The following is a 288,358-nucleotide window of genomic DNA, read 5'->3' as shown; positions in this document are numbered from 1 at the left end:
ACACACACACACACACTGGGAGGTGGGCTTTCCAGCAGCATTCCAATAGTTTCTGTCTGTTAACCTCTCTGACTCTGTCAAGCCCAGCAGAGGGTTCATTGTTACAATGTGCAATATGTTGTGCACTCAAGCATTTCAAAATCTAACTTAAGTTTGGAGAGTATCCAAGGATGCCAAAAGTCTAAAATGATGCATAAAACATATAGAATAATTCCATTTGAGTGACCGATACATTGTACACAAAACATTTCAGGATTCAAAGCTATACTGTGATCAGAGAAGAAGCTGTAGTGAATGATCAAGTCTTTGTCCTCCACTCAAAGAAAACAAAAATGCCTGAAAGGATAACCTCACTGACTCAACAGTGAGTCAGACATCACAAACTCAGGCGCTCAAGCTTCAGGCCTACTGAACTTGATTTTCAATTCTTGTGAACACCAAATGTTTCCAAAGATAACAAACAGGATGACTTCTTGGGAAATGTTCATTTAATGGAGATATGTATGTGTGTATGTGTATATGTTAGAAAGAGTGTACGGAAGATTTAAAATGCAAAATTTAAAATAAATAAAGCAAAAGAATAAAGAGAATAGAATATACATTGCTTTATGAATTTTTATGTATGCATTTACTACATTTTGATTCAACAAAAACATGTTAAAATAATTTGAATTTACAGTGAAGAGACTGATTTCACAACAGTTGCAATGTAGAAAAATCTACTCTTAAAACCTCACATCGAACACCAATGTGTTAAAAGCTATGTGAAAATTAATTTTTCCGACTTTAAATCTCCTTAAAAGACAAAAGACGTAGGAAGAGTCAAAGTGTAAAAACTAGTTTTTTAGTATGAAAATAACAGTGCATCTTGCACAATGCATTTGCATGTTTACTGCAGTATAAGCATCATATACAAGTCGATACAGAAATGTTTTAAACCCTTCTTTTAAGGAAGTTAAATGAAAATCTGAATGTCTGTCGTGCGTGTGCATGCATGTGTGTATTTATCGGTGTGTTGTCTTTCATATTTGACATGTGTGTTTGTATTTTTTCCCGAGGAACAAGGAGCTGCCCTGAGAGTAACCTGAGTCTGATAGGTCGGTCTGTTGGCAGCCGCCGTTATGAATGGCGGTTAGATGGCTCCCCGAGGCACTGTCGAGCTTGCAGTAATTGATGTAATCAAAGGCATTTTGGCTAGGGGTCACATGCCGACAACAGCTCTGCATTTACGTCTTTGTGCCTCTGCCTGGACTTGCCTCTCCCCTTAGCCAGCAAATTCGTGGAAATTCTCTTTTGGCTGGCGGGGACTATCTGCATGACCGCAAACCCTGATGAATCACTTGGAAATGAGTCATCCTCTCTCTCGAAGTGATGACTCTTTGACCGATGTCTCTCTCTCATTCTGAGCAGGCCTCTTTTTTCCTTTTTCATGCTTTTGGATTTGCTTTAAACGCTTTTCCTATGAGTCACGGCTTTGAGAAGATGCAGGATTATACATGTGCCTGTTTTGCTCGCGGAGCAAATTTACTGAACAGCAATGGGTACAAAGGGTGCTGCTTCTGCTGAATGAAAAGCCTCGTAAAATCCCCAAATTGTAGACTAAAGAAAAATTAATTACTAAAAACCTCCCGTACATTGTTGTTCCACAATGTGATGCAAAAGGCTCTCGTGACGGATTGTAATAGTGAGCCTTCTCTGTGCAGACAGTAAGTTGAATACAGCTGCAAGTTTATGTGTGTGCAAATGAGATCATGCTTCATCCAATCAGTCCTAAACAGCAGAATGTTAAATAATCTGACGTTGTCACTCAACTGCAGCAATAGTGCTGCATCCAAGAGTCATGAGTCTGCACAGGCTGTTCTTCTACGCTGCAGGTAGCTCTATCTTCCAGAAGTAATGCACTGTAATTTGTATATAACCCACATAAACGGGGGATTGGTTTGGGGAGTCGGTGGGTCTAAAAACACCGGACTTTCACCAAGCAGACTGCTGTTCGTGTCCTGTGTAGAAACCAGAAGTCAATGTTGATCTATTTGTCACGTAACATCCGCACTTTAGTACAATGCCGTAGTTATTTTCACCCAAATGTTGACTTATTTGTCAGCCAACTTCTGTCCTTAAGTACTGCTATTTCCGTAGTCATTGTCACCGAAATGTTCACCCTTGTCGTGTAACTTCTGTACTTAAGTGACGCCGGTTCCTTAGTTATCATAATCCAAACCTTGACTCATGTTTTACATAACTTCCATACTTAAGTAAAGCCCCTTTCACAGTGTTTTTAACCACAATGGTGAATCATTTTTTTTAACTTCTATACTTAAGTGAAATCCCTATTCTAGTTTCTTTAACCCAAACGTTGACTCATTTGTCACATAACTTCCATACTCAAATAATGCAACTTCCGTACTTATTTCAACCCAAATGTTCACTTATTCTTCACTTAACTCCTTACTTAAGTAATGCCACTTCCATCGTTATTTTAACCCAAATCACAATCTTTTTCTAAACCTAACCAAATAGTTATGTTGCATAAACACCACAGAGGCTTGCGCAGGCACACGGTCGCTGGTGTTGCTTGACATTTGTAGGAAAAATCACCAAAAAAGATATATATTATATTTTGTAAGCGATCATACAAACCGGTTTTATGAGGATATGTTTCCTGCATGGAAAGGAAAAATAGGTGTGCAAAGGTACATTGTAAAAATCCCCTTATCTTTTATCCTGACTGTATTCTCCAGTCACAAGACACAGAATCTGGTGTTTTCCCATTTGTACAAAAATAGTTGAAAGGGAGAGTTTTAAAAATGTTGGCAATAGAAATAAAAAAATCTTATTGAATCTGATGCAGGGTTTCCCAATTCATTTTTCTCTCCACATCACAAATTTGCCTTTGTCAGCACACTACACCTCTTTAGATTGTCAGTTTAAAAAAGGAAAAAGAACTTGACAGAAATAGGGTTAACAGGATAAGCGTGGAACAGACATGCACTAGATGTTGAATATACAGAGAGGGGCATTCATCTTACAATATGATTATGTTTCAGTGAAAAAGTATGAAAAGAAAGAAACTCTATTAACAGTATAAAGGGGTTTATCACACGGTAGGAGAAGTGGTAAAAACAGTGGATTGAATTTCGAACAATAACTATTTTCAGAACTCAATCTGTCTCACTATGTTCACCATGTTAGAAAGCGTGTCTGAGAGCAGGACTTGCACGGTGTTGCACCTGCACGCCTGGTTTAAAAGCAACCCGCGTTGACGAGGCTATCATCGGTTGCCTCTCAGTAACGCATGCATGACGGGACGCATTTCCTTCTAACTAGTAACCACCGAACAATAACATTCCACTCGTGTTGCACAATCGTCAGCGTTGCATCGTCCCTGGGCTGACGGGGTTACAGAGTTTCAGCATAGCCTCCCGTCTGCATGGAGCTTCCTCTATCTGTCATGGAGGAATGGCAGACGTTTCACATGCTGCTTTTATTAAGCCTAATTGGACTTCCTGACATAAGAACGCAGTGTTTGTCCACAGTACCGGTGCATGGGCGGGAAGGCTAGGCCAATACCATCGCTCTGTGGACTCTTTCAACCCCCAACACCACCACCACCACCACCACCACTGCCCTCCCCCTCTGCGTTTCCGCCACCCAACTTCAGTCGGTCGCCTTTCTTAAAAAGGCCTCCAAGGAGAGGTTTTCGAGTGCAGGAATGCCACTGCTTACTGTGTGTTTATGCATGCATGTGTGTGTGTGTGTGTCTGTGTGTGTGTGTTCTGGGACTCCATACTCTGTAATTAAATTCTCCTCATGCATTTAGTGCATTTAGTGCATCGGGAGCATGAGCTAGATGTTGACTGTGAATGCACCGAGCCGAGACAAAAGGGGTCGAGGCTCGTCTCCCAGCCCCTTTAGACACGGGGGCCCGCTCCTGGCTGCTAAAGGGCCCCCCCAGCCCAGCTTTTGCTCAGCTCCACTTTAGGTTTCCGAATTTAAAGAAACCTCTCAGATGTCTCAGAGGTTTCTGCGTGGATGAATATGAATATGAATACCTTTCACTAATCTAGGGGATTAGCCGCTGGATTGTCAAAACGGTTTCTCTGGACCCCCCCCAAAAAAACAGCCCCTTGACAGATTGTAATTTTCCTTTTGAGAGCTGTTCTTTTGATTTAGCTCCTTATTTCGGGCCACCTCTCATTTTTCTTCTGTCATATTTAACTTTTAAATTATCAGTAATGCATTCATTTTGAATGGCAGTTTGAAATCTGTGGCCGTCATCTGAGTTCTTAGAGTTGAGCTGACTTTGCGCATAAAAAGTACCATTTGGATTAAGCAAATGGCTCCCCCGTCTGTTATAAAACGTGTTTGTAGAGCCTGTCGAGAAGCAGCATATTTAGAGTCCAACTGAAATGTGAATTCTCCTCCCCTTTTGTGTAAGGAAATATACATTTAAAGGATAGTGCAGCTCTTTTGCAGATTTTTTTGTTCTTCAAAAGAGCATAAAACCGTTTGAGATATTTGTGGATAACAGTTGTTTTAAATCTAATTCTACCCCCAAGTTTTTGGTCCACATCCAGTAAGCTAACAATGGTTTGTTGGTAAAGCTGTGTGCGTCTTAAAAGCTGTTGTTTCGTGATGAAGAGAATGGGTATTGTGCAGAAATATGTAATGCTATTGTCTATTATCAACAAGTCACTGGAGGGTGTACGTAGTTTCTTTGTGTTATACGTAAGGACTGAGAGCCATGTTAGTGCTGAATATCTATCGAAAAGATGCCCAGAACTCTGCGTTGTTAATGACATGTAAATGCCACTAAAGTTACGCAATTCTGAAGACAAAGTTTTAAGACTCCTTTCTTCTTTGTTGTTACGTTCTGACAACAACAACACTGTGCTGCTAGCTTAAACACAGGCGAGATAGCTTTGCTCGCTAACGTTAGCGCTGACTTCCACACGTTGTTGACGTTATATACAACATCTGCTATGTCATTTGCTGCTCGTGAATTAGCGAAAGGGTGCACGAAGGAGACATAAAAGAAACTGTGTAATTATGAAAATAACCGCAACCTGTTAAAGGCACCCCCTAATTGCGCTGGAGCTACTGTGCTATTCAGTTTACATGAATTTAAATAAGGTTAATATGCAGACGTTTGGCTGCCAAATTGTTCCCTTTCCATGTAAATAAATCTCATTGCAAAAACAGTCCAATTCACAAAGATCAGTGCTAATGGCCACACGCAGTTACAGTGAAACTATTAGCAAATCTGCACCTCACATGAGGAAGTATCAGGAAAGAACTACTTTGAAGTACTTTGTTTATTTTTGGGACAGCATTGCCTGCTTTTTAGTCAATTCCATCAAACCTACATAATGTTTATTATGTGCCCATATAGATGTATTTCATGCAAGTTGTAAGGGCTAAAGTTATAGCTGTTAGCTTCAAGATAAGCTAGTTAATTGCTACAAGAGTCTGGGTTAGTTGTAACAACATGTGAGAAAATGCTACAACCGAACCCAAGCAGAATTTTAGTGTAATCTGTGGGTCAAAGAAGCCTACACTGTGCTGTTTGTGTTTCAGCGAAATCCGCTACACCATTAAATAGCAGGCATGTATGACCAGTTTGTATCACATTTTGAACGCACCGACTTAAAAGAGCTGTAAGATACAGACAGATGTGTGAAACATGTTACTACCATCCCCAATCTGTAGCATAGAGTATCAAGTTCACGTTAATTGTATTGATAAGGTTTAAAGTCAATGGGGCTGATTTAATAAAGATAATTCCTGTGAGTTAAAGATAGGAATTCAATCATAATGCCATTTTTTTTTCATAAGTTGCCCTATTCATCATCATAAATTGGCATCATCACCTCTCTTTTGCATACAGTGTGCACGAGTCCCCCCCCCGAATCTCACTCACTTTGATGCTTTCTCCACGCCAATAACAAACGCCTGTTGGTGGTGTTGTTTTGATGTCAGCAGCAGCACCATCTCAAATCGGCAGTTTAATGCGCACAGCAGCACAGGGAGACGCTCTTTGAATGCCACTCATGGAACATTGCGAGAAGTGACGGCTGCCGTGAAGAAGGGGCCGTCTGCTGCACTGTGATAATTCATAATTACATGCAAACTCCCCAGGGGTTTTTTTTTTTTTTACATTAGAAATTAAAACATCTCCAGAGAGTGTTCGCTTGTCCAAATGGGATGTGAGCTCCTTCCAGAACAAAAAAATAAAAGCCTGCCTCCCTCACATGGCTGATGTTTAAGCCGAGCAGCGCTCCCTGGCTTACCTCCCTCCCACCGCCTCGCTCCGCTCATTTAGCATCATGCTTTTCCATTTCTGTTTGTTTGCTTTGGTCTGTTTTAACTCATGAAATCCCTTTTCTTGCGAGTTTTCTCCCCAAATACATTGACTTTTACTCTTTTTCCCCCCCAAAAAATTAGAGCGTATATGCCCATTTCTTTAAAACACAGCGATGTACTCCATTCCCCCTGCCAGTAGAGTAGTTTATATTCAATTTTTATATTGGGCAAATAGGGTAACTACCCAGCAGCCCCAAACCCCAAGGGGCCCAAATCGTTCAAGAATTTTGTTTTTTCAGTTGGGTTCTGTAATTTTTTAATTTTATTATTATTTTGGTGTAATTGCCTCCTTGCTAAGCCCCGCCACCCGCTGCTACTCCATCAAGCTATCAGAGTTACCATGGAGCCCACACTGTCACTAACTGTACTCCCTGAAGAAATACTATCTATAACTAGCGATTTATTAGGGAAAATGATAGAAGGGTCAAAATTAATTTGAAGGATATATCCAGGATGTCACATTGGTTCAGCAGTGAAAACTGGTTAAAAAGATAAAGATGCTAAAGCCTACAGATCACAGTGTAAAAGTGAACCACCACATCAACTGGCGATCGAGACAGAAGAGAAAAAATATTAAGAAAAAACACTGTTCCTGTATAGCCGGGAATGTCTTTACTCACTGCTACAAACATTAAAAAGCAAAGGCTGCATGTGTATACATTCAGTCAGATCTGGCAAATGCTACTCTATGATTGGCCAGTATGTGTTCAAGGGCCCAAGGGTCCATTGTACACACATGGTGAATATCCCTTTAAAAAGTTGTATTTAAAGGGGAACACTATCTCCAATAGGTTGTTTCCACGGCCTAGTAGAGTTCAAGCAATATTTGTGAACATGAGTTAAAACCAGATAAGTAAATCTCAAATGTGATGTCATCAAGTATAAAGTCTGGAGCTGCTCCATCGACAGTGAAGGGAGACTGAATTTATGGAGCCGGAGAATTATAGTCTTCTATTTTTTTTATACCCCAATGAGCTTAATTCTATTGTAGTGTTGTCAAGTCTGGAACAGGAAATGGACACATATACTCAGAACATTCCCCTGGCTTCTCTGTGTCATCCATAACATCTTTTTCAATTCACCGTCTGTGGAGCAGCTCCACGCTTTATACTCGATTACTAGTTTTGGGATTAGGGAGAGAGTTTTTAATGTTTACTTGTATGTTTTGAATTTCGAAGGCTGTAGGGATAACATGTAGGAATTTTGAAAATGGGCGCAGTTCCCCTTTAATCAAATTACCACAAGCCAATTTCATCATCAGGCGAGTAAACACAAGAGAGTAAGCAAAATATATAAACAGAAACACATCAAACAGCTGCAATCTGCATGATTAATGAATCATCAAGGCATGGACCAATCAGAGCAGCATTGAATAACACTGTGCGATACTTCGCAAGGTGTGCCTCTTTGAAAATAGAGAAGAAACAGCAAACATGCCAAATCAATAACAAAGCCCCCCGAAAAATCAGTAAAACACATGAAGGACAACATGAAAATTGAAGATAGTAATAATAAAACAATAAGTAGACCAGAACATTTTTGGATAACAAAAAGGCTTTTGGTTGGAGCTTTTAGATTGAGCGCCTGAAAGCAAATATGGGGGCTGTTCACACTGTCTCTGTCTCAAATAGGGATGGGACAATATAGTATTAGGAAAGATAAGATAAGATAAGATAAGATAAGATAAGATAAGATAAGATAAGATAAGATAATCCTTTATTAGTCCCGCAGCGGGGAAATTTGCAGGCTTACAGCAGCATAGAGTAAAGTGCACACAAGAGACATAGTAAAAGAAAGACAAGATAAAAATAAAAAATGAAATAAAAAAACAAGTATTATAAATAAGCAATAAGAAACAGTAGAAAAACAACAATAACTAATAATGAAATATTATATTTACAGACAGAAAAACTATTATAACTATTATTGCACAGTGTATTGTATTGCACAGGTTTTTATTGTCATGTGTCATGTGGTCTGCTGGGAGCAGAGTGAAACAACTGTTTAGCTCGTTATCATGGTCAAAAGTTAAAAATAGAACCTGATTTTAAAAAAAAATACAGCAATAATCAAATAAGAAAGGAGAGACTCACACGTTGTTATTTGTTTTGATTAATTCTTTCGGAACCTTATAATTTATGATGAACAATTTTAAGATTGTTAGTTTTTTCACAAAAAATATGTGTATACATGTATGTATACATGTATGTATATATGTACATATGTATAAATATATATGTATAATTTATTTTCTATATTGTATACACACAATATATAATATTATTATTTAACATTACATCCGCATCTAGGACTTTTAAGATGGTTTGACTCAAAACATAAGTAAACACTGGACGAAATGTTCTTCGCATTTGCATCTGCAGCTCGTGAAAAATGCTGTGTGTCATCTTTCAGCGTCATTTTCCCGCTGTGTGTGTGTTTGTGCACCGACAGGAGGAGGAGGAGGAGGAGGAGGAGGACGGGGAGGAGTAGGGAGTGTGGCGGGGGCCCTAGGCCGCCGAACCAGCGAGCACAAGGGGAGGGGCTTGAGCGAGCAGCCTTTAGTGCGATTCTCCAAGCTCCGCTGCGCACGTTCCAGGGAGTACGCGCCCGCCTCGCGCGGGCTCCAACGGCAAAGGCGCGCCTGTTCACGATGTTGTGAATGAGGGGATGGAGTGACGTCAGCGGCCGAATGTCAACAATGTAGCGACCGAGAGTAGGCGTTCCAGTCGAGTGTAACAAACAGCGGAGACGGAGCGGCACGCCGCGCTGGATCATCACGCACACTTTACACATACACACACACACACACACACGCGTGCGCGCGCGCAGTCGTACACACAGCGGCAACAACAGACCGTGGAGTCACACATACGCTGTGTTGTTGTTTTTTTTTTTAATAATAATAATAATAGAAGAAGTCACCTTTATCTGCAGCCCGGGAGGCTTTGAGGAAGCGACAAAAGCGAGTCATCATGTGAAAGAACTTATGTGGGAAACGGACAAACGCGCTGGAATACGAGCAGAATAGAAAGTAAAAGGTGAGCTGCCGTGCACGTTTCTCCCTCTGCGATCAATATCTCCCTTGTGTTATATATATGTGTGTGTGTGTGTGTGTGTGTGTGTGTGTGTGTGTGTGTGTGTGTGTGTGTGTGTGTGTGTGTGTGTGTGTGTGTGTGTGAGAGAGAGAGATAATTCATTCACGGTTTATCAATCTCAGTCTATTGTTGATGATCTCGTCACCGAGTTGCAAACTTGCATAAGTGTCGCAGCGGTGGGCTACAGCCAGGAGAGTCCTCCTCACTGTGAAACGATATGGAAAGAAAGTCACTTGTAGTAGAACCCCCCCCCCCCCCCCCCCCCCCCTCTAAGAAAAAAAAAAAAAGAAAAACCGCATGCATGACTCTTGAAAGCTTTTTGGCGGCGGTGCGAATATTGAAAGAGTGTATAGGTGCCGGGGTGTGAACGCGGGTTCAGGAGTGAAACACAACTCTGTACCACATCCTGTTGTGCTTTGAGTCAATGCGCTCTCCTTATTGTCTCTATCTTTTTTTTGCAAAAGTCGATGCATTGGTGATCCCAGAGGAGGGTCAGGCATGCCGCTGCTCCTACGAGTAAAAAAATAAATTAATAAATAATAAATCCCATCAAAGAAGTGGCTGTCTGTCACTTGCAGCGTCATTAAACACCTCCCTCATCAACTATACATGTATATTCATCAAATTCATTTGAAGCGGAATAGAATACGTATTACTATTATTATTATTATTATTATTATTATTATTATTATTATTATTATTATTATTATTATTATGCATTGCACCTTTTATGCACTTTCCCAATCTGGAATGAGGTAATCACCTGCTCATTATTCCACATGAGAAAAAAAAATAAAAAATCATCAAAATATTTGCTGTGTAAGGACGAGCCTTGTTTGCTCCGACAGCCAATAGAATCGAATATAAACCCATATTTTCATTATCATTAACCCTTTAAAAAAAAGAAAAAAAAACCAACTCTCATCAAGTTGACGTAAATAAGAGAACACGTTTTTTGTTTTTTTTAAAGCAAGTGGTGACTGTGTACATCAAAACAGCTGCGCCGTTACGCACGGTCCTGCATTGTCATGTGGACGGTGTGCCGCAGCAGGGGGCTCAGTCAGTCCCTGTCAGTCTCATTATGCAGGAGCCTGCGATGTGGCGGGGAATTGTGCTTGATGATAAGGTCTGTCAAGAACATTTTTAATTAATAAAATAATAAAAATAAATGCCTTGGTTGGACTAAAACACCTTTTTCCGTTGAGAATCCCCCCAACAAAACCAGCTTGACGCACCAGAGCCATTAAAGACACCCATTCAGTGCTGACTTTTGTGTGTGTTTTTTTTTAACAAAAGTTTCCGATGTGAATGAATCCAAGCTTCAGCCGCTTTGTTTTGATTAGTAGTCTACTCTCGTGGAATTAAAAAAATTAAAAAAAAAAAAAAAAAAAAAAGAAAGAAAAGAAAAAAAATCCACCAATAACGAATGAATTGTGTTTATTTCGGGATTACTATTGTTCGATCTCCACGTGCGCGACTCTGCGATGAGGTGCGCCCCGAAATCTCATCAGGGAGCGGAGTGATGCTGCCATTTAATGCGGTGATACAGCATTTTGCTGGGGGGGGGGTAATAGTGTCAGCCACGGCATCGCAGCCCTCTTTGTCTGTTTGTGCTGATGCAACGCGATGATGATGATGATGATGATGGTGGTGGTGATGATGGCACCGAGCTGAGGGGATCGCAGCAGCAGCATCACCCTCCATGCTCCACCAATGCCTGTCGCGTCGCGTTGCGTTCACTGCCTTTTTAAATTCTCTGTAATTCTGTCGCCAATTCTTTTTTGCTCCGTTGTTGAGTGCTCGCTCGAGGTGAGCAGAGACGCTGACGGTGTCTTAGTAATATTGCCATTTAAAAAAAGAAAAGAAAAAGGGGGGGGGGGTGGGGGGGGTCATGCAATGACAACACGTCGGCTCGTTCCGTGGCATCGCTCTGCTTTCACAACACGTGCACGCACGGCAGGCAGCACTCATGCGCAGTTTTACGCAGGGGAGAGCCTTTTGTTCTGTACAGTAGCCTACGCTGTCTTTTCTTTTTCTTTTTTTTTCTCCCCACCATGCGTGGCAATCCCCCCCCCCCCCCCAGCTTATTGTAAAGGGGGAGGGGAGGGAGGGGTGTCCAAAAAAAGTGTGTAAACCCCACGGTGACTCAGTCGGGCTTAAATGCCACTTCATCGTCTCTGCCATCAGACTGCTGTCTGAATTATCCAGTGATGTTTATTTCTCTGCATCATGATTCACTGCTTTCTTTGTCCGTCAGTATAGACAGGGATTAAATGACATGTTGACCTTGGTAGCAGATTCTCTACAGTATATGAGAAAAAAATACAAAAAAAAGATGTATCGTTTATTTTTTCATTGGTTTAATAGGTGAGTGATTCATATATGTCAGTGCATTTGTGCAATGGTTTTAGTCTGCTCTTACGTTGTGGAATAAGACATTTAATGTTTTGCAAATAGAGAATTTAGCATGTTTTTTGTGTTTCCCCCCCGAGGCATTTCTGAGCAGATACCTGCATCCAGAGAATGCCTCACCATTGTTCTCCAGTCATTCTCTATCACCCATTTATTTAACTTCTGGAAATATGTATTTTTATGATAGTTCAGCATTACTTCTTAGTAGGTGTAAAGTACAATACAACACTATCATCACTCTAAGGCAAGGTGATTATTTAAATCAGTATCAAAATGTGAATGTAAATATTTTTATCCAGTTGGTGTACCATTGATTTACAGTACACCACGCTACATGTATGCCAAATTGCATGAAAAACAATCAAATTTATGAACTGTGTCATGTATTACAGGCAAAGCTACAATAACTTCTGTTTACTGACGATTCAAATTCCATCTGAATGATTCATTTATAATCGAAATAATGAAAAAATGAGTATATTATCACAATAGGCCTATAATAAGTAATATGATTTCACTGAATGTCAAAAAACAATTATTTTAAAGTTATTGCCCATTTGTTGCGTCATCATTTTTGAATTTCCCCTCTCTGAGTTCTGCCACTTCAATTAGTGTAAAAGCTGCATCTAAAAGTTCCCCAAAAACTTGTAAATTCCAAGAAAATTACCCAAAACATGACTTCAATGTCTAAAATTGAATCTAAAACCCCATTTGGAATGTTCACCTCTCTGTTTGGTTCAAACACCCAGCATTTGAAACATTAAAAACTATCCAGGAAACATTTTTGGATCATTTTAAATCTTTAGTTTTCTCCATTTCAACATTCTGTCAAAACTGCAAGTGCGTCATAAATAAATGAGGCGAGACCCCGCTGAAGTCCTTTTAAAGAAAAGTCGAGTCATAATGTTGTTGTTATATAACAGGTTGAGCTCGGCTTGGGAACATGTCCCAGTCTGAGCGAGGCTGTTTTGGGGATCTCGACATAATGAGTCCCTCAGGTTCCCAGCCGCAGCTGAAATCCCACACGGCAACAGGATCCCTCCGTGTGACCCTGACGGTGCCCCCCCCCCCACCCCCCTTTCATGCTCTCTGAACTGCACTGTCCCTAGCTTTCTTCTGAGCCCGTAGTAATCTTTTTTTTTTTAATGTTCCAATCGAGCTAATTAAAATGTTGATTACAAAAGGAGCTGCCTGTGTTCGAAAGTAACCAAGCACTTATGGGTTAATGATTCATGAAATTACAGTTGGAAGTCAGATGCGACAGAGTGATTTCCCCTTGTGATCGTAGCGGCCCCTTAAGGTGCTAAACTTGCATTAATTTTGTGATTCTTATGAATCGTAGCAGACGAGCGGTTTAAAAAAAAAAACTAAAGCAGATCTTTTTTAAAGATCTGCATTATTAAAGGAATCGTTTGCATCACTGAGGATATTTGAGTAACCCAAACCAGCTCAGCTCCAAACATCCAAAGTCATTGCCTTGGCCAGGAAAAAAACCGAAAAAAATAAAAAACATGTTCCCATAGCTCTCCCACGTCAGCACAAAGGCATGTTTGACTGGGCTGCTGCCAGTGTGAGGCGTCGATGGAACAGCACTGCTGGGAGAATTCTAAGATCCTGCCGCACGTTACACCAAGGGCTATTGTTTCCTTCCTCTCTCTCTTGCTCTCTCTCTCTCTCTCCTTTATGATCCCTTCTTCTCCTCCGTCACATCACGGCTGCTCGTTCGTCTCCTTGCCCGGTACCGTCGCTCACCACGTGAAATCAGATTGCATTATCCCATCAGTCTGCGGTTGCAGCGTCAGTGGCTGTCTGTGTGTTCACTGCTCAACGGAGACACTTGCCAAGAAGCTATCAAATCTTAAACACCACAGGCTTGTTTTTGTTTTGGGTTTTTCTTTTTTTGTGTGTTGCCTGTAATAAATTACAGAGACATGTAAGTCGTCCTGCGTCAAACCTATTTGATGATCTCACAGACTTGTCCACGCCGCCTCCAGCGGAGAGCTTTGCCCTCTGAACTCTTGAGTCGATCCTCTTTTTTTGGTAGCCCACACTCTGAGCTAATAGAATGACGCACATCTGGTCCTAATAGCTTTGCAAAATATAACATTTGAAAGGCTGGAAAGGGGGAGGGCGGGAGGTTTAGTAGCTATCGAGGCAGTTTAGGAGAATGAGTCATGTGTAAAGTGGCGTTCAGTGAATGCAGAGAGAACATTTGACGCAGTGTAATGACCTGTTTGGATTGGATTAGTGCAGCACTACTACTACTATTACTACTACTACTACTACTACTCCTGGCAAGGGACAGGAGAGACTTAGGCTTGGTTGCACCAAACAAGGATTTGTTTGCAAACCTCATCAGATCACGGTTTGACCCGAAATCATGTTGCACCATTCTTTAAAGCTCGCTTCAAATGAAGAAAGATACATTTTAAGGTTAGTTTAGTTTTTACTCTAAACCTAGATTCAATTTAATTCTGTTGCACCAAACAAACACACTTGAGGAAGTTTAGCTTTTTTTAAATGGCTGTCTTTTTCAGATGGATTGAGCAAAAAAAGTAACTTAATTAAGAGAAATGTATTTAAAATTAAAATTAAAATAACATTATTAAAACTCTAAAATGAAGTATTTTACTTTACTTAACTTTAATAATTTTAGTAACATACAATAAGATAATGATTCCCATAATTGAAAATCAGGAGTTCCACAAAAATAAGTACAGATAAATAGATAAAAGTACAAAATAAATAATTAAAAGTATATAAAAAACTAAATCAAGTGAGAATTAAAAAAATTAAACTATACAAGCCTGAAAACTCAAATACACTCCACTAGTTACACCAGAACTTAAAAGTTGCACAACAAGCTTACATAAGGAGCTCGAAGTTCATACACAAACACACACACCTACACACACACACACACACACACACACACACACACACACACACACACACACACACACACACACACACACACACACACACACACACACACACACAGAGGGTACAGGAAAGTATTCATCCAAACTCAACAAATTTTAGCGAGAGAGCTTCTGCTTCTGCCTAAAGTGATGATACATTACATCTTTTTAACTTACATCAGTCACTTAAACTCCTCCTAAAGACTTAAAAAGTAGCATTTTTCTAGTTCTTAGAAAACACACTAATTTGTGATTCTTCTGCTTTTAGCTAAATGATACCAACAAGCTGAACACACCTGTAAATACAACGGTATATCTGACAGAATACAGTTATTAGTTTCTTTCTAAATATAAAGACGTCTGTGTAAATGAGATTATAGTGAAAATAGTCGGTTTCGACACGTTTCTCCTCGGTCCTGAACAGGCAGAAAAATGCTGTAGTGTTTCTCTTCCTCTGAGGTTTGAGCTCATATCCTTATCTGACACCCTTTTGTTCTGATCGCCGACAGTGAAGTGCACACTGCCGCGATGAAATAGTTGCCAGTGTTTCTGCAATCATCACTGTTCTCTGCATTTCCAAAGATTTGGGGCTATGAAACAAAAGTGTTTATGGGTTGTGTTCATACTCATAATAACCCAGACGGACAGCAGTAAGGATTGGTTGTCAAAGCCACTGTGAAAATATGGTATCAAGGTATTTTTAAGGCCATGTTTGAGCTGAGCTCAATGGAATTCTGTCAACTTAATACTTGCAGGATGGATAAACTGTCCAATCTCTCTTCCACTCCAAGAACTGATGGTCAGAGTCAGGTATTCCTCTGTAAAGCCCGACCAGTACATTGGTGGGCCAACACTTTATGCTGATATTTGATTATAACAAATATATATCTGTAATGCAAACAGGAATTGCAAATCCATAAACTCAATTTGAATTTAGCTGACAAAACAATCAGTACTGAAGGCGCACATACTCTATTGCTCTGGCTTAAAATAACATTATTAAGCTAAGAAAGGGTTAGAAGTATGTTAATGAACACCATGTGATATGATCGAAAGGTCCTGAATAAGTGGACCTTGGGTGTAGAGTATGTGAAGTTTGATGCAATTTGTTTTTGGAAAATAGTTTAATTATGGCTGAGTATCAATCAAATGTTATATTTAATGTTTATTTTTATAAAGCTTTTTACTTTTCTCAATGACATTTCTGCTGTAAGCTGTAATGAAATTTTCTTAAACACATCTTTATTACAAAATGTGTACATTATGTTATGTTACGTTTACATAATGTACAAGTAACATTACGTGTACTTTCCACTACCCCCCTGTCTCGGAGTAGTGGAAGGTATTGCAAACAATCGGCGGATTCGTGGAGTGAGGAGTGAGGTCATTGTTTTAGTGAAGGAGGAGGGGGGCTGGGATGTATTGTATATGGGATGTATTTGCACTGCTCTGCACATCACAGACACCCTGCAAGAAACAAAACACTCCCATTGTGCCTCTAAGGCATGTTAACAAAGAAGTCTGACATCTGTGGCTGATGAACGCAGTATAAATAGAAAAATAACAGGTTTGTTTTTCTGAGGATTGGAGTAAACAAATTGTCGGGGGAGAACTATTGATCACTCGATTCTCAGTGTGATCTCTTGTTTGCTTTGTAAGCTAACACAGACAGACAGACATGGTCACAGATGACAATGAGGAATGCTCTTGGTTCATTATCACTTCATGATCGCGAACTTTGCAATAACATAAGATCATGAACCCTACGGCACAACAACGTTTTACAGTGACAGTTCACCAGCGCTACAACAAAAGCTACTTTTTTCACTTAAGCCTCATGGTATCTCTATCTATCTGTATGCATGCAGAGAGTTGGGGTTTTATCTCTTCTGGTTTAGAGATATCTGTTTCTAAGATTTCTGCGTAAACCCTGATACAATGCAGGTATAGGTGAATGATTGTGTTTATATTGAAATTGCAACTTTATTGAGTGCAGTTTTCAAGTCACAAGAGGGACAGTTGAAACTTCTTTTCTTCGAGAAAAAAGAAACTACCACTGTGTATCATTTAGATGTTAGAAATTAAAGAATCACTTGTATGGACAACTTTCTCTTTAAAGAGACCAACAACATTGTCTTCCTCCAAACTATGTCAGGCTACGCATCATTTCCTGACAGGTGCTGATTAGCAGCTAGCTTGTAAATTGGGCAACAGACCTGACCAAGTACATTAGTAACCTTAACCTAACCAGATACTTTTGTAACCTAAACTTAACCAAGTACTTTTCTTACCTAAACCTTACTAGGTGCTTTTGTAACCTAAACCTAACCATATACTTTTGTTACCTGAACGTCTAAGTACTGTGATTACCTTAAACTGACCAAGTATTTCTGTTACCTTAACTTAACCAAGTACTTTTGTAACCTAAACCTAACTAAGTATCATCTTTGAAGATGAAAAAAATAAAAAATTGTATTCAATAGCAACGTCTTTTCAAAAACAGTGTTCGTATTATCATGAATCTGCATGGCTTGAGAGGTAAATTCAACCTTTTTTTCCTAGTTTTTGGGGTAGGGGCGGACCACCCTCCCAACGACTTCATGCATTATGAGACAGTTTACAGTAAACCGAACCATATCTCCTTCACTGACGTTTGTCGAAGCAGTGGAGTGTAAAACAACAAAGCGTGTGCACTGTGCGGTTTGGTAAAGAAGTGCAGCTGTTGAGGAGTTCGTCTGAGGGAGGAGAAGAGGGTTGGAGGGGGACATCCTGTGAGACCAGCACAGGTGGTTGGGAGGGGGTTGGGGAAGGGGGGAAGATTGTGGGCGTGGACGTGCAATAGTGTGCCCACTTCCTGTGCCGAGCCCCTGTGCTCTACTGTAAAACAGTAAGCTTACAACGAGATCAGCAGGATTTGCCGGCGGTGGCCTCCTGCCATTTCACAGCAGGCAGTCATAGGTGGAGATCCTGTCTGTGCACTATAGTGTCCCACTGTGCCTTCTACTTTTCCTAATGATGGTCTTTTCTTTTTAAAATATTGGCACAGACCAAGGGGCAAGAAAAAGGAACATTCATTTTAAGAAAAAAAAAAAAAAGCTGTGAAATGAAGGCATTAAAAACTGAGAGCATGACGTTAACCCCGATGGGTTTTCCATTTGTTGCACACTCACAGATGTGGAATGGAAAACATGAAAGTCTATGCGTTAGGTTGAATCCACGTACACAGCCGTTCCTGTGGGGGAGCAATGTGTGCGCTGGTACATGACGGCCAGGTTAATGCTGATTTCATCCTGTAATTTCAAGTGAATGAGCCTGTAAAAACATAACGATTGCAATTCCTCTCAGGGGACATGTTCAAGGCAGTTCGGTCATACTTTGAGTAACTTAACATAGATTAAATGGCAGCAAAAGTGTGGGGTGGATGATTGGGCCAAACAAATTTAGGACCCAGGAGGCCTCTGTTCGTGTGCCGCGTCAAACTAAAAAACTGCTAATTTTACCTTCATTTTGTTAAGCAACTTGCGCAAGTTAGTGAAGTGTGCCCTTAATGGAAAGTATGTTTTGTACCAAAATAAAAACAGACACATACGCAAGCAAATTGAATAATGCAAATTCTTTTGGGTGACGAGTTTCATAACAAAAAAACATAAATGTTAACTTTTATTATCTTACATAACAATGTTTAACATACATTGAAACTAGTTTCAGACATAATTCAAATTAAATAAATTTGTGTTTCAAGACAGTTTGAAACGGCTTTATTAGTACTAATACCAGAAAGGTAACAAGCTGCTTATCAGAGTATTGAGATTGAAAAACTTCCCAGAGACTGCAAGGTTTAGCTAACAGCAGCATGCAGGTCGTATTTTTGCAAAAATTAAGTATTACCTTTAAAATGATTCACCCTTGTTTTCTTTATTGCTGATTATTTATTGTTCTTAATGTACAACTAAAATGATACATATAAGAAATATTCATTCTGAATAGTCATTATCAGTTATAGATCCTATTCTAAATGAAGATGTCCTGATCTACTACAGGCCAAGCGACGTGTCACTTATAAAAAAATAAAATAAACACTCGCCCTGGCTCTATTTTTATGAATTTTCGCACACTAGTTGCACCTCCAACCTATTTTTCATTGGCCAGAACCATCGCTGACTTACTGACATCCTCGACGTTTCCTTTTTCCCTCCAGTCTACAAATCACATAAACTAATCACGCTAGCTGAGGAACTTAAGAAAATGACGTTAGTTATGAATAAAAAAAAACTTAATCCTTGAACTATATAAAAAAAAAAAGCCAGCGTGTGCTCGTTTTGCTCATTAGTAAGAGGTGATAGAATGTTATCCAGAGTAGCGAGAGGAAATGACCCCAGAGCGCAAAGTTTTACAGGCGTAAAAAGACGGATGTGGACTTCTGATTCTAACCGTCAGTAATAAAAGGTGCTTCTGATGGTTTGACTTTCAGAATAGGTAAGTTATGGCATAAAAATGAACATGAATTCAATGTGAGCCCTGGTGAGTTTGCAGTAAAGTGTGAACCTAAATGACCCTCATCGGCCCCGCAGTGAGGCAGCAGACTGTTGTTGTGTACCTGCAGCGGTCACATGACGCCCTGTGCAGTCCACCGGCCGGGGCCGTGTCATTAAGGACAGACGGTGAAAGGTCAACAAGTTGAAGTTGTGGCAGTCCCGCTGCGGGTACTGAGTCACAAGATCTGTGTCAGCCAAGCATGTCAAAACAAGCCAGCCTCTGACGTTTAAACCCTTTACTCCCATGTTTGTTTTCAAAGGGGAATTTTTAATATGAATATTACTTTCCTGTTGTGTTTCTGGAAAATTTGATTGGGGTCTAAGTGGTTAGACGCCACATTAAGAGTTGTGATTGGTCCCTCGCAGTAAGGCACTCTTGACACTATGGTACCCTCTTATCACCTTCCAGTGTGAGCGTGTGGGTTAGGTCGCATTTTCTCTCTATTTTGTAACCTTCACATGTGTCAACTGTTTTCTCAACAAGCGCTATACACATTGTAATCATTGTTTCATTATTGATATATTAGTAAGAGGAGTCGGTGTTAGGGCCAAACAATTGATGGAATATTAATGGCAATCACAGTATTGGCTTCTGACGAAATTAATAAACACGATCGACTGCAATCTTTACATTTAAAATCCGTGCTCAGCTCTTAGAAAACCGAAATGCACTGAATTCAGGTGAAAAATAACCTTATTTTAAGTCTTTTTGTATTTTTATTCAAAGATTTGTTAATAAGCAGAAATGTCGCAGAACGTGAAAGTCAAAGCAGTGCTCTGTTTATTAGATTTTAATTTAAATTTGCTGCTCAGAGATGCACTTTGAATTTGATACTTTTGGTCGGTATCGGTAAAGTCTTTTATATTTCAAAGGTACAGTGTATTTGGCATTTTGGTGACATCTAGCGGTGGGGTTGCAGATGGCAATCACGTGAAACGTGAACCACAGTGACAGACGCAAAAAATGTAAAAGCACAAATGACCCTATGTAGAGCCAGTGTTTGGTTTGTCCTTTCTGGGCTACTGTTGAAAAATGGTGACCGGGCATGGTGAAGAGGACCCGCTCCATATAAAGATGTTAACATCTCATTCTAAGCTAACAAAAACACAAAAATTCAGATTTTCAAACTATAAAGTTATAAACAACAGAAAACATACTTATTAATATTATATTCCATTTCCACCAATAGATCCCCCTACAGCTACACACTGTCCCTTTTAAGACAACACAGAATCATTAGCAAGAGCATGTTTAAAGTCCAGTTACAGAGGCGTTCCCATAAAAGACAGAGAAGGAAATAGATGGAGAAACAAAGGCAAGACACAGGGAGAGTCAGTGAGAGCGGAGATCAGTAGTCATGGCTGCATGAAAGGATGCAGGAGCTGGCCATTTAGATGGATTACAGTAGCTCGGCTTCCCTTTCATCTCACTCAGGGGTCGTATCTGGAGGGGGGAGGAAGCAAATTGGTTCTCATCATGCTTAGCAAGAGCTGCTCAGTCTCACTCTGATGGCTGTTTGAACAGCGCCGATGTGTACGAGAGGAATGTTTATGCAGCGCTTTGAACCACCTTTGGCAGTCATCTCATCCTCAGTGACAGACCACAAACAGGCTCATCCATCACGCTCCCGCTCTGCAGCTTTTTTCTAGCCATTGCGATATCTATGTCTTAAACGTGCAGCTGCGATCGCCCGTTCAGGTCGAGGTGTGCGATCGCTATCAGTCGACACCGAAGAGGAAGAGAGAGGGGGGAAAATAAATAGATTTCACAACTGATTTGAAAATGAAAGTGAAGGATTCCTTTAACCACAGTGCTGTTAGCTGGCACTGCAGTCTAGTCTGAAATTAGTCTAACAGACAGTCAGGGGTTTGGTCTGGTGTTACTCCAGTAGGTTCCTTCTTCCACACTAATTCCACTTGTGTCATTGTTTCATGAACTGTTGAAATAAGACACAATGAAGCAGACATCTACGCTAATACCAAATAAATCTGATTCAATCTTGGGTTCATTTGTTTCAGTAACACACTTTATCTTCACTACAATACACTGACAGTCGAGATTTGCGGTTTGAAGACAGCAATCTAGATTGTTGGAAATTATCATCGTCATTTTTTAAAATATTTTAGTCAGTTATCATGAAAACTTTATTGACTGATGAAGACCATGAGATGTGGTTGAAAGCTATCGAAAAGTGGACCTCAAGTTGATATTTTTCTTATCAATCTACTATTTCTCATGACAAGAATTAGCACTCAATTGATGTATTAATCAAAAAGAGAAGAATTAAACAATGATTTAAGAATATTTTTTCTGTGCAGAATTTTTAAAATCTTATTTTCTTACAATTTTACAAAATAATTTGAATCAGAATATACATTTAAAAAAATTACATATATACATTAATATCTTTTGTTAATAGTACCATCATTTTAATTAGCAAAAATAAATGATGAGAAAATAAGTTTATGTATTCAAAATGCATTGGTGGCTTTAGCTAATAATGTTTTAAAATCACTGATTTATCTATACATTTTTTTAAATAAATACTTTAATTGAGTGTTTATTCTTGACACTGGAAATAGTAGTTTTAAAAAGAAAAATGTCTCTTTAGGTCACATACTAGCCTTTTCCAGAGCTTTCAAACTAATCTCAAGATACTCATTGGTGGATAAAGTTTTCTTGAAAACTGCGCTAACTCTCCACTGATGAAGACTGTGAGTTGCAATTGTAAGCTAAAGGATTAGGGCCACATGTGAAACATTCTTTGAGGTCTGAGTTTAAATCCAAAATCTAAACTCAGTTAAATCTAACTTTAAAGTTGTTGTTTAAAAAAAAAAAAAAGTTAAACAAATTAACATTTGAAAATCAAATTTTTTTTTTTAATCGTGGCCCCTATTCCCATCCGTGAAATTGAAACCTCTTGTTGTCAAATAGATTACTAAATAGCCTTAAAAAATGTTTTTAAAATAATGACAATTGGCCGATGTATTTTCCAACAATCTAAATGTATCTCTTAAAACTTTTTTTTTTCAAACCAACTATACAAAAACATCAGAAGTATTGGTACACTGAAATTGAGAAAAAAACATCCAGGCCCCTGTTTTTTAAGAAATAAATTGTTGTTTTTGGATAAACGAGTAACTGATTATCATATAACATTGTTTTTAGAGCAAACGTGATTTTAAGGTACAGTTATGTGAAACATTTAGGTAAAGCAAGTGGCTGGAAATAAAGTGTGTACAGATTTTTTTGTCACCATGGAGATTTTTAACATCGTGGGGAATAAAGAGGGGAAAATATTTATTTGGACTTGAAAAGATTTGTGTGTAATATAAAAAATCTGGTAATGGATTGCAAATATTCTAGCCCCCATCAAGGTGTTTGCACTGCAAAAACATTTAAAAAGTATAATGAAATGAAATTAAAATAATTTAAATACGGACACATACAACTGAACAAACAAAAACTTCACCCTTGGTTAGAAAGCAAATTGACTTGAACATTTCATGAACAGCAAAACTGTAAAATAAAATAAAATGTATTGTTGACAAGTAGATTAATCTTCCCTTTTTTCAATTTCCTTCATTGCTGATTCTTATTTCTATTCATTCCTGAAACAAGTAAACTGAAAGTTTTTTATGTAGCGTTATAAAACTTATATAAACCGTATAACGACCGCGAAACAAGAACCAAAAACCTTTTGAGCTTATTCTTAAACGCTTCCACTGTCCTGCCAAAAGCTTGATAAGACACCTGAAGAATCAGAAGTTTTTTTAACAGGTGTTGGAAAGGGACAAACTAAAGCATAATGCTCTCTGACAAAACTCTTCATCTCCAGTTGCAATATCTGTGTTTGGAATCTTTACATTTAAAAAGCATGTGTGAGTGAACTGTCTGCAGCTTTCCTCTGAGACTGCAATGGTAATTGTGGATGATAGGACGGTCTGTCTTCACACCCCCCGCCCACCCCCCTTGCGCGCACCACAGACCTGCCAATCATGTACCTGCGTCTATCTGACTGATAGTGATGTAGATGTGTCAGTGTGACTGTACACTGTTACTGGATAAATGATTACTAATCACCGTCGGAGGATGAAGGACAAGTCTGTAAGTAACCCTGTATGTGCTCAACCTTCTGTTTATTATGCGTCAAGACATTATTTTTCTGTCGGCAGGAAGGCTGTTTCTTTTATTTTTTCCTGTTTGTGGTTAGACAGTGTGAAGCCGAGGCAAACATTTGTGACACACGCAGACAAACAGAAATTCAGACGCTGCTGAAGTCTGATTGCTTTATAATCTTTCTTTAATCAATATATCATTCATAATCCCAGCAGCAACATAATGTAATGTATTTATTTATATTGCTGTAAAATAATACCATGCCTTTTGAAGTATAAAAATAATATTACATTTTGTAAGTCATTATTTGTCCGATTAAAACGGATAGTTCTGAAGTTCTTAAAGACCGTTAACATCACTGTGTGCTCGCAAACAAGCTAAATCCACATTGTTCCAGACTAATAAATTGTGTGCATTTCCATTTATAACTAACTGTTGCAAAGGAAATAAGGCTTCCTTCTCTGACTTCCTTTGCAGGTGCTAGAATAGCAGCTGAAGTAGACTTAATATTCAATGATAATTGATCCAACTGTGTCTTTCGCTCTCTCCCGTGCTCGTGTAAATCTTTCAACAAGCCTTGTCGTAACCATTAAAAACTTGCCAAATAAATGAAGGAAAGTTATGTTTTTAACCCTCTAATAATAGATCCCTGGCTAGATATCCCATTTAATATGAGCTTGTTAAAAGGGAAACTATAACTCTAAAGTGACACGCTGCCCACAGATCACTTTATGGCAGCTCTGGTGTGTATATGAAGTCAGAACTCTTATCCCTGCTTTCCTTAAGTCTTCTTTCCAACACAAAGGGGTTCTTTGTGTTGGAGCTGTTAGTCTCATAGCCAGAGTTTGTGGCTTAGCGTATATATATCGTGGGGTTAAAGCTGCTGTAGTAAGAGTACAAGTTGTCAGAGAACTAAGCATAGACCACGTGGAGTACTGGCATCTGTGCGTCACGCCCTGAGACCAGCTCAACGTGGAGACTTTTACTTTCTAGCAGCTGCGGCGCGCTGCTCAGGCCTACGAGACATGTACCTTCAACTGTAAAATACATGGATTTGAAATCATAATTCACCTTTACTGAGAAATCAATATATATATATGTATGAATTCCATCTCCTTAATGTTAGTTTCTTTTCTTATTTGCTTAACATTGTAATTCCCCAAAAGAAGACATTTAAGGACAGCTCCCCTTATACTACTGTTCCTCAGTTGGCTTCATTGTCTGTATATAAGAAGTGAATGTAGCCATAGCGACGTCCCCATTGGTTCGTGGACTATGTTTTTGAAGCCTTGAGTTTGGCATTTTGGCATTTGCAATCTTGGTTTTTGGTCGTCGCCATCTTGGTTTTTGGCCATAGGCGTCTTGATTTTTGGCCTTCGCCATCTTGGTTTTGGATCTTCGCCATCTTGGTTTTTGGCCATCATGGTCTTGGTTTTTGGTCCTCGCCATCTTGGTTTTTGGCCGTCACCATCTTGGTTTTTGGTCGTCGCCATCTTGGTTTTGCCATCTCCATCTTGTTTTTTGGGAACCAGCAGTGACACAAGAGGGTGGAGCTTAGTTCAACCGACTGCTGAAACAGACGTTTTAGGCGACCAAAATGTTACTGTCAACTTTAATGAACTGAGAACACACTGAACGTTAATGGACGAAAACATTAACAACTCAGACTGGAAAAGCTGTGGTAGCAGCCTGTCAATCACAAGGTAGCCCCGCCCTAAAGCATACCCTGCTTTGCCGTCTACTTTACTTTAAATGGGACCCTAATTTACTAAATGAACATCATGGTGTATTGAAGAAGACTTGAAACTACCGATGGAGACCATAAACTTTACAACGTTTACTGAGGGAATAAATCAAGTGAGAAGTATTTTCTCTTAGACTTCTATACAACTGCATGTTGCCGCCTGGTTGGCTTGAACGATTGGTGCAGACTGATGATATTGATACTGCAATTTGATTGATGCAATATCTGTGCTGGTGTGAACTAAAAATGGTTTGTCCCTATGAGTGCTGAGGTCACTGGAGAATTCACTGAAATAACTCTTTTGGTTTACCAATGACACCTATAGGAACATCTTTGCGAGGTTGCATAAACATTTCATTGCAGTCTCTTTAAGCTGTTTAAAATGTCTTAATTAGTCTACCAAGGAGTGTAAGAAATCACTCAAAAAGGAAACTAAAATTCTGAATGACTTCCTGCTTCCTGTTAATGCCCAGGACAACTTTATCTTGCGCAGTAACTCAAACAATGTCTGGCAGAAATTTGAGAAAAAGGAGGAAAACTGGAGGAGGAGACGCATGTGCCAAAAAAAACAAAAACAACAAATGATAAGTAATCCAAGTATCCAAATGGGTTCCTCTGTCTCCAAACTGCATTCAAGACACAAATCCCCTTATTTTTGTTGTGCAATGGAATACAGACTTGAAGGGATTCCATAGTCTCAAAATGTATTTAAGATTAAATCCTGATTATTTTAAGGATATCTCCTAAGGCATTAACTTGAATTTCTGCAGGTCCCCTTTTTTAATTATAAGAAAACATTATTTTCAAATGCTTTATGTACCTGAGCAATGTTTTTCTAAATGAAATGCTTGACCAGTTGGGTTTGTTTGCCATCTTGAAATAAGGCTGAACATTGAAACAGTTTGTCCTTCATAGAAATACTTGTACATCTATGAACTCCCTCCATAAACTCAGGAGTTGCGAGGGGCTCTGTGAACTGCCTGCCCTCTGATCCAGGCTGAGGGTTTCGGTGGCTTTTTTTTTTTTTTTTTTTTTTTTTTTTTTTTTTTTACAAAGCACACAACTCTCACATGGCCCATATCTGGAAGCTTTAAGTGCCGCTGCTTGTTGCCGGGGTTTGTGCGAGGCCTCTCTGAGGCATCTGCGCTCAACTGTACGAGCCTGTCCGCCTGTCTGCTTCCCATGATGCACCTCCCCATCTCCAGCCGGGCGACGGCTGTGAAAGAGGCCATTGTTCGTGTCACTCCGAGGCATGTTGCATGCACTTCTGACACAGAGTGGGAGAAATGATTCCCTTTTATACCCCCGGAATGTCTTTGAATCAATCATTTCTGTATGAAGAAAATGCTGCTCGTTTCTGTCCTTTGGTCACAAATGTTCTCGTGTTTGATAGAAAGGGAAAAGTATAGCATAATAAGGAATTTGAGCACAGAAAAAACCCATTATTACAACACCTTGTTTTATGCTAATTCCCTTCCTCATTCAGGCATTTTTCATTTTTAGCTCTGACCTGGAGGAAAGACCACCTCCGGAGCCTCGATTCAGACGTCTGATCCTCTGATTGAATCGGGCGGCCCGTTAACACTTTGCAAGAAAACAATTGGCTTTCAGGAACTTCCCTCCCTCCTGGTGCCCCTCTTTTCTCACCGGCCTCTGATTGATTTGCAGCAAACCACAGTCGGAAAAAGGCTTACAGCCCTTCTTGTGGATTTTTCCTGCATGACGCAATGTTATGAAGATCATCTATGTGGTTCTCCATGTGCAGTGGCATCAAAACAAAAGAAACGGCTTCCCTCTGAAGAAAGAAAAAGGTGGTCTCCTCGGGCAGATCATTTGTGCCTCACATACCATGAGGCCCCCCCCAAACAGGAAGTTTTTTGTTTTCTTTTGACGTGCGTGAGAATGTCTGATTCTCGCTGTTCTCAAGTTACAGGACACATCGAATCCTAATAGAAGTGAGGCTTCCTGAATCTTTAAGTGGCGTTCAAAAAAATGGCTACCCTTGATTTGTTTCATTCGATCCTATGACGTAGGAGTCTTACTCGCTCTATACTTGGGTTGTAAACCAAGAGCACCAAACACTGCCCTTTCCGTCAGCGGCCGGTCTATTTTTAACCCTGCTGTATCACGTATCGCCTCTTGCCATTTCGCTCCTTTGTTCGGCGAGGAGGGATATTTCAGGACACCCTCGGGTAGCGTGGGAGGCGAGGTGAGGCCAATCCTCTCCTCCCCGACAATTGATCTTCCCCTCCGCTCTGGGTGTGTGCATGTGCGTGAGGGTAGGTGAAGCCCACGCCTGCCACTGACCTGTTGCGAGGGGGTGGAGAATGTGCTCTCCCCATTCATTAGGCTGGGCGGCCAGCGCTGCTACCAAGCGCTTTCACTACATCTGCATTTGCGGTCTGTGATCGGATCCAGATGGCAGTCTGGAACACCCGTGCAGACCTCGTACGAGCTTCCCATATGGCGAAACGGTAAAGGAACATTTAAAGGAGCCTCGCACCCGGGGTCACCCTGCAAACAATTTCTGCTCTGGGCATTTGCACTATTATTAATATTAGCAGGCAAAAGTTTTTAGAACTTTGTCTGTTGGTGAGGTTGAAAAGCCAGCTGTCATGGGTGGGAAAAGATGTGCTGAATCGGGAAAACATTCCACACTTCTAGATGGTCTTCTTGAAGGCATTCAAGGTGTTTCATTTGGGGTTGTAGGCTACACCCACAAAAGAGAGAGCTTGAGAAGCAGATTGGGTAAAGGCGTGTCAGGCGCTGTTTCGTTTTAGCTTCGTGTAGCAGAGAAACGTCGCGCACATGCTGCTGGAATCAGTGGAACTGAGTCATCGCAGTAATAACAGTAACTCAGTCTTGCTCTCCTTTTTCAAATTCATCATATTATTCCAGTGTAGTTAAGCGTTGATTGTTTATCTATTGTTCCCATGGTTACGGACCTGACAAAGAAACGTCTGAACATACAGACACAAACAGACACTTTTTAAAAGGAGAGTTTCTCTCCTTTTAAAAAGTGTTTTAGAACAAGTGCAGTACCACCCACACACTGATGGTATTTGTGGATCAATAACAATATATGGCTTGTGGTGACGTTATTATAAGCCTATGAATGAAGAGTCTGAAAACCCCTGAAGGCTTAAAGGGTTAAAGGGGTGATGAAAGAGCGTCAAAAGTCGCCTATTGATTTACCATTCAAACAGGAATTTGGAAAACGCCATTTGTTGAATTTAGGGTTCCAGTCAGTGATCAGGACAAGGCTTAATCTCCTGGAGGGAAAAGCCCACAGACTCGTCTGCTGCTGCTGTATTTGTTTGGGTTGGGTTAGGACCATTCTATCCAGTCTGCTGCTGCTGCTGCTCTGTTTTGCTCCATTTTTTTTATGCTGCTATGAATGTGGCGGGGGAATGTGCGTAGGGCGGGGTGACAGAGGTGGGGAGAGGAGGGGGAGAGCGAAGGAATTCCTCACTCACTTGGCTCTTCTTGGATTTTGCTCTACTCCTTTGCCGCGCATTGGAGGAAAAAAAGGGGATGTTTTGTTTGTGAAACGCTGCTCTTTCCGGGGGGGGGCGATGCCTGAAAAATCCCTGTTTTTTCAGGCATCGCCGGGACCTGGAGTCACTGCACAATGTGGCAGCCCAGTTTTAGCGGGAGGAACACCGCTGAGTTCATTAATCCGCCTGTCGAGGGCCCCTTTTTTGGGGACTTGTATTTTTAGCCAAAATCCATCAGGCCTGACAAGTGGGGCAATTTGAGCCAAGTCGAGGGCAGCGCTCCAGGTCCCCTTCCACAAAGTCAATCTTCTCCTCCCCTCTTGGAAAAAAAAAAAAAAAAAAAAAAAAGCTCTGGATAGCCGCGCTCTGGGGCCCGGGGTTTTGTCGAGTCATGTGAGATCATGTACACAGAAACACAGGAGCGGTGGGGACCTGAAGATGGAGGAGGGTGGGGGGCGTGGGGTGAATGAGGTGGGTGGGGTTAAGGCCTGGGGCCAGCAATGGGAGCTAAAATCTGCTCACAGGCCAGCGGGACAGCAGAACGCTCTGGTGCTGGCCTTGTATAAGGTAATGTCTAGATGGCTTGTAGGGTGGGGGTTGGGGGGGGACGTGTGCACAGATTTATTTTAATACACTGCTGCTCTTGCCAATGGGGGGAGGGATGTAGAGCCTGCCAGCTCGTCCCAAGACCACTGTCACACTTCGGACCAGACGGGACTTTTTAGTAGACAAACCCACCACAGGCGAATTTTTTAAAACACAGAAAGGAGGCAAGTTTTGACCTTTTTAATCTGCATGATCAGACCCGGTTGTTTGGTTTCCATCCCCCTGAATGCTGTAGACTTTTACCTGCCATGCTGACTTCATGCGTCTGGACTAGCTCCTCTCACACATGCATGTTTGGAGTGAGTTGCCCTGCAGGGGAAGTCTGGATTTGGCATGTCAGTCTTGTATTTAGCATCGCAGTGATACAGTATGAGTAGTCGCCTTAAGGTAGTTACAGTACGCTGCACGGAGGTCTGCTGTAGCTCCACACCTGAAAACATATAGCTATGCACCACACCTCAGATTTAGGGAATTGAAGATGTCTTACCTGGCTGATTAGATATTGTTGGGGTGGCAATTAATCTATATAATAATTCTATATTAATTAGTAGATTATCAAAATAGTTTAGTATATATGTTGGTTGGGTGTGAAAGCTCATTCTTCCAGTTGAAAGCTCAGGAAAAAGAAAGTAAACCTAACCAAGTAGTTTCTTGCCTATAACTAACTAAGTTGTTTTTTGGCAAAGACGGAAGTTTATTTTGAAAAGACTGCATACTTCTAACGGGCAGAAATTGTCACATTTTGCTTGACATTCATAGGAGAAAAAAATAATAAATGAGGACTTATATTTCTGCAAGATACCATACGTTGAATATTATACTTTTCATGTAGCGCCATCATTTTCAATTTTTATTATTTGTGCAGTATACTTTGGTTAATGACTACCTGCATATTAGACTATCCCATCAGCCTCAGCTCTAGGTATTTATTGCTAAGTAGTACATTAGCATGCTAAAATGCAAACCAAGGAAGTGAATATAATACACGTTACACACTAAGCATCAGTGTGTTAGTCATTGTCATTGTTAGCATGTTAGCATGCTTACATTAGTATTAGTATTTATAGCAGCACAACTGTGTTTTATCACAGAGGTGCTAGCGTGGCTGTAGACTCTTGTTGTGCAACCAAAGACGGGAAGAGAAAGCATGCCTATCCCGCATCAATAATTTAATCTGAGCTAATTTTGGACTTGGTCTGGCATAGAATACTACTATCAGGTTCAGTGTTAAGTCTATGGCTGGTAGCCAGTGCCGTGATGCCAAGTGAGTGCTGCTTGGGAGTAAAGTCCACTCCGAGAAAAGAAAATTCATTTTTCTTTTGCCTAAAATTTCTTCTATGACACCAGTATCAGCTTTTCTTTTTTTTTACATGATATTTTCCATTGTGGAATTGAACTGTTTAGAGGACATTCAGTGGGTTAATGATGTTTATAGCCGATAAAAAGCAGCAACACTCTCACAGGACATATATCAGCACCGTCTGGTCTTGTGAGTACACTGCAGTGGCGACCCCTATTCACCCCACCTTGAGTGATGAAGGTCGCAGAAGAGGAGAGTTAATGACCAACACACGGGGCCAACTTTAATGAGCCCTGCACAAGTGTTATTTAGATTCCATAATAGAATGTCTTCCCGCTCCTGTTTGAGCTGTCAAGAGGATGTATATCCGCGTCTGTGCATTTGTGACTTTTGTGCTTCTGGGAACTATACGCTTCCATGGTGCTAGGTATGTTCATTGAGGGGGGATGGGAGGAGATGCTCCATTTATACAAAGAACAAACTAACATCTTAACCACAGCTCTGATGTTTTAACGTCTTATTACTGTACATTAGAGCTCCAGTGTGTACTGTAAAAGTGCCCATTGTCAGCTAATTTAGGCAGTCATGTTGAAAGATGCATATATTGAGAAGCCAGGGAGTCCAAAACAGACTAATAGGCTATCATAGCCTATTAGTCTGTGTTGCACCATCCACTTTTATTTAACCCTGACTGCCGCAGTGTTAACGGACAGACAGTTAGGGGACTGGAGTCAATGGGGCAATCTCTTTGAAGGAAATGTGCTAACCTAATATCCAATTAGCGACCAAGCTACTAACTGACCATTAGCAACAAAAACCCCTAGAGCCTCAGCATCATTAGAGGCTGGAAACAGCCTACCACTAGGTATTAGAGATGTTCCGATACTGATATTGGATATCGTTACGATACTGACTAAAAGGCTCGATTGAGAATCGGTGACCCCAATACCCCAATCTGCTATCAGATTATTTATTATTATACATAACAATTCAATAAATCTATTTATTTGTTGAATAAGCCTGATGTTGTCTTACACATAAAATAATGATCCAAAACTCTTCCACACAGTGAAGCATAAAGATTATTAATTAGACACTGGTTTTGGATCGTACTGGATTTTGGCTGATACCCAAAGAACAGGTATTGGTATTGGGACTAACAAAATTGGATCGTTGCATCCTTACTAGGTATCCAACTCGAACTCATCACGGTTCATCATATTTTGCTGCTTTGCGTATTATCTTGAGGCAGAACGGTCGTGTGTCTTAGAAACAAAACTACTTGTTTAGGGTTAGAGAAAAACATCATAATTAGTTCATTTAACATCCATTAACCATTTACCACAGCACCACGCAACAACAATCACTCAACTTTTGGTTTTACAGGGCAGTAAAAGTCTGTGTTTGTATGACTGTTCCACCTCCCGTCCCTCCAACCCTTAGCGTACTTTTTCACTCTTTATACACCGTCAGTTACACTGAGCATCTAATTAGACGCAGATGGACTTATATTTGAGTTAGTTGAACGCCTAGTGCATCTTCTACAGATGCTAAATGGTGCCACGTGCTTCGGTAGCAAGATGCCGAGGGCCACTGCCCAAGCATCGGTATTTCTATGTGTGAACGCAGTATTAGTGGTTAAGTTAGCTCTCAAGCTACAGCAGTTCCCCAAATAGCTCTGCAAGTAGTCATTACCTCAGCAAGCTCCTAGCACCATCTATGCATTTCTGTCACTTAATGGTGCAGTCTTTTAGCGTAGCCCTTCCTGGTAGTGGTTCAGACTCCTACCCCAGTTTGTAACGCACACCTTCTGGTATAAATTTAAACTCTAGAGCCAAGCTAAGATAACCCTGATCACATCTCTTACATCATCAGGGGTCATACTTGACAGAGCCCCTCTCGAGGCAAGGAAGTCATTGCATAAGCGTTTTTCACGAACTGAGTCGTACTAACCATGATGAGTAAACTTGAGCTAGACATGAATCAGCTCTCAAACAGGCCTGTCCATGCAAGATAGGGGCAACGACCAAATCTTTATGTCTGTACATTGATCTGTTGTGCTATTACCAAGAGTCTCATTCGAGGACCAAACTCTTGAGCCTTGACTGGATTTATTATCCTCTCAGTATTTTATGTTGTGTGGCATCTAGCCTTTGTTGCCTGAATCCAGGGGGTCTATTAGTGGGATGTCACCCCCAGCTGTCAGCCCTGTCCAAAGAGCCGTCAACCAAGGAAGGTACTACGTGGTGGCGTGGGTGCCAAAGCTATGCCTGGGGTCAGTATGGCGCTCAGAGCTTACCCACGGTTCTCTCTTTTAAGTCTGACATCACACACTCGCGAGATGTATTTTTACTCAAAAGAGTGGAATCTTTTCCTTACCTTTGTTTTCTTTCTTTTGCACTACGTTGTACCTCGTTGCATTTAGTGTTGATTAGCTGTGAAAAGTGTAAAATTGCAAAAAGGATTATTGATTTAGATACTTCATTAATACCTCACAAAAGACAATAGAATAGAGGGCTGCAACAAATCAATAATGTAGATTTACCAATTATCTCACCCTGGCTGCAATGGAAATGACCCTTCCAGAGGGATGTGGTCTTCCAGATTGTGTGGATTCTGTTAAGGATGTTGTTTTTCTTCCAAACTATTGATGCATGCAAATTCCTACTGTGTTGTCAAGACCGTAGGCTGAAAGGATGCCTCTGGCAAAAAAAAAGCTTTAGGAAGTTTGGGGCTGTATCCATGGACCATGGGAACAGCAGAGATGGAAATGGAACACGGACAAAAGCGGATTTTCTTTTCTGTAAATCAGCGTTTACTTACCTTCTGACACAGAACGGGGGGGGGGGGGGTTCTGTAAGGTGGTGGAAGTTGGGGTCATTGTTCTGCCGGTTCATTTCTGTACGGCAGCCCTGGATCCGAGGACCCATCTCCATGGAAACCATTATGTGGGGCAATTGGCGGCCGAGCACTTTAGAAAACCTTCTTGGAATATATTAGTAGCTGCAAAGGCCCCACTCTCCTCACCTTCAACCTCTCGCCATTGTCTCGGAGCTAGATTACTTCAGGCGCTGTTCTCAGGATTTCAGGCCTCGGCTCAGGAATGCTCGACCTATAGCCCGTCTCCTCGAGGGGACGTCAAAACAACCCAGCTGTCGGCGGCGGAGGTTTGAAATCTCAAGTACACAGGCTGAGACCCGGTGAAGCTCCAATACCTCCCAGTACTCACCCTGTCCATTTTCATACATAAGAAATCAAATTAAAAAAGATTAATTTCACTGACTCATACGGACCGTGGCAGTGCAGGACGTCAATTTCGACTTTGACCGGGGAAATTAAATGATTTGTTCTGCAGAGCGAAAGAACCACGCGTTGATTTTTTCCTGACGTGGCAAAAAAACCAAATAAGATGAGGACTTCATATCGAGCAGATGTGCTGAGACTCAAATTTTACAGAGGAAAGTGCTGCTGATTCAGAGACCTCAACGAAATTGTCAAGCTGGGCATGTGTGTGTCATTAACTCGGCCCTACCTACTGAACAGACCGCTCTGATTCAATTTTTTTCCCCTCCCTCTTTCACATTGATATTACCTTTTTGCCCTTCACAGACATTTCCCTCTGGTATTTAGTCGTCGGTATGAGTTCTCAAACCTGAAACCCTCAGCAATCTTGTAGCCGATCACCTGGGATCTCTACAAGGCATTGAGTTTGGAGCGCCAAAATTTCTGTGCTATGGTCTGATATGGCACATTTTATTGGAGCAGGAAAACAAGCCTCCTAAAGATCCGCTAACCCATCTGGCTTAGGTGATTAGCAAAAGCCGGGGCAGATGGTGCCACGGCCAGATTCTGCATTGCCTCAGGGTTGTATTCATCTGCATGTACATCCGACAGCCAAGTATGAAATATATATTTATTTTTTCTGTGTGTGTGACATGTCTGACTGGGAGTGTTTTCCAGCAGTGTGTGGGCTTTGCTGGTGGAGCGGGCTCATTTACCGCGGCAATCACGATTGACTGGGACCATCAGGATGTTTTTGTAAGGTCACGAGGGAAGGGGGGAGGGGTTGTGGACCTTTCCCTCTTCATGTGCGGCAAACACGCTCAAAGTGAATGAGCCACGATGCCGCCCGCCCGCCCGCCCGCCCGCCCTTTCCCTGATGGCAACGGGGTCTGGAAATGTTGACACACAGAAACCCTAGGAATCCCCCCGAGAAGACGCTGGGGCGGGAGGGGTGAGGTGGAGCCTTGGAATGCGCTCGGAGGAGTCAGTCACTCATTTACTAGCTGAACTCGGTGAACCCTGCCTTAGTCAGCCACTTCCACCGCGGACAGTCTGTCCCACCCCTCCCTCCCACTCTCCTCTCTTGTTTTCTTCCCGGACCTATCGGGAAGCTCCTCGTTTGGTCGCCCCTCCCCCTTCCATCCCCCTTATTGACAGACGCTCACCCTGTTGCTCACACTCTAGCTGAAGCGTTGAGGTCATAAGCTCATGATGAGTAATAAAACAAATGTCAGTGGGAATGTGAGTCAAGCTGGGCAGTGTGGGGAGTACAAAGGGCCATCCATATTCCATACATTATCAGGAATTCTGAGATGAATGAAACATATTTGTTGTTTTTAACTACACTTGGGTACTATCAGACTGTATAAAACAGGAAAATTTGCCTTTATTTTTTGCATCCACCCGATTGGGCCGAATCGGTCTGGGCTGCACTTTTCCCAGTTTTTGACATATATTTTTTTTTTGTAAATGCAGACCTTATAGTTTGTGCAATGTCATGAACATTGTATGGGCTTTTAATTTATTAATTTATTTTTTAAATTCTGGTTTTTAATCGGGCCTCAAACTTCTGTCATGGTACAAGCCCAATCTTTCGGGCCTGATCATAGCTCTCCTTCATTTATTAAAGTCCCAGTGAAACTGAGGAAAGCTGAAGTCTTTAGCTTCTGGACTGTAAGTATCCCCCTGTTTAACAGAATATTGCCGTGTACATTTAGTGGGTTTGAATCAAATCTTTCACATTTGATTGGGCCGCTAAAATACAGGCGGGCTCAGAATGTAGCGCGATACGGAGAGCCTACAGAAGCTCCACACACACCTTGTGGCTACAAGTATCAAATTGATTGATGGATGGATGTCATGATGATCATTATTGGTTGTTATTGGTTGGTCATTATATTTTATTATACAGTAAGAAAAGTTTTTGCATACTTTGTTTAATAGGTGCACAGTGTGAATCTAAAAGAGTTAGAAAGGCATTTTCCATTTCATCTCGACTTTAAGACTTGTAAAATCTTGAATTCCATCGTCACTTAAAATCGTCCTGATATGTTTGTATAAAGCAATCACAGGACATTTATAGCCATAAACAGATTGCACATCTACTCATGTTGATGGATACAGAATCTTGTAGAAGTCTGTCCTCGGCCTGAGAGAAGCATCATGGGAAGAGGTGTAATGATTGATAGCCTTCTCATTCTTTCTCTCTGGCCACTGATCTGATGAGAGAACAATAATCCATGACTCAGTGGGAATCCAGCGCTGTGATGTCAGTGATACACCCTGCATGTCAATTAGTAGCACTGGGGAAATGTCAATGGGCTTCATCTGAATTCAGCACGGCAGACACCAAAGCTCTGCACAAAAAAAACAGCGAAACGAGACGTTAATTCTGCTTTTTAGGGGTGGAATCAATCAATATTTTGTGAAGACAGCGAAATGAATAACAAAGTTAGATGGGTGTTCAGCTGTCTGATGTTTTGAGTGTGTGTGTGTGTGTGTGTGTGTGTGTGTGTGTGTGTGTGTGTGTGTGTGTGTGTGTGTGTGTGTGTGTGTGTGTGTGTGTGTGTGTGTGTGTGTGTGAGATTTACGGGAGAGTCTCTTGACCGTGGATATTGAATGAACTGTCAGAAGACAGTCGGGGACCTTCTGTTCTCATGTCGGTAGCAGCCAGCGTGGATGTGTTCAGCAGGGTGCCCTTCCTGCTCGCTTTATCACCTTCATCAGGCTGCTGGACAGATCCATGTCACCGGCTGACACGTTGGAGCAGCAACTCCTCTAGCATTTTTTGCATCGCTTGCATGTGCTACATCTGTGTTTCACTACCTCCTGCAAGGAGATGGAATCTGTTTGTCCGTTAGATAGCAGGATTTAACACATTTTTATAACATTAAGGAAAGCATGCATTTTTGAACATTCTAATTAACCATTTATTAGATATTTACCACTTTCTTAGATATATCCGTCACACGTATGACATCATCATGTCATGTGTTATATGTGTTGTTTTCTTCCTTATCCAGAAACATTTTCTTTTATTTAAGCGACTAACAGGGACTTTCTTTTTGTGACGATTTTGGCCGTGCCTGTGGACAAAAGCGTTAGTGTTTCTGAGCACCATATTCATTTTAGAAAATATATCGTTCTACAGCAGCAGGGTCTGACAGTCTGGTTCTGGTCTTCCCCGATTTCCCTTCCCATTCGAGCGGGCCCAGCAATACGGCCTGGGCCTCCAGTAATGTAGTGTCGGTGTTGACTCCCTGGTTGTGACGCAAGCGGAAGCTCTGCTCCTGACCTTGAGGAATCAGACCCGATGACAAGCATTCAAAATAATTAATAGAAATGTCCAGTCTTCTTGCTGATGGTCTCGTTTGATTATGTAGGTCGTATCGAGGCTTCAGTATTACAACCAGTTAAAAGTTCCTCGCAGTAACTTTATTGAAACACATTTGTAGGATTGTGCAGCCTGGGTGGAGGTGAAATACACAGTCTTGCCCTGTTGATTGAATGTGATTTGGTTTGACCTGAACTGCTCTGGTGAGGGTTTTCATATTGTTGTAGAAGATGATAGAAATAGCAAAGCAAAAAGCAGGTTTTTCTTGTTATTCTGTACACATATGAGTCGTTAGGTTACCAAGTTGAAAACAGTAGTTTCTGCACAACCAAATGTTTGGTATATTTTTGGATTAATGACTTAAACAAGGCAGCTGACTGACTCAGCACTAACTAGATATTTGATTTCTTTTCTTCTTGTCGTTCAGGAGATCAAGTCTAAACCATTAGTGTTTACTTGAAAATGAATGGTTTTCACATAAGTGTGCTTTGTTCTTGAATATGCAGCAGTATTTGTCTGCATCTCCAGTGAGACAAATAATAAATCCTACTGCACTCCTCTGTTAACCATGATATTTGAACATGGTTCTGGTTTGTTGCTGTGGTGTTTTTACAACTCCAGAGATCACCTGTCAGTCAAACAGTGAGATCTGTAGCGTCGTGCAGTTCCTGTTTGTGCAGGTGCGCCCTCCACTCTGTTCATTCATGGCGGCTTATCCTTTTCCTATATCGCAGAGCTCCCACTGTTGCCTGTGGTCATGTTAAAAAAAAGTCTTCTTCTAGTGGCTGCTTACGACCGTACTTCCCTCAAATGACATTTGAGCTTCACTCTGTGTTTTTTGGCCCGTGGGTGAGGAGCAGCTAGAGAAGACAGACACTGTCCCAAAACTCCCCCTCCCCAAGACATTCCACAAAACTACTTTCCAAATCAAACAGTGGGCGAGTACGCCTTCTCTGTTCTTTTTCTACTTTTTTTTGTTTTGACTCTCCACATCCCCCAGCAGCAAAGTAGGTCACACGCTGACCGAGGTGAAGTATGAGGCAGCAGTTTGCCGGGTGCCGAGGCAGATTGCTGCCTCGCATGCAGGAAGGCTTGTTGCAGGAGGAGAGACGTTAAACATACAAGTTCCTGTTTGGCATCTGTTTCCAGCGCCCCCCCCCCCCTCTCACGCCTCACCTATATCTGCTTTATCAGCTGGGTTTGTCGGTTGAACTGCTCTGTGACCCCCTTCCTCCCCTCCCTTCCTAGAAACCAAATAAAAAAATAAAAAGAATCTGATGACGCGCCTGCCGTTGACTCTGTGCCAAGAATAACACAAATCTCCTGAGATGCAGTCAGTAAAGACAGGCCCTTACGCAGGCAGCTACCCTGTCACACTGCAGACCTGCAGGGCTGTGAATAATTAACCAGGTGTATATTTAATATTATATATTTAATTTTCTCGTGTTAAGGGCCTGATCTGAAAGCAAGAATCGCTTGAAAAATTCCCCAAGTGAGCTATCAATGTGACAGCCACACTGGCACAATTGTTTTTTCCCCCCCACCAAGCTGCTCGGATAATGGCTCAAATTAGTTTTTTCCGTCATCAATAAACCGGTTGTAAAGCGCCACCGGCCCTCAACGGGCTTCCCTCTTGCACACCTATGAAGGCGGACACACGAGGGATGTATTTTTAGCTCTCGGGAGATACTGTGACCCGGCAGACACCGGAGGACAAATTATCCTCCCGTTACACCTTGCTTCACATGAAACCCTAGATAGGTTGAGCCGGATTTCGACAGCGATCCCGGGGGGCCCCCGCGGGCAGTGCCATGGTGTCAGAGCCGAGGGGCATCGAGAATGAGTGACAGGGTCCAGGCTGAGGGCCAGAGAGCCGGGGCACAGTGTTCCCGTGTCACACAGGTGAAAGGTGTGCAGCTCAGTCATGTCGTCATCAGCAGCACACAGAGTACAGCTTCCTCTTATACTGCTATTGTAAGAGGAATTCACTGTTAACGAGCCACTTGGGCTATTATTAAGTCCAAAAATCACATTATATTAAAACAAGGTGAAAAAAAAACGACGCCCAGTTCTGTAGAGCATTATAAACATACTTATATTGTGTTATTATCTGCTTTTGGCGCTGTATAATTCTAGTGATAAGCATTCATAAATATCCATAAGTGTTTAAAACAAAAATTGTAACACATTATAAAGCATTTTATAATGACTCAGGTATCATCAAACTTCATTATTACTGGTCACTCACTGACATTTGCATTGCAAGGATCATAATGTATTTTGTTTGCATTAGTTAAAAGACATCATCTTTGTTATAATGGATTATAATGTGATTGTAAGTTTCTCAATGTGGTAATTTTTTTGCTTTTAATAAAGTAAATAGTAAAGTTATTGTAGTAGAATTAATTTTATATTTTTCAACTTATAAGGCTTATTAAGACTCTAATTTTATATAAATGCATATATATATGTATGTAGATATACGTGTATATATATTGCCCCATCAGACTTGGTCGTACCGCTGTCACGCAGATCCCAAAACTTGTAGAAATTAAACGAGAGACTAAAGTTGTACTACAATAATTATCCACTAAGTCTAAATCTGATTTGCAAAGTTCTCTTTTTTTTTGCAGTGTGGAGCATTAACATTCATTTGTTGCCAAATACTTGTTTTGTATAAAATAATGCTTTTACCAAATGCATTACCGTTTACTCATCATGCATTTGATCAAAATGGTTCTGCCCACTTCCTGAGTGGAGGCAGATATCCTGCAGTCAGGGATGTGATACAGTCAGATTGTATGAATGTTAAACCGCTGTACATTTTCCTGTGTGGAAACAATGAGTGGTAGTGGGCCCAGCCAACAATTCCACTGATTTCTTTGTTTTTGGGGTGGGGGGGGTTGAAGCAATGATTCACATTTTCCACTTACTGTAAAGCTCCTTGCAGCAGAGGGTTGCTATGTGAGCAATTTGTTGCCGGCGAGCATGATGAGACAGCATCTTCAAAGTGTTTCTGCACAACGACTCATCATCACATCTGACACAAGTTGAGTCAATGCAGCGGCTCTTACATAGTTTTTTATGTTCTTTTGAGTGGTCTGCTCCGCCTTAAGCAAAATGCAGCTGCTTTGCGAGCACCGAAGCGCGTCTTCATAATGATCGTTTTTGCTGCAAAACCAATTTAGCCGTGAGGGATTTCTCATGTGTGATTGTGCACTTCAAGACTTTAGAATCGCAGCCGCAATCGACCCGACTCTGATCGATAAACCACGATGGAGATGGTGCAGGGGGGGATTCAGTGAGGATGCTGGAAAATAGCTCTGTTTGTTTTTGCTCGCCCGACGCTCCAGGCTGAGATCAGACTAATCAATAGCGGGGATAATGTGGAGATGAGTAGTATGACATCAATATTAGGCGCAGAGGTCCGGCAACACCATTGTGCCGCTCTCTCGCCCTGTGCTGAGTAAACAGTGGCTCCCCGAGGAGAAAGGAACTCATTGATGGGTCCCTCCGGCCTTCTTCGCCTCTGTGCATTGTTGGGCCTCCCATACACAACAACCTCATCATGGAGGCCAGCGGCGATCGATCGGCGGTTAAATACGATGACGTTTTAGTGGTTTTGCGACATTGAAGCATCCGCCCCCGCCACTCCACCACTCTCACGGCGAGTGTTTTTTATTAGATCCTGAAATAAATCACAGAGGTTGGGTCGAGACGATACATGTGGGTGATTGAGTGGTCTTCCTCGAGGAAGGTTAGGCTTTCAACGACGCCCGATGAGTAAACAACAACTTTCGTTTTTTCCCCGCTGGGAAAGTGTGCAAGAGTTTGGTTATAAAATCAGATATGTGACAAATGTGACACCTGTGCTTATCTATCTAGCAACTTGTTAACTAGAAAAAGGGAGATACTCTGCTCTTTTTCTAATCCAAGATTAACTTGTTACACATTAACCCCCTTGGAGTCATCGGAATTGCTAACAAAGCAGATTTTTTTCCCCCTGGATAACACAAATTTTCTTAAAAAATAGATCCCTTAAATGGATTAAACTTGCAGATTTTGGAATGGCCAATGCAGTGGACCAGTCAGTGTATTTATATGTTGAGCGGTTGCTCCACCACTTTGATCTTGACAAATACTGGATGGATTCCGTGGATAGTTTGAGACATTCATGTCTCCCAGAGGATGAATCCTATTGACTGTGGTGATCCTCCGACTTTTCCATAAGGTACCACAATGAGGTTGACACTTGTTTTTTATTTTAAATAACATGTCCTGATAGATAACCTGCTGGACTGCCATGACACTCAGATATTCGTGGCCCCCAGAGGATAAATCCTTACAACTTGGGTGATCACCAGCAGGTCAAATTTTTAACGTATTAAGTGAAATATCTCAACATGATTGGCACAACATTTTTATTGCAATATACCTAGTGCCACCACGTTGATGACATTTTTTTGTTTTGATGGATTGCCTTGAAGTCTTGGCTATGGCTACCAGTGGCCATGCATCAATGTCGATTGCCGTTGCCCACCCCCGAACTTAAACGGAAATTGGTTAGAGTGGAGGTGATGTCAGACTGAAGATTGAAACTGAGTTGACAAATCTGTCTTATATCAGGCAAGCCTTTCCCTTACCACCACAAGGTCAAAATTCCAGCTGTAATATCACAAGGTTTATAAAGGATCTGTACGGACTAAAACAGAATTCCTGCCATGCATTTGGCGTTTAGTTAGAATTTCTTCAAGAATATCTGCTGTCTTTTCAAATTGATGCCATACAATCCCTGATTCCATACCAGGCCAATGCAAAAAAGGCAACATGGAAAAGTAAAAGAGGGGCTCTTTTACTTTTCCATGTTGCCTTTTTTCCCCTGCACACACTGATGGGTAAATAGCCCGACCAAGTTGGCTTTGCTTCAACGGCTCTTCCAGGAGCTGCATAGCAGTTTGATAAATAGCTGCATGCTATTCCCTTGTGGTTCATGCAGCAGCAGCACAGGAAGTGATAGGAATCCTCTTCCTTCTCTCTAAAATGAATACGTTTTTAGGCATGAGTGAGAGAGGCCGCTGCCAATCTAGTGTTGGTCATCTCAATGGATGAACACTTGAGCTGATGCCCTCTTGGTGCTTTTTCAAATTGCTTAACCTCAGGAGAAAGAGAGCCAGCAGTTTAAGTATGAAAAGCACTTAATTTGCTGATCTGCTAATGAAGCTTCTTCTTGTCTCTGCAAGAACTTCAGTTTTGTACTGATGCGCACATTTTCCGCCATGTACTCAGTTAGGGGACATTCTCATGAGTCCTGTCATCTGATACTCTTTGTTGTTAGGATAGCCATGATGTGGTAATTCATCAGGCGTCACCTACTAGTGGGCCGGTATTTTGACAGGAAACACAATACCTGTCACTTTAATTTGGGGGATTCAGGTTTATGTGTGAAATCATAAGCATGGTAACTTTGCTCTTTTTAAGCATCATGAGTTTTATAAAAATGGAAAAGTTTGGAAAAAATATTTTTATTAAAAGTTAAAACTTTAACTTGTCAAACTGTTTCTAAGGTCAAGAGAAACATATTTAGATTTAAACTTTACAAAAAACTGTGTGCGAATTTATAAATGTTTCATCCAAATATATGACATTAAAATCAGACTCCGCCTGAAGCGAATTGTAACCAAATAAAAACAATTTTTTGCTGGAAAATTAATCACCTATGTAGTAAAAATGCTTTTGCCTGGAGCCACAACTATGGCTGAAAAATGCTGCAAACAAACGCCTCTGATTGGTGAGTCACTTTACCTGTATGTAGAGAGCCTTTGATTTGGTGCTCCAGAGCAAGCACCAGCAACTGCAATATTGCTTTGGTAATAGTGAGTTCCAGATTCCTTATGTTCCCTGTTTTTATAGGGTTTGTTTTGCATCACCAGTTAGGCCCAGCATCCCAAGGGAGTTACCTTCACATGCTGCAGCGCACAATTTTGCTTCAGACAATTTTGCTTCAAAACCATGGTGGCCGTAGATACACTTATATCGCATTTTTAAAACATTATCAATGAAGAATTGTCCATTATCAAAGTCTGGCAATTGGTTTCTCAAAGATGGAGCTGACCTGGCATCAATAAATCTGAATGCTTAGATCCAAATAATTGCTTCTATATTGAGAATATTATCAGTTTTGTTGGAATTATCAGCAAGGGTGATAATGATAAATTTCGTTGGTATTGAACAATGACGATAATGTGGAGTGCGAGGGGAACCGACGGACTCGAAGCTTGAATTGATAACTACCCATGATCCTCCACTCTGCCTTCCATTCCCAGCCCCTACCCCCAGCCCCACTCCCGGCGAGCATCGCTCCTCTCAATGGAGCGGAGGGGATACCCGGCGTAATTGGCCGAGCTTTTGATGTGACGCTGCTCCACTAAGCCTCTCAATTCAGCACTTAGCACTTCTTAACAATGCACGTTTCTCTTTCATCTGCAAAGCCAATTAATTTGTGGCGTGGAGTAGAATTTTCAAAGAGCGGAGTGCAGAGAGGGCAGTAGATATGTTTTTTTCTGATTCCTTAGCAGTGAACAGTGTTGCGTTTCAGTGCAGAAATGCATGTTCTTGGTATTTAAGGCTTTTTCCAGGAACAAATCCGAGACAATCACACGGGGCAGGGGAACCAAGTTCACCTCAGGGAACCTCTGTTTATCTACTGCAAGATCAGTGTTTATCCACACATTTTTTATTGGAGGCAGCAGGCGGCAAGTTCAGTCTCGTCACTGGACTTATTTATTGTGTCAAGAGAAAAACGGTCCCAGAGAGTCATTCACGCAGCACTGAGATGTACTATTGGGCTTGTGGAACATTTTCTGACTCATTCCTGGCTTCCTCCTTCATATTATGACTCAGAGGCACAGGGTGAAAAAAACGTTTCAGACTTCACAGCATTCTTCTGCATAAATCTGTGTGTGTGTGTGTGTGTGTGTGTGTGTGTGTGTGTGTGTGTGTGTGTGTGTGTGTGTGTGTGTGTGTGTGTGTGTGTGTGTGTGTGCAGGTGTGAGAGACAGAGGGCTTAGCAAGACATCTGTACTGTATTCATAAATCAATGTAATCAGATTACAAGGAGCCCGAGATGCATTTCTAAAAGTAGGTGATCCCATTACTGGGGCTGTTCCAAGAAATTGACGTACATGTGGTTTACTTTGTGAATAATTAATTTGAACATTTGGAAGTTCAATGCATGAAATATAGATGTGTTTATTGACTCATGACAAGTCGTGAAAGTGTTAATCCTGTCACAAGCCAGTGCCCAGCAGGCATAGGAGTCTTAACTGGGAGCCGTTTAAGGAGACTAAGAAAGGGTGTAAAAATGCATATCAGTGTTGTGCCTTACCTTTTTTAGCCTATTTTTTTACAACACGCCAAATTCTTTTTCTCAAATGTAACACTTTTAAGTTTGTTTAAAGTTTCTCTGAATTTTTATCAGCTCCTTCTTGCTCAAAAGTGGTGAAGAACACAATGACCAAATGCCGTTGCGTGTTGTTACGTTGCGTTGATACGTTGCGTTGTTACGTTGCTACGTTACGTTTGCTACGTTACGTTGTCACGTTGCGTTGTCATGTTTACGCTACGTTGTTGTGTTACGTAATTATTTTAACACAAATCCCACACTTTTTATTTTACCTAAACCAAGTAGTTTGGTTTTCTCAACCTAACCAATCATTTCACAATGTTACTCACGTGGAATTGTGCGTTTTGCAACGCGTGTTGTTAGGCGGATATGTTGTTACGACATACATTGTTGTGTTACGTAATTATTTTAACACAAATCCCACACTTTTTATTTTACCTAAACCATTTAGTAGTTTGGTTTTCAATCAACCTAACCAATCATTTCACAATGTTACTCATCGTGGAATTCAGACTCGTTTGTACAACATCCAGTGATACGATGGCGGATATGAAACTTGTTCACGCCCAAGACATACATTCACTGTTGTGCTTCCAAGCTCAGATTCAGTAAACACCGTCTATGCCATAGACTCTATGGTATAACGCACATTGTAGGACTCAGTCAGACAAATGCTTTACTGGATAAGATGGAGTTTTTGCTGTAATTGTTTTGAAAATAAACAGTGCAAACAGGTCTGACAGGGCCTCTTTAAACGCCAAACGGACCTGTTTGCTCACAGTGAGAAATCCCCCCTCAACACCGTATGGGCATTTCACATGGGCGCATGAATGTGTGTGGCCCTGCACTGCTATCTGTGGGAATGGGGAAGTGAAGTAGAGTCCAAATGCCCCCACTGCCTCCACTTCCAGTTTGTTTGTGTGTGTGTATGTGTGTTTGTGTGCGTGTGTGTGTGTGTGTGGTGTGGGGGGGGAGATGCATGTCCTGCGGCAACCCCGGTGCTTTGTGAGCTGTTTACGAGTCTCCTCTGCAGCCCAGCACCTCCCTCCCTCCCCCTCCACCCTCCACCACTCCACCCCGCCTCCCCGGCGTGGAGAGTTTGTTGTGACGAGCCCGAGCAACTGTTAGAAACAAGATTACGGCAGTCGCACAGGATGTGAAAGAGTTCAGAATAAGTCAGCTCGTCACATATATATATATATATATATATATATATATATACCATCAAATGATATTGCGTCGGCCATGTTTACATTGCCCAGTATGAGTCAGTTTCTAAATCACAAGCAAAAGGGAGTAAAACACTCACGATGTATGTCTCTTTAACAAAATACAAATCTGGGGCCAAACAGCAGCATTCAGTTTAGTTGACGTCAGCTCTTCCCTCAAATAACCTTGAGTCAGTGGAGGGCTGATGAACAGACCATGACTCACTCTGAGCTGTTGCCCTGACAGGTGAAGTCTAGGCTGAGGCATTTTCTTTTTTTTTTTTTTTTTTTTATATATATATATGAGTTCTGCGAGCTGTAAAGGTGAGAAGAATTCCAACTAAAAGGGCACTGCTGAGTCACGCTAGTAAACTGTGCTCATGTTGGAGCCTGTGTGGAGGGACTGAGATCTCTGACATACTGCGACAAAGCAAACTCAAGGAATGTAGAGTTGTCACACTTGTGGTACTACTTCATGATCAATGCTAAATAGCTCAGAACACGGACTGACAAAGCACAGTTTTTAAAACATTTGTGCGGGGGTCACAGTTCAACGGGTCAAGTCTGGAAATAGTTGTGGTAGTAAAATAAACACATGTAGGCTAATGCTTAATGTGGGCTGAAGCCTTTGCATGTTAAGGATTTCCATTTTAGCTACTTTCCAACTGCTTTTGCTGAGAAATATGTCAAGGGTATCCCAGACTCAGAGACTATGAAATGAATGTATGAATGACATGACAAGCATTTGTGTGCAATAACAACTCCATTCTTGCTTTTTGTCATTTTACACCATATAGTCCATACTGACTGCAATGTACAACGCATACAGGGGGATATGGTGACCTCAGGTCAAACAAACACAGGACATTTGTTGATGTTTGTGACATTTTTCTTTACTCTTGTTACATTGTTTACACTTCACTTACTTTACTTATTAATTTTAAACCCAACCATGATTTTTTTCCTGAACGTAACTCAGTGGTTTCACGGAACAAGGTGTCGGAAAACTAAAGTGGCCTTCAGGTCGGGCTGGGCAATATTTTTCGATATCATATCAACATCTTGATTGGAGATTAGATTTCGTCTTTCATTTTGGATACCGTGATTTGAGTTTGAAGCTGTCTTTTCCTGGTTTTAGAGACTGCATTACAGTAACGTGTTGCCATTTTCTTAACTTACCACTGAGGTGGTACCAGCTTGTTTTGAATATTATATTCTATATCTGCTAATAGATCCCCTGAAATGCTACACACTGGCCCTTTAAGTTACTAATTTTCACACCTCTCGAGTCTAAGTCTCACCTCACTTCTGCAACTCTGCATCAGAGTCGTGTTGTAACTGAGGATAGCAGAGTCTCAACAGACAAACCAAAACCCCCCAAAAGTACAAGTCTACAAGACAGTCCAACTCAACTGCGTCACATGATTGATACATTTTCCTGATTGCCTTAGTAAGTGTAGCACTACTCAGATTTTAGGTGTTGGAAGCTATTTCAAAATCTTATAAATGCCTCTGCCTTGATGATTTATCGAAAATGACACTGTCTACTCAAGGGTTAAAGCAGATGACATTTGCTCTTCATACAGCGGCCGAGGCAGGCGTGTGTTTCCACACATTTATTGAGCTTGTGTTGGCTGTGCATCGATGGCATGGCTTTACATTGGAACATATTGAGTAGCGACTCACGGGAGGAAGTGGGATACGTGTAGGACTTCACCGTGGACGGACGGCAGAGAGAGAGAGCAGCTGGTCGGGGCTGAATACCTGCATCTGACATGTGGAACAGCACCCATTCATCAACTCCTGGAAAATGAATGGCCTGCTATCACATCATCCCTAAGTGTGTGCTCATATCTCATCGTAGCGTGAAGTGGTTCTATTGTGTGCCCCTCTTCTTCTGCTGTGCTCCACATGTCCACTCGTTTATCTGCCCGGCTTTAGCGGATATTGTCCGAGTTGCAATCTCTGAGAAGAGAATATCTTCACCATTTGCTTCACTATGAATTTATTTACACCTTGCTTGCCTGGTAATATGTCTTACAGATGCAATGGACACTCAAAATAATGAGTGGACAAAAGGAATAAAGAAAGAAAGAAATATTATGTTTTTACTTCACATTATGATGGCTGAGGCCACAACCAAAAATAGCCTCCATCAGGAGAAGTTGATGATGTGAACACACCTGTATTTTTAAATAAAACACATCATTGCTAAATGGGATGATTACTTTAATGTAGAGGACATGGGGAAAAAGGACAACATGGCCAATCTGCATCCATTAAGGGACTATTCTGGTTCATCACAACTTGGGTGTTAGTTTGATCTTTTTTGGTTATAACTCCAAACTATCAGTAATGATAACATTTTACTTAACTCATCAAGTTAATCGCCAGCGCATTGAAGGACTATTACCGACATTTCTGGTGCACTCACTTTTAGTTTGACCTGTGTGTAGCGATGTTACTGTGTTTCCAAGTATCAGCAACTCATAAAAACTACAAGTTTTCATAAACCAGAATTGCAAGGGAAAAATTATTGATACTTTGTGATTAAGTTTATACCATAGACTGTATCTAAGAAGTGGAAATAGTCACCATGACGTCACCCATTGGTTGGTGGACTACGGTTTTGAAGGATGAGTTTGGCTTTCTTTTTCTGTTGCCATATTAGTTTTGAGCGGTCCCATCTTGTTTTTTGGGCCATTGCCATCTTGGTTATTGGCTGTCACCATCTTGTTTTTCTTTGTTTTTTAAAAGATAATTGAGAAAATGTAAATATGCTGAAAACAACATACACCATTTGTTTTTCTTGCGGAATGCCCATTGGCCCACAGCAGTGCTTCCCAGGATGACAGATAATGATGGGTAAACAGGGCCCATGATACCCAAAATGTAGGGGCACAAGCAGTGGATAAAAAATGAGTTTTTAATGACATCCCCTTTAAAGCAATTAAAGGGCAAGAGGCTAAGGCCCAGCCCAGTCGCGTTGTGTTAATGTCTCCAAGATTGTAGACCGTTAGGAGAGCCTCAGGAGGGAGTTCATCCAGTCTGTGTGTGGTCATGTTAGTCCCTGCCCACCTCCACAGATTAGTCTCGCAACTAATGCTTAGTCGGGCATAAGGCACTTCTAAAAGAAAGGAATCGGACCGCTCTCCATGAAGAAACTGTTGTTTTTAACACAAAAATCCTCCCCTTTGTAGCTCAGAGTCATCAGAAAAAATCATCATGGTTGCTGTCCTAGATATGCTCTCATATATGTATATGTATCTCTCTCTCTCTCTCTTTCTATATATATATATAAAGATTCGTAGCCGCAAATGTATGATGCAGGGATTTTTTTTCAAACTGGAAATTTAAATGGCAAAAATAATGACAGATGAGACATAAACCTAGTAAACGCTTTAACATTAAGCTTTTTTATGTTTATTTTTGTCATCTGGCAAGTTAAGGCCATTATGAATCCATCGAAGGATTAGGCAGCTAAAAATTGCTTCTTACGATAGGGGACTTAGTGCACAATCTGAACCATAAACAAACAAATGGCTATTTCTCCGCCAGCCCCTGTCTGCCGCTGCCAGCGTTTCAGGGAGTAATTTGTGGAGCGCAGAGAGGTTAACCCCGGTCAGGAAACAGCGGCAGGATAAAGACGGAACCATTTAGCCCTGTTCGCTTCAGAGTGGCATCTTAGCAGGCCACAGCCACAGACGAGCTGAAGCGTTTAGGACGCTCGAGCGGTGATGTGCATCCATCATGCCTTCCTAGAACTGTGTGCCACTAGAAAAAGCCAAATGTCCTCCTCCCCGCAGACCAGCGTCCAACATGTCATTTCTGCCAACGCTGTCTCTCGTCCGTAAATAGCAGCAGCAGCTTGCGTCTGGCTTTTTTTTTTTATTCTGCCAAAGGTTTTGGCCAGAGGTTTCTTCAGTAGCACTTACATAAATCAAACTTTCCAGTTTCCTTCCTATCAAATTCTTAAGGTTTTTAGGGAGGGTTTGTTGATCTTTCTTTCAAAGTCTGATTTAATTTTTTTTTTTATTATTCCTAAAAACATGGCCACAAGGGATTTGTTTTGCCTGTTGACATTTTTTTATTTTTTTTGGAGTGATACAAAGGTTTTTCCATCTGTAAAAACCTTTGACTCTAATATCTCAACCAAATGAACCTGACTTTATCCAATGTTCTGATTTACTCTCTGGTAATGTATCCAAATTAGTACATATTTAATAAAATAATACCTCATTTGTATATTGAAACTTGTTTCAGAAAACTTGTAATTACAAAAAATTATTTTCTTAAAGTAAGTAATCAACATTACCTATTACCCTATGGGTAGTTCCAGAGTTTTTCCCCTTAAATAATCATTTTTTTATTTAGTTGAAAGTGTGATTTTGACACTTTGGAGATATTAGAGCTGTTGAAAATTCACCGAAAAAGATTTTCCGACTTGTCGGCTCTTAACAGTCTGAAGGATACGACAAGAAAGTGGTTGTGTACGTTTGTCACTGAGTCACCACACAGTCATTTGATCCAATTTTAATATGAGACATATTTAGTTTGGTGCAGCTTTAAAGGGACACCTCTCTGACTGTGATGGAAAGCTGAACCACTTACACTAAAAAAAAAAAACATTTGCATATGAGTAACATCAATTCCACTTTGAATGACTCGTGAATAAGACAGAGCATTAACAATTCCCTAAGTCACTCTATTCATGTTTGCTCTGAAAGGGGATTTGACATTCAGGGGAGGACTAAATGTCATATCAAGGTTCTCTGATTTTAAAAGCGGTTTGAATAGTTATCTTTTTGAGGAGGTTGATAGACGGAGATAAGGACGTTCAGTTTGGCACCATGTTTATCAGTCAGCCTTGCTGCTCTGAAGATTTTTTCATATGCCAGCAGACTAATTTCCCTAATCTGCGTTGGTCTGTTGACCTCCATGGAAACGCAGACAACAATGAGCTGATAGAAACCTTTAAGTTCCTTAAAAAAGTAGTACCAGGAATAAAATTACTTCGAGGAAACTTCGAGGTGTGAAAGCGGATATAATGACACAAAAAAAATTGGCAGAACACGGGCTCCTTTAGACTGCTATAGATGATAAATCAGATACCTAACAAAGACTTCGTTTTGAGCGTTTCTGTTTCAATCATCGCTCCGTTTCGAAGTATGAGAAAAAAACAGAACCCAATCAGAAGTGGATCGATGTATGAAAACAAATAGTCCAGCTCCGACTGGCTGTGTGTTGCCTATAGACGCGCCGCTCTCAACTGATTATTGGATTAGTCGTTTCCAGCCGTGATGGAAAAATCAATCGCTCAGAGAAATGCCATCATCCATCCATACATGCATATATGGACGGTGTCTGTGCTGCGCTGAGCTGTGGTCCGAGTGTTCCACCCAAGCGCTCTTTCTCCTTGAACCTGTTACAATTCAGTGTTTTAATCAAGAAGAAAATCCATAACCCCAGAGATAAATATCGACCTCTCAGTATCGACTGACTGGGACAAGACTGTGACTGACTTATCGGAGCGGTGGCCTTTTCCCTTTTTGCGTGTCCGCGTTTTCATACGTGTGTGGATCCATCAGCCAGGGCCTCTTCACCCCGGACTGCTATCATAACGCTAAAAGTCAGATTGGAACACTGTGTTTAACAGATTGCTCTAATGGCAGCATGACACAGCCGGCCCTCCCCAGTGTCAATAGATCACAGGTCGGATCTGAGCGTTGGGATCAGGAGGGCTTAACGACTGAGTGGCTCTGACAAAAAACGTTGATGTCACAGGTTGTGGAATTACTTTTAACACTACCAGACGGATAGCATCACGGCAGGCTGACACAGGATGGCTCAGAGTTTTGAGGCAATCTGAAGGAATCTTTCTCCCTTCAATGTATTTATGACCCTTTAATTTTCTTACATTTTAAACCCAGTTATCCAAAACCAGTGCTAGTGATGTCAGTTCCTCCCTCTGAATATATTTCCACTGTGACTTGTGATGCCTGGGCGTGTGAGGGGGGTCCGATACACGAGTACCGCTTTCTCTTCTCAGGTTGAGTCATCAATATCAAAGCCGCGAAACCGCACTCTGTGTCACCGTTCTGCGCACACACTCGAAACCATAACCTTTCAGTTTGTGCCTTTGCACTTGATTTGATGCAGCCATGAGGGCTTGTGTTGGCGTGCTTTCACAGCCTCGCCTGACCCGTGATGCACACTGATGCTATACAGTAGATAAATGTCGCACAAGGAATATTATGAATTAATTAGCGCACAGTCTACAAACAAATGTTTAAAATGATTTGTGATGGTATTTTTTTGATTTTTGGTCACGCCAGGTCAACAGCGGGCTATCTGTCGTATCACTGAAATCAGCTGACTAACGATTGCTTTGTATGAAACCTGCAGACTCTTGCACGAGATTCAGGTGGCCGTGCTTCACCAGATGCTGTGAAATGAGCACAGTGGTTACAGAAACCACTGAGATTATGGATTACACAGAGACAAGTAGAAGCAGCTCCTGAGGTTGTGTGCACTGGGGACATTGATACTGCAGTAAATCACAATATGTTGCCTATCGATACCCTGGCACAGATATCAAAATGTGTTTTCATGTGATGCTGCAGATATTCAGCTCTCAAACTCTGCTGCTTGCGGCCAGATGAGCCTGATCCCCCCTCAGGCTAAGAGTCCATAAGATACACTTTAAAGACAGGGTAGGTAATTTATGTTAGAAACTTGTTCTTGTTATATTTGTTGAAATTCTCTTCACATCCCGACAGCAATTAATAAATAAAATGCTCTGACAAAAAAATGAAAAAATCTGTCGCAGGACTGTAATAAACCGATCTAGAACTTCATAATGATAGGTCCATTGTCACTTTGATTAATCTCAATTGTGACTAAGACTCTTGGTTCATGTAAAAAATTCCTGGGGTTTTTTTTCTTCAAAAAATAACCCTGCAGCTTTGGGGATATGTTTTTTAGTTGTCATGGAGATTCTCAAACTTGCAAAGTATTCGCCTACGTTGGGATTCCATCTTTGTAAGGGCGGTTATTTTTTCAATTTTCTGATGCAGATGGCTATTTGATACCTGAGGTTTGGCACCAATAAGAAACCAAAGTGATTCTCTTTTCACTATATTACTTTGAAGAATATAAACATGTGTTTTGCAACTTCCTTTTTTTCATTTCACAAAAAAGCGTGTTGAAACAATGTGTTGAGACTTTGTATAAATATGAGGAAATATTTGATCAAAGATTAAGGAAACGGGATTAATAATCCGCTCAAGCATTCGGTGCCAACCCTCGATACTTGGTGGTTTAACATTATCTCCTTGTAATATGAGAACACATGGATTACTTTCACTGCGATGTTTTTTCCCATCCAAAACGTGTGACATTCCTATAGAGCAGAGACTTTGTAAGGGGGAGGTGAGAGTGGATTTTGGTGCATAGTTTAGGTTAGTAATAAATAATAAATAGTGAAAAACACATGCTCACCGTTATCATCTTTTTTGTAACCAGGCCCTTTCAGAAGCCTTATGGTAACGGTGTCATGCTTTCAAAAAAACACAAATAGGTTGATATTAAAGGTTTTGCAGACAGCATGATCATTTTGCATGTTTTTATGCACAATTTGAAGTATTACATCAGAAAAGTGGTATGGAAATGCTTCGTCAATTGCGCAAAAACATTATGCTCGCTTGTGGTGGTTTTTGCCTTTTCTGAAAAAGAGGTGATGGGCTGAATGGGATAAGAAAACACCTATGGCAAATAAACTCTAACATAGCGAACATTTACCTCACATGACTGATCAGATGTCTATGCCGTAAGCATCTTCCTGGATATATATTTATATTTTCGTCATCTCTGGACAACATGAAACATGGCCAATACAAGCCAACATTAAAGAACAATTTAAACTTCCTGAGGACTTTCTTCACTAGATAGATGGTTAGACAGCCGAGGTGACTTGTTTTGATTTCTGGTTTGCAACCTCTACTTCTTCTTCTACTTTGTTTACTGGCAGATTACGGCCATGCGTAGCCGATAGCACCAACCCCTGACCAAATTACACTGTAGAAGGGTTTATACGTTTTAAAGCAGTTGATGGAAATGTGTCTAATTCGTATTTCTTTTTCTGAAACATCTGCAAAGTTTGCTTAAAATTTACTCCACAATAAGATGGAAACACGGCTACTGGATGTTACTTTAACTTAATTTACAATTTCATTGTTCGGTTGATTGGGGGAAAAAGAAAGCTGTATATGGGCAGCATTACACTTCGTTGAAAATCTGTTGTATTTGAACACCATTTGTAGGAGAAAGGGATGTATGGTAACTTCTCTAATTTAACCCCACACTTTTACCACTAGCCTAAAAACTAACCACTTCACATGATGACTGCATGATCACTGTCGCCATGGTATTCTTTTCATGTTTTAGCAACGTGTTATTCACACAGCAGAGAGGCTGCATGTCCGAGCTCTTGTTCCCTTAAGACATAATGTTGCAATATGTATGTGTAGGTACACTTGTCTCCGTAGTACACCAACTAGTCACACAGTCCCGTTCCCATTTGTGTGTGTGTGTGTGTGCGTGTGTTTGTATTTTCACCGTCACATCACTTCCTAAATTAGCTCCCTCAGTGTGGCCCCTGCTGCCAGGTGGTCATCTAACCCAGTATGGCCATTCCTGGGCCGGGTAATGTGAGTGAGCATGAAATTGGCTTCAAGCGTTGGAACACGTGAATGTGTTGCAGCCTCTCCTCCTCCCTTTAGCCCCTCACACTGACAGCGACGGCTGTCCGGCAGATCCCTAGACATGCACCGCCTGAGTAACATGTAGGTCTCCATGTGACCCGACTGTTAACCTTAGAGTTGGCAAACCAGCTAGGAGAAAGTCGCTCTTCAGATTGGGAAGGATCCCTCTGTTATCACGGTCAGATTTGTGCAACAACGGATCGGCAAATACGATAAACTATACTGTTACTGAAGTAGTAAGAAGACAGACTGTCAGGTACAGGTCCTGACCTGACCTGACCAGGGACAGGAGTCGGGCTGGGTCAGCCTAATTGGGTTCTGGCAGAGTCCTGTTCCACTGCCTCAGGTCTCCGGTCTGTGTGTCATTTACACTCTCTACTATCTACTGTGATCACAAAGGTGTGTGATCGTCACAAGAGAAGGATGTGTATTGTCTTTTAGTGTCCTTTAGTGTATTTTTCACCACAGCTGCTTATTAAAGCTGTGGCACATGATGCTGCAGTCAGCGTTGGTGTTCCAGTCAAATTGGGTCTTGGATAAAGTTATCCACTAGTTGGATGCACTAGTTTTCCACTGGTTGGGATTGAGTGCAATTTTTTTTATCAGCCTGACGTCAAATACCGAGGCGCACCCTTTAATGTCTGTATGAAACGCATAGGGCTTTCAAAAAATTCCCAATGTAAACTCAAGCTTTAAAAACTCGGATGACGCTGTGGTGACGTAGGCTAAAAACCCAAACAGGGCTGGTGGGAGTGGATGGATGGATTGATGGGACAAACAAACACGGGACTTTCACCCAGGAGACAGCTGTCCATGTCCCTCGTGAAACCAGCAACGTGTTGTTTTTCCTGGTGTTCAAAAAGTTTTACTTTCACTTTTCAAACATAGCAAAGTTAACCCAAACCACAATCTTTCTTGTTCAACTTAACTAAGTGTTTTTGTTGCCTAAACTTAAGCAACGGATTTTGTTTGAATCCGCGATGGTAACCACTTGTTTACTACGACCTTAGCGGAGCGCCATAGTTGGACGCTCTGGGCTACAAGAGTCCTGACCAAGAGTCAGTATGTGACAACTTTGGAACGAGAACGATCTGGCCTCATCCCTTGTGTGCCACATGTTCTTCAAATTTCCAATTGATGGAGGCTTTTTAGTCAGATATTTGGCATCATAACTAAACATCCAGTATGAATGACTTGCTTTATGCACAGTCACCTTTTTTTGACTTTGTGAAGAAGGAAAACAAGAACTGCTAAACAAGCTTGTTTGTGAATGACTGAAAGAAAGGAACCACTCACATGGCCTTCCGCTCTGGTGTGTGGTCTTTCACGTCAGCTACAAGAAAAACAGAACAAGACAACAGCAAAGTAAACAAAGAAGAATTTGATGTGAAAAGGTGCGTGCATGGCGTCCAGCTCGAAGCCCTTAACTCTCACACGTTGCATGTCTCTTTGTGCTCGTCAACGATGGATTACAATCAGTCACATCAGTGGATGTTGTCTTTCATCTCGCTCACCGCCCGGCTTTGCAGCCTTTTTGATCTCAGCAGGATATTTTAAACCATTGCGACGGTTTTGCACATTTCTGCACGTTTCTACAACAACAAGAGCTCTTGCATGTATTCTTGCAAGAGCAGTGTAAGACAAAATTTGCTTTTCTTTGCCTTATCAACACAGTTGTACCCTCCAGCCCACTCACACTCTCACACACACACATGATCACACACGCACGCACGCACACATTCTTGGTTTTGCACAAACACCCACACACACACATACATGCGTACAGACGTGGCTTGTGAAGGTTTTTTAACGTGGGCGATGCCTCTGTGTCAACTCTTTCCTGTGGGGAGACTTTCCACTTGTCTTTTTTCCGTGAGTCCTCTGAGCGTGAGCATTTTTGTCGCAGACGACGGTTGATTTTTCAACTTCCTTGCACGCGCTGAATTTATTGTTTGGAATAAAAGGCTTCCACCACAAACCCTGCCCCCCACTCTGCGCTCCATCCGCTTATTCCACCCGGGCCCCATTAATAATGCAGCACATAATCCAGTCTCGGGCACACTCATGCTTGCAGCTTCTTGGCTTGCCAATCACTGGTCTAATTAGCACAAGATCTGCTCCTTCCCTGGCTGCTGCTGGAAAGCACACCACATATCCTTATCCGAATCCCTCAAAGGCCACTTTCCCTCCTGGCAGTGATGGTTTCTGGCCATTTTATTTTCGCTTCTGTCGTGAGGTGGTTTTCCGTACTCGCTGACTGAGGTGTCTGCAAACACCCTGCTTGTTTCCTTGTTGATTCAGCTAAACGCACAGGAAGAGGTTCAGACGAACGCATTGTTGTGTGTGCAGGTGTACCTTGTCATTGTCAGAACAAATATCAAGCAATACACATCTGCTATTCTTTCTAGATTCTGTCTATATTTATCTCCACCAAGAAGGTAATGTTTTCACTTTAGTTTGTTTGTTTGTCTGTTTGTCAGCAGGATTATGGAAAAACTACTGGTCCAACAGTAGCCGAACAGAAATAGCGACTGCTAGCGACGTCAAGAGTGTCAACAGGGCTAGCAGTGTTAACCCGGTGGGGGGAACTGGAGGGTTCAGGAGCATTCTCTGCTCGGGTAGACATAACTCCACTATATCTTTACATTGCAAATAGTTCTTTGATGCTACATGAATGCTCTTAATAATGTGTTTGGAACTTTTGATCGCAAGAGACATATTACTACCTTGCTATGCATCATTTGTTGTGTCTCTCGAACATGTTGTGTAGTAATGTATGGCTGACGTTGGGTCAAAAGAAGACCAAAGTTGGTTCTGAGTTGAGTCGAGCCAAAATGTTCAGCAGACTGCTGAGAATCTGAAAATATAAATCACAAAAAAACATTTTCTTGTCAGACATATCAAAGAGTAGATTAAACAACCACAACGAATAAGCCCTGAAGTTATCCGTCGATCAAGACGGAGCAGGAGATGAGCTCTGCTTCAGACGTTTGAGACAGTGAGCCCAGTCTATAGATAACCTCAGTGTTTCTATCACATGTGCACCGCGTTACCATATAAGACAGCAATATGACTCACCCCGCTCACTGACCTACTATGTGGGAAGTCATGATTCATGCAAGCTGCATTTGAGCAGGCAGGGCCCAAAAATACTCTGGCATGCCATCACACAAACACATACACGACTATCACAAACACACACTCGCACATACCTCACTTGCTCAGTCATACTCACCACCCACAGACACGGATAGGCTCAGATGCTGTTGGTAACACACGGTGAGAGACATTAGAAAGTTGTCAGAGCAAAGACTGGAATAACAAGATGACTGGACCTGTGCTGATGCCTTTTTGAGGTAATGCCAACATATGTAGCAGCTGACCGTTCGATTGTTTATTTCTATTTCTGTGACTTTGAATAGATGGTAAAGATGATCCTTGAGATCTTTAAGTCAAGTCTGGTTTTATGCAACAGGTAGCCTTGCAAATAATTCCTCAATGGCCTCTGCTTAAGTAAAATTGATTTGGCTCGTTGCTGTTCGTCTTAGTCAGCAGGAGACATCTATTAATAGCTTCTTGAGTGTTGTCGTTATTGATGCAGACACCACGATGACGGCAGGTTTTAAAGAGACGAGTCTTAAAAAGTTGTACTCAAACGTATGCCTCTGAGCGCTAACCACCTGTTTCCACATCCTGCTCTTTAGTTGTCTTTCTGTTGATCACAGGGATTGAAACGGTCTGAGATGCTCTACTCAAGCTTTTTCCCTGCAGTCTTGCTTTTTTTCCTCTGATGTCAAAGCCTTAAGCCTCAACGCGTTTATAATTCAGATGTTGGTCTGCTCTGATAATGAGTTTCTTAGCACGTAATCCAGCTGTCTTCCATGGTTTCCGTGCTGCTTGTGCTCCTCACTAATTGTTTCTTTTAAAACGTAAATAGCTGCGGTGGTTTGAGTATTGATTCACGTGGCCGAGGTCACTGCCTGGACCTTTCCATTGCTGGGAGATGAAGTAGCTCTGGTGTTAATTAGGCCGATTGCACATAGATGCAAGGTTTGTGCAGACGGACGCTCGCTCATTCGCTCTCACAGCCGGCCCCATTCATCAGTGTCAGCAGCAGGAGCACTGCAGGACGGTCCAGAGCTCGGCAGCACCCAGAGGGGGCTCAACCTAACCAGGTTGAACCCAGCCAACTGACCCCATAGACCTGGGTTTTGCAAAGGACAAGGTCACATGAAGGGCCTCAGAATTTGAAATTGATCCAGGACAACATTTCTAGAGTCCATCTGAAACTTGTGCATGAATACCTCGTCCTGTCTGAGCTTTCTTTGTTCAGGAATTGATGCTGTAGTGTCTTTGCTCAGTCCCTGGATCGAAGCACAGGGAGACAGTATCGATTTCTATATGGAGCGAGAAGCACCTGATCCATTTATTGATCCAGCTGTAGCCTGAGATGACTGTGCCCTCAATGTAAGGTTTTACCTTGAACTTTCTTGAACACTGCCTATTGTAAGAAAACTGTACCGGTCACATCTTGAACACACCAATTGTGAGGGATCTTTTGCTTCAACACAATAGATTTCTTAGGATGTTTTTTTCACAAGGCGCCCCGTTTCCTTAAAACCACATTCCCATTCCACAAAACTGCATCGTCAATTTTGGTTGTAGGGAAACGTATTTTCTCCCTGATTAAGTTCTGTTGAATTAAATTAAGTTAAGATTAAATATGTTTCTAATGTAGTCTGTGGATAACGTGTATATCTTATTTAATCCAAGCAATGATATTTTAATAAACCTAACCAAACAAATTTGTTGGATTTTTGTTTTGTTTAAATTGAATTGCTATCCTCCCTTGAAACGTTGTTGAGAATGCAGTGTTGTTGTATGGGAGCGTCATTTCTGTTGGAGACAGGGTTGCATGATAGGACCTATGTTTTGGTTTTAATTGCATATGTAAAATAATTGAAAAACTCTCATTACGCTTTCACATTCCTCAGTATGTAATCTGCTGAACGTCAGTTGCAAATGTTATCTCAGGATCAATATCAGCAACCCAGTGACCTTCGGAGGGGATGTTTACCTTATCAGCACTGAGGAGAATGAGGAGCCTCTGCCATGAATGTCAGTGAACTTTCAGTGGCCGAAGTGGAAAGCCCCAAAAAACAGCTCGCCTTCAATCTTTTCTTACAATCTTATACCGAGGAGATTACCTCAGGGATGATGTTTGTTTGCTAGTTTAAATGCAAAACACCAAGATTGTATTTTCCTTTGCAACCGTTCTTACGTCAAGGTATGAAGAAACTTGTTGAAGGCTGAATTTTCCCTAAACACTTGGAAAAATCTCACCCGCTGGCAGATTAGTTCTTTTTTTGTTATTGCAAGCCATTTCAGATTTTTTATTCATAAATCAGTATACTTCCTTAGTCATAGTTTGCTTGTTGCAATGCGATGCACATCAGGCTTCCTTCCTCTTACTAAGAATGACCTGAGAAGAATGGTGTTTTTGCCTGAACAGCATGTTTCTTTGTCGGCCATACTAACAGTTGCAGATGAAAACCACATTGAGCAATGAGAAAATGTTGTTATTCAGGAACTAACATCAACAGCCTAGTTTTAAGTCTTGCTGACAGTGCACATTTATTGGTTTTCAATGGGTTTTGCAACCTTTTAGCCACAGAGGTCAGAGAGTTGCGTCAACCCGTAGCCAACCACGTAATCCTACTGAAGTTACAACATAACAGTGATAATTATCAATTGTATAGTGGAACTCTTATATCAGGATTTACACAACCAATCCTGGATAATTCAGTTTATTACAATTATATTTACCATTTAGACCAGAGTCTTAAACAATGAGTGTGAAGTATAGGAATGAAAGAAACAAAGAGGGTGGTGTAATAGTTGAATAGCCAGGGAGACATTTGATAAATTGAGGAGCTCGGTCCTCATTAACATTCTCTATTACTGCCCAGATAGACCGATCCCAGTTTAATCAATCCCCGTGCCTGGTATCCTATTGATGTTGTAATGAACCATCAACACGTTTCTGATGATCTCTGCAGTTTGTCTTGCAGCCAAGCACCATTCAGGGTATGATTAGCAGCACCACCTAGGCTCTTGATAAATATTAGAGGAGACCATCAATGGTGCATTGAATTTATGATGTACTGTAGGCCTAGACATGCACAAACACGTAAGAAATGTTGTTCCAATCATGTAAACCAAAAATCTCATGAATTTCAAATGTAGTGTTTAAAAGTCATTTTGCGGCAGGTCAATGTGCTACTTTAGCCTGGTGACTGCACATTTATAACAGACGGCCTGCAATACAAACTGGTTGATTGGAGTTTGCAGGATATCAGCATTTACCAGGCAGGCTGGGTTAAAGAAAAGATTGATGCATTATGGGAAATTATTGTTAATAAATTAAGTACCTTACTGAGCATATATCTAATCCATGCCAAACGACCTCCACCAATAACACCAAGGTAAACAATACAATGTTAATATTTTGATATAACTGTAACTTATAAAGTTAGGTAATAATGGTTAACTAGCAAATAACTTGTACTGACCTAATGAGTTTCCTAATTTTAGCCAATGTTAGCCAGCCATGCCAATGTAGTTGGCATAGCTGTAATAGTAACTAACATTAACGTTAGCATAGCAACAGGAAAAAATGCAAAAAGTTAATGTAACCATTTCAGCTACGTCAATGCCAGTTTGCTAACTACATTAAAATAGCTAGCTAATTGCCTATTCACTTTATTTCATCCACCTGTGGATATTAGCTTGACAGGCTAGTGCAAGGCCTTTTTTTCTTGTGTCTTGCTATCGTTTGCCCTTATAACTGACCATTGTATCTACTGCACAAATTTGAAACAAATTCCATAGAAGAATGGCAATATATGTGACCAAAGTATTAAACACTGTACTATCTATCACTCTAACTAATGCTGCCTTAAAAAAAACAAATCTGAGGGTATGGGGAAGCAGATCATTTCACTTGAGGAAATGAAACCCCTCCAAAAATGTCATCATGTTACATTCAAGACGTTCAAGTACATTACAGTATGAATTTTGTGGCGGAAAAGGCTTCTGCTTGCATTTGTTTTGCTTGCAGACACTGTCATAAAGCACACCTGTATGTGATTTTCATTTAAACTTTAAATGGTAATAAACTTTAGATTAAGGCTTCCATTTACCTACCGACAACTTAATCGTCACTATCCATGTTAGCACCTTGTACTGCTCCAAGGGCGATCGTTTGCCGGGGCCTAATTTGATAATTCCAATTAAAACCGTGTTCATCCTGAGTGTAATTACAGTCACCTGGCGGGAGTCCTTCCCCCTTAATTGTGCACAGTGACACAGTGTTCATGTTAGTCTGCCTCTGACTGTGCTGGCTCATTGGATAATGTTATTAGACTTTAGCAGCAGCAGTTGAGACTAACGTTGTTTATTAAAGCAGCCACAGGGAGCGTTTGTGTTTTGTCACGATCAGGCCGAGTAGATGTTCCTCTTGACAAAATCATCCCAATAACTCAAGAGATGTTAAAATGATTGTCCCACAGTAAGATGTGCATTAGACCTCATGTCTGTGATTTCTGTTATATGCTACACCTCTTCACTTGCAGCTGGTGCTTATGAATGTGCCTGTGGGCCTCATTCTGCTCCATGCTGATTCATTGTCCCCCTGTCTTAGGCACTTCATCTGTCAGGAAAATTAAGGACAACATTACCAATATGTTATTATATCGAGTGAACAGAATATTTGTCTGCTTGCCAGAAAAGTTACTGAAAATGCAATCTGATCATTTACGCAACAGCATTTCTTAGAAATGGAGCAGATTCTACTTTCGGTCAAAGGATAGTCCCTCGTATTACAACGGTGTTCATATTTTTGTCTTGAAAACTAATCCGATTGGTAATAATGACGTTATACTTATACAAGAAATTCCAAAGAGACAGGAATCAAGTACTTAGAAAATCAAATCAAACTCTCTTGGAAAGAATATCAAAAAATGCTAACAGTAAGAGTATGTTGACATCCCTCATAGTCTATAGTCCAACATCCTGCTTCTTCTTTGACCAACCATACTTTCCATAGTTCCCCTTCAGGCCTTTTTTTAATGTTAATGCATTCCCTGAACTCAGCAATGACTTTGATAAGTACAAAGTCATAGTAACTGATTGAAATTATGGTTGAAAGACTGATGTCATTGACAAAACTATGTATACTCAAGGTCCACTGATTCGCTGGAGCTTTTGCCCACATCACAGTTAAACTGTAGATGTTGAAAAGCGAGATTTCATCATCTACTGTAGCATGACAACCGAGCATGACCATACAGTAGGGTCGAAAGCGAGGCCAGCATGAAAAAAAAAGCGTATCCCTTGCAGATGTGCTTAATACCTATTTGCTTGAATTGCCTTAAGCAATGATGGGGAAATGAACAATCTGAAAATAACTTGCAATGCCGATTGTGCTGTAGGTGTAAGTGCAGAAGTGTCTCAAAGCTAAATGGTGAATGTTGTTGTTTTATTTTTATGATAGAAGCAGTCATGACTGCGTCAATCTCAGTTCTGCCCCCGAAGTATTGTCAGTGCCCACCCTCACTCCTTTATATATTTATTTCCGTCATGACCTCTTCCTTTCCACACATCCTGCACATTATTCTGCTGAGGCCTAGAGAGAGAGAGAGAGAGAGAGAGAGAGAGAGGACACACATCACAGAGCACATTATGACACACTGTCAGACATTACCACCCCACCCTCCCAACCCTCCTACTTAAAGTCCCCAAACTAGGACCGTGTGAGACGATACCATGAGGCCAAAGCTGACTCAAACATCCTGCTGTTAGTACGGTTCAGCTCACTGATTGGCTGTCTAAATGTGTTTTCCCCTTGTAGTCTTAATTCAGCTCTTCTAATGTAATGATGCATGAAAATAAAGACTAATTCTAGGGTGGGAAAGTTATCTGACCTAACCACTATGGTATCTCTGTTGTGTTTCCATGGTTATAATAAGTGGCACTTGTCATCTGCAAATAAAGCATGGCTCATAGTTTGTGGCTTGTGTTGCAGATGAAATAATGTGACAGTAAGCCTGTAGCAATATTTTTAATTCTGAAACCATTCTTGCGAGTGTATCAACATAACATTAATTGACAACAATTCAGATGATGAAAGTGATTTATCAAGCAAAAATGCTAAACATTAGCTTGTTCCAGCTTCTCAAATGTGATGATTTGCTGTTCCAATTCAATTTATGAATATATTTGGATTTCGGACTGTTGCAGGGAAAAAATAAGCAGTTTGAAAAGGGTATCTTGGACTCTAATGTTCTAAAAACTTTGCTCAGTTTGCCATTTTCTTGTTGTGGTTGTTCTTTGACGAGAATCTTTAATTTACCCAGATTGCAAAGTAATTTAGTTTTTCTTTAAGGTGAACATTTTAGGAACTATACTTGTACATATGCGCTTTGTTTCAGAGAGCGAGGTGAGCAGATTGATATCTATCTTGTGTGTCTCCTGAATACAGCAAACTATATCAAAACAACTGTTTTCAAACTCTCACACAACTCATGCAGTATAATCCAAGTGCGTATTCACTAAAACCTTACAATTGTAAAAACAAACCTTCACATAAACAGCCTCACGCTTGCACAGGCACGCCACGTCAAAAATGTTTTAAATAGAACAATTTTAATGAAGATGCATGTATCTTTCACCAGCAGTAACTTAACAGGAAAGAAAGTTGCATTGAAAAGACGTGTAACCTCGGCCATAATGAAAGCATTGTAAAGTACAGGATGCTACCTTCAACTCCCTCTTCTGCACCTTCTGTATACAGTTTGTGTGGGGAGAATTTGCACACATGCGGTGCACCCTAGCTCCACGTACATAATTGCTGTAATGGGTAATGCAGAGCTAACGGTTCTCCAGCCACATTAGTTTTCATCAGCCTACCTCAGATCAGCGGGCGCGCTCCAGGAGCAGCCAGCGGTAAACCCTGAAGTCAGCTCTGGCCGCTGCTGGAGCATACTCATCACCACCACGCTGTGCTTTTGATCTACACAGGAATGCGAGCAACTCACCGAGAAGGTTGGCGGCGGCAGTATTAGTGTGGCAGAAAGAGCTGCCATCAACAACTGGCCCAGGAAGTCAAAAAAAGAAAAAGAAAAAAAGAAAGGAAAAACAAAATCTTTTGCATCAGCAATTCTAATCAGAATTCTCCCACAACCTGCTATTTTGTGGTGCGTTTGTCTGGGTATGTGTCTGTCTGTATGAGTGCGTGTGTGTGTATGAATATGCTTGGACTGTATGTGTGTTTGTGTCATCCTTTGCATTTTCCTCCCTCTGCAACAAACCAATCTAAAGTCCAAGTGAAGCCAATGTGCATTCCAGGGTAGAAATAGCATGTTTGGATTGCTCTGAACCGCGCAACCGCATCTGGAAACATTATTCTTGGAAGACGGGTCATTATCATAGAAAGCCGACGGAGAAATGTTTGGTGGAAATAAGCAAACTATACAACAGTGGGACCAGCCAGAACCACAGGAAAGTCTGGACTTACATAGTTGTTCCACAACAGCCCCCTCACCAGACTAAGTCTATTGTAGCAGAGGACTGCTCCATTCAAATCATTGCTACAACTCTGCCACAGGTAAACAAATGAATCTACAAATGGCCTGGTTGTAATGCAATCAATGGTTCAGCTTAGCCTCATAATAACCAGCCCACAATTTTCACTTCCCCCATTGACTAGGGTTAGTACGCAATTAGTGTCAGACGTCATTTCTAGTAGTCTGCTCAGCAGATAGTAGATGATTGGAAGGTGCTTGTTGATGAGATATCAAAACATGAACCCTTCTTGCACCAGATTGGACAAAATAACCAATAGTTGCGCTGCGATTAGTCTTCTCAAAGATGCTTATCATTCTGGAAATGCTCTCTACTGTGGCCCAAAATCAGTCTCTACATAAACCTGAGGGCAGAAATAGGTCACGCAATCACTGAGTCATTTGCATATTGCAACAGCAATGCCTGGCCTATATACTGTGTATATATATGGTCGGGACATTTGAGATTTTTAAAAGTTACATAATCAACTTAAACACATCCCACTGTAGTTGGTTCCACATTTAAACCTTACACAATCAATTATATTGATCAAAAAAAGTATATGCTTCTACCAGTTAGCCCACTTTATATTCTATATCTCAGTACATGTCCCAGATTCGCCTTTACATCATAGTCTATATTACATTTATTGTACATTATTTTATTTATAATTATATACAACAACTTCTCTGTACCTTGATCAAATTGCAGCTTCTGGAAAAAAAGAGCAGCACTTACACAATGAGAGTATCAAACACTTAATGCTGTACTGGTGTTTAGAGACATGAGTAGTATTGCTTTTTGGGGAAAGACCCTTTGCTAACTTGTCTCTCAAACATAGACTGTCCGATCATAGCGTAGCATCAGCCAGCTCTAACCAGGGTTTTGCTTTACGTGGTCACTACTAACACTAGGAAGTATAAATTAATTGTATTTCCCTTTATTTACACAAGAAAAATATTTTCTTTAAAAAACGCATCAAGTTAGCAAAAATCCAATTTCCTTTTATAAGAAGCCCCTTTGACCCATAAGCTGTCAATCAAATGCAACAAGTAATAAGACATGAAAACATCCAGCACTTCAGATCATTTTCTCTCCAATCATAACAAAGAGAAATTTAATTAGAACATTTCCATGAATGACAACATTTTCTGTGTGATTTAACATTTTGTAGACCTCTACATTTGTCTTATGGCTTGCAAGTCAACCGAAAAAAAACAAAACATGGGAACTTTTCTTAAGGAAATCTAATTTGTAGCGCTGCGTGAAACTAGGACAATAAGACAAAGTCTCCCTGTGTCAAGGCATTCATTTTAGCAGAAAATCTAATTTTATTTGATGAAATAGCACACATTATTCCAGTCCTGTTGAGGGTCCTTGGGTGTAAATCCTCACACAAACCCAACAGATCAGAGAATGTCGACTGAGCAGCTTCAATCTCTTGTTGTGTCAGCAGATGACAGAGAGTGCTAGAGTTCATTTCAAACTTGTGATCACAAGCCCACATGTAGCAGAAGGGGCATTTTGGCACCGATTAGCATCTCATGTAAAGGCACTTTTGATGAAGTTATTTGTCTGTGTGTGTGTGTGTGTTTCTGTTGGGAAGCTAGCTCTGCGCTGTCATCGCAGGGCGAGCAGGGTGGAACCTTTGGCAGGAAAATCTGTTGTGTTCCTGGAGAGCTGAGCTTCTTGGGGTTTGTGTTTTGATGAGTTATGCTGACTACAGCCGCTGCAACGGTCTGCCAGACAGCCATATGTTATTTTATTGTTTGTGTTCACGAGCACATCAATAATTAGTTTGATGAAGTAATCAGAAATGATGAGAAATATACAGAATATAACAGATCATAGAGCAGGATCTGCAACCTTTTCAATGTCCAGTGCCAATTTACAATGTTTGTATTACTACACTAATATATAACTTGGCTTCAGACAACATCAACAACACACATTTATAGAATTTTTTGGTCTGAGAGGCTTGTAGTTTTTATTCAAACAGAGTTATTTGTATAGAAATACCCCAACTATCTGTATTCCTCGAATAGTTCAGTTTTAGCATTTTCTTTAATAAATTTGTGTTACATTAAAATGTTCACAAACTAACCGAGACTTGGCAGCAGATGTTGGCGATTCAATTCATTTTTTGACCCGGAGCCATATAGCTGGTTAATCCGGAGATTTTGCCTTTACTGACCGGTCAAACTGATAAAGTTATTAAAAGCCGATGGTAAAACTGCTCTTTTGTGCCCATATCATAGAGTATTTCTTTAATTGTTTCAACAAACATTCTCCGTGCTGTTATTTGGATTCTACTCCTGTGATGAAGCTGCTCCTTGTACTTATTATTCCCATTCCTCTTCAGCTGATGTTATCTTGCTGAGTGTGTCTAAGCTGCTCAGCATACCTTTACAGTGAGTCCTTCTTAGATTACAAACACATGTGGATCTCTAGAGCAAAAAGCACAGAGACGGTACTTTTAAACTGGACTCTGCTACCTTTAATTTACATGTAATTGCTTTTTTATATAAGATGTGTTCTGTGTGACTTTATTTGTTGATGTGATAACCCTTTTTGTGCATGCGATTTGAATGTGCCGTGGTAAAGTTTAAAGGGAAATGTGCAGATAACACTCAAAGTCTGATTGTTGTGACTCATTTATGGATGTCCTGTGTGGGTCCACACTGAAGAGGGGCACGCACAACAACATTTTTGCTGGCTTTTTAAATGTTAAAGGGGCAGTGAGCATGTGAAGCAGAGAGCCTCAGTTAGTCAGGCTCGCATGTGTTGAATCATGAGGTTGGCTTGCAGCAGACCGCCGGGGGCTGATGTCAGCCCTTGCGGTATGCGCTCACTGGGTTCGGCTGTAAACTGACCCCCCCTCTCCCCTCCTCTGTTGTGCTTCTATTTCCAGGGCGTGAGCGGAATGTCCGTGGATGAGAAGCCTGAAGCCCCCATGTATGTGTATGAGTCGACAGTTCATTGTACCAATATCCTCCTCTGCCTCAACGACCAGCGGAAGCAGGATATCCTGTGCGATGTGACTGTCCTGGTGGAGGGCAAGGAGTTCCGCGGGCACCGGTCCGTGCTGGCCGCCTGCAGCGAGTACTTCCTCCAGGCGCTGGTGGGCCAGGCGGAGAATGGCTTGGTCGTTAGCCTTCCGGAAGAGGTACGTCCATCAAACACGTCGTTCCCCTGACAGGTTTTCTCTTGCAGGGCCTGGAAGTACCATTGACTTTGAGACAATGCGACCATGAAACTCCCCACTGACACCAGGACAAAAGCTATACCAACCATGCTCTCCGCACACTTCCCACAGCATCTATAGCCACAAACAGTGATGCGTGACCACTGGACTGAGGCCCTCTAACCACCCTCCACCTTCAGCAAAAAAACACAGCTCAGAATGCAACTTCTGTCACTTGCTTCAAATGTTATAAGTTGATTGAATGGGCGTTATCAGCCTCATAGATATGGGTTAGGATGGGGACTGCTACACCTACTAGTACGTTCAGAAGGATGTTTTCACCTACTCACAAGGTTGATCGGCGATACAATGAGACGTCGAAGACCTTTAGTGGCTGTAGTCATAATGACAAGACCAAAGGAAGAAGTCGGATTACGCAGACTTAATTCATGTACCTTTTTCAACCCAAACTACGATATTTTGCTAATCCTAACAAAGTCGTTTTTTTGCTTAAACTTAAAGTCACTTAAACTTTCACAACGTGTTAGTTGCATGTTGACCCGTCTGAAGTGTAAGAATTGTCTTGATAACCAATGATAATGCCCATTTGATACGCTGTTAACATCCTCTGTGTGTCAGTATCAGACGCAGAGTGGCACTAGACCAAGTGTCGATATTTGACAAGTTGGCAGTGAGAAAGGGTTGAATATTATTGTGTTGTATGAACAGGGCCATCTTTAGAAAGGCCCTTTTTTTAACTCATAATTTGCCACAGCAAACTCCTGTTTTGGCAGGGGGGATTTTTGATTATTTTGTCAACTGCAGACCAAATAGGGGAAGTGTTGAGAAGGTTCCTTTTGATTTAGAAACATTTTGATTTAATCATAAAACAATTTGAGAATATAAATAGTCCTAGAATTAGAAGTATTGACGTCTTCACGTTTTTTTGAGACCACACAATATCCAAAAGTATGAAGTCAAAGGTGCTTATTGTATTATCACAGCATTAAAATAGGAGGAAACAACCATTTCAGCCCTGGTACCATTGTCTGCACTGCAAGCGCCGTTAGCATCGTTAGCTTCTAGCTGCGGGCTCAGGCGTCTCCATGTTGAGAGCCCTCTGAAGGCAATAGTTCTGATATGTTCTTTCGTATTGAGCACCTTTTACTCCATCTGCCCATTTTGATGTATTACTTCTTCCCAACTCTTTACTTCACTGTTCACATTTTGAATATATGTTGAGTTATTTTTGGTTTATTTTCTATTTGCAGTGCCTTTCTCTGTCACGAGAGAGAATAGCAGTAAAACAGTGTTTTAATTTGATGCCCCGCTCGCAGGTGGATAAAGACTTGGTGAAAGGTGTGAGAAAGTGCATTATTGAGCGTACAGAGGCTGTGATCACCAATTAGCGCCTGTCATCTGCCTCCGATGTCGGTGGCAGGAGGTAGCGTTTTCGTGGCGAGATTAACGCCACCTTGGGCTCAGCGCTCATCAGGTTTAGCAACACTCCTCACTCGTGCTCACCTCAGCTCTCACACTGACACTTTCAAATGATCCCCTTGCGAGCGCTTCCACCCAACACAGGATGAAAGCGCCCCGCTGACGTATTGATGTCACACAGCCACACTCACACACGCTCACATGGGCCTACATACATGTGCTGCTGAGAAAACTGGGGCACATCCCACATGTGCTGTGGAGCTATGGCTCCTCGCTGGGGCCGGGCGCGCATTAATAAAGTAACGTCTGTCAATTGACTTTGTCGCTGCGCTCATTGAAAAAGAAGTCAGCGTCAGATTGTCTTTTTATGTGAAATGAGCATCTGGGTTGGGTTTTTTTCCCCCTCCTTAACTCAAAGAAGGGACTGCAGGGAAACGGCTCCTGGATGCTCAAAGCAGCATCTCTTTTCATTCACTCAGTGCGAGCATGAATAATGCATGAGCTGCTGTGTGTTTCAGGTGTGAGATGGAGTGTGGAAAGTAACATCTTTCAATGACTCTTGTCTCTTTAATGTGCCACAGAGAGAGTTGCTCCATTTGAGGTTCTAACTAAGCCTTCTTCCCTTTTTTATTTTATTACTTTATTCAAAGGGGCAAAACAACATATAATGAATATATCGGCATTATTCTGTCACTTGAGGTAACTACATCATATTCAGCAACGCACAGCTAATGGAACCATACACTGTGTAGACATGCAAAATGCAGATGTTTTCATTATCACTAGGGCTATGTCTCGGTACTCAATAAGGTATCGACTGAAATGACCGAAGTAGTAGTATCGAAACTTCTCTGCACGAACGATATCTGAAAATGGTTTTACTCATAGCCAATCACAGCAAGAACAATTTCGTTTGTGATTGTCCCGCCACTGCAGCAGCTACAACCCATACAGCCGGCTCTGATCATGGAGATACAGCGCGAACCACGGCAACAGTGCTGACAGAAGAGTTTTAACCTTTTTTAACCACACCCAACCCTAATTATTACTAATCTAATCAATCGGTCAGTGTCAGGAAATAGTGAATGGTGCAATTTCACAGTACCCAAGGTGATCTCCTAAAAATGATTAATTGATTGTTAATTGTTCATTTCTTAAATGTTTAAGGATCTGAGTAAAGTAATAATAGCACTTTTGTTTTTACTCAGTAACAAGTGTAACTCTTTTATTTAAAATTTGAATAAAATAAAGGCGCATAAGTATTATCAGAAAAAAACAGGCTTTAAGTACCAAAAGGAAAAGTACTCAAAATGCAAAATGTCCCTTTAATATTTTAATAAACATAGTAACAGTATATGATAAAGTATTAGGAGTCAAGTAAAGTGTAGTATTACTGATGCATTCATATGCAAGAAGCATTTCAATGTTGTAGCTGGAGGAAGTGAGCTCATTTCAAAAGCTCTATGTTGTTTTATATTTTGGATGTAAAGTGACTAGTAAGTACAGCTGTGAAGTAAATGTGAAGTGGAAGTTGAAAGTGGCAGCACATGGGAATACTCAAGTACAAAAATAACAAAATGGCTTAGAAACAAAAGTTACTTTGCCAATGGCTCTTTTTTTTTTTACTGTTTTCATCTATTTAAGGTTGAATTTCCCTTCAAATAGCGTTCTTCAGCTCTGTTCAGCAGATGGTACATCTCTATCTAACTGTCTAGACTCAGTCGCATCACGGAGGAATGTCATTATGTTGACGAGGCCAGTCAGGTTTTTTTTTAAGGTACCTGTCACCCTCTGCTTCACAGTCAGTGACTGAAGCATGCTGACGCATCCCTGCCTCTTGTCAGAACGCCGTCTTCTCTGTGATGATTGGGGAGGGCTGGGTCGGCTCAGAGGAGTGGCCTTGAGCTGTGGCTCGGGTCACGGAGAATATTCCTTCAGCAGCTATACTGACGGCTACCACCTATGTTTAAAAAAAATAAAAAAGGCCTCGGCTCCCCACTGGGGGAGAAAGGGGGAGGTTAGTGCAGATGAAATGTGAAACAAAGACCACCTCCCCCACAACCTTCTTCACTCCTCTCTCATGGTCCCCGCCGCCCTCCGGAATAGCCGGGTGCCGGGTGCTGGTGAGTGACATCATCTATATCTAATGTGATTGTGGGCTTGCGGAGGGGCAGCCCGTTTCATCAAGGGGCTTTGTTGGCCATCACATCATGGCAACAAAACAATCCTGCTTTATCTCGGCGATGCTGTCGTCCGGGGCCGACCGGCCGGCCGACGGGGAAGGAACAGAAGAGCACGGCGTCCATGTTGGGCGACGGAGGCTTAACACACACACACACACACACACACACAGTGTTTCTCTACATCATGTTTCTTATGAGCGTAAGAACAAAGGGGGAATTCATAAGAATCAGCGTGCCACAAATGCGAGCCAGGGAGAAGAATTTTTTAAAGAGAGCCCTCCACTGGAGAGGAGCAGTCATCACTGGGACAAACACAAATGACCTCCATATAGTGGAACTGTAATCAAAGCTGTGACTCAATCGTCATTGCCTTGGCTGCTGCCTGTCAACTAATTATTAGCATGTTGCCTTTGTTCGCCTGTACAAGAGGCTGATCCTGAAAATCTGATGGTGCTCACAACATGTGCATTGGGACGGTATTCCTAATTTATTGTAGTAATTACGTAAGCAAATAATTGTGTTCGTTCCACTTTTTTTGCACGTCTGACATCCAGTGTGGTTGTGCTCTGACTAACATAAATGATGATTCCAGACCACTGTGGGGACATTTGAGGCCTCCAGAATGTGGCGGATCATCAGTGCTACCATTTCTGCTCTCTCTGGGTTTTAGTCTGGAAAAAACACAGGATAAAAAGCAGCACTGTGATTCAGCAGAGCGCTGGTTCACAGACCTCAAACCACCTCCTGTTTGTCAGTTCTTTCCTTAGTCATGAGCCAGGGAACACTGCACATTTTTCATCTCCAAAGAAAACACACACACACAAAAATCTGCATCCAATTTAAAAAGCGGAGAGTTTAGGGTTTCCACCTGCAGTTTGTCACATTTGGGATTTGCTGTGATTTATTTTAGCAGGAGTAAAAGTCTGAAGTGCTGCTTGTGTTCTTTACATCACACAATTTGAAAATGTTGGATGGAAGACTAAAGAGTTTTTTAATGGATTACTTAATGGATAATTAAAAGTAACCTTAGCAGCAATGGTGATGGTGGTTAGGGTTAGGTGTGTAGGGGTTAGAGATCCTCGAAGGCTCTCCACACCTAAGTCTATCGATGAGGCAGTTTGGAATAGGGAGCGATAAGATATGACACTCAAGACTCCAAGCGTCATGTGGACCCACATTTAACAAGGAGTAGCTCCCAAACTTTTAAGTGTCAGTGGAGGAGAGAGATGAAAGAAGCAGAACAAAGAAGACAGTGAGATGTCTTTGGCAAACCTAGCTTGGGTTATGCATCCAAGCTGAGGCGGTAGGGGTTTGGGCATGTTGTTGCAAGGATTAAAGACCAGGGCAGATTTCCAAGACAAAAATGGGTTCGTAGTAAAGAGTGGCGGGTAATGGTTAGGGTAGGAGATTCAATTATCCCTCGGACTGCATGAATGTACTCTGCAGCGCGACAATTAGATTAGGAGTGTATTTAAGAAGTGAACGTAGTCAATTGGGCCGTCGCCATCTTGTTTTCTGGGCCTTTACCATCTTGTTTTTTTTAACCAGAAGTGACACAAGAAGGTGGTGCCAAGTACAACCGAATGCTGAATAAGACATTTTAGGTGACCAAACTGTTACAATTCACTTACATATAAACATGGTCAATGTCGTGGTAGTGACCTGTCAATCAAGGTAGCTGCCCCTAAAGAATACGATTCTTTATCGTCTATTTTACTCTATTTGACAATAAATGTTTTACTAAATGAACATCATGCTGTTCTAAAGAAGGGTTGAAATCTGCCTGGATTGCAACATATCACATTTGCCAAGGTGACAAAGGCGATGTAACTAGAGAAAAAGTCATAATGATCAAAATGGAGTTTTCCCAGCAAGACCATTCACTGGGGACCATGGACTTGCTTAAAAAATGCAATGCTAATTAGCCGATAGATTTGATAATATCTCATTATGGATCAAAGGCATTCTAGTCAGTAGTTGTTAAGATACATTTCTTTGTGTTGGACAGACAATTGGAGACTGGCCTCATCAGAGCAGTTTACAGCACTGGTTGATTTGGTTTCTTTTAACAATGACCGTGGTCTTGTCATAACCTGAACCTAGTAGCTCTAGCCACCTACATATACCATGTAAGCCATGGAGGTGGCAGGTCAGAAAACACTTGCATATGTCATCTTGGAAGCCAATGCCCAAAGACCTATTGTGTAGTTTGGGTATGAGGACTTATTGGACTCCAGGCTCCTCTGCTTTAAAGTAAGCCTACAGTCTGTCTGCTCAAAATAGAGAAAGAGCTTGAGATAGACCAGAGACAGGCAAATGTAATGCTCTTGTGGTGGTTTAGGAGGGTTGATGAGTTACATCCATCACCTCAGGTCAAGCAGTTGATCGAGGCTCGACCTGCACTATGCCGGCTAATCTGAGGGGGCCTCACACAGACCGGCCCCCATACAGAGGGCCTGGCCAGGGCGCTATCTCAGAAATACAGCCTATTAGACAGATGGTGAGAGCCGGAAACCAGGCACAAAGCTCTCCCTTCCTTTAAAAATGGGGGTTGGGCGGTGAAAGATGAAGAGGAGGCGTTGGCGAGAGGAGCGATACGCTGCAGTGGTAGCACCGGCACTAATACCCAACCCCCTTGGTCCAGCGGGGGGTCTCTCTTTCTCTGCCAACCCAAGGACACATCTTGTGTCGTAAGCTGACAGAAGATACAGGGTCTTTGTTTGAGTGTGAGAGGCCACTGGGTACAGGAGCACCTTGAGCAGCCAGCCTGTCGGGGCAGCATCCTACGGTGTGATCGCCGTGTTTACGCTCCTTGTATTTAACCTCCAAACCCGGCGCAGTTAAGCAGCTAACATTCCCTTTAATGAAAGGAATACACAGACTTTCATCAGTCTGGGCTGAAAAACCTGCCACATATTTGCATGGTGGACAAAGCAAATGCTGGACACTGGAGTGTACTTGGGTAAATTCAACGACAAACAGCCCAAACACTGGTGTCTTAAACAGGGTTGGGGTGGGGTCATGTCCTCCCCAGTGTCTGGCCTGTACAGTAAGCTGCACTGGGAAAGGATTAGGGCGTACACTATCTGATTTAATCCACTGTCAGGGGGAGGTTTACTCACCCGCAGCTCAGCACCAGGAGCGTCTGAGCTTCTGCTGTCACTGAGGATGACACTTTCCTTACGTTTCCAAATCTCTCAACATCACTATGAAAATATATTCACTGTGCTTAGTACCTCTTTTCACTGCTAACGCTGATGCCTCACTCATAAAACAGCAGGCCAATATTGGCTTATCAAAAATAAACTGAATATCACTGTGTGAATGTTGACAGATATGCAATTATATAATTACACAGTGTTTATAGGCTGTGTGTAATGTATTTTGACATTTGCTATTCAGTATATTAGTGTCAGATTGATTAGTTACAATTAGAGTTGGTTTTATTTATTAGCAAGTAGTTTAAAATTAACTATAATTTTTTGGGGTAAAAAATTGGCATTGCTGTCAAATTGGTCAGGTTCCCCTTAGATATTAAATTAAGGACGAAACAACAATAGATGCCATTGAATTTGATAAAGGTTCTGTGTTTTTGCATTTTTTTTAGTTCTTAATACAATTTGTGTAGTCTTGACATTTTTTCAGAGCCTTTTACCAAAGCATACTGTACTGCACCACGCTCAATGAGTCCAGGCAGCCATTGATTTCAGTTAATTTCATACCACAGCTTGCAGATATTTAAAATAAAGATATGGATGGGTATTCTATCGCTGAGAACGCAGTTTCAGATTTTATGTTTGTGAAAGCTGCATTGTTGTTCATTGGAGTAATGAAACAAACACAGGACATTCACCTAGGAGACCGCTGTTTGTGTCACATAACGATACGTTAGACAGTCGGCTAAGGGTAGTTGTTATTCATTTTACGCTAGTTACGTTACGTCTTTACATTATTATTTTAACACGATCCATTACGTTTTTTTCTAACCTTAACCTTAAGTGTTGTTCATGACCGATCGTTTTACAACTTTAACTACGTGGCATTGTGCGTTTCTGCAAGCATGAGATGAGGCTGATATGAAGCGTTTTTCTTAAGCGTATTTTTGATTCAGAAACGACACAATAAACATATCCTGTGGCTTTCAGAAAAGTTCAATGCCAACATTTCTACTGGTGACTGGGTTGTGTAGAAATAGACTTTACTTACTTACAGTGCATTTCTACTGTACTGCGAGTAGTTTGTCACATCCGATTACACCCAACTGTTTTTTTACAGTATTTCATCGGTTTGTCAGTATGATTTCTAGTTCAAGCTGTAGGACAGATAGAAGCTGTCTGATAGGTTATTAAGTTACTGTATGTCTGCCCCAGCTGTCTTTACAAATGAATTTCCTTTGGCCCGGGAGCTTTTCTGTTCAGCAGCAGTTCTTTTGTCCCTACACATTTCCTGTCATCTCCTGCAGCACGACAGCTTAACCCCACAATGGCGTCATGACAGCGTACAGTACAGCGCCTGTTTCGTCTCCATCAGTGCCGTGACTCGGGCTCCTTATTGTTTTGTCTGCGAACACAGAGGTTGATGTCAGGTTACTCAGCAGATCTGATGCTAAAGCGTCGGCCTCTCCTTCCAATGGAGATGGAGTGTTTTCCCCTCGTACTCCATTGTCATGCCATGCCACGTCCTCATTAGCATGCATGACATGCAGGAATTTCGCTGGAGCACATTTGCATAAATTAGCCCTCTCCTCCGCGGAGGCGAAAGGCCGATGTTAGAGAGAGGAGCACTGGCTGGGCGAGGGAAGAGGGGGGAGTGATTTGGGGAGGAGACGGGGAGGATGGTGTAGTATTGCTCAGCCTGTTTATGAAAGATTATTTGGCAGGCTTCCTCAAAATGTCATGCAAACAGTCCGGGTCTGTGATTGGTCGCTGCCTATAATTTCCTGCCCAGTAATGGTATCGTCTGTCCACTTCCAGACGCAGATGGGTGCAGCGTCGGCCTGAAACGGCCCCAATCTGTCACGTTGATGAATTTGTCTCTTTGTCTTAACTCATACGCTAACTGCTGCTAACAGCTGAAATGCTTCAAACGTCATGGCGGCATCCTCCCTGTCCTCCTCTTCCTCCCTTCAACAGCTTCCTATGCTGTTACTTTGTCTCCCCCTCCTCTCTCATTTCGCTCTGTGCTCCGTCCATCCTCCCTCACATTTACCCCCCGCTTACCCTCCCTCCCTCCCATCCTGTGTCGCTCACTTTACTCTTTCCTTCATTAGGCCGCTGTGCCGGTTGTAACAGTGGAGTAATCACATATGGTGCAGGGCGCACATAAAGATGCGCTCCCGCAGGCAGCAGCTGCTGATACTGGCTGAAAATAGATCCCTGGTACGCTCAGCACTTTTCCTCCTGCAGCTTTGCTGTTTATCAGCAGCCCTGGATGCAGCCGGCCAGCCTCATTTAAGCCGCCGTAACAGTCGGCATGGCCAGATCTACAGCAGCTAACTGTGTGTGTGTCTGTGTGCGTGTCTGCAGAGAGGCCACTGGCAGTTTTTTGAGTGTACACTTCACCAGGCTGCTAGAAGGAGTGCGTACTTTTCTTAATGTGTGTGCTGTATATGCGAATAGAATAGATCTTAATCTGTATGTCAATCCTTAACACACAAATCACATATTATAAAAGGAATTGGATAATCAACATATTTCAAATTAGTAGTTGGTGAAAGGAAGTGGCTGGGTATGTATGTGTATTTGGTGGGGAAGCCTAGTGTGTGATGTGACACCAGCAAGAAACTACCGCAAACTTGAGCATTGTTGGTCAGTCCCGTGGTAGTCAACACTTGTAATAGCTGGCAGCCATACAGGTGTTTCGGGTTAACGAGTGATCGTAATAAATGGTGACTCTCTGACGAATGTGCCTAGGGTTGCTGGTAGTGACGGCAGCTGTTGAAAACTAAACTGAACTTTAAAAGTTTACACCAACAGAACGTGAAGGTGTCCTCAAAAAACCTTGAATAAATGTTAAATACTTACTCATCTGTGTTTATATCTCCTCCAGCCAATTTACATAAATTACCAGAAGCAACCACGGAAGCATTCAGCTAAAAGCTACAAGTTAACACAGTCACTCGTTAAACTGAAACACCTGTTGCTCCGAAACGGTTGGGATTCTTTCAGAATTCTGCAGAAGTTAATTCCGCTGTTGAAATAACGATTCTGTTAACTGAACATACAACAGCCAGACATTTTGCTGCTGGTTACAGTTTTACTTCAATGTTTAAAGCCTGCCAAATATCTGGATGGCTGGAGCAAAATGCTACTTCTGTTGGCAACGCGCGAATGCTTATTTTTGATGACATTGACTGTAAAAGGGCCTAGTGGTCCATAAAGAACACCTTCTTTAAAAGCGTTCATAGAGGAATGCCAAAAATAAAGTCGATACTACATAACAGTGAGGCACAGGTATTCACTTTATATCCTCATTGAAAACTGGACACTTCACCTTTTTTTTTAACACACAAAGATCTGCTTATTAATAATGAGCAGAGCTGCTCAGCCTGTGAAAACAGTTTTGTAATGTCTTCTGTGGATCTGAAGGACTTTTTTCAAGTCTGAAAAAACAAGGTTTAATAGTAAACGTCAGGGGTGACCCTTTGATGCAGAAATAAAAATACTGAGTTTATTAATATCATCCACATCATTAAACTAGAAGCAGGACTTGGAAGATAAAAGATCGCTCAGCAACTCTAAGGGCACATACAGTTTATCAGCATATAATTTACATTAAAAAAATAGCACGATTTTTGCAGCAAGTACAGAAATGTGAGTCTACATATGTGTGGGTGTTCCTGAGTGGTGCTGCAGCAGTAGTGTAGTGGATGTGCTGCGCTCATCAGTAGAGCGGATAGTCCACTCAAAGCCTCTATCCCCCCCCCAATCCCTCACAGTCAGACACACACACACACACACACTCCCACCAACCCACTTACCCTAGCATACGCACGTACACACCATCCCATAGATACGGAGTCAGCAGCTTCCTCTTAACAATGACTGATATGGCTAGTGCAGTTGGACTGTCTGTTAGCCTGAGCTCACCGCACCGTTGCTTTAGACCAGGGGCATGCTGGGAGGCGGCAGCCTGTGGATGCACTGGGTTATCGCGAGAAGGATGCAATAACAAAAATGCAGAAATATCTTATATTAAGCATTCACAGTAGTCCCCATCACACATTACACATTGTATGCAAACTAATGTATTTAGCATATCACCCATCTGTTAAGGCTGGTGCTGGTCTGATGTTTTACATCACAAACCTTTGGCTGTCTGGCAACAGTACACACAGTAACAAAGCAATTCAGCAGATGTGAAAATCAAAATGAGAATTGAGATTTAAGCACAAAACGAGTGAACATATCAAATTATTCAGGTGTAAATTTACATTTCTCTTCATAGCATGTTTGATTAAATGTGGTCACCAGTACTTTGTCAATGTAGATGATAAGGGCACAAGTAGTGACTTATTAACCCATCTGGGAAATACTTCAAGCTGTCGCGGGCCAGTTGAAAGACATATTGGAAGATTTGACAGCTGTTGCTGTCAAGAAGAAGCGCCTCACTTCACAGTAGGCTGCAATAAGGAACACATTTATTTATAGCTTTTCAAGAAAGACTCTTCTAATAAGCAACAGGGGATTCATGGAAGAGAGTGATGTGTAATTGAGAGACAACAAAATAAAACAACGGTGGACGTTACAGACCAGGCGGCAACCTCCGATTCTGAAAAGTGAAACCAATGTGGAAGTGCTTTAAACTTGCATTCTTTCTAATGGCCATCAGGGGGAGACTCCTTTGGATGAAAAGAGAAGTCTGATTGTATAGAAGTCTATAGGAAAAATTCCCTACTTCTTATTTGATTTATTACATCAGTACATATTGTAAACATTAGTTTAGGGTCTCAATCGCTTGTGGTTTGGGTTAAAATAAATATGTTCATTACTTATCATAACTATGCTTGTTCATGACTAGCGTTAGTACAATACAGAAGATACTTAACAAAACTAAGTTGGGAGCTTTTAGGAATTTGGGGGTTTTAGTAACCTGTACCCCATTTGGGGAGTATATATAGGCTGATAAATGTATTTTTTTTACACTCAGTATATCTGAATTTGACTACTTTTAGGCCAATAAATAAGTTAATAAGTGAAGGAAGATGTGGGGTTTGGTTGAAAGATCTGTAATGAGCTTGTAATTAAACCTTGGGTTTAAAATATTTATCCTCTCTCATTACAATTGTAGACAGTATCATCCGACCAAGGTTTAAAGCCAGATTCGGTTCAGTACAGTTGTTCAGACACATTACCTGGCAGATCATGAGGTTTAACAGTCAAGTTGGCTGTTTTACAATTTAAATCTGTAATTCTCATATCTGCGCTTTAATCACATAATCCTGTCTGTATTTTGGGGTCATGTTCCATTCAAATTGGCACATCCTCCGTTGTGCTCTTGAGTTCTGAGCCTTTGGCATGTACCATGTCCAATTTCACACAGAATGTCTGGAAGTGAACAAGAAAGCAGTCGATGAAATATGGTTCAAACCTTAAAAACAACTAAAAGCAGCAACAATGTTTATTCATCTTCCTGAAAATCCACCAAGCCAGACGATTAAACACGTTCTTAGACTCACTCCGATGACCTCAAGCTATTTTTTTACTGACACATTTGTGTTTCCTCATGCATACTGCTTAGTTGTTTTTCCAGGCAGCCGAAAAATCCACCGCTCAGATTTTGTGGTTTTTGAAGCTTGATTACTAAAGTGGGAAAATCCTGTTTTACTAGTGGGTCTGGCGGAGACCGCTGGATTTCTGGAAGCTGCTGCAGTGCTCACACAGTGAATACCGTTCAACCAAGGGTAATTTGTCTTCTTGCCCTCCCCCTCAACACGACAAAAGCCAGTAAAACATCAGTAAACAGTGGGCTCATTAAAACCACATTGTGCTGTGCATCCCCTACATCAGCAAGCCTCCGTTAAGTCTCTTAAGAAAAACTTCCCGTCACTCAGCCTCTGAAAAGGTGCCTTGTAAAGCAAACAATGCCATCTCAGATTCAAAGTGAACGCACTACAATTGTGTTTGCGAGCAGACCTTTTCTCTGCATGCGGTATGATTGCATTCCCCGAGCGCCGATGTGTTTGTCATCGGAGAACGAGCCAGGATAAAGCGGCAGGGATTGGTTGCTAGACTCTAAGAGTAAAGGGGTGAATGCAATCTAGTGTGAACCTCACGCTGATCTCCAAACGGCTCCTTTCTCTGGTCTGTGTGCTCTGCGACAACAGCAGCAGAGGGCGGCCCTGGACTTCTGCAAGCTCAGGAGTTTACCTAATTATGTGGCATTAAGTCTAAATGGAAGGCTTCCCTCTGTCATCCCTCGCCACATGGCCGCGACGGGGATAAGCCGCAGTCTTACAAACCATTAGGCTTTACATGCACTTGAACCTGAGGACACAAGGCACTCACACAGAAAGTGAGGCTGTGGGGCCGTGCCCTGATCGAGGCACTTACAGTACAGTGCACTGCTGGACACATTCAGATCAGTGTTATGAGGGCAAAGCTCCAAAGGGTTAGCAAAGAGGTTTTAACTAAAGGTCCCACGTATAATAGGGACTGGGTTTCAAACCTCAATATTTAGTTCATACCTCAAGTGCCAAACGCTGGCATCAAATATGTGGTCAGATTCATAATTGTGTTCACAGTTCCTGATTTAAATCAGTTATTTAAAAAAACTCATCCCTGGGTATAATTCACTGAACAAGTCAGAAAGATCTTTGCTGATTCTTTTGGAATAATAACCATCACTTGGCCCTCAAGTTAAGTACAGCTCTTCTACATAGATTCTTCAACAGTAAATACGTTTAAGTGTTTGAATATAAAGCCGCACTTGTGCTAAGACATCTTACCGCAAGTAAGTAAGGGTTTTGCAAATGCAAAGCAGTGATGGGAGTGGGTGTAGGCGAAACCAATGATATAACCACGGAGTAGACAGCGGTAGACTGCTGGAATGTCCCACAGGTTGTTGTTATGTCCATGAGACTGGACACACAACCTGCCAACATCCCGGGAGCACAGGATCTTATTTACTCCTGTATAGAAAGTTCAGTGCTGACCTGATGAAAAGATTAACCGGTACTTTACAGTGTTTGTTTATGGTCGTTGGAGCTGTCGGGTAGTCTCACCACACTCCAAGTGCTCTGAACAATGACTGTGCTGATGGTAATGCTGGCAATTTCCCTATTTTTTCGCAGGTCACTGCCAGGGGATTCGCTCCATTGTTGCAGTTTGCCTACACTGCTAAGCTGTTACTCAGCAGAGAAAACATCCAGGAGGTCATCCGCTGTGCCGAATTCCTGCGCATGCACAACCTCGAGGACTCCTGCTTTCGCTTCCTGGAAGCTCAGCTGCGCAGCGAGGAGGATGGCTTGCTGCTATGCCACAAGGTGGCGGCGGATGTGAACAACTCGGAGGATGAGAGCATGCAGTCGGAGGCCGAGAGGCTGACCTCCCCAAAGGCGCGACGGTGCGCCGATGCCCTCACCTCCTTTGGACACCCCGACGATGATCGGCTAGCTATTGCCATTCCCAGTAACTTCACAGATGGCCGGCTGGACTTTGATCGGCACGGAGCGTCAGACCTGCCGCGTTGCCCAAAGTACAGGAAATACCAGTGGGCCTGCAACAAGCACAATAATGACACCTCCTCACACACCAGTACCTCAGGTTTTCCAAGCACATTAAAGGAGAGCAGTGTTAGCGGGGCAGTTCCGGGTCAGGATAGGCTGCCTTTGGCACAGATCAAAGTTGAACCGCAGGCAGACGAAGAGGCCATCTCATTGTGCCTGTCAGGGGACGAGCAGGAAGTCATGGATAAGGACAGTGTGACAGCCATGGAGATGGACAACCCCATATCTGTGGAAAGAACCAAGAGAACCAAGTCCCCTTCCTGCCTCCGAGCCTTCTTCAAGAAAGGGGTGGACCTCCCCAGTCTGCCCAACACATCACAGCAGCTATTCGCCAACAGACTTGCCTGCCCCCAGGACAAAGGAAACTCTCAGGGAGATCATAAAAAAGACTTCGGGCCTTTCACTGGGGAGCTGTGTCTGTCTGTTACATCCCCCAACGACGTGGACGGTTTCCCTGCAGGGTTGTCCCTCAAGTCCGCCTCCTGCGATGGGGTCTGCAAACAGGAAACTGAGCTAGATCGCCGTAGTGTCATATTTTCCTCAGGGGCCTGCAAACGTCTGGGAACCCCAGCACATTCCTACCCCGGTGGGAACTCTTTGGAGATGGAGCTCTCTGAGCACATGCCAAAGGGCCTGTGGGCCGGAGCCAGCCAGTCCCTCCCCACCTCCCAGACCTATTCTCCCAGCACCACCTCCACCGAGCCCCCACTCCTGTGCCGCCCACGACCCAACACCAGCTGCCCAGTGCCAATCAAAGTGTGCCCGCGCTCGCCGCCTTGTGAGACACGCACCAGGACCTCCAGCTCCTGCTCCTCTTACTCCTATGCGGAGGACGGCAGCGGAGACTCTCCCTGCAGCCTGCCCCAGTTCGAGTTCTCCTCCTCGCCATGTTCCAACGTGGCACGCTGCCTCAACGTGGACCAGCAGGAGCAGAGTGTAGGCGGGGATGCTCTTTTTAACCAGGTGCGGCCCAAGATCAAATGTGAGCAGTCCTACGGCACCAACTCCAGCGACGAGTCGGGCTCCTTCTCGGAGGGAGACAGCGAGTCCTGCAATGTACAGGATCGAGGGCCAGAGGTGAGTGTAAAACACTGTCTCTCACATGTAGCACACAACGTAGCCGTTACACTCAATTCCACCATGGCTAATTATATCGCAGTGCCCCGCTCTCCAGGTCTGCATTAGCAGTCATTAAATCATCATGTAATTGAAGCGGGAGTGTTCAGTACAAGATTTACAGCATCACCAAAGGGCACAGATGTGCTTTGATATTATTAATCTCCTCTATGCACTGCTGGAGATCTGTTTAATGAGTCTGAATGTGTGAGCCCAAATGCACCAGCAAAGCCTAAATGCAGGAGGCTGTGGTGTTGTCTTTTAAGACTGTGATTGGTTCATCACCTTAGCTAAGAGCAGCGTGCTTGTGTGAAAAGCACTGCAGGCCATTGAAAGCTCAGGATGCTCCCAGTGTAGAACTGCCCTCTGAAGATATTCCCTCTGGCTCTATCCGGCCCCCTGCCAGTGCAAACTACCATAACTAGCTCATCTTATCCCAGCAGAAACACTGACATCTATAATCCGCCCCTATAAATATGCATATGCTACATCTCAATGAAGCCTAGCCGACTTCTGACATTTCTGATCTATATCGGCAATTAGCGGTGACACCCAGCCGCAGTGAAGGTGTTCGGTGCGTCACAAAGGGATTAAAACCAATACATTACAGCAGCAATGTACAATGGCCATTACATTTTAATGCCCCGCTGTTGCAGTTAGTGGGCGAGAGGTTCAGCTCGGTCTCATGGCGAGACTGTAACTTAGCTCGAAAGTGCTGACAAGGATGAATAGCCAATCCTCTCATCATCCTCCCCCTAATCCACCTGGGCAGACGTCCTCCAAGCTGCAGACTAGACGACTGTTGTTGTTTACCGGGTAAAGATCAGTTGGGGACCCGCCAATTCACTGATGGAGCGCTGCACAGGTGTAATAATATTAAAATGAGCAGATATCCCACCTGAGGGAAAGGGAAAGGCATCAAAATCAATTTACACTGAATTGCTTTGCTTCCTTATAGCGCTACTGTTTACCCACGTTAATGATTAAACTTTCCATCCCCGGCTCCGGCCTTTCACTGACAGATGCCGTTAGTGGGTGAAAACCTTGTATCTTCAAAATGTCTCTTAAATGCTATTATTTGCTTGGAAAAGGAGTTTCTGTTTCAGTTTCCCTGGTTGGAATTTGAAATGCCTTTACACTAAATTATACATCACCATACTAAGTTATGAGCTTTTCACATGACACTAGCATTGTCACACCTTTTTCTCTAGACTGTGACATCACACGTTGGCTGTTGCAGAGCTTGAACTAACTCTTGTGACATCACAATCGGTTGTGTGTGCTCAAGGTGCAGGCAGAATAATGTTAGATGAGCCTGGTGGATAGGACTGCTCTAAGTGCACAGGGGGGGAGCAGAAAGAGAGAGAGAAAGAGAGAAAGTGGTGCGTTGCCATGGTGATCAGAATCAAAGAGCAAGTCGGTGTTTTGTAAGGGTTGGAGCTACATGACAGGATTTCGCTTTTCCGTGGAAAGAATTCAGTTCCACTGCTCAAACAGAGCTGCGAGATAAAGCGGCTCAGCAGTGTTAATGTGTAATTATTACCCTCAGTGCTGCACACAACACCCTCCGCCATTAGATTTATATTATAGATTTATAGGCTTTTGAATGGCCTGCTGAATGTGCTACTGTAAATTATGGGGGATTGATCAACGGCGCTGAGCTACCAACCGGGAGAGCAGCCCAAAAAAATGACTAGCAGACATTTTAGTCCCCCTTTGTCATGTCTTTGTGTGGGTATGACTGTGTTTATGTATGTGTCAGCCATTGATGGCGCTCGATTACTCCACACAATATCCTCTGTCAAATCTCTATTGACTCACACAGGGTTATCTGCCAGCTTTCCACTCGCTATCGCGGGCCGTTGATAAGCTCCTTCATGAATGAATGTTTCCCAGATCCGCCTGCACTACAGTTTATTGCACCGGCTTTTAAAGCGTAGGTAACAGAGAGGTTCTTGCAAAGTGAAGCTTGGTGTTAGGTTACTCTCCCTTGGCCTTTATGTGGTGAAGAAGTGCTACCTCATGCTTCCTGGGCCACTCGTTTTCCCACCGCCCCTCTCTGTAATTTGGCCGTACAAACAAACACAGCGAGGGCTGGGCCTCGCTGTGTTTGCAGAGCAAATGGCAGCAGCTTTGGTAAAAATAGCTGCAGCCCTGGACTGCAGACTGGACAAAGTGGATCCCCATGAGGAAGGAAGTTGTTAAAAGTGCAGGGCAGACTGACCGAAGCCTAGTCATTCAAGGTAGCCAGAGTCACTCGAGGTCTCTGGGCAGCTCCTGCTCTGTGGTTACGGGCTGTTGCATTTATATGAGCCACATCTGAGAACTATCAGCAGCTTCATGCAGCAGACTGCAGCACACAGTCTCTCTTAAAAGTGAGACAAGCCACTTTTGAAAGAGGATTAACACGTTCCTCCCTTACAAATGAAATGTTGGACCCAAGCGTGGCTCTATGAGGGGTTTGATTGATGTATTGTCCCACTTGTTCTGACAGCGGTAATGTATACTGCTGATGCCACGCAACAGCAATGATAGGATTAACTTTTATTATATTTAAATGTATGTAGTAGTGCGAAGGAGAAACAGAAATGTTTCGAAACATTTTGGAGCTCCAATATTCCTACCAGGGTTGGATTTAAAATAAGATATTAGAAATAAAAATTGACATAATGATGTCGTTTGTCCGGAGTAGTAGAAGCTGTGCCAGTTGGAGTTTGATGTATTCGGGCTGGATGGGGCCGGACTTTTTATTGGTGGGGATCAGGATTACACTATCTTAATTCAGTACAATACTGCAGAATTACTCTGTGTAATATGACTAGTAGCTTATGGTGGCTAGCTAATGTTAGCAAACTTAAGATGGATATAAATTCTCTGAGTCTATTTGTTCTAATGTTACACAATGTTTTATCCTTCACCGTTATCCCATTATTGACCCAAAAATGTTAGCTAAGTTCTTTAGCAATAAAACATATTCCTGTAAATGCTAGTGTAGGCTAATGTTTGGCAATCTTTGACTAGCTATTGTTGCGTAACAGATAATACTGAGTCAGTTTGCTGACCTTTTATTACTTGAGCTAAAACATTTAACACTATCCTAAAATTGCCACGAAATGTAAAAAGTTGAAATCATTGTATTATTGCTTAATTCAGCGAATTTAGGGATTTTGTCACTACTGCAGCTAACTTGTTTTGGTAACCTATTTTGGCTAATTTTAGCTAATGTTACCAAACATTTTTAGACTGTGTGAAACTACTGCGTTAGTGACTTAGCTTGATTGTTATACTTTGTTCTAACATTTACCTTCATCTCTATTGCCAAATTAAATATGAATCCAATCATATATAGCTGTTTTACTTTTGGCAGTTGCATTCATGCTGCAAAAATCATAATAATGGTTTCAATTTGTTGCAGAACAAAACAGAGCTTATTCTCTGCAATAATCCAAAAGCCAATGGAAAAATCCCATTGCCTTTTTTGTATGAGGCACCAGGGCGATTCCAGCTTCCGTGTTGGCCTACAAAAGTACTTCATTGTTGCAGCACTTAATACCAAAAAAAAAGGATTCAGCACACTTTATATCCAGCGTGGAGACTTATTTTATCAAATCTGAGCAAACATAGTGTTGTGCAACTCACATCACTGTGTCAGTTCACTGACTTAATTACTCTTCTTTACTATGTCGCTATTACACTTTTCATGTTCTTAGCACATGTCAATAAATAGCCACTGCAGCCAGCAGCATCTCAGCCGAGAATGTTTCCTGCATCTGTACACAGCACCGTTTGTGCCTCTCTCTCTCTCTCTCTCTCTCTCTCTCTCTCTCTCTCTCTCTCTCTCTCTCTCTCTCTCTCTCTGTGTATCTCAGAGCTCTAGCTCCCCGGTTGCAGTGTAGGCGTTGAGCTCATTCTAGCTCATTGTCTGACCACAGCGGTGAAAATATTGATCTCAGAGCGAGTGGGAGGAAGGAATGAGGAAGTAGTCCTGATACATCAGCACATTGGTGTTTTTTTTGTATCAGGAAAAACATGAAATAGAATGAACGCATGACAGGAAGTGCACAGGCCTTAAAATCAGTTCTGCCACCCTTGCAAAATGCCAGAGAACGTTTGCTATACTCTATACTATGATGTGTCTGCGGTTCAATTTGCCATTCATAATGTAAGCTGTGGAGCTGTTTACCCATTTTAGTAATATGAAATAGTAAAAATAATATTCATAAGATAACTGGTGCCTTTTTCCAGTGATTTTCCCCTTTCCTTCCTGGGCACTATGGGTATTTAATAAATCCATCCATTAATTTTCCTCTTAAATCTGTATTTAACAAGGGCGTTGCATATTAAAATATAGTTCTTATAGCACAGGAGGCCTCACTTTCTAGCCTACGGTGTACGCAGAGGGAGGCTTGTTGATATTGAGCAAGAGGAGCGCTGTTTACCCAAGCGTTTTACTTTGAAATCTATATTTATCTAACTTGATGCATTTACATCCTAAAAAAAAGTTTTTCAAAGAAATGAGACTCCTCTTCATTACCCCCCAAATCGGCCCCGGAGCGTACGCTGCGACGCTCTGGAGTGCTCAGCGGAGCGGGACAAATATAGACACCAAACAGAGGAGATATTTTTCGCGCTCTTAATTTGCCGTGTCTGCAGAGGAGAGGATGGTGTGCTTGTAGTTTGCGATCGGGACAGAGTTGAGATCCCCAGGATGCTGAGTTACAGCATACTGTGCAGTACGTGGGCCCTAATGGCCAGCTTGGGCACAGAGACAACTGTAGCTGGTAGTCCTGGACGAACGGAGAAGTCCAATTAGCCTCCAGCTACTTTACAGTGGTAATCTTGTGTTGATTTTGGCTACGTCGTTCCAGCTTGGCGGCTAGTGCTGTGGTGTTTTTTGCACTCTTAATTCCCAGAAATAACTTGGCAACCACACAGAGTCCAGTGCTGCAAGTTTGGTGTTGTGTTTTTGTTTGTTTTTTGACACCTCTTTTCTAATAAATTACTCATTTCTTCTTGCATTCATTCCAGACAACAAACAACAAACTGCTGCTGCCAGTAAAGTAACAAGCATCAGATGCTTTTACCAAGACACTGAGTGCTGCTTGAATAAATAAAGCTTGTTAATAACATAGTGAAGGTTGATGTTAGTTATGATTAATTCAGAAGAGAGCAGCGAAACAGCCATTTATTTATCTGAAACATGCTGCGGATTATTGCTTTAACCCCCTGGACAGAACAGTTGCTACTGAACCTCCCCACATTATCTTCATTAAGATCTGACTCAGGATAAGAGCGGTGATGCTTCTTTATAATCCCATTTACAAGCATGTGAGATTTAACAGGGTTAATTACAGAGATGGCATGAAACACAAACGTGCAGTATTCTAAACCTCATAAAGCTAGATAAGATCCCATTTTGTTTTATTTTAAGATAAGGGACAAGTATTTCTCCAACCTGGACCATTTAAGAAAATACAATTTAAGCTTGAAAAATGTTTTAAAGTGACCAAATCTGACAGAATTTGATAAAAATTTTACGAGCATGCAGCAAGAATTTAATAATGAGTCGTTTTAAGGAACGTCCATGGCTGCTCCTTTTGAAAGATAACTTTGCCTTTTTTTTCTGAGATGATATTAACGTTGTAGTAAACCAGAACATGTAATGAATAGAAGCACTCCTTCAGACGGTGGAAATTATCATCTCACCCCTCTTCGACTGAATGTTTCACTTGTCCAACATAAACAGTATTTTTCGAGCCTGGAATTGAGACGAACATTAATTATTTTCTAGCAGCGCATGGTGTCTTGGCTCAGGTCCAGCACAGCGCGCATGCTGATGTCAGGTGAGCCCTACTTTACACTCCATGATGACCCAAGGAGGGGGAATGAGGAGAGCCGAGAAATAAATGCAAATCCAGAACATTTGGCCGTGAATTCACGACCGCCGTTGAAGCGCACTCTGTCAACCCCCCCCCCTCAGCCTCGCTGCTGAACTGGGCCTCGCGGTGAAGCGGTTAAATATAGCCGTCCCCTGGCGTACAGACGTCTGGTAGATGATGAGCGGGGGGAGTGAGATACCATCACAAGGTCGCGGCGTCTCTTTCTCCTTGTTTTTCCCAGCCCTGGGGTTTTCGGCTAAAGATCCCATCAGACCCACGTAGGCTACCTGATCACAAACAGAGTCATCCCCCCCCCGTGCTTTAGATGAGGCCTGCAGCCCCGTGCTGATGTTTAACTACTATCGCCCTCCCTGCTGCTCCTCTATTTGAGGCTGGAGCTGTCATGCCCTGGCAGAGCGGTGCGAGCAGCGCGTGGCCTTGAAAGCTCGGGGTCGTTATTTATTCATGTGTCTGCATGCAGATGTCGAGCTGAGATGAGAAACGGGGCTCCTGGCGGCTCACAAGGCTGCACTTCTAATGAGGAAACTCAAACCATTTTCCTCGCTAGGGGAGAGATTGACATCTAGATTTGCTCCTCACTGAGGAGTAATTTGGATTCTGTCATGAGTAGGCACCTTGCTTTATCCCCCAAGGAGCACCAGGTGAAGCCACAGCCAACCTCCTGGTGGAAAAAACTGAGCCTCCGCCTCCTTTGCTACCTGTGGTCATCTGAGCGGTTGAGAGTCTTTGGGGAGCATCTTGGCCCCCCTCCCCGGCCTCGAGCAAACCAGGTACAAGCGCGAGCGTGGAGTCGTGCTCCTCTTTCTCCTTTGTTTGACTTCCTGCGCTCTTCAGAGGCAGCCACGGGGGAAGAGGGAAAAAGGAAAAAAGGGAGCCACAGCTCCTCTCATCTCTGCCAAGCTCTCCCCGGCTGTCTTCCTCTGGCCCTTTGTTGTGCCTCCACCGCTTCACTCGCCCGCCTAAAGCGGCGGATCCCTGGTGCACGCAGATACCGCTGGGGTGGATCTGCTTGTGATGTGCTTATCATAAGGTTTGCCATCACCTGAGGGAGGGAGGCCCGACTCAGTGTCGCTCTCCAAACTGGGAATAAACAGTTGATGTGGTGTCGTATCGGTGAGGAAACCACACAGTCTTTTATTTTTTTTATTTTTTTAAATTTTGGTTTGGTTTCCAAATCGCTGCATTTATTCCACTAATTCTTTTGTTCTGCAGCCCCTTTGAAGGACGCCGCTCGTTGCCGGCGTAGATATTCATGCCCCCAGAAATCACCTGACACCGATTTGGATCAGGTTGACAAGTCAACTCCCCCCTCAATCTGTCACACTGGCACCTTTCCAGCTGCTTAGGGACAGATGGAGAGGGACTCTTTTCTTGGATCACCTTTTCCCCTCTGCTTGGGAATGTGCTTCATGTGAAACGTAAGGCGGAGGGAGCTGGAGGCTCACTAAGTCCTGTTCTAGGAGGCATGAGAAGTGGTGCTCTTTTGCCATCCTGTGGTCGGGCGTAGTGACTGCCTCGCAGTAAGCGGATACAGTGATGCATTGACTCACCTTGTACGTTCTCCTCCACGCACCTGGGGATATAAGCCATAAACATTCAATAATCTACCCCGTTAAATCACACCGGAAATGTTTATTAAGGCGAGACACAACCAGGGCCAAAAACATTGCATTTCATGCACTGGTCAATTAAGATTTGGAGCTATTTTCATGTCTTCTTTAAGACTAGTGGGAAGAAAACATTTAGAAAAAAACACATTAACACATTTAGGTGATTATTTTTCTACTTTGTCTATTTGCATCAGTAGATTTCTTCTAAATTCACCAAAAGTTAGCATTAGAAAATGCCCAATATGCATAATTAAACATAATACACAAAATTATTGTCTTAATGTAAGTTATCAACTGGGGTAGTTTCATGATGATATCTATTAGTTAAAATGTGTGGAATTCACATAAAGAATGTGTTTTTCCACTTCAGTAGCACTTACACACAAGGTTTTTTAAGGGGGGTTTGTTCATATTTCATTCATAGCCTGATTTATAAAGTATGTTATCCCTAAAAACATAGCAAAAATGGATAAATTATGACTGTTGACTGTATTTCTTAGGTATCAAAACCCCCTCAGTAAAAACTTATTTGACTCTAACATGTCAACAAAATGAAAGAAGAGTTTGGAACCTGGATTTATCAAATATTCAGATTGATGTTTAGGAATGTAAACATATATATTTACTAAATTGAATATTTAAACATACATTTCAGAAAATTAATTTTACAAAGAATGTGTAATGTATCTTTAACGTATGTAATCAGCTGAGGAGGTTTTCATGGTGATGTCTATTAGTTTTTTGTGGGGGGGGTTTATGCATCTTGGGTTTCTCCACCTAAGTAACATATTTGCTGCTTTGTTGCAAATTCAAAAATATTGGGTCTTATAAAATATCAGAATCCTTTGTGCACTGTCTGTGCATTAAGCCTGAAACAGTTCCAAAAAGCGCAACCAAGTACACAACAAGGGTGATGTGAAGGCGGCACAACGGCAGCTGGGGTGTGAAGTTGCTCTTCAAATTGTGAGTTTGGAAACTCAAAGTAAAAAAAAAAAATAACAGATCAAATCTTGCCTTGCATGCCAATTGTAAACCCACACTTATTCCACTTCTTTCAGCTGATTGGACCTTTGTGGGCGTGGGTTAGACAGATGTTTGATTGACATCTCCTTTATTGTCCTTTTGGCTTTGTTAGAAGTCTAATAAACCAGAATAACCGAAAACGTTTTGAAACATTTAGAATAGCAAAATTGGTTTCGCGTTGTATTTCTCCATTTCCTTGTGAGTTTCATGTTTCGTTTCATGTGTCACACTCTATCTCACAATTCAAGTGTTTCCATCTTTGACATTTACATGGTGGAAAATGTAAAGGTTGTTTTGTTTTTTTGCAATTTTTCTTTTTTCCATTGAGCTCAATAATGCATCATTAATTTACTTTAGAGCTGCACAATATTGGGGGAAAAAAAGTTTTTTTACCTGTAATATATTTTGCATTATGAAAAGATACTGTAATAATTTTCACAAGATGATGAGAAAGAACATGTTTTTAGTGAAATATTTCCAAATATATTTATATATACATATACATATATAATATTCCAAGCTGACGTTGCATTTCTTGCAGAGCCTGCATAACACTCACTAGCAACAAACTCTGTGTATGCAAGAACTCTAAAATCTGATTAAATGATGTCCTGACAGATTTATCTTGTAGATTAGCCGTTGACCATAAGAACCGTGCAAGGTTTCCTCTTGAATCAAGCAGCAAATTAGTTGCAGCAAGATGCAAATTGAATTACAATCAATGTCACATAATGTCTGGTCTTTCTCTCCCTTTTTCCCCAGGTGAAGCTGCCTTTCCCCGTAGATCAAATCACGAATCTTCCACGGAACGACTTCCAAATGTTGGTGAAAATGCACAAACTGACCTCGGAGCAGCTCGAGTTCATCCACGACGTGAGGCGGCGGAGCAAGAACCGCATCGCGGCGCAGCGCTGCCGCAAGAGGAAGCTCGACTGCATCATGAACCTGGAGTGTGAGATCAGAAAATTGGTGAGTCGACTGCTTCCGTCCAAACGCTACCTGTCACCAACCTGTCACTTGTCCACGAGTCTCTCCTCTCATCCAGGAAACATTTTGGTGCAAGGAAACTGCATTTACCTCAACTACCCCTCTGCAAAGGAAAGGAAATGTTGATGCATTGGCCGGCGTTGATTAGAGTGGCTTCATTCTATCAGCACTTTCCACGGAGTGCAATTTTTGAAAATGGTCCAGTATTGCGGGAGAATGCTGAAGCTGCAATGTAATCATTCGGTGCAATTTCTCACCCTCAGTGTACGTCCACTAAAAGTGCTTGTTTTTGCCACTGACAGGCTAAGATTGTTACTATGTGTCTGACAATATTATTGAAAGAACCCTGTAGGGAAATATAAAACTTTTTCTTTGCTTGATCCGGCCTGTCTGTTATTTCGTCTAACCAGGTCCTGCTCAAGGAGAAATCTCCTTCTAAAATCTCGTTGCCGCATAAACACATTGTGAAATAAGCTAAATATTCAGCCATGACGTTGAAAATCTTTTAGATAACACCAAGCTACGCTTTTTGTACTCAAACACAAAAAACTCGGCGCTCCTCTCTCCAACTCTCTACCACACTTCTACTGTTGTCTTCTGTCAACAAGTCACATGACAAAGAAAAAACAAACAAGTTTTATTTTTATATAGGGTCCTTTCCATAATGTTGTCAGACACTTATGATAACAATCTGAGCATGTCAGTTGCAAAAACAAGCACTTTTAGTGGACGCACATTGACGGTGAGGAATTACCCAGAGCGATTACGTTGCAGTCCGTGTAGCGGCTGCTGTCTGCAGCGTTCTCCCTCAATACTTTGACCAATTAAAAAATAAATGTTGTCCCTATTAGTCCCTTAGACACAAAAAAGTAGAAAAATATGGTTGAAAAATACCGATGTTACCCTTTAAATCAGGGGTGTCAAACTCAATCGCCGGGAGGGCCAAAATTTAAAACGGGGACTATGTCGAAGGCCAAACAGGATCAACATGTATTAAACAGGATAAAAAGGATATTGAGTACATTGCAAAAGAAAACATATTTAAGTGAGCTCCTAATGATCTATATGCACATGTGCTAGAGCCAGATGTTTGGCTTCTTTTCTTGGCTGCCAGTTCATTCATGTTTGGGGTTAGGTTCTGTGCTGTGTAATCCTTCAAGATGGAGTGAAGGTGTGCATTAGTGTGAAGATTCCTGTGTGTTTTTTTTCACCTCATCACAGAGAAAAGCTTGCTCACACAGGTATGTGCTTCCAAACATGCAGAGCATTTGAGCAGTATGTAGGCGGAGTTTAAGGTATCGTTTCGGGCATGAAGCTTGGAAACAGCTACAGCGCACAGAGTCATACTTTGCCTTGAGTTTATCAGTAAAATGTGCAGTCGGGAACACAGCGGTGGAGTCAGTGTTTGGCAACACGGAAAGCGACCCAAGTTTCCTTATACATCTGAGTCTGCCATATGCGTAGTTTAGCTAGGACAACTCTCACTGCATCATACATGTCTGTGATCACAGTTATGATAGACATATTATTTATTTTCTCGCGGACCGGATATATTGTTCCGGCCCGTGGGCCTGAGTTTGACACATGTGCTTTAAATAATGCCTTCAAAATGTGCTACCACTGTAAGTGATGGGGGAAGAAATACAGTCTATGTTCTGTGCGAACATGGATTTCTATAAGAACATGGGCTTTGTCTACCTCTGCTGGCATCAAGTAGGAACTGCAACAATATCATATCTGTCCTCCAGTCCCATTTATTTACAGCAGCCTCACAGACAAGTGAACTATCCAACCAGTAACAAAACAATCATAATATTGGTTTCTGCCGACTTATATCCAAACACACATCTCGTCCTGTTTCTCTCTTCAATGTTAGCCCCTACGATGTGTCAGGTGTGGCGAGTTAGTCGCCCAAAGTTTCATTTGATTGGATGAATTTCTTTGGTCAATCATCTGAAACAGCTACAGAAGCTAAAGACGCTCTTATATCCGTTTTTACCCAGTCTGCAATGTCAATCATCTTGTGTATGTGCAGGTGTGCGAGAAGGACAAGCTGCTGACGGAGAGGAACCAGCTGAAGGCGTGCATGGGCGAGCTGTGGGAGAACTTCTCCTGCCTGTCCCAGGAGGTGTGTCGGGACGTCCAGCTGAGCCCCGAGCAGGTCCAGTCCCTGCACCACTACTGCCCCGTGCTGCGGCCCGCCAACGCCGCCCACGAGCCCAAGCCTGCCCCCGCCAACAACGCCACCACCACCAACAACACCACCATCACCAACACCACCAGCATCGACCTCACCGGCCGCTCGGCCTCGGCCACGCCGGAGCCCAGCTACCACGGGTCTCCGGACGACCCCTCGGAGAGCGAGCCCGACTCGGCGGTCAGGAACGGGGCGGAGGACAGGGATATGGACGGCCAGGACGCCGGCTTGTACACAAAGTCGGGGTTGTCCGTAGGGAAGTCCAACCAGGCGGTAACGGTGGATTTTTGCCAGGAAATGACTGACAAATGTACAACTGACGAGCAGCCAAGGACAGACTAAGCAGTGGTGGTTTCTCTTTGTCGTTGTAATTTAAATTTTTTATTTAATTTTTACTCTTCTGACAAACCCCCTCTCTCTCGGGGGTCGCTGAGACGGTCAGCCTCTGCCAGTGTTCACTGAAAAACAAGCTTGGTTTGTATTTATGTCTTTTTGTGCTTTTTTTTTTGAACGGTCGACACTAAAGTTGTCTTAACAGCAGCAATACTGTTCTCCAGGTATATCTCCTCTTACCATGACAGAGTGGGAACTTCTCACCAAAACACATACAATGGTGCTATACTCGCCCCGACAACAACTTCCACGCGGAGACTCTGTTCTCCGCGAGTCACGACTCAAAGTTAAACCTCATCGGACCTAAACAGCAGCTCTCTTTGTCTTTCTCTTGTGTACCGACAGTTTCTCTGTTCCAGCCTTTCTCTTTCAGCTCTCCTCTCTTTTTTTTCACCTACTCTGTCTTTATCGATCTTCTCTACCTCTCTCTGTATCTTTTCTATCTCTCTCGGTTCTACTCTCGCTATATCTCAGTGGCCCTTTTCGTCACAGCAATTCAAACTCAGGAAAAACAACAAAAAAGAAAGAAAGAAATCCTCTGAATGTTCATCCTAATTCATGAAAAATGAGAACACAGCTTCTGCACTTGGGGAAGTCGAAGATGCAGCCAGACGGTAAAATGTTCATATGCAAAAAACAAAAAAACAAAATAAGTCTCCAAGCGTCTGGCGTTTGTATTTCCGTGCGGGAGAACTTTGTACAGGCTGTAACCGAAAACATTCCTCCTTTGCCTTCCTCAGCACTGAATTGAAAGGAACATTTATTTTTTTTATTTTTTTGCAGGCGGTTAAATGGCTATCTTTTATTTCCCACTCATCAGCAATACCATTGTATTTGGATGTTGTACCGGTGATTTTCAAGCGCTTGTTTGGCAGAAATGTATATAGTATGGAGCATGATGACTGTAACAGTGGTTTTGTACAGGTAGAGGCTTAGATGTTTCCTTTTTTTTTTGTCAAACGGGGTTATATCAAGCACCTTTTTTTGTTTTTGCTGAGGGAAAATCTTTGATTTGCTGTTTCCTGTCCTGCCTAACGAACTCGCCCACCCCTTTGTCTGCCCCACCCATCAAGGTGAGCGTTCTTATACTCAGGAAATCGGCCCGATACACATGTGGACATACACGTACAGCACACACAGACACATTGCGTCAACGAACGTGTAAAATTCTGGAGCCCCATGCATGTGTAAAAGTTAGAAATTACAAGACTCTTCTTTAAATGTGAAAAAGTTCTGCCTTGTGTCGTTCGGAGGAAATTTAATTTTTTGTCAGTATTTGAAGATGCTATTCGTGTTTACACCCAAGACAGACATGCTGCTGTGCTGCCGTTTGATGTTCGGGGACAGCAAAAAGTGCAGCCAATTCATCCTGAATTAAAAAATGAACACAAAATATTAACTTAAATTAGGCACTTTGTTTCCGGCCCCAAGCGCTCAGAGCCATTTAGCACTTCAATGGGGGGTCTTCAGAATTGTGTCGGACCCCTTAAAAAGTCTCAGACTGGAGCACTTAGATTGGCACTTCAAGAGGAAACATCTCGATTATAAAAATACACGATTCAAAGTTGCTCTATGAAGAAAGCGTGTCTGAGACCCTAAACGACAAAATAATCTAATGTTTCAGTATAAGAGTGTTCACACCTCATATTTGTATTTCCTTAGGAATTGAATAAGCTAACTCAGATGTCATTTGACGTGAAAGCAGTGTATGTGTCGTCCAAATGATTGAGTAACAATCATATTAAGATAGTAACACGTTTTGCCCTAATTGTGCATTTGTTTGAACATCCTCCTTTGTGATGTGCATGCATGCCGCCTATAGCCGTAGGCCTAGTTAGTTTGTTTAGCTTATGTTTCGCCTCGTAAGTTCCCTATGGAGCTTTTAAAAGAAATGATATTTTATTTTATTGAATTTCTATGTACAAACCGGCAAGACGAGCTGAATTATCTCAACCCTGGCTAGACGCAGGCTTTTAGCAGGGGCCGTGCTCTAGCACAAGCTGGTTGTATTCAATTGGAATGTGAAGCTTTATTCATCTCTCTTTTCTAAAGCCCCAATCCAAAATGGCGAACCCCTCGTTAGCTCATTTGAGAACTGAAGCTAAAGTGGCTAACCTGTTGGCTAGACGCTGTTTAGCTAGCTTAATCTCTTTCTTTTTCTGAAAAAGCGAGATGTGATCCTGAAATTAACTATCCTCACTATGATATACTTTACTAAAACACACGGGGGGGCGTGACGAATAAACGCAACAAAGAAACCCTGCAAATATTACGCATTAAAACATTTCATACCGGCTTAAGGGCTTTTATTGTGAAAGGTGAAAACAGATGGAGAGAATCTGGTCTGCCGCTGCCTTTGTCAAGATTGAAAGGAGAGACAAAGGCTGCCATCTTGGTTCGGACCATAGAAACCAAGATGGCAACCTTTGTCACTCCTTTCAAGGCAGATACACTCCTTCTGTTCTTACCTTTCACAATAATAGCCTGTTGTCGTACACATTGTAACGGACTTTAAGTATATGTCGGACATATACTTATATAAAATATACTTCCGTAATATGTAAAAGTTACAACAATAAACGTTAGAAAAAAACATACGACGTTACAATTAACCCCACAAAGAAAGAAAAAACGCCCCCGGTGTCTATCTAAGATTATTCTTAAGAAAAAATGTAATTCCCCCCAAAAAAGTATCTATTTATCAGCCAAAAAAAATCTGGGATTGGGGCTTTAAAGTGTGGATGAAATGTTTGGAAATGTTCTCCCCCTGACTTTAACTGATGTAAATTTTAGATGACAATTTGATGTCTCCTGTGAGACTGTTTCTGTTTTACAGCCGAACAGAGTAAGTGTATTTTATAAACCTGTCTTTAAATTCTTAAACGACTGGTACAGAGACCCATATATGCACACACACACACACACACACATACATGCGCAGGTATTCATACAACACACACACACACAAAGTACATTATGGGAGCAGTAGTTGTTCTCCATCGACTGGTTCATGCCAGGTTCACGCCAGCAAACTAAAGTGGAATCATCTACAACACAGAAGCTTCTTTTCTGCAAACGTTATGCAAGTCATTTACTATTCATGTACTTTTTCATTTGCTTGATCTTAAATTGGGGAAGCTGTCTTTCCTTCTGGATAAAATGAATGTGTGTTGTAGCAAAACTATTGCCCTTGGGTGTCTCCTCAAATGTCCAACAATACCACAGTGACCATGCTCTTGTTTTTTCTTTTATACCTGTGGAATGTTGATAATTCACCTTAACAAACCCCGTCGATCCCTGTAGAGCTATGATGATAAGATAAATGGAGGCTCCTTGAGCGCTCCCTCCAGTCAGAAAAGCTTTTTGTCTAGACCTCTAAACTCTCCCAGTCTCGCTTTCACGCTCCAACACCGACTGTTTGGTCAAAGTGCAGTAACAGGCATCCCTTTACGAGGTTCAAAAATGTATAAATTAAAACAAAATTCTCACTTAGTCTTGTGGCTTTTAGTCATGCAGGTAGTTTTGGGTTTATTCGGTCCAGTTTTTTGGGATATCTCTCTCTTGAGATTTCTGCCTACGTTCTTAACACAGTGTGGGAATTCCGGTTGTGGTGCTTGCAGAAGTAGTGTCCTGTCCCTCTAGATAATCACATTGTTGCAAACAGTATTTTTTTTGTAAGGCAATCCCAAAACTTTGGTGAAAAAAATATGCATGGCTTGATACCACTTAAGATTAAGTGAGAAATTTGTTTTTTTTTTTTTTTGTTTGTTTTTTTATCATTAATGGTGAACCAACCCTTTGGTGTCACTCTTGAGTAGATTTATTTTTGGACTTGCTTTGTTTGAGTCAAGCAAAACATCCCTTAAAAAAATATTTATTACAATTACTTAAAGCTGCATTAATTGATTTTTTGGGCCACTTGGGGGCAGCAGAACAAGCTGTAAACACAACATTGAAATATTATCACTTTAATAAGCTTTAATGGCTAACAATTTAGCAAAGGGTTGCCTACTTTCACATGGAGCAGACACAAAACAACATTATCATTCATTTGATGTTCTGTTTGTGTCCACTTTATGAATGTTATTCGCTCTTCTTATAGCTCTGTTTTGGTCTCCTCCTGAGAAAAATGTCAATGCTGGTAGGAAAACCAAAAGAAAATGAGCTAAAAGAGGCTAAAAAGCTCTGCCGAACTGAAGGGAAGCGGCCTTGGTGATAATTTCTCTGCTGCTTCCTAGCTAAGGGCAACCCTTTTATCATTACACCTCCATTCATATTGAAATATTGATTAGTGCAGCTTTAAAATGATGTAACAGTAATAATAAGCATGGACACCTGTCCTCCAGGTTATTTTTTTATGGCTATTACAGCAGATTGCGGTTGCTGTAATGATTGCTCATACATTTGTTTTGCTTTGAATTTGTCTTGTTTAGTTAAACTTTTTTTTTTTGTTGCTGCTTCTCTGAAACAAACACTGGCTTTTCAACTCCAAAGGTTGTTCTATGAAAGAATATGAACAAAAACATGCCTTTCTCACAGATTGCTCAACTGTATTGAAAAAAGAAATCCTCTGGTATTCTGGTTAAATGCGCAGCCTGAGATCATTGAGTAAACTATAAAAAAAAAAATGGAAAATGTTTACAAAATAGGTGTCATGTCATGTTTGATCAATTTTTTTGCCATGTAAAAATCGCTCGGTTCAATTGGACTGGTTCTCGGTTGTTGTGTAAAGAGACAGACAAGCTCTTGGGATGGGTCAGCATAACATGGATACAAGTGCACCTCCGATATTTGCCTTAGAACTTGCAGAGGCCATAGTTCACATTCAAGTGAAGTGAGTGTATGCAGGGGCCCGGGCCCCCATCCCTGAGACACCAGTGCGGACTTTCTCACACTTATCTACCTGTGAAATCCTTCATACCTCTCATAACTGGTCAATGACTGTATCAGCAAACTGCATCAGGTGTTTTTTCTACATGCTTTTTACACAGATTATATGGATTATTGTATTAGTGGATTTTGGTGCATCATTTTTAATGTAATAGCTCTTAAAAGCTCGTAGTTCAAGTTGTCGTTTTTTTTCTTTCATTTTTCTAGACGACTGTTTTGTGTTAATATTGTCAATTTGAAATAGCTGTTATTTGCTTATTCTCTACTAAGAGTTCTTACCTTTATAATTTTTAAATGCTACATGACCCTAATTAATTAAAATGACTTAATAACCATTGTAAATACGGTATTGTGCAAACCCAATTTTCATTCATTTCAATTGCTAGTGTTATATGAATGACTCTTTTGTCTAGACACCATTTCTCTTTATGAAATAAAGAAACATGCATATCACGTTCTGTGTTTTGTGGCTGTTTTTGCAAAGACGTGACAAGATGTTGAGAGAGATATCGGTCTCTCTAGCTGCTGAACGGTCCGCCTGCTTCATCTAGTTTCTTCACTGAAAACAGCTGCTTGCTACAGAGAGCGGTCTGGACCAAAACAGTGATGTTGCAGGCAGTAAAATCGAAGCAGCGTGCTAAAAGGTGCTGTCACGGAGCACATTCCTACCGCCTAACATTTATGGAAGCCGTGAACTTGTGATGTTTAAGAAATGCTTTTTCACCTTTGTTCAGTCCTTCTGCTTACACAGGTGTCCTCTAGGAATACGTTAATTCCCTTTCAAATGTATTTGTGTGTCACTTCTCCTGCTGTAATGTTATTCAGTCCCAAAGAAGGGAATGTTTACTTGTTTCTCTACTTCACTAACTAACTAACTTGAGAGGATACACTAGTCTACTATCTTTTTTCAAAATCCATTTGAATACCAATTGGCTCCAAACGAGAGGAGATTGACGGCACCTGGTTAGAGGGGCACTGATTCCAGAGATCCTCCCTGATTGGCTGCAGACAGCAGGTGACAGAACAGAAAAGATCATGGAAGACAGCATGCTGGTTGGTCTGTCTGTGTTTTCAACTCTTCAAAAATGGAGGAAGCCAAGTGTTTCATGTAATGGAAAGTTTTTTTTTTTGATTTACCATTAGTTTTCTGCAAATACCCTGCAGATTTCCCCATGTGGTCTGTCTGTTTTCATTTTACCCATAATGCAGTAGAGAGAGATATCTTGCCATGGACAAAGTTTTTTTTGTCAGAGGCTGACTAACAGCACACTGTCTGCCTCATTGGAGTCATTGTAGACTGAACCACATACAACTCAGACAAAACAGTTTGGTCCTGCTGAAGAGGGAAACATGTTTAATAGAAAACACAACAAGAAGTCAACAGAAACAATCCCCAATTAAAGTTTAAATTTGTGAGATATATTCATGAACAATATCAGGCTACTCTGTTTGTTTTTTTTAAAAATGCTGAATTTGAAGAGACCTTTTTCCTCCAGCTCATTCTGTATGATAAACCATAAACACTTGATAAGAGAGTGGCCTCATCTTTTTTTTTTTTTTTTTGTGGTTGCCAATTCCACAATCTTTAATTACAATCTTTAAGTCATATCTTTGCGAGAGGGTTTTGGTCTCATTATATGAGCAGTCACATATGCTTTCAGCCAAATATAATATCTTGATTAATTTTTTCATTTAGCAAGTGGCTTGCAAACTATCAATACAAAAGCAATCATGTGCTGGAGATATCCTTTGTATTATCACATGAAGCAAATTATTAAGCGTCTTTTTTCCACGAAATGTCGTGTTAACATGTTTGAACTGAAGCTCTTGCTCAGGCACAATACATATAAAGTATATACACAAACACGCACTCATCACATCTGTATATACATGCTACGAAAACACAAAGTTACAACTGAGAGACAGGATGAGGCTCTCCCTTTGTGATCAGGATCAATCAGTCCTTATTTGAACTCCTGTTTCCCTCTCGCTGGGTCCCAGAACGGTCCTATTCCATTTATTTCTTCATGATAGAGGACAGCTCCAGAATCATGCTCTGAAAGAAAGAAAGATGTATAAACAACGCATGGTTAGTATTCAAATCACAATCACATTTCTCTAGCTGCAGCTGAAAACCTTGTTTTTTCTCTGACCCCCAGTGGTGTTACTTTTCATCTTGCTACAGTGATGTAGTCGTGGACTCCTGGGTGTGTCATGACCTTATGACATCACTAGTGGGTGTGATCTGACCACACCAGATTTTTTTTTGCTCGAATGCACCCACTAAACATAGTTTGTGAGCGAAACTCTGGCTGAGTGGTTGAAGTTACGGTAGTTCGTTGGGCAGCAGGTCCTGCGTGAGTTACCTTCGTTCAGTGAGGTACATTCTAGCGTCTACCACACCAGAGGGTGCTCCACTGAAACACTGCTGTTCAGCCTAGCTGTAAGTTACTCTAGCCCCTTTCACACATGTGCTGCAACCCAACTTATCTAGACATTACCACGGAGGATCTGTTTGTGAGAACGTCGAGATACGAATCCTACTATGTAGCAGGCATGACACGCCCGACTCTGCCTCTGATTGGCTGGTGCCCTTTACCTGTTGGTTTAGACATTAGGAGTGGGATTGGTTAGGGTAAGAATATCAGGGGTAAGCCAATCAGAGGCAGAGTGTGGTGGGTCATTCCTTCACTATAGTAGGAATGAGCCAATGAGAGTGCAAGATAGGGTTGAATGGAAACCTGAAGTGAGGAATACGACACTAACACCAACATTTAGAGCACTTTATTTGACAAAAGAATGCTGTATTAAAGCACTTTTTTATTATTAAAAAGCGGTGTGTCAAATCAAATGAATTGATATTCATAATTTTTTCTTGTTGAACTGTATTTGAGTTCCTTATTGATTGGTGAATTCAGCAAAATTAAAACGAATAACAGGACATTTCGGAGTAAAAAAAGGGATTTAATTGGGCCCTACGTCAGGTCCTCAGATCACTGTTAAACAAATCAGATCAAATCACACCCACAGAGTAGTACCGAAACAGATTAGCTAAATGCAACTCTAAATTAAATGATGGGTGCTTTCAAACTTTGATTGTTTGTTTATAAGTCGTGAATATTTAATGTTACAGTTTTAAGGTTTTAAAGGACCTCGAGACTAAAAGACCAGCGAACCCAGTGGTCGAGTGCATGTGTGGGGGCTAATGTCAATCTGGAGTAAAGTCTAGATCAACTGAGAAAACAAAGAGTTTTTTTTACAAGCAAAGTCAATTATCTAAGTTTATTTTCTAACTTACCACCAGAGGAAGCTAATGCTTTTTGTTGTCATTTTGATGCACTGACACTTTAAAGAACAACTTAACAGCAGCTGAAACCCCGTCTTTTCTGACCTCCAGTGGTTTAACTTCTCACCTTGCAGCAGCGATGTACAGTTGTACTCCAAGGTGTGTCGTACACTGTGACATCACTGGTAGGTGTGGTTACAGGTGCAATAGTGCACACTTCTGACCATGCTTAGCATACAGAGACAAAGCTTTCAACTAGAGAGGCCAATTAATATGTACTTTTTTTTATATGCCTAAATAAAAATAAATCAAAGAAACAAAAATACATTAATGTATATTTCCTTTTTATGTATGACTTAACTGTGTTATAATTTAATGAAAAACATGTTACAAGGGCCTCTGCCTTTAGTAACTGAATGCAGTTTTCATTGGGACATGAAATCACTAATCATGCCGTCCAGCAGAGGGAAACAAAGACCTGCCAACATTAAATGCAAAGCACTGTCGTTCATTTTTACAAGGGAGATTCTTCTCTTGTGAAATGGAGAGGCCCATATCACAAAATCAATCAACTGACACTGCTTAGTGTCTTTATTATAAGATGATGGCAGCCATTCATAAAAATGAACAACTTGTTGTTGTATGTTCCTTGTTGGATTTGTTTTGAGAAATACCCCAGGTGAATATAGTAAATAAATTACTAAATATATGTCACCATCAAATTCCCCAGTTGATTTGTGAATTAAAAGTTTTCTCAAATGATATGATAAATATGCAAATGAGGCATTGTATTATTAAATATGTGCTAATTTCCGTACATTTCAAGAAGAGAAATCTGAAAATTGGATAAAGCCAGGTTTCAAGTTCTTGTTTCATTTTGTTTACATATGAAAGTCAAATGTTTTTACAAAAGGAATTTTGGATATCTCTTTGTATCACTCCATAAATCAGAAAACACTGTCAACAGCCACGACAAATCCAATTTTGCCATGTTTTTAGGAATAAAATGTTCTACAAATCCTGTGTAAAAACCTTCTGAATATATAGGGATCGGAATGAAACGGGAAAGTTTTGTTTGTGTGAAAGTGCTACTGAAGTGGAGGTCTGGCTCAGAGTCTGAGAAAAAAACTAATTTTGAGAAATCGGCTTTTAAAGATATGTACTGTAAAATTCCAAACATTTGAACTTATAGATATCACCAAGAAACTTTCCCAGTTGAGTACTTACATTAAGACAATTATCCTTTGCATTACAATGCAAACGAAGCATTATATAATGCTGCCTTTTTGGAAATTAGGAGAAAATCTACAGATGCAAATAGACAAAGTGCATTAAAATAAACACCTAAATGTGTATTTTGGATGGTTTTCCATTAGTTTGAAATAAAACATGTAATGGAAGAAGATTTAAAAGCGGTCCAAAATCCTGATAAATATCTAACATTCATGAACTGGCCCCTGGCCTGCCGTCATTTTGCAAATTGGCCCCCTTGCGTAGCAAGTTGAATATCCCTGCTTTAGGGGCTCAAGACAAAACATGAGTGGATGACCATTTTTTGTTCTCACCATGGACATCCTCCTCCCGCCTGCTGGAGGCAGCGGGGTCACCGCTGGACTCTCCCCCTGGGTGAGGTGCTGGGCCTCAACATCCGATCCGCTCTGAGAGCCGGTGCTGTCGGACGGAGAGCCCAGCTTGCTCTCCGACATTCCCCGGGACATAAAGCTGCACTTCCTGGCCGTGGGGTGGTAGTCGCTCTCCGGCGAATCGCTCATGTCGCTGAGCTCCTTGCAAATGCTCACCCTGCTCTGCTTCCTCTGGGGGTTCTGCAGGGCGGCCGGGATCTCCATGTGGCCCGCCATCAGCGTGGGCCGGGGCCCCGCGTACTTCGGCCTGCCCGAGGCGTGCGGTCCGTTCGACTCGTCGCTGCTGCACGAGGGCTTCCGGTCGCCCAGCTGACCCTTGGTGTACGTTTGCGCGTGCTGCTGGTTGGAGCTGCTGAACCCCTCCTGGTTCTGGGGGTCCACGAGGGCCAGACTCAAACGCTCCCTGTGGGCATCAGACACCACGGAGCGGGTCATCTGAGAGAGCTGCATCAACCTCTGCGGTGAGGAGTTGGTGAGCACGCAGACCTGCTGCACCATGGAGTTCTTCTTCGACCTGTACACGCTGTCGTCGTCTCCGTATTTGTATCCGTACAAGCTTTGTTTGATCTTCTTCACCCCCAGGTGGAAGATCTCCAGGAGGTTCAGGAATAAAGACACCCCTGCGATGACCAGCATGAAAACCATGAAGATGTTCTTCTCGGTTGGCCGCGACACGAAACAATCCACACTGTTGGGGCAGGGCAACCTCTCGCATTTGTACAGGGGAGACAGTCCAATGCCGTACAGAGCACACTGGCCTATAATGAAACCCACCTCCACCACAGATCTGGTTAAGATATGGAAAACGTACGTGCGCAGCAACGAGCCCCTCAGGGGAGCTTTCCTCACTTTCTTCTGCTCGTCCAGCTTCCTGAGCTCTCTCTCGATCCTCTTGTGGTCCTCCTGGACCGGGTCCGTCCCCTCCAGCTCGGCCTTCAGGAAGGCCTTCTTCCTGTGCCTCTCCTTCTCGAGGGTCCTCAAACGGTACAACGCGTGCCCCATGTAGACCAGGGACGGAGAGGACACGAAGATGATCTGCAGCACCCAGTAGCGGATGAGGGAGATGGGGAAAGCCTGGTCGTAGCAGACGTTTTTGCAGCCGGGCTGCTCCGTGTTGCAGACGAACTCGCTCTGCTCGTCATCCCACACGTCCTCGGCCGCCACGCCGAGCACGAGCATGCGGAAAATGAAGAGGATGGTGAGCCAGATCTTTCCCACGATGGTGGAGTGAATGTGGACCTCTTCTAAAATGCTCCCTAATAAGTTCCAATCCCCCATCTTGTCACATAATTATTCCTATCATCTGTCAATGGATGAAGAAACAGTAGTTTGTAGGTTTTTCATCAAACAGAAAAGGCGAAAAGTTATTAAAAATTACATGTTTTCTAGGGTCCTCGTCTCACGTGCTTCAGCGTGGAGCCGTGGACTCATTTGTGGAGACATTGCGGGCTCGCTGCGAGAGACCCCGCTGTGCAAACGTAGCTGACACTATTTCGATGCCGTTGCGAACTAGGGCTCCAGTTTGAAGCCATTGATCCGGCACATGGACCGTTAATGCCCCGAGGTTAGATTCACCCTGACACTTTCAACGGGACAGCACACTCAAAATAGCACCAACCAAGATGTCAATACACAGCCATGTGCAATGTGTTCTACTGTCATGCTTGTGAGGCACAATAGCGTGCTTTCGACCTTGTGTCAACGGGTTTTGTCCCTATGGTTTAAACATGCACAAAGTAGTTCCATAAATAATAGTTTCCCCAGTTTGGTATGGAAGAACATGAATATTATTATTAGCTCTAATGAAAAGCTAACACATCCATATATTTTTATTGAGATTGGCTTGGATTTTACATCCTGACACGTCAATAATAACACCTACAGCTTTGCATGATTGAGTTTTAGAGTTTTATATTTAAACAGGAGACATCCACCCAAAATCTGGCACAATGAATTCCAGCACTATCTCTGTTCACTTCTGTCCTCAAATTCCTGTCTCTGGCTGGTCTGCTGGTGTGATAACCCCAGAGGCACTGACCTTGATTTTCCATACTTTTTGTGGCCCATTTCATGAATATTCTTCTCATGGCGATCCAGTATACGCTGCTACCTCACAGATTGTCTTATACTGGTACCGACCGGTGGAGAGATTTTATTCCACCAATCTAAAACAATACATTTACACAAAGTGCTGTTTATTTTTAGTTACAATGAATAAAAACAGACAGCGGCATAAATAAATAAAACTTTATTTTCAGTAAAGAACTACACACAGTATTGCATTCCATTCTGTTCACAAGTGATGGGCTGAATCAAACAAAAAGCCATTCGGGCCCACAGATAAAACGTGTCGTTTGTATTAACAGAGATAAATGTATTGTCCTGTACATGAATTGGAAATGTAAACATTTTAACAACCTTCAAATATTTCAAACACTTCCCCCCGCCCCCATATACAAATACGTCCAGTAAAATAAGATTCAAAGCAGAATTCTGTCAATCATTCTATCTATCAGTCACACACAGCTCAAGCTCTACTGATGGGTGCTTCCAGCGGTTCCCAGTAAGCGTCCACCACGTTTAGGAACTGAAAAAAAACGTCACTTGATTTTAGGAACATTTGAGCACGCTTGAAACTGCAAGTATCATAGTCCGAAGGCAGTTTTTTCTCCCCAACTGTATTTTGAAGAACACAAGTTTGGGACTAGACGTAAAGTGACTTCCATTGTTGCAATGCATCATATCTGCACAGTCAGAGAGAGGGAGGCGTCTGTAGATGCTGCACTGAGTGAGGACAAAGTGACATCATATCCAGACCTAATACTTTTGTAGTGACAGCAGTTTAGAAATATGTATTCCTAAAAACCCCCAAAGTGCATCATAAACAGTAATACTGATGACCGTTCATCTTGTCAGTTGTTCTTATTGTTGAATCCTTTTTTTCCCCCAGTTATCCAGAAGAAAATACTTATAGGGACAGTGACTACAGTACGAATTAGTTTGAAAAACCAAAGCTGGGCTAAAACGGCTGCTCGTGTTTGATCGGTGGGACAATGCAGGGTTCTAGATCCTGATAGACGAGGTGGCCTATGTGGGGATCGATCCTGTGACCACCCAGCCCCCCCCCCGCTGTGTTCACTTCTTCCGGCACCCCATCAAACGAACAGCAGCCCACCTGCCTGTGTTGGTGCCAAAGTGTGTCTGCATGGAGCGCTGTAATACAACAACTGTTGCGATAATAACGCAGTCAAGGGGCTCAAGGGTCCATCTTCTCCTGCTTCTTAAAAAGCTTCATGAGCTGGTAAAATCTGTGAGCGATCTGATGGAAGACAAACAAAACAAAAAAAACAAAACAGTTATTGTATGCTCCTTCGTGTGCATTGCATAACTTCGACTGAATAAAAGAGATGAACTAACCTGCTCTGAAGGCTTATTGAGTTTCTCTGACAAGCCAGAGAAAGTCTCTCGGGAGGCACCTTTTTTCTTCAGGTCGATGAGGATGGCTCGATCTTCATCTCTGGGGGGGGGGAGCAGAAAAGGGGTGATGAGCATTAATCCTTTTAAGGACGTTGAGCCTCACAAAAGAACCACTCGTACCAACTGATTGGTTCTTAAGTGGCTTGTATGAGTGATTCAGGAGACGGGCCGCATTCACCCATTCACCAACATTCTCTTATTTCTATTTTTCTCTTTGGTACAAACACAATTTGGTGGTCAAGACTCATGTGCAGTTAGTCTGCTGTTATCCGAGCCAAGCAAGCAAGTTGTTCACTGAGGGATTGGATATTTCATTATTTTCAAGCAAATCTGAGTTTGAAAAGCCTAAATAAATCTCACTTATTTAAGTATTCATGTAGCCTAAATATGTCCCGATTCATTTAAATAAAAAAACACTGATATCAATTTCAATATCACAAATTGCAAAACACACATGTGGAATGAATAATGTTCACACTGGTCTTTTACACAGGAGAGTTTGCTGAATTGGACGTGGCTTGCACGAGCACAACGTACAAAATAAATAAATAGGAGAAAGTAAAGATGAGAATACCAAAATGTTCTCACATGAGGTTCATTTGTTTTACATCCGACGATCAAATTTAGTTGATGCCGCTGCCATCGGCAGTGTGAGCACAGACACTTCTTACAGTGCGTCCGACACAAATTTGAAAGAAACTCAAAAGAGGTTGGACAAGTATTCAGATTTGTTACTGGATTGAAAGAAACAATACCTCAGAGTAAAGGGTTCCACTGTAAGTAAAAATACAAAAAAGTACAAAAGTACTATCAGCAAAATGCACTTCAAAAGGATTAAAAGTAAATGTACTTGTTATGCAAAATGCCCCCTTCCAGAGTTTACATCTTAGTATTGAGTCAATAGCACTCAAATAAATGTAGTGGAGTAAAAAGAATGTAGAAATTTAAACTGAAATACAATTACACTTAAAGCACAGTACTTTAATTAATGTACTTTTTTTTTTAAATATTCCAAGAGTTGGTCAAAAAGGCAAGCCATTGCAAATGACTAAATGTATTCTGAATCTCTTATTCACAAACTCCTGAGGAAGGGGAACAATCCAATACAGAACCGACTACTGACCTGGTCCACGCCATCACCACCTCGCCCTTCTTCCTGACCACGTTCTTGGCATAGAGACTGTTGGGGGACATGGACGCCGGGGAGGATCTGGATTCCCCGTCGTCTCTCTTGCAGTCCGACCCGATCTCCTCTGCGCTCTCCTCTTCCTCCATCCTGGACCGCTTGGCTTTTGATTTCTCTAGGCGCTTCCTCCGTTTTCTACCTCTGGTTTTCTCCGGCGTGATGCTCGTGTCCTGCGCAGTGGTGACATCTCTCTCAGAGTCTGAGGCCTGCGATTCCGACACTTGGCTTTCTTGACTGGTTTCAGAGCTTTCAGCAGGTCGACGCAGACCGTTATCCGACGCAGTCTCGGAGCAACTGATCCTTCTCCGACCCTTCAATAAAAGAGCTTTGGAGGGACTTTGATGGGGCGTCGCTTCTTCTCTGTGACTCTCGTTCTCGTCGGCAGCGACTGTGATCTCTTCTCTGCTGGTTGCCTGGCTGACCCGTCCAAAGAAATGATCGGAGCTTTGAACTCTGTTGTGCAAATTGTTGTCTGGAGTAGTTCTGGGCTGATTTTTCAGTTTCTGTGGTTCCCCAGAAAAACAAACTTCTGAGGTATTTTGTTGAGTTGATAAATCTTTTTTGTGGAAGGAATCTTTCGTTAGCGTTAAGTCCTCACCTTGAGAGTGATGGCCTTTCGCATCGGTGGCAGCCTGACAAACCCCTGACGGACTGTTCTCTGATGGCGTAGCATTTGACGGAGTGCCAGGGTGCGATTTGTCCCACAAGTCTTTAGTTTCCTCGTCGTCTTCTCCGTGCCGCTGGTCTTCTCCCGTTAGTGTTCGACTCAAGCTGTCATCGGCGGTGAGCGTGGTATCCGCGCCGGTGGCCGCCTGACGGATCTTCACAATGAAATGATCGTTGGACTTCTCCATCACCAGCGCCTGCATGGGCAGGTCGGGCTTGAACATGAAAGGTGTGGCGAGCACCTCCCTGCTGCTGCCGCTGCTGCTGGAGCAGCAGCTGGAGTTGTCGGTGTCGAGGGCCAGGTGGATGTCCTGCTCCGACGCGTCCTCCTCGTCCAGCAGAGCGTCCTCGCTTATGTGAGCGCTGATGACGCTGTCCGGGGTGGACATCAGGTGCATGCTCGACGGCTGCAGGAAGCTGAGGTGGCTGTCGGACTTGAGCGGAGAGGGAATGGTGAGGGAGACCGCCAGGTCTTCGGCTAGGATGGAATACGACCTCTGTGCCGCCGAGCTGGAGTGCAGCATCGCTCTACTCTCTGACGGCACCTCTAGCAAGCAGCTTTCATCGAACAAAGCCGGATTCAGGTGGATCTGATCTTTGGATCGCGGAGACGCCAGCTTGCGAGGGGAGATGCTGGACCACGTCGCGATAAGTTTGGAGGGAGTATCGAATTTGATCGGGGACAGAAGTTTAGACGGAGAGTCAAATTTCGACGGCGTGGTGATGCTGAGGAGCCTCTCCCCGTCCTTCCTCGGCGTACCGAGGGACCAGGCTGTTCCGTCTCCGGTGATGCCGCCGGTTTCCAGCAGGTCGGATCCTTGCAGGAGACACTTGAAGATTTCTCCCATTTGAGTGTCCCTCACCAGGTTGAACGTCAAACTGGAAGCTTGCTGCTCCGTGAGAAGCTCGAAGTCGGTTTTGTCGAGCACAGAGCCATTTTGAGAGACGACCAAAGACGACACGTTGCTTTTTTTCTCTGGGGTTGAAGGAACGTTTTTCGGCGGGAGGAAGACGGACATAGTTTGTGTGTTTGGGTTGTTTGTTGAACGGGGTCAACATTTCTGTTTTTTTCCACATGTGTGATTCTGATATCTTTCCCTCTGCTTCCGAGGCCTGTTTTGTACGGCGCCACAACACAAGGCCTGTTTGGATGAATGCTGGTCGGAGCCGACTGTGCTTCCATTTGTTGGCACTGCGGCTTCTTTGCAGGAGGCTGTCTGGACACTTTCTCATTTCCACCGGGCCTGCTGTCCTCAGCGTGAGCTCTTGCTGGTTTGCAGAGACTCTTCAGGGTCGTGTGAATGTCCTTAAACAAGTAGTCAACTTGGACATCTACAAAGTCCCACAACCTTTGCTTCAGATCGACTGCTTGCTGCTCAAAGATACGCTTCACGATACCGTTATTTGATACTTTGCCGAACACAGATGCAATCTGTTTCTTCAGGTTGGATTTCAGCTCCTCTGCCTGGCTGCATATTTGACCGAAATGAGCGCCATCAACAAACTCAAAAAAGGACTCCTGGAAATTTTCCATCACCCCATAGAAGCTCTTCTTGGGAAAGGTTTTGTGGAGCTTCATGTACTTTTTTCTGATCTGGGCACGAACCACCTTAAATGTCTCCATTACTTCCTCTATTGTGGAATATGAGGATTTGCTTGCTGCGGGGCAAACCGTTTTAAAGCGACTCTTCGGGCTTATTGTTGATACACCCGCTGTTTCTTTCATTGCAACACACCTTCCTTCAGATTTCTTCTTTAACAACGTCTTAGGACTTGGTTTGTTTCCTGCTGGTTTTGCTAACTTCGCCCTCTTGGTTGCAGGAGCAGGAGAACCGGTGGCGGCCTCATCACTTTCGCTTAAGATTTCCCCTTCCTCCAGTTCGGTTTCAGAGAGACTTGAAGGCGGGTCGGACACCCTGTCCACCGAGTTCTGAGCGTCGTGGTTTGCAGGAGAACCCGGATACTTGTTTTCCTTGTTAACATCCAACTTCGTTGAGTTGGCATCAACAGGAGCGCTGGAGAAATCTGCACAAGAGAGAGAAAAGGAAATAAGTTTAGAGACATTTAGCATTTCATAATGAGGATCAAAATATCTAATTATTATGAGGTCTCTTGTAAAAGATCTTTATCATATAGTTATGAGGTGCAGTACATGATTAACTGTTACTGCCATTTGAGAATGTTTTTTAGGATCAAATTCTAATCTATATATTATCTCAGTCTCTCAAAAGGGGATTTTTTTGAAACAATGACCATTCTAAATCAAATGCATAAAGATCATGTAATCATCAGGTTGGGATACAAACTTTATAATCGACAGAAATCTTCTCAATATTAGGTTTTTCTTTGATGAATGAAACAGGCTTCCATAGTTTGGCTGCATTCTTGTTGTACTAAAGAGGATCTGGTTTTTTCTACATTTCTTAGGCCGTTAACTCAAATTGTGATCATAATTTAAATGTATCATTAACTTGGGACAGCAAGTTTCCGTACTCCCTGGTCTCCCCAGGTCAATTTAATCTGCCATAACTTTGTTTTATCCTTTAGAGAAAGGAGCATCCCATGAAAACATGGCAAGAATTCAAGAGAATAAAGAGAACAGTTGGACTCACAATATGGATGGACAGTGTAAGAAAATGATCAAAATTTTAAATATAGATACCAGAGACGTCATATTTTTATATTCCATGCATTCTTTTACCTTGTCAAAACCTGACACCTACTTTTACCACAATGCAACTACTCGACGGCTGACAGTTTGGTCTGAAAGGTGGGTGTGTAATTCTAGAAGTGGCTAATGTAGCCTGGAGCCTTGGACTACCGAAGTCAAACTTCACACCTCCAGATTTTTCTTAAGTTATTTTCTTCTTATGTTCTTAAGACACATATGCAGTAGTACTTCTGTTGTGTAAAATTGGTGGTTCTTAAAAATGAATATGAGCACCACAAAAACCCAATTTGTCAGCAGGGGTCATAATAAACTTTTCAAAGTGGTTGCCAGGCCGGCAACAAGGCATCAGCTTTTAGTTGCTGTGACTAAAAATATGGTTGCCATTTCTAGTTGCCTTTTATTTTGAGTAATTAGTAAACTATGCAGTTATAGTTATATGCCAGCTTAATAATACAAATTCGGCATAAAGTTGTGTAACAGTATCCAAACAAAATTGTGTAGTTGGTACACAAAATGTCATCAGCACACCTGTTGTTATGTTCTTCACAGATCCCTCAAAAATGAATCCAGCACCTCACTGGTCGCTTGTTCATCTGTTCTCTCCCTTTCAAATTTTTTTTCTTGACCTTGTGCTTATTCCCACCAGGGATACATTGGCCCTTTAGCATTGAGGTCTTGGATTGTGGGTCCATCAAGTGATGGCATCAACTTGAGATGACCTACGATCATCGGTTTTGATTCTGCTTAGACAGCTGAATCCACTCTCACATACAGCTGAAGAGACTAGTGTGCATTTTTGGTTGTTTGCTGTCCCTATTTTATATATATTAAAAACAGGTTGCCAAAAGCCAAGAATTGGTTGCCAATTTCAAAAAATGGTTGCCATTTTTGGTTGCCCGGCAACCCGTACGGTCAACCCCTGACTAGGAAATGATGATTATGAGACCGTTAAGTTGTTCTAAATCGAATCATCTCAATGTATGTGTATGTAAGATTTAATGTGACTTTTTTTTTTTTTTTTTTTTTTAAACACGCCAACTTTACCTTTTTGAAGGCTCTTGACATGACTCGGCTTGCCAAGAACATGGAGTTGACTTCTCTTGGTTATCCGTATTGGGCTCCTCAGAGGGCTAATGGCATCGGGGATCCTCTTCAGATTGCTCAGTGTGTTCATCATGGAGTCCTCATCGTGAAGTAGCGGCATTGAACTGGAAGGCTCAATGTTATTCTCACGGCTCTTTCTAGGGGTGAAGCTTTTCTTTGGCGTGAAAAGGAAGCCACTGTGCTTGGCCGGCGGCGCCGTCTCCCCCGTCGTACTGCTGACCTTGGACACGGCGATGCAGCCGGTAGAGGAGCTTGGCTCGGTAAAGATGCCACTGCTGTCGTTGCCGTCTTCATTAGTCCGGGTCAAAACGTAAATGGCCTCAGGCAGACTTAGCCCTTCTTGTGGAAGAGATTCAAGGCTTATCGTACTGGATACGGCATCTGCATCTTTGGGAACATCTTGCATTCGACAAGCATCTTTCTTGTGAATGGAAACGGTAGCAGGAGGACGCGGTGTTTGCCGACAGTCCTGAGGTAGAATAGTGGGAGAAAGTTGCTTCCTTTGGCGGTTGGCCTTGTCAGCGACATCTTCGGCTGCAGGATTTTCCCTTAAGGGTGAATGTTCTTCGACTGAATCCACAGGGAGGCGTTTCTGTCCTGCAGTCTTAGGAGTACTACACTTCAGTTCTACACGTGGATCAAGCACATCGGGGCCTTTAAGAGCAACAGCTTGATCCGTATTATTTCCAAGTTTTACTTTTTGAGAAGAATCGCCCCGGTGTTGTTCATGAATGCTTCCAGATGCGTCTCTGTCACCATCTGGAACCTCCAGAGGTCCACAATCCTCTACCTGGCTGTCTGAGGCCAGCTTGTCCTCATGGTTTCTTTGGACACCTTTTGATTTTAGAGAACTAGTCTGTGGAGACGTTGGTGTGGGGTGCACAGTCTTCCGCTTCTCTGCAGCATCTGGGTGTTGGCTACGAGCTGAGGTAGTTTGGGCTGAAATATCTTCAAGTTGCTTGTCAGCAGCAGGAGCGTCCCTCCGGTTTTTGTCCTTTTCCTGGACAGCTTTCACATCATCGCACCTCTCGTTAGTCTTTTTGGAACTTTTCGGAGTGCATGAGGATTCTTCTGCCAAATCTCCCAACCCTGCTTCTAATTCACTGCTGTCCACTTCATCAATCACACACATGTCCTCAAAGTTGGGCTGTGAGCTCTCATCATCCGGTCTGTCTTCAACTACCTTGTCCACTGGTATGAGGTCACCCTGGCTGGCATCGACGGGCAACGATGGCTTCTTAATTGGCGAAAGGGTTAGGTTCAATGTTTCCATGAAACACAGCTTCCTGTTTGGACTATTTTCCTCCACAGTGCTTTTGTCAGAGATTTTTGGTTCTTCGGATGATCTTTTTACGGCCTCCTGTGTCTTTTCAGGTCTTTCCTTACTTGTGACGTCCACTTTTACCTGGTCGGATTCTTTTGATCTTGCCTTCTCACGTTCTCTGCTTGTGCTCCTCTTATGCTTTCTGTTGGCCCTATCTTCATGTCGTCTCTCCTCCTTCCTTTCATTGTCCTTTGTCAGCCTGTCCCCTCCCCTCTCTTTGGAGGACTCACTGCCGCGCTCAGCATGTTGATTTGAAGAGGACTTTTTCCGGTCCTTTGAGTCTGACCTTCTGACATGTCCGTCACTAATCTTGATTTTTCTATGATCTCGGCCGTGGCCCTCTTTAGAGCTGTGAGCTGCGCTATGTTCGGAGTCCGATGTGGACATTTTGGCTGCATCTCGTCTCTGTTCTCGACTCCTGCTCCCTTTCTTTTCATCGGTGGGAACTGCACTCTCTGGTGGAGGGCTTTTAGACCGGTCTGATCTGTGCTTGCTTTTACATGACCTGGAGTCATATCTTCGTTCCGTTTCTTTGTCCGCTTTGTGAGACCTGTTTTTGTCAGGGAAAGAGCTGTCCTTGTTGGGATCTGAAACACTTCTATGTCTCCTATCTGTCCACTCAGATAGTTTTTGACATTTTTCCTCTCGGTGCTTGGACTTGCGTTTGTCTGATTCACTGTGTCGGGTTGATGAACTGCTACTGGATTTCCTGCTGGATCCGCTGAGTGGATCACTTTCTTTCTTGGGGGGTTGAGGAAGATTGCTTGGAGGATGATCCTCCCTGGGAGGTCGAGCTGGTAGAGGCGGAAGAGGGGGAGGAGGACAGGATTGGGGAGGAGGAGGTGGTGGTGGACAGGAGGGAGGCGGAAGACAGGAGGTTGGTGGAGGACAGGAGGGAGGCGGAAGACAGGAGGTTGGCGGAGGAGGCGGCCTACTCATGTAGCGCTGACTGGTAGATTTTTGATCCCGCAGATTGTTAATGTGAGGTTGGTGATGACGTTTGTCTGATCTGAGGAAAACAAAAGTTTTTAAATTGATTAACCACTTAACATAAATACAAGCAGCAGCGATAGCTCTCAAAAAATAACAAGCTACTTGTCCTTATCTACCTGCCAACATAATATTCAAAATTCCTACATGGAATTATTAAATCATCTTATTATTGAGTACAAACCATTGAACTACAGTCCTAAACAGATAATACAGTTGTAATAAGTCACTAGTTAACCAGTCAGTCTTGTGATACCAATTTAAAGGGCCAACCTAAAGACTTTAGTTCGGTTATGCAGGTTTTTCTAAAACTCTGTAGTTTTACCCAGTTTTAGTAACAAAATCAGGGAGACTGTCTTCGTTTAAGAGACTGACTTGCGCTTCTAAAAGTTGATTTAAAAAAAAATTAAAAGAGGAAACACTTACTGCTGGTTCAACCTCTGAATCTCAGCATCTTTTCGTGTCACCTCCTGTCTAGCTGTTTGTAAAAGTGCAGAGATGTTCTTTTTGAGACGGAAGTTCTCAGTGTTCAAACCTGTATTCTGTTTTAAAAGAGAGAGAGAGGCAGAAATAACAAAACATGTTAGTGCTGTTGAACCTTTAGTGGAGGTGGGTTTTGATAACCATTTTAAAGAAATACCCCGGTGACCTCGTCAGCCCATTCCAGGATCACTTCAAGAAGGTGCTTAGAACAAACATTTGTACAATAAATTTCACAAAACTTATGTTTCAGTTTGGGCCTTCCTTGAACACAAAAGTACAGATTTTCTGATACCCAGGCCGATTGCTTATCGGCCGATAAAGAGTACCAAACCGATAACATTGCGTACCAGCACACATGGTAAAGGAAAAATCGCTGCTCGATAAATATGTTATATGTTAGACTAGACAATGATGCTGTTGAGTAACGCCAGTTTTTCTCCAAGTTATTGCTGACTTTTTGTGCAAAAGGGGCTTATGATTGAAGCTCCAGAAATCTGTTAATGAATCAGTCAAAGTTGTGTGTTTGCATAGGTATTGCTGTATTGAGGTGCATGGTAGGGATTAATTACAAATGCTAAATACAATTAAGGGAAATATGCTGTTTTTAGCATGTTTTAAGACCTGGTTACTTCATTTTCCATTTCAGCATTGGATATGTTTTTGACCTGACAAAACTGTTTTGGAGGCTTGTGGGAAAGTCAAGATATCTGCAAACCAAGCAAAAATCTCTATACAGCTCAGGATTGTGATTCTCCACAAAATACAATTTTAACTAATATGGGAAATGACAGTTGGTTTCCAATTTTTCAGACTTCTATTTGAAACAAAATCACATTGAAGCAATTATGCACAACAGCTGAAGGATAAGGAAAATAAAACAAACCTGCATCTGCATCTGCTCCACTCTCCTGCGCAGCTCAATAATTTGGTTTTGAGCTGCTTGGAATCTGGACTTCAACTGCAAACAAACACAATGAAAAAGGATTGTGAGATAGTTGGCCATTTGACAGCAGCATACTGCATCTCCAAGCATGATGATTTCTGCAAAGCCTTCATCAGAGCATTGTCATACTCCATTAACACACATATGTTGTGTATGACGTTGAATAATGAACAAAGGGTTCAGGCCGTACTTTACAATTCACACCAGGCTGTTAGCAAAAGGGAAATCGACACTTCTAAAGCAAACATATCTGCGACTTTACAACACACGTTTGCATTTATAAAATGCAGAGCCAGCCAAAAAAACTGGTTTATCTTAAGCCTCAATTTCAGTATGAAAGGCCTATTATACTGTAACAGGTCAACAGAGACAAGGGAAGCACGGAGCATATGGCTAATCACCTCAGAGTATGACGTCTCTCTGCTCTGCTGTTCCTCTGTGACAATTTCTTCATAAAGATCCATTGAGTCTTTGAGCTGAGACGCCTTCGGGGGTGACTTCTCTGTGATACAACAAAATAAGAGAACGAGAATATTACTCATAGTAATAACATTTGCCATAGCAGACCAAAGGGAAACTTTCAGAAAGGACTTTTACCTGCATTGCTGCTAAAAGTGATATCCAGGCCATCATAGATATCCACAGAATCCTCATCGGCATCAGGTACAAAGACTGTGGAATGTAAAATAAATGTAATGTTAATGAATGTTGTGAGTTATGTACAGCTATAATCAACCCTCTTTCCTCCATACAAGATTTAACCCCAAATAATGTCTGTGTTCCAAATCCCTCCAAAATTAATTCCCCAATGCTACATTTTTTATTCCCGGTTTTAAAAAAGGCACTATATAGAGCATTCATTTTACCGTTAGAATTAAGACACTAAAATAATTATGGGAATTATTATTCATTTTGGGTACAACATGTGTATCTACATTTACTTTGGAATAAAAACGTCTCAACTCCACATATTGAAAATATTGAATGATTTTATCTGTTGAATAATGTATAGTATATTTAGGACATTACATTACATTACAGTCATTTAGCAGACGCTTTTATCCAAAGCGACTTACAGGAAGTGTATTCAACATAGGTATTCAAGAGAACTACTAGTCACCAGAAGTCATAAGTGCATCTCCTTTCTTAAACAAGCATCTTAAAGCATAAACCAGAGCAAAAGTATAGTGCAGAGGCAAATTACTACGAAAACAATAATTGCAACAAACTAATACGAATACAATAAGTGCTACAAACTACTATGAATAGGATAAGTGCAATAAAGCGATTTCGAATCCAATAAGTGCAGCGAACTGATACGAATACAATACGTGCAACAACTAATACGAATGCAATAAGTGCTATCTTCAAAGATTTTACATTATGAATTTCATATATGCAATCATTTTATGACACTGAATTGGAGTGAAACCACTTCTGTGGCCACTGATAGACATCTCAACTATTCCTATATATTATATGCTAAAATAGCCTTATTACAAACCAGAATTTCTAATAATACACAAATTAAAAACTAAATGTAAAAGTGTGTTTATACTTACGGCCAGAGGTATCGTTGGTGTCTATGTCTTCCATTCTTCCAAGTTTCTCTGTGGCTCAGTTTCTTAAGGAGTTCCTATTAGAAATGTCAAAGCAAAATCAATAGTTATTACCAGTCTACAAATTAAGCATAGAATAGAAAACAGAGACAAAACCCACATTAAACAAGAAAACAATTAATTAATCCACAATTGATTGTTGTGTTAATATACCAATCTTAAAAAGGGGCACACTCATTTTTTTCAGTGGGCTCTGGAGAAGCTCTGAAAATGACCCAGAAGATGTCATCGGAGTAATCTCAGCTTTTACTTTGCTACAGTACATTTTTAACACAGGGTTTTGGGCTACAAACCAGAGTTGTGGAGTTGGAAAGATGTCGGCAGGCCAGGTATAAAAACATAATGCTATTAGTTGCATCATGTGAGGAGGGAACTTCAACTTGTACCACTTTTAGAAATCTGTCTCTTGTGCAATACTAAATCACCACACACTTTGAAGACTGGTTACCGATATGGAGGATTGGGCAATATGACAACACTATATGGAATATAAAGCTGCCCATTTCCCTTTATCTCTTCATGTCGTATAGTTGTATCTGGTAATTGTAGGAAGTGTTGCAAAAACAATGAGCAGGCAGCTTTATGGCGATTTTATATGAACTTTTTGTAATCGTTTTTGATTGATTTGTCAAAAACACATATATGTCAGTTTCGGTTGTTCCATCACTAATCGATTTCCCCACACATTTTACGATGAGGTGAACACCTACATTAGATGCTTTTGCCTGTAGTGGCCAGACGGAGGCCGGTCCCTGTGTTGTTGGCTAACGAGTAAGACCTCTTTTGTTCACTACAAACGTTACCCAAACAAAGACGACTGCAAAGAACAAAGCCTTTCAACCACAGGGCACGACAGACAGAAACATGATGGTTTAGATGGTTAGAATGGAGGGCATTACGTTAGATTACTGTATGGTGTATTGTTATTAACAAGAAAGCTTGGGTCAGTTAGACCACTGTTGTCTGTGTTCCAATGCTACCAGTCGGTCAGGAGTTTTAGGGTGATACCGGAGAAAGTGTCCAGTGGGTGAGTTTGTGTGGGACCCTAGATACCGGCCAGACACTGATAATAACTATATTACAGTAAGATAACTATGAACTGGTTGACTTACTTGTTTGTGTATTCTTACGCGTCCTCCTGTTGTTTACAACTGTAATGTCGCGCCAAGACTTCATTGCACAGGAAGTAGCGACATTTCCCGCGGTCTGTCACTACCGTTGGGTGAGCTCTCCCAGCTCCTCGGTTTGAGGAAATATTCTTAAAAAAAAGAAAGAAAGAGTGCAACCCGAAAGGAGAGCGATTGTACGGCGTCTCGCGCTTTTCTCCAGGGGTTCACATCCCCCCACGGCTAACTGACATAAACGAAAGCATTAAAAAAAAAAAAGCTAGAGATATGGCAGCAGCTCGCTCGAGCGAAAGTTGTTCCACCCGCGGAGTTGCACTGCGCCCGCGTCGCTGTCCGGTACGTCATCACAGCGCGACGCCGCAGAGGGGAATCCAACCCCGACCCGACCCGGAAGGATTTGCGCTTCACTCACATGTGGACAGGATTTTAACACCAGAGACGGGAACATGCATGTGTGTTGTGATACAGCCCCAGACAGACAAGCGCGTGACGAACATCGTTGTTTGGTATAATATCAGTAAATCACAATACCTGATCATAGACCGCGCGAACTTGTTTTTGCTCTAGATCGTACCTCCATAGGCGACAAATGATACGATGGAAAATTTAGAATTAAGCCTGTCATCACTGGGCACCATATCCAGACATGTTGACAAAAGTCACAACGAACTCAGCCAATTTTTGTCCAAACAGGTAAGACATTTTCATTCCTGGCTTGTAGGGAATAAAAAAATGTATAAAATGTTTTCTTTCCACATTGACTCAAAACGTGTCCTGTGTGCAGCATGGTGTCACCTTCCCTTCACTTGTCAGAAATCAGTCTTTAAATGACATACTTTGAGGCTATCCTGCTGCCTTTTTATTCCTAAGGATGTAAATATTTTCTAAGGAATATTGATTTATGTGTGTATTTCTATGTCAGCTAATCAATATATAAATTGGGACCCATCCCTGATGATCTCTCCTCAGATATGGAGCCAGCAGGACAGGCAGTGTATTCTGGAGAGTGTGGCCCAGCTGCTGCTGGAGAAGGATTATACTTTGCTGATCGCTCGGCACCTGAGGCCGCTGGTTCTGGACCTGTTGGAGCGCAACGCAGAGAGGGTCAAAGCCGGTGGAAGGATCAACCATGACCTCCACGAGCGCCTGTGTGTGGCCCTCAGCAAACTCCTTGGCATCAGTCCTGATGCGCATGCGTAAGTGGAGGCTGGATCCTCTGGCACACAAACACACACTGATGCATCAACCTTATCTTGCATTTCTGCAGGCTACATCCACTCTGACCAATTCTTGTACTTCTCTCCATAAGGTTTGCTGCGAGGTACTTCAACGATGCCCCCCCAGTGTTTCAGCGGCTCTTCTTCACCAGTGAAGAGTCATCAGCTGTTCAGTACGGCCCCAGGAGGATGAAGCTGCGTGACCTCATGGGTGCCACCTTGCGTTTCCTCCAGAGTGACTGTGCCAAGTTTCGAATGCTCTGGGACTGGAGTCCCTGCGTATCCCAGCTGCTCACCAGCGATGTCATGGTCAGAGGGTATGTATCCGCTCCCTCTTTAGACCTATAGAGGTTTCATGGACCGTAAAATTTAATAAATCCTTATCCCCGGTTTGATTGGTTGAACTCAAGACAATGGCAAAGAAAGACATTTTTTAAATGCATTTATTGGGTCATAAAAAATGTTACATTTCCCACGGGATCTGTGAAAATAATGGTATCAATCTCAAGATGTCTGCAACAGAAATAAATGAGCATGGAAAGGGCCGTCATATACTTCCATCATAATGCTCGAAGCTCTTATTCACTCCAAACTTTCAACATTTGAATAGGCGACTAAACAAAAAACGATGTTTATTACAGATTTATCACTAGAAAAACTTGACACACAGTGGTTTGCAACTTTCAGATGATGTTCATCACCTAATGATCCTCTGTCCCCCGAAAAAAGACAAAATAGGTCTATGGTAGGGAGGGAGGTTGTGGAAGAGATAACTGCACATATTTAGGCAAAATGACTACAAAGCCACCATAACTGGCACATCTAAACACAATTCATTATCCCAAGCCTTATTTTAGTCAATTCAATTCAGATAACAAAAAAAGCTATACCTTTAAGGTCAAAAGTGAACTTTATTGCTTAAGTTACACGCTTTTTATGTTTCTGGTTTCACTTGTTAACAAGCAGCTGGTTTTTGGCCGCTGCCATCTTCGTTTTTAGGAACCTGAAGATTCACAAGAGGGTGGAGTTTAGTACCACCAAATGCTGAAAATAAAGCTTTAGGCGACCAAAATGTTACAATTAACTTTCATTAACTGAAAACTCACTGTGAAAGGGTTAAAGTTCTAAGACAAAAAACACAAGAGCATCAAGACTGCACAAATTCGTCGTATTACTGGCAATCACAAGGTAGCCATGCCCTGCTTTATTGTCTATTTTACAGTAATTTGGACTGTAATTTACAACATGAACATCATGGTCTATTGAAGATGACTTGAAACTAGAGATTGAAAGCATAAACTCATGTTTACAATGTTTACTGATGTAATAAATCAAGAGAGAAGTAGGGTCATTGTTGCATTCTTTTGCTTGTCTACCCAACAAATTAAACATTCTGTTTTTTCTCATTGTCTCCAACAGGTACACTGCCCATTGTTTAGCTCTGGTCTCTCACATGACTGATAATCAGAAAACCATCTTTCTTAGAAAGGTGCTGTCGAGTGATGAGATCCTGCACATGAAAATTAGGTATGTACCTTTTGTTTTCCCTTGTTTTTATCTCTTGTCATATTTGGGGCAGAGTATTATTGAACATTTGTAGTTTCAATCAACGCTGGAAGAAGTGATCTGATTCCTTAAAAGAGTATCATGTCAGTGCCATAACCTTTTTTTTTTACATTACATTACATTATTTTTTCTCCTTCTTTAGAGCTTTGGAAGAAACTCAGCAGCTGGAGGTAGAAAAAGCCCTGGTTTTAGCCAATCAGGGCTCTGTGATGTGGCGCCAGGAAAAGGCTAATAAGTTTACCAGGGGCCAGGTGGTATCAGAGGACCTGTCCCAGAATGTTGTGGCAGTCTGTGGTGTTGTGCTACCCAGGATAGTTCCTAGGCAGACTGAACAGGTATGTTGCCTTTGGTTTGTCACATTAAATAGTCTGCTGGTGATCTTTTTGGTCCTAATGTTGATTTTTATTTTGCAGAGGAACCCAAAAGATCTGGTGCTGGTGGACTCAACCTGCCGTAATCTGAGAAGACTGGCATTGGCTGTGGCTTCCCAGAAGCCCGTGCTGCTTGAGGGTCCTATTGGATGCGGCAAAACGGCCCTGGTTGAGTTTATGGCTGCCGTCACAGGACATACAAAAGCTACGGAGATCCTGAAGGTCCAGCTTGGAGATCAAACTGACAGCAAGGTGAGAGTGAATGGAATCAATCTGAACTAAATGGGGCTCTCCACCAATTTTACACATAAAATTCTGTTTATTTAGCATTACTTAGGCTTAACATTTCTGACTGAAAGCCTTCATTGCAACCTGGAAATATGTTGTTTGGAAGAAGGGGGCACTTAGGAGGCAGGGAGGATCCAAAATAACCTAATTCCAAGTAGTTTCTAAGTTCTCCAGTCAAACGATACCTGCAATCTATTATTTTTGTGGCCAGATCTAGAAAATAATAATCTATTTGTAGTGTTTTGGTTGCAGCCAATCAGCGCAAGCGTTTTCGATTAAATACAACGTCTGATCGGCCCCCTATAGCAGAAGCTACAACACATACAGTCGTCTTTGAACACAGAGATGTCTGAGCCAGCAGCTAGAAGCTAACGGTGCAACTAGTGCTAACAGGTCAAACAGTGCTCACAACGGTAACAGTGGGGGTTTTAACTGAGGAGGGGCGTTACACCTCAACTACAATGCCACCCTGGGTTGACGAAAAGCGTTATCAGATATACATTTTGTATGAGCGCTGTGCAGTGCGGCAAGGATTAGCTAGCAAGTGGGACTAACATACATAGTTTCCATTCAAATTAAGGGTATCAAATTAAGTACTTTATTGTTATTGGTATCACTTTGAAGGTTTTGGTATTGATACTGGTATCGTAATGTATAAAATGATACCCAGCTCTTACCCACCTAGTATGGAGTTGCATTTCGGAAATTGTTGGATCCAATGTTTTTGAAAGCTTGGCCCGTACAAGGGAGTAAATGTCAGGGCCTCCCGACCTCTCCTGCTTTGATTTTGACCATTCCTTTTTCAAATATGTCTTTTGTCTGTTTTCCAACTAGATGGTCAGTTATAAATCACTCAAGTGCGCCTTGAACATTCAACGGAGGTCAGATGGAGGGCCGTTCTTTGATAATGTGTTTTGTTTGATTCCCAGATGCTGCTTGGCATGTACCGTTGTACTGATATACCAGGGAAGTTTGTGTGGCAGCCAGGAACGCTGACACAGGCCGTATCCAAAGGCCAGTGGATCCTCCTGGAAGACATTGACCACGCCCCTCTGGATGTGGTGAGTTAAAACTTGTTGACAATGGGCTTGCACCCATACATCCTCGGAGTTGTTTCTTAAAAAACAGCTTAATGTAAGACCAGTTTGCTGTGGATATATCATTGCAACAACCAACAACTGGACTGAAATGTTCTTTTTATTTTTTTAGATATCCGTGCTTCTACCTTTAATGGAGAATAAAAAGCTGATGATTCCAGGTCGGGAGGATTGCATTGATGTTGCTCCTGGTTTTCAGTTCTTTGCAACAAGAAGGTAAGAATGTCATTACATTTCAAACGTACTTATGGCTTGCTGTGATAGGATTTTCAGTGGTAACCTGATTATCTTTCAATTTGTCGGTGTGTCTCACTGTCTAAACATGTGGAACAACAAATGGAGCAGAACAGGCAGACTTACCCACCAATTTAGGGTCATCAATGAGGCAAAGGGCCATACCTCACAAACGTGCAGCTGCTCATGAACAGGTGTCATTCACCGAGCTGAAACAAGCAAGTTACAGCCTGTTTGTGCAGTTAAGAAAGTTCGGTTAATCCATCTTGGGACACATGTACGATTTTCTTTTCGAAGTTTTGGATAAGATATAAGAAAATGATCTTGCATGAGGCCTAATGAGTCCTGTATTTGGGGACAACGGCCCACAGCTGTCCACACAAAAACAGGGATGGAAGTAGATGAGAAAGAGACTTTTGGTAAAGTTCAAACCTGGCCAACTTTGACACCTCCATATACTGATCCAGTGGCCAATCACTGCATGTAGCAGGCATGCTATGACATGAGTATTATTGTATTGTATTGTATTGTATTGTATTGTATTGTATTGTGTGTTGCAGGATGTATCTCAGTGGTGGCAATTGGCACAAACCACAGAACTCTCATGCAGCGCTGCTGGACAAGTACTGGACCAAGCTGCAAATGGGCAACATGACACGAGAAGAGCTGAAGAAGGTGAGTGTAATATAGATAAACTGTATTGTCCCAGAGGGGAAATTTGTCTGGGGCACGGTGCTACAGTCTGTTGCTTTAAATAAAAACACCACAGTAACAGTGAGAGACAGTTGACGTTGACAAAACGGTCTATTTAAGGGCCGAAGCACCTATGGGGCCTTTCTCATTTCCCAGTTTTGTACATCCTCAATTCCTTTTCCCGCCTCCTCTCCTCGTGCCTCAGTCCTGAAACCCTGAGACATGCAAGCAGAGGAGGCGAGGAAGAGACGCGAGGAGGGAGGATCCGAGGCAATAGGCATTTGACAAATGAGACATCCACAAACAGTGAAGGGCAGAAAGGTGGATCATCTTAAATACCCACAACCTATGAAAAAAAAAAATGAGTCTGGACATCATTTTGAGATCATTACAACTGTGTTTCACCCTTCTTTTATTCTTCACTAGTACAGAAAAGACATCTGTGAAGGATTTAAGATGCACCTGTATCAGATATCAGACATGTACGGACTCATTGGATCGAGTTTTTGTGCTTTTCAATTCAATTCTTTGTTTATTTGTTGAATACATTATATACTGGAATTTTTATTCCTGTTTTTAGTATATATTAATTTTGAAGATGTTTTTACAGAGTTGCTTGTGTAAAATGTATTATATAAATAATGAATAACAATTCAAAAACATTAATATCAATGTATTCATGAGTTGTGTTTCGATAACGGATTGAGGAGCGAGGAAACAAGCTTACTCTCTCTCTCTCTCTCTCTCTCTCTCTCTCTCTCTCTCTCTCTCTCTCTCTCTCTCTCTCTCTCTCTCTCTCTGTAGGTGCTCATCAGCAGGTATCCGAGGCTGACGGTGGTGTCGGAGCGTCTCCTGGATATCTACTGCCAGCTGACTGGGGAGAGACACTCTGACCCGGACACTAGCAGCGTTCAGACCCCTGAAGAGAGCCAACAGCACAAGTCTGAGGACAAAGGCACACCGCTGGAGGGGAGAGCCCTGTCGCTGAGGTGAGGCCCAGCTCACCACTCTCTCTGCGCTCCCCTTACTTTCCTTTGTCTGCTGTTTTTAATGAAATAAAGTCACGTCTTATCCTGAGAAAGAAACCACACTCTGCTACTCTTTTACCACAGACAAAATGCTGCATATGATACCTTTCAACATTAAATGCAGTAGTGGTGCTTTGGTGGCCAATGGGTTAAGGCGCAGACCATGAACCGAAACGTTTGTAATGATAAACAGAAGCCTAATTATCGGACATTTCATTTGACTTTATTCATTAAGCCTGAAATTGTGTTACCCGTTTTTTGGGAATCAAGCCACTTAGTTAGCTATGTAGGACAATTGCCTCCCATTTAAACATGTACTCCAGCCATGTGGCATTGCAATTTCATAACATTGTCGGTCTTGTCAGAGACGGATTAAAAAAAGCATGGTCAAAATCTGACGAGCAGAGATCCTGACTTTGATTCCATAGTACGCTGGATCCTTCAGTTCTCATAGTGCAAGTGTCTTTCTTTAGACCTTCCTATAATCTTGAGGCCAACCCAAGAAAAGCAACCCCAATAATGACATCATCATTTCACTTGAGTTATCTATACAGATAGTTACACAGGGCATTAAGGACCTGTTGCCACACACGACCCCATGTTACACAAAGTCTGGCCTTTCTGCACCATAACTCCCAAACAGCAGCCCTTTATCCTGACAGCCACCAAAGGCCTTACATCATCAAAACTACCAGCCAGTCTTTAATTAGCTTTCCACTAGCTGCTGCTGTGTTCCATAGACTATTGATTGGACTGTCCTCAGTACGACGGGCTGGAATCACAGATTCTACAGGTCAAACCGAGGCTTTCTCGTTAGGTAACATTGTAAACATCTCCTCGCGGGACATCCTGTGCAAAACCCAAGTTTATAAAAAAGTTTTTTTTATTCACTTTGCCAAGATCTTTCAAAAATGGTCATCGGCAAAACCACGCCTCTGTTTGGTTTCCAAAGAAAGGAACCAGCGACGAAGGTTTTACCCCAGTTTGATGTGGCGTCCCTATGACTAAGGATCCTTCCTACCCTAAGGGGGTTACCATCCGCAGTGTAAAACGAAATCTGGTTCCAAAAGCAATTGAGCCGAGCCATACCGCGTGGCGGGAATTCAGCATTAGAACCATTACTAATCTGCCCTGGTGCTGAAGTTCCCATACTCCCATATCAATGGGGCGCGAATGTTAATGAAGATTCCGCCATGAAATCCATGTGCCTGCAGTTTTCCATGCTCTGCACTTAATTAGCACATATATACGCTTTTCATGGATCAATGTAATTAACTGCATAGCTCGGGCCCGCAATGCTTATATGTGTTGCTCATTAGGGTTCATGTTATTGAAGAAGGCCTCAGTTGCCAGCCTCCACAGTAACGCTGGTATTGTTTACACCTGTGTGAATGTTGAAATTTGGCCTTTTTCGTGATGTGTCTTTATTGTGATTTCAAAGGGACCTACTAAAATGGTGCGAGAGGATCAGCGCTAACTTTGACAGTACCTCATCGGCCACAGCACAACATGTCTTCCAAGAGGTTAGTGCGTTCGATCTCTTAACAAAGAAAGCAGATAAAGGAATACACATCTTTCCCATACAGCTGCCAGAAAATTGCATTTGGTTGTATTTAGTTCAGTGCCACAAGTGGTGGTGATTCAGAATGTATTGTCTTTACTGACGTATGCCTTTTGGGTGGTGCCTCTCTCTTCTGCCAGGCTCTTGACTGCTTCACAGCCATGCTGTCTCGTCCTGACCGTCGACTGCGAATGGCCGAGATCATCGGAAGCAAGCTCAACATCTCCAAAGAGAAGGTGAGCAGCCTACTTTGGCTAAAAAAAAATGTTTCCAACACCTTGTGTTTTTTGAATTGCTGTCTCCCTCCTTTTTTTATTTTTTTACTATCTACATTGTTGTTCCAGGCCCAGCACTTCTGCCAGATGTATCAGCCCGGCATCTCTGTGTCCGAGCTGGAGGCGTCGGTGGGCCGAGTGACGCTGGGTCGAAAGCAGACCGAGGCGGTGCAGCTGAGTGTGTAAGTGGGACATCCTGCCCGCCGCCTCCTTTGACCTTTTGTTTTCAGCCCATCAGCTGGTCGCTGTGCCAACCTTCACCTACCGATAGAACCAAAACAGACCCCATGCTGGCAAATTGAATAAACATTGAATTGATCATGGTGATCACATCCATCTAATGGCTCGGCTATCAGGACGTGTCCAAATATTCACATTGATTCTCTCCCAAAGCCAATATGAACGGATGTCACACTTCAGACTGAATACAAACAAGGTGTGACTTTATAGGCCAATTCACAGTTGTAAATGCAAACATTGCAACTGTGTGCCAGTTTATTTCCTGTCGCAGAACAAGGAACCTATAAAAGGTGTAGACTCAACAGAGCTGTTTTTTTTTTTTTTTTTTTTGTCCAATCTTTCATAAAGAACAGCTCTGTGGAGGGTTTAGGTTAAAGTGGTCTAATGGACAGATCAATCTCTGCTGTGGAGATTTTCAGATCCACCAGGTTTGTCTTAGGTGTCTTAGTTGCCTCTATAATTAATGCCCTCCCTGCCTGGTCCGTGGGTATGAGTCCTCTCTTGGCAGGTTTGTTGCGATGCCATATTCTTTACTTTTTATAATAATGGATTTAGTGGTGCTCCGTTAGATCATGTTACAACAAATTATAGCACTTCTGAAGGTCATTGGCAGCACCAGATATTATTTAGGGGCTTCATAAAAGGGATGAATACATGTGCGCAATTTTTTAAACCAATTTTGAATATTTTCTAGGTCCATTACATAGGATCCCCCCCCCAAAAAACTATTTTAAATGCAGGTTGTAATGCAGAAAAATAGGAAACAATGGTAAGGGAATGAATACTTTTGCAAGGCACCATTTGGTTGCTAATGTTAGCTAGTTTTTGCTATCTTTTGTTAAATACTGCTCTACTCTACTTGTGTTACACTGTATTTAAACATTTACCACAATCCGATAATTTCCACTTTAAACTATAGTCAATGCAGTCTGTTCACCCACATCACAAACAACACAATTTCTCATTTACCTTTAGTGGTATTTAGCTATGAGGATAGTTTGGATCCTCTTGTGCTAAAAATTGCAAAGCCCGACCAATTATTAATAGTTTTATTAGTTTCTCACATATATAATGCTACTGACAAATATGTCGGTCAATAATTAACAAGAAATGCTGAATTTCCAGTATGTTGGAGGTAATTTAGAAACTGTTTCTCTATTACATAGCTTGTCCATCGGAGAGCACTGACAACATTTTTCAACTGTAAATGTTCTGATCAGGACATATCTTGGTTGCAACTCTTAAAAACAAATGTCACATGTGATTCCTTATCAAAATTATATTTCTCTTCCCTATTTATTCTAGTATTTACCTCTTTACTATCAGGTGTTTTGATTCTTTGTTTAAGATATCATTTTTGACATCAATGTCATGCCAACCACTTTAATTAAGTCATTATTTATTAGTACATATTTAACCTGTGATTTTGAGATAAAAGGATTAAAACAACTATAGAAACACTGGCCTCCCTCGGCTACCATAGAAATCTTTACAAAATGATCAAAAAATGAAAGTACAATAAGGAAATGCATTACAAATGATTGCACAATAGACACTGTATACTCTAAACATGCATCTACTTTCAGTTAATTAAATGTGTTGTCCCAGGAGATGTGAGTTTTAAGGATTTTAAGTCTGTTCAAGTAGTAGGTATTTTATGGGTGAGGGTGCTTGATTATGACACCAGTATTTACATACAAAGCGAACCACTGAATGTGTAATCATTAAATGTGTTCTTAATTGCCATGAACAGGGACAACCAGACATTTGCTGCCACGCGTCCCTCCGCTGTGCTGCTGGAACAGCTGGCAGTGTGTGTAGCCAAAGGGGAGCCTGTTCTCCTGGTGGGAGAGACTGGAACTGGAAAGACTTCCACTGTGCAACACCTGGCCAGAGTCACAGGTCTCTATGTCCTCGGGGATATATATAATAAATCTATTGTTTTTGATATAGCAGCAGTCCATAAATGACTTCATAGGGTTTGACAGATCACTGATTCAAATATTCCCTATTTTTGTGTTCAATGCAGGACACAGGTTGCGGGTTGTGAACATGAACCAGCAGAGCGACACCGCCGACCTGCTGGGAGGGTGAGTGGCACACAGATTTCACCTTAATATCACGAACGTAACATTTTCCATCACAGACAGATTTCATGTTGTGCTGATAAAAAAACATTTTGATGGATAAAAACATTCTGCTGCAACAGGCTTACCCTCTTACAAAAGGCCAAAATCCAATTGCATCATATTCTAACAAAGAATTGAAAAATGAGCTGACTGACCACAAGTCAAGAGACTTATGGAAAACAAGTGCCGAGTTAAACAAGCATCCCCTGGTTACAGGGTCTCTTGTTGTGAGTGAGTGTCTTCCCTTTGTGCCAGCATAGAGTTAGAGGACACCCAAGCTGTATTGCTGGGCCCACTGGGGGAAGGGGGGCACAGGAGAACCAGAACCAGGACTGCATGGGGCAGACTGTCAGACCCTGCTGAAGTAAAATGAAAATCAACAGACTCGCGGTTACAACTCCAAGTCCAAACACCAGTTGCCTTGATATAGAAAAGCACTAGTTACCATACCTTTAAACATTAACTGGAAGACGTGGCTTAAATCAAACTACACCAATCATGAATAACCAGACAATCTCATCTCTGGCACTGCCATTAAATACTCATTGGTTTTACATATCTGCTACTTTTGTATTGTACTCTATTTAATTGTATCATATTGTGTTTTATTGTAGTCCTTGCTGAAGCTGCTATTTTGTCATAATATGCTCAGAGACTAGAGTTGAAAAATAGCTCTCTAGCTAACTCTGGCACATTTACATTAAGGTCAAAACTGAAATGTTGATTAATGTGCACAGTCCTTTAAAAAATAAATAAAATAAATGTGTCTCCAAGCTACAGCAACATCTGAATAAGAGACTAATAGTTCTGCCATTGCTGGTGGATGGCAATAGTTTAGTTTTGAAGCAAAAGTCCAGTTTGCAACTTACATTGTTGTTATTTTCTGTCCATTGCAGGTACAAGCCAGTAGACCATAAGCAGATTTTGCTTCCTCTGCGAGAGGCCTTTGAGGACCTTTTCTCCCAGACATACTCGAGGAAGCAGAACCTGACCTTCCTGGGTCATGTGCAGACCTGCTTCAGAGGGAAGCGCTGGCAGGATCTGCTCAAACTCATGGACCACGTCTGCAAGTCGGCTCTCACCAAGGAGCTGCAGGAGAAATCAAACGGTAGTGTTGTGGAAAGAATACACAATGATAACAGTGAGTATGTTGGCTTCTGTAGCACAATGGAAAACTAATGTTCCTTGTGTGTTTGTGCAGCTGCCTTGCTGCAGGAGCAGTGGGAGGCATTGGCTGCCAAACTGAACCAGACCCAGCAGCAGATCCGAGCCTGTGAGGCGGCCATGGTCTTCGCCTTTGTGGAGGTAAAGACCTAAAAGGGATATTTCTTGTGGTAGTAGATATTTGATAAAGAGAAAGTTTGTATCTTATTAAGTGGGTTTGTATCAGGCACTTATCCATAGTCAGCGTATTAGCTACAGCAGATGACGGTCGACACTCCCCCAGTTTGGAGAAACAGACAGGAGAACCAGCACTGTTGACGGGGAGCGGCAGCAAACGTATCCTAGACACCTAAAAAAATCTATATTAGTTTAAGTGTATGTTATATTTCTTATATTTTCACAGCTTTATCTTACCGTCAGTCAATGAACTGAAGCCGTTGTATCCATTGTGCTCTTGCAAAAGCCACCAGGCTCCATTGGGGGGAAAAAAACTGTAATTTGACCATGCAGAACACAGTAGTTGCTGGTCTACAACCGCCTCAATCCTTATTTTGTTTATGTTATTGTGGGACTATTGTGGTCAATCCGAATAACCATTTAAATTCCCAAAGTCCTACAAAAACAAAATAACTAACTAAACAGTGAGTCAGCAGTAGATCAGCAACCGCTGTGGTCTGCAATGTAAAATTACTGTTTTTTTCAATTGAGTCTGGGGGCTTTGGCAATAGCATAGATAATAGCTTCAGTACCATGAAGGTAAACTGGAGAAAATGTTCATATAACATATAGCCTACAGTTATTATTATATTATATATAGCATACAGATTTTTTAGGTGGCTAAATTACATTTTGCTTCTGCCCCCATCCCAAGCATTACATTACATTACGTCTGTTTTTCCAAACCGGGGGCGTGCTAACCACCATGTACATAGTCTCAGCATGTACCTCATACAAACCTACTTAAAAAGGTACAGTCTATCTCTTCAACTAATATCTTGTCACATGGCTCCCTGTTAGCCTTATGATTAAGGTGCATGCTACATAACCATACCCCTCTCTCTGTACTGTCAACTGTCACATATAAGCAGACCGCTCTAAAAGTTAATGTACAGGGTTGTGGAGTCTTAAGGAGCACCTCTGACCTCTTTGTGTTCTTCTGTAGGGAACTTTAGCTCAGGCAGTAAAGAAGGGAAACTGGATCCTGCTGGATGAGATCAACCTGGCAGCAGCCGAGACCCTGGAGTGTTTGAGTGGACTGCTGGAGGGTACCGCCGGGTCTCTGGTGCTGCTGGACCGTGGAGACACTGGTGAGGACTGCTGTCGTATATTAATCCAGTTTCAAATCTGTTCATCATATCCATATCCAAATCCCTTATTGAATCCATTTCGATTCTGCTTTCATCTTTTCCTGTTAACCCAGTGAAAGCAACAGTCAGTGGCTGCTGTAAATGAGGAGCTGCTAGCTGACTTTTTTCACACTGTTAACAAGGAAGAGCCTTGGAGTTAAGCAAATCTGGGGTTTTAGTTTTAGTTTTTATCATGCCAAAGATATTTACAGACACTGTATTTCCCAAACACACATGGAAGAGAGAAATCAGGAAGTTTTCATTCCAGAAACGTCTGCAGCTATAAACTTAACAAAACTGCAGTTAAGAGGAGACACTTCAGATGTTTAGGGTAAAAATGTAACTAAAATATATCACGATGTAACATTCCCAGTTCATTACTAGATTTTTTTCTTTTGTATTACAAGTTTTCTTAAATTTGATATCTAAAATATGCAACATATTTTTTAAATATGCTAATAAGGTGTTATCTAATAATACATTAAGGTGAATTTAGGAGAAATCTACAGACGCAAATAGACGTGTAGTAAAATATACATCGAAATGTTTAATTTCCACTAGTCTGAAAGTCATTCAAAATAATATTTATTTTTAATTATGTTCATTTCATATTCTGGGAATTGTTGCTAACATTGTTGTGTTTCTTGATCACAGAGCCCCTGGTCCGCCACCCTGACTTCCGGCTCTTTGCCTGCATGAACCCGGCTACTGATGTGGGGAAGAGAAACCTGCCTCTGGGCCTCAGGAACAGGTGAGAGTGTGCAGAGGTGAAGGCAAAGTGAAAATGTCTTTATCTCATTAGCTCCACGCTAGACTGAGTTATTATATTATTTTAGTTTGTACAAATAACAGATGTACAAAGCGGTTTTCTTCGAGTGGGGTGGAATCTTGCAAATGCCATTTGAAGCCCTAAGAGGTCAGATTATTTATCTCATGTACTATTGTCAGGATTGTGACAGCTTGAGTAAAAATGACAAAAAGTTAGTTTTTATACGTTATCTCCTGAACCTTTTTAAAAAGGGAAAGAAATAGCTAAATATTCTTCTCCCTTCATTACTTGCTTCCAGGAGGAGCAATGTGGATTACACCAGACAAAACTGAATTCTAAATTGGTGCACATAATATGTTGTATTTATCAGAGCAGTGATTGCCACAGTTGTTGCTGTCAAAGTCAAACTATGGATTAAACCTGCTGTGTGTGTGTGTCTCTCTCCCAGGTTTACTGAGCTGTATGTGGAGGAGCTGGAGAACGAGGGAGACTTGCGGATTCTGGTTTCAGACTACCTCAAGTCCTTAAATCCACACAGGACTGTAGTCGGTGGCATCATAAGGTTAGACTTTACATAATGTGTCTGCAGGTAACCGCAGGTTGAGACTCTGCTTAAGGCAACTATGGCCCCATAAGTGTTTATAGGACAGTGTATTTGGAGAACATTTCATTCAGCAGACTGATATTCTAAAAACATTCCCTGTTTGTACAGCTTGTTATGGCTGTATGTATTTTTATTTATTTTAATAGAATTGACTCATTGAGTTGAATTGAAAATCAAGTACAAGGAAGTAAAGCATGAGGCTCTTAGTATTAAAGATGGACATACATTGTCTCTCATAAGCTAACAGGCTTCTTTTAAGGTAACTAAACATTATTCTCATTTTTTTATTATTATGCTATCCTGGGCCGAGGATGGAGTTTTTTTGGGGACAAAATAGCACATGCCTGTCCTCATCTTAACAAGCCTCCTAAAACTTAAACCTCATTCCTTCCTTACTCTTCATACCTACGTTTTTTTCGGAATCCCACAGTAGGCTCAAGCTGATTAACTCCTCAATTGTGTTTGCGTGCAGTTTTTACCTGTCCGTACGAAAGGAGGCCAACTCACATCTGGTTGACGGGACGGGCCACAGACCTCACTACAGCCTGCGTACTCTGTGCAGGGCACTGAAGTATGTGGCAGTGAACCCCTGCAACAGTGTGCAGCGCTCGCTCTACGAGGTAGGAGGCTAGAAACACATTTTCTTATTTCCTGCAAGTAACATTGCTAGTAGTTTTTGTTTTGCTTAGGGCTTGGTACGTGTGGGTGCTGAAGGAATTTAAGATCATATCAATGTTTTGGAGCTAGTTGTTTCCATCCCCATCACCTGCATGTATTCCAAGTTGACAGTCTCCCTTTTCAGGGTTTCTGCCTGAGCTTCCTGACTCAGCTGGACAGAAGTTCCCACCCTCTGGTCCAGAAACTGGTGTGTCAGCACATCCTGATGGGGAACACCAAGTGTCTCAAACATGTAAGGAGTTCTGTGAGCTACTTTATTTTAATGGTAGATGTTGTGTATTTGAGCCATTTGAGCTTTGAAAATATCGACCTTCCATCTTAAAAAAATAAAAATGAATGGATGGACGTTTCAGCAACACTGGAGGGTGACAAATGTTTCATATTGGTAAATTCATATCATGATAATGATATATAATCACAATACAACACATTTTCTGGTTATTCAATAAATAAATAGTCTATACGAAGTAACCACATGGTTATGCCTACTTTTGTATACTCCTGTGTAAATTAAATACTTGACAGATGAGAGTATTTTTGTTTTTTGATTAAGAACTATAATGCAAAATGAGCATAACAATTTCAAGTGAAATATAGAGAACTAAATGAATCTGTCGAATATTAAAATAAATTATTATTGTTACAGTAGTGAATTATATTAATTAAATGTATGAATATTTTTTGTATACATTTTTTGGGTAATAACATTTTTAGTGGACTTTTTCCTTTTCCAAATCAAGGGTTAAATGATGATGATAAGATTGGATGTTTTGACGATTTTGTGATATTATACAAAGACAATGTACTTGACTTGACTAAAAAATATTTTACTAAAAAATATTACTAAATTGTTGTTTTTAAATGTCACCCTTTATGTAAACAAGGATAATTGTGAACAACTGAAAAAGCTATTTGTTTTGTTTCCTGCAGCCCATCCCGGCGCCCTCAGGCCGGCCCTGCGTGGAGATGGAGGGCTACTGGGTGTCCCAGGGGGAGATGGAGCCGGCCACGGACCCGAGTTACATCCTCACCACCTCAGTCAAACTCAACCTCCGCGACCTCGCCAGAGTGGTGTCTGCAGGGTAGGAAAACTGTTGCCCAGCTTGACCCCTTGCCCATGATTTCCCCCAAATCAATTGGTTCATCTATAAATATTCAGATGTTCATTTTGTTAGAGCTATTTCTAGCTCTTAGGAAAGGATGCATCAGGACAAAAATGTGATCGGCCGGGTAGCTGAAATTATTAGCTTTTATGCCTCTTGTATGGCTTGTGTTAAGGACAGCCAATCTCCTGAACTAAATATTGGTATAGAGTTTTTATATAAAGCATTAGTGAGATTCAACATTGATGTTGGGCTCACAGTCAGGTTTCCAGTTCATCCCAGATGTGTGGGATGGGGTTAAGGTCAGGGCAAACTGGGAGGACCATTACTTTATGCAGCTGGTTTGTGCAATATATCATTCATGGTGCAGCATTAAGCTTTGCTTTTAATGACAGTAATGAGCCCGAATCATGCAAAACAGCCTTGACCAAACGTACACAAAAATATGTCGATATACAATATACCTTTTGCCATAAAGTGAAATTAAGTTCAAATTGTGTCATGTAAAATAACTACATTAAATTTGAGGAAAGTTTAGAGGTTTTGGATAACCGTAGATTTCTTAATGCAGCAATATTTGGGATTGTTTTGTGGCCAAAAGTTAAATGTTCAAATACATCTCCATTAACATCCTTCAGTTAGTTGCAGTAGTCATAATGACTGAATACAAAAAAAACCTGAAGAAATATCCTTGAAAACAATATTATTTTCAGTTAAAGTTGCAATACTTGATTTTGTTGTTCATATGAGGTGTTTAAGTTACAATATTGATAGTGAAGTTTTAAGGCATGAATTGTTTAGTCATTATATGTCATTTTTGTGTCACAAACAAAATATAGGAGAAATATGGAATTTGTGAAAATACCCATCGTCTGTCATGTACAAAGATGGCAGGCGACGGGTGTTCTGGTTTTATTATTGTGAGCAATTGCCGCTGTATGGCTCAGTGGTCCCTCCTCGCCACTCAATAGCCCTTTTGGTATATATTTTTCTACACAACATCACTCAAATCTCACCCTCTCTCTTCATGTTTGGGCCTCACAGGACTCACCCGGTGCTGATCCAGGGAGAGACGTCTGTGGGGAAGACCAGTCTGATCCGCTGGCTGGCTGCAGCCACGGGGAACCAGTGCGTGAGAATCAACAACCACGAGCACACTGACATCCAGGAGTACATAGGCTGCTACTCATCAGACGACAAGGGCAAGCTGGTGTTCAAAGAGGGTACGAATACGTGTGCTAATCTGTCTTGGAAAAGAACAAGGTTCACATTTATTAGGCCATTGTACAGTATCTGATATATGAGATTCAGAGGGCTACTGTTTATTACAATTGACGTTTAAGTACGGTAGTATTATAAATTCATACTTATATATTTATAAGCACAGTTATCAGATTCTCTACCATTATATAGAATGTCTCTCTACCATTGGTCTCCTATGGCGTTCCCCACAGATTAATGTAATTGGCTTGTCTATCTGTTTCAGGTGTTCTGATAGATGCCATGAGGAAAGGCTATTGGATCATCCTGGATGAGCTGAATCTCGCCCCCACTGACGTCTTGGAGGCTCTCAACCGGCTACTCGATGACAACAGGGAGCTCTTTGTGGCTGAGACACAGGAAGTCATCAAGGCTCACCCCAGATTCCTGCTCTTTGCTACCCAGAATCCCCCTGGTCTCTACGGCGGTAGAAAGGTATACCATTCGTTCACTCTGTCCGGTGGCATGTTTACAGTGATGTTACCTTCAGGTTCCCTTTGGTCAAACACGTTGGTTCAGATCGAGAGAGCTTGATAACGATTGGCCAGATTGCCATGAAATTTGACACGGATATTCTTGGTCCCCAGAAGATGAACTCTGTTAAGTCTCATGCACAAGAAACATTCATCTTATGCACCAATTAGCATGAAATACGCAGAGCACATTCATTTTTCAAGAAGTTCAACGGCTAATGATTTGAATATTTTTTATCACACCGCCCTATGGACAGACATTTTTTATTTGTATATCCACTGCTGGTAGAGCTCTTATGGCTCGGTCACATCAACATTTAAAATGTTAAAATTTCTGAGCAAAATCTGGGTTTTGCCATCCTATGACTTGCAAACTTGTGCCGTACTTGTGCTTAACCGCTAAACTGGAGAGTTTGAGACACAGGCTATTATGACATGTTCATGGTACAAAAATGGCTCCTGCATAAATTGTGGAGACAAAATATCTGGTTAACAACAAAGTTAGCAGGCTTAGCCACTCTGACGGTTAGCAAGCCAGCTTGGAGAGCTAATGTGACTACTGCTAGCATGTTCCTAGCTGGCCAGTGTGTTAGCGGTTAGCTCGCCAGCTACAGTACTTCCCTGAATAGCTCTAAGAGTACTTAGAACTTCACCAAAATTCTTATAACACCCATTTTGTGAGGACTGGCAGATTAATTTAGCCATAACTCACCTTAAAAATAAGGCGAGCAGACTGTTGTTGGTATTGTTTATCACTGATGGGCAAGCATTCCTAAGAATTTTGCGAGCAAAAATCCATGCTTGTTGTGAAAAGTCTTGTAGACAGGAAGTTTACCAAGAATGGCTTTAAAAATTAAAAGCTACATATTAATCATTCTCTTTTTAATCTTTTACAATACAACTCAGCATCACCACAAACTACAGCCTCCATTAGAATGAGGAAACATCTCTCAGACTAAAAAAAACACAACGTGATAAGTTTTCTTAAAAGTTATGGGAGTGCTGTATGGGATTGCATTGTATTCAATAAACTCACTCCATTTATGTTGAGTAATATTTTACTGTCCAATCAACAGGTGCTCTCCAGGGCTTTCAGGAACCGCTTTGTGGAGCTGCACTTTGATGAGCTGCCCAGTGGAGAGCTGGAGACCATCCTCCACCAGAGGTGCAGCCTGCCTCCATCCTACTGCACCAAGCTGGTCAAGGTCATGCAAGACCTTCAGGTAACTGTACACTCTTGCATTTTGTTGTTGTATCGCTTCGTATCATGTACCTGTTTCGGGTGATCCTAACTTCACGTATGAAATGCGTTTCCCCCCCATCAGTCCTTACGCAGGGGATCAACTGTGTTTGCGGGGAAACATGGCTTCATCACCCTCAGAGATCTGTTCCGCTGGGCAGATCGCTACAGGCTAGAGGAGCAGACAGACTCCTGTCAGGACTGGCTGCAGCATTTGGCTGATGATGGTAAAGCTTGATAGACATGTCTCTAAATTTGCCAACCGACACCCTTGGACCATCGAAACCTTAGATAAAGTTGTTGTTGTTTTCATCAGGGTACATGCTGCTGGCTGGACGTGTGAGGAAGCCGGAGGAAGAGGCCATCATCCTTTCCATCCTGGAGAAGCACTTCAAGAGGACGGTGAACCCTGAAAACCTGTTCTCTCAGAAACAGGTCACCAGCCAGTTCAGTAAGTGGAACGTAAAACATTCACTAGGTGATGCAACCAACTTTTTCAGTCCCGCTTACAATACCTGGGCTTTTGGTATCAGCTTATACTGAGTACTGATCCAATACCAGTATTTAACTGATAAGCTTTATGCGTCACACAGTTGAAGTGACTGGGATCATTCTTTTTATGTGTAAGGCAACATCAGGTTTGACTTATAACTCCACCTTGCTTTCCTAACTTTGTTAAACAAAATGTAAAAAAGATATGCATAGAAATAGAAACAAACAGAATTGTTATTTATTATTAAAATAATAAATCGTACACCAGCAACTTGATAAAAAATTCCTCGCCTGGAATACTTTACGTTTTTGCATCCAAATGTCTCGACTGAGTATTTTATCAGGGCGGAAAAACCCTCCAACTCTACTCTTTGATGTGAGACAATCTAAAATATGAAAATTGAGATGTTGGTCTTCCTCTTACAAGTAAAAAGTTAAAGTTTGAAGTGTGTCCCATTTTTAAAGAAATAAAAAGCACCCTTCCTCAGGTAATTACATGTTGGGGTTTTGCTGCTGCAGACCTGATCTGGTATGACCAGTAGTTTAGTTGCTAATGTTGGCTAATGTTGGCAAACTTAAGATAGATTGTTTTGTGCAACTGTGTAACAGACATTACTGAGTCAGTTAACTGATTGTATGACTCTTCTCTACTTGTGCTACTGCTGTTGCAAGTGGTTTATCACAAAAGTAAATTAAGTGGAAAACTGTCTATTAAACTCTTTTATTACTTTATGTTTCTTTAGGCTTTTAAACTCTTTTAGATGTTCATTTAAAGGGTGAAGAGGAAGTGTAAACTATAGACTTACAGTAAACTGTTCAATTAAAAAAATCCAATGAAAGAACGATGCCATCTAGCTTCTTCAGTGAACACAGTATCATGTTATCTCGTTGCTCTGATTGGCAGGTCCCTTCATCGACAGCATCGCTGGAGTCCCAGAGGAGTTTCGCCATGTGGTGTGGACGCACGGCATGAGAAGACTAGCTGTGCTGGTAGGACGGGCACTTCGATATGGGGAGTCTGTCCTGCTTGTTGGAGACACTGGGTAAGATTCACATCTGTCACGTCCAATTAGTTCTGTCTTTGAGAGGATTAGAGTAAAATGGACTTAGCGATTTTTAGCCATGGCTCCAGGGATGGCAATAACAGTTGGTCAGCCACTTTGGTCCAGACTGGAAAAGAATATCCCAACTGGATAGATCGAGATCAAATTTTGTACATTTATACAATTCTGGGTCCAAATCTATGAATTCTTAGAAATTTGGTCATCCATTGATGCCACCTGTTACCTGTTAACTTGCTGCATGTGCTTTTTTCCTGTTCCTTCACCAGATGTGGAAAGACAACAATCTGCCAGCTGTTTGCTGCTTTGGCTGGACAGAAGTTTTTTGCAGTCAACTGTCACCTACACATGGAGACATCTGACTTCCTGGGAGGCCTGCGACCCGTCAGACACACACATCAGGTACCGACGAGTCGGCACTGGGTTGAAATGTAAATGTAAATGGCAGTGAGTGAGCAAGACACATAAAATCATAGATGACATTAGACATGTTATTATTCCTGAAACTTATTTTCATGTCAGTAGAAAAATAATATCGATATCGTATAAAATGAAAAAAGTGAATTTTAGCCTAGTTTACATTCGAGTTTTGTTTCCTACTGCATTTTTGTCTCATCAGATGCTTAGAGAAACAAGATAAGGATGTATGTATGTATCACAATCTGAGAATGTGAAATCCTGTCCTTACCGTGTGTGTGTTTGTGTGTGTGTGTGTGTGTGTGTGTGTGTGTGTGTGTGTGTGTGTGTGTGTGTGTGTGTGTGTGTGTGTGTGTGTGTGTGTGTGTGTAGACTGATGGTGAGGACGGCAGGCTGTTTCAGTGGCATGACGGCCCCTTGGTTCTGGCCATGAAGGAGGGAGGAGTGTTTCTCATGGATGAAATCTCCCTGGCAGACGACTCAGTGCTGGAGAGACTCAACAGGTGGGCACACACTCACACACACATGGAAATGCAGATCCCACTGTTGTGATTGCATTAAAAAGATAAACATTTTAAACATATGGTTTTTGGGTATGGAGAAAATCAAATATCACAATATCTTTGACCAAATTGGTGATTTTACTAAATTAATACACAATGAGATTTTTGATAAATAATTTTATCAGTAATGTGGAGCTACAAAATCCAACATGAACATGACACAGCGCCACGTTTTTGACCACATACTGGTGATTAACAGACAGAGTGTTGTGTTTCCTCTCAGTGTTCTAGAGACAGAGAAGTCCCTCGTGTTAGCAGAGAAGGGCAGCGGGGACAACGACGACGTGGAGCTGATCGGAGCCGCCGAGGGTTTCCGTCTGGTTGCCACCATGAATCCCGGAGGAGACTTTGGCAAGAAGGAGGTAGATTAATTTCTTTATTTTAAACAGAAGCAGCAGAACTGCTGAAGGAAGAATGTTTTTCCTAATTGTTTAACATGCTTTTTATAAGGTGTGAGTCTGCTTTAAGAGTAACCAACCAGAACTGTTTGAAGTCTGACTTTTTATGCTTGTCCTCTTTCCCACAGCTCTCTCCTGCCCTCAGGAACCGTTTCACAGAGATCTGGTGTCCGCAGAGCAACAGCCGCAGTGACCTGGTTCAGATCATCCAACACAACCTGCGCTCAGGCCTCTCACTCGATGGTAAACTGGCTTGGAGAAACAGTTCCAGTCATTCACTTGCATGTCCTGATTACAACTCAAACGGTCCACAAACTTGTACTTAACCAAATATTACATTATCCTTACATCAAAATTATATATATTGCAGGGTTGCATTTAGCAGCTAAAGAGGAGGATATTTTCCGAAGACTTGGTAGAGACCAAACCAGAGCTAAAAAAAGAGTGAAAATTGATTCAGCAAGTGGATTCCATTGCGATAGTTTCTTTTGTCTCTGCTAGATGTGTGAATAGACAACTGTTTGCTTACACCTCCACCATAAATAACTTCATAAGATGATGGCATATCAATGCCTCCAATTGGACATTAAAAAACTTTGAAAAAAACCGCCTTTTCTCCACCACTCTCAAGTTACATCACTGACAGTGGCCATCTCATTGATTTCACATTATGAGGTCATTGATTGAACTTCAAGCACAACAGCAAGGCATAAAATCTATGCAATGTGCAATAAACAATGTAGCAATGCCATAAAGTCTTGCTAAACTAATGGGTCATAATGGATGGTTTAGACTCCAGGGCATTCCTCTTGTTAACTACATCATGAAACTGCAGACCTCAGGGTTGTTTATGTGAAGAAAAACATACAGAACAATGACCTAAAGAAGAAAGTGTTACTGATGTTCCTCTTGGTCTCAACATCAGGCGGCGACATCGCAGAGCTGATGCTGGACTTCATCGAGTGGCTGACCCAGCAGGACTTCGGCCGCCGCTGCATCCTGAGCGTCAGAGACATCCTGTCGTGGGTCTACTTCCTCAATGTTGTGTGCGAACGGGACGAGGACGGCTTCATGACCATGGGAGCCCTGGAGGATGACGAGGAAGCAGAGTGGGACCTCAGACTGGACACTGTCACCGCCTTTATCCACGCCGCATGTCTGGTCTACATCGACGGCATTGGCTCCGGTGAGCCAACGGCTTATTCTTTTTCTTTTGTCTCCTTAAGAAGGTGTTTAAGAATTTTGATCTGAGACTCAATTTTCTTGCAGGGACCACAGCGTCCTGTGCAGACAGCGCCCTCCTGGCACGCCGGCTTTGCCTGGGCTACCTTCAGCAACGACTGAGCAAGATGACTAAGCTGGACCAGGAGATGCTGGAGGCCCTGAGAGTCTATGACAGCAGCCTGCCACGGGAACCCCAGTGGGGCGATGACTTCTTCGGCATTGACCCCTTCTACATTGCTTTAGGTACAAAGTCCATGTACATTTCAGTTACATCTACTGGTGTATGCCCCGCCTACATCTGTCCATAAAATGATTTCGCACTCTTACGGAATATTAAGTTTTGAAACGTTTTTATTGTGGGTTTTTATTTGGACTCAGAGAGACTAAATTGTCGTCATATCATTCTTTGGGACCTGATTGGGGAAAATCTGTTTTTTTTTGTTTACTGTGCAAAAGACATATTCCAAAGTTTATCTGAATTCACCTTATTTCAGATTTCGGCTTCATGTTACAATCAGGTAAACTGGTTCTGAGCTGCATTCTGACGTGGAATACCTACTTGCAGGTGTAGTTTAGTTAAATAATACATTGACATAAAACACTAATTTGCTTTCTTTCCAAAAGTTAAATGAGAAGATATATATCGATCTCATCCATCCATTTTCCGTAACCTGCTTATCCAGTTAAGGGTCGCAGGGGTGCTGGAGCCGATCCCAGCTGTCAATGGGCGAAGGCAGGGTACATCGATATATATCGATCTCATGTCAGTGTATTAAGTAACTTGTGGTATGCTTTGAAAGGATTTTTCGGCCCCATAATCCCCTGGTTGGTAATAAAGAGTGAATGTCTTAAACTGCCAAATCTACATGGAAAATAAAGCCCAGGTTATTGCATACTTCTTTAGTAATGTTTACTCTTAACTGTCCACCCAGGGCCTCAGACTGAGAGCCGTGACCTGTCAGATTACGCCATCGCAGCGGGCACCACCGCCGTGAATGCCCAGAGGCTTCTGCGGGCGCTGAAGCTGCAGAGACCTGTGCTGCTGGAGGGCTCACCTGGCGTGGGAAAAACCAGTCTGGTGGCAGCTCTGGCAAAGGCTTCTGGGAACCATCTGGTCAGAATCAACCTGTCAGAGCAAACGGTAAACCTTTTTATATGAATAAGGCTCTTAAAGTTACCTGATTGTGCTCCTGAATGAGCTGCTGCTGATGCTGATGACATGTTCCCTTTGGCAGGATGTCACTGATCTGTTTGGAACCGATCTCCCTGTGGAGGGAGGAAAGGGAGGAGAGTTTGCATGGCGCGATGGCCCCCTTTTGGCTGCTTTGAAGGCAGGCCACTGGGTTGTCCTGGACGAGGTAAGGACATCTGTTTGGGCATTTTTACAGTTTTGTACACCAGTTGTTAGGGCTTTGAACCTGGAGAAGACAAATTGTAATCTGATGATGTTGATATAATCTGCGATGTTAAACTGACTCGGTTTGTTCCTCACGCTGACAGCTGAACCTGGCCTCTCAGTCGGTGCTGGAGGGTCTGAACGCCTGCTTTGATCACCGAGCAGAGATCTACATCCCTGAACTGGGGATGAGCTTCCAGGTTCAGCAGGAGAAGACCAAGATCTTTGGCTGCCAGAACCCCTTCACTCAGGGCGGTGGTCGTAAAGGACTTCCCAAATCCTTCCTCAACAGATTCACTCAGGTAAGGAACAGTCGTAATGATTACAAAAACTTTATATGCGCAATTTATCAAAGTTTTCTTCTGTGTTTATTCATCACAATAAATACTAGACATGCTAAGCAGCTTTCGAATGTTGATTTAAAATTCAAATGTTGTCTATGTTTTGAGAAATTGTGAAAAAAGGGATGTCATTTTAATTTGTGAATGTGTAGAAAGACAAGTTTTTTAACAACAGTATTAGTTATCATTTCACATTTCATCAGTTCAAAACCCTAATGGAGCCCATAGAATTGTGTTATTGTTTTTCACATGTCACATGGCTGTTGTGGCCCTCTAAAGAGTGGCCAGAATTTTATCACTTAGCAAAGCAATAACTTTCAGGAAATCTGACTTTCTCCTGTGCTTCAGGTGTTTGTGGACCAACTCACGAGCAAAGACATGCAGTTCATAGGAGACGCCATTTTCACCAGCATTGATAAGGAGATCATTGCTAAAATGGTGGAGTTCAATAACAAGGTAAGCTTTTCTTGTATGGCTGCTGAATGTGAGACAAGATACGACCTGCAAATACAGCTTGAGGCAGAGTTTCACATGTTTAAGTCCCTTTTAAAACCTTTTTTTTCTGCGTCCAACAGCTTGTCCAGGAGGTGTGTGTGGAGCGGCGGTGGGGTCAGAAAGGAAGTCCCTGGGAGTTCAACCTGCGTGACATGTTCCGCTGGTGTCAGCTGATGCAGGCTGACCAGTCCCCAGGATTTTTCAACCCAGGCCAGCACGTAGCCTTGGTGTATGCCGACAGGATGAGAGCGGAGGCTGACAAAGCTCAGGTACACTGCTTATCCAATTTTGCTTGTACTCGACAGTCCACAAGAACTTTATCAGTATATCAATGGATTAAATCTGTTTTATAAGTTTAAGTGGGTTTTACGAAATCCTATTGAAAGGATTGCTGTCTGTCGTTCATAACAGATTACATTGTTTCCTTTAGTTCAGTCTGATTTTTGTTTTTGAAAACACACTTAAGATAATCTTTTACAAAACATCTGAAAGTTATTTGACAGAGCCATACAACTTCAATTCAGGTTTTTATTGAGAGAATATGAAATACATAAAGACCACATTCTAATCTTATGTAATTGCTATTTATGCATCATGCTCATTAGTGGATTCACACAAAAGAAATGAGGGCCTTTTTGTGGTCTTCATGCCATTAAGTACCTGTTTTTGCACTTATTTGTGTGGTCATCTTCAATTTTCTTTGTGTTGTCACTGACCTGTTTGGGAAGCCTTTTGCTTTGTTCAGTCTGTAAATCCCCTCCTGTCCCACACAGGTTCTGTCCGTGTTCAGGAAGGTGTTTGGCGAGGACTTTGAGCCTTACAGCGGCTCCAGACAGTTCCACATCACTCCACTCAACCTGCAGGTTTGTCAAAACAACAAACTTTCCTCCTGTTTTTTTGTAGTTTTTTTTTTTAGAAGCAAATGTTTTAAATTGTACAGATGTGAAGGATTTTCTTCTTTCCTGGATTTCCCCTGTAGGTGGGTTTCTCCGTCCTGCAGCGCAGCGGCGGAGCGCCCGTGGCCCTTGACCCTCCACTGTCCATCACACACCAGGCGCTGCGGCCCCTGGAGTCCCTGATGAAGTGTGTGGAGATGGGCTGGATGACCATACTGGTGGGCCCCACGGCCAGCGGAAAGACCAGCCTGGCGAGACTGCTGGCTCTGCTGACCGGACACCGCCTCCGGGTCATGGCCATGAACAGCGCCATGGACACCACAGAGCTGCTGGGAGGATTCGAACAGGTAACCAGGAACTCGTCTATCTGGCTTGCATGGCCTCTTTTTGTTGTGTTGAAGCATCCGACTGCTTCACTCTGCACTCTTATCTTCATTCCAGGTTGACATCATGCGGCCGTGGCAACAAGTGCTTGAGAGCGTGGACTACATAGTCGCCATGGTAATAAGGCGGGGCCTGATGTCGCTGGATGTCGGCATCCAGGACACTGAGTTCCTGCTGCAGACGTGGGGTCTGTTCTGCCACTGGCTGAAGGAGGAAGGACTGCAAAGAACCGGGGGGACCATCACCTCAGAGGCCCTGAACAAGCTGGAGATCATCATCCTCCTCCTGCAGAAACTCAACACCAAGCTCAAAGTGTTCACTGGTAAGGGCCAAGTAGAGTCTGAAAAGTAGTTTATTAATCTTGTAAGTATGAGAATGTGTTGCCGGTGCTGTAACTCGCTTGTCTTTGTCCTCCAGACATGTCCAAACTGCAGATGGACTTCACGCTGCTGAAGGAGCGTCTGGCTCAGCTGGAGGACGGCTGGACAAACGGAGGCTTCGAGTGGTTGGACGGTATGCTGGTCCAGGCTCTGCAGGCTGGTGACTGGCTGCTCATGGACAATGTCAACTTCTGCAGGTGAGGGAATAAATCAGTGTTCTAGGTGATTGTTATTGCCTGTTGAAATATTTGTAAAAACTTTTTTTTTTTCAAAGGCCACACACATCATAAGAGCTCAGGGTCAGAAAGCTATGCAGAGATCTAATGAAACTGTTCAGAAATCATTGCAGCGAAATGTGAAATATCTAAGACAAAAGACCATTTCCAAAAATGTAAGCTTGTTAAACAGATATTTACAGAATGTATGCATGTCTGGATAGTTAGGAATGAGAGTCTTGAAACTGTTTTGAGTTAGAATTTTGAAATGAGAAGTGATGAGAGTTGTAGATGAAGAGAAAACTTGAGATAAATAACTGAAACACTTTTGGAAGTTGCACTGATCAAATATTATTTTCTTAGCGCCTCCGTCCTGGATCGCCTCAATGCTCTGCTGGAGCCTGGTGGATCACTCACCATCAACGAACGCGGCGTCATAGACGGGAAGACCCCCAAAATCACCCCTCATCCCAACTTCAGGTAATAAGCAATATTAGAGCTAATTCACTTCTTGTTGAAGTCACATGAAGAAGTGCATGCTCAGCTGTGTGTGTGGACCTCTGCAGGTTGTTCCTGACCATGGACCCGGCGCATGGGGAGCTCTCCCGAGCCATGAGGAACAGAGGGGTGGAGGTGTACATTCCAGGGGAACACGAAGGTTCCTGCTGGGACACACTGGACCTGAAGACCCTGCTTCACACTGCAGGGGTGACCGGGGACTGTGTGTGTGATCTGCTGATTGAAATACATAAAAGCATCAAATCTGCCATTTGGGGTAAGCAGTGAATGATGATAACAAATATACGTGCTACCAGTCAATTGGCCAAATTTATTTTAACACCTGTCCTCCATCTTTCAGATTCCCCCGCCTCTTCAGTGGCCTCCCTGCTCCATGCCGCCACCCTGCTGTCCTGCCAGCTGCAGCGAGGTGTAGATTTACCCAGCGCTCTGCAGCATGCCTGTGGAGAGGCCTACTCACTCTGCCAACGCACCTCCGCCAGCCAAAAGGTATCAACACCCTCTTATCAATGCTTCCCCAACTTTCCATCTTTTTTTTTTTTTAAATGCACATGAGTAGGAATTGTCCGTTCCGGATTGTAAACACAACATTCAGAGTTGGCCCCTCCCCCCCCGGCTCAATGAGGGTTAGGACTTTGGTGTACCGTGACTTTTTCTTGCACACAGTCACTTCTCACATGCCACCGGTACTCTTTTCTACCTTCTCCATATCAGCTTCTCTGGGCTATTTTATAATGGCGATTCATGACGTTGCAGTTCCAGAGTTATAAGCCGCATGAACATAAAAACATTGTGAAGAGCATCCAAACGAGCCGACGCACGGCACGGCACAGGGATACAATGCTCACGTCCTTTTTAGCTAAATAATTAGTCAACTGTTGATCATAACTTTTTTAATTTGCGGGCAAATATAATTAATAAAACATTATTTTTCTGAATCTGCTCTTTTGATTTACAGATTATAATTTTACAGGGCAAACATTTCCAGAAAAATGTGATGTTTAGATGAAGGCTGTGATATAAAAATAATTATCTAACTAGCAAGTTTTGTCTTTGAGCTTTTTGACAGTTATCTTTAGTAATAATATTGGTCCGAAATTATGTAAAATTGCATTGTTGTAAGTCAAAAACTTGAGGCAGGATCCCCAAACTCAATATATCCAGGTATCTTTTATTCACTGTAGAAATTTAGAATTTGTCTCTAAATCTTTTTGCCTAATAGGAGCATCCTGGAACACAGGAACACTGCTCATAAAACCTGAATGAATAGCTCACCTTTCCTCTAGCATAAAGACATAAAAGCACAATCATGCTCTCCAGGGGATGAATAACCATTAGTGTACTGTTTCCCTTCCAGCAAGCCCAACAGGTGATCGAGCAGCACCTGGCCATCCTGGACACAGAGGACTGGGGCAGTGGGCTGCTGTGTGCTGGAGTTTGGCCCGACGGCTTCCCCTCTGCCCTCCTCTCCACGGAGGACTCCTGCTTCTCCGCTGTCCTCCGAGACGGACAGGTCCTCTCATTCTGCCTGAACACCCTCAGCCTGCAGGGCAAACGGTAAGGACAGTGACGACACAATCCCATGAGCGGGAATGTAAATGTAAAAGTGCAACACATACATACCCATGTGAATTTATCCCGGAAGGACCCACCCAAGATAGAAAAAGGACTTCAAATAAAGATGAACCTCAAGTTGAAAAAGTGAAAGCACCTGAAGTGGCAGTTGAAACCAAATAACTTTAAAAGAGTTGAATGGAAAAGTGCTAAGGGAAGTTGTTGAATTATCAGTTCACGTGAAACAGCTGACATATTCAGCACCTAAACGAGTTAAAGTACACTGGAAGAAGTTTAGGTGTGGGGGGATACATTTACTTCCAATGTCAGCTGAAGAGTAAATGCATGATAGCACGAGATGAGACTTGAGGTTGGCATTGTCAACTTTGAGCATTGAAAGGAGATGTTGTGTCAGTTTAAGTGTAATGACTTAAAGCACATACACTCCAAATTAAAGAAATGAAAAGATAAAAGTACTAGTTGTAGTGTCAGTTTATGGGCAAGTACTGAAAGAAGTTTAACTGTCAGTTAAAGTATAGGAACAGAACAGTTGAAATGCCAGTTGTAAAGTTTGATGCTTAAGGAAATAACTACTCAAATTGTGTCGTCCACAGGAATCGTCCACTGAGTCTGAGTGACCTGCAGAGGGCTTTGCAGAGCAGTGGTGTCCATGACGGGCTGATGTTCTCTGGAGGAGTGGTGGATCTGGCTGAAGGAGACACCCTGAGGCTGATCCCCACAGCCGTTAGACTGCTCACTGAGAGAGCCTCTCACGGAGACTGGATCCTCCGCAGCAGCTGGCTCTCACATCTGGGGAAGAGCTACAAATATGCTCCTGGTTCGTGGCTTCGTACACACAAACACACCCAACATTTTAGAATTACAAGGGCAGTGGTTTCTTTCTCTTCCAAAATAAGGTATTCATGTGCAATGATAGATTTCCTTGGCGAGAAATCAGATTACATTATTTTGTCAGATTATAAATATTAGAGACAATGACGTCACTGGCCAGTGAGGCCTCTGTATAGAATAATCTGTCCACGTTCTCTCCATGCTTAGAAAATGAAGGTGCTAACTAGAATCATGTAATTTTCTTTGGCTTATACCCTTAGAAAAAACTTTTTTTGGTTCCTGGTTGAACCTTTTAATAGGGTTCTACCTAGAACTCAACATAAGGGGTTATACCTGGGGGTTATATACTACTGTTCATTCACACAAAAGACTGTTAAACAATACATATTGAGTATGTAGTGCATAGTATGTGATTTTGGACGCCACACCTTTCTTTATGAAAGATTCTTCAGAAGCAAATGACTCTGGTTAGAAACTCAGCCATACAGGAAGAACCCTTTTTAAGCTCTTATTTCTAAGAGGGTTTTAATCACACTACCTTGCAGATATAAAAATGGGAGTTTTCTTTATTTATGAGTGTCCAGAACTATCCAGTACCTTGGATCCTGAAAAAGTTTGATTCTTGACCCTCCAGATCCCGCTCTGGTCCAGGTGGAGGCAGGAAACAGGGCTCTGAAGGCCGTGTTTGGTAGCAAGCTTGCTGCCAAGGGCAAATCACTAGCAGAGTTGCTCCAGCCTCACAGCATAGGTAAACTAAGCCTCTTTTTTTGTCATTGTTTTGTCTTTCTTTGTAGTTGTTTTTTGACTCTTTTCGGTCATTTTGAGTCTCCTTGTAGTTGGTTTGTGTCTATTTGTTACCGTTTTTGTCTCTGTGGTTGTTTTCTCCCTTTTCATTGTCAATGGGAGTCTTTCTGGTCTCTTTTTTTGTCTCTTTGCTGCTGTTTTGGTCTTTGCTGTGTCTCTTTGTAGTCACTTTGTTTCTTTGTTATTATTTTGAGTTTCTTCTTGGTTGGTATATGTCCTTATAAAGAGACATTTTGTAGGTGAAGGCCAGGGCGCCCCTAGCACTTAGGGCTGCCTCGTAGGCTTGTTCAGTAATCCATCCATGACTCCACATACTGCTGCCATCTTTATGTAGTATTTACCTCTTTCTGTTACATCGCCAGATGAATACAGGATTCTGGTGGACATGCGATGGAACAAACAGTACCTGGATATTTTGGCTAACAAATGCAACTTTGAGGACGAGGAAAGATACATGGAGTTCCTGGAGGCACTGAACGCAGTTGCAAACAGGTACGCTGGGAGGTTGCCCGTCAATTTTATCCTGCTTGAATTTTGGCTGGGGCCCATTGCTCATACACTATTAATGGAAAAGTCTTTAAATATTGCTACACTAGAAAAGTCAGCATATATACATTTGCAAGTGTACATAAGTACAACATAGAAAACAGTGCTAAGAATTAGATGTGTTATACAGTGTTTTGTTGTAAAATATCTTGAAATGTATAAAATGCAGGTTGCCCGCTGCTTGAATTTTGGCTGGGGCCCATTGCTCATACACTATTAATGGAAAAGTCTTTAAATATTGCTACACTAGAAAAGTTTATATACATTTGCAATTTTAACTTTTTTTGGTGTGTTTGTTAGGATCGTTCTGATGATGGACAGAGAGGAGAGGTCTGTCATCTGCACCTGTGCTATCAACCTGTCTGCTCAGAACTGTGCCCTCAGAATAGCCACGGCCTTCAGCAAAGGTATGGACAGTTACAGTTTCAGAATCAAAATGTTCTAACTACTGAGCTACCTGATTGCAGCATAGTATGTGACTCAAACTGAGTTTAAGCAACATGTGTTTCCTCCCCACACAGGGACTGTGGATATTGGTCACCTGCCCCACCCAGTGCTGATGCACCTGCGGACCTTCTTTGACCTGTGGGACTCGTTCACCCTGCAGGCTGTGCAGAGCGGACAGCCCTACATCTCAGATCACATCATGTTTGAGGTCAGAACTCACCAGCTTTTTTACTCTGTCACTTTACATACACAATTTTCTTTTTTTGCACTCCGTCCACATCTTATCATTTAGACTTTAGTACATTTAGTCCATCTTTGTATGATCCTGGGTTTTGTGAACAACTATATCTGCTGCAACTCAGACTGACAATATTTCTGCTACAACTACACCTTTACTGCTACTCCTTTGCTTCCACTTCAACAGTATTAAAAGCGATCTACAGCCTGTATTTTTCGCTAGGTAATTAACTATAAATACAACAGGTGGATCAGAAAGGTTAGATAATGCAAAACCCCACCTCCTGTGTGAAAGCATAAAGGAAACCATGAAGGAAGTCTTCCAATTCTTGTGAAATTTAAACTTAATTCTACGGTCGACCTCACTCACTACTGCTATGGCAACTACGTACACTACGTACACTACTACTAAAACAGCAATACTGATAGTATCTATGCCTTTTATAAATGCTTTTCACTTGCTACCTCTACTATACTACCTCCTTTACTTCTACTCCAACAGTATTAAAAGCGTTTCTACAGCTTGTTTTATTTAAAGGTCCGTGGCTGACCTCACTCAAGGCCCTCTCCCTGTCGTGTGTGTGTTTAGATCCTTCAGCTGCTGCAGTGGCTCGATCGTTTCTGGGATGTGTGTAGCACACTGCCGGCCGACTCTCAGGGCATCTCTGTGCTGTCTCTGCACTGGCAGTGGGTGCAGAAACACCTCATCCTCCGACTGCCCCATCTGCTGCTGGGAGAAACTGACGCCACATCTGAGTAAGCACTTTTATAACTTCAAATTTAAGTTAGTTAATTGGTAATTGCTTTATTTATTTACATTTGCTCTAACATTACTGAGATAGTATGACTTTTAGATTACAATAGGACTTTCTATCTGACATATGATATTTGGGTTTTTTTATACAACCAATATGCTACTATTGTGTTACGGGATATTTTTGTCTATATATTAACTTTCTCTACACTTAAATTTGACCTACTAACACGTATGACTGTTCCAGAGGTCAACAGGAGCTGCAGGCTGTCTCAGCAGCCATCCAGACTGTTCTGTCCACCCCGGTGTCTGTGGCCACAGCTCTGAAGGGCATCCAGAAAACCCTCGGGAAAGCTCTGCCATTCAAGGTCTGGAGACACTTCATCAGCTTTACTTTACTGTCAGACCTGGGATCTCATCATCAGAAGCTGTTTTAATGTTTATTGTCTTTCCTGTGGTCTTTCTATCTTGTCTAAAATGGTTTATTGTAATCTCTGCATCTACATTTTTTTAACAAACTAAACCATGTCCATCTTCTTCTCCAGTTGGAGTCTGTGGCTGAGTGTGCGTCTCGGCTCCGGCTCCTGAGTAAAGCCCTGGATATCAGCGATCTAAGGCTGGACGGCACCACGGGTCATTTGAGGCAGGAGCTGGTCCGACTTCAGGGGGCCGGGCTCGGGCTGGACATCAAAGAGAGTCTCCTAGAGGCCTGGGGCCTCGTTCTGCTGGCAAACAACCAGCTGGATCCACAGAAGTCTGGTGAGCTTCTGTCACAGAAACACCTTTAACCTGTTTATCTGTATTGCTGTAGTGGCCCTAGGGCCGGAGAATGGGGATGTTGGTCAGTGGGTTGGTTGGCAGGTTTGTCTCAGTCTTGAGTCCTGCACTAGATATCTCTACAGTTGCTGGTATTTTGCCACACACTGTGGCGTTGCATGCATTGTTTTATTTCTTGTGTACGACTAAAGGCGCTTGGAAAGGGAGGAGTGAGTTGAGAGGCCCCTAAATCCTACACACTGACCCTTATATCTCTAATACATACCACTTAAAAACAAATCTTTTTTTGTATGAGGCCCATTCCCACTGCTTTTCTGTGATAGTTGATAGATAGACTGAATATAATACGTAATTTAAGTAGCCCATGGCCATGAAATTTGCCTTTAATGCTCCCATCAGGATAAACCCTAACATATCTTTACATCTTTAGCCCCACTGCTATTCGGGATCTAAAAACACCTAAATTATCTTTATATTTTTTATCTAGTCCAGCAATTCAAATTGTGAGGTGTCATAAACATTGCAGCGTGCATGGGAGACTAATCTTGTCCTGTCTCAAGGAGAAAACTCCAGTGTGATATTGGAGGGTTTCCATGTGAATGTTATACAATATTTTCCCATCAGGAGTGTTGGAGAGGTTGGTGTCGAGCGTGGAGCAGCAGCAGCGTCAGATGACCTCCAGAGGGCTGCTGGAGATCTGCTCCCTGCCGGAGGGTGAGGAGCCAGAGGAAGGAGTCCACCTGGCCAGAGAGGAGCTGCAGCAGCTCAGCCGCCGGGCTCAGCTCTGGCCCCTGATGGAGGAACTGGCTGTACTCAACCAGCTGCGACTCAGCACTGACCTGCTGCACCTGGCTCTCTCTCCTGGGTAAACCACTTATGTCCCCCTCAACACAGATTTTTTATGTGGACTGATGTTGAAACATGTGATGGGCCGTGTAGTGAATTTTTCCCGTTGATTTGCAGTGACCAGGAAGCTGAGGACAGCTTGCGTCGAGAACTCTCCAGACACCTGCGCTACTGCCTCCAGTCCACACCGATGAACGTCAGTCAGCTCCAACCGCTGTGGTTCCTGCTTAGCAGTGACAGGGTCAGTACACTAAGGTTTCAGTTACAATATTATGAATGATATATGTCTTGCACAAGTGTGATTGCACAAGTGTGATGTGTAAACCTGCACGTACAAACTTCTGATAATACTACATGCATTTAACCGCCTTATTCAGGAGTGTCCTGGTGGCCCAGATGCTACTGATGTAATCGTCTGTATTTTCTGTCAGCTCTCCACTGTGTGCTATAAGATTAAATGCTTCAAACATAAAGAATTTTGCTCATGATTCCCCATGACTCTTTTTCAGCCGGCCGAGGAGCTGCAGTTTGTTTGGTGTGAGCTGCTATCAGAGGCTCTGTCTGCCCTGTGGACCAGCAGCGTGACCTCAGACCCCAACCTCTGGCTCAAATGGGACCCACTGAGTCCCAAGACCCACCTATCTCCAAAGCTGCACCACGGAGCAGACAATGTGGTACTGACCTGTATAATCTCTTTTTAATGTCTTTGTTTTCATCGAAGGGATTTCCTGCAGGTTTAATACATGTCCATGTTTGTTTTTAGGGACCAGCCATACTGAGTAAAGCAGTATGGTCACGTTGCATGCTGGGAGTGCTCTGCAACAGTGAGACTGGAGGTCGATGGGACCCATCCGGGGCGGCCCTCCTCTCCCTCTCCCATGTCACCCTGGGGGAGTGGAAGGAGAGGATCCAGCAGCTGCAGGATGTGTCTGCTGTGTTGTGGGATAATATGGCCCTCCCTGCACTGGCTGACTTCAGGTAAATTAAAACATTAAAAAACAACGTTCCTCACAAGCATCTATCTTTTTTGGGGGTTTTACTAATCAACCCCCATACCTCCCCAGGGGCACAGACTTCAGGCTCCAGGGCGCCGTCTTGCGTCGCCAGCTTCAGAGCATGGCCGACCTGCTGCCTCCCACTTTGCAGGAGGGCTACATGGAGAGCTGTGAGAGCCTAGTGGAGGACCCTGACCCTCTGATAGCTGCCCAGGAGATCCAGACCATCTTCAGAGACTTCATGCCGCCCAATCTGCTCCCCAACGGCCTGGTGGAGGCCTGCATCACCTGCCTGCAGCAGTACGTCCAAAGCAAAGTCCAAGGCTCCAACCCACTGGCCCGATCTGGGGTGTTCTGGGTCAACATGGGCCTGCTGCAGATCAAAGTGTGGACACCGCAGACTATCTTTGATCCAGCTGTGAAGAGGGCCTACAAACTCATCTACCTACAGCAGGAGGTCGGTTACTTTTTATTTTTGTTTTTCACCTCATTTTGTCACATTAAATGTATATACGTTAAATTGTGACTGTCGAAAGAAAAAGAAAAAAACGTCCAATCCCGTCTTCAGAAACTGTTAACTCCAGTATTGAATATTTATTTAGGATCCTGGTCACCATAAGGTGGTTAAAGCTCAGAAATACTTCGGCCTGACTATTGGACGGGCATGTCCCTCTGTGTCTATTACAGCTGGCTCTGCTGCAGGAGGAGTGGAGAGGACGCAGCCTGTCGTCTCAGCTGGTGACCGGAGCAGAGCTGGAGGAGAGCAGCACCACTGATGGCTTCCAGCATCCTCGGATCAGGTCAGAACCAGCCTCAAGTACTCACCATGTTCTTTTTCCAAACTGAGAACTTTCAGCAGAATACAAAAATGAAAAATGATCATAATCCATGAGTGTCCATCAATGTGACCAGGAAAGGTCAGATTTACTCGTGCACATTCATGACTGTGGATGCAAATTAAGAATTTATTCCAAATGATACAATTACTGAGAACAATTTATCTTCAACATGCCAAATTAAACTTATTGATGTCTGAAAACTAAACAGTGACATCTGACTCTAGAATGTGGAGTCTTAAAACCTACAAAAGGCAGGGAAATTTTATGTAAGTGTTCTGTTCACCATCAATGTTAAATTCACAAACGAGAGGGCCGTGTGGCTAGGTGCTCAGACTCTAACTAACATTCAGCTAAAGTGTCTTGCCCAAGGATCGGCGGGTATCGAACCACCGACCCTCTGATTGGAGAATACGCCACACTTGTAGCTAAACACTCTGAGAACAGCCTTTTTATCTAGCTACCTAGCAGCAGCTAACTCTCATTAGCTAACTTTTGTCATCACTTACTCTGTAAGCACTATTAGCCTGCTGGCAAAATTCTTTGGCTATTGTAGAGTTTATTTGCTTCAGTGACGTACGAAAAAATAACATTACTTACTCAGTTTTGTGCAGTTTTCTGAAGAAAGCTAGAGGAGATCTCTTTTAATGTGACTCTTATATAAAACATGCAGAACAAAATCACTTGCACTTAACACAATACACAATACACTTTTCTGTAAAAGGAGGTATTGCTTTACAGCCAGTATGGAGAGGAGGAATGATTACAGAGAACCACAGTTCCCAGACCCACATTTGGCATGGAAGTAATGTATTAAGATAGACTTCTGAAAAAATCCTTTAACCTTTTGTATCTGACTTGTTGTTGCAGGTACCTGTGGATCCGTATGCAGCAGGTGAAGGATCAGATAGCTGAGCTCTCCAGGAAGCAGGCCTGTCGCCCTCATGAACCTCAGTACGGTCGCCTCTTCCAGGAGCTGCAGCACTACCTGTGCAGCATCGGCCAGGCGTCGGCTGTGGAAGACCTGTTGTCCCACCTGCTGAAGGCCCTGCAGGGCTCCTCCTCCTCCTCATCAAGGTCAAGGTCAGCCATCCAGGGCCTGCTGAAGGAGGAGGCCGTGTGGCAGAACTCCCAGCAGCGCTTCTGCCAGAGGCTTCTGGAGGATTACCCGATGTACCCCGATGTGGTTGGGCCTGTGCGCACCGGCATCCTCCAGCTTCGGCACGGGATGCGGCTCGTGGCTTCCCAGGTGGCTGCCTCGCTCACGCCTGTACCCGGTCTGCCCAAGTTGGTGTCCTGCCTGCTGGCCTTCCCCTCCCTGTCCCCCAGCCTGCCATCCTACCTGGCCCGAGCGGACTTCCTCTGCTCCAGATCTTGCATGGACATTCTGCGCTGCCTGGCGAAGCTTCTGCCCCAGCAGCAAGACCCCGAGCACGTAGTCCCCAAGACCTCCACGCTGCTCCTGAACTCTCTGCTGTATGTGCAGTGTCACACCCTGTCCACAGGAGAGTTCAGCCCCGAGTCACGCAGCCTCTTCCGACACATCTGTCAGGTTAGAGCTTCAGTTCAAACCAGCATACATTTGATTTCTGTGTTAATGTTTGAAGAATTAAATGTGTTTGTTCTTCAAACTTCTAATTGAAATGCTTGCTGTTGTTGACTCCTCAGGCTCTGGTGAACGAGTGGGACGAACAGGAGAGACAAAAGAGAGAGCGAGAGAAGATGGAAGCCAGTCTGTACCGCAACCGGAGTCGACTGCACGGCTCAGGACTGACTGAGGACGAGCAGGAGGAGAGGGACTTCAGACGGCAGTTCCCTCAGTTCAACAAGGTATTCACATCGGTTCCGGTCAGATCTTGGTTAAACGTCAACAGACAGGCCTCTTTGCTGTGCCAAAATAAATTGTAAAATGTTACATCTCAGAAACAACCATTATATAATATATGGTATTTATAAAACTGCGGCTGTGAAAACGCTACTATCGTATCAGTTATGGTCAAAGGTCACCATTAAAATTCACCATGTAGTGAGCATTTACTTCCACAGCAAATACAATGACATTTGGCACAGAGCAAGATGTCTTACTTTAGAGACCTCGTGTGGGGGTAAAATGGACAACGGGTAGTCTCAACGAATAACATGTAAGGGTCTCTGTTCATACTTCATTAGGACTTTGAAGACATCGTGGCCCAGCCAAGTCTAGAGGGCCCAGCTGACTCAGGACTCAAGGAGGAGGAAGAGAACGACCAGGAGGAGTTCAGCGAGAGCAGCTTCCTGTCTGTGTCTTCCATGAACACAGTGGTCCAGATCCATCAGCGCCTGTGTCTGGGATACGCCCAATCACTGTGGTACAAGAGCACAATACCGGCCAATCACAGCAGAGAACACATCAAATCCCTGGTTTCCTCCTATCAGATTGCTTCCCCTGTGATGTCACGCTTCTATCATCTTATGGGTTAGTATTCGCTGTCACTCAGTATGCAACAGGAATGATTTTCATAATTTACCAGCAGCAAAGCAAAATGTACTTTTGTGTTTCCCCCTCAGAGGCTGAACTGGACCAGCAGCTCACAGGCAGTGAACTGCTGCTCTCGGCCCTCCTCCAGAACAGTGTGCAGGGCTCGCCGGGTCCTGATGGTCTGACAGTCACCTCAGAGGGACCTTATGACTTCTACCAGCAGCCCAACATGAGCGAGGCCCGCCACTGTCTTCCTGTCCTGGAGCAGCTGAGTGTGGCCGTGAAGCAGAGACTGGAGGACTGGCCCGAGCACCCAGCTCTAGTACAGGTCAGTTACCTTTTTTTACATCAAGGCCAGCGGTGAGTTAGTGCGTAGGGATTCAATGTCTTATCGCAAGGAATGTAAAAGGAAGCAAGGTCTCTTGATGGATGTGCTTTGGTTATTCCCAGGATCAAACCTGTGACATTTTCCTCCCGTCAAACTTAAAGGCAGAACATGGGATTTAACAAACGCAGCCAGTTTGTAGTCACTTTTGATGGAGTCAGAGGGGCCAAATTCAGGCTTGCTTTCATTCAGCTGCAGGAAGCGAAATTCATTTACCACTCTACATTGGTATGGTGTCTAAGAAAATATGCTTAAAATGTGTAAGGAGTCTTGGGCCTGATTCCCCATATGCCACACATCAAGTTCATCGTTTTAAATCCTCATTCATTTTAGCCATAGCATGCTATTTTCTTAATTTGACATTCACTCTCAAATTGCTTAAAACCAACTGTGGTATCTTGCATTGTGATGGCTACATTAATTTACTATGTTGTGTTAGAGATTACTGATGATAAGCTCAAATCATGAACCACACAACCACACAACCCACAATGTCCATCTAGAAGTGCAAAACTACACGATCTCTACACAGATTAGAACATTTGTGCATAATATTCCATATGACAGGTCTGGTCCTGTGGCCTTTAGACAACGTGGGTAATCTCCTGCTGTAGAAGTGGACTCTTTTGAGACTTTGTCTTTGTATAATATTGTATATTATGTTATCTGTCTTGCTTTAATGTATCATCTGTCTCTGTGTGTTGTTTTACAGCTGACTTTGGTCGTGGAGAGGATAAAGGCTTTCAGTCTGGCCAGTCCACTGGCCAAGTTCCTCAATGGGCTGGAGATCCTGCTCAGCAAAGCACAGGTGAGCTTTGTTAGCCTGATACTTCATGTGCCATGCATGACTGTATAAGTGAGCTCCCCCTAGTGTTGACACATTTAATTAACAAGAATATAAATCTGTGATCTTTTTTTTTTCTTTTTTTTTCTCATTTATCAAATAAAATCACCAGAAATGTGCTCGTCATACTAGTCCTACTTTCTCAAATGTCAGTCTGTGGCACAGAGTTGAGCTCTTGTCTGTTCTCTGCTGTTCTCATCAGGACTGGGAGAATAACGCCAGCCGGTCAGTCTCTCTGCGGAAGGAACTGGAACCCGTCACCCAGCTCATTATCCAGTGGCGCAAACTGGAGCTCAAGTAAGACACAGAGGGTTTAAAAAAGTTTTGATGCTTTTAGATAAAAGAGAGATTAAAACTGGAACTGGAGTCCTCAATTTGTCCCATGTCTTTCTCTGTTTTTTTCTCATGACTAGTATGTTAATGTGTGCTCTCCTGTAACTCTTGTGTGGTAGTTGCTGGTCGAGCAGTCTGGACAACGCGATGAAGCGGCACACTGAGAAATCAACCAAACACTGGTTCTCCATCTACCAGCTCGTAGAGCGATATCTTGAAGAACATAGGACAGATGCTAATACAGGTACATTCACAATGGGTCTTGTTTAACTGGCAGAGATGCCCATAAATGCTATAATGTGCATTTATGGGCGAAATAAAAAAATATGTGTTTGAACTGAAAAAGATGCTCAGTGCTTTTTACCTGGTTTACAATCTCTATATGTCTGTAAGTGGAAACAAATATAAATGAGGGATGAAATCTATTTACAAAGTAGAAGCTAATTGCTATAACAAACAAAAAAATTCAGACACAAACTATAGCAAAAAAGGGACAGATAGCCCCAAATAATGAATACACCATTGAAATGCTATGAATGCTCAGACTGTCTTTTGTCTCCCCATTACCACCCTCTCCAGATGAGGAGGTGGAGCGCCTCTCCCTGTCCTCAGTGTCCTCCACCCTCCAGGCCTTCATGGAGGGCTCCACCCTGGGAGAGTTCCACACCCGCTTGGCCACGCTGCTCAGCTTCCACTGCCACCTCCTGCTGATCCCCAACCAGCCAGGACATGGTCAGCCATCCTCACTCTATACAAGTCTATCTTAATTCAATCCTCACATTCCCTGTGAATATAAGAGTTATTCTTCACTCTTCTCCATACTGGCTGTGAAGCAATCCTTTTTTAACTATGTTGGCTCTTGTCACCTTTAACCTGGATATCACCTACATAACCAGCAACCGGTAAAAGGATGCAATAGTGAGGGTCAGTTGTGAAGCGCCTCAAAATACAAAAAATGTATACAAACTTATCCTCCACAGTATCAGACATTCATTTGCATAAAATAACAGCAATTTGTCAACCAATCAAATCCTGATTGGTTGCGTGGATATTGACAGATTTATAGATCCGTTGACCCGACAGCGTTAAACAGACATCACTGATTGGATTTCGACTAACAGTGTGATGTTAATTACCACCTCATCACTTTAGTCATTTCAAAATACATTTGACCTATGTACAGCCAATTGTATCCTATAATTACTGGTCAAAACAGGGTCATATCTAGTAAATTGCTTTTAGGCTGTGAGAGAGGCTGCCCTATTGTCAGAGGATGACCTGTTAACTCTTTTTATTGTTTCACAGAGTCATTGTCCAGTCTGTTGTGGAACCTGCACAAGTACTACAGTCAGTTCTCTGACTGCATCCAGACCAGGATCGTTCAGCTCAGACAGCCAATCGAGAAGGAGCTCAAGGTTTATATTAGCCTCCTGTTACATCGCATACCAATACTTTGAAACCTTGGCCATTTATATCAGACAAACACAATTTCACTGTGATATCAATTGTTGTCCTCAGGACTTTGTCAAGATCTCCAAGTGGAACGATGTCAGTTTCTGGTCCATCAAACAGTCGGTGGACAAGACACATAGGTAAATTATCACCACGATTGATATGCGCTATGTCGCATATTTATTTTTTCGGACTTTCTTATGTAGAACAAATGGCCAAATGCCACCAACATTATTCTGCCTGTATTCTTCTCTCTCAGGACACTCTTCAAGTTTGTCAAGAAGTTGGAGGCGGCTCTGAATGGTCCGAGTGTTCCCTCTCTGGTGGAACAGGGAAGCAGCGCCGGCTTGGACAGTGTGGACGCCAACCCAGAGGAAACACCCATCCATCGGGTTCATAAGGCACTGAAGAGCGCCCTGCCTGGGAAGGGCAGAGATCTGCAGGTACTTGTGTTTTTTTATTGTTGTTCATTATTTCAAATGAATAATCTCTTTCCCTTTATTATACTTTATTCATATTTAATCAGTTATTGTCATGTCTTTTATGGTGATGAGTGAATAACCTAAGCTGAATTGGATATTTCAGCAGGAGGACCCAGAAGAAGGAGTTGATGCTTCATCTCTACAGGGACGTCTGCCTGTTCTGTCCAGGAAGATGAAGAAACTGTGCGTCCAGCTGCTGAAGAAAAACCCAGTGCCTGAGCTGGCTGAAGACCTGGACTGCTTCACTGGTAAGACCCCTTTTAAACAATTAGTATCAAATTTTAATGGACGGACTGACTGACGTTCATTCATTCATCGTAACTTTTACCTGTCAATCAAAAGTTAGAACATCATGCTGTAATGAAGAAGACTTGAAACTAGCGGTTGAGACAATAAGCTGTGTTTACTAAGGTAATAAAATAAATGAGAAGTAGCATAATTTTCTCATAGACTTCTATACAATCTGACTTCATTTTGCAACCAGAGGAGTTGCCCCCTGATTGCCAGTGGAGAAAATGCAAATTTGAGGCACTTAAACCTAGCCAAGGACATCAGGCATTTTTTATTTCATCACAAAGCTGCTTAATTTGCTGCAAAGCCCACAGTGTTAATGCAGGGTTCTTTTTCCCCCCATCGCTTTAGGCGAGGTCATCAGCAACCTGCGGGATCTGCAGAATCTCACCATTGACACGTCAGCAGAGAAAGATAAGCAGAAGTCTGAGGTCAAGCACATCCTGCAGCAGAAGCAGAGAGCTCTGTCAGATCTGTTTAAGATGCTCACAGAAATAGGTGAGTTTTCCGCTCTGATTTAAAGGTCTCGCATACTAATTTAAGATTCAGAAAGAAACTGTCTTCAAACCTCTTTGTGCATCATCGTCCGATTTAGGTCTGTCGTACCGTAAAGGCCTGACGTGGAACAGGACAGTTGACCCAGAGCAAACCCTCTGTATGCAGCCGCTGGAGATGACCACAGCTCTTGCTGCTGTCAGGAACCAGGAGCAGGCCGAGAGCATGTAAATACTATACAAGTTGTTTGTAGATGCCTTAACAGCTGACTGACGTATTATTTTTGGTTAAATACTGCCAGTTCATGTTATTTTGGTCTAAGCTACTGTCAGCAAACTTTAGCTGATAATACTGAGTCAGCTTGATGACTTTATGACACTTTTCTGCTTGTGCTACTATTTTGCTAAGTGATAGCATTCATCATTATCCCATAATTTTTTAATTAAAACTTAAATCCATTAAACGTGCCTCAATTTAATACACTCAAGGGTTCTGGTAATACAGCTTTGGTCTAGTATGGCCATCATGGTTGCTTATGTAAGCTAAAGTAAAACCTATGATAATTGTTGGTGATATATCTCCCATAATGTGGCTACAGTGTTGAGCAGAATTTATGTAGGCTCACTTTGTCTCGTTTTTTTTAAGGGAGGCTTCATTGAATTTTAGGCTCACTTTGTCTCGTTTTTTTTAAGGGAGGCTTCATTGAATTTTCTTAATCATTAATGTTACTGAGAAACCAGGCTTAGCTAAGTAGTGGAACACTCTAGATTGTGTATTCTGTGCTTTCTTAAAGTCATTTCTTCTTCATTCTTGGCGTTGCAGGTTGTTTACAGAGTTGCTGACAGCGTGGGATGGATGTCAGAAGTACTTCTACCGTTCATGGGCCAGGAGAACAACCCTGCAGACTGCTCTTCAGCAGGCTGCCAAGGTCAGACACAGATACTGATTGTCTGGCAGTTTATTACATTAAAACATGTGGCATTTACTACTCTTACAGTCGGAAAGTTATGACGTTGAAGTGGGAGTGAGAAGAAAAATAAATTCAAGTCTGATCTTAATTGTTTCTCGCATGCGTTAATGGCTTAAGAACAGGAGAAAAAGGGTTTTGCCAGTATAATCTTTTCTAAGCTTCTTTTAAAAAAGAAAACAGAAGTTTTGGTGGCAGAATTTCTTTTTTTTGCAGGGCAATTTTCTTAGTGTTTGTTGTTGTAATACTCATTGTGGCCACAAGGGGCATTTTACACACCATTTGGTTCCCATTCAGGTAAAAACAGTTGGCACTATCAACCATTTTGCCATAGTTTTCACTGTTCACGCTGTGAGCACCTATAGCTGTGAGCCATTTCCCTATCTCTTATAAAGCACCATTTAAGTCATAAACACAAGAGAGAAACAGTTTAGATCAGAATATTTTTTTTCTCACTGGCCTCTCAGGGCTTCCGTAGTTCACATCCTCTGCACTTCCTCAGTCTGTTTGTGCGTCTGTGTATGTTGGCTCTCTAGTTTGAATTATCGGTGTATGTGTGTGTTACTGTTTGTTTGTAGGAGCTGGGTCTGGGGAACATAGAGCGCTGTAGAGGTTTCTCCTCTCACCTTTTCAAGCTGCTCCTCAAGCAGAGGCAACGGCTGGCCAAGCTCACCGAGCAGTGGGTCCATCTCAGGTCAGTCTGCAGCAACAAGTCTATGTTCACAAGACACCATATGGAGCAAGGGTGTAGGTTTGGTTTCAAAGGTGGTTGTATTACGATTCTATTACCATTTTTTACTACAAGGAGCTATGTCCTTTACGGTCTTACCCTTGATGTTAAACAGGCATCTTTTTAGAAGAATATTGACTGTAAATCAAAACATCTGGACTTTGTGAGCTGGACAAGAGGTTGATGTTTAAATAATAATTAACTTGGGGGGACATGTGCCCTCATCCCTGGGGAAAATTACACCTTTAGTTTAGAATAATAACATAAATGCTTATGATGTAATTTTACATTTTATGAATCCATAGATAACCTGTAGCTAGAATGTACCGGATGGATAGATTAAGTTGAAGTCATCCATAATGTGTTACTGTGTTGTTAAATCCTGTAGCTTTAACCTATCGTCTTACCACTCTCAGGAGGCTGACAGACAGCGTTCAGGGCCTCAAGGCCGACCTCCAGGGCCACAGTGAGGACGCAGGCTGCGCCCTCCCGCCCCAGGCCTCTCTCCAGGGCTGGGTCAGCAGAGGCCAGGCGCTGGCCGCCCAGTGCGCCACCCTCCTGCAGCAGCTGGCCTGGCTGCTGCAGTGCTGCCCGGAGGACCTCCAGCAGAAGGAGGAGACCAGCAGCTGCAGGCAGCACACCTTGAGGTGTCCGTCCCCGCTGGCAGCGCAGCGCCAACCCCCCGGCTGTCTGATGCGCAGGGGAGACGCCGCCTGGTGCCAGCTAAACCAGAGCATGAATGAAATGTTGAAGCAGACTCACAGCCTGAAGGCGGAGCTCGACAATGTGGCGCAGCAGAACTCGGAGAGAGTCCTCCAGACATGGTAAAACACAATCAGCGAAGGGTTTATCTGAAATCTGGCGTAGCAGGAACAAAAGCAGTCCCAATGACACTGTTATTCTCCACAGGAACCATTTTGCCACATGCTGTTCGGCCTTCGACCAGCTGGGAGCTGTAGCGGCTCAGATGCCCAGCACGGAGCAGCTCTTCACCCCGGCGGTGTGCGTCGGCGGCGCAGACAGCCAGCCAGCCATCACCCAGAGCCTGCAGTATGTCAGAGGACAGGTGGAGGCTAGCATCACAGAGTTCACCACCTGGAAGACCCAGCTGCTCTCCCTGGGACACCAGCACTCAGGTGAATGCAATGGGCCTAATACTATTATTCCTTCAAGAATGAATAGCCGACATCTTGCTCACAACCATGACAAACCCGGGAGGGTAAAAAAGCAGCACTCGGACTGTATAGTCAGAATAAATTACATTTAGTATTATGATTTAACAGTTCCTCTGCTTATCTTCCTCCCCTAACAGATCAGCAGCCTGCCTTCTGTACTGAGTTCTCTGCTGAGGTGGAGACAAACATCAACACGGTGCTGTGTGCCGTCCAGACGCTTGTGAAGAGGAGGGAGACGGTGGAAGAAAGACAAAGAGAGCAGCGTGGAGAGAGAGGTGAGAATGATGCAGTCAGGGAGCAACAGTTATCACAAGCTGTTCATCAAACGTTCATCCGTCAGGGGCTTTAATGTGTGCCAGCTAAAAGTTTCCAACATCATCTTACTGCCAGTTTTGACCCGTACTGTTGACACTAAACAGGGTGGCTACATTAACCAAATGCTGAGCCTTCAGTCAGCATGATGCAAAAGGAGCAAAAGTTTTGGTGCTCCTGTAGGAGCGCCGGGATAAACAAAGTCAGCAAGCCTTTGTCTTTTGCCTGCACACCTCTGTAGCCGTTTCATCCACACTCAACAAATATTTCATTACCCTAACCTCGCATCACCTTGAACCGCAAAATGATGTTGCACTACTACTTCTCTTGAAGGGAACACGTCACACTTACCATGAGCAGCGTCAGCGTTATATCCCAGGGATTCCCTAACCCAAACAGTTCACTAACACTTCTGTGTTAACTGGAGACATGGTCTTTGGTTGTTATATCTGCAGGTCATTTAGCATAAAGTGTTGATAAATGTATAGATTTGAGCTTTTATGTCAATTTTATGTAAAAAGAAAAAAAGACTGAACATTGAGAAAACATGGCGTTACTCAATATGGATGAATATGTGTAGCCGACAGAAGCATTTCCGTGCGATGGTGCCATCCCGTACCAATCCTTGGACTGATGCAACATCTCTATATTATAAATTATTATATGTTTCGATTATGATATAATTCATATGTATAAAATGTACATTTATGTTACATTTTCTATCAATAGCGCTGGCTTGGACTGAGGTTGGTTCATGTAAAGCTTCATTTAATGTCGAGTAACTGGTGGCTTGGCTCTCTACACTTTCCAAGTAGCTTACCCAACATTGTTGACAAATCATTGTAAATGAAAAAAAATGACGTGTCCTTAAAATGTCCTCAAAAGCTGATATATTAGAATGTCATGTTTTTTAATATTATGTGATGTTTCAGAGGGTGCTGAAGAGGAGGATGAAGAGCCTGTGGAGGACCTGCTGAAGCCCGGCCACCTGACTCGACTCCTGGAGGAGGAGCTGGCAGCTGAGGTGGAGGCCCTGTGTGTGGGTGATGTTAGCGGCGGGCTGGAGAGGCTGCTGAGCCAACTGAGGACACACAGAGACTCCTGTCAGCCTCCACAGCTCCAGGTACCAAGAACAGCTGCTCACGTGGCATCTAGAATACTTTTCTGTCCAGCTGCATTTAAAATAGATTTAAATTTGACCCACTTCTTTATATTCAATCTTATCTTAACAAATCCACACTGCGATGATGCTTGCCAGTTCATTTTCTCTTGAGTCCAGAACCAGGGCGGCATTCTTAAAAGGGATTTAGCTAATTAACGCTCATATGATATTAGCCAGGTAATGTGATCCAGTTAATACAGACTTGCTTCTCCAAACACATCTACAGACTTTATTTTTTATACCTTGATGAAGTCTTAAATAACCCCTTATTTTGAAATTAAAGCAAATTGACTCATAAAATGAAACGTTGATCAGCTGATCAACAGTGCTGAAACCACAAATTATGTTGCGTGATAAAATTCACTGTGGTATTTCAGTAAACAATCTGAGAGAAATGACCTATAATTTATAGATCATATTTAGTCAAATTTAACTAAATGTATTTTTCCAATCCAACTGTATATATTTTAAACTGATGATGCAAGTTGAATGAACAGTGGTCCCAGTGGAACCATTGATAACAGCCCAATTATTTTAATTTATATGTGAATTAGTTCTTCCAAGTGTAGCGATCTGATTGCATCTCACAGTTTTATCATGTCTGGGTATTAAACTCATTAAGATAATTTTTAATTAAGAATGTGCCATCTTAGCTGAGTTGTATTGTACCATCATGCAGTTTAATTAGCGTTTGTCCTTGTTGTGTGTGTGTTTGTGTGTGTTCAGGAGGTGAACAGAGCGTGCAGGATGCTGGTGCATCTGGAGCCTCTGCTGGGGATTTACACTGACATGGTGCGTTACTACGTGGCCGTGTCACTGGGAGCACACAGGAGCACAGGCAAACTGCTGTCTGTGCTGGCCAGCATCTTCACTGAGCTCGCCCAGAAGGTACAGACACAATACACGTTACTAATTCTCATCTATAAAATAAGCAAAAAAGCGAGACAGCCTGTGTTTATGACTGAAGAACGGATTCAATTTTGCCAGGATAATCTTGATTTTGCATTTCTTATTTTACAAGTGTTTTTTTGGAAAGCGGTATAAAAATACAGCCAGCACACACACAAACTACAAATGCACAAAAAAACAAAGAAAAAAAAACATTGACTGTAATTCAAAAGAGGGAAAGTTACACGTGATTTATCACAAAAGTTAAAAGGTATTGACACATGACATAGTTCACCTGTTAGACAATTAACAATTCCCTCTAATTTAATAGCACTGTTATAGGTGCAGGAAGGTAACTGGTGGGACAGAGTTCCTTGATCTTTTTAACATTTCACACAGAGGGGTGATGTAATCAAGTGGGAGAGAAGTGAAACCTATGAACTGCTGGCAATATTTTCAATACAGGTTTCCCACACTTGATCTTTAATTTTAGTACCCAGTTCTTCCTGCCAGTCTTCCCCAAAAGGGATTTAATGATGTAAGATGTTGTTAAACTGAGACACAGCACCTATGGTTTAAAAGTCAAGAGAATAGTTAAAGCAGCATGGTGAGGTTTCTGCTGTTTCAGTGAGACATGAGCCCACAAGAAGTGTCACAATTGCAGGAAATGGAATTTATACGATTTGGAAGCTGAAATGTCGGCTCCAGTTGCTGGAAAGTGGTGATAATTAAATATAGAAATGACCAAGCAAGATGATACACTTCTGTCTCCAAGTTGAGAAGACTGGGGCCTCCAGACCTGGTTTAAAACCTTTATTTATTCACCTGGTCTTAATTCACAAACAATTCATGAACTCAATTCAAAAACTATTTAAATCAGTCAATATGCATTTCCAATTTCTTTTTCCCCCTCAATGCCTCTAAGGGCTTTCGTACAGGCATTATTATATATAGATGATGAAGTTCAACTGAAAGCAGTGACTAAATGTTTGTTGTGTCCTCCTCCCCAGGGTTTCTGCCTGCCTCAGGACCTGATGGCTGGTGGAGATGGAGAAGGTGCCACAGAGTTTCACGACTATGAGGGCGGAGGAATAGGAGAGGGCGAGGGCACCAAAGACGTCAGTGACAAGATTGAGAATGAAGATCAGGTAATTTTATTTAAGAAAACTATATCTTAACTCAAGGTTTTATTACTGTTTTTTTCTTAAGCTTTCAACTGCAACTTATGACCTTCATTAGCTGAGTTTGTTTTGAAGATGGATCTCCATCAGCTGCTAAAGTCTGAATTAATAATACAACTGAAATGCCATTGGTATTATACATACATATAACAATATATAGCATGTCTAACTAAGACAAGTAGAGACTACGGCAAAAGACATAAAGAGAGTTCAAAGAGTTATTAATGAGAACTTTATCTAAAATGCATAAGAAGCCTATCAAATGTCTGATGTGGATCATTAGATTAACATTTCTCATAAAGCTTTCTACTCATTCTTCTTCTTACAGGTGGAGGACACTTTACAGGAGGGTCAGGAAAAGGAAGAAGAGGAGGATAAAGGGAACATCAAGGCAGAGGACAACGCTATCGAGATGTCAGAGGACTTTGATGGCCAAATGCAGGATGGGGATGAGAATGAAGCAGGTAACTTGAACTGTTTATAGCCCATTGACGTTATGGGGCCCATTCATTTTTGGGTTTGTTCCACTTCCAGTGTTGTCTTGCTGGCCAAAGTTGGACATTAAAGACTGTGTAAACCTAAAAATAATACATAGATTTTACTACAAAAGTCTCCCAGAATCCCCACTGAGTGTATTTTTCTTCTCTGAATCGTGTGCAGGTGAAGATGATGAATCTGCTAAAGAAGAGGACGAGGAGCTGGATAAAAAGATGGGTGATTTGGGGGAAGGACAGACAGACACTCTGGATGAGAGAATGTGGGGAGATGATGAGGACGACGATGATGAGGAGGAAGGAAGTGACAAGGAAGAAGAGTCCGGCCAGGGCATGGACGAGGTACGAAACACTGAATTACCACAAAGCTTAAGAAGGAAACGTTGGAAAAACATACAGACTTTGAAGTAGAATTTATAGAGCAGCAGTTTACATGATTGAAAAACCTTCCTGTCAAATGTTTCTAGTTGCTGATTTTAAGTGTCTCGTATTTTAACTTGGATAGATTTCTTTTTTTTGTCAATGTTCCCTAATTTCCCTGTCATCACTGGATTCTTAGGGTGAATCAGAGCTGGTTGCTAAAGACGACAACTTAGATGCTGCAGACCCCAACAAAGACAAGAAAAACCAGGACAAAGACGACCAGATGGACATGGAGGAGAAAGAGAAAATCAATGAACAAGGAGATGAGGTAACACCCAATCGCTGAACATCCAGAATTAGCATCGGATATTTCGAGCACGTCGCTCATAGCTTTGCTGATTTCTGATCCGTGCTCTTGCCGTTTCCCAGCGGGAGTTTGATGAGAATGAAGTGGACCCCTACCACGGTCAACAGGACAAGAGGCCGGAGCCCGAGGCCATGGACCTGCCTGAGGATCTCAACCTGGACCAGGAGGAAGAGGCTGGAGACGAAGGAGAGGGCGAGGGTGACGGTGAGACCTGCATACAAGGCCTGGTGTTGCTGTCTCCAAAGTGAAACAGTTACACTGCTCTGCAATATGTGAAGTGAATATTAACACCGTTCTGTCGCGGTTAATTAATATAGATTGCAGCAGAAGTCCGAAAGGCTTCTTGGACTACAAAGAACGGTTTCCCTGAAGCGTTTGCAGTAGAGTCACGACTGTGATTTCAGAGGGTGGCAGTAATTTGAAGGGAATGAAGGGGAAGATCAAATGAGCATTTATATTTAAACATGAGTATGAAAGTTAAGTTGTGGCATACATTTTCTTGATTATATACTTTCTGAACATACTTTTACTTAAGTAACAGAGTGTTTGAAATTGTGGTATTAGTACTTTTACGAATGTTAAAGATCTTAGTTGCCTCCTTCCCCTGCTGGAATTAATCAATGACACTGGCTCGGTCACTTTCATTATCAGTGGCCAATGAGTCAGAACCTGTTGTTGTGTCTCCCTCCCCACCAGCCTCTTCCTCTGTCGCTTCATTTTGCTTTTCAAAATAAGCAGTTTTAGAACGCTTTAGTTTTGGAACATGGTAGCAGATAAATGGTTGGTTCATTCAATTTCTACACCCATATGGCCTTATACGCACAAAATACGCACATACAAAAACCAGGAGCATGAACCTGATACGAACACACAAGTTGACTTGAAACAGCTGACTACCAGGGGTGTGATGCTATATGTGTTAGTATCGGAGCACACGGTAAAGTGGTGGCTCATTTCAAAGGTTATGTTAACATTGTTCCTACGGTGGCAAGATTACATAGATCAGTCAACTAGAATTGGCCGCATGATCAAATGATAAATGGACTTTTTGGAGCAATGATATGTTGAGAATTGGGGAAAAAAGCCACACAATTTGGCTTTAGCCCAAAGTGATGTAAATTCAAATGTCTGGTCCAAAATGCAAAAAGATTTGGTTCACAAGGGGTTAAAACACTATAACGTTGATATGTATGTATGTATGTATGTATGTATGTATGTATGTATGTATGTATGTATGTATGTATGTATGTATGTGAAACAGATTTTTGGTACAGAAACATCGAGATTTAAGGTATCCGTGGTTTCCCCAAACGTACAATGGCAAAATGTTATTCTGGCAATTGGGTTGTCAATATTATAAGGAGAGATTTCATGTAGTGAAGTCAATGGTCTCATTTGTTGGTGGTAGTTACATAAACTCAGGTATCACAGTTAATAGGGGGAGTCCCTTTAACACGAACTGTGAAATACATTCCCTTAATAAAACAAAGGCCATGACACAGTGTTTGTGTTGGCATTTAAATCGATCATTGTTACAGTATGGCTTTTTCCCTCTCTCCAGAGGAGAATCCATTCGACATTGACGAGAAAGCCATAGCCCAGGATGAGAAGGAGGACGGACAGAAAGATGGAGAGGAGGAGGCGGAGGATGGAGCAGAGAAGATGGAGGAGGACCAGAAGGACCAGCCAGGAGAAGAGAACGGCCAGGAGCCCAAGACTGAAGAGGAGGAAAAGGAGGAGGGAGGAGGAGAGAAAGCAGAGGGAGACGAGGAGTGTGCTGAAAAAGACGAAGAAGAGGAGGAGAGAGGACAGGAGGCAGGAAGAGATGAAGATCTGACTATTCCAAATGACAAAGGACGCGAACCAAAGGTGTGTATGACAAAGAACTGCTGTATCCTTTTGATGAACAGAGAAGCCATCCACATACATCGTTTTTTTTCTGTGTGTCACTGTTCTGACATGTAATGCTTACAGGAGGAGAAGGACGAGGAAGGAGAGGGTGAGGATGAGGAGCAGCCCGAGTCAGCTGAGAGGAAGGAGCACAACACAGACGGTCAGACTGGAGAGCAGAACGTTCAGAGTGACACAGCGGTGGAGCTGGCAGGAGAGGCATCAGAGAGAGACCAAGCTAAAGAGGTACACTTCACCTTGGGACGGGGATTCAGGGCTGAAGAGGTTTCACCTTGAGAATCATGAAAGACGACACACATGGGTGGCACGTTTAAACCCTCTGGTCTCCATTATGTGGTTTTGCCATTGGGTGCAGACAGTGTTTCAGAATCCTGCACTATAACGTCACAAATACAGTATAACCTTGGAAGTATCTCCAAGTCAGAAACTTTTTAAGTATAGAATTTTCAAGAAGGATGAGGAAGGCTGTAGAAGGTGTGGAAAACAATATAAAGCAAATGATTTGGACTTGAATTTTATCTGCTAGCAAGAGATGGCTAAAGAGATCATATATTATAGAGATATGCTATTTTCATCATGTTTTCATTATCAATATATGGCTCTGGATACATTTATCTTAAAAATATTTTGTCTGCAACCAAGAAACTCATCACACAGACTTCACTGCAGGCCTCCTAAAACATGATTACAATTATCAGTTAAATACACTGTATAAAGTATCTCACCTTTACCTTAAGACTATCATATAAACAATATGTAAAGTAACTATATACTGTATAAGTGCATCCATTGTCTACTCTTTGAGCAAGTTCCAGCGTGGCTTTTTGGCGTTCTTTATGCTGCTGGCTTGATGTCTAATCCAATTAAAATAGAACGATATATCTAGTATTAAATGAGGTTAGAGAAAAAAAGCATGCACTGTGAGGTTTATCTGGCAAATTCTGTAAGAATTGGCGACTCTTTCTGAGGTAACTAGAGGAGGAGCTAGAGTTACATGACAACCTTCAGTGCGAATGTGATTAAACGATAATGGTGTTGTTAAATATCCAACTCTGAATACCCTGAGAAACAGGATAGTCTCTGTTGAATTTAATCTCTCTTTTGCTTCTTAAGAGGAGGAGGGCGTGGGGTAAAAAATTAGACAGGATTTGAAATTTTGTACAGCTATTGACCAAGTTTGGTTGAATTATTTTATGCAGAATGTCAACTACACTCTCCCATGAGACCTTAGGGTAATTAAACATTGTGCGTCTGCTTTCGTTCTTATTTAAAATCGTTTCAGACGATCATCCACACTGAAATGGTCCCCTAAAGGAGAAAAAGTCTGAAATATTTCTGTTTTTCTGGTTTGTTAGGAGCATGGGAGCGGAGCCGCTGATGCCAGCCAATCAGAGGGCCACCAGTCAAAGCTCACAGCAAGAATGGCTTCACAGACACAGACGCAGAGCAAGACTCAGGTACGTCTGGCCACTCGGCGAGAGGCTGAGAGGAATCTCCACCTCTACCTCCCTTTTGTTTTTCAATCCATCTTATTACAGTATTAATTTACAGTTCATTTACTGTGCTGTTGCAGAGCTTCAAGAGAAAACCTGGTCAAGCAGACAACGAGCGGTCCACAGGCGACTACAACGAACGTGTCAATAAGCGTCTGCGTACAGTGGAGAACAGTACAGATTGCGCCGATGACAGCAGGCAGAGCGATGCCCAGAAGGAGTCAGACCTGTACGAACATATCAAACAGGGAGAGACGGCCTACGACACTCAGACATACGGTCAGTAATTAACATTTCAGATTTTTACTAGCCATCAGATCAAGTGTTTATGTGGAAGTATGGGTGTCAAGTTTGTTGGTCGTGCTGTTTCCAGATGTTGCCAGTGCAGACCAGCAGAAAGCGGCAGGACCTCACCAGGACCAGGATGATCAGAATGATGAGGATGTCGCCATGGAAACAGATAAACAGGAAGAGGACCTCCAGGCTGCTGAGATCCAGGAGCTGAAGCCTGAGCAGCTGGACTCTAGCAAGGCCTCCCAGAAAGGTGACACATTTCTTCTTTTGGTCTTTGATTTTTTTTATTATTTTAGGAACTTGTTTTTGGTATTATTAGTTTGTTTTTTTATCACACTTAGAATACACAGAATTCCTAGTTGTGGCTTTGTGAAATGTGCTCCCCCCCTGATTTCACCCCCTCCATCTTCTTCTTCTTCTGGTGCAGGTATAGACAGCGGGGAGATGGAGGTGGAGGTGCAGAAGCAGGGAGAGGAAGAGGAGAGGTGGAGGGACAGACGAAATCCCAGAGAAGAAGAGCGAGCAGACAGACGTACCGAATCCACAATTCACACAGTTCCTGATCTGCTGTCGGACACCATGCAGGTAGAGAACTACTCTTTCTTTCTGCTTTCTGCTTTTATTTTTACTTTTCTGTTTTACACAAACCTTTTGACCTTAGGTATCAGGACTGAGTTGTAACAGTAAAATAATCAAATAATGCTTACATTGAGTTTTGTGTGTGTGTGTGTTTGCAGGAAGCAGAGAGCGACCCAGAGGAGATCAGGAGGCAGATGGAGCTGCAGCTGGAGGCCTGGCACAAACTGGCTCCAGGAACTCAGGAGGAGGTGAGTCTGAACCAGGAGATTTACTCCAAATGACTCTAGTTATTAAAAATATGTACAAGTTAAACTAAAAAATAGTTTACTTGTCAACTGAGAATACTGTTGGCAGTAAACTGTACATGTCTTGTCAGACATTGATCCTGGGGCATCTCATAACTCTCAAAAGCCGTCTTTCCATTCATAATTTATTAATGCACATTTTGAAGTCACATTAGAAAGACTGAATGGAAACAGCAATTTGATTAAACTTCTTAAGTTGCAGAAAAAGGATTATTATGCTGCTTTACCTTGTTTTTGCCTTAATTAAAGAGTTTATGCGCTAAATGGATTTTGGAAACGCCTTTGCCGATTTAAATTCTAACGTAGCAAACATTGAACTCACATGATTGATCAGCTGTTACTGCTATCGGAGTCTTCTTGGATAGTTTATAACATACGAATGCTTGTCTTCATCTCCAGACCACATAAAACAGGGCCAATATAAGCTGACATGAGAGAACAATTCAAACTTGCCATATGAAACACATTTCTGATAACCTCTCTCTATTTCTCCCTCTTAAATGGGTTGGATGGCCGTGCCAAATTGTTTGTTTTGTTTAAAACCTCTACATCTTCTCCTCCCTCGTCCATATTTTATACAATCTATGACTCCAACACATCAACCTATGCCAGGCTGGTACTTGCGTTTCCACTTTTTGTCTTTCGGCAACACGTCACCTCGCAAGATTTCAGAATGAGAATTATCCGAACACAAAAACATGGGGAAATAGGGTCCAGGTTTAAGAATACGTAGGTTACCCTTTGTGTATAAATCTTAAAAATTAAGTTTAGAAATCAAACCTATGCATCCTTTTCTGAAATGATCTTTACATCATCTTCTAGTTTAAATACGACATTTTGACTCTCTAAAATATGTCAATTAAGTGTCTTCATAAAGAGCCATATCCAGGAACTATACAGTTGTGATTGTATGAGGTTACCAGGTTGTAACTTGTCACCTAATGTGTTTTTGTCTGTGTTCCCAGGAGAGTGCAGCCGCTTCCATGTGGCACCAGTACCAGACTCTGACCTCAGCTCTGTCCCAGCAGCTGTGTGAGCAGCTCCGCCTCATCCTGGAGCCCACGCAGGCCGCCAAACTCAAGTGAGGAGCAGAATACTCACGATCTTATGTGTTATAATGGGGGTTATTGTTCCCATGAACCTTTTGATCACCAGTTTGCAAGTTACTGCTCTTACTTTCTCGTTTCCTCTGATTTTTTTCTTGAGGCTCATTGTTTACCAGCACTAACGCTCTGTTACAAGAGATATATTCACGCGATAACACATTAAATGTATGTGCGATGTTCCGCTGCTCCACAGAGGTGATTACCGCACAGGGAAGCGTCTGAACATGAGGAAGGTCATCCCTTACATCGCCAGTCAGTTCCGCAAGGACAAGATCTGGCTGAGGAGGACCAAGCCCAGCAAGAGAGAGTACCAGATCTGTCTGGCTGTGGACGACTCCTCCAGCATGGTGGACAACCACTCTAAACAGGTGAGACAGCCCTGTTATGTAATATCACATGCTGCTTGTATAGAACCTCCTATAACCTGTCCACAGTCAGAGAGACAACCGGCTGAATAAACAAAATAATCATTAGTTCTAAACGATTGTATTAAGTACAATGTTGAGTTCATAAATATGTACAAATAAACTACTTCTATGTCCTGTGTGTGTGTGTGTGTGTGTGTGTGTGTGTGTGTGTGTGTGTGTGTGTGTGTGTGTGTGTGTGTGTGTGTGTGTGTGTGTGTGTGTGTGTGTGTGTGTGTGTGTGTGTGTGTGTGTGTGTGTGTGTGTGTGTGTGTGTTGCAGCTGGCGTTTGAATCCCTCTCAGTGATCATCAACGCTCTCACTCTGCTGGAGGTGGGACAGGTGTCTGTGTGCAGGTAAGGTTATGTATTTATAATGGAACTTAATGAGGATAGAAAAGAAGAACATATTGTGCAGATACAATTACGGAGCTAAGAAACAAACATCTATACCTGAAAACAAAAAGTATCCGTTGGAAATCTCACGTTTGTGTTTGTTTATACATTATGTTTTTAATGTGAAGCTAACCTTTTAACACCTGCTCATGTGTCCAGTTTTGGCGAGCAGGTGCAGCTGCTCCACCCCTTCCAGCAGCAGTTCAACGATGACTCAGGGGCTCGGATCCTCAGACTCTGTCAGTTCCAGCAGAAGAAGACCCGAATAGCACAGGTGGGAGTTTCCTTTGTACTTCTCCTCCTTCAACTGTCCTTCACCTTTACAGCGACGTGTGAAGTATTAAATACAATGTCTGAATTGTGTATGGGAGGAGAAAGCACTGAGATGCAAGTAAGAATAATTTGTTCTGGTTAACCTGCTTTTTCGAAGTCTGTTCTGAAATGTTTTCCCTCTTGTGTTTATGACTGAAGAGGTTAAAAAAGGTTTGCCTGAATTATCTTTCTAACGTCATTAATCTTTTTCATTTATGAAACAGGTTTGTGGGAAAAAGATTTTTCAGTTTTAATAATTATTTTTGTCCGGATCATTGTATTTGTTGCCACAAGAGGCACCACTACCCAATATTCTAAATAGGACTAAAAGCATTCAGGTCTTCCAGATTAGCGCTAATTTCAATACATTTCTATCCAAAAGAAAAACATGACAGTAACGCTACATAACTTTAACTTTAATTACTTTTAATCTTATTTAGAACATAACATAACATTTAGTACACTTGTGTCCAAAATGAGTATTCCAACAACAAACACAAGAACCCCCAAAAAATCACCTAAACTTTTTCAAGTTTACTTTAGTGTCTTGATTAAATTTGAATATCCTGGAAAAACATTTTTTCATCAACAATTTAGATCAGACTCAGAAAATGGATCACCAGATTTTTTTTTCTTACTTGCCTCTCATGGCTTCCGGATAGTCAAATTGCTTATGGCAAATACGCACTTTTTTTTAACGAGCTTTAGTGAGCTTTGTTAAATCAGAGACACCTAATTTATGGAAAATAAAGGAGTCTGGATTTTTTTTGGATGGAAAATAAAGGAGTCTGAAATGTAGAAATTCTTCAGTTCCTCCAATGGAGTGTAAGGTCAAATTTAACCATTTTACTTATCAAACTTGGCCAATGGAGATATGAATGAAAATATTTCTCTATTAACGAACACAACCACTTTCTTAAACTGGCTTAAGAAAGCTGTCACTGTCTGTTAGTTTATATCAATGCAGTTTATTGCCATATAGAATTTCTCAAAACCAACAACACAATGTGCTTTACATAAGACAGATACTAGCAGATCACATAAAAACAGATATGTTTTCTTTAAATGGAGTGATGCTGCAAACAATAAATCAAGTACAGTTAATGCTCCGGATGAAAACAACGGTAAGGTTATCCGTTATGACAACCACAGTTCTGTGTGCAGCGGGGAGTTTGTCGCATTTAAATATTCTCATTCAACATTTTGTTCTTTCTCTTGTTTCTTGATCTGAATTTTATAACATAATGCTCTATTTGCTATGTAGCTTGTCATTACACACATGTTGCGACTGATCTTGTAAAAGTGCATCTCCTCATGTATCTCTTTAATTCTCTCCTCTGTAGTTTATGGACACCTCAACAAATATGTTTCTGGCAGCACGACAGCAGATTCCTGGTTCTCTAAATTCAGGTAATGACTCAACCTGCATATTTCAGTATGACTGAATTACATCAGCATACATACATGATACATCATGTGTTATATTGTTGGTTTAGTTCAAACACCAAAGGATTCAGCATTCATGATCAGTAACCTGGCCTAATCATTTAGAAAACAAGTTCCGTTTCAGATATCTAGTGGACTGATGAAGGTTTAGTGCTTTTAGTACCCGTAGTGGAGCTAACATTTCGTTGTCATGGAGCTGGGCTACAGAGGGCATTATGGAGCAGCTCAGCCAGCACAAGGCGTGTAAACACAAAATAAGACTGGAATCTACAGAACTGTCTTTGCCATGCAAAGCAACGTCTGAGAGTGCACTGCTGTGACAACTAGCTAATAGTTATTTATGGATCAGCAGCTCCAGACCAATTACACATACTTATAATAACTTTATGTCCCTTTAAAGACAAGAAGTTGAGTCAAGATGGAACATTTTATTAAGAGTTATGACGTATAAATGGAAAAAAATGTAGTAGTTTCTTAGGGATTCCAAAAAACAGTTTATTTTTGTTCAGCTTTAAAGCTGCTCGCAACATTATTTGTGTATTAACAGTGTATGAAATTATTATGTTGAGTGTGAGGAATGCTAATGATGTTGTTGTTTTCCCCTTGTTCTTGCCAATCAATTATGCAGCTTTAAAGAGCAGCATATCATAGCAAATTGCGTAAAATCCTTTTTTTTTTTTTTTTAACTAACTGATCTAAGGAAACAGCACTCAATTAGAACAACACCAGACCTATTTGAATCGCAGTTTGAGATGTGGGCTCCCCCTCAGAAACTAGTCTAGTTTCAGTGATGTACAGTGTACTCTCATCAATGTTGGAAATTAGTTGACCCATGCAAACAAACCTTTTGTTACTGCATGACTAGCCGCTATATATCACATTTACCCTCCACTGTTCCTCTCTGACCTCGCTCCACAGACACAGCCCAGCTGCTGGTCATCGTATCCGACGGCAGGGGTTTGTTCCTGGAAGGGAAGGAGCGGGTGATGGCAGCTGTGCGGGCTGCACGCAGCGCAAATGTGTTCATCATTTTCGTGGTGCTCGACAACCCCAACTCTCGGGTGAGTGAAGAAGAATTTGACCTTCTATTTTCTTAACCTCCAGACACAATGTGTAACTTAACCCTGATGCTTTGCTGCAGGACTCCATCCTGGACATCAAGGTGCCCATATTCAAAGGGCCTGGAGAGCTGCCAGAGATCCGCTCCTACATGGAAGAGTTCCCATTCCCCTTCTACGTCATCCTGCGAGACGTCAATGCCTTGCCGGAGACCCTGAGCGACGCACTCAGACAGTGGTTTGAACTTGTCACTGCAGCCGACCAGTAGACCAATGAGAAGCCATCTTTCACAGGAAGGGAGAAGTGGACAGCAACCAACTGCACAATGCCACTCTGCTGCCAGCCTCTCAGCCACAACAACAACAAAAAAAGGACTCAAACGTAAAAAAAAAAGACGGATTTGCCGCTGTACATGTGCCTTTATTTTCTTATTTTTACTGTAGATTTTAGTAGAGTTTGATAGAAACCTTCGCTGTTTTGTCTTTATCAAGGGAATCCTCAGTTTCTTTTGTAATGTAATGAGGATTGCTTTAACTTGCACGTCTGAGATAAAATGATAAACAAAAATGTGATTCCCTTTCGTGTGAAACACCTCAGTGAAGAGTCAGTAAATACCTCTGTCCCCCTTGTACTATAGACCTGAAATCATGTTTGTGTGGATGTTATAGTCAGTGTTAAAAAGGTCATCAACTCATTCATCTTCAATATGAACACAACAACAGATGTACAGAGCTGACACAGGAGAGTGGTTGGATTGTGTTTGAACAGAACCCTTCCTAGCTTCATGACCTAACAGTAGCATGTTGATGTGGTCATGAATGACATTAGAAGAGACTCAAAAATGTGCCTTGGAGACGAGAAGAGTATTGCATCTCACTTCACACCTGAATCAGCTGTCGGGGTGATGATCAGAGGCGCCGTCACAGCTCTGTTCTGAGGAATTAGAGACACATATCTGCTGATCTTCCACCCATACTGTTTGACTTCTGCTAAACGAGAGCTCGGAGCTCATGACCGTGTCCCATAGGAGTAGGTGTCGATGAAATGTTTATTATCGACTCTGTTTTGTAACGTGGACTGACATGTAAACGAACATTGGTCATATTTAAGAGGTTGTTTCTTCATTGCATCCGTCTGTTCAACCATGACATGAAGGATCCTGACAATAAACAGCTTACAAGGCTTTTCATGGCAATCATCTTGTATTGACATTTCCATAACCCTTTCTGTGAATCATGATAATTAAAATCTAGTTTCCAAAAAAAGGCTATAGACATACAAAACTCATATTATCGGAAACAACAGTATTGCCTACGTCACTTAAATGTCACGCCTGATTACTAAACAGTTTGAACCAGTTAAAAGCAGCTGCTTGCACTCCTGCGAACGGCAATCAAGTTTTGGCAGACAATCACTTTTTGGCCCAACAAAGACCACACAAACAGACAAGAAAAAACACATAGCTGCTCCATCCGTTATTGGCAAGAAAATCTCTGTACAGTTGATACATTTCCTGTTTGGGGTGGATAAGCAAACACTCCAGTGGGCAAATTCTCCTGAATGATAAAAGGGGAAAACCAGAGATTATAGTGAGAAGGAACATGGCGTTTTATATTGATTTTGTTATACTTTTCTTACTGTTATTGGCCGAGGAAATTAACGGCACCTGTGGACTAGCAGAAGCGTCAAGTGTAAAGGCTCTTAGAGGAAATAAAGAGAAAAAAGTGGCGGATTGGCACGAGGGCAACAACCACTGATAATAATCACAAGAATCTCGAATAGTGTAAGATTGTAAAGTTTGTGTGTCGCTAATGGTAGCGTTTTGTTTCACTGTGACAATGTAGTGTACAGACTCCATACATGATTCTGCTTTATATTCTCTATGTTGAAAACAATAAACAAAAAAAGTCAGTATAGTATGTCTAAAAGATTCATAGTATAGCGTGTCAAAAAAAAGTTTTAAAACGTATTCACGGTACTGCTTCTGGAAAACAGTAACAAAAAAAGTCATAGTATAGTATGTTGAAAAAAGTCAGTGAATAGCATGTCAAAAAAATAAAAAAGTCATAGTATAGTATGTTGAAGAAATTCAAAAAAGTCATAGTATTGCATGTCGAAAAAGTAAAAAAAAAAGGAATAGAATATAATTTCTAAAATCATAATATAGTTTGTAAAAAAATGTTTAAAAAAGTCATAGAATAGCATGGCAGAAGGTGAGAAAAAATGTAATTCCCTAATAAAAAAAAAGTCATGGTATAGTATGTCGAAAAAATATTTAACAAAAACTCATAGTATAGCTTGTCGAAAACAGTAACGAAGAGTCATAGTATAGCATGTCAAAAAGAGTAAACAAAAGTCAAAGTAAAGCATTAAAAAAAAGTCATAGTACAACCTTATAAAAAAAGTTAAAAAAGTCAAAGTATAGTATGTCAAAAAAAGCAATGGTATGGTTTGGCGAAAAATAGTTATATTATGCTCTGTCGTAAGAAGTAAAAAAGAAGCCATAGTATAGCACGTTGTATAAAGTAAACAAAAAAGTCACAGTATAGCATGGTGAAAAAAGTTTAAAAAATGAATAGTAAAAAAAGTCATAGTATAGTATGTCAAAAAATGCAATGGTATAGTGTGAAAAAAAAAGTCAAGAAAAGTCATAGTATAATATGTCGAAAAAAGTCATAGTATAGTTTTCTGAGAAAAAAATTCTAAGAATAGCATGTCGAAAATGACTAATAGTAAAATATACTGAAAACAAAGGCCGAAAAAAGTTATTTATAGTATATTAACCAGCAACACTTTCCAGCTCCTCCTGGGGAACCCCGAGGCGTTCCCAGGCCAGACGAGATATGTAATCCCTCCAGCGTGTTCTGGGTCTACCCCGGGGCCTCTTACCCTCTCAATATGAATATTTATAACGTTACGTTAGCTTATTTAATAGAGATTGTGTCTGAAGACATCCCTCCATTTTTTTTTGTGTCTTATTTCGTCTGTCTTTTAAAGTTTAGAGTGGCTTTGGACATTGCTAACTCAACGTTTCTGCTGAGTTGCTGGTCTGGCTGTTTGAATCGGTTGAACGACAGAACTGGAGGGGGCGTTGGAAGGGGACTGGGAGTTTGAGCATTATTCGAGGTGTTCAATAATGCCTTCTGAAAAAGTGTGGGGGGGGACATGCCCCTTGTGTCCCCCATGTAAAAACATCCCTTGCAAAAGAAAAGACTGGTGAGGAGAGAATATGCATGCGTGAGGTCATCAAACACACAAGCACATGCTCCCTATCGCCATGGAAACAAGCATCTCCTCACGGAGTCTGGATTCTTTTTCTTTCTTTTTGCTTTCTGTTTTCCACCGAGGCCTCCGGGTTTGGCAAGTGAGAAAGTGTCAAATGAGGAATTTCTTTCTAAAATGAGATATTCAAAAACAGAGCCACCTACTCTCAGTATGATTCATACCAATAAAAAAACATCACCGATCCCTTTAGACTATAGAAAATGTGACTCAAATAATTCTGTTTTTGTTTTCTAAAATAGCATTATACAAAAACCGTGCAGTGGTGGATCAAGTTTTATAATCCAAACTACATTGACATTTGTTTGGGGACATTTTAATGTTGTACTTTACAATAACTATTTTATGATTTTTTTTGGGACATACTAAACTATGACTTTTTAAATTAGTTTATTTTGCAACATACTATACTATGACTATACTAATTACCTTTTTACGACATTTATACTATGAGGTCTGTAATTACTATTTTGTGACATACTATTCTATGACTTTTATGAAATTCTACTAATTACTTTTTAATGACATTTTTATAACATACTATACTATGACTTTTTTTTTTTATTTGAGTGATATACTTCACAATTACTTTTTTAGAGTTTGGTGGTTTGATCCTCGGCTCTTACTGTTTGCATGTCTTAATGTCCTTAAGCAAGATGCTTTACACCCATCTGCTCCTGGTCTGCTTCACAGCAGCCCACTGCTCTTACAGTATATGCTTATGATGTGTCACTTCAGATGTCCAGGCTGTAGTGCTGATTAAATGGGCAAAACTGAACACTGCTCCACTTCCAGTTTAATGCTACTGATGATGCTACAGGCCAAAAATATTTTTGCATCAATACTTGTCAATATATCCTTGTTTCAGTTGTCAAGTCCAATTCATCAGAAAGTTTCATCAAAAATATATTTAAATAACTCATTGTCAAACGAGTTATTTGATAATCTGGGATTATTTTGTAAAACTGTTTAAAGTAAACCTGCAACGATCATTAATCCATTAGTCCATGAAAAGAAAATCAATCTTCCGCTACAGTATTTTCTAACAACTTCTTTGCCAACTAAAATATCATTGCAAATTGAACAATATAGCAATAGTACATCAAGCTCTATGAAAGTGTTTCAGCAAAGGGACATTCCCACCCAAAATATCAAAGAAATACATGATAAACAAATAAATGATTGAAGCAACGACCCTTAAACAATGGAATGGAAAGGAACTGTTTTTGTCAGTAGTGAACACAGTATCGAAAAATGTCCTCATTACTCTGGATTATTCACTGAACACACCGTCAACAATTATTGTATGTATTGTTTTATCTGTCAATTATTTTCTCTATTAGTTGATTAAATGTTTGGACAACCATATAAAACATCAGAAACCAATAGCCTGAAACACAAAGATTTTCAGCAAACAATGATTAAAGTATAACTTCACCTCCAGGTCACAGTCTCAACCTCCCCAACCATATCATTTTGAAGAATGCTAAGATAAAAGTGGGCAAGAAGCTGAGAGGGAGAGTGCATGGATGTGTGAGACGGAGTTGCTCAGTGTGAGTTAACGTTCTATTTTTAGATACATTTCAGGGCATATATAAGTCCTCATGAAAATGCAGATTTGTATGCATTTGGAAAGAAATGTCAATATTAAGAACGCCAGCATTGAGCATGTTTCATCTATATGCAATATGCAAAGTATTGAGCAACACATTGTTGCTTTTGATCTTTTCATAAAATGTGATAACAAAAACAAAAATATGTAATAACATCAACATGTCCACCAAAATGGAAATTCATATTAAGTTATTACTACATTCATTTAGTAACGTCTGTGTAGAAATGGTGGATTTTGTTGTTTTAGTGAAAACATGCGAGAACACTGTAACTTGTCACATTTGTCCCCAGTGGGAATCAGCCATTAACAATAGAAGTCCGTCCCCTCTCCCCATAGGATTATACAGGACCATGTAAGTGGTTCATACAGTAAATGTAATCCTTGTTTATCTAGTCAAAATAATTGATGTTGTTTATCGATAAAAGCCCCTTCTGAATTCACCTCTGTACACCATATACTAATAATTACAGGGACACTGGTTGACTCTGGTTCCATTGGCAGTACATAGCAACAACAACATTATGTATACAAGCCTTTCTAAAATCCAGTGTTTGTCTTCGCATTCACAGTCCTTATATTGATTCAGGAGCTAATGGACCAATTGTTAAACCAGCAGCGTCTTACATTTTCCAGACCTTCCAGTTCTGCCTTTGCAAGGTAATTTGAGTGTTGCGTGACTGTCACTGTGGGAAACAAGACGATGCCTCTCTAAACTAAAAATATATTTCAAGGAATCTACATTTCATGGCATAATGACATGAAAAGGAAGTACAATTCCCAGCGGATAAACTCAAGGTAACCTAGACATCCCAGTGCTTGTTCCCATTAGGATTCATAGAAGACATAGAACACAACAGGTGTGAAAGCAACACACAGCTGCTTGTTGTGAAGCATCACAGCCTCAGAAGACTGCAGTTATACCTCATGTTAAAGTGGTTAAATTGGCTGTGCGATGAGGATTAAAAAAGGAAACACAGTTGTTAGTCTCTGTGTGCTGTGCCAACATCAGTTACCCACTATTTTCAGTGTTCTGAATTCACTTTGAATGCCTCACAGTTATGTTTGCCCGAAAAATAAACATTCTTTTTCTGGATATAGTTAAAATATAATTTTACAACACCGACAATCTTGGTAGTATATTATCCTATCCTCAAGGTTATCATGTTTGAGGAAAATGTACTAAAATGTAAATGTGAATGACAGCAGAAACTTGAATTCTGCAAATTTGATTTTTGTTGGAGAATTGGATTCACGCAGAAATAGAATAAAGCCTTCTTCAGTTCTATACACACATACACACACACATAAGGGTATGAGTTGGTTTGGCTACAGCCCCATCATGGAACAACCAAGAAAATATTGCGTGTGAAAAAAGGCTTTCAATCATTTAACCCATAATAGCCAATAAGTGGATTTTCATGATGTATGGAATTGAAATTGAAACTAGAGTAGGAGGTGGGAGGTGGTTGGAAGTATTGTAGAAAGAGTTAACTCATTTAAAAACACTGATTCCAACATGTCGACACACATGACAGTCTAATCCAGGTTTATTTTTGAGTACTTTCTTCCAAAGCCAGAAAGCAAATAATCAATATTTTGACAGAAGAGTTTTGGGCGAAACTGAAACTACAGTAATACCCTTTTTTTTATGTTTGTGTTCAAAAACACAAAACTGCCATCTGTTAACGTCAGTCAGAAGTTCACTGCTTGCGAGCCATGATCACTGGTTTGAGCTGTTTGCTCTCTTGTTTCTAGCCATCGTTCAAGCTCCAAGCCAACGGCCGGCGATCATGAGGAGATACCCAGATCAATAACAATGCCAGAGTGGTACCAACAGTTGGATAAGCACAAGTGCCTCTTTGACTTTATCTCATCTCCTTAGGTGAACATCAGCCCGGTCTGCTGTCACCACGCATCCTATTGAGACATCTGCAAGTTCCTGTTGCTTAGTAATAGTCTTCAGTGCCATGATTAAAGTGAGCTTCAAAGCTCTGGGCACACTCATTACTCACTGCTGGCTGCATAATGAATCCCAGGGAGGAAGCTGATTAGGAACGGCATCCTTTATAAACACAAGTCTGGAGCGAATCAAAGTCAACCTGTCTCAGTGCTCGTTGGAAGGATCTGTACCTGACGAAGCTGCAAAGGGTCTCAGGGGTCACTGCCAGAGGTCTGGCAAGTCTGATAGCTGCTTGAGAAAAAAACGACCTGCTGATCTTCTCTGGACGGGCGGTGTTTTTCCACATGATGCTACGAGCTGTCAGCAAACCCATTTTCTCTGCTTTCATGTTTCACAGATTAGCTTCTCTTTCATGTGTCTTTTGGGCTGACATTAAAAGGGGGGCTGCTTTGAAAGGCATTCTATTTTTATTAAATATTGACTTACAATCATATTCATTACAGAAGCAACATAACACAGGCAGGTAGTTGTACCTGTACATATGTATATAGATCAAGTTTTAGAATTTAATTTAGTTCCTTTTAATTATTTACATGTTTCGTATTTTTTAAGTACTAAATGCATATTAATATACTCAGAAGAGGCTTTTTTTCTAGAAATATCAGTTTATTTGGGGCGGCTGTGGCACATGAGGTAGAGCGCTTGTCCCGTAACCACAAGGTTGGTGGTTCAAACCCCTCTACCGGCAACATGCCGAGGTGTCCTTGAGCAAGACACCTAACCCCAAGTTGCTCCCCGGGCGCTTCATTGCAGCCCACTGCTCCTCCGGGATGGGTTAAATGCAGAGAAAAATTTCCCCATTGTGGGACATTATTATTATTATTATAAACCAAATCACATTTGCCTTCTAAACGTTCTAATAAATAAGAAGAATGTGGCGTTTGCCAATGAAGATGCTCTTCTCGTTTTTTAAATAAGAGTGTGGTTTAATTTCTACAAAGAGTTTCTGTGGGTGGTAGATACACATGTAGCTATACAAGGTCAACCAGCGTGTATGTGTTCCAGAGTCTCAATGGGCTGAGCAGTCACCCATGCAGAGTGCAGAGCACAGACACAAACCCTTTGGGGTTCTGATCCACAGAATCACAGGCTAGACGGATGAGATTAATGGTACAGTGTCAGAGAGTTTTATTTTTCAAGTTACCGTTTAAATCTTAGATCACAAAGAAGTAATTTTGAAACAAATTGTAACAGCACAATCACAACTTGGATTATATAACTCTTAAAATTAAAAAAAAAAATTGTGTGTGATCTTGCTTGATCAAAATTATTCAAATTAAATACATTCATCATTTTCAGAAACTGCAGTAACATGTGTACATATTTACATTTTCATATATTAAAATATTACAAAGCCCATCTACCTACTGGGCCAATATAATGTAAATTTGTGTATTCAATATATTCATAATACATTTGTATTCATATATGTGACTTCTGCTCGTCATTATGTGTATTATTGTTCATTCTAATTATTTATTTTATCTTCTTTTTACATTTTTGCACATGTTATATGCAGGTGATAAAAATAATATGAAATTACATTTGCAGGCTTAGAATTTTTTTGCTAGGCTCTAGGTCCCCCTGTCTTTGAATTTTGTTCTTGTGATTATTCATATGATTATTCTTACATTACATGGCTCCAGGTTTGTTGCAAAGTAACCTGATTAAAACACAGATCGATGTATTAATATGCACCATGTCAGCCCGATATCCATAAACTAATTGCCACACATTGAACTTGGGGCTGAAATACACAACCACTTAGATTCAGTTTGAACTCTGTGCTGCAACAGACACTGCAAACAGAAACCTGAGCCGACGCTTTTCTTCTCCAACAAACAGAACTGTGTGACTATAAACACACTCTGGGTTGGTTGTCGGGCACGGCCGCTTATACAGCTCCCTGGCATCACCAATATCAGCTGCACTGCACAACATACTGCCGGCTTCACTGTCAGGCCCCTGGGAAATTCACTGTACGGGGGAGCAATGCATGAATGCTCATCGGGGCGTACGTCGCCCTCGAGAAAGCACTCAGCTGAGACTATGACAGGAAGTAGAGTCCCTGAGTGGAAAGAATAGACACAGGTGATGCTCTGGAAGGATGATAATTAGCGCAGAGCTTGCACGGAGGCATCACATGAACACACTCGACTCCCAGACGTGGCACCGTACATATCAAATAATGTATTTACATGCACAGAGCATTGCATTTGCTGTTATACCCCAAGCATTTTATTTGGATGGATACATTTGCATGTAGTCTCTAGAGAGATTTCTTGGAGAAGTCATTATAAGTAGAGATTTAAGGGTGTAATCACATATTAGAACCAAATATGGATCATAGGAGGATGGATGGAAGTCACTTCACTGGATGAATTGCTTACACCCCTCAGCATCCCAGCTAAAAGGAGCATGATTTTACCCCGATATAAACATTTCCAGGATAAAGAGATATTAACATTCAGTAAAACACATCAAGTGATCCATTGAGGGCACACCTTTATGCAAGATAAACATTTGCGTATAACTAGTCTACAGGTTATAATACTAGCTGCAACTTTGTCAGAACCATCAATCATTCATTCACCTGGACAGCAAACACTTTCATTCTAGAAAGCTTTAAAAGAAGACACACAAATGTCTCTTTTACACCATGAATTGGTCGTGAGAAACTTTCTATTAAATAAACACTGGCTCTAGTGAGAGCCTCTGGCGTCTTTAGGTTACCTGAAGGCCACCATAGTTTTCCTACACGCTTGTGAAACTGCAGTAACGTGAGCGGAAGAGTGCAAGTGTGGTATTGCCAGCTCACGGCTGACTTCCAACGGTTTCATTTATTATGGCATGGATGGCCTCTGAGCAAGGGGAATGGTGTTGCCTGGGTTTTGCACTCACATAACCGCTGGCGGATTGAGTGGACTGGTATTCAGTTGGTTGCAATCTGCAAACGCACTGCTTGTAGTCACTAAATCCTACACACTGTCAATTTAAGAAAGCAGAGTGAGGTGTATTTCAAGTATAAAGGGAGAAAAACAGAAATTACAATGACGTTTTTTGTAAAATAATAATGGTCGCTTTGGATATCTGTATGCTAATCATTTAAATGTTGTTTTTATTGAAATAACGTTCTTAAATTCCAATAGCAAGTGCTGTTGTAGATATTCATTTATCTGAGAATATGGATGGTAAACCAAAGGAAATGTGTTATTCTGAAAAAAAACATTTAGAGAAACCCTCAATCAGTTTGCATTGAGTGAGGCAAGCTACGGAAACAGCGTATAGGCCATCAGGAGTCCCATTGTCTCAAATTATACATCATGTCACTCAACACTTCCAGTGACCTCAACAAGGGATGACCGATTCATCCGAAACAGAAACAAAAACAAAAAAAACAAACCCACTTAAGACAGTTTACCAAGGTAAGAAATGTCTATTTCTTTATTACATTCAAACAGTACAGTACACTGAAATTGCACATTTCCACCAGATATAGCAGCATTCTGACTGGCAAATGGACTAATTAATAGGCACATCCAACACATTTAAATAGAAATACACACGTCCAAATGAGTCGTGGCCACTTTCTGACCATATTCAAATTCCATTTAAGCTATTAATTTACATGCCTCATAAAACAAGTTCTACGCAGCTAAAACACACAACCCCCCCCAAGACTCATGATCCCAGTGGCAAGAAAAGACAAGTCAAGTCAAACCCAGCAGTGCCGGTCTTCTTAGTACAATATTAAAGGAAAGATTCACCCGTTTTATCCTCTCACACAGTATGTGCCATTCAGTGCATTCCAGGAGTTATACAAGTGTTTTCATTTCCTTTTACAGTTTCTTTGAGAAGACTACTTCACTTAAAACGTTTCTTTTATTACCCAGAATGGCATCCAATCATCCTCTGAGAAGAAGTTTGTACTTTGGGTTGAGTAGGTGAAAAAAGAGCCATAGCTATAGCAAAAGCATAGGAGCAACACAGCAAGTTCACCCTAGGTAGTATTTTTCAGCTGGAAATGTCTCTAAACTGTACTTTGGTCAACCGCATATATAGACCCGGCTCAAATTTAAACACCTTTTGTTCCAAAGCATTGAGTCAAATGACAATAATCCAAAACTGGCATAAAAAATGTGGACAATTTTGTATTCTTGACTTTGACCTGATTTCAACAATAATTCGCCAACTTTTGACTTTAGGCAAAGATCTTGTATGGTTGCTTGTGTTTTGACAAAATTAACCCAATAGAATGTTGGTATTGTAATTAAACCGTACTACTGAAGAGGCCGTAGGTGGAGATACGTGTCTCCGTCACCTGTATAAAAGAGATATATGGTTGTTTATCTACAATTGCTAAATCAAAAAGGCAAATGTTCTCGTTGTTTGGTCTGCTTTTTGAGACAAAACAGCCTGCACAGCTGCTCTTCAGTTCGTACTTCTTGATATTTAATGAAACGAATGACAAAGTCTCCAATCACGTTCAAAAGGCGACTGGACTTGCAGTGGTACAAGAAAACCTCCCGTTTTGCATCAGGATTCGAATCTCAAAAACATCAACTTCAATTGTAAAGGAGCTGCTGCCAATTTACCTGTAACTCCTAAATATAAATATATATTTTTAAATGGAGCATGATACTGCGATTGCACCACAAGCCAACACGTTTTTCAAAATGTGAAGCAAATGCCAATGGAACCTGACCACAATGATATGAAAATTGAAAGTTTCACCAGTGATGAAGACTCTTTGGTTAGATGCAAAAAAAAAAAAAAAAAAAGGCCTTTCACACAGTAAGTCCAGTTGCCTTGAGCAAACTGATGTCCCATTACCTACTGAGAATCTTCATATACACCCGGATTGTTGTTGAATTTAGGATGACAACGGTAAGTCAGACCGACATTAGCACTGCATTAAAACACTGCTGGGGTTTCATTGCACAGGGCTCCAGTCAGGAAATGAACGGTCGTCCGGTTGACCCTGATTCAACTCTTGCAAAGTCATCTGGCAATGTACTGCACTGCACTGCACTGGCCAATAAAAGTGCACACTAATAGATTATTCCGTAATGAGAACAGTTCCACTCTAGCATTTACCTCACAGTCGTCAAGATAGGGGAGAAAATGACGGTGTGTAAACATTCAAATGGAGCTGGATATTGAACTCAATGCCTTTTTGCACAGACTATGTTGTGCGTACCGTCTTCAGATTTGTTGTTTTTTTGGCAGAAGCCCCCCCAAGAGTTCATATTTTATCACAGACAGACAGTATCCGATTTATATTAGCATTTTGGCAATTTTATGCTGTATTTTATTTAGGCTTATTTGGCTGTTTGTATTTAACTTTCAACACATTTGGCTTCTTTTGTTTTCTTCTTCTTTTTAAGGGTTTTGTAGAAAATTACGTTAAAAGTCTTCAAGTAAGGTAAAAAAAAAAAAGAAAATCCAATAATATAATAAAAACCACAATGAACAAATGTTTTGGTATCCCGGATGACACAAAGTAGTACTTCCTGGATTGTCGTTCATTTTCTCACTGGTACCCACCAACTCAGCCCCCGAGCATTTATTTTTAATGCAGTGCTGATTTCACTCTGAACACATGCCAATAGAAGTATACCCCCCCCAAACAACAAAACATGTCCAAAATTGCAAGGTACATTATGTAAAGATGTGTTGTTGTTTTTTTAACAGTGCTGAAGGGTTCGAGGGTGGATTTTTCCTTTAGACGGCCGAGCGATGCTCTCCGCACACATACACCGCGCTCGGCTGTATGCGCCTCTTCGTGTTGCCTGGCAGCTGAGGAAGAAACTTGAAGTACTTGGGCATCAGATCGAGGCAGGCGTCGCGGAACTTCTTGATCCGCCAGTAGTAAATGAGAGGGTTGAGGGCTGACTTGAGGTAGCACAACCACAGGACCCATGTGCTGATTTGAAAAAAGCTGTCTTTGTGGTAGAAGCCATCGCTGAAGGTGGCTACCAGACTGTAGGCAGTAAAGGGTGCCCAGCACACTGTAAACACAGAGAAGAGGATGAGGATGGTGGTGAAGGCACGGGTCTTGAAGCTCATGTCTATGTTCATTTGGAAGGGCCTATGGAGGCTCAGCAGGCCCAGTTTGCTGGCCTGGCTCAGACAGATGCTGTCCGGGTGGCTGTGGATACGGATGGCGTTGTGGCGGATGGTGTTCAGGATCCCCATGAACGTGTACAGCATGACCATGAAAGGTAGGAAGAAGAAGGCTAGCATTATTATCAACACATAGGTGTGGTACCCGGGCTCAACGCTGTATCCAAATACACACTGAGGGGCCCTGGGAGGGATCTGTAAGGGAGGGGAACCAACAGCCAGGGGGAAAGAGAAAAGGAAAGCGAGTACCCATGTGACCACGATGAGCAATTTGGCTCTCTGTGGGCTCAGCTTATCTTGCTTCTGGACAATAATAAGAAAACGGTCTATGCTTATTATAAGCAGTATAGCCACGCCCTCCATCACGAAGAACCAAAAGAGCATGGCTGAAACGCGGCAGAAAACGTCTCCGAAAATCCACTGGGTGGTCAGGACGGTCACCAGCGCGAAGGGCATGTTCAGGATGGCCAGCATCATGTCGGCGAACGCCAGGCTCGCCAAGAGGATGTTGATGGCCGAGCGCATGGCAGATCTCTGGTACACCATCAGGCACACCACCATGTTTCCCAGCAGAGCCAAAAGCAGGATGGCGACCATGGCGATGCAGAAGAAGACCTGCAGGGGCGGGCCGACGCCTTGCGGGCTCGCCGGGGCCTCCGCTGTCGCCGTGGCCGGCTCCGGGGACGACAGGGAGCCCATGGAGATGTTCTCCATCGGCGGCCTCTCGGAAAGATTCAGCAGCCCCGTAACCAGGCAGCAGAGACTGGCATTAAGGCCCCCTGCCTCCGGGAGCGGAATAGTAGTGGAGTGAACCATTCTTCCCCAGGGTGAGCAGGCATCGTTGCTGGTGAGCTCACGTTAAACGTGATGCCGTAGGTGCAGATATTCCCAGCCTCACGCAACATGGCAGTGTCTTCATGGCTGCGAGACCCTAAGATGTACACAAAAATGTAGTGAATGCAAAGTAATTATCAGAAAAGGATCATTAAATTTGTGTATGCTGATAATTTGATGTCCTAAAAGGAAATCTTGACCCACAAAATGACCATTTGTTTTTCAATTACTTAACCTTGTGTTACCCTCAAGTCCTGGGGAAATCTTTTTTTCCTCACATGCATACTACTTCCCAAACACATGCGTTAGTGATAAAACAGGATAACTTAGAGTTGGATTATACTGCAAGAGCTGTGTGAAAGTTTGCAAATGGATTGTTTGATATAGTTTCGTTTTCAACGCAAACACCATTCAATTTAGTTCTTCAAGACTTTTTATTGTTTTTTAAGACAAAATAGTTCAACATGTTGTGAGACACATATTCAGTGAGTGAGAAATGAAAAGATGAATATCAAAATCGTATATCTGTGCATTAGGTAGAGCTTTGAAACTAATTTGTTTAATCTGTACACGAGGCTAAAAGGTATGAACCACAATTTATCTTTTTAGAGTGCACAGCTTCTTAGAGTCTTGTCATCACAGTGGGGTTGCCAGGTTTGTACCATCGAGACTCTACAGAGATCGAAACCTGTGCTAACTGACTGCATCTGGAAAACCACACTGTAGCCAGAGACGCTACAAACAAGTGCTGGGCGGATGAATACACTGCTGTTTATCAAGAAATGGTTACTTTACGTAACTACCTCTGAAAGTATAAATTGTTGTTTTAACATATCTGTTAGAGCATGAATTAAACAAAAAAAGATACATATAAATTAGTGATCTTAAGGAAGTGTTTGTGTGCATACTTTGATGATACTATGAGAGTGCTATTAATCCTCCCACGTCATCTCTGAAAAAACAGTGTATTTCATAAGAATGCACATGGAAAGCATTTGCCTAAAGATAAATGTAACATCTCCCTCCCTGTTTGCCTGAAATGTGATAAGAAACCCTTTTAAACGCGCTTTTCTTAACAGCTGCCAGTAACCAACAGCCAATGGTCAACCGGGGACAAGTCAAATACTGCAATAAAAAACCCTTATCACTTGTATAAACATTGGACACTGTTATTTCAGACCGCCTGGCATCATTTACAATGGCTACGCAGCAAACGCCAAATAATAAATGTGCTGTGTAGAAATCAATCCACTCGTCTAAATGATTAATTTGCACATAAATGACTTATTTTTCATTAATTTGTAGCCCTGTGTGGGTGTAAAAAAAAAAATCAATTAAAAAAAATCAAGCAAATGCAATTATAGGCAATTATTATGAGAACAGTGTATCTCATGTCATTAATGTAGCCATGTTAAAACACAGGTTGGGATGCTGCTTTGATACCTCGATATGTCATTCAATAAATAGTGTTATCTCATGTCACCAAGACAGTCAGGACACAAAAGGCTGTAGTAAGGAGATAAACAGGCTGGCAGCAGCCAAGCTTGGAAGACTTTGCGTTATTCATATCATACGATGATGACAAGGGTATTATCCGCTCCGATCATCACTGCCTCACCACAATGAAGACCTGGTGAATGAGGCCAACTGGTTTAATCTTGGCCTACTTCCTGCTCCATTCACCTCGCATCCAAACACAGCACGTTTTCTAAAGGACACGGGCCTCGTGGATCACAAGACTGAACACACTGTGAAGCAGTCTACCTCGTCAGTGAAGGTAACACCACATCTCTTTCTCTTTCCTTTAAAGGGGGGGGGGGGTGACCTAAAATGTTAAAATAGCCACTTCAGGCTCCAACCAATCAAGTAAACATGCAGTATAAACGGGTGTTCGAGTACTTGGCGTTCAAAAACACTGGGAATTGTTCAAATACTGAACATGGCAACGTAATTATGCAACGGGGACTTGCAGGAAGAATATGCTGAGAGCTTTTCAGCCACGTCTTGTTACCTTTAATCGCGAGGGAGTACAATTAGGAGACAAAATGAGTGCTGGAAACCTGCGTCGTTAATGCATGGTAGTGAGATTTGGCAGTTTACGGCAATAACAACCTGTCAGACAATGTATCTAGTTTATTCCAGGTGGCATTGTTAAACACTGATCATGTGTCTGCCAGAGAAATCCCTGTCCATCTCACTTGATGACATGTGATTTATGAATATTTACCAATCTAAGAGTTAGTGGAGATGAATAGCTACAGCGAATTATATCATTTAGTGAAAGTGGAGAGAATTGCATTTGTAAAATTGAATAAAATGAAGATTAAATCTGCCATTAAACATTTTCAAGCATGGATTGAGACAGGTCTGACACAATGAAACGCCATAAGAAATAGAATTTTCTAAACAACCGAATACCTCGTTGTGAACCTAGGAATGCCCCTTTTTAATTACAATTCGAAGGACTGCTTAAAAATATAATATTTAAAATTATAATAATAATTGATTTTTGTTTGTCAAGTTTATCAACTATTTAAAGCAACAAAATATTTGAATAATTAACCTTTTCAAAAAATCTGTATCACTTGATTTCTCTACTTGATCCTAACTTTTGAGATACTGAAATAACTGTAACATTTTCAAAACAAACCATTTCAATGACGTAAATCCAGTCTCATTCAAACTTCCAAATGTAATATCCAGTAGTGATTAAATTCCACGATTAGGTATCCAGTTGCTAAGAAGACCCTGTGAGTGCAATAAATGTCTTTGATTGAATAATAGTCGTTTAATTATCCATGTAGGACAATGTTTTGTTTTCATTTGTGTTGGCACCAAGCCTAGTTTTTGTCCACTATTTGTATGAAGTTGAGCAAGTGTTGTTATACATAAGCATATATAAATCAGGGCTCTGTTCTGACTGTAACAAATTCTAATAGCAAGTTGCAAGTGGCCATTTGTCAGACAGCTGACGTGATGTTGGTGTCCCTGGAGGAGACATTCAGACTGAATTATATGAGCAAGGCAAATCAAACAGCTGATTGGTAAATCTGTGAGAGGAGTCTGAAAATTGACTCAAATGTTTGGGAAAAAAAAAAATCAATGCCAAATAGAATTACACCTCATTCAGAGCAGGCTTCCACTTCATGGACCTCCAATAAAGAGGAATCCAGGCCAAACCCCGAGCAGCTCTCTGCTCTACGTCTGCTTTGACTCAGTTATTCGAGCAGCTTTGGATGTTCCGTCGTTATGCCAGCAGAAAGGGTTGAGACGACAAACAGTGATTCATGGAGACTCCATGGAGAGTTAAGGCTGCATCTCTGTGGACCAGACGAGAGCAGTGGGTGTTCGCAACGGAGAGACAACACTTACGTCTCCATTTCGACATTTTGTCAACAATATAAGACCAATGATATTCGCATTGTGGTGGTGTTGTTGTTGTTGTTGTTGTTATTGTTGTTGTTGTGTTCGATATTACCTGCTTCATTCTCCCATGTCGACGCTCAGCAGCGGCTGAAGTGCTCCGGCTCAGCCCTCCAAACGGTGCATCTCTCCGGCCCAAGATGTTGTCTCCTCCTCGGTGGAGCCGAGACAGAAAGCGGGTTCTCCTACCGAACAAGTGAGCCGGTGATGCTTTCCCAAACGTCGGGGGCCCTGTGGCTGTGTTATTTTAATCACCCAGCGCGCCCGCCGGCGGTGCCACTACAGAGACACACAACTGGAGTCGTAGATAAAAAGTAAAATCCGCATTTGGTTGGTCTCGCTTTGTTTCCGGTGTAGCACGAGCGACACCGCACTGGTTATCCACGTTTTTGTTGTTTTTGTTGTACGGAGTGGGTGAATAGTACGCTTCTTGTTTGTCCCTTTCCCTTCATACAGATGTGAGATGTGAGCGGCCCCTCCTCCAGCAGCGAATGTATCAGGCTGTGTACTGTATGTATGCAGTCCAGGCTATCACCATACTGTTACAAACCACGCTCACTTTCGACTGGCGCTGCGTGCGGCAAGGAATCGAGCGTACACAGACCGAGCTTCCGGTCTGGACTTTCAAAATAAAGAGTAGAGTAGAACCCAATCAAAGGAGGACTGTTCTTTCAGAAACACAAATGTAAAATGTCTGCCCCACCTTAAAGGGACATTTCTTTTAAAGATGATAGACACCCGTTTACAAGGGGAAAACACCAGATAGCAGCTATTAAATAATGTTATATTAAATAATAAGAGGATTAAATAATATTCTGGGCAATTTTACTTAAAATTAGGGCTGTTAATGACTTAGCGTTAAGTATGCATTTCCATATTACAGTTAGGCACATGTAAGGACTTTGCCAGCTGATTTTTTAAAATATATATATATATACACAGTACCAGTCAAAAGTTTGGACACACCTTCTCATTCAATGGTTTTTCTTTATTTTTATTATTTTTATTTTCATTGTAGATTAATATTGAAGACATCCAAACTATGAAGGAACACATATGGAATTATGTGGTAAACAAACAAATGCTCAACAAACCAGAATATGTTTTATATTTTAGATTCTTCAAAGTAGTTGGATGAGAAGGTGTATCCAAACTTTTGACTGGTACTGTATATATATTTCTTTAAAAAATACTGCTTTTAGAAAAACATCAACCAACCAATGTGTATGATTCTCCACAAGATGAAATGCCTGGCAGTGTAAAAAAGATGTGGTACAACATGAAGGGATATTAGGGAATGAATAATACCCATGACCTCAACATTTCTAAAAATCATGGCTGAACATACTAGGCAACTTAAGTCGGCTACTTAAGTAAAAGTACACAAATCCCTCGTAGAGTAACCGTTGCTTCTAGTCAGCGTGAAAGGGTCAGTGTAACAAGAATGTATTATACACCAGACTATTGATCAAAGTGCAGACTAGAATGCATTTTTCATATATTTTAGAGTGAAAGTATAATACGATTTAGTTTTCAACGCACTAAAAAAAAAACAGTGTACAATGCACATCAAAACAGGATTAAATTACAGTTACTTGCAGCTATTATTTTCAAACATTATGTTCTGGAGACACACAAATACAACCGTGTTTTGTTTAATATCTAAATCCTAGCTTCAGCTTAATTTTGTATTAACTACTATGTTTCCACTCACACATTTTTCTGGACGAGCTAATCTTGCTATAAATGAACTGCCTTATTTTGAAGGAAAGCAGCAGAGCGTCGGTCATCGGTCGCGCTCTCTTCAGTCAGCTTGACGCAGCTTTGTATTCAGCGGTAACTGACACCTACAGAAGCCAGTTGCACGGGCAGAAGCGGACCGTTTTGCTACTCGTCCAATAGAAACGACAAATAATCCAAATAGTCGTGGCTCGGCTCGGGGAAGAACCTTTTTTGGGCACGCGCGGGTGTGCGTGGTGGGTGGCAAAGATGACAAATGGAGCCTGTTGTGGCAACAGTCAGCTCAGCCTTATCAGAATGTAATGTACTGTCTGTCTGTGGACTATGAGCTTTATTTCAATACGAGTTAAGCACAGCATTGATGGTTACTGGTTACCGTGCAGAAGAGGGACTTGGGGGACTCCATGAGTAGAGAGTGAAACGTGTTGCTTATTCACAGAAACCATTACAACAATTAACATAAGGGATGCGACACCTGAAATAACATAAATAACAAATTCATATTTTATTTTCAAAAAAAAGTGTGCGTTTTGTTGCAAGTTCCAAGTTCATTCTCTCCACAGGTACGCTTTATGCTGTTCAGACACATTACTTTCTTTACTTATTATATTTTACTTATGTTAAATGCCCATATAATATGACAGAGTATATTTTGGCTGGACAAATTTGCCTGTTACAAAGTCTGCGGTCTTCTACACCATGAAACATTTCTGGAAGTATGCGTTTCTTTCTGAGGGAGCTGTGAGGAGTGGCACACTACAGAGCCTATGTTGGAGTTAGGACTAAATGACTAATGTAATTGTCTTCTTAGCTTAGCTTAGCTGTGAGGAGTGGCACACTACAGAGCCGGAGTTAGGACGTTGTTAGCTTAGCTTAGCATAACGACTGGAAGCAGGGGGAAACAGCTAGCCTGTTGATGGGTTTTTTTTTTGTTTGTTTTTTTAAACATGCCATCTTATTTGTTTACTCTGTACAAAAACACAAATGTCAAAATGATAATTTGCAGTTTTGGAGAAAGTTACGGGCTGCAACTATTCTTTTTCTTCTATTTTTATGCTAAGCTAGGCTAACCCCATCCTGGCTCCAGTGTCGTATACACAGACATGATATTTCCTTTTCATCTCGCTCATCTCCCAAAATGTTGAACTATTCCTTCAAATCAGGTTTTTTCCTCAACCTTTTTTTGGACCTCTGGCCATTTCAAAATGTGTGATCTTGAGTATAAATACTTTTGTATTTTACCATAGAGGAATTATCGAAGGGACTATATAGACGCATTATTAATTCGATTTTTCTTTGTTTGTTTGCTAAAGATGAATAACTCAACCGTATACATACAGTATCCTATGATTCCACTTACATAAAAGGAAACCCCACATTGGGTACAAACATTAGGTTTGAAAAACTCAATCAGTTACAGTCAGGTTGCTCTCCCAATGCAATGTATCGATGCACATAAATAAGTCAGGTCATATTTTGTCGATTTCCTGCCATTCACCAACAATCCAGTCCTACGAAGCCTTTATCTGCTTGGCATTTGCAGTCTTTGGGGGTATGATCTGAACCTGGAAGGGGATGAAGAACTCTAGAAGAGCTTTGGTGTCCTTCATGTCCAGAGAATATTCCTGAGCGATCTTTGCCGGCGTCCACATCTGAGGCTGACGCTGGTGGCTGCTCAGAGCCTTCAGAGCCTCAACGATGGTCAGTTTGCCTTTAGGGACATCTGTGAGCTCCACCATGCTGTAAAGTTCCGCCGGTAAACTGTACTTCAGCTGCCGCCGCTCCGCTTCTACACCCACCGTCACTTCCTTTGTTTCCTGTGAGCAGATTAAGCGGAAAGAAATTAGTCTAGAATTCTGAAAAACCCTGACTGTTTTGTGTTGGTTTTTCTAGCAACACCATCAGGTCAGGTTTAAATACAGGGTGTGCCCAGATTTAAGTAAAACCTTAAAAAGGGTGCAATGCATTTAAACATAAAAAAAAAAAGAACAAATATTATCAACTGCATTTGAAGAGGTTAGAGTGTTGCCATAATGTCAAAGACATCAACATATTGTGTCGCACAGATAACTACTGAAATGAGCATGCTAACCAGCTAGCCTCTGCCTGCCCCGTCTTGTAATACCACGTGTACCTCTAGAGGCGATAGTGAGACGCTGTAACTTCAAGTCTGCCCTCAGTCCAACATCAGAGGAACAATTAGAGCTGCCGTAGCCGCCAACTGAATCTCCATATGCTTATACGATGAGATTAAAAGATAGAAATTTTTAGAGTTTCAGCAGTATGGTGGAATTTTGCGTGTTCTTGCCCTGCATTTGGTTAGCATTTGTTTTGGGTTGTTTTTATAACCTATGACTGTAAATTTAGATTGTCTGGCTGGACCTAGTAGAAGAGGTGACATGCTGACCCCTATTTCTCTGGAGCATGTAGCCGGACACTTACACATTGCACCTTTAAAAACTTGCAATATTCAACATTCAGAGCATTATTCTAACTTTCAAAACCTATTTGCTATGTAAAAAGATAAAGTGATGTCTACCTGAGCAGCAAATGAAGTCGCTGTGTGCTTTGTTATCTAATCTTCTCATCGCTCTGTGGACTAAGCCGTGCCGCTCGCTTTTAGGGCATGTTTGTGCCGTTGCTCTGCACTCGCTCATACAGCGGTTACAGCTGATAACGTGCCCCGAGCCAAAGCTTTGTTATAAAAAGCTCAGCACCAACCATCCGCTTCCCCCTCTGGTAAACACTGTGATCTCCCTCAGCCTGTTTGACGTGGTTTCAATTGTTAGCACCGTTGACTACGAGTTACCGGCTTAGGTGACACCATATTTTGAGTATTTGCCAACACGCTAGGCTAGCTCTCTAAATTTTATGAGTCCATAATATGTCAAATTAGTGTGATTTTGAACTCGTTGTAGAGCTTTGCCCTCAAGTGGCCAAAACTGTTAATGCAGCTCTCAGCTTTAGACCGTTACATATTGCCGGATGTGGAGGTCCCTGATGTTTTTGTTGCAAATGACCAAGAGCACAAAACAAAAACACTTCATATTTTATTAATATTTTTAGTTCCTGGGCCACATATAGACACTTTCTATCACTATAAAATGTATACCATTACCTGGTAGCATTTAATATGCAAGTTAACCTGGAACACCCTCTCAATAGTGTGGCCTCGTTGTTCAGGTGACACAGGTGCCTTTTTCACTTCACTTCACTTCACTTAATAACAACACAGAAATAACAGCTGTATGCTGAGTAACAGCAGTGACTGGGCTTCAAACAAGTGAAGCACAAGCACAGACTCAGGGAGCTCCTGCTTCACCCTGGTGCTGAGCAAAGGGACTGGAAACAATGCTCTTTATAAGCCACCATTGACCGATCCAAAGGAATTGCATTTGAATCAAAAAGGCCTAGAATGACAGCTTATGCCATTCACATACACTGGGACCATTCACATACACTGGGACCATTCACATACACTGGGACAATTTTGGACATTTTTATCATGACAACTGAGAAATGGTCCATAGCCTTACTATATAAAAGAGCCTTATGTAACTTGACTGGGTTGAATCAAATCAGTTGGCTAAGGCACTGTGCACCATTAAAGACATTCACAGATATGACACTAACAGAGTCCCGGTCTGACCTCTGGCGCTGCTGGATCTTTGGACTCCACATACACGGACTTCAGGAGGGTCAGCAGAGGGTCGTTCTTCTGGTTCACTGACTCCGCTGCCTCCACAGCTGAAACAAAACACACATCATGGTCGTCAACAGGGGAAGCTTTTCCCCAGAGCCTTCATTCCAAAGCCTAATTGTAATGTTACGACTGAGGCTGGGGATGTAGCGTTTAAACCCGGAGGAGACGGTTACACAAGTTAGGGAAGGTTTGAAACACTCACCTTCAGGACTGCCGGCGGAGGGCGGGAGGCTGACCTCGTGTCGGGGAGCCGCTCTCGGCTTCTCCTTGGAGATTTCTCGGTGTACGCGGTTCTCCAGGTTGAAATTTCGGAACATACGCGCGACCCGTGCCCCCATGTTTGACATATTACCAAATGACACCGCTTACCAATAAAGTTGATTCAAACTGTCGACAGTGAGCGAGAAGGTGCATTTCCCCATTAGAAAGGCGAACACATAAATGAGCAGCGACACCTGTTGGTTGGAAGAGTGTATTGTTTCTAAATTTCTTATTATTTGTACTATTTTTTTTAATGGTGCTTTTTGTACATTTTTATCTATGATGTAAAATAATACAGACAGGTGAAGAAAAAAAGAACAGAGGAAATGTTAAGAATGATATCAAAATTATTCTCAGTAAATCAAAACTCAAAAATAAGATACTCATGAATTCCAGTTATGAGAAGCAAGTTACATATGAGAAAGACATTGTTTTGAAATAGTAGGCCTTGGTCAAAACCTAAACTTATTAATCAAATTGAAATTATGAAACAGCAAGAGGAAATCTTACTTTCTACTAAATTGGATTTATAATTTCATATTTATAAATCTCATAATTTGTAATATTTAAAAAGTATGTTATTGGGAATTATAATCAAAAGTCCTTGATCAATGTAACACTATGCTTTTTCTTTTGCGTGTGAAGTACCCATTCCTTTACTCTCCTGGTAAAAACAAGATGAGCAGTTACCAGCAGATGGCAGCATTTCACATTCTAACACGTTCAAAATGGCCTCGTTGTTAAAAAAAACCCCGGTTGTCCTTGTTCTGAGGTTCATGGTTAATCAGGGGCGATTTGAAATTCAAACCGAAGCTCTGCCTCTTTGTCACAATGAGGATTCATTTATTTGTGAGACAAAGCAAATAAATTGGTTATCACTTCCATCCACCAAGTGCTTTGACCCAGCCAGGCAGCGCAGATCACTTTTTATATGAGGGAGGCCATATGGAGCACATCTGGAAGTGGTTATCTGCTCAATCCTAACAAAACAACCCACAGCCTTTTTTCTTTTTTGTGAGAAGAGGAATGGATAGGAATTCTTTTGACTCACTCACTCACTAACTGATGTACGACTCCTCAGTTAGCAGCCGATGAAAGTCAGAGTCAACAAAAGGCCAGAGGTTCTCAGCCCATAATGCTTACACCACATGATACACCAGAGCTGTTCACACAGCAGGACTCCCTCACTAAATAAAGCAAAACCAAAGGTACACACACTATTTTTTAATTCTAATAAAAATAGAAAGAAAAAAAAGTACTATGGAAATTCATTTATTCCATTGATTATAAAATACAGTATTGATCCCTGACGTGTGCATGGTTGTTTGCATGTTTTTAATTACTGTATCATTTCAATCCACCGTTATTCACTGCGTTGAGCCGGTGGATTTGACAACACTTAAAAAAAGACGGCTCCGACGCACGTTGATGCCTGTGTAGACTGTCGACTTGTAGAGTTAAAACAGATGTGTATCAGCATCAACATTAAATAAATAAAACCTTCCACTGTTCAGAAATCCACCACAGCTTAGACAGATTTAGTGAATTACTCTGTTCGTCTGAAAACAGGTTCTGTTAAATATAATGCAGCACTGATTCTGTCAGTTCAAGTGCTTACAAAAAACCTGGTTAACATGTTTATGGATGATAAAACAATACTTTAGAGCAACTTATGGCTATTGAATGACTGATGAGCTGTGCTTGATGACCACATTACCTTATAGTATACCTTTCAAAATTATACATTAGTGGCCAAGACACCTCAACATGCCTCAACTTAAAAGGAAAAGCTGGGGCAAATTTACTGCGACCCACCTGTGGCTCTTGGGAATCGCTGCACTAGAGCACCAAATGAGTATCAATACACAGTTGAAAATTGTCCTAAACAAATGCACTATTTCCTCCTGTTTGAGGAGAACGTTTACTGAAAACAGCAGTGACCAGCTGTTCAGAAAATAACTGAGCATTTAAAAAAAATATGAAACTGTATTTGCAAATTGTTTCTAAAGATGTACATCTTCAGAACGAATGAATGAGAGGTCTAGACACAGGGTTGGGAAATTAGAAAGTAATAAGTGACGGACTAACACATTGATGGTTTGGGTAATTTCAATGGATTTGTTGACAAGAGGAAAAGTATAGAATAACCTTTAGAAAAACACAAGCAAAGTAGGAAAACATCCCCACTCTCACAACAAATACATCTCATTTAAACAATGTTAAGTAAAGCACAAGAAAGCTGTTCACCGATGTAAATCTATAAAGAAATGCTCTGGAAATAAAGAATAGTAAGCCGCACGTTGTTCACAATAATGAAACTACGTTACGACACAAAATAACTTTCCGGAGGGCCACTAATATTGTGCTCATGTCATATCAGAGTTATTGCAAATGAATGTTTGAAAATGTCATCCAAGTCATTATCACAACTGGTACACTTGGTGCTTCATAACACAGAAGTCCATCGTTTAGTGTAATTAAACCCAAATTAAATAAAAATTGTGTTATATTTTAAATGCACTGTATTCTTTAACCATCAGATGACAAACTCATCATCTTGACTTGATGACGTGAACGTGAACATGATCTGTAAACGAGGGGTTGGCCTAATTGTCGTGTTGGACTCAGAGTTGTTGTTTTTTCTAATGTGTCAAAGAGGTGAAGGTCTTTTCTTTATTTGTTTGTCTAAGTTGCAGTGCATGAAGCTCTCTTTGCTACCATCCACTACTAGAAACAACACACAATGAAGGCCTATGCATGTAGTAATTTTATTTACAAATGGTAAAAAAACAAAACAAAAAAAACACCATAAAAATATATCTCGCTTTCACATATATACATTTAAATGTATTTCCATGACCTATGTATACAGGACAGATCTCAAGCACAGATGTGACGACCGTATCATAGTGGCTAACCTTGAGATCTTTGAGAAAAGGCAGGACCTCTGAACACGACAACAGACAAACTTCACACAGACTCGGTTCCAAAGCTCCACAGAAGCTTAATACATCAGAGGTGGTCTGGTTTCATCTTGGAAATTCATCAATTCCTATTTGGAATCAGTTGTTTTTCCTGTTACCCATTAGGTAGATCTTACGAGTATTTGTGCCACAGTAAAAAAAAAATCAAGATTTCAAGAATATACGTATAATATTCTGGGAGGAAAAGCCAGAATGTTATGAGAATACAGTTGACATTTCTAGAAAAAGTCATAATATTATGTGACAGAAGTTGTAATCTATAGATTACTATCCTTAAGGCCCCTGAGGCAAAATTGTAATTTTAGGTTATATAAATAAAAAAGAAATAGTTCTATAATGACGAGTGATTTCTGAGAAAAATATTATGAGAGCAAAATCATAATATTCTGAAAATAAACTTGTAAAAAAAACATATAAAGGAAATAAAAATCGCAATAGTAGTATTAAGTCAACATTTTGGAGGAAAACAATGTCATAATATTATGAGAATTAAAGTCATGACATTATGAGAGTAAAATATATAATTTTCTGAGAATAAAATGCATGATATTACAAGAATAAAATAGTAATTTCTAGATAAGGTAAAATACGATTGTCAATTTATAATAAAATGTTGAAAAATCTTATTGGTGTTCAAAGATGAAACCTAGAATTTCAGCCCAGTGGTATCTCTGATTTGAAAGTTAAAGCTGACAGACAACGTATGACTACGATACAAGACGGAATGAGAATCTCATAACATTAAGGCTTTATTGTAGAAATATTGTGACTTTTTTCCTTTACTTTATTGTCAAAATATTAACTTTAATTCTCAAAATATAAAAAAAAAAAAACAATTCTTGAAAGCTCAGATTTTCTTTTTGTTTCTAAAACTTGCCCTAATATTGTGTCATAAGATCAGGCTCAGACTGAGGTGTGGGGTGGAGCATTTACTTCACCATGAAAAGCAGGACATTCGATCTGCAGTTGGACGAATCCCTGACGTTAACACTGTGTGTGAGAGCAGGAGGAGTAGAGGTACAGTAAGATGAAGCAGTCGATCAGAAGGATGGTGTAAAAACATCTCTGCGTGTGCAAACTTCGACCTCTCTGGAAGCGAGTCAGCAACACAGCCAGCAGCAAAAAGAAGGTGGCGGTGTTCAGCAGCAGAAAGAGTCTGATGTAGGAGGCGGTGCTGGAGAGACCCTCGCTCCCTGCTGTGGCCACCATGTGGACCTCCTTGAATTTTCGGCCCTTAACAAAAGCCCCCTTCTTGTTTTTGCGGCCGTCCGTATAATCAATAAAGGCTCCCTCTCCCTCCTCCGGACTGTCCTCATATGTACGCTTTGAAGTCCTCTGTCTCACCTTTTTCTCATTCACCTCAATTTGTGCAAAAATGTCAGGTAGACTCTCAGAAAGCTTCTCCCCAAGGTTCACTTTCTTCTCCCCTTTGCCCTTGCCCTGCTTCTTGGACATAGCAAACATCTTCTCTATCACCTCCTCCGTCTTCTTCTTGTCGGAGAACTGGAGGAGGCGCTCTGCGGTCTTACGGAAGCTGGCGGTGTTGAGAACCCGCCCTAGGATGTGTCTCTCCATCTGCTGGAAGACAGGCTTGACGTGCTGGAGGTTGTCCTCCATCACGTTGACGTATTCCTCTACCTCTTCAGGTGAGCTGTCCTCCGCAACCGCCGCTTTCTCGAACACGATCTTCCTGTGGTCCAGCAGCACCATGGCAAACAGAGGCTTGCTGGTGACCTCTCCGGTCAGCAGGTAGATGGTGTACGTGTGATCCTTGGTGGCCAGATAAATATCCACCCGCTGGTCGTCGCCACGCAGGCTGAAGCTCTGTACGTCCACGCCTGGTCCATAGAAAATGTAGGCCACCCTGGTGTGAGGGTACCTCAATGGCATTGTGACGTTCACATAGTTGGAGCCATTGTACGGGTACCCTCGAGGGTAATTCCAGTAACCAACCACTCCTTTGTTACTGTAGCCTGTGTCATCCATCCAGAACATCTTATACTTATCCTCTCCATGTGATACAAACGCTCCGTGAACACCATCTACCTTTGTACTCTGGAATGGGAGTTCCATGTTGTGAAAGAAGGCACTCATGGCCCGGGTTGGGCTGTCTGGATGCAGGTGGATGTGGTCCACGAGGAGCAGGAGCTGTGGGTGAAGAAGGAGCAGGTTTCTCTGGAAGTTCCTGATCTTCAGCTCTGGGTTATAAGCGGAATGTCCCTCGCCACGGATGAAGACCATTCCTTGTCTCTCCATAGCGGCTTCTACTCTGCCCTGGGCATCGGCCGCCAGCCCCACCTTGTACTTCAACCACTTGGAGTCGCAGGCTTCCGTAACCTGTCCGGCCCACGGCTGAAAGCAGCTCCCTGAGACTGCAGAGCTGAACAACACCGCATTGTTCAACATAGTGTACTTGGGTCCATACAGCGCCTCGGTGATGAATGGGACACCATTGGGCGCAAACGTAAAAGTGTTCTGATCGGGGTGCTCGTGGCCGGCGTTGAAGTTCCTCCACCCTTTGATCCACTCTTTGTACTTGTTCTTGTGAACGATGTCAAAGATGGCGCGTCCCCCCAGCTTCCCAGACTTGAAGGAGAGAAAGGTGTGGTTGGTGTCTGCAGGTAAAGCACCGCCGTACGTCACCACGCCCCAGTCCTCAAAGTGGTGGAGTTGGGATGTTCCAAAGTCTGACGGAGGCTTGGCAATCAGGCCGGGGTCATACCTGTAGGACACCATGAGAACACTGATATCAGGTGGATCAATTAACAATACAGACATCAATCAAAAGCCACCACTGATGGAAATTCTTATCAGTTTTAACGCTTTTTCAGATGTTATGTTGTGACGTGCTGCAATTTACATTTTTGTTGAACCCACTTTTTTATCAACCCGCCTCATTTACATGTACCGTGCTTAAGCGATTCCCTATGTTTTCCCACAATGCCTTTTGGCAACCTAAAAGAAAAGCGGTGAGATTAATAGTGCATATCAAGATCAAGATCTTTCTGCTAGATAAAAAAACTAGAGCCAGCAGGAGATTAGCATAGCCTAACCAAAAGACTGGAAACAGGGGGGATTAGTTAGTCTGCTTTGTCTGTATATAAACTAAAATGTAAAAACAACAAATTGGGGAATGCTGGAATTGTTTCTTCGCCATGACAGTCTCCCTATCTTTATCGTGAGGCAACCTTGTTTTTTACATTTTGTTTTTTGTACCGTGTAAACAAACAAGAAATAACGTGCTAATTAGGGAGCTTTGGATTTGTTGGTAGGAAGATTCAATAAACTTTGAACAGAACCAGGCTAGCTGTCTCTTTTTCCTTCCATTCTTTAAATGATTAAAGCTGGGGTTCAAATACAGTTGAAACAATTAGCAAAGTAAACAATCTGTTGAGAATCGATGATGCCATTTTAACGAAAAAGCTACGCATTGGCTGGGGATTTGCTGCCTTTTTTCTATTTTAAATCATAAATTGAACACCATTGGTTTTTGATTGTTAAACAGATGAAATTACAAAACATCCCCTTAAATTATGATCTTTAGTTCTTATTGCTATTTCGATTAATCAAAAAATAACGTATCATGCAATTAATTAATCATAAAATAATCATTAGGTGCAGCCCTAGATCCAAATATCTTGACCATGGAAAGTCAATTCATATAGGAAATGAAGGCCCACATAAGTTTAAAAAAGTTTAAAAATAGTTTAAAAATAGTTTAAAAATAGTTTAAAAATATCTCTAAACAGGAAAACAAGTGTAGTCATATGTTTCCTATTATGCAACCAAATTCAGCAGCTCACCAGATGAACTCTGTGTGAAGAGTACACCATCGCTGGCCCTTTCCAGCCTGCCCTGGCCCCTCCATCACCCTGTTTTGATGAATCAGATCTGCCAGCCAGTTTCCACTGCCGTTACGCAACACGTAGCGATCCAAGAAGACCAGCTGGCTCTCCGGCCCGTAGAACCAGTTGTAGTTGGAATCTGCGATGGCTACAGTCCGCTGAAATCCTGCCGAGACAGTGAAAACACGGGAGGACAACTTCAGTGGCGGCATTTGACATGGGTGTCACGAAGACATTTTCGACATCGTAAATAATGGGCAAACATGACCAATGAAATGCTGATGTTTTGACTGATGTTGGAGTTTGCAGTGCCAAAAAAAGGCATGAAAATATCACTTCAAACCATCTGGGGATTCTTTGTAAATTCCAGCACACTACCACACAGAGCTAAGTTCAAAATCTTTGGCATGTGGTCACGGATATGTAACAAAGATGAACCTCTTTGTTACATATCCAGCATGAACCTCAGTCCCCTCTGCTGTGACCCAGCTCAGTCCCAAACCAAGCGCAAATTGTTCACTCTGTTTTGTTGTCTGTAATTATGTAGGGGAAACCTTGCACTCTGATGGTGAGAGGGTTCTTAGAAACCAGCTATAGTAACTACAGCATGCAATCACAGTCGATCATTTGTCAACCGAAAACAATCATGAACAATTCTTGCAACAGAAACATTCTGTCAAGTAAAGTCTCTTTGCACTTTCCCTGTGAGCACGGCTAAACAAAGAACACATTCTCTAAGCTGTTTATTAGAGGAATGGAGGTAACGCTATTGGATTATTTGCAATGACCAAGTCAATGTGAACAGTGCTTCTAACATTCAGTACTATCTTGGCGTACCTTTATATGTTTTTAGCATTTGCTTTCTGTTAACTGTATGTAAACAGACATACATTACACAGACACATGGAGTAAGAATAGATATACAACTGACACACACAACAGATCACCCCAAAAACAAAACTACATGTTTTTCCTCTTATCAGTAGTGCTTTTTATCAGTGTAGTTGTTTTGGTGTGAGTTGCAGTGTTCGAGGTATCGGCCGTAGAGATGTCTGCCTTCTCTCCAATATAATGGAAATACATTGCACTTTGCTTGTGGTGCCCAAAGCGCCTAACTATTATTTACTCCAAATCCACAGGCCATGTTGTGAGCAGTTTCCTACTTGAAACTGCTCACAACACGGCCTGTGGATTATCTTCAGTAACCGGATCATGATTTTTCTGGAAAGAGCCATTGTTATTGAGTTAACATACGTTTTTTTTTTTTTTCTTTAGTGCTTACTTCTTTTAGCACCTCCACGACCATTTCCAGTTCTTTTCATCACTTACGTACACATTGCTGACAGTATGTCATCACCCTCACTTTACCTAAGTTTCATATGTATGGAAATACACAAGCATTTTCACACTCCGGTAGTGAGAGAGGAGGAATCATCTAACTGATCCTCAACCCAACATGTGATTACACTTCGAAGTTCCTCACAATAAACGACCCTTGTTATTTTTGCTACTTTCACGTCCTCCCTGCAGTATTAGTAGAGTTACTTTATTAAAAAAAAAGCCGCTAACAAAGCGCCGCTAGTTGAAGGAGACACACAAGCATCCTCACACACACACAGGCAGCGCAAGGAGAGCAACTGACACTTCAGCTCCTATTGGTGCTAAAAGCTAAAGAGACATTGCCCTTTACTCCACTTGACCTGACCGTGTTGTATTTCAGCACTTCCACTTATCACTCCTTTTATCCCTTACAACTGCCGTTTCAGTTCTATTTGACGCTTAAACTTTATCTGTTTCTTCAGTTCACTTCACAACTGTAAGCACCTGACACTTCAACTTCATTCAGGTCGTGCACTTATTCTGAAACTGACTTTTTTGGGGGCATTTTTATTGGACAGTTGATAGTTAAGAGGCAAGTGTGAAGCAGGACGAGAGAGGGCTTCGGCTCAAACCATTTAGCTACCAAGGCTCTCCTTTTGACTGATATTTTAACCCCTTCCATACTGCTTAGACTTGAGTCTTGAGCCTTTCTCAGAACATTCATGCTGCTATTGTGGCTCCGGATCCACGGCTCTCCTGGCTGATGTAATTAGAGTGCAGCAGTGCTGCTCAGCCACAACACAGAAACTGTTGGCAGGGGGCCGCGAAATGTCCGAGCCTGACCTAGGGGCCCCTCCTCCACTGCTGCCCTCCCCCTGACCTTCAGACGAAACTTCCAGGACACCACATATCCCTGCAGGTCTCTGCTCAGCTTAGCAAATGCATCCAGGAAGGTAATAACAACACGCATGCATACCCCATATCGGCCCAGAGGAGTAGCTGCTCTCCAATGCGGCAGCCTTAGGTCATTTACAGGTCTAATCTAATAGCATTCTTGTACAGACTAACTGGATGTATCAGCCATTCATAGCTAAATGGACCCTTACTCACAGATTTATGGCCTGTTCACTCTGCATTTGGCTGCCTTATATTCACAGCAGTGAAAATAGTACCACAAACAAACAACAGGGCTGGACACAGCAGGTGAAGTGACAGTTACCCGGCAGGATGGTCCTGTACAGGAAGGCGAAGTGTTTGAGGAGCCAGGGGTGGTCGAAGTGGCTGATGGCAAAGTGGCGCTGCACCAGGAACATGTATTGGAACAGAGAGCGGGTGGTGTAAGTCCCATAGGCCACTCCCTCATACAGGGAGCCGTCCGTCACATCCTGCAGGAGGACCATGGACTTCTCCATGATGGACAGGACCTGCTTGGTCCACAGGTAGGCCTCCTGGAGGTAACCTGGAACACAGCAAGTCAAGAGGGTTTCACAGATTAGATACAGTCTGAGATCGCCCTGGATTATGGTTGATTTGGGGTATTTTCCAAAAACCTTATTATGTCAGTCTTTAGTTAATTTGAAAAGAGCAGTACAGGTGTTGACATGACATTAGGTATGAACAGATTCATATCCTTAAATCAATCAACCGAACCCCTAGGTAAATCATATCCAGACATCCCGTTCTTTCAAAACCAAGATGCTCAACATCTTCAGCTTCCTCTGATGGCAAATATTTTTACACATTATTTCGAGATCCACATTCAAAGCTATGTTTTTTGCAATTGCATAATGCCCACTTTAAGTTCAGCTTCAGAAAACTCTATAAATTCTGTTTCTATAAGCACTTTTACAACTTATCATTTATTATTTTCAAGACAGAGAAATGTCTGCTGGAGAGGAGAATTACATTTTTGGCACAAACGGAAACAACATTTTTCTATAAGGATTCATTTAATCTGATAATGAGAGCTGTTATTAAATCAAACATATTTTCACACTAAAAAAAAATCTAAAATTGCCCTGGCCTACAATCAGAAAAGCTGCAGAAAAGTACACAACACACATGGACAGTAACAGATTTCTACTGTTTTTGCCAAAATGCAGTAATTCTCTTTGCAAGCAGAAGCCATGAAAGTTATTTGTGAAATAGATTCACAGCAGGACTTAAAATGAGAAATCCTGCATTACAACTGACTAGGGCCCACGTTTTATAGTAAATGAGTGTGTGTTATGTCACTGATGGAAATAATAAAACACAGCTTCTTAGTCTGTTACCTAAAGTAACCCTCCACACACAACATTTACCTCTGGCTATGGAAAGCATGACACCACTATGGCACACTACACCATGTATACTCTCTCCCGACCGCTGGATCACACACATAGACTTTACTATGAGAACCGGCAACCACATGAACACTCCGGCCTCAGTTCATTGAGGAATCCCTGGGTCGTCGGCGGTTACCGGCCAGCACCCGCACAGCCGGCCGAGTCTGCCCACTTTTGCCGTCCCCAACAGTGTTTGGTTTGGGGACCGCTGGCCTACACAGAGCAGGTATTTACCATCAAACAGAACTCTTGGCACGCACAAAGACCATATTTATACAAACAGAGCTTCACCAGCACTCACACAGTCCAGGGCCACCCTTCAGAGCAGCTCAGGCTTTGACTCTCCAGTACTTTCCTCAAAAAGTAAAAACATGATATTAAATAAAATCCTTAAGACAGCTTTCCAGGAGTAATAAACACAATTTGTCAGCGAAACAATCTGGTTAAAGCTGACTAAATCATTTATTTAGCTGCATTGATTGATTCTTTTGGCCACTTGAAGGCCCAGGAACAATTGGAAAATAGAAGATGTTTGCCTTATGACTTTAACGTTAGAGTCACTGTGTTTTTCATTACCTTGGAATTAGCCCTTTGTATCTACTTAAGAGGCTAAAAAGCGGCACAGAGCTGATGGGAACCACAAAACGTATGTGTAAAGTAGACATTTCCTGGGATTAAAACCCTCTGCCACATAGGCAATTACGCATTTTAGATTTCCAGCTGTTTTCTCAGATGCTTGTTAGTAAAAAAATATTACGGAACAAAGTGCACTGAAACTCTAGTGTCAGCAAAACAAAATCCAAGGAAAACGATGACAGAATGCTGAAAATACACATACAACACAGCGATTACTGGAATACCAAAGACGTCAACAAAAAGGAGAACTAAAAAAAGAGGGTCATCAAGTTAACCCACATTAAAAGGAATACCAGACAAACTACATCCGAGCACATAGTGTACAGTTCCTCTATTTTCCCACACTCTAATAATGGGGCTAGCACACGTTATGTCCAGAGGAATGTGAAAGGTCAAGGGATTTGTTATTTCCACCAACCCTCTCTGCTCCTCGTCCCACTGCAAATGCAAGGATCTTGTATATAACTGAGCAGCTTGTTAATGTGTTTTCTGATCTATTTTATATTAAGGGCAGGAAAGTCACAAATGAAGTACAATGTTTTCCAGAGTCTGACAGTTCAATTGTGGGGGAGATGAATTCATGTGAAGTCTTGCTTCTTATCAAAAGCAGTAACATAGAGGAAACGATTGTAGAAAGGAGTTTTTGGGGAAGCATCGTTGAGAGTGTTGCTATCGAGGCTAAATGCTGCTTCTCATTGGACGGCGATAAAGGGAAGGTTTGGGTGTCAATTTCATTAGAATGTGGAACAAGCAGGCTTTTTGTTACAGCATCTTTTCTTGAATTTCCATATGTCTTAACAGGTTGCCACATTGTTTCATGATTAGCTCCTGAGCTCATAGCAGCACCAGTGCGTAATGCATCACTCTGGCAGACATTACACTGTGGATAGCCAGAGGGTTGGATGTGACAGGGAGGGGAGTTGGGGTACACTATGGATGAACTGTGGGTACACCGTGCAGAGTTGAGCTTCAAGGCAGCATCAGGCAAACGGCTGCATCTGGAATGTGCTGCTGCCGTCTCCTGTGTTTGTCTAAACCAAAGTCTGTCAGCGCTAACCCAAGAACCAAACACGCAGGCGGCACACATATTTTTCTAATTTCAGTGAGTGGCACGTGAATTGTTCATGGTAAGAGCATGTTATTTTAGGGCACGACAAAAATTGACAAATTAATAAACTTTCCAAAAAGTCAGCAATTGGCATAAAGTTGGTGTCAGACCAAGAAAGAAGACGGAGTTTGTTCCTCTCTTTTGGCAGTACTTATTGGAATCTTTCCATTATTTCTACTCAGGCATGTTAGCAGAATAATATTTGGACGTAATGTCATCCCTTTGCACAGGAAATTAATGATACATATACGCTAATGGAATGCAGTTGGGCCTCTGCACAGCGTTAGACGAGACACTTGAGAGAGACTTTGTTAAGTGACGCAGCTAAAAAGAGCAATCATTGCAAATCCATCATGTGCTAGAAACATTTTTCGAAGCTTTTTTCTAACCCCTGCTAGGTATGACACTATCATCTCCGCATGGGGTCTGTTGTAAAGCACACTTCAAGCTAAATAAAAGTCATAAACAGAGCAGTGGCGGAGCACAAGCCCTTCTTCCAGGTAACAAAGAAAGTCAGAAAATGGAGCAAACTCACTTTTTCCTGGCCTCGACACAAAATGAAATGAAGCAAATAGGGGTCCGTGTTCACTGAGCTTTGCGCCGGTTGTTGCCCTCTACAAAAAAAAAAGCCCTCAAATAAAACCACTGTGACAACAGCGGTTCTCTGTAAACCAGCTGCCATTTAGTTAACGTTAGGACTGGGTCTTTTGTGCCAGAAATCAAATCCCTGGAGGCAAAGCACTGCAGGGATTTTACCTCCCGATGGCCTTTCTCTGCTGCCTGCTACTCAAAATATTTAGTGCAGGATATTGAGGCAAAGAGAAACATTCAGCGGTGAATAATCGTGTCAGGTCTCACAAAGGAAGTGCGGCAGAGTCATGTGGAGAACCTCATCTGGAGTATAATTACAAAGGATTAAGTGCAGCTATGGCGGCTAACCTCAGGCTGACTACACTGAAATTCCAGTCAAAGTTTCTCTCTTAAGCAGACAGAGTTTTGCAAGTCTCACCAGGAAAATTACAAGACATGACCTATACCATATATTTGTATATGTGGTCTGAAGACCAGGTGGTGTGCTTTCACTGAGTCTGAAAGCCAGTGCTGTCGCAATAATAGCAACATTGAAATACTGTACTATTGACAATCAACCAAACAACGGTCGCAACCACTATTTTCATGTTTTTTTTCATTTGACATCTTTGCAGTGGGAGAGTGGCGTACTCACAATATGCTACAAAATCAGCGTGATGAGGCACAGAGTGTCTATTCTGCGCCCAGTGCTTCATGTTTGATGATGAAAAAATGATTTACGAGAAAATGATTGCACTCGTCGCTGTCACGTTTTTACCCAGCTGTCCAATAACATCATTACTTTGGTTGCCCTTACAAAACAAAGGAATATTTCAACACAAAATGTACCTCTGAGACGCCTTTTGATTATTTTATCAAGACATTTCTCATAGTACACTTATGTGTGCAATAAAAGAGGTGAATGAAGAGGAATCTTCATTTGTTTTTGTTTTTCTGTGTTTTTTGGGGGAATGTGGATCTTTCAGATCAATTTAAGGAGTGACTATGGTTTGCATTTTCCACATTTTATCTTAAGTGTGTCATGCATGCAGTGTGGGAGTCGCACTGGTCCGGTTTAGTCATGACTCAACCCCTCAAAGTCCTGGTCTTGTCTCGGTTAAGGTGGTCTTGACTATAGCACTGACTACAAGCGCTGAACAGCAACAATAATGGAGGACATATTAATACACATAGACCAGCGTGTCCGTCCTATCACCCTACATGCTTCAGCCTTCTCGTTATCGAGAGCAAGTAGAGGGAAGGAATTCCCTCTTGGCGTTTCTGAGACATCCAGTTGCCTGTCAAACGAACAGCTCGGAAACATAATGCCTCTGGCCATGGCTGTCGCTGAGGCATGAAAATTACATTTTTTACTGTAATCCCTCCAGAACTGCATCCTTAGTATGGTGTAAATCCTCTGAATCAGCCTTAAGACCATGAGACTAATCCTCTACAGTAAAAAACAGACTAATGGAATTCCTTTAGTTGATCTGAAGCTTCTTATTGCTGAGCAAGGCAGGTTTCTAACCCTTAAAGGTCCAACACAGAGCTGGAATGAGCTCACTGGCTGAGTGAAGGTGTGATATGTTTTTTGATGTAAGGTATAGAGGAAACAAAAACATCAGTAAACGCTGGGAATCCTCCTTAAGGGAATACGAATATCTCTACTAAATGTCATGACAATCTTAGACACTGCTTGTAAAGGTTTTTTTGCTTTGAACACATAATGACTAACATGCTCATCTTGGGCCCTGGCGCTATGAAGGGGAAAACCATAGACGTAGTCTCTGTGATGTCACCAATTTGGTTGTGGGCTGCCGTTTTGTAGCCTTGAGTTCGGTATTTTGGTAGACGCTTGTTTATTTGGAACCAGAAGTGACACAAGAGGGTGGAGCTAAGTACAACATAACGCTGAATAAAACATATTTGTGCAACCAAAAAAGTTACAATTAACTTGCATGAGCTAAAAACACTGTGAAAGGGTTAAAGTTGGAAAAAGAAAACACCGGACAACTGTCAATCATGAGATAACCAGACCCTAAAGCATACCCTGCTTGGTTTATTTGGTTTATTTGACTCTAAATGGACCATAATTTACTTAATGAACATCATGGCGTATTGAATAAGACTTGAAACCGGCAATTCAGACCATAAACTCATGTTTACAACGTTTACTGAGGTAAGAAATCAAGTGAGAAGTAGGGTAGTTTCCTCATCGACTTCTATACCATCAAACACATAGACATTTCAAAGACACGAATCCCTATCCACTAACCTTGGGTCATGTAAACCAGGCTCCCTGTGAGCAGCGCCACACAGTTGGTGGGCTGGTGGTTGTGCAGGTACTGGAAGCCCCAGCCGCGGACGTATGACTTCTCGTACATCAGGCGCGACGCGTTGCCGATCACCTGGAGGAAGCGCTCCTGTTGGCCCTTGTTCAAGTACTCGTACAGGAAGTCGTAAGCGGTGGCGAACCCGACCAAAGAGTGCGCCAGAGGAACTTCATCCCAGGGGGCATCTTTAACCAACCTGCAATACACACAACACCAACACGAGACTCAAGGCAAGGCATCAAACATATGTGGAGCACATGGGAAATAAGCATTCAATGGTAATCAGGTGTCAAATTTTCACTTCACATTAAAATGAAGTCCTGGAAAATGTTCGTCATGACCAAGAAGCCTTTTTTCTTTGCAAAGCCTTTTAATTATTCTAACCACAGCTGTTAAACATCTATTCACTTTGAAAGCAATAATAAAGATGCAAAGTAGCAGTTCGCACCGCAACTGCTGCACCGTTTCTTACCAATAAAGAGACATTAAAAGTGTAGTGTGTGCAAATTCTCTCCTGGTTAAAAAGGTGCTAGGATCTAAGAATGCTGAGTCCTGTGGGTTTTAAGAGTGCTAAGCGTTGGTGTTGTAAAAGTGTGGAAGGTGTTGTGTAATCATAACGCTTACTTTAGTTAAAAACAAAGGAACCTCAGATGTGGTGACGGAACCTGGCGCTGTATTCTAAACTGCCACGAGTGTTCAGAACTGGCATTAACGTGTTTTGGGTGATCCGATCACAAGTGGACATGTTTAAGTACAGCTGTGAATTCACCCAAGACACATTGAGATCCCCTCTCTCAGATCACATTCAGATGTGGTCTGGTCCACATATGTCCACATTCTTTTAGCAGTGTCCACGTGAATGTGTCCGTGGCCACAAATCGCCTACTCAAGTAGTCCTCTGCGTAAGAACTCATCGGTTTGCTTTGGAAAAGCCCATAGAGATATATAACGAGTGTGTCCTGCATTAGTCTACACCAGGGGTAGGCAACGGTAAGGCACACACCATCATTGGTAAACTGAGTTTATTATGTCCTCTCAACCGCATTCTGTGAAGACCCGCGCTACTCTGCCACTGATTGGCTTGTACCCTTTGCCTTCTTCGCAGGATTGGTTAAGTTTATTGCTGATAAATAAGATCGGTGGAAGGTTGGTAGGGTTGATGATTTTGACTCAGATGTGGATGATTTCATAAGGATGGCAGCCCTCTTAAAAATGTACAATGTCCGCACTGTGTTTGTCTTTGACATTCTTTAAACACATGTCAAAATGTTATCAATGCCATTTAATGTCATTTTTCTTTACTTCAAGAGCACATGTTCATAATTAGAGAGCACAAATCATCATTTCAGATTCACTCTTTTCAGGTGTTGACGTTTTTAAACCCCAAAGATGATGTACTTCTAAACACGGGTTGGAAATAATGCATGAAAAGGCAAAGAAAGTATAAACCGGTTCATCCATTTGATGTTGCTAATACATGGTTTCCACATGTTAAGTGGCAGCTGAGGTTTATTTGAAAACCACTTCCTGTCTGCTCATGCAAATGAACACCAAATGGGTTGCCTCTTTATGCTGCAATTTGCCTGTATGGAAGGAAGGAATGCTATTATAAAATGGATGCCAAGTCACAAGTGGACTGTATATTGAATCATGCCAAAGCACACAAAATCACACTTCTGTATGTTTGCACAGACTGTGTAAAAAAAAAAAAAAAAAAAAAAAAAAAAAAAAAAAAAAAGAAGCAGGCACTAGTATGCCACAAAGTAGAAGTTCCCCATGCTAACATGGTTCATGGAGTCGTCGGAGACATAATTGAAGGTCATGAATACCACAGCTGACTGATTCCTGAAGCCACTCTGCACAAGCCTTCAGAGGTTCAGTGACCATACTAAAAGTGCGGCCAAGGAGAAAACTCACAGTGGGTTCTTAAGATGTGAAAACACATGCTCGGTGGCTTCTCCTTTCTGCACTGTGGCACACATACTGATATTCTGAAAATCGCCCTGCAAACCACAATAATACCACACCAGCTAAACCCCCCCTAGAAATGAGCTGCGGGAAAATACCCTTTTTCCATGTTCAGTGGCTGGAGGCACAAACAGCAGCCATGCAGCAAAATGAACAAGATTACACGATATAGAAACTTTGAAAAGAAAATTGCAATTGGGATTAATGGAGTAAAGATGTTGGATTAAGGCAGAGGCATTGTTGCAAAAGAGTAAATTAGACATAATACAAAAGCTGTTTGCAGTCATTGGATATCTGCATTTAATCCTAACAACAGTGTATCAAATAACTAAAGGTATATTGATTTATAATAACTGGGATTATCATTATTACTAAAGCAATTACAGGATAATGGTGAAAGCTAAAACGTAGCTCCACCTGTTTGATCCAGGATACTTTAAGAGCTGACTTGTGTGGGCTTGGGGGTAACTACTAGGTATCCCAGAATGCACTTTGAATCAATCAGCTGCGATGGCAGAGGTTTTGAGCCAGGATCTTTGCTTTTTTTTTTTTCCAACCACTGTTTTTGTGTCACTAAATTAAGAAAATAACCTTGAATATGTGGTCGACTTGTTCAACTAATTCCTGTTTCAAAATTTGGTCAGACATTTTGTGATTCCTCATCATCTCTGCAGCAAGCAGCCCAACTCCTGAGATGATTGACCGGTCAACGTTCGTCTCAGGGAGAAGCTCTTGTTATTCTCTGTTATATCTTTTGAAAGAGGAACTCTAGTCTCAAAATCTAAAATCTGCAGCTGCCAGAATAGTTTGTCTGAAGGGGAAGTTAAGGTTTATGTTTATATTGGACAGCGGACGTACAATTGATCGGCCTCTGCGGACGTTTGGCTTTATATAAATGAAAAATGAACAGAGGCAGTGCAATGTATTGCGAATAAAGAAAAAGGTAACTTATATCTACAGCATCTATAAGAGTGTTTTGTGAACGGATGTTTTTGCACATAATTGTATCTTTGTACAAGAAATCTAATTTGAGTTTGGGAATCACCTGAGCTAGCTAGTTAGCAGTAATTCCGTGAGATTATGTGAATATGTGTGAAAGGACAGCAGGCGGTTACCATGGACCCCAACACTGGATGCAACCACCTTTTCCAAGCGTCATTTTCTGAGACCTTCATTCCTTTATTCTTTGATACAATAGCCGTGGAGAGCTGGGGAGCAGTGAATGGCCATAATCCACTTCTCCGCCACTTTGCACTTGCAGGCAGAACTAATGTTCATTGAACTTAATCAAATTGTTAGGGAAATAAGGAAGCGCCGTTGACGGCTAATGACTGCATGCCGTTCAGCCATGGCTGACTCTGAAAAGCCTGAGGATTGTTCAAACTTGGGCTGAATGGATGGATTCAGTTGACTCGTTGGTTGTACTTCTCACGGTATGGAGTATGGCAAGAATGTTTTTCTTTTTTGCAACTGGTTCCTACAGGAACTTAATTTGATATGTAATTAAAACCTATGGAACTTTAGTGTTTACTGTGTTGAGCATCAGAGGTGTTTCAGAGAATACAATAAATCTAGACATAAAATATTCTTTCCTGTTAACATTGCAATCTATTCCAACAGGATTTAGGAGGAGATATGTTCTTTTGATAATGATCTGTATTGGTTGAATTGGTTCGTCGTGAAATGATCACCACTGGTTTACATAGAACCAGTTGTTCAAAGGTGAACCAAGCTCAAAGTTCAAAAGAAATCTGTTCTTTGCGCTTCTCTTTCCTTCATTCTTTTAAATAACTGGATGATTTCAGCTCATTTGATCTCTCCATAGCAAATGATCCCTTCCAAGGAATCCAACAACCCAGTAGCAAGAAAAGAAAGTTGGCATTGAACATTTCTGCAAACCACAGGATACGTTTAATGGTGACGTTTCCAAACAAAAAACGCTTGGGAAGAAAAAAGATGATGGTTTGTGTTAAAATAAAAAGCGCAACAGTGTTGCGTATCATGATTAAAGTCTATGTTTACTTTTGGTTTACACAACAATGGTCTCCTGGGTGAATGTTTGCTGGTTTCTTTGACTCCTCCACCTGCCCTTGGTATGCTTTCTCCCTTGTTATACTGCTTATTATACCAAGGATTATACCAAGTAACTTTATATAATGGTCTCTCGATATACTACATTTCTTGCTCTGGCCAAATGCAAAGAATTCGAGTTTAACATATCCGTAGTTTGCAGAAAAGTAAAATGCCAACCTTTTTCTTTGGTGACTGGGCTTAATCTAGACATTTTTTTTCAAATATATCTCTTTGAATCCTGGTTTACATAACTTTGACATCTGAGCAGAGTGTGGTGTCAACCTCTGCTAGGTCACCTGGACCCTAAGCTTCAGTCTCAGCCCAGGTCCCTGCAGTGAGCTATTCAGCTCACATCTGAACATTTCATTTCCTTTCATGTTCAGCAAACAGCTGCTAAACATATTTCCTGAAGCACAGACTTATCTTTACCAGAACTCTGCCCACAGAGGAAAATGAGAACACTGCTGAGATGGGGCTGACACGAAATCCGACACGAAGGAGGAGGATTCAGCATTAATACCCGGTTGATACACACATGGGGGTGGTACCATCTGTTAGCTCTGAGCAGGCACCAATATGTCTCTGTTCAAAGAAAAGCAGCCAATCCTAAGAGAAATCTCATTGGGTCAAATAAAAGAGATGAAATAATAGTAAATAAAATAATAAAAAGACAGAAAATCTACCAACTAGGCTGAGCCGCCATCCTCTCCATGTAGTCCTTGGCCAGGTCGAGGGCCCCCGCCCTGTGTGGGTACAGCACGCAGAACATGGACAGCACACCCAGGTTGTTTCCGTACACCTCGTTCCAGCGGGCGCTGAACTCTGCGGGGCTCCAGGGGGGCAGGTACATCTCCGGGTGCTCGAGCATGGTTTCACCGGCATCACGGATCCTCCTCGACATGTCCCGATGAGTCCCCGCGGCCGCGTACTGCAGCTCCTCCACGTCCCCCCTGTTGAAGTACAGCATGGGGTGACCATTGTAGTTGCCCCCCATGAAGGGGATTCCTCCGCTGGGGTCCACCTCCGCTGCTGCCGCCGCCGCCGGCCCCCCTGGGGCGAGCAGGGGCCACAGCAGACTTATGAAGAAGACTGTGGGGGCCCCGCGGGTGTGGGTTCTCATCGTCTCATCAGACAGGGGACTGTGGGATTGCCGAAGGAGCTCAGCTGAGAGGGAACAGTGGGGGGAAGAGAAGGATTAGGAAAAGCCAGCCCATATTCTGAACAGTATTTTCTTACAAAAGCCCTGCATTCCTTGAATGATTAGATACAGCTGTATTCCTGGTGATGAAGGCTTTCCATAGTAATCTAGACTAGAACTAAAAACACTGCTGTCCGATGACATAGGAGTGAAAGTCAGATAGTTTCCAAATTCTTAATTCTCTCGTTCCCAAAAAATAAAAAGATAGTTTTCTGGCATAAAATATCCACTTCTACTTAACAGCCAAATCCGGAGGTTGTATTACACCTCTGCACACTTTGTTACCTCATATTCACTTTCCAAGATTTATTTTCTGAGTTGGTCAGACAAGTCTAGCCATGCACACCCAGATGGCGAGACGAGCAGGCCTGGAGGTCATAAATGGCCAACTACTGCAGTAACATTACTCTACAACCTCTAAACCGAACTGCTGTGGTCTACAGAAAGACTAGTTGGCCCGCCGTCTCTGCTCTGAACATGAGAGTAAATTCCATGACCTTAGTGGAGCTCTTGGCAAAGGCCTTCTGGAAAACCCTTTGGTAGTGATTTCAACAACGTCTAGACTCAAGTCAATTCTAATGCAGCGAGATGTCCAGGGTGTGAATGTATTTTGTGTTACTTTTTAATAAACAATTATGTACATATATAAATGCTGCCCCTCTTGAAGTAAATTTTGACATTTAACACATTTCACAATCCTCTGTGGGGAACAATGAGGATGGTGGAGTTGTAGCTGAGACCACGCCATGAAGACAAGTCTCGACTAAGATAAGATAAGATAAGATAATCCTTTATTAGTCCCGCAGCGGGGAAATTTGCAGCAGCGGGGACATTTGCAATCACAATTCATCACACCAGAGCCACAACTGTGTCAGGAGCCAAGGATCTATTTTTACTGAAGATGCCTGTAAGCCTGAATTAGACTGATGCCAGACTTACTTGCTTTGGGCTACTTTACTAAACTCAATGGATAACATTTTGGTACGGGTGTAGGAGGTTTTTGCTATTTCAAAGTGATTTTCGAGAGCTCACGGCACTCTAAGACATTATTATATATTGTAGCAAAGCTACACTGTGATGTATGCAATGAGTACTTATAGCTAGGGATATAGAAATACTGAGTCATTGATTCACTCAAACGTTTAATTATAATTTCTGTAAATTATATAATGCCGTAACAAAAGCTATTTTATATACACCTTCCAGCTTCTCAAGTGACAAGATCAGCTGCCTTTTTTCTGTTTTATATAATTGTAAATTGAATGTATTTGTGTTTTAGACTGTTGATCCACCAAAACGAGACATTTAAAGACATGCCCCTGACCCTGGGCTCTGAGTGTGGCTCTTGTGATGGTGCTTTTCTTCATATTTCATAGACAATAATTGGTTAATTCATTGTGAAAAAAAATACAAGTGGATAATGGAAATTAATTTAAGTTGCATCCATAAAATTTAATTTAAAAAAAATTGACTACAGTTTAAAAAAAAACATAGAAAGTGTTGTTTCAAATCCATCTCTACTGTGCAAGGAATACACTTGTAGTGAAGAAGCGCTATAGTAAGGCCTTTATAAGACTGAGTACCAAACCTCTTTATTTTCCAACTGCCATGTGTATCAAAACGTGTCTAGTATCAAAGCATAGGATGAGGATAGATATCAATACCTGTCCCCAAGTTCATAATCAATCTATTTTGTCTTTGCCTATAAGTAATCAAATTGAGGTATATGTCAAATATGTCTAACCATGTTAATTTTTAATTGTAAAATAGACTCTTAACACCCAGAAAAAACATACAGGACATGACATCAGGGTCCTTTACCTTAGCTGTGGCCCTGCTTTAAGATTGTGTTACTCAGTTAGAGACATTACTCATGGCATTGCACTTGAGTCATTTTATAAATGGCACCACTGACATTGAGTTCTAATCTTGCTGTGATATGCCTATAGTATAATCAATTAGTCACTGTAAAAATGAATAGGCCATAAGCAATGCAAACTTAAATCAAGGCCTTCAGAATACTTTAGGCTGGCTTAATTTAAAAAAAGTTAAGGTCTATTTGAATACAGTAAATAGTTATGACATGCTTATATCTGTCGCCCACCATTGTTCCACAGTTGTAAGAAGAAGGTAAAAAAAAAAAAAAAAAAAAGAGTTCTTATAGTCAACAACAGAAATGATTATAGTTATAACGCTACTTATACAAATGAGTCCCATCTGCTTCACTGGACTGAGACCTCACGTTTACATTCTCAATCTTTATGCTCACCGTTTTCTTCATTAAGTCTCTCCGTTTCATTAAAAAAAGCATATCATGTGACTGCTGGTTAGTTAGCCTGTACTACTCCACTTTTAGGAATGCCTTCCGCCAAACCGTGAAGTGGATTGTAGCCTACAGTTGCCCAATATAATGTATCGATGGTATCGATAATCCAAATCCACTCAACAAAAGTAGCCTTGTTCGTATCGACCCAAGAAAACACTGGGTAGCAGTGAAGTAAGGGGGGGGGAGAAAAGAGAGAGAAAGCCGTTCACGTTACCTGTCAGAAGCGGTGCTCACAAACCCGTACTCCGCTCGTCACGACAGGCATGTCTTCTCTTCACAGCGGTGATTTGAGAAAAGATTTATCAATACGGTTGAAAAGTTTGTTTTAGGGACGCAACAAAGTTCTAAAGGGGAGGGGAGGGGAGGGAGCGCGCAGGGAGCGTCATGCTCGGGAGCGAGGAGGGGCGGCAGGGGAGAGAGGCTTAAAGGGGACCTAATGAATGAAGTGCACACTGCCCTTCTCCCACTTAGCTAGGCTAACAGGTAGTGGAAGCTGCCAATGCTAACCAGAGATACAGTCTGATAATAGAGTTTAAAAATAGTTTAAATTCCTTACATGACTCCTGACTTGTGTTGGGATAGGCTATAATATTTGGCATTTTTAAGTCCCTCTGCTAGCTATAATATTTGGCATTTAGTCTGTAAATATTATATTTCAGTTAGTTTTTCTAGTTTTTTTATTTTAATATCAGCTCTCTGCTAGCTCCAGTTTGTATGTCATTATAATTCATATTTGCAATATTTAGTGACTGGTATAAGCCGCTCTTTCCCTAAAAAAAATAAATAGAATTGCCTCTTTATAAATAAAGCACTTTAGTTCCGTTATGAAGAAATGTCCAAAAGGCAGAGTCGCAAAAACTCCCATGTCCTTGCACATCTTGTACAACAAGAAATAAACAAATGGAACATAGCAAAATGAATACAAAATGAGATGCTTTCTAACCCCTCGTTCTGTAAGGGGTCCCCTTGAATATAAACTCATTTGCCAGTTTATTGGGTACATAGCTTAAATTAATGCAGTTTTAAACATCAGTCTTGCAGGAAACCTTCCATTTGTAAAGATTATGTTTATTTCTCGTTTAAACAGTTTCAGAGTGGTGTTGAATCAACTTTATTTGTAGCTAATAAAATGGCGATGGGATGTACTTCAGGAAAATAAAAATTCTTTATGAATAAGCCCCTGAGACAAAAAGCATGATAGCTCTGGTATGCTGTCCAACTTGTAGCAAATCATTGGGAGTCTCAAGTGGAGCCATACTCATAAAACATTAAATAATAATGAATCAGCATGTCCAATTCCAATATGCTTATCTGAGCCCTGTATCCTCAAAAACAAACAAACAAACCTCTTACATGGAACTTCACTCCAATTTTGCGATTAACTAATGCGCTGATGTTTCAGTCGGGCATCCTCAGTGGTAAATCAGTAGTTTTTATTTAGCAAATTACAACATCTTAAGGGTGTGAAATGCAGATGGGAAAACATAAATGATTATTCATATTCAGAGGGTGAATATTTTTCTATGTTATCACAACAGCTTGTAACTACAGCTGAACTTTAATAGGGTACTGAATTGAGACAGGGCTTTAAATAAATACTGCAGAGGAGTTCAACGTCCTGTGTTGCAGAGCTGCTTTGAAGACAAGGTTGAAATTGAATAAAATACATACCAAAATACATTGTTACTTTGTTTCTCAATTATCCAAGTTAGCCGTTGTCATAAATGAGAGTTAACTGGGTCATGTCTCAATCTTGGCTCAATGTGTTCCTCTTTAAACCTGTCTAACTCAACTGTATGCGTGTACAGAAATCTTTGGTTGCAAAGCGAACTCAAGAAGTGACAACCCAGTGTAAGAAAATTGTAGAACATTTTATTTCATTGACAGTACACTTGAAGACAGAACTGAACTTTCCCTGTGTTTTCAAAAACTTAAGACCACAAATGAATCCAACATAAGGCAAATGTGCATGTCAAATTTCAGATGAAAAAAGAAGAGTACAATCACCACAGCTGTATGCATTAAACACTTGCACACACGGCAAAAGTAATAATTCACTTTGGATGACCAATCTCGCACACCTGACAGCTATATGCTGCCATTTGTCAAAATATTCTCTCCGCCTTTGTGAGATGATGGTCATCTAAAAAGGACATTTTTGAAATCTTCTTGTTTGATCAGATGAGAAGATTGAAACCAGTGTCATCTCCATGTGGTTAACAAAGAGATTGGACCCGGGATGTTTAGCCCAGCTTAGCACAAAGGCTAAAAGACACTAGCTAGCAGCTAGCCAAGAAGCATTTGGAACCATCAACAGCATGATTCAGTGAATGTAGGCAGTAGGGCTGAGGTTTTTAATTCAAAAATAAATCTACAGTTCAGACAAGGAATAAAAGCTGGTAACTGGAATGTATATATTTGAAACTAAAAATAACAGTGCGAAAGCGCAACAGGCATAACTTGCACTCCAGTGGTGAATGCATGGTAATGCTCTGTTCTATTTCCTGCACCTTAAGCAAACTAGGCTATTGCTGTTACCTATGCTAACGCAAAATTGAGTGAACTAGCTGTGTGCTAAAAAGATGACAACTCTGACTCTGTTCAGATTACTCAAAAAAATTATTTATTAGTCATCATCCGTTTGAATTTGACTTTTAGAAAAAGTGACAGCCCTAGCATGTAGCAACTCAAATGTCCGCTGTTGCAAGACCTGTTGCCAGGTTTAAACCTGATTCTTAATGGATATTTTAGGCCCAATATGGAAGAGCACCATAGAAAACCTACACAAACTTGATGTGTATGAATTCATTTTCACAATAAGACACCAGACGTGACCGGCGGGCATTCAGATTTGATCAGAATAGACTCAATGATAGGCCGCACAAAGGTCCAGTCTTAATGCTAAGCTAGGCTAAACACTTCCCGGATGCACAAAGATAAATATGAAATCAATCTTGGGTGACGCAAGAGAAACAAGCAAACTTGAAGAAAAAAAAGTGTTTCTTAAATGTTATGGCACAACTCGTCTATGCACACCGACATAATCCCCATTCAGAAGTCGGTAAAGCATATCTCACTCTGGTACTGCATATGAATGAAGCACAAGTAATCCACGTTTTTTTAAACAATCACTCAAACAGCACATGTCACCGTTGCACCAAAAATAATACAGATAACATCTAGCATAGTCTTCATCATCCACTATTATTGTAATTATTATTTAGTGTTTCCCAAAGTTGTGTTTTTTGATACAGCCAACACAAATGACAGCATCGTGCCAAATCTTTGGCAACAATGACCTGAATAAGATTAACACCGTCTACGAAACTGACACAGGGGAAACAGTAAACCTTAAACCTAATGTTAAGGTTACTAAAATGCATACAGTAAAACCATATTTAAAATAAAAAAGAGGACCTCACAATAACAGTGATATACAGAAATACTGACACAATGACTCCAAAGGATTTTTAGGGACAAACACACTTTGACCATCTGGGTACTGCTTACAGTAGAGAACACTCTTGAGGTAATCACTTCAGGGATAAAGAGAAATAAAGTAAAATGTTCACTTTATTTTTGAAAAAAATCGAAGAATTCAGATTTTTAAACAATCTACCATAGAAAATAATAAGGGCCTCACGCATGAAACAATAAAAACACTACATTGCCTGTTATTACTGTATGCAGACACACACACACATACACGCACACATGTGTACGGTACACCAAACCACGAAACACGATCAAATGTAGGCGTTATTACAGAGAGATACTGTGGCTTACATTCACATGGTTTCTCTGAATGGGTGAGGAGTGTATGCTTCCTGTGCTCCACAGATGGCGGCGGGGTCAGGTGGGAAAGTACAGGCAAAAATGGAGGCACATTCCTCTCCTGAGGCAAAGGGGTAAGGGAGGACTTTTTTTTATTTATTTTTTTTACTTTTTCCCTTTTTTTTCCCTCTTTTTTCCTTTTTTTTTTTTTTTTTTTACGACAGACTCTCACACCTCTTCAGCAAAGAATCCGGGGGCCTTGGGTAGTAGCCGGTGGTGCAGGGCTTGTCGGGAGAAAACCTGGGGAACTTGTAATCCAGAGGGAGATCTAGAAAGAGTTAAATCAAATAGGTAAAATCAACAGCAGCCCGCCTGAACATTTAATGCACCACTGCTGCTTAAAACCAACAGCAAATGTTCAAGAGTAATGATTTAGTGGAAAAGCACACTTTGTTCCAAACAGCAGGTAGTAATCACTCAGGCCAGGGAATGTTGGACTCATTCGTGTTTGATCTTTTGCCGCTGAAAAGAGACAACTCTGGCATAAAACAATCATAAATAACAGGCCTGCAAACTCGAGAGAAATGATAAAGTCACAGTGAAAACAAAATCCCCGTAGGAGTAATATTTCAATTCATTTTTACATGTAAACAAAGCATTCTGGTCACTCTGAAATGAAAAATGAAAAACATGTTGTTATTTACTAAAACCAACTTTCATTTTTTGTTGATTTTGGCGGTCCCTGTGGATGGAAGCTGTAGTGTTTAAGAGCACCAGATTCCCTTTAGAAAACCCCTAATTGTACCTTGGCATCTACTTTCTTCACTTTTCTTATGTACAGACAAGTCAACATATCTTCGTACTATAGTTTATATAATATCTTGCAATAAATTATTTTGTTATTTATCGTTAGTTTGTTATTTAACCTAACTTTTGGAAGATATGATATACACTTTAGTACGAGGATATGTTGACTCCTTTATACAGAAGAAAAGTGAAGGAAGTAGATAAAATCTCAGACAACCCTTAGAGCGGTCTGAAATGAGTTCCAGTGAAAACGTGATGTGGTTTGTGTGCAATGCAATCCGTACCTTGCAACATCATGCCTTCTTGTCACTGTTACCAAGGAAATCAAGAAATTTAAAGTGGTGGTTTCCTGGCAATGGTTGCTAACACCTGAACTTTACAAACCGATTGCAACAACAGCACAAAAAGGTGAACCAAAGCAGACCAACAGGGTTGGGTTGTTTTCACTTTCCAAGTCCAGACTCAAACAAATGACCCCAGTGAGGAAAACAGCCCCAAAGGTCATCGTTATATGGGAGACTGGTACTTTTTTCCCAGAACTGCTCTGCAGATGAGGTGGTTAATTCTAACTTTGGTGTCACATCTGCATCTGTTCAGTCCTCGTTTTGATTCTTGTGAATGTGTCTGTGTTGAAATGATGGGGAGGATGTTGTATGTGGGAACAGATTTTTAACTTTAAAAAAATCTTTATTTCTGATTCCCCTGTTTTATAATTATAAGAAGCCTTTATGTTTTATGTTTTGAGATGTATTTGCAGTTGATGCCGTTTGCCACGGCAAATAATTATCTTTATTTAAAAAGACAGATATTGTTATTATTGAGCCTGGGCCTGTTTATGAACATGTATCACCTTCTCCAGGATTTTTACTTGGCAACATTTAAACATAAGCTTACAACTTTTCTAAAAAAGTTTTTTCGAGGTATTTCATGACTGGACACGCCTACACATCTGAAATGTTTTTGGCCACCCATGAGTCAAGCTAAGGACCTGGAAGCCAAACCTTTTCCCTCAGGGCTCTTAAACTTTCGAACAATCTGCCTGGGAAGATATGCCAAATCAGTGTCCACTTGTATTATATAGTTTACCATGATTTCTGTTGATTCTCCTATCTCCTGTTTAATAATGTATCTTTTGTTGTATTTGTTAAACAATCATTTATTGGCTCATTTTAATTGTGTACCCTAGTCTCTTTTATTTTTAGGTTGTAAAGCTCTTTGTATTATGTATTTAGAGGAGTGCTCTTTAAAGTTCATTATGATTATTATTATTATTGAGTTTTTATTATTTGGACCTTGTTTTTTTTGCTTTTCCTATCTCCATCAAACCACTTCAGATCTGCAACACTCTCTGCTGCCACATACCTGCTATGTGCTCGACACTAGGGATGGCCATGGTGCTGTATTTGTGAATGGAGTGGCAGCACCAGGTCAGTTTCTGGCTTTCCTCGTCCCCTCCTCCGCTTCTGTGCACGTCGACAAAGTAAGAGCCCCACTGCTGGGACACATCGGAGGGCGACTTCATGCCCTGCTCCTGTTGAGACAGTCCACACACAGACTAAGACTATGTAACTGTGCTGAGATACATTTGCAGACATGTGCAGACATGCTAAAAGGAGGTCAGAATTCCACCCTGACTGAGCACGGGGGGAATACATTGAGACTTCAAACCGCCTTGAACCCAAGTAGCTTCAAGGGTTATTCTGACTACTGCATGAATCATTATTTCTGAGAAATCCCCCGCTCTGTTACCCACAATCAGTTGTACAACATCAATCCGTTTTTATACACACACAAAAAAAAAAATGGTTTATGAGCAGCGATCGTCATGACAACAGGATGTGGTGTTTAAAAAAGGATGTGATAAGGAACAAACCACACAAACTAAAACGATACATCTTTGCTTTGCACAATATCAGCTAATTTCAACAGGAACTGTTGCATGATATTAAGAGACATTGATGAACAGGAGTGAGAGCGCTGGTGTTATCGTCACGTACCATCAGAGCGCGTGATGTGACAGAGTTAGTACATTTCCGTTAGTAGGAACAGAAGGTTTTGGGTGTATGTGACTAGTAAGTTACGCCCAGGGGTGATCGTGCTTTGCTCTACTAATGACTAATGCTTTCAGTATTTAAAAAAAAAAAAAAATTGCTATTGAAGATATGCTGAATCTTCACCTTCTGACTGTCAATTTCACAACTTCCTGCTGGTTAAAGTCCTGATGTGCTCTGTGAAACATAGGGCAGCGCTGACTGATGTTATATCTTCATTCACTGCGACAGGGCTCCACCAATTTTTATTGCACTCCTACAACTTAAAGGCGCGGACAGTTCGTTTGGAGACTAATGTAGCCGTGAGCCTCCAGCAGAGACGAGGAGCGAGCTGCTAAACGGAAACAGCTGCTTCAGGGAACTTACCTCAAACTTTCCCTTTTTCTCCAGCGGCTCCACTTGGGCCTCGTTGGACATCGCCGCGTCACTCTTCGGGACGCCCTCCCCCTCCATTTCCTCCACGATCATCACCGTCTCCCACTTCCCAAAGCTGCTGGCAGGGAACATGTCCGACCTCATGCTATCTCCAAAATACACTACCTGCAGGGTGAGGGCCAAAAAAAAAAAAAAAAAAAAGACAAAGAGGACAGCTTGTTTACTTTAGTCAGCTACACAGTAGTTTAAGTGCTTTGGTAAAGAATTCTTCTCCCAGCTGCAGTCAAAGTCAGCTAGCATATGTCTTATGCCCCCAGGGTGAACTAGACCAGACACGATGAGTCTGCAAAACTCATCACAACCTCTTTGACCATCACATCTCTTTTGTCTTGTGCGTCTGGAAAGAAAAGCAAGCTGAGGCAGGCTTTACCGAGACGCATTAAGAAACTGAAAGGCAGGCGCTCACCGCTCAAAGCTTTAAATCCCATTTCAACAACCATTTTTTAAATATTTAAATGGGAGAGGAAATGGAATGAGGAGTGGAGAACGCTGGACACTGAAATGACAAGACACAGAAGTCTGCTGACTTTCTGAAAACAAGAAAAGGGCATTATAGTAAGAAGAGGTTACAAAAGGGTTTAGTTTTGTGTTGCTTTGAAATAAATGTACCGCTACCTAACCTGCATTTCTATTAAAGGATCGTGCTGAGGTTTTCTCCAATTTTCCCCCTTAAACCTGCACTAACCAATTTATTTCCATTAACAATGGATCAAATTACTATGTATAACTATATATAATTATGTATACATATATGATTAGTGCCACTTTAAGAAAATAAATACTTATTTCCATTCAAATATATCAAATATATGAACATTTGCATGTTCAAAAGTTCACGGCATTAGAAGAAATTAGGCCTTCATGCCTGGATCTCATATTCAGGTATGAGCTCCAGGCTGAACGTTGTAATATTTCCATCTTTTTTACCCCAACCAAAGCCAATATCCCATGTAATGAAATCTGGAGACCTGAACCTTGCATTTAGGCTCACAACTGCGTGCAAAACTTAGCAGTGTGGGAGAACCATAAAAGGGCAATCATGTTCTTCATCATCACCTGAAATCTCCAGGAAGAACCTGATAACACAGAAGAACTAAAAGTGTATACAAGCTGCATCATGCAAACCCTTTCTAGCCATCACAAATCTGAAGAACGCACATGCCTGGTAGTGTGCGTGAGATCAAACTAAATCAAACCTCCATACAGGAGTCAGACGGCCATAAAGAGGATGTACATAAAGCATTCCAGTAGCTGCGTCCCATCCCTCCCCCTCACGGAGCTGTGCTGCGTCTGAGGGAGGGAATGCAGGAATCACATTTCCACCAGACTTTCCCAGAACTGCCCACAGCTGGTCTTCGTACCCCCAAAAAAGCCCTGCACTTCTCGTTGATCAGCAGTGCTGTGCTGCCGGAGTCATGGGATCACTACGATAAATATTTACAGAGGCCAAGGATTCCAGCACAGAGGCAACATGTTAGAGAATAGATTCATTGTGTATGGATACAGTTACATTAGCCTGAACCAGACGGAGCTCTGCATGAGGAAAATGCACCATGAAGTGAATCAGACTGCAGGACGGGCAGAAGCTCCTCTTCTAAACACATCGACACAATATGACACTGTTCATTGGTTGTGTATGCAGCCGTGAGCTGTTGTCGTTAATCCTTAACCCTGAGCATTACTTGCTATGCCACAACGCAGCCGTGGTTACACTTGTCTTATTAAATACAACTTTTGATTGGATGCGCCAGGTCTGAACTCAGCTGTGTCTGCATATTTGTGTCTCGCTTCAATGTAACCTGCCTGATGGGATAATTAACGGATATATATCTCATGGTCAAAGGAGCAGCTGTAAAACGATGGAAAACTGTTTAAATTTCCTATAAATTCTTGACAGTAAAAGTGGCATGTTATCTTTGATGTTTAAAAAAAAATCCCATTTATTTTGTTACTTAAAGTTTTTATTTTAAGCAGCAAAATCAGGAAATGTTGGAACAGCAGGTCACAGCTGAGCTCCAGCCCTGTTTTTTCTCCTCTCTCCCCTTTGCTCTCCTCGGTAGAGGAACTCCTTTGTGGTGGGGAGATGATGGACACCTACGTTTGATGAATTGTCCAGCTTGTGCATACACCTCACTGGGATCAGAACACAGCGGGAGCCAGGCCACCTCGGCATGTAGTCTGGCTGATCAGATCCCAATGCGAGCAAAGATCCGATCTCGGAGCGTACAGACTTTAATGCGTCCTAGCATGGTCGGATGGCAAAAATTGCAGTGAAAAGACAAGTGTAACTAAGGCCTTAGTTTCATTGTTATCAAACTTTCCTGAGCAGCCCCCATAGTCCCATTCAAACGTTTTAGAATTTGAATGCCAACCTTATGAATGAGCCTTCCAACTATTCGGTATAGCACTAGAATTATCTTATATTGATGAGTTTCATATTCTAAATGAAAAAAGTTAAGAGAGTTAGTTACTTTATTAAAATTGCCATATATATACACAGGTACATACATGGAATTTGACCTCTGCATTTAACCCATACTAAGCATTAGGATGCAGAGGGCTGCTGTAAGGTGCCTGTAAGTTTCTTGCTAAAGGACACTTAAACACAGTAGGAGCCAGGGAATCAAAAAACAAAAATCCCATCACGATCACAGAGTAAACAGCAGTAATACGGTGTTACACACCTTTCTAACAGAAATGATCGCTTTGCAAATTTGTCTAGCCACCCTAGTGCGTTGCCAGCTGGCGTCGCATTGAGATCCAATTGCTGGACGACCCTTGAATCAGCTCCCCACAATGCAGCGGTGAAATGATGATTTAAGAGGAGCTGATGAAAAACGTGTGGATGGTGAAGACAGACCAACATCTGGTTTATTATACAGTATACAGTTCAAAGATAAGGTCTCCAGAGGGACGCCCCTGTGGCTCAGTGTCTGATGGATGTCTCAGTGGTGGGATAGTTCATGAAAGCTCATTGCCCTGGCTGAGCTTTGGACTCTATTTTCCATCCTCTTGCTATGAGAAGCCTACTGCAGCTTTAAGATGACATGCAGTGTGGGCCTGTGGCCCCCGTCCCTTATCAGCTCATCACTCAGAGGAGCAGTTAAAGCCAGAGCCAGGCCCAGGTAAACAGAGCTGCAGGCATGCAGAGGGGCCTTAATGTGCACATTGTGCTGCACACTGTGTGGGGCCTGGAGCACAGGGAGGGGAGGGGACCAAGGAGACAGCAGGGCAAAACCCCATTTTGTCATTTAGTAGCATTTTCAGGCTCAAAAGGCTATTTTTCTCTTAAGTTGTGAAAGATTCTGCCAACAGAATGAGATCATTACACATGTTTTCAATGCAGTTCAGACCAAGCAGAATCAGGCAGAACTACCTGCCAACTTTTGAGAAAATGGCCAAAAATGTCATGACTTAAAGATCCTTTGACTCGGTATACCAAGTTGGACCAATGGAAATGTTTTTTGGGCTTTATAGATCCAGTGCCACTTGACAATTTGAGGATAACTCATTCATCTTGACTCTCAAAGCTGTTTTCAAAAACTTTTCAAAACAGCTATGACTCACTACGACAATCCAATATCGTGCACTTAAATATACAAAAATCACCAACCCATTAAACAAAGCAGCAACCGCTTTTTCATTTGCATGCTAAATAAATATCACATTCCTTTCTCAACTGCAATAGCCCTGAATCCAAACTCCTCTGTCACTACTTAAAAAAAGCAGAGACTCCTCAGAATGATAACTGCCCCATCAACTTCCACCGTGACCCCATCAGTTTCAGCGCTGTGCCGAGAGAGGATTGAATGCCTCTATTCAGCCCACCTGCGTTAAGTCCTGTCAGGTGAAAGTGGAGAGAGCTGAAAACACAGAGCGCCTCAGGTCACCCCAGAGGAGTGTTTAAAGCAGCCATAAGTGCAGGTTGACACTGAATTCCACAAGAGCTTTCTCCACGTGGCTGGGGAACAGAGGGGGCATTGAGCAGAGGGCAGAGGAGGAGGGGGGGGATGTGGACGATGACGAGCGCTACTGGCTGAACTTCGGCGGGCTGATGCAGCTCTGCCTTTGCCTGATCTCTCCCCGCTTTCCTTCTTTTATTATTTAGTCCAGTCGGATAATATCACCAGCTTCACAGTGTTTTTAAATGTCACTTCTACCAGAAATGTTACACACATCAAGCCTTGAGTGGTTGGACATGAATGAAGGTATATATGAAACCTACACAAATTTTCGGGAAATGAAGGAAATTTTCAGGAAATGAAATATTCATCAGGAACTAGTCAATGTTGGTCAGACTGTGAAATACTGCTAACCATTTTAGCCATATCCTCTGATCCTGCCAAGACTTTCACAAGCCAACATTTAGTTTGTTAATCGTACTCTGGTGCAGACCAAAAGAAGCGGTCCGAGACCACTTGCGCTTTCAAAAAAAACAACCTAGTATGGGTCAATTGCAGTGAGAACATAATCCGTTGAGATTGAAAAAGGTAAACCGCAGGTTAAGTGCGAGAGGACTGACTTTAACTTCCTCAGCAGTCCAATGTTTGCTTGACACCTGGGCCAAACAGAACATACAGAATATGCTAAAAATGAAGCCCTCAAGTTATTTGAGATAAACATACAGTAGGTCAGTGCCGAGTTGAAGTGAAAATACAACCGAAGCTTTTCAAAGTCCTCCTTCCATGCATAGAAGTGGCAGCTCTGGAGAAGAAAAAGATAAATTCACTACCTCTGCACGCCCCTCACCAAATTTATTTCATTTCAAACCAGACTGAACAAATTTTCAATTTCACTCTGATTTGGACTATCCATTATTTTGTACTTTGGGGGGAAAGCAGAGGCATTGTGGACAAAAAGCGATGAATTACTGTCGAGACTACTAAGTGACTCCTCTAAAATGCATTACTATGAAGTTCAATTTAAAAACCACGCACTGAACTCATCAATCATATGTACAGATCATCTGCCAGTATTAAATCGCTATTCGGTAAAATTACAACCCTCTGCACCACAGTGCATTCTCCCATGACATGTGAATCCACAGTATTGCTGACACTATGACACTGGAGTGAAAAGATTTTTGTTGTTTTTATAATAATATTTCGGTTAACCAACATATAGTAGCATTTAGCAAAGTACACAGTTTACAACTAAACCATTTGCTGGTTTCTGATAGTTAGCTGTTACCAATGTCTCAGTTTTGTGTTTTTTCTTCTAGGACTGTCCCATGACACTTTAATATTTGTGTCATCCAACAGACACGCTTGTTCACTTTCATTTCATTCCAAAAGGAGTGTCTTGGATCACTGGTTCCTAAACTTTGGAAACTTTGACACCACTTCATAGTGAATTTCATCACATGCATAACCATACAGTACAGTACTCCTCTTCAGCTCACTCTAGACCACTGCAGACCATTTGATAGATTTTCCCTATAGATGAGGCATTCCAGTGTGGGACGGCGAGCTGCCCCTCCCCACATAAAGCAATCAGCCAAGACTGCCAAAGGGCTCAGATGATTCAGCATTATTTTTAATGCAATTTTTCTATAAGCACACAACAACAAAGTCTTAGGAGATATTGGTTTGGTGTTTATCTTAGAAATCTTTCAATTACATGTTCCTCTCTTGCATTTTCTGACACTTGTATGCCTGAAGACATGCTGTATTACTAACCAACAAGCACATGGAAACTATTATCTCACAAAGCTGCTGTGGCACCTTTTAACTGAGTGATTTTCATTTTAACGATTTTGATGTTTATTTCTTTGACCTTCTGTTCTGGCATGTCTAAAAACGTGAAAATTAAAATGTACTTAGTTTTTTATTGGACAAATCTTGCAGTGCCCTTGGCCAATCCCTATGGTATCCCAGCTTAGATTGGCAGACACTTTAAGGGAATTTCATCAAACTCTAAATTTGTGTAAAACTTTCTGATGTGTTGCTTTTAGGGCTGTGTTTGCGCAATGATCTGGCGATACGATACGTATCATGATACAGGAGTTACGATTAAATATATTGCGATATATTGTGATACTGCAAGCTAGGCGATATATTGGGATTTAATAAAATCGAATTTTAGGAATACTGTTGTAGTATAAAGAACATATAATGCATAACATCGGTGCAATCATGCATTTATCACAGTCCCCGTAACATCCAACATCATGGCATCCAAGTCACTGTCTGCTACGGATCAATGCGTGTAAGCCATTCACAAAAAATTGGGAGTGCTTTTGAGAATTGATACAGTATCACAAAACATAATTTCGCAATACTCAATTGTTTCAATATGGTCCCCAGATCAATTTAAAATACAATTATGCCAAAATGAGAAGAATAAAACTTTTTACTATAACAAAGGCCTCGCAACTAGTTTCTTTTGTAAAAGTGCAATCAAACCTAGGTTGTTTTCAGTTGAGATGTACTGTATCCGTATATTATTGTTAATATATTGCCTGTTGCGCAGGACTCTAAAGAGTATTTTTTGCTTTTATAAGCCAAGTTCTCTACCTTACCTGAGAGGTAAAATAAAAAGGCTCTTTGATCCGTGTAGAAACCGTCCCTAAGAATGGACCGCATTGTATATAAAAAGTATGAGGGGAGTTGGCTGGACTATGTGCTGTGTTTCATCGGTGGGCTCCCAGCGTGCTGGCAGATATCAGCCCTGTCGACAGTCATGCCAAGGGCCACGTTCCTCCTCTCCATCACACTAGTGTGAATCTCCCTGAGCTGATTTATCACGAGGCCCTCATCTTATTCAGCCTCTGCCAAAAACCAAAGTTGGAGTCAACCTCAAAGCGAGCCTGAGATGTTGCTCAGCCAAAGGTCTGTCCGCTCGCTCAGGTTATCGTACAGAACAAGGTGGCTGGCCTACCTTGGGCTCTGGCTTGCCCGTCATGGTCTTGACCAGCTCGTGGAGGTGCGGCCAGTTACCCTGGGAGTACCAGCCGGGTTTGTCCAGCGACGGCAGCCCCTCACTCTCCTCCACGTCGTTCACTGTGGGAGAGGACATGGAATCAGATATCACAGTTTGACCAAACAGCTGGCAGCTACATGACCGCACGGCCTAGCGTCCGCCAGCACCAAACCTCGACAGCTAAACCTCGCCGCACTCTCCAGCAGGCAAAGAGCTGTACAAATCCAGAAGCTATGCAGGTCAGCATGGCAACATTTAGAAGGTAAGCTAATGTAACACATTACCAGGATTCTGTCATGTTTATAGCACATCATTAATATAGATAGATAGATAGATAGATAGATAGATAGATAGATAGATAGATAGATAGATAGATAGATAGATAGATAGATAGATAGATAGATAGATAGATAGATAGATAGATAGATAGATAGATAGATAGATATCTTTATTTTCGTGTCATGTACAAAACGTGCCCAACCCTCATGGGTTTACAAGACACCAACAATACAGCTTACCGGTCTCTAGGGCTAGTGGTAATGTTCCTGAGCGTAACTGTGCACATAGGGATCTTTGTCTTTTGTTTAAGTTGTACTTAACATAAAGTTCTGCATTATACTTATTCTTTATGAGACAATAAGTTTGTAACTTTGGTTTACACCATATGTCAACAGACCATTTTTCTCTATGCATAAGAAACAGTTTGGTCCTAATCTCCTGAATATCACAACGTAACCTGTTCTGAAAAATGAAAGACAAGTCGGTCATATTAAACAGAGATTTCAAACCCTTAGCCCATGGATGTAGAGTTCTGAAAAATGAAAGACAAGTCGGTCATATTAAACAGAGATTTCAAACCCTTAGCCCATGGATGTAGAGTGTCAAACATCAAATTCTTCATTGACATGTTTACCCGAAAAATATTACTGCTTTCATTTGAGCCTACATTTAAGTTCAAATTGGTTGGCGGAGCACAAAAGCATCATTTTAGCCAGGACACTCTCTCATTATAAATAATGAGAAATCATCATCATAATGAAACAGGAAAAACATGAGGTATAATTGAAGTTACTTTGATTTTGAGTATTTTTTTGATTTTGGGAAGTCATTCTCAATACAAAGATATCTGAGCTGTTGTTGATATGTACTGTTTGCCAGCAGCCGTTACCACAACTGACAGAACAGACAGAAAAGTTCACAATTACCCTCTGAAAATCATTCAGAGGGTAATCATTCTGAGCGCACGCAGCTCATGAATAATGACTGAGGATTTTCCACTGGATGGCCACAAGTTTTATGCTTGCTTAGAAGAAAAAGTAGTTTAGTGAAGAGTCAAGCAAGGTCCAACTGAGAATAAAAGTGCAATCCAATCATGTGTTAAAGCATTTAAATTACTGCATGTAATGTACAGTGGTACAACAGTGATATAGTCGTGTTTTATCATGTTGCGGCCTATTTCCAAATGGACTTGTGGATTGATTTTTGTCTGGACCCGATTTCACAAAGATAATCCAATCCATTCTTTCTGAAGCAAAGTGGTGAACTGAGTGACTGAGCTGCCAAAAGTGTGGCTTAAATTGTCTTCTGAAAAAATGGTCAAACCTGGTCTTTTTCCCCACTTTGGGTGCAGTGGAAACAAGTTGTGAACACTAACATCACCTGACATTACCATCATCAAGTCGATATGGCGAAGTGGTTGGCAAATAATTGATTATGGAGCAGCATTTTCATTTATCAGCAAGTCTGTTTACATCTGGTAAATGTATGTCCAATATTCATTCTCCTCTTAGCTCTGTTTTTGGTATCAACCAGCTCCTGAGTGAAATATATGACTCTTCCGATAGATTTAGAACAAAAATAATCCCCCTCAATCATCATTTATGACTGACTAGAAGTGTGTGGATCTGTTTGTATCTGCAGAGAACCGTCCCTCTGCCTGTATTTTCTTATTTTGCTGAATTTGAGACGTTTCAGGGCGTCAACCTTTTGCATGACTTGAGGTTGCAAAGTGCAGAACAAATCCCAAGTGCTGCATACTTTCTAAAGGTGGTGTACATGAAGAGTAGGTGACAGATTTAGTGTTGGTACTATAATGTCAGTGGTGTGTTGATACCATCATTCAAGAGCAAACAGAGCCGGCTTTTCCCTGCAGGCTGACTTGCCTTTACATACATTTTTTTTTAAAAAGTTATAGATGTTCAACAGGTCAGTCTTACCTTCCACTGAGCAGACTTGGCACGGCACACAAAATGAATTATTGCAGCTCTAATCCAGAGCTATACAGTGCAGACTGTATTCACACAACCACGACTCTATATGGACTCAAACGTCTAAAGAGAGAGAGAGAGTTGAGCTGTTAACTCTCATGATAGAAAAGCGTCCACAGCCATCGAATGCTTGTCTTCGTCTCAGGACAGCATGAAACATGGCCAACAGTGCTGACATGAAAGAACAAATAAAGCTTGCCGAATTGAAATAAATTCCTGAAGACCTTTTCTCTTTTTTGTGGTTTTGTACATTAGACAACCAAGCTGACTTGTTTCGTTTCTGGTTCCCAGCCACTTCTTCTTTTTACATTCTGTCTAAGTTACACTGATGCTGAGTTAATAAGCCTCCACACCAGTTGATGGAGATGCGTCTAATGTGCTCTTTTTTTTGGGCGACATTTCAAAAGTTTGCTTAAAATTTGTTGGACAATCGTATGGAAACACGACTAATGGCCGGCTTGTACCAACAGTCTGTATTCAGTGAGTCAGACTAATGAGATGATGCCTGTCAAAATCTGGTGAGCAAGCATATATCCATTTCAAAACAGATCATTTAATCTTATCAAATAATTATAATGGCACTATTAGTCACTCATGGCTGCGCTTAGAGTTTTCTGTAATTTCACAAACTGTTTCCGCCTTACATTTTGGGGTTTTCTACTTGGTTTTGTTTAACTTGAAGTCATTGAAGTGACGAAAACAAGGAACATGAATGAGTTATCTATGAGGCTGGCACAGATGTCTGCAGGCTTTCCTTATTATCTGGATTGGAATGGTCTGGTTTCTGGAGCACTAACCACAGCCTTTTTCAAAGGGCCTGTCAGAGAACACTGAGATAAGACACATAGAGGGTGAAATCTCTGAGGCAATTACACATGTAATTATTATAATTACAATGGAAACTGTTGGCACCAAACAGTTATATAATGGCTTCTATGGCTCTAAGGGAGTAAGAAAAAAAACAACAACATTGACTATGTCATAGTGATGTCATCAGCAATATCTTAACTGAAGCTTGCAGACTTCAAAATGGACACTGTGGTAGCAACCTGTCAATCAAAAGGTAGCCACACCCTTAGCATACTCTGCTTTATCGTCTATTTTACACTAGATGGGACCATTATTTACTCAATGAACATCATGCTGACTTGAAAATAGCGACTAAGACCATAAAATCATGTTTACAATGTTTACTGAGGTAATAAATCACGTGAGAAGTAGTGTCATTTTCTCATAGACTTCTATACAAATCGGACTTCCCTTTGTAACCAGAGGAGTTTCCCCTTAAGGCCATTAGAAAGAATGCAAGTTTAAGGCACTTCTGCATTGGCTTCACCTTTCAGAAACAGAGGTTGCTGCCTGAGTCTAACCAGGAGACACATCTAAATTGCATTATGGGAGTTTTGGGATCAAGCCATGATATCTTTAACTCTGCAGCTCCACTCTTGTTTTAATCTGTCTCTTTTGAGAGTCCCAAACTTTATGGCAGTGGAATACATACACATGTATTTAAAATTACTCAAATATATGTACTTCTATGTTAATTGTTCATTCTATGTGTTGCTGCTATTCCTTCCGGGTCAAACTCGGTTAAATGAAGGCTAAATAAAAAATATAAAAGTTACCCACATAAAGGTAAACATATACGATTTATTTGTAATGGTAGCAAGTGCTGTGAAACTTCTTTAATTAAACTAATGAATAGCCTTTTAAATGTGGTATGCTTTCCTTGGCTGTTATCTAGGGATCAATAGACCATCTTCTTTGAAGCAGATAATTGCACCTCTGGGTCTGGTCTGACTGCTATTTAAAAGCAACAGCAGCAGGTTGAAGGCAGATCCTCACTCTTACTGACAAAACCATGGGTTCAAACTGGGGTTAAATATGCAATAAATATTGTGACAGGGGAGAGTGAAAGAACAGAGATGAGCACCTGCACATGTGGGAGCGCGCACACACACACACACACACACACACACACACACACACACACACACACACACACACACACACACACACACACACACACACACACACACACACACACACACACACACACACACACACACACACACAGTAACAGCTGTGAAGACACTGGACTTCAAGAGAAAGAGGAATGAGAGATATGTGGTCAGTAGTAGCTTTAAAGACGTACTCATTTATTTCCAATGAACGCCTCATGGAGCCTGAGGTTATAAGTGATTATGTAACACTTTTTTATTACATGCCATTCTGTGATGACATCACATTTTAAATAACAATCTTCAAGGATTTTCACAGCTATTTTTCTCCCCTTAGGCTAACCACTATGATTAAGAACAGATATATCCTACGGAAGACAGTCAGTAAACACAATGTTTCCACAAATGGGACAAGTTGATATTCAACTTGCTATAAATTCATAGATACCAAATATTTGATTGGGATCCTTGTTGTTTGAGACCGAGGATACACTTGTGTTTTCAATGCAACTTTTGTCATCCAATCTAGGACACATAAATTGTCATGTCTGTTTGCCGCAACTGTTGAAGCAGTGATATTACACAATTACAACTGTGGGGATTTGAGGGTTTGTGCTTTTGGATGTTGTAAGTTTTTCTAGTTTGAGCAAGAATTCAACCACATGCCATCCCAAATAGTGGGAAAAAGAACTTCTTGTAGCTAGCTAAAGCTGATGGCGACAATAGTACTTTAAGCCAGCTAAAGCTCACTGTAAACTGCTGTGTGAGAACACAAACCTTGGGGGCGGGGCATGACAAAGGGACTATTGTCAAATTGTGTTAAATATAGTGTAAAAAGCCTTCTGGAGCCTAAAGCCAGTCTGTCACCTGTGTGATATTAAAAGTCATTCTAAAAAGGAAAGATGAAAATGTTAAATCATCAGTCTTAAAATAATACATTTTCTGTGCCAAAGTCTTCGAAATAGACTTCAATAGCTAATAAATAAAAAGGAACATTTCCTGCAGAATAACAAGGGATGTTCCCAAAAAAAGGAGTAGCCGGTATGTGTGTGGATGCCAGAGGAAGAACAGATGCTGATGTTTTTTTTCTGCCAACGTGGCAAAACTCAGGATGAAGAGAATATTTCACTGAGTGAATCATCCTGTCTTCGCACATAATGCATCCCCAGTGTTATTGCTGGCAGGAACACAATCCAGATGAGAGAAGCATTCCAACTGGCTGCCAGTGCACACCTTCAACATGAGCATCCAGGATCAGAAGCCTGGGCTAATGAGACAGGGAGCCCAGCCCAGGAAGGTAGGAGTTACGGGGACTGCCGATGACGAGGATCTGAGCCAATGAAATGTTGGCAACTGCTACGATCTCACTAACACAACTAACAGCTGTTTGAAATCTTTCTTTGTGGAGATTACAGCTGGACTGGTTCCCCACGATAAACTAATATAGTACAAGGGATGAACTATTATTTTAAGCCAATCTCAGAGTGAAAGCAAGTAAGCGTATTATTCTATTTTTCTTTTCTTCAGAATTTCTCTGGAAGATGCCAACTGTGCCACTGTTTACTAAAATAAACTAAAAGTTCCAAAATAAAATAATAAAAAAAAACAGACTGGGGAAGACGTTAGAAGACTGGGAGGAGAATTCCACATAAAATATAAAGCCAATGTCTGAATTAGATATAATATAAATAGTTTGACTGGATTTGGATAATAGATTACTAGTTTAAGCCATTTATCTAGTAAAAGCACCAAACATTCTCCTCAAATGAAGATCTGCTGTTTCTGTCTTTAAATATCATTGTAAACTGAAAATCTTTGGGCTTTGGACTGCTGGTTGGACAAACAAAAGGGAATTGTAGATGTCTTCTTGGGCTCTGAGAACTTGTTATGGGTGTTTTTATTTTTCACATTTTGTAAAGAAAATGTAGTCTAAAGGATTTATCAAAAGCCTATAAAGTGCAGAGGGGCATGATAGCAGCAGGCCAGCACTCACCAAGCGTCCTGAAGGGCCTCTGCTGGGGCACCAAGGAGAAGAAACCGGGCTTCAGGGCGTTTGTGATGATGACGTCAAATAGCTCTTCGAAATCCTTCCTGCAACAGCCAGAGAAAACAACATTAACCTGCGTGAAAGGCGTCTGGTTGCTGTGTGAAGGACAATGCCTGGACAGCATCCAAACAGACTTGAGTTACACAAGCCCAAATAGGCAGGGTGAAGCTAAACAGTCAGTACGGATGACGGAAAACATGGAACAATAAACAGCGTATGCTGCGGGGGGAATACTTAATAAAGTAAACACACAGTCATGAAGTGAAGGAGTGCATGTTGGGAGCTGGATGGTGTCTCCAAGGAGACCTACAGTACTGTATGTATACGTGCAGTACAGTATATTTAAAGAGAATCCCTATAGAATTTTCCATTTAGGGAAAGAAAGCCTTATGTAACAGGAAGTACTTCTTTCCGGGAACTTAAAAACATGTAACCAATCAGTTTGATACATTGAGTATGGACAGTATATGCAAACTGTTTGGTAGTTGTTTTATCATATATAGTTAGCATATGATAAAACAGCTTGCCATACTTACTCAGTATAACTTCTATAGACTAATATTACATTTTGTTTACATATTATTATGACTTGAATATTACATTTGCAAATACTTTTTTCTTGAATTTGACCTTGACTTGCATTTAAACAAAGAGAAAGCAATTATTACAATTGTTAAATGTTGCTAATAGAGTTATGTATTGTGCAGCGGAATTTCAGTCATAAGTTGTCTGAATTATTCTCATCTTGGAAGGAGATTTAACTGGTTGGCTCAATATACATATATATATATATATATATATATATATATATATACAAATAATAACATGTATGACATCATTATACAATAGACTATAAGGTATTTTGAGTAGTTAAAATGATGGGTGGGAAAAAAAAAAGATGTATTTGTTTCATGCCCTGACAATTGTCAATTACAGTTTCATAATCTTCTTTAAGTTACATGGTATCAAGCCTGATTTCTTTTTTGAATGTATCACACTTCATGGTCAAATTAAAAGAATCTTTCTGTGTTTGAATAATCAATCTTACTTTTCAGATTGTTACTGTTGTAGCTAATTTAATAGAGTAGGAGTAGATCCTTGGCTTTGTCTGGACTGTGATGATTTTATTGAAGCCAGAAAAGAAGTTCAACACTTCAGATGACTTAACAACAACTCACAAATCGATAAAGTATGCAGCACTCCTCCAATAAATGCCTTTATATAGCTGTGCCAAAGAGGAGCAGCAGCTTCTCTGGACAGCTCGATGGGTGTTAACCTGCTGTCAGACAGCTCTGGCCTTGTTGTGCTACTTCTGACAGCCGACTGTCACTGGCATCCAGCCCGGCTCACCACACTAAAGCGGCTGGAGGCCAGAGGCGGTTTTCTCTAGAAAAGGAGTTACTGTTAAATGACCCGGGAGAGGGCGCCCTTCACATCAAAACTGCTCTCTCAACAGTGAAGTGCAGACACGATGAGAAACCCAAAAGAGGGAGAAAACTTTTTTGGTCCTTTGTTGCCCCTGACTTTTAAGAGTTCCTCTGATGGAGAGGTGGTAACACAATCTGTGCAGGCCAACCGAGTGTGCGAACAAAGCACACTTCTCTCCAGACAACCTCTGGCAAGATGAGGCCGGCCCCAACTTCCTCTTGCAGCAAATTGCGACATAAATCTGCATCCCCTGACCTTGTAAAGCAACGACCTGAACACGATTTCCAGCACACACGCTCATTCACAGCTGGGGCTCTCCTTGGGAGGGCGACATATGCCGCGGTGCTGGAGGTCACATACACAGGAGGCGCGGGGGGGAGAAACAGCAGGGGGAGAAAAGGGAAAGGGCTGAGGAACAACAGGAGTGACCATGCTGCTTGCTGCCTCACAGGAAATGGTGATAGGGGGTGGAATATTGTGAGGAAGGGGAGTGAGACATTCTGCCGTCCAGAGCAAAGCAAAACAGGTTCAGCTCAAACCTGCTTCTTGCCTCTTCTGGACTACAGAGAACAGTCGGCTCTGAGCGTGAAAAGTGAAAAAGCAGACCGCCTGGGCAGGCGAGTGAAAGATAATAACACCTCACAAAGAACAAGAGGGGCTTATGTTTGTTAAAGCACAGCAATAACATGGACATTGTGTTTGTTTCAAGGCTCTCTTTCTGCTCGATTGAGTGTATAACAGGGCTTAGGCTACAAAAATACGCCTTAAATCCACAGTGTGCACTGCAAACAGAGGGAAGCCAGTAAAGCACAAAGCCAGTGTTAAACTACAAACAGCTTGCTGAAACAGCATTCCATTTTCTGCACACCTACAATTATAAAGGTGTTTGGTGTTAAGTGCAAGAAATAGCTAACTGTAAGCATACAGAGTCCAGTGATCATGATTTTTGGGCTATAAAATTGGGAGAACCAATTATCGTTGGTTGTACCCTTCATATTTCAAATATTTTCAGAACTGTAAAGCACACAAACTTAAAAGTACTTTACTTATAATCTAGTAAGTGGTTAAGAATAATTTATCAAACTCCTATTTCAAAGTCAAGAATTTTTCCGTCAACATTATGTAAAGGACCCTACAGAGAAATAAGACATTTTTCTTTACCCTTTGCTTGATATTTTTAGTTCTTAGATTTGGGTTTTAGGTTGCTAACAAGTGGCTAAATGAGACTACTAAAAGTCATCAAGCTGAACACTCGTTAGCCTTTAGCTTAGTGGTGGTTTAGTTAGTTTAGTGTCTAACTTTAGCTTTTTACTTCTAACAGATTTGTATTTATACTTAAGTGTTGTTCATTTGTGAAGATTATCTTGCTGAACCTGCAAGTATCAGAAATTGTTGTTTACAACAGAGGTTATTTTTTGCAATCATCTAAAATCCAATGTAAAAGTTTCATTTGAATATTTATTAAGCTTTTACCAGTTTTTACCTACTTCCGGGGCTTTCAAGAATGCTAGCTTGAAGAAAAAAAGTTTTTTGGGGCATGGCGACCATATAACAAATTGCATACTACTTGGGGATTTTTAGTTCAATGTAAACGGACAAACATTTACATTCTAGTGATAAACAAGTCTTGTTGATGAGGAAAGTGTATACTTTTTCCAATCTGAAAAGTAAAAAGAACCAAAAGGTTAAAAAACTGGAATAGCTCAATGTTCAGAGTGGGCTGCTGAAGGCTGCTGAGAGATTTGTGAGTGCTGCATATGTGTGTGATGATGATGGTAAGTAAAGACAGGTGAGCCAGCGTTGACTAAAGGAATGACTGACGGCCATTGAGAGCAGTAGGGAATGTTGTGAGTAGAGAGAGAACCAAAATCAACTTTTCCAGGTTAGAAATCCTATGGGGGCAGTTATGGTAAATGCCGCAGACCGGGTCCTGGTCTTGTTACAGAGGGGGCCAGTCTGCGAGTCCCCAGGTGTGGGAAGTCTTACCCCAGGATGTGTTCACAGATAAGCCTGCAGTAGTCACTGTGGGAGCTGGTGATGAGGAGGAGGACCTTCCCGGCGTTCTTCATGCTGCGCAGCCAGGTCTTGACAGAGTCAGAGCAGGGCTGCAGGTACCGGCCCGGGTCCCTCTTCACGCTGGGGAAGTACGTCCCTGCGTCCTCTGTACGGGGACACAAACACAATCAGACAAGTCAAATAGATTTTAAAAATGATGGTCCAGAGCTTTGTACAGCTTTAAGATACATTTAAATATATTTTCTTTGTCAAACATGACACTCACGTAGTTAATTTGGAAGAGAAAAATGATCTGCAATGCATTTATCTAAAGACAAATTAAAACATAAAAATAAACAGAGTGGCACATGGTTGAAAATGTTGAAGCACCACAAACATTTTATTTCTCCAACATGCACATTGAAGACTTTAAGATGAGTCTTCATATGGGTGAAATAAATCACAATGGATAAGCCTCTTCACAGAATCTCATAAAACGTTTTAGGACATCAAAGGACACATGCTACCATTTCGTACTATTACAAACTAAATGTTTACAGATTGAGCCAAGGGAGAAATCTGCTGAATCCTCCACATTCATTTCCACGGAGGTAGAGTGGAACTCGGAGTCACGCTCCCCACATCTGAGGCACCGTCAAAGGGCTTTCCTGACTTTGAAGCCCCCCAGCTGCCCTTCAGTATATCCTGTCTGCATACTGTACAGAGCTAAATATATAGCAGCGCTCTGATCTGTGTTGCAAAACCCCAGTCCATTACAGAATATGTCTTTTGACCCAATGTTCTCAGCAAAGCCTCATAAATATACAGTAAAAATCCATGAATAAAACATAACCTGTAAGGAATAGAGACACTTGATGCTGATTTGCAACAAATAATGATATGCCCATGTTTGAAAACTAGGTTAAAAATGTGCAAGTGCAACTGTTCTTGGACTTGGCAGGAAACTTGGTAAAATGGCATCTTGGGGGTTTGTAATTACAGGAAATAGGACTGTTTTTTTTTTTGGTTTTTTTAAACCTGATGAGTTACATGGAAAAACCCCAACCCTTCGTCTTCTTTTCAATTACTTTTAAATGACCTGATCTAATGATGTAAACAAAATTTGAATCCAACCTTGAGACATGTGCAACCTAATGGAAACAGAAAAACGGGGCTAACTGTACAAGGTATTTGCTCTCCAGCTGAAGACCGTGACCAATAAGTGAGAAGTGGCGTTGCTTCTTTCACAAGCAGGATAAAAGAGTGCTTGGGAAAAACAGGGCATGTTGTGAATGAGTGGTGTGTATTCATGAGCTTAGATGTTTACCTTGGCAGAGAGGACCGGCCTTTCAGAGCGACACGGACAGTCAGATAGACTCTGTGGCCTGAATTGTCCTAATTATGTTTTTTGCCTGACATACGACACAGTTCTGATGTTTTCTTATCAGTGTGAACTTCAAAAAGTTCCCCCGAGTCACATTTTTGTGGCAAACCAAGAATACAGATCTAAAGCTTTGATGTTTTCATCCAATGGAACAATACACCGATAGTGTCACTGCTGTATCCGGAGAGGACTTCTAGCAGTCGATTTAAAAAAACAGAGTGTTTTCTGAAGGTGGCGCGAGGATAAAGGTAATTTGGTCACCAAAATCAAATGGGTTAATCTACTTAGGAGCATGGTAACTGTCAATTCCATTACAGAATATCTTGTGTACACTGCTGACATTTTCACTTAAGGATGGTGCAAGAGGTAAGCTCAAGGTGTGTCCACAATGGTCAGGGATCATCCTCCTGGGACCATCAATGTGTTCAGTGAATCTAATGGCATCCGAACAACTCATTTTTGATATTTATTGTTTACAAAACTTAGATTCGATGGTATCACAGACATAAGTTCAGGTAATCACCAAAAGCAGTAGAAACATCCTCTGGAGGCCATGAATATTTCTACTACATGTCATAGCAGCCCCGCCAATTAGTTGTGGAGATCTTATTGTATGACAAAGTTAACAACATTAGTAGAACAGTGTTCATGTTACATAGTACAGACCATAAAGCAGTGGGAGAAAATGTCCTAAGTTGTAATTCATAAGAATGCAAGGTCTTCCCTTTCTTCACTTTCTGTTAACATGGCATGAATAAATTAATTATTTGGTAATAAAAACACAACAGACTCTTTTTATCAACCTTTCTGCCAACTAGGAGAGTAATTTTCAAATCGGGGTCCGTGGGACCGACAGGGGTCTTTGAGGGGTTTCCAGTGAGTCGGCACCAAAAAGGGGAATCATTTATTTTCAATTTAAATCCGTCAATACGCAAAAATGACACAATGAATGGCTATTTTGGTCACGGGTTTTACACACTTTTGTTATAAACATGAACATGAACATGTACTAATGCCATCGACAGATTCCTAACAGGACCTTTAGAGGCCTTTGAATCAGAATAAAACATTATATTTTTTAATCCTTGAAATCTCCTTAAAGAAACAATGTCGTTTCAAGTTTGCTAAACCTTTAAAGAAAGGAGATCAACCACTGGGCCCTGACTCCATGTTGGGAAACTTGAACTTGAACCGAGACACTATCAAGAGGTCACTTGTGGTGACCTCTTGATAGTGAAGTAGCCCTGCACAAAGAAACTTCCTGGAGTTGAGCACCCAAATGACCCCAAAATCTTTTGACATCAGAAACTGCTAAATAACAAACTACTCAGTTCTTGTGCGTGAGCCTAAAATGTGAAAATCCTGGAGTGAGTGTTCTGAAAAATGTGGACATGCCGCCCTCCTGAGGTGGAACACAGGATTTGCTTGAGAGTGGGAAAGGCTCTTTTAGGCTTTAAGAGGGCAGTCGAGTTTTCTAACCAGAAGATGGCGACAAACAGAAGCCCAAAATTCTCACTAATTCTCACAAATTTCTCTTTTCTCTTTTTTATTGTATCCACAAATACACCTTCAGTTTTACAGAAAAAGCGGGTTGCCACATCAACATTAGGCCCCTCAGTTGGTCCTCTGGGACCCAGCAGAAGAAATCCCGTCCTGCCTCATTACCCACAGTCAGGGAGGTCAGCTGAGGGAGGTTAAGAGAGCTACCCCTTCCAGCAAAATCCCATCTCGCACTGATGTGCGTGAGAGCATAAACAACTGACCCCACCACCAATCCTTTGTGTTACATTTGATCAAATGCCATGATACAGAGATGCAGAACAGAGGCTGTTTTATTCAACAGGGACCTGAAATGTACCACCCAAGTACACAGCTGAGACGAGGTCTCTTGAAAGGGGTCCGCCCATGTGGTGCCGCATCAAAGTAGGTCGTGGAGCAGCAAAACAGATTTTAGCCAACTAAGAGTCAGGCCAGCGTAGAAAGGGTCATCCGGCGGCATTTTAACATTGTTTATTTGCTCATAGCAACCACACTGTCACAATACAAAGACAATTTAAGTTTCCCTTAAATGCCAACAAATTAATCATTATGTTGATTTTCATTCAAATCATCAAAAGCTCACATTCTAGTAGTACTGTATTAGTATTGGGGGAATATAGATAGCAAACTGCAGGAATAGGTGTCACTTTTTACACATAGAACTAGTGAACAGCATCCAGACAGGAAGTGACACAAGGACTGAATTCAGATTTTCTGGATCCAGCGACTGCTTATGTGGATGCAGGTTGGTAAACCCTGATCCGTTGATGCTAGGGACCTGCACCTCTGCCTCTTTTATGACCGAATACCTCCTGCATAATTGTCAAACATGTATGAAAAATGAGTCTCATGAACACGTGTCTGACAACTAACTAATGTCTGACTTCCGTTTAAATCATGCTTTAACTTTGTAAAACAGCTTCAGTGAGTTTGGTTGGGTTGCCTCCAGCCCTGACACAGCCTCAGTGTAACCTCCAAACGACAAACCCCCTTTTTGGATAAATTATGTCTGATGTCTGTCTGGCATTAGTCAGAGAGTAGAGAGGCCAGGCTAATACTGTGGTGCACTTTGGGGCCGAGAAAAACATGTGATGAATCTACAAATCCAGCAGAGAAGAGCATATTACAAACTCTACTTAGGCTCTCACCAGTGCCAGCTCACTACACTACGTACTGCTGAGTAAAATGTGCCTCTGCAGGCTGTGGCTGTGAATGGACTGAAGTGCCCTAAAGGACCCGCAGGCCTGTGGCTGGGCATCGGGCCCGGACGCCCTGGAGAGCAGCCCAACGTCAGAGAGGGAACCCGCAGCCGGCAGCGGCTCAATCTCTCTCACACATCAAAGGGACCGGACAGGATACTCAAATCAACAGTTGCAGTGCAAATTAGGGGCGAGCACGGGAGCGTTTCACAAACAGCCACACCAAAATGTGATGAGGGGACAGAATCTAGAGGCATGTTAGCTTTCTTTATCGAGTTAATGAGCAAGGAAGATGAAAGTTATAAAAACAAATGTGAAAAAAGGTATGCATTTATCCATTTCCTCATTATACGTAAGGAGCCTCAAGCTCTGTATATATCTATATCTATATAGCTATATATAGATATAGATATATATATACAGTGGGTACGGAAAGTATTCAGACCCCTTTAAATTTTTCACTCTTTGTTTCATTGCAGCCATTTGCTAAAATCGAAAAAGTTCATTTTTTTCGCATTAATGTACACTCAGCAACCCATCTTGACAAAAAAAAACAGAAATGTAGAAATTTTTGCAAATTTATTAAAAAAGAAAAACTGAAATATCACATGGTCATAAGTATTCAGACCCTTTGCTGTGACACTCATATTTAACTCACATGCTGTCCATTTCTTCTGATCCTCCTTGAGATGGTTCTACTCCTTCATTGGAGTCCAGCTGTGTTTAATTAAACTGATTGGACTTGATTAGGAAAGGCACACACCTGTCTATATAAGACCTTACAGCTCACAGTGCATGTCAGAACAAATGAGAATCATGAGGTCGAAGGAACTGCCCAAGGAGCTCAGAGACAGAATTGTGGCAAGGCACAGATCTGGCCAAGGTTACAAAAGAATTTCTGCAGCACTCAAGGTTCCTAAGAGCACAGTGGCCTCCATAATCCTTAAATGGAAGAAGTATGGGATGACCAGAACTCTTCCTAGACCTGGCCATCCAGCCAAACTGAGCAATCGTGGGAGAAGAGCCTTGGTGAGAAGGTAAAGAAGAACCCAAAGATCACTGTGGCTGAGCTCCAGAGATGCAGTAGGGAGATGGGAGAACGTTCCACAAAGTCAACTATCACTGCAGCCCTCCACCAGTCGGGGCTTTATGGCAGAGTGGCCCGACGGAAGCCTCTCCTCAGTGCAAGACATATGAAAGCCCGCATAGAGTTTGCCAAAAAACACATGGAGGACTCCCAAACTATGAGAAATAAGATTCTCTGGTCTGATGAGACCAAGATTGAACTTTTTGGCGTTAATTCTAAGCGGTATGTGTGGAGAAAACCAGGCACTGCTCATCACCTGCCCAATACAATCCCAACAGTGAAACATGGTGGTGGCAGCATCATGCTATGGGGGTGTTTTTCAGCTGCAGGGACAGGATGACTGGTTGCAATTGAAGGAAAGATGAATGCGGCCAAGTACAGAGATATCCTGGAAGAAAACCTCCTCCAGAGTGCTCAGGACCTCAGACTGGGCCGAAGGTTCACCTTCCAACAAGACAATGACCCGAAGCACACAGCTAAAATAACAAAGGAGTGGCTTCGGAACAAGTCTGTGACCATTCTTGACTGGCCCAGCCAGAGCCCTGACCTAAACCCAATTGAGCATCTCTGGAGAGACCTGAAAATGGCTGTCCACCAACGTTCACCATCCAACCTGACAGAACTGGAGAGGATCTGCAAGGAAGAATGGCAGAGGATCCCCAAATCCAGGTGTGAGAAACTTGTTGCATCATTCCCAAGAAGACTCATGGCTGTACTAGCTCAAAAGGGTGCTTCTACTCAATACTGAGCAAAGGGTCTGAATACTTATGACCATGTGATATTTCAGTTTTTCTTTTTTAATGAATTTGCAAAAATTTCTACATTTCTGTTTTTTTTTCAAGATGGGTTGCTGAGTGTACATTAATGCGAATTTTTTTTTCGATTTCAGCAAATGGCTGCAATGAAACAAAGGGTGAAAAATTTAAAGGGGTCTGAATACTTTCCGTACCCACTGTACATATATATATATATAAAGCACATGGGGATGATTTCTGAAGGGAAGCTATAATCTCAAGTGTGTTCTCTAAAGCATCCAGACAAGCTGTGTTTTCCAGCACCTGTTGGAACCACGTGGAAAACAGTGGCTGGGCCTTCTTGTCTGTGGACTTTTCCATTTTTAGCAGAATGACCGCAAATTGCTGCATCATGTCGCCCGTGGTGCACACAGGGTTTTTTTATGTCTTTGGTCTGTGACAGAGGAGGAGAATCTTGAAATGATAACAAAAATGCAATAAAACAAAATAAAAAGCCTGGACAAAGGGCACGTCCTTTGTAAACACATACAAAGTTTGGCATTAATGTGTAATATAGAGTATTTAGGATTTATGTCTTTAACAATCGTTAATAGAAAGATAGAAGATTGATATTGAACTACAATATCAGATGTTTAGAGCTAAATTCATACAAATGTTGAAATCATGGTAAAGGTAGGTTTTCTGTTTAGGAGCTGTGTTGGGATAGCTAATTAAAAAATGTAATCAAATACTTGTTACTTATTACTCCCTGAATAAACTATCATAGTTTTCCAAGCTGAAGTTCACATTTACACACATGCAGTTGCTGCATGATAGTTTTACGTCATCACACACAGCGGCACGGACAGTAACGTTACAGCAACACCACATGGATTGGTGAGTAAAAAAGACTCGCAAAATAAGCCGTGGAGTAACCACATTGAAAACATTTGGAACAACTAACTTGATCAGACACTTATTATATTTATTTCATTCCCAATGCTTTTCTCCTGCCAACAGCACGTTGTCTCTCCCTAACACAGTCCTGCTTATAACGGATGCTAACAGCTACTGTTAACGGAGGTTGCATTGACTTGATTATGGTACGTTCAAGCTCTACTAAAAATGAGTATCAGGAGAATGTAAATTACAATGCAATCATGATGTGTTCAACTGTAGCCTTGTAGAATTTTGATTTGGTGTAAGCTTGAATGAATACAGTTGTTTGAAGGAAATGGTTTCACATTAATAAGAAATAGATTACCTTCCTAGCGCCAGTTCCAAGCAGCGTATAATACATCATTAAAACTGCAGATAAAATACAGAAAAAAAAATACAGCCATGTTTTTCATAATCATTTGCATTTTGTGTTTTTATGCCAATAACCACCATAAAAACAATAATAAAGTGAAAGGATAACATTTATAATTGTTGGTACTTGGCAGCTGATTGGATTGACCATCTTGACCAACTATGCCGAAGCCAGTCGGGAGAAGAGCAAAAACATATTTTCCATGAAGAAAAGCTTGTTGTGCAATTCTTTGCTCTTCTTTTATTGAATAAATACTCTGAAGTTCTGATATAACTGATGCTATTGCAACAATACTTTACATAATGTTCACGTAACTACATCACAACAAGTGCTAGGCAGGAACTATTGAAGCAATCACAAGTTTCGGAAATGCTTTACTCATTCACACATATAATGTGTGGAGTAGGGGTCGCAATCAGACCAATAGCAGATTTCTAGAAGAAGTTATAGATCTTTCTTTTTGTCCAAATTATTTCTAATTCCAAAGGTTTCCCTCCATGTGAAGAAATGCTGCCAAAGCACAGCAAAAAGGCGACACAGAGAACAAAGCCAGCTGTGAAAAAAAGGGACGGTGGTTTTTTGGACATACGTGTTCAGATCCCTGTGGGGGACATTGACGCCAGTCGCACAGTCACTCTCCCCTCAAAGCAAACGTGAGGGACACTGCAATCTGTCATTATACCAAACCAGAGCTATATTTAGCCGGAGCTATCTTAAGAAAACTGTGAAGATTCCTACTTCAAGGTCTGATCTCAGGAGGATCACATCTTGAATTATGATTCTTTGCAAAACACTTCTGCACCTTAAAAACTATGCAGACTCATCTGTAATACATCGAAAGAAATTATTCAAAAATATCCCAATTACAGTTAATTAAAGAAGTTAAATAACATATATTTAAGTAAATCTATATTGGCTGAATGGTGCTGACTCACAGAAAAACTATTAAAAAAAAAGCACAGAAAGCAAACTGCGGAACACCCTGAGCAAGTCCCACCAGGTTCCTTTTAATCATAGGGGGTTTATGGCACTTCAATGATGAATGATCCTCCCATCTCAAGGTGCAATCTCCATAAACAATAGCTAGGGGCCAACAGGAGCATGTTGGAAGTAATCTGTATAGAAGACTCTTGGATGACAACGTTTGTACTTCCCGACAGTCCCGTCTGGTTCTTTTTCCAGTCAGGTCATGTTAGTTATCTCATATATATCTCATACAACTTTATGAATTCCTGTGCCACATACACGAATAAAACAAATCCATATCCAGTCCAGATGTGCAGTTTATTGCCCTCTCGTGGTCACAGTGGACGGGTCTCTCTCTGTGTGACGCAGCTGCAGACTGGGCTCCCTGAAGGACATGTGATGAAGTGGAGGGAGCGCCAAGATATGCTGCGCTTGGAGATACTTATAGGAAGTCCAACTTAGTTTGTACTGTACGTTTGATAATCATCACAACTGTTTTATTCTTACAACAGAACAAAAAATATAAATTCTCATCAAATGCAGCACTCAAAAGAGTAGTAATGAAAGAACACTTGAGTACTTTCGATCGTGTGATTAACCCGTTGCTAACTGTTGGATAACATGATATGAATGAAAAATTAACTGGGAGCACTGGTTTAACTCTTCAACTTGTGGGTTAGGCAGGAATGCAAACCTGGCAACCATAACTGTCAAGCCCTGGGTCAGCACTGTCAAGATGACTTACAATTGGTAAAAAACACAAGTAAGCATGTCAATGTTGAACTCTCCGAAAACGATCCACTGATCGAGATAATTCAACTAAAATGAGTTGATTCTAGTCTGAAATTGAATTGCTATAAATGCTGGTGTGACTGGGCCTTTAGTGGGGCCTGTCACAAGGGGAACAAATTAAATAGATTTGGAGAATACTGCCTTGTTCTTTGAGAATATTCACTTGCTCTCAACTAAGCCTGAATCCACGTGCATCCTAACAGTACAATGATAGTTGTTTTTTTTCATGTTGCCAGGCTCTGGTTCAACGTGGCAACAACCTCACAATTTCATTGTGTTTTTCTCAACCACAAACCAGTGTGGCGGGCAGTTAAAGGCTTATTAAACTGACTGCAACTATTGTGCTCTCAGGATTTAAGCACATTAAATATGGTCTTTGGTGCTTTCATCAGGCCCCAAGTGTTATGCACACTTCAGTCTTAGACATGAAGATGACGACCCTCAACAGGGAGAGAGATTCCCTCTGTTGTTATCTGATGGAAAGTTAAAGTTTGAATAAGTTCCCCCATCGGATCAATGTCACTCTCTTCTTACAACATACCTGTACAACATACGTATTACCATAAAAAAAGGCAAGTGCAGTGAGTATAATGTTCCTTGGTCTTGAAGACTGAAATCTACAGATAAATATCTTACATCGAATCAAATGAATAATTATGGTTGCATATCAGTCTATCATAGTGTGTGATACACAACTAACATCCATATTCCACAGGGCAAGTATGATATAAACCAACCTACCAGCTCATCAGTGTGGAGTGTGTTTGTTTACTTGATACCATAATAAAAAGTGCTCGAACTGTTATTGTTGCATGCAAAACAAAATGCTTATCTGAGAGAAAACCGAGGCCAGATCAAAGAGCAACTGTCGCCACGACGTAATTTAGCGAGTCAGACATAACAGCGTGGGTCCCCACCCTGGTGCGTGACATCTTGCTGTGAAACATATGTATACATTTGGTGCAAAGCTGTAGGGGGGAACAACAAAGGGGACTTGAATAGCAAACAGATCATTTGATACATGAAAATAGATTGACAGTGATTCCTAACAAGAGGAGAACTGGCATTTAAATCTCACTTGTGGATTCCTTGTGTTTACATGCAGCCCTGTCCCCAGAGACAGAAGGCAGAGACGGGAGGGGTGAAGGTAAACGTTGCCTTTCCTGAACACACGTATTATAAACTGGGTGAACGCCATCATGTCTCCCCATTCATCAAACAGATGGATGGTGTGCAAAGCTGGCCTGATAGTAAGCTTCACTACTTCTGTTTTACACGTCGCACTTGTAAAACAGGTTTATTCAGCCAAATTACAAAAAACAAGATATTTTCTCACTTATCTCTGCTGATATCTAGTCAAGCAGATAGCTTTAGTTTAATTTGTTCCTTCAGGGCAAATCCTCACAGTCAATGTATGTCCAATAAAAGTGCTTGTATTTGCCACTGACACGCTTAGATGTTTATTAGAAGTGTTTGAGAAATAACCTTTAGCTGTTTGTTATTCTGTTTAACCAAGTCTCGCTCAAGGAGAAGTCTTATTCTGAAATCTCGTGAGATGTGACTTGTGACCCGGAAGACAGTAGTTCCGGTGTTGTCAGAGTTTGTTGTGTTGGACTACATAAGGCCTAGCTTAGTGTTAGCTAAAAGATTTAGCTGGTTTTGACAAAGTGGATGTGAGGCAGGTTTTCATAGCGAGACTTTCAGCAAGACCGTAATCTGTACGTAAGAAGTTGACATATTCACCACAGTGTCACCCATTAGTTTGTAGACTAAGGTTTTGAAGCCTAGAGTTTGGTATTCTGGCCGTCGCCATCTTTGTTTTTGGCTTCGCAATTTTGTCTTTTTGCAACGACAATTGACAAGAGAGGGTCAACCAAACAAAGTGCAACCAAACGCTGAGACATTTGCAGGCATATAAAGTGTTCCAGTCCCTCCATTAACTGAAAACGCATTGTGAAAGGGTTAAAGTTGGAAGCAAAAAAACAAGGCCAACTCCCAGACCGGACATTGCCGTGGTAGCGACAATCATAAGGTATCCACACCCTAAGGCATACCCTGCTTTATCAGCTATTTTACTCTAAATGGGCCCGAAAAACTACTTTCTACTGAAGAAATAGTCCCTATGAGAACTGATCACAGTGAGACCATGAGACCGCTACCGTGAGACCGTTACCGTGAGACCGTGAGACCATGAGACCGTGTGATGTAATCGAAAGCTCCAGAAGAGTTTCTTGGTGGACCTTGAGATGAGGTTATTTTGTCAACTAATTTGTCAATGCTGTAGGCATCACAGATGAAATTCCAGTGAGGTTCTCTGGTAAACAGATTTGATGAAAATTTTTTACTCATTCACTGTCAAAACAACAGATATATCAACTATGGCAATGAAAGAGAATGTGAAAATCAGCTGGAAGCTGGACAAATACTTCAGAAAAAATCCCTAATATACGGCAATCAGCTCTCTACATGTTCCTCATTAAGAGAATGTTAACCTGATTTCAAAGCCATCGCTGTGAGCACATTAGAAATGCAAACAAAGACATCAAATTAACTCAACATGCCAGTTTCCAGACTACAGGTCTAAGGCTTGTGGCATGGATGAGTTCATCGTCTAACTTAAATCTTTATGAAGCTATAAAAACACGGTTACAGTTGCTATGTTAACATTCAAGTGGCACATGTACGTGCTCTCTCCTTAATTTCAGACGTGTGTTTCATTTAGAGAAAAACATCGACTGAGACAACACTACAATTACCATGGAGATGCATGTGTCAAAATAAAAGTGTTGCAGGAATGAGTCCTGAACTTCAAAAGGCATTGTTGCAATTCCGGTACTCTCTTCTTAAGGTCAATGGGCTTTTGAATCAGGTTTTGGTTAGATACCTGAAATAAGATCTGTGAAGTTCAGAGTGATTGGGCACTGATAAATTATAGGTTGGCCTAAAAAAAATACGTCATCCCTGCAGCACTCTCCCTAGTTGAAAATAAAACTGACAACAGTAACTGACTGTAAAGGTATACAATGGTGCACACTGCTGGCTGGTAAAGTTGGTTGCATACAAGACAGTGATTTGTGGATGTTGCAAAATTGCAAAGGGATTTTACTGTGAAGGAGGAGAATCAAACAACAAACCACAGCTCTGTAGTTAAAGGAGACTTCCCTGCATCCAGAAAGCAGCCATGCTATCAGACAGGAAGCTCAGAACAATTACTCCACGTGGAGCTAAACAAATTCAGCAGTCAATTTAGCAGTGGACACTGAGGTGAACGAGCGGTCGGAGACGTGGTGGATTTGATGAGAGCATTTCGGTATTTTTTGCAGTTTAATACCATGTTTGAAATGAAACTGCTGACTTTAAAGCTGTTTTATTTTGGATTCGCTGGATTACCATAAAAACCAATGCACATGCTCCCTAGTTTACTGAGAAAATTAGGCCTGACTTTTTTTCCCCTTGCTCCACCGATGCTGCTACTAGCAAATAAAATGCTTTTATACTTTTCATTTTTGTTGCAAGAAAACCAAACCCAGTGGTTTTAAATAAATGTTCTGTATAAAAATCAGTTCCTTTTACTAGTCCCTATCACTCCCAGCAGCACATGTGTGTTGTCCTGCATATGCAAAGCCAATGGCCCAAAAAAATTGTTTTGATCTTCTTTCTGAAAAGAGAATGTGGTTTTAATGTCCTCTCGGTAATTACAGTGTAGAGGAGGGGTGGTTGACGGCACCTAACCAGTGGTCATTACAATTCTGCAGGCAGCCCCCTTTACTATACATGGGACTGAGTCAAATCCTCCCTGGGATTGACCTGCTATTCTCCAAATGATGCAGGAATAGTTTTTTTCATTTTTTTGAATGACCTCCACATCAACGAAGAAGAGTTTCAAAGACAACTTTGGTCTAATGGACTAGTCCAGTGGTCGGCAAGCTATTGATATGAATTGCCATTTTTAAATGTTGATCTGTGTGCCATATGTCCTCAATTACATAATTTAAACGAATAAATGTTGTCAGCTGAAATTTTCAATGTTGTCCTGTTCAGGATGTCCCTGATTTATTTCCCAGAGTTTTGGGGAAAATTAAAGGGACAATCAGCTCAAATTACATCATAACAGATTGACGATTTCCTTATATTTGAAAAGAAAATGTTGCAGCGGTCTATGTTGGATTATTTTTGGTCGGATCCGGCCGCAGCCGTGGTGGAAGTGAATAAATAAGGAAGAAAAACACCAAATTGTACGGTAAAAAATACAAATTTAGTGCAGGTATAAACAGTCTGGTGCATGTAATTTTAAAATGTTTCGAGCACAAGCCAAGTGAGCAAGGTTGTGCGCATTTCGGCATCTGTAAAAGTTGTTGCCTTGAGACTTCAAATATATGCATAAGACACAGTGTACTTGGAGAGAGATTGGAGAGGCGGTGCGATGGAGCCAGGAGGAAGCTATGATGGCAAGATTTTCCGCCTCACCTTGAAATGTGGCCATTCAGAAGAGGTACAAACACCTTCGCCTTTAGACGCTGACAGACAACACGTCACATAACCCTAGTTCATTTCAAGCACACTGAACCCTTAGTCTTCAGCTTTTATGTTAGTTCAGCAGTTTAGAAAGTGTCAGCTGTTTGTCCTTTTTTTTTTTTTTCGCTTATCAATTTTAATCTCCTTTTTGGAACAGTTTAACTGACTGCAGCCAAAAGCAGCTGAGGGAATATGAAACTATTTGAACTATTGCACAACAGTGCTGATAAAATGAATAACTCAGATGCAGATCTAGGCCAGATGTTTCCTTTTCTGTGATGCACAAATGACCCTAAACATAAAGAAAAATGCAATTCAGCTAATTCTGCACTATGTATATATACCCTGGGAGTACATATTAAATCTATTTTAGCCACTCTAATGGGTATAAAAACTTACATTACATAGAAATTTATGTCCATTTGTACTATCTATTCATCAGCTGCGGTAAAAATCAAACCAGAGATATTTATACTGCCCGTGAGATAAATGCTATTTGTGACTTGCTCCTTATTCATTTCCACTGAGGGATGCAGGGTTTTCTGTAGATTGGAGGGCCAAGGGCTTATGAACTTTCTTATGCATTCTTCCCACCCTACTAAGAATGGTTCTCAGGGAAGCTTCCCAGCCCAGCACCTAAAATAAAATCAAACCAACAAAAACAACAACAGACCTGAGCTAAGAGAGCAGCCCGGCGAGGAAAATCCACACAGATTCCAGTATATTTAGGACACAGGCCACCAGGGCTGATAAGCACTGGGTTCACGTCCCAAAACCTCATAAAACACATTTTCAAACGCCAGGACCTGAGGTCATTGGTAGTACTTCCGACAGGTGATGGTTCGGGTGAGGCTATATTTATCGACCCAACCCTCGTTTCATTCAGACACATTCCCATGTGTTTTTTTTGTACACTTGTGCAGATTGGAAGTATAATGTACATGTACCGCAATCTACAGTCAGTTACCATTAACATCCTTCTCTGTGTAGGTTTGCGAAGACGTTAACATTTATCTCCACAGAGGCATAATTCCAGTGTCAGAATAAATCAAAAAGAGGCTTTGGGTCACACTTATGCCCCAAATCTATTCTGTCAGACATACATATGAGAAAAGCGTAAAAATAAAAAAAACTGTGTTTGCTGTAGACATGGACTATTAAGAAATTTGACAGAGTTCCCGCCCAATTTAGGCTTGTGGTACTTGGCAACCGAATCGTATATCAACGCTTTAAGGGCTGATGCCATATTTAGCATCACGAAAATGAAACATTAGCTGGCAGATCTTGCAAGATTGTGTTGCTTAGACAGAGACAAGCCTTGAACACATCTCGAGCACATTTGTGGTCCAGGGCTGATGACCGTTTTTGTTTTCACCAATTTTGTGTTCATTTGAATTCAGAGAAAGGTTTGGAGACAGTGAATTTTCTGGAGCTGACAACATGTGTTGGAGTTGTCAACTTGGATTTGGTTGACTCAAGGAAGAGTGCAAAAGGAATGTCAAAGGAATTCAAAAACAACAACAGCATTGTCAAATGAACGCCCCCCCTTGGTGATCGGTCAGTTTTGGCCCCACCAGAGATTGGCTCCCATCACGTTCCTCTTCTGTGTCTCGCCTTAACTCTCCAAAGTGCCTCAGAATCAATAAAAACAGTAGTATAGATGACTCTTTAATAGGTTTGCCTCTGATCTCTGCAGGAGCAGTCAGCATCACATTTTGCATTTTTGTCTTTGCGCACCATAATTATTTTGAGTTCTGCGTAATTTGGTAAACACCAGCACTCCTTGCAGAAAAACATCAACATAATAGTGTTGGAGCTTTTTAAAACGTTGGGTTTGGCCTCCAACGCCTTCTCTCACCACTAACACCCCCTCCACAGTCAGTCAGTAGGACTGCGTCCTCTGTGCTACCCAGAGACACTGCAGGACCAGGGGAAGGGGTGTGAGGAGGGACATACCATGACAACTACAAACATCTGATGCAACAGACACATGTGTCCAAGAGTAATGGCAGAATCACTGCAGTGAGGACTGTCACAATACAAGACATTTAGCAGTTGATACCAATAACAGTGAGATTCTCGTTACCCAATTCAATAGCATAGAACAATAAACACTTTGAACTAGTGTATGGAATTTAAACAGATAATATTTCCTTCTCTAATATCTATTTTATATTACAGTAGAAACATCTTCAGGCAATTGTATTTACTCAGGTTTCACACCAAAACAATACATTTTACAAGATTACATTGGACCGCGTACTTTACCGTCACTTAAAACATTTTTTTACAGAATAGAGCTTGAACACATAATAATAAAACTCAGTGCAACCTCCTTTATCTGTTAGCTCCTCAGGACTGTGCTGCCCACCACCTACTAGCAGCTAACGTTAATTAGCACTCTTTTCCCCCACGAAACATTTCCTTACCACATTTCCAATTTTATGTCCAGGGCAACGTTTGGTTCAGTGTGTTTTTGCGTGTGTGCACTTAACATTGAGAGGGCTGTGAGACAAACTAGCTTAACTAAACAATTGTGGTACATACCCACACTGAGCACCAGCCTTTTCAGCTATAGCTACTTAAATGCAGATAGCATTTATTTTCATTACCTCCGCCAAGGAGGTTATGTTTTTTGGTTTGGTTTGTTTGTCAGCACAATAACAGAAAAACTGTGAGCTTGATTTTTCATGAAACATGTTTGAAGGGTGAAGCATGTGCCAAGGAAGAACCCAGTATATTTGATAGTATATATATAGTATATATATATTCTAGTTCATAATTAATTAATTCAGAATAAATAAAAATACATGAGCATCCATATAATGTATTGCTGTAGTGTAATTTTGTAGTGAACAATTTTTGAAGGACCTTTGAAGGGAAATACATAGCGGATACATTGACACACTCTGGACTTTGATGCTTAAATAAGAGGTACTGTACGCACCAATTAATCACCTAGCCAAATTCCTTGTATGTGTAACGTTGTTGGCAATAAACAGCTTCTGATTCTGATTAATGTAGTGAACTCTATACTCTTCAAATGCATGCCAGTTATCTTCACCAAGTACCACCATGGAAAAAGTCGACTTAATTGTGTCATTGAAATGTTGTGGATGTGTGATTTGATGTCTACTTTCTCATGGTGACAAACAAACTTCTAAGTTGCGTTGGTTAAGTGTTTGCTTGCCAACTAACATGTTTTCACTACCGTTACAAGAATTTCATTAACCCAGTAAAAAATGTAATAAGAGTAAAGATATACTCTTATTTTATCCAACTGATTGGAGGTTCATGGAAAAGTTAAGTTTTATCACCATTTTAATTATTTAATTAGTTCTATTTTTGACCCATCTGATAATCTTTTACTGCATTTTGTCAGTTTGGGACCTCCGTAGTATGCATCCAAGACAAGATTGAATATACTGTATGCGCAACATATCATAACGTATCAAAGCCCAAGATGTGCAATTGTGTTAGAACATTAGTGATCTTCTTTAGCTGCTGGAAAGACAGATTGCAACACAAGCCCAGTAAAATGCTGCTGACTATGTGTTGTGGGAGGTACAGTAAAAATGAAAAATGAAAAGTACTGGTCATTATAGCACTTACTCAGCTTTGATTAAGATAACTGGTTTTAAAGAAACCCATTACCTGCTACAAAAATAAATCCTAAAATGAGAGCAAAATCTGATTTGGTAACCAAGAAATTCAGTGTCTCCGGCTCCAATTCCTTTTTTCTCGTGAGACCGACCTTTCCATAATATGATAATGACTTCAGCAAGATTTTCTCAAGATGGAAAAGAAGAAGGATGCAGTGAAGGATTTTGGTTGCTATTCTGAATTACAGCTAGCCTCAGGTTGGTCAAACTTCTAACCATGATTTTTGTCTTTGGGTCTCTGTAATTGCAGCCAACACTCAGCCAGGAGGTCCAGCTTCAGTCCTTCCATTCACAAAGCTCCAAGTGCCTCTTAGTGGCATTTGGATATTAAAACGTTAAATCTGAACCAGCGTCACTTCCCAGCGCAAACACTCTATCTTTAGCTCCTTTTTTCCACTCTTCCCTGCTGGCATAGGCACATCAACCTGCAATTACTTTCTCCCTTCCCCCCTAAAATCTCTGGGATCAAATGGAGACAACACAGTCAAACAACTGAAAAATACAAAGGCAGGCATTAAAATAGACTATGCAAAAGGAAATAGATATTGGACATCCCTTCAAGAAACAAAACTGTGCTTATGGAATTATTTGGTTTACTATATCAATTAATGGACTTTCCAAATGAACAAATAAACTGTTATATCGAATCAACACCTAAAAATCCCAATTCATATCAAATCGGCATCAAAGTATCGTGACAGTATCGAATCAGGATTTAATCATATCCTCCCAGCCCCATTCTCTACTGTACAAACTGTAATGTAGACACTTTTAACTGTATTATGTCCTGCTCAGTATATATCTTGGTCAAATTTCACTAATAAGGACCTAATTAAAAGTTCAACTCTTTAGTTCCCCTCTACAGAGCTTTTTAAGCATTTTTTAGCTAATTGTTTTTGATTCAGTCCCTGCGTTCTCATCAATCTTGTTTCCAGACTCAGCAGGCAGCTGTTTCCAGTCAAAAGGCTCTACTAAGCCCATTACACCCAATGTGCCCAGCAAGAAAATGCGGACACACTTAGCTACTAGGTGGTGAATATAGTGGAACAATTTAGCAGCTAAAGAGCAAGACTAGGAGTTAGCCAAAAAAAACAGGCAAAAAAAAGGCACTTGGATAAAAACACGCACAGAAGAGCAACTTCATTCTCTGCTCATATAGACATTACTCCACTATATCTCTACACTGCAAACAGTTGTTTGCTGCTTTATAAATGCTCAGAATTTGAAATTTAGCTTTTGAAAAAAGCATTGTTTTGGTCAAGTACAAAACTCAGGTACCAAATAATCACTAGTCAAATGATCAAACTACCAGTCCCATACAAAGAAGAACAAAATAACCAATGTTACTTTTTAACAGCAACTTAAAATGCAGTTAAATGAAAGGTCATCTCTCCACCATGGTGCAAAGATACATTTCAACAGAATTCCTACACACACAAACCTGACTGAGGTGTATGTATTGTTTCAGGATAATGTGGAAAACAGATGCTGTGCATGTTGGGGGATAACCCCTGTCATCAGCAGACTTAATTAAAGCCACTGAAGGAGCATTAAGTCACGTCTGGCGGGCAGCAGCAGCAGCATGTTAAGATGTTTGGAGGGGCAAAACAATGGTTAGAGCAGACCCTTCCCAGAAATACCACCCACCCTGCTGTCAGCAGGTGTCTGAAAACACGGGAGGAGAACTCCATAGCATGCTCTGTCTGCACTGCTTCCCATACAGTACATATCCCACCCAAATGACATGTTTACGCAATGTGACTGCCTTTCGCCATACACAGCACAAGCTTAACCAGAAACCTAAGAAATCTAAGTAGCCTTTTACATTAAACCTCACAATGGCCAGATTTAGATAGGGAAGCATTAATTCTGACACACCAAAAAAAAGAAAGTGGAAAAAAGATCCAAATTAAATAGAAAGGCAGCCTTGCCTTACTGCGGTCACAGCCACTTTCATGATGAGATGCAGTGGCATATCTGCAGCTTAGAAAGTTGTTAAATGCTGACTCCACCCCCACACTACCCTGTCATTTCATTCTAAGAGTTTACCAAAGATGCCCACGGCTCACTGAGCGCTCATCTGCGGTCGCTGAGACATTGACAGTTTAAATGATACGAGCAAAAGGAAGAGAGGCTTTTCCCAAATCCAAAGATATATTACACAGTGGCTTGACCAATAAGTACTGTAATTAGGTTGATGAGGACCATGTTAAAACCGGCACTTTAATTATTTTACAATTTATTTCATTTAGACTGTTGCTTTATCTCCTTCCCTTCATGTGAAAACATCTTGCTTTGAAACACGCTGATCTGTATTACAAATGTAATATTCATTATAGCTGCAGATTACTTTTTTTGACCCATATTAAGATAAAAAAAACTCTGTCGTCACAACTGTGATGTAACAAACACAAGAATGAACAAGATTGAATAATCGGCATCATGTTGATGGAATGCTGGAAAATAGATTATAATAATAATTTGAATAATGTTACTATCTGTTATGTTCCTATATTGGCTCCATGAACAAACAGCATCCAACACAACACAGAGTCCACATTTGAAATATATTGGGATATTGTGATTTTTAGCAGGCTAATGTTAGCTGACATTAGCTTGCTTGCTAACGTGAATGCATTGCTAGCTAGTTAACGTAGCAAAATACTGTCTTGAGTGGATAACGTCAGATAATTCATTCAGACTCCTGGGGCTGATTTTGGCTGAATTTAAATTTACTAGCTTGTCAGTTGTTGGATGTTGGTAGCAACTCCTTTTTTGTTAGCTAGTGTTGCACATTGCTGGCGCTGTTGGGCAGCTGAAGAGAGGCAAGGCACCTGGGAGCGCGCATAAACCGATTTTCCTTTAAAAACCTCTTTGTGCTATGCTAAGCTAAACAGCTGCTGGCTACGGTCATGTACGCGCCAATGCATGTGGGTGAAGCAATACCCCCATCAAAGGCAAAGAGGAAGAAGACTGCTAGCAAGTAACCATATACGTAAACAACGCAGGCTCAAAATTCTTCTAAAAAAATCTTCGCCAATATTTTATGAGGAAGGAAAAGCATTTAACATTTTGTCATGCCATTGTATACACAAATTGCGTTTTGATGAGAAACAATTATCAGTTAGTAGTTTTTTATTTTCTTATAACTGATGAATGTAAGTTTAGAAAGTATGGACATAACAGTACGATTATGATATGATTCTAATGAAAGACGATACATTCTGATATTGATTGCTGATTGCCAAATAGCAATGTCTCTGTCCCATGTAAATACATACTAAATTACATTTATGTTACAGCTTTATTTACTAACTCAGTGTATAATAAGAAAATACTTGCTGGAGACTTTTAAAACCCTTGATCAGAGGATACCAAGTATGAATTTATACAACTGAGAGGCTGAAGCAGGTGGCAACTTGGAATAAAGCCTCACTTCTGCCACCTGGTGTCTTAAAGCTGCACTGTGGATCCCTGCAGCAAACCAAGTACCAGTATGCAAAAATCACAGAGAGGATATACAGACATAAACCTGACAGCTTTATGATAGGCTTTACGATGTGCAATTTAAACTTGAACACAAATCAAGCCGGTGGTGAGTTCAATGAATTTAAATTTAAACCTGCTGTCTATCAAACCCTGAAATTTCAGATAACAAAGAAATTCCACAACCTTCCACCAACCATTTAAAGCTTTGTTAACTTCAGTTTTATTATCACTACTACTTTTTCTCTATTTTTCCATGTAAACAGGTATTTACCTTTGGACATTTACCTGTCGTGAAAAGGGCACTGACATCTAAAAACTGAACTACTGATCCATGTATGCCATGGATATTTCAATAACACTGTGGAAAAAAGTTATTTCAGATTGTAACCAAAACTGACAGAAAATAGCTGTCTGGTACATGTAGTCTACCACAACCTCACCAATAAAGAGTCTTCAGACATGGAAGAAAATATTGTCATTCTTTACTTTTCCATAAAAACACCCGGTCACGAGCCACTTTGTCAATAACATGATGTTTTTAGCCATAAACACCGATGTTTGTGCAGTTAAAAATGCAAATCCAGGCTAAAAAAGGACACTACTTCTGACTCATCTGTCAAAAAGTGCAAACATAGTGATTAATGTGCTTGTTTGACTGAATAAAAGGATGTTAACTTTTAAGATCCCTACAAATTTTGCGTTAAGCGGGATATATCAAGAAACTAACTAATATTAAAATTTCACCCAAAGCAAATTTGACAGAAAGCCCCTAACTGCTGCTCCACACAGACAGAGAGAACCAGATGAATAGAGAGGAGATGGGGAGGAGAGGGAGGCAGGCCTGTCACTTCAGAGTGCCGGTCCAACCTCTCAGGACATGGCACCCGTCATTAAAGATGACATCAGAGCAGGGAGGGCCTTCCACGCGAGGTAGATCCTCCACGATGCCTGAGACCGGCTCGGTATAAATACCTGGAGCCCAGTGCCTTGGGAAGAAGCAGCTGCCTCTCAGACAGCAAGACTCCACAACTAAGGATATAACAGCGCAGTGCCGGGACAGCAGAATCCCGACCTTCCCCGCTGTTTCTTAGGAGCGTAAACCTTACCGGTAAGTTGGCAGTTTTTTTCTGATTCTAGGTTAGTGCATTGGGGATTCCCAACTGCAAGCCTGGCTTTCACAGAGGGGAGGGCCGCTGGAGGAGCGCTGATGGCATCACAAGTGTATTGAGCCATGTGCTATTGCTGTGTTTACACTGGGAGAGATTTTGGTGCATGTGATGAAGTTTTGTTCTGATTCGTGTTAAAAGCAGATACTTTCCAAAGTGGCTTTTCACTTTAGTAGAGCAAAACTGATACAAAAGTTAACTCTGGTCGATTTAGAAATGAAACATTCTGATATTTATTTTCAACAACCAATTTTGTTGCACCAATCGCGCTGCACATCACTTTCACTGCCAAGTGCCAGTGAAGTGCATTTGGTTGCAGATCGTCAACAAGTGCAACAAGTGCAATTCTGCAATGATGCTTCTTCTAATAAATGGGTTCTGTCTTTGCAGGTTTAGCTTCCCAAAATGGACCTGAGGGTGACAAGCGTTCTCTTCGTCCTCCTAGCTTTGGCTGAGGCGACCCCTGATAGGTACTACCATGTGCCAAAAGTGAGCAAGGCTGCCTACCCCGTGAAGAGTCAAGGTGAGTCACGTATTTATTTTCTCAGTGGGGTTGTCCATGTAAAAAATGTTTTTTAGTACAAGAACAATCATGGCAATCCAGTGTTAAGGCGATACGCTGCAATCTGCACAAATACAGAAGGCTCAAATTAAACTGGGGGATATAAGCAGGAGTAGCATGTACTTGTGTTTAGTATAATAATTAAACTCCAGCCGAGCCCATTGTTCATTTCAAATCACTGTGGGCTGCACAGTAAAACTGCTCACAGACTGTTTAAAGCCCTGTTAGCCACATGTGAATGTGCAAAATAGTACCAGGTGACACTTTAAGTTACACTGAAATTTTGAGGCCATATTCTTACATACTTTTAATTGAAAGTTGTGATGCTGAAAAGCAAGGGAGCAGGCGTCCACCAAAGATGTTTAAAATAAATCCACAAATTAAATAAAGAGTTCCAGCCCACACTTGCAAAAATGTTATAAAAGAATAAGTCATATGATGCACTTCTCCTGTAATGACTTAACAGGTCACTGTGACACACTTTCAAATCCAATTCAGGCTATAACTTTAACCACTGATCTGAAAATCATGATAACCTATGTGAACCCAGAAAATATGGCAGATGAATTTCTTAATCAACTGCAGATTCAAATCATTGTCCTAGTCATTATTATCATCACCACTACTCCTGACCTTTCAGTGAGATCACCTCTTATGCCAGCTGTCAAACTGTGGGCTCATACACATCAGTAAATGAGGCGGCCCAAACGCCGCCCTCCTTCATTAACTGCCATCAAGGTGCACACCCAGCAGGTCCAGTGCAACGTCTCATTGGCTGAGAGCAGGAGGCTGTGGTTGAACTGGCTGAACTGCTATGAACTATAAATGTATACAACTGTGATGTGGAGCATAGCTGTAAAAGAGCACTTGTGCTCTGGATAAATAAAGGTTAAAGAAGGAAGCAGTTCAGCATGTGTCATAAAAGAAACCCAAAAGCAGTGGTCATGGTGTAACTGCCAGGATGATGCATAACACTGTATTTTATATCCCAACTAAACATTGATTCAGATTCTGCTTTTGACACTTGTGGATTTATTTCTCCATTTTTGTTTCTGAACAGGTTCTGATGTGGTTTGATAGCGTGCCTCAACATAAAAAATAGAACAAAAAGTCGACAATAAGAGCATAAAATATGACAAATCTCCAAAGCAGATGTTGTTACCACGTTTCAGGCACGCCCTGCCCTAACAAACTGCTTTGTGGTATTAAATTCACGCCACGTAATTAGAAAGAAAAGAACACAACAGACAGTTCAAACAGTGAATCCGACAAACAAACCATGGTGTGTTTACTGCAGAGACTCCGACTAAGGGGGGTGTTTATTGAAGGCAACCAAGTTAAGAAGGGATATAGTTGCTTCTCTGAATATAAGCATAGTAGTGCTTTGAAGTGTTAACAGGTCATATGAGGTTCGGCTACTGTGGCCAGTATCATCACCTCCAGTTTGTGGCATTCTTTGGCTGCCAGAAAGTCCACTTCTGGCACAAATATCCACTGTGGGGTTTCAGTCCCATCCTTTTGTGGCTTGAAAATGACAGCCCTGTCAAAGCATTTTCTTCTCAAAACACCATTTGAAAAGAGAGGTCAACACTATTGGATTTGATTTCTTTGACATGTCATACATTTGGGCAATGAAGCATCCAGAATCATTTTTCTCAGACATGCCTTTTGATCTTTAAGTCCTGGTAGAAATTACTATATCATTTTTTTTTAATATATATATATATATATATATATATATATATATACACATATACATATATACACACACATATATATATTCACACCCACCTAATCATTTCTAAGATTTCTGATTTTGTAGAGAAATTAAACACACCCTATGTAAATTATCTTTAATCTAACTAGTAGAATAAGTCAAAAGGTAACATTTATGTGTCTTTCGTTAGCTATTCCCTCAAAAACATAATAAAATCCTGACAAACAATTTAAGAGAAGAGGGGTTAAGGCAGTGGAGGCTGGCCAGGGAACCTTGTTGCAAGTTATTCCCGATCTCTCTGTCCCCTAATGTAATGTCCTCTCTCTCCTGCAAACATCAATTAAGACTTAAAATTAAAAAAAACAAAAAACGAAAAGGAAAAAACAATGTCTCCACCGCCACATGTTGGTATTATAGGGTGGGGATATTCTTATGTTGACTTTTGTGATAAATATAGATTAGAGAGAAATATCCAGTAAAATAACAAACTTGTGTTATACACCAATTTGGCCTTGCCCATAAACTCTACACTCTGTGGCAGAAAATGCATCAAGGTGATGTTGACAACTTGCCGACCACTAACTAACTATTCAAGGCCGTGAACAGAGAAGGAAAGTAAGGGGTGCAGTATAGTGTGGGCAAATTAAATCAAAATGCACAGGAGCTGGTGTGTTGGCTCCCACGGCAACAGACGTAAGCTTGATGAGAACATAACCTCAGACCAGTGGTGCTGTGAAGACTATCCTGGGAAAAAGGAGTGCTGTCCCCACAACCCACCCTACAATCATAGGGAGTAGTGTTTTATGTCAGGTTGCGGTCATTTGGAAAAGAATACCAAACTTGGGTTATTCAACGACCAAGAAAGTATCTTACATAATGCATTGAAAAGGCACAAGATACTTCAAAATGAAGCCATTTCTTGATCATAATATACAGCCCATTTCAGTTTTTAATTTCCTTGGGGAAAACTAAGGATTCTTTCCATGTCTGTATCAATTGTTGTGTGCTTGTATGTGTATTTTATTTTATATGCAGAAAATTGTATAGTACCATTTTTAGTGACAGTTCACTAAATCCAATAATAAATATCAAACTTAACCAAATTGAGCAAATAAAAAAAAAACTTGAGACGTTATGACTTGTGTCGTATATATAATCTGAGTAATTACATCACGTGTCTGTATTTATGTATTCCCTAGCCGTTACAGGCCAGCCAGGTCCTCCAGGTGAGCCAGGACCAATGGGGCCATCTGGACCTCCTGGAAAGAGTGGTACAGGACATACTGGACCACAAGGCCCTGCAGGTCCTCCCGGACCCCCTGGCTACTCTCAAGCTGGTAAACCCGGTGCCTCAGGTGGCAATGGAAAACCAGGTAGCCCTGGCTACCCTGGTCAGAAAGGTGAAGCTGGCGCAACTGGGCCAATGGGTGCCAGAGGTGCACCTGGGTCACATGGATCACCTGGACCTTCTGGAATTTCTGCAAGTGGAAAACCTGGGCCAGCTGGCTTCCCTGGGGCAGTGGGACAAAGAGGAGAGGTTGGTTTGAAGGGACATCCTGGTATTCCTGGCCTTCCAGGTACCAAAGGAGAAAGAGGCATTGGAGTTCCTGGGGTTCAAGGACCACCAGGCTCAGTTGGACCAATGGGCCCATCTGGAATGCCTGGCAAACCTGGAGTTGGTATACATGGAGCCACTGGCTATTCCGGAGAACCTGGAAAGAGTGGTGTGCCAGGAAGAGATGGTGCTCCTGGGGCAATGGGTATGCCAGGACCAAAGGGTCACACTGGGGCTCCAGGTATAGGAGGATCAGGGAAACCAGGCCAGAATGGTAGCCCAGGTATGCCTGGAGCTATGGGTCCTAAAGGTCATATGGGTCCAGCTGGTCAGCACGGCTCCCCTGGCATGCCAGGTGAGAGCAAAACAGGTGAAACTGGAATGCCAGGTAGCAGAGGAGCCCCCGGTACTCCAGGAACCACTGGTCAGAAAGGAGAGCCAGGCCCAACTGGTTTTACTGGTCAGCCAGGTGCTTCTGGTCCTAATGGCCCAGCTGGTCCACAAGGTGCAAGAGGATTCCAGGGTGAGGGAGGCCCAGCAGGACCCAAAGGTGACACTGGTATGGTAGGTGCACCAGGCCCAAGGGGAACAAAGGGTGAACAGGGAGCTCATGGTTTCACTGGAAAACCAGGTTCCACAGGTGCAGTAGGTCCTCCAGGAATGTCAGGGCAACATGGTCCTCAAGGTCCAAAGGGTGTACAAGGCCATGCTGGTGCCCCTGGAATCCCAGGTTCAAATGGTGCCCCGGGACTAAAAGGACACACAGGGCCCGCAGGAGGACCAGGAAAAAGTGGTGAGAACGGAAGGTCAGGACCTATGGGACCAGGAGGCCCCCCCGGCCCGGCAGGTCCCACTGGAATTAAGGGCCATCCAGGTCTCCCAGGCTCACCTGGCCCAGCTGGCTTGACAGCTAAGGGAATTTCTGGTCCTATGGGTCCACCTGGAAATCCTGGTGCCAGGGGTCAAGATGGTCACCCAGGCCCAGCCGGTCCTCCTGGTCCTCCTGGCCAACCAGGAGAGATGGTCTACCACCATGAGAAGAGCATGCCAATCAAGTCCCACGAGGTTGTGATGTCTCATGAGATGATGAAGTCCCCCATGTCCGCATTCAGTGCTGTGCTGACTAGAGCCTACCCCCCAGCTGCAACCCCTATACAGTTCAACCAGGTTCTGTACAATGGAGAGAACCATTATGACGAACACAGCGGTGTGTTTACCTGCCAGGTCCCAGGCCTCTACTATTTCAGCTATCATGTGCATGTCAATGGTGCCAATGCACTGGTGGCCCTCTACAAAAACGAGGATCCAGTTATGTTCACTTATGATGAGTACAACAAAGGCTTCCTGGATCAGATGTCAGGCAGTACTGTTCTTATGTTGCATGACGGTGACAGAGTCTATGTGCAGGTCCCTGATGAGGAGAGCAATGGCATATTTGCAGCAGATAATGTTCATTGCGCTTTCTCTGGGTTCCTGATTGCCTCAACGTGATTTCACAAATCCAGATAAACCTCAAAACCTTACAAAACATTGAACTACTACTAAATTTTAAATTGAGATTATAGATTAAAACAATGTATGGTTGTAATCTTAAAACATTTAACTGCCTGATTCAAATATTTTCAATAATAAGAAAAAGTGTTTAATATGCCAACAAATTAATTGATTTACAGAGGTATTATTGAGTAATTTTTTTAAATATATGGTTAAAATTGTTCCCTTCCCCTACTTCACCATGTGTGTAATTCTAGGAAACCTAAAACAATATTGGAATATATAGGTTAAATGGTGCTTTACGACTGCCTGTAACATTTACAGCATGTCTTTTATTTGTGTTTGGTTTTATTAATGTTTGTTGTTTAAGAATTTTCTTGTAATATACATACAAAAAACACACAAACTGTGCTCTCTAATAATCATGCATTAAATGTTAATAGAGATCAGTACATTCTCACAAGTGCTGTGATCAGCAAAACAACACAGATTGAGAAATTAAAACTGCATTTTTTTTTCAAAACAACTATGTCCCATTGGATGTGTTAAGTTATGTACCACTTACTGACCAGAACACAGAATAAAACTTCTAGTTTGAAAAAGAAAAATATCCTGTGTATTGTGTGTGTGTTGTTCTTATTCACAGTACGGGTCCTTGACAAGAAGACATTAGAAATAAGCAATATACTGCGCTGCTTTGGATTAAGAGGTTTACCTTTGAATGCAGATGTGTTGTAATTGTGGTCGATGGCAGCAACCATGTCTTTCCAAAAGTCGGAATTCACCTCATTTCCTCGCTGTTTACAAAAAGATAACAGTTACAATTGAATACATTTTTTCAATACCAACTATTAATTTAAAACCATACTTCATGAAATATTACCTTGTTCAACATGTCCACAACTCTTCCACAGAGGAGAGCCCCGGGTAGATCAAAGTAGTTGTCATAGAAATAGTATTTTGCTGCAAAGAGCAAAACAAAAGTCAATGAAATCTAGTGACAGGTCATGTGAAAAATCCAAGTCAGACAGACACTTCAGCCTACTTAAGAGCCAACAGCATACAGCCATTAGGTAATAAAGACGGACATAAACATCATACTAGATCTTGTGAAGGAGGTATTGAGGCTGTCGAAGTGCTTCCACTCCCGTTTTGGACCATAATGTTTGATGATGTCTTCTGTGCTGAGGTCATTAGTTCCATGTGTTGCTCTAATCAAGCAAGAGATAAAAGGTTTCTATTATCCCACTTTGAAGGTCAGTAAAAGCAATGACAACGTTGACAAAGGAACTGAAGAGAATTTTTGGGAGGCAGATCTAATACATTTCATGCACCAAAGAGCATACCGCAAGACAGTTCCATCCTCTGCCAGTTTCACAAGGTTTCCATCCTCCAGATCCACCACTAGTCCTTTAAAACTGGATACACAATTATGGAGGTTAGAAAAACAGTATATGAAGACAGCGATCCAGATTATCACTGCTGTCCTGGACTCAGAATGTGACCACCATTCTAGAGGACCGATATATCGATATATATGTTGCCCCCTAAGTAACATGAAATTGCAGTACAGAACTGCCAGCGTCAGTTTTAGCCTGTTTTAGGAACAGTGTCCTCTTTACAGTGGGGCAAAAAAGTATTTAGTCAGCCACCAATTGTGCAAGTTCTCCCACTTAAAAAGATGAGAGGCCTGTAATTTTCATCATAGGTATACCTAAACTATGAGAGACAAAATGAGAAAAAAAATTCCTGAAAATCACATTGTCTGATTTTTAAAGAATATATTTGCAAATTATGGTGGAAAATAAGTATTTGGTCAATAACAAAAGTTCATCTCAATACTTTGTTATATACCCTTTGTTGGCAATGACAGAGGTCAAACGTTTTCTGTAAGTCTTCACAAGCTTTTCACACACTGTTGCTGGTATTTTGGCCCATTCCTCCATGCAGATCTCCTCTAGAGCAGTGATGTTTTGGGGCTGTCGCTGGGCAACACAGACTTTCAACTCCCTCCACAGATTTTCTATGGGGTTGAGATCTGGAGACTGGCTAGGCCACTCCAGGACCTTGAAATGCTTCTTACGAAGCCACTCCTTCGTTGCCCGGGCGGTGTGTTTGGGATCATTGTCATGCTGAAAGACCCAGCCACGTTTCATCTTCAATGCCCTTGCTGATGGAAGGAGGTTTTCACTCAAAATCTCACGATACATGGCCCCATTCATTCTTTCCTTTACACGGATCAGTCGTCCTGGTCCCCTTGCAGAAAAACAGCCCCAAAGCATGATGTTTCCACCCCCATGCTTCACAGTAGGTATGGTGTTCTTTGGATGCAACTCGGCATTCTTTCTCCTCCAAACACGACGAGTTGAGTTTTTACCAAAAAGTTCTATTTTGGTTTCATCTGACCATATGACATTCTCCCAATCCTCTTCTGGATCATCCAAATGCTCTCTAGCAAACTTCAGACGGGCCTGGACATGTACTGGCTTAAGCAGGGGGACACGTCTGGCACTGCAGGATTTGAGTCCCTGGCGGCGTAGTGTGTTACTGATGGTAGCCTCTGTTACTTTGGTCCCAGCTCTCTGCAGGTCATTCACTAGGTCCCCCGTGTGGTTCTGGGATTTTTGTTCACCGTTCTTGTGATCATTTTGGCCCCACGGGGTGAGATCTTGCGTGGAGCCCCAGATCGAGGGAGATTATCAGTGGTCTTGTATGTCTTCCATTTTCTAATAATTGCTCCCACAGTTGATTTCTTCACACCAAGCTGCTTACCTATTGCAGATTCAGTCTTCCCAGCCTGGTGCAGGTCTACAATTTTGTTTCTGGTGTCCTTTGACAGCTCTTTGGTCTTGGCCATAGTGGAGTTTGGAGTGTGACTGTTTGAGGTTGTGGACAGGTGTCTTTTATACTGATAACAAGTTCAAACAGGTGCCATTAATACAGGTAACGAGTGGAGGACAGAGGAGCCTCTTAAAGAAGAAGTTACAGGTCTGTGAGAGCCAGAAATCTTGCTTGTTTGTAGGTGACCAAATACTTATTTTACCGAGGAATTTACCAATTAATTCATTAAAAATCCTACAATGTGATTTCCTGGATTCTTTCCCCCCATTCTGTCTCTCATAGTTGAAGTGTACCTATGATGAAAATTACAGGCATCTCTCATCTTTTTAAGTGGGAGAACTTGCACAATTGGTGGCTGACTAAATACTTTTTTGCCCCACTGTACATACGACAAGTTGATAAGTGTGCAGTGCTGCATATTAATAGGATTGTATTGTTTCAGCCATTTGTATTAGATGATTGCAGTCTTGATACTCCTAACACATAAACAGGCAGATAGACTGCTACTGTTGCTGACTCACCAGAAATCCCAGGTAGCAGGGGTTAGGTTTAGCAGGTCCTTGTCATAGCCTTTATGCTCCACCAGATACCTGGCAAAGCTCTCATAGATCAGCTGCAAAAGCAAAGAGGAAATCATTAGTGATAGGAACTGAAGCAGTGCAGTCATATTACAAATCACAATAATGGAATGTAACTATGTGCCATTGAATGCCAAGAAAATACAGGTTTTCCTTCTAACAAAACACTGCACAGGTTGATTTATCTGGTTTAAGACGTGATGATCAGTGAAAAGTTTGCTTTCAGCTCACTAATGTGATGACACTCAGTAGTTTGAATTTTTTTTTGTACAAGCTGTAAACACAAAACCTTCACATTCTATAAGCTTGTAAACTTTGATAGCAAACATTCACTGCCTACTCAGACACAGAGAAAGGTTAATATGGAGTCATGTTTGTGTTCACATTATGAATATCTTCACCCTTTCAAACTCCTAAGAAAAATAAGTAATAATATTTGTTATGCAAAATGCATTGGTCTTTAATACACACTGGGTTTAAAAAGAAATATGTTTCATTACTGTGTCTGTATAGGGACAGGTTTTTTCAATTAAATCAACTATTTAGGCAAATAAATCCTATCAGTGCTAGTCCATGGAGAATGTCTTTATTGGGCAACCCTTTTAGTGTTCCCTATCCTGGGGCTTCTGCACTGACAGGGGACATACATGTGACATGCATGGGAAAATAGAGAGCATCAGTGAACTCCAGGCCTGGTGATTGGCTGGGAATTCAACAGTCATTTAGGTTTTGTCACTCGGTGTCACATAATTCAGCTGCGAGTCTGTCGTGATTGACTATAGTTTCTAATAATAGCATCCATGCATTATGATATAAGAAGATGCTGTTCTGCCAACAGGCACCGGGGGGGTTTGAAGACATGTATGATCACCACCGCCGACGTTCAACCTGTGAGTCACGCAGAGTGACTGCAGCATCAGGAGCATCGGATCACCTTGCACACATCCTCTCTCTCTCTCTCTCTCTCTCTCTCTCTCTCTCTCTCTCTCCATTCAACCACACCAAAAAGGGGGCTTTTAACACATTGTTGTCGTGCAGGGAAAACCGAATTGACGGGTGACCGCAGAGCGTATTGACGACCGCGAGCTATTTTTAATACAGATGTGTTGCGGATCGAAGCGTCACGGCCACCGTATGATTATGTATCGGAGCTAGCTGCACACACACACACACACACACACACACAAACACACACACACACACACACACACACACACACACACACACACACACACACACACACACACACACACACACACACACACACACACACACATCTCTCACACACACACACACACGCACTCACCCTGGAGGTCTCCTTCAAATGGTAGCGGCAGAGCGTGTGGTCCAGGTCGAAGCCGATAACATCACTGTCCGACAGGCTGAAGTATTCGCTCATGGTAGCAGGCGCTGGGGGAACTGCAGAGGGAAGCGCTCCGGAGCTGAACGATACCGTACACACATTAACGTGTGCACGGCGCCGAAACACCACCGGTGTGTCAATGTCACCGTGTGTCTGCGGCCGCGTGCACGCGCTGCTCAGCCTTCGCTTGAGGTACCCGCGAAAACAATTCACCGAAGGCCACCCGAATCGATTATCAATGACCGGTTAACGTTAATAAGTTGCCCATAGGAAGCCAGAAGTTAAACTCCTGTGCGCCAGAAGAAGGCGGCAGAGAGGCGAGTGCGGGAGCGTGCAGTGCTTCCGGGTGTGGAGCGAACCCGTAACGCACAGTGTATGTGCGCAAAAGGAAATTTGAAAAGCGCATTAAATTACGCACGGCTGGATCAAAGACTGCTCAGGGACCATGGGGCACATTCAAGTGGCTAGGCCCCCATGAAAACACTGAAACAAGCTGATTAATCGATATTAGCATTCTAATATTATAAGATCCATAGCAACATTCATACACACATTTATACTAACATTAGTGTTGTGATGCTATAACTATGTGTTGTGGTCGTGCAATGCAAAATATACGAATCTTATAGAAAATAAGACACATAAAAGACAAAATAACATGAGAATTAAAGCAATTGCAATTTTGTTGCATGATGCCTATTCTTTCTGATCCTGAAGTCAGGACTTTTTCACATCTCTAATCATTTACAGTAGTATGCACTCAGAGTATCTGAAACAGAGATTGAGAGAGTGGGTTTTAACCTTGAAAGGCCAATTCTGCACCACATTCCCAAACATTGCCTGCGTCAGTCTTTGGTAAAGAGACTTTAGTAAATAAGTAGACTTTAAGTAATTATTTTCTCTGAAATCTTATTGAATCAAGAGGTGTTTTTTGTGTGTTGTACATCTTACACTTTTGAATTTAAATGGAGATTATCTCAGCAATAAAAAACTAGTGTCAGCATAACTCTTGCTTCAACATAATCTGATTTCACGTAATAGCCTACACTTTGATGGTTCAATGGAAACTACTATTACTACTACTAATAATAATAATAATACATTTTATTTAATAAGCGATTTTCCAAAAACTCAAAGACGCATTACAAACTACTCTCAATATCATATACCACAGATGTCCGAAGTTAATCCTTTGAATCCAGTTTAGGGGTTTGTGCCAGTGCAAGGTTCACTGTGTCTGGTCACTGGCTCAAAGTCAACCCAAATCTCACAGGTTTGGTGAGCTCTGATTCTTGGTTGCATGAACACAGACGAATAAGTGAATTTCTTTTCTTCTTTTTATTTTATTTATTTATTTTTCTTTTGCATAGCAACAGTTAAGAGTTGGTTCAGGTTAACAAGTGGTAGAGGTTTAAAATTGAGCCATATCACAATGAGCACATGATTAGCTGAACTGCTGTGTTATTTAGCATTAAGAAAATGGTAAAATAGTATGGAAGCAACCCTTGGTTTAAGAGTGTAAGGGCTGAATCATGTTGAGAGAACAAGAGGTTTGAACTTTCCAAGTCTACTTTCCAAGCAGCTGATTGAGGTATAAGTCAAATTGTTTAGATGCATCTGTATTTTCTTGATTTGTACCTTGTTCCTGTGATATATTTACATATAGCTTCAGTTAACTGGGCCACACTTCGCCCACCATCACTGAAACACCTATAAAAACAAAGTTGCTTCAAGCGACTTATGGTGGTGCAATAGCTAGTACAGAATTGGTTTGAGATCTATGGAAGCCCATTATGATGAATCAAATAAAGATCCTGTAAGTCATTTTAATGAGAATCTTTTCTCAAAATAATGACTTACTATCTCATAATTATGAGACAAAATCTCAATGATGAGATACTATCTTATAATAATAACTAACTATCTCGTAATTATGATTAACTATCTCGTAATTATGAGATACTTTCTCATAATTATGAGATACTATCATTTATGATATACTATCTTATAATTGTGAGATAGTAAGTCATTATTTTGAAAAAGTTTCTCATTATAATGACTTAAAGCTAGGGTGGGTAATTTCTTTACTGTAATATTTGGCAAAACTGTCCTAATAGCCAGTCAGCTATATGTAGGTGAAGTGCTCTGAGAATATCTGCTCATAACTTTGCTCTCCCCTGCCTCTGTGGGCCGCACCCAAAAATTGCCACCGCTCATGTACACTTTGACCAATCAGAGCGAGGCTCCGATTCTCCGTTCTTATTGGCTGCGGAATCGGACATGGTGTTTCGTCTTCCTATCAATGTAACTGAATTCACATGAACGCGCATAACTGACGTTCGGTGGGAGGAGCTACAGCAGGTAGCGTGGCAGGGAGAGGCCAGAGAGCACGCGACGGAATCTCAACGGCTGTTTTCTCCAAAATCGCCCACCCTAGCTTTAAGGGATCTTTATTTTTGTCATCACAATAGCAGAAATGGGCTTTCACAGAAATCCCTTCTGCAGTTTGTCAGATTATTAACTTTTCCTATACCAATCATTCATATTTCATCAAGTAAGACACTTTATTTTAAAAGAAAATATTATTAAAACTTTTTTATTTAGACACAGACATTTCAGTACAAAAACAATTTGAACACAGCACTTAAACAAACACAGTTCCCGGTCACGTGCCTGTTTTATTTTTATTTTTCTCTGTTCGCGTGCCGTAATTGGGACATGCTGAAGTTCGGTTCGAGAACATGTCCCAGCAGTGTCTACATCAACATCAGAGCGCCAGTTCTGAAATACTGTCAATGTATCTCCAGCCACCCAGAGTGACAGACTTACACTACCTTCACTGCGGTTCACCCAGAGAAACAAACATATCTCAAACAAACAAGCGATTCATTATTGCAACAATGTCTCGGTAAGTACTTTGGTCATGTTTTTGTCTTGCTTTTTCAAAGATTTAAGCTATGTAAATGGGTAAATCAAATCTTTCTAGTTTGCTATAACTTGTGATTTTGTGAATATTTTTAACTGATATTGATACCTATTATATGATGGCAGTAATATATGTAGTTGAGACATTTTATTTCCCATTTCTTGCACAATTAGAGCCTCAAGTCACATTATTTTTAGCCTTCCTCTCAACCAATGTAGTTGTGTGTGTAACTTGTAAACTTTTTTTGTGTCATGACTATTGCATGACAAGTGCACTAACATGCAAAATATCTCTTTTCAGTTCATTTAAGAGCAAAGCTGCATTATTCCCAGCCACCCCACCACAGTGGTACGGGATCTGCGGTCACATCAGTGAGGATTTCCCTGAAGAGGAAGACTTGATCAGGACCAAACAACTGATTGAGGTGCTGAAATCATGTGATGTGTTCCAGGGCAACTTGGAGCTGCAACACAGGTATGATCCATTGACTTCACAACCAGCTCTGTCTGCCATCCCAGTAGACCACAAAACACTAAAACATCTGTGCAATATAAATACACTGTGCAATACTATAATAACTCTGTCTGTATATTCAATATTTTTTAGTTATTGTGGATTTTTTTTAATTTGTTTTTTACTTATTTAATATTTTTCCTGTTTAGTACTTTTATTACTTATTTATCATACAATTTTTTTTTCTACAATGCCTCTTGTTTGCACTATCTCTATGCTGCTGTAATCCTGTAAATTCCCCCGCTGCGGGACTAATAAAGGATTATCTTATCTTATCTTTTGATTATTTTAATATTGTAAATAGAGGCTACAGCTTGGAGGGGAAATAGAGAAAAAAAACATTTAGATTTATTTTTGTGTATTTTTGTGACCTCTTACTGAACTGAATGAAGTTCATAAAAGTGGAAGGGCGTGTTGTCTTCGGAAAAAAGACAATATATGAACATGCTCTTTATGTTTTATTTTGCAGAGAGAAGGTTGTGAAACAGCTGGAGTCACTCTTCAAGGAGTGGCTCAGAGAAACCTGTGAACAACTGGAAAGACATCTATCTTTATCTATATTGCACAGTCATAAGAGTGGTAACCATCTACTAATCTACTCAAAAAAATTGTCCTTTAAATGCCTAGAACTTGTAGAAAGATGTAAATTAAGAAGAATTGCACCCCCCAAGCACATGTTAAAACAATGAATAAAAACATTTTCCTTGTTTTCTACAGGAATTGGCGTCTGCAGCTCAATGCTCCGCTGCCCCATCGTCCACGTCCAGCCAACCTGCCGCAACCTCCACGATACACAAAGAGACCTCGTTCTCCTCAGCCAGAGACTTCATCTAAGAGGTTCAAGTCCTCAGGCGTCTCACTCAGTGAGAGTCCCTCTCAAAGTGTGAGCCCACCAAGCAACAAGAGGGCCCGCACTCCAGAGCCTGAAACAACAAGCAAGAGAGCCAAACTCGACCTGGTATGTAAAACTATCTTGAAAAGGTGTCCTGTGAATTTGACATCTGAAGATATATTCATATTAAGTGACGTACCAAACTGTCTTTTCCCTCTCAGGATCCGCCTGCGGTCGAGCTATCGGACCTGCCCCCCGTCCTCACCAAGCCTGCTGCAGCTGTGAAACGAGCCATCAGGATTCAACTCGTCAGGTACGGCCCAGAATTAAGAACAGCAAATTCTCCTTAAAGTGTCTGAAGCCTAATTCTAAAAATACAGTCCTCCATGACATATGTACACATAAGATCCTAGTTCTACCAGTGATCTACTAACACTGGTAGAACTAGGATCTTATGTAGAAACTCCCGGTTCTCAACATCTTTATTCGTTAAGGTTATAATAAAAATAAATAGTCAGTTTGGTGGTTTATCTGTTTCTACAAACCAGTTTATGGCACCCAAGGGTGACCTTTTGAGGGAAGGGGTGTTAGATGCTACTCAAAACCAGCTGGGTGTCATCGGCATAGCAATGGTAAGAGAAGTCATGCGAGTGAATAACAGAACCCAGAGATGTTGTGTAGAGCGAGAAGAGAAGGGGGCCCAGAACTGAACCTTGTGGAACCCCAGTAGTCAGCATGTGTGGTTCCGACACGGCCCCCTCCATGTCACCTGGTAGGATCGACCTGTCAGGTAGGATGCAAACAGGGAGAGTGCAGAGCCTGAGACGCCCATCCCCTCGAGGGTGGAGAGGAGGATCTGGTGGTTCACCGTGTCAAACGCCGCAGACAGGTCCAGGAGAATCAGGACAGAGGAGTGAAGAGTTTTAGGATTGGAAGCAGTGGTTAGGATTTTAGAGCGGAAGAAAGCCGCTTTAGCAGTAGCTAGAGAGGAGGA

At 41.6% G+C, this 288,358-nt stretch overlaps 9 protein-coding genes across 10 annotated transcripts; 3 read left to right on the top strand and 6 right to left on the bottom strand.

Annotated features, from left to right (window-relative positions):
* Positions 1-68,121: 68,121 nt before the first annotated feature.
* On the top strand, positions 68,122-95,912 carry bach2b (BTB and CNC homology 1, basic leucine zipper transcription factor 2b). The gene is made up of 4 exons (XM_054619100.1): positions 68,122-68,370; positions 82,303-83,814; positions 93,149-93,355; positions 95,409-95,912. The coding sequence occupies exons 1-4, from the start codon at positions 68,128-68,130 to the stop codon at positions 95,910-95,912; spliced, it is 2,466 nt and encodes an 821-aa protein (XP_054475075.1). The 5' UTR covers positions 68,122-68,127.
* A 6,958-nt stretch (positions 95,913-102,870) lies between these two features.
* gja10b (gap junction protein alpha 10 b) lies at positions 102,871-107,060 on the bottom strand. The gene is made up of 2 exons (XM_054618249.1): positions 105,705-107,060; positions 102,871-102,909 (listed from the first exon to the last, which is right to left on the bottom strand). The coding sequence occupies exons 1-2, from the start codon at positions 107,058-107,060 to the stop codon at positions 102,871-102,873; spliced, it is 1,395 nt and encodes a 464-aa protein (XP_054474224.1).
* A 955-nt stretch (positions 107,061-108,015) lies between these two features.
* Positions 108,016-121,437, bottom strand: casp8ap2 (caspase 8 associated protein 2). Its single transcript, XM_054618733.1, is given in 11 exon segments — positions 108,016-109,101; positions 109,200-109,299; positions 110,383-112,159; positions 112,162-113,136; positions 114,827-117,219; positions 117,627-117,742; positions 118,567-118,641; positions 119,028-119,128; positions 119,224-119,298; positions 120,189-120,262; positions 121,358-121,437. Coding segments are annotated over 10 exon segments (5,709 nt in total). The 5' UTR covers positions 120,223-120,262; positions 121,358-121,437; the 3' UTR covers positions 108,016-109,038.
* A 530-nt stretch (positions 121,438-121,967) lies between these two features.
* Positions 121,968-183,037, top strand: mdn1 (midasin AAA ATPase 1). The gene is made up of 102 exons (XM_054618734.1): positions 121,968-122,065; positions 122,342-122,568; positions 122,682-122,906; positions 124,009-124,116; positions 124,298-124,490; positions 124,569-124,778; positions 125,744-125,875; positions 126,024-126,127; positions 126,706-126,820; positions 127,643-127,827; positions 129,308-129,389; positions 129,568-129,663; positions 129,772-129,884; positions 131,696-131,844; positions 131,972-132,032; positions 132,968-133,179; positions 133,273-133,376; positions 134,398-134,542; positions 135,236-135,332; positions 135,799-135,912; positions 136,427-136,574; positions 136,757-136,864; positions 137,563-137,714; positions 138,780-138,958; positions 139,222-139,430; positions 140,545-140,691; positions 140,794-140,935; positions 141,025-141,159; positions 142,105-142,243; positions 142,531-142,663; positions 143,051-143,181; positions 143,465-143,603; positions 143,768-143,882; positions 144,565-144,825; positions 144,909-145,106; positions 145,796-146,004; positions 146,099-146,221; positions 146,364-146,561; positions 146,949-147,056; positions 147,176-147,364; positions 147,869-147,958; positions 148,075-148,338; positions 148,433-148,697; positions 148,793-148,952; positions 149,334-149,450; positions 149,537-149,745; positions 149,830-149,978; positions 150,847-151,046; positions 151,658-151,881; positions 152,530-152,643; positions 153,062-153,191; positions 153,546-153,652; positions 153,767-153,900; positions 154,519-154,685; positions 154,931-155,051; positions 155,229-155,442; positions 156,085-156,325; positions 156,424-156,547; positions 156,816-156,980; positions 157,070-157,284; positions 157,371-157,758; positions 157,989-158,101; positions 159,008-159,689; positions 159,806-159,967; positions 160,307-160,592; positions 160,685-160,923; positions 161,693-161,788; positions 162,027-162,121; positions 162,277-162,401; positions 162,737-162,889; positions 163,463-163,572; positions 163,676-163,749; positions 163,869-164,052; positions 164,195-164,339; positions 164,734-164,880; positions 164,978-165,104; positions 165,700-165,805; positions 166,423-166,538; positions 166,991-167,398; positions 167,484-167,710; positions 167,887-168,024; positions 168,994-169,184; positions 169,950-170,111; positions 171,122-171,259; positions 171,621-171,756; positions 171,953-172,128; positions 172,346-172,477; positions 172,579-172,720; positions 174,078-174,385; positions 174,491-174,652; positions 175,783-175,884; positions 176,001-176,199; positions 176,294-176,464; positions 176,642-176,799; positions 176,952-177,041; positions 178,064-178,179; positions 178,398-178,572; positions 178,891-178,964; positions 179,163-179,277; positions 180,659-180,725; positions 181,680-181,822; positions 181,903-183,037. The coding sequence occupies exons 1-102, from the start codon at positions 121,970-121,972 to the stop codon at positions 182,086-182,088; spliced, it is 16,605 nt and encodes a 5,534-aa protein (XP_054474709.1). The 5' UTR covers positions 121,968-121,969; the 3' UTR covers positions 182,089-183,037.
* A 9,072-nt stretch (positions 183,038-192,109) lies between these two features.
* gpr63 (G protein-coupled receptor 63) lies at positions 192,110-199,648 on the bottom strand. Of its 2 annotated transcripts, XM_054618904.1 has the most exons (3): positions 199,116-199,648; positions 198,759-198,957; positions 192,110-195,734 (listed from the first exon to the last, which is right to left on the bottom strand). In XM_054618904.1, exon 3 carries the CDS (start codon positions 195,617-195,619, stop codon positions 194,402-194,404), a length of 1,218 nt encoding a protein of 405 aa, XP_054474879.1. In that variant the 5' UTR covers positions 195,620-195,734; positions 198,759-198,957; positions 199,116-199,648; the 3' UTR covers positions 192,110-194,401. The 2 variants fall into 2 exon arrangements, with proteins under 2 accessions (XP_054474879.1, XP_054474880.1); XM_054618905.1 differs by lacking the exon at positions 198,759-198,957.
* A 1,977-nt stretch (positions 199,649-201,625) lies between these two features.
* On the bottom strand, positions 201,626-204,944 carry ndufaf4 (NADH:ubiquinone oxidoreductase complex assembly factor 4). The gene is made up of 3 exons (XM_054618746.1): positions 204,706-204,944; positions 204,450-204,547; positions 201,626-202,617 (listed from the first exon to the last, which is right to left on the bottom strand). The coding sequence occupies exons 1-3, from the start codon at positions 204,848-204,850 to the stop codon at positions 202,312-202,314; spliced, it is 549 nt and encodes a 182-aa protein (XP_054474721.1). The 5' UTR covers positions 204,851-204,944; the 3' UTR covers positions 201,626-202,311.
* A 2,569-nt stretch (positions 204,945-207,513) lies between these two features.
* Positions 207,514-227,775, bottom strand: dse (dermatan sulfate epimerase). Its single transcript, XM_054618466.1, has 6 exons — positions 227,667-227,775; positions 224,612-225,092; positions 219,830-220,083; positions 214,133-214,372; positions 211,552-211,759; positions 207,514-210,470 (listed from the first exon to the last, which is right to left on the bottom strand). The coding sequence occupies exons 2-6, from the start codon at positions 225,046-225,048 to the stop codon at positions 208,733-208,735; spliced, it is 2,877 nt and encodes a 958-aa protein (XP_054474441.1). The 5' UTR covers positions 225,049-225,092; positions 227,667-227,775; the 3' UTR covers positions 207,514-208,732.
* A 3,612-nt stretch (positions 227,776-231,387) lies between these two features.
* nt5dc1 (5'-nucleotidase domain containing 1) lies at positions 231,388-283,331 on the bottom strand. Its single transcript, XM_054618193.1, has 12 exons — positions 283,037-283,331; positions 281,674-281,765; positions 279,658-279,729; positions 279,413-279,522; positions 279,195-279,274; positions 279,027-279,108; positions 251,130-251,304; positions 247,662-247,759; positions 241,399-241,520; positions 234,451-234,624; positions 233,396-233,564; positions 231,388-231,554 (listed from the first exon to the last, which is right to left on the bottom strand). The coding sequence occupies exons 1-12, from the start codon at positions 283,127-283,129 to the stop codon at positions 231,442-231,444; spliced, it is 1,380 nt and encodes a 459-aa protein (XP_054474168.1). The 5' UTR covers positions 283,130-283,331; the 3' UTR covers positions 231,388-231,441.
* On the top strand, positions 273,389-278,902 carry col10a1b (collagen, type X, alpha 1b). Its single transcript, XM_054618192.1, has 2 exons — positions 273,389-273,506; positions 276,462-278,902. The coding sequence occupies exons 1-2, from the start codon at positions 273,389-273,391 to the stop codon at positions 278,306-278,308; spliced, it is 1,965 nt and encodes a 654-aa protein (XP_054474167.1). The 3' UTR covers positions 278,309-278,902.
* Positions 283,332-288,358: the final 5,027 nt, after the last annotated feature.

Source organism: Anoplopoma fimbria, chromosome 18 (genome assembly GCF_027596085.1).
Source record: "Anoplopoma fimbria isolate UVic2021 breed Golden Eagle Sablefish chromosome 18, Afim_UVic_2022, whole genome shotgun sequence".
In the NCBI taxonomy this organism is placed as follows: Eukaryota; Metazoa; Chordata; class Actinopteri; order Perciformes; family Anoplopomatidae; genus Anoplopoma; species Anoplopoma fimbria.
This window is presented reverse-complemented; position numbering and strand designations above follow the sequence as displayed.

Coding starts and splice junctions, on each gene's coding strand:
- bach2b (XM_054619100.1), top strand. CDS start 68,128: ATGTCCGTGGATGAGAAGCCTGAAGCCCCCATGTATGTGTATGAGTCG. Junction 68,371..82,302: donor TCGTTAGCCTTCCGGAAGAG/GTACGTCCATCA, acceptor ATTTTTTCGCAG/GTCACTGCCAGGGGATTCGC. Junction 83,815..93,148: donor TACAGGATCGAGGGCCAGAG/GTGAGTGTAAAA, acceptor CTTTTTCCCCAG/GTGAAGCTGCCTTTCCCCGT.
- gja10b (XM_054618249.1), bottom strand. CDS start 107,060: ATGGGGGATTGGAACTTATTAGGGAGCATTTTAGAAGAGGTCCACATT. Junction 102,910..105,704: donor GCGGGAGGAGGATGTCCATG/GTGAGAACAAAA, acceptor TCTTTCTTTCAG/AGCATGATTCTGGAGCTGTC.
- mdn1 (XM_054618734.1), top strand. CDS start 121,970: ATGGAAAATTTAGAATTAAGCCTGTCATCACTGGGCACCATATCCAGA. Junction 152,644..153,061: donor GCTCCAGCCTCACAGCATAG/GTAAACTAAGCC, acceptor TTACATCGCCAG/ATGAATACAGGATTCTGGTG. Junction 163,750..163,868: donor TCGGTGGACAAGACACATAG/GTAAATTATCAC, acceptor CTTCTCTCTCAG/GACACTCTTCAAGTTTGTCA.
- gpr63 (XM_054618904.1), bottom strand. CDS start 195,619: ATGGTTCACTCCACTACTATTCCGCTCCCGGAGGCAGGGGGCCTTAAT.
- ndufaf4 (XM_054618746.1), bottom strand. CDS start 204,850: ATGTCAAACATGGGGGCACGGGTCGCGCGTATGTTCCGAAATTTCAAC. Junction 204,548..204,705: donor CTCCGCCGGCAGTCCTGAAG/GTGAGTGTTTCA, acceptor GTTTTGTTTCAG/CTGTGGAGGCAGCGGAGTCA. Junction 202,618..204,449: donor AAGATCCAGCAGCGCCAGAG/GTCAGACCGGGA, acceptor ATCTGCTCACAG/GAAACAAAGGAAGTGACGGT.
- dse (XM_054618466.1), bottom strand. CDS start 225,048: ATGAGAACCCACACCCGCGGGGCCCCCACAGTCTTCTTCATAAGTCTG. Junction 220,084..224,611: donor ATGGCGGCTCAGCCTAGTTG/GTAGATTTTCTG, acceptor TGTGTATTGCAG/GTTGGTTAAAGATGCCCCCT. Junction 211,760..214,132: donor GTACAGGACCATCCTGCCGG/GTAACTGTCACT, acceptor CTGTCTCGGCAG/GATTTCAGCGGACTGTAGCC.
- col10a1b (XM_054618192.1), top strand. CDS start 273,389: ATGGACCTGAGGGTGACAAGCGTTCTCTTCGTCCTCCTAGCTTTGGCT. Junction 273,507..276,461: donor CTACCCCGTGAAGAGTCAAG/GTGAGTCACGTA, acceptor TGTATTCCCTAG/CCGTTACAGGCCAGCCAGGT.
- nt5dc1 (XM_054618193.1), bottom strand. CDS start 283,129: ATGAGCGAATACTTCAGCCTGTCGGACAGTGATGTTATCGGCTTCGAC. Junction 281,766..283,036: donor ATTTGAAGGAGACCTCCAGG/GTGAGTGCGTGT, acceptor TTGCTTTTGCAG/CTGATCTATGAGAGCTTTGC. Junction 233,565..234,450: donor AGAAAAAGGGAAAGTTTGAG/GTAAGTTCCCTG, acceptor CTGTCTCAACAG/GAGCAGGGCATGAAGTCGCC.